At 40.0% G+C, this 243,793-nt stretch overlaps 1 protein-coding gene across 2 annotated transcripts; it reads right to left on the reverse strand.

Annotated features, from left to right (window-relative positions):
* Positions 1-45,557: 45,557 nt before the first annotated feature.
* LOC122559657 (coiled-coil domain-containing protein 91-like) lies at positions 45,558-240,645 on the reverse strand. 2 transcript variants are annotated; one of them, XM_087997234.1, is made up of 14 exons: positions 239,978-240,645; positions 235,175-235,252; positions 234,003-234,045; positions 232,060-232,138; positions 214,333-214,517; positions 209,200-209,400; positions 202,532-202,624; positions 173,712-173,789; positions 129,932-130,039; positions 109,316-109,408; positions 109,158-109,226; positions 106,287-106,463; positions 104,438-104,551; positions 45,558-46,756 (listed from the first exon to the last, which is right to left on the reverse strand). In XM_087997234.1, exons 3-14 carry the CDS (start codon positions 234,030-234,032, stop codon positions 46,628-46,630), a joined length of 1,356 nt encoding a protein of 451 aa, XP_087853360.1. In that variant the 5' UTR covers positions 234,033-234,045; positions 235,175-235,252; positions 239,978-240,645; the 3' UTR covers positions 45,558-46,627. The 2 variants fall into 2 exon arrangements, with proteins under 2 accessions (XP_087853360.1, XP_043565430.1); XM_043709495.2 differs by lacking the exon at positions 235,175-235,252 and having other exon boundaries at positions 239,978-240,638.
* Positions 240,646-243,793: the final 3,148 nt, after the last annotated feature.

A 243,793-nucleotide genomic window follows, 5' to 3' on the forward strand; every position in this document is an offset into this window, starting at 1 on the left:
CTGTATTAGGATCCTGCTCAAAAGGGCTACAACACACTCCCAACCTGTGAAGAGAAGAACAACACCACTACAAAGCCTGTGCCAAGAATGAATATCCCCACAACTTTATCAGCAGATACCTGGCAGACAAACAACTTGACGAGGACATGCCACAAACCACACACTAACTACTCTACCTTATTAAAAAACATCTTGGAACTAACAGCTAGACTCCTCCGACCACTCGGATTTATGACAGCACAGAAACTGACAGTCACGCCCAGACAACAACTTACCAGAACAAAAGCTCCAATACCCATCATGTGCAGGGCAAACCTGGTGTACAAGAACTGCACAAAACAATATATAAGACAAACAAGCAGTCAACGATCGCATCCATGAACGTCAACCAGCCACTACATGCCATGACCAGCTATCCTTCGTATCTATATACACAGACAGCAAGGACCACAAATTTGACTGGGACAACACAACAAAAATATGACAAGCCTCACAGAGGACAGCCAGAGAATTCCTAGATGCTTGGCACTCATTCATGAACTCCATCAATAAACACATTGGTGTAGACCTAATATACCAACCGTTGCAACAAACAACCAGACCTGGCAACTGGAAGCAATGGGAACAAAACCAAATAAATTCCAACTGGCACAGTACAGCAGCACTTTACAGGAGGCTCCACAGCACTGAGGATGTCACCTAGAAAGGGAGTGAAACATCTGCAAACCAAATTCACAGCTCAGCAAACATACCCACAACCAACTGCATGTGGCAAATCTTCCCAACCATCCATGTTAAGATTGCCTAAATTACTGGTCTCTTTCCCCATGGATGCAGCCTCACCTGCTGAGCATTTCTGGTATTTTCTCTACTTTTACCATATTTCCAGCATCCACAGTATTTTGTTTTTGTGTTTGAATTAAAATCTACCCCTTAATTTCAGCAAATCGAATAGGAAGAGATTATGGAACTGTGAATTTACAGGTTAGCAGAAATAAAAGAAAATTCAGAAGGACATTGATCATCAGAAATTATTAAAAGACAGACAGTAGATGAATTTGCAGCTATTAAAATGTCTTAATTTCATAATTTACAATATTTGCCGACTTAGTGGATGCATTTTATTCAAGTTAAGATATGCTTTTAAGCAGAAAAGCAGAAACACCCATCAGAGAGTTAATGAAATGATGGATCAGTTTTTTGCCTATGCTGTTCCAATATATGCCTGGATCAACCCCAATCCAGTGGTTGGAAAAGTTAATTCTTAAACTTTGCCAACAAGTGAATATTGATCATGATTTATTAGAAGTTATTTAATCCTCCTCTGACTTTCTCAGGCCAAGAACACTCAAAATTGCAATTATACTTTTCCGATTCAAGACAGATGATTTCAACTTCCCGAGTAACAAGCTGAGACATTTTGTTGGATACGCATGTACAAACCTTGGATTTGAGAGTCAGCTAAATGACAATGAAGGTACTCAACAAAGTCTACAAATGGCTGAGAGCAACAAAACAGTCAAAGAGTTGGAGCTGGAACTAACAATAATAGGGACAGTTTAGTGAAGATAATTGGAGCAGAATGATTTAATCAGAATATTCTATTGCAGAGAACAGGGATCTTTTGTCTATTCTGTAGCATGCTCAACTATATGGATTATCATTTCAGTGAAAACAAGAAATAAAACATTCCTTGATGACATCACTAAATCATTCTACTTATGATCCCTATGGACACCAGTACCCTTTAAAAAGATATTTTGAATTTTAATGACTAACTGGAATGATCAAACACAATTTAAATTTTAAATCAACTATGAATTTAGTGCTACAAATAAATTAAAAGCATCGACTAACCACATACACTCGAAACTACAGCTTGGCCTCCAACCTGTTCAGTGATATGACACACTTCAATGAGACAAACAAATACAAAGATTACCTACTTTTATCAGCTGAAATTTATTAATCACAAACCTCACAGTCACTGCATTTACTGTGGTTTTAGTGTTACTAGAGAGGTTCACAACATAGTATGTTAAAGAAAATAATCAGACGTTTGATGTTTCAAATTAACCAAAAAAGATACGTTGTCTTTGACTAACAATTAATGGCCCTAAAGCTGTTCCACACACTGCACCCAGATCACGTGCAAATCTTTCTTCACTGGCAAACACTCTCTCCTTTTGTTTATTTATGTATGCCGTTATTGAAAATGCTTACTCACACATGTATGTAGCCAGAAACGGTAAGAGTACAACAGTAGCATGGTCAGACATTGGCGGATGTATCACAGTCAGCTCAAACATGTACAAAGACATCTCCCCAAATTTCAGCTTCAAATATATAGTGTTTAGAAAATTAATACTTTCCTTTTGTGTTGTGGCTTTAATTTTAATGGAGTGGTGTGATTATTGATGATATTAATGACTTCTTCTAATTATTTTTTCGTGCAAGTTCAACATAGGTACAAAAAGTAATATTACCACTAAAAGCTTAATCTAAGAGTTAGTGAGAATGAAAAAGAAGTCCTTTAAACCAGACAACAGACCCTCAAAATCAAAAATTACCCTGAAACAAAATTTTGAGTCATGATCCCACCACCATTCCCAACCTCCATTTAACTATTAATGAATTAAACAACCCAAGCTTGTTGTTGGACAGAATTCAAAACAGGTATTATGACCCTTTTCATACTTCTATGTTACCGCTAATCAAAAAGTATCCTAAAATGAACAAACTATAGAATTTAGTATTTCTATTATATTGAAAACTACTTCAACCAGGCCAAAACCAGGGCACTATGCAGATGTAAATTTGGAACAAAAAGAACTGCAATTTCATTTTTGTATCTTTTTAAGAACAGAAATGTACCATTAACATTGCCAGTGACAAATCTGGAATTCTCCAGACTAATAGAATAAAGGACAGCTGCAAAATATTCATTGGAATTAAGACACAGACACATAAAATTTAACTCCCTTGCCAAATTCGGTTTTGATGGACATCTAATGAATAATGTAAATTATTTTCCTATCTCTGTTTCCAAATCTCTATTTTTAAGTTGGAGCCCTTGATTTTTAAGAAAAGTTCATTCATTTCATTCATTCGTTGTTGGCTAGGCCAGCATAGTTCATTTAGTGTCCATTCCTAAATACCCAGAGATACAATTAAGAATAAACCACATTGCTGTGGTTCAGTAGTCATATGTAGGCCTGACCAAGTAATGATGAAGATCCTTCAATTCTAAATGTCCCAGATATGTTTTTACAATATTCAGCAGTGGTTACAAAGTTGCCATTAGGTTAAACTTTTCATTCCAGATGTTAACTGAATTCAAATTCCAGTAGCTGACTTTGTGAGATTTGAACCCATGTCCCAGACATTAAAAAACAGAGATCTGGCAGCATCTTTCAAGAGAGAAACATAGTTAACATTTTGAGTCTAGAATGGTTTTTCCTTCAGACTCTTCTTTCTCCACAGATGCTGCCAGACCTCCTGAGTTTCTCCAGCATTCTCTGTTTCTCTTTAAGATATCCAGCATTTACAGTACTTTTCTTTTATTCCCAGAACGTTGCCTGGCATTCTGGATTATTAGTCATGATACTACCATTACACCACCACTTTCTTTTCTAAAACACACCCATTTGGGAGGGTGTTTGGACCAGTATTATCATTACTAAAGGGGATTCTCAGTTGCAGTAAGGCACGTACTAGATTAACTGTGCATAGAATTTTATGCTCACATCTAGCTATGTTGACAAATGTAGCTGACTTCAGAAATTATTCAAGTTATTCTATAGTGGTGGGGGAGCAGTTTCTGCCCAAAGACATCTGCATAAATGTCCTGTGTAAACATGAGGGGTTTGCTCAGTTTGCCATTGCGGCAGAAGGACCAATAGCAGAAATAGCAGAAAATTAACAGTTCAAAGTCCTTCTAACAGACTCAGAAGAGGTGAAGGTTCAATAACCATACCACATGAGTTTAGTGGGCAAATTTATTGCACAGGTCGTTCTGCTATGATGCAAGTTTCGTTAATGTGAATGCACTGTAACATGATCAGCGAATTGGGGACACTGTTTCTAAAATGCAAATTTTTAAAAACATGTACAAAGGAACCTCAATTATCGGGCATTCGATTATCCGAATATCAGTTTATCCTGCAAGATTGCAATGACCCAATGCTCAGCTAAACAATCTTACCCAGCAATCGATTATCCAGAATTCAATTAACCAAACGAAATACTCCCTGCCCATGTCCTTTGGGTAATTGAGATTCCTCTGTATTGGCTGCAATGCGATTGTACTGCCAACACTTTAAGCACTGTTTCTAAATTGTGATTTTTCTATCATGTGGGGTTGCACAAGAACATAACTATCACAATATAGAAGAACTACCTCTATATCCAGACAAGTATGAACAGCAATTCCGTCAACTCCACGTCAACATGTTGTAATAGCTATCCCCAGGTCATTCCAGACTGAAACAGTTGGCATTTACAACATTAATCAATTTGCTTTGTGTTTCTGCGTTATGCAGTTCATACATATACTTTTCATCAAATCTCTTATCGTTTGTCTGAGTATTAGGAACTGAGAACATGACTTGAAATTAAATGTCAAATATTAAACTACCGAACAGTCAAATTTAGAATTAATATTGCTGAACTACATAAAAATTACAACATGGAAACAGGCCCATTTAAATCAGTTGGAGTTGGCATTTGTGTTTCAAAATAATCTAAGAGAATATTCATGCCCCTGTGTTCCTTTATCCACTTTTTCTTCAACTGTTTCATCAATCAGCATGCAATTCAATACTGAAAACTCTTTCCTTCAATTCCAAATTCTGGTTAATGCATTTTACATCTTCACAACCATCGAACTAAACATATTACTTCTGCTTTCTGTCCGAAAGCTTTGAGATTTGATTTTATATATTGGCTGAAAATTAGCTGAAGAAGGTTTAACTTCATCCAAGTCTAAACATCCAACAGACAATAAGATAGTGCAGTGACAGATTGCATATGAAAACATTACGATGGAATAATATCACCAATTATAAATCCTGTGACAATATCTTCTCATCCACAGTATAGAATGTCTGCATCTATTCTAAATAAGCAGATTTTCAGCTCCTAGTGTCAAGATGTTAAACAGAGGGTTTCATCTTGTGTTTTCTTTTGGCTACATTGAGGTTGTTTTCTTCGGAGGATTTTGGAGGATCAGGGAAGGGTGCACAGTGGCTCAGTAGTAAGCACTACTGCCTCATAGCACCAGGGACTGGGTGCAATTCCATCCTCGGGTGACTGTCTGTGTGGAGTTCGTACATTCTCCCTGTGTCTGTGTAAGTTTCCTCTGGGTGTTCCAGTTTCCTCCCACAGTCCAAAGGTGTGCCAATTAAGTGGATTAGCCAGGTAAATTGCCCATTGTAACTAGGGATGTGTAGGTTAGGTGGACTAGCCATGGGAAATGCAGGTTTATAGGGTGAGGGTGGGGGGGAAGGGTCTGAGTGGGATGCTCTTTGGGGGGGTCGAATGGGCCAAATACCCGTTTTTGCACTGTAAAGTCCCAGTGATTTTTCTCAGTCGATTTTCCCAAACTCATCTCATTACATACTTCCAATGTCTTTTGGAATCTCATGCATCTGGTTTCCACCGTGTCTTACCATTGGCATTCCAAAACTGCAACGCTCAATCAAGGATGGAGTCTGAACAATCTGGAGAAGGGGAAGATGGCTCCTCAATTCTCCAACAGGAACCTGAAGGTCCTGATGGATGAGGTGGTCCAGAGAAGAGGCGTCCTCTTTCTGGAAGGCCAGCAGAGGGAGCTACACCACAAGATACTGCCAGCCTGGTCTGAAGTCTTCTCCTGGGTCAGTGCCATCACCAGGTTGTAGATGAAAGGCCAGTACTGCAAAATAAGCAGCACATGCTTCTCTCTGCCACTTCACAATCATTCTACCTTTCATGCAAAACCCACGTCCCACTGAGACCCATACAGTCACTCTCTCTACTGCATGATTCACTTTTCCTCACTCGCTAGCTACCCCCATCCCTACCTCTCCCAACCAAGCTCCCACACTTCTAATCTTTCATGTCCTCTGTGCTGCTTCCTCAGTCCTTCAGTAGACCTCACCACCTTTCCCCCACATGCAACATTGTGTCACCCACTGCAATCTAACTCATTCACCCACTTTCTCTCATTACAGGAGAAGATAGCCCATAACAGAGCAGAGAGAGCTGGTACAGGTGAAGGGATGCCTGGTATCCATGTCCTCACCCACTATGAGGAGAGAATCCTAGCCCTCATAGAAGAAGATTGAGACTGATCTTGCAGGGCGGCTGAAACTCCGTGTCCTACCAAATAAGTAAGTACTGCTCCTCATTCCACTGGAACTCTCACATAAACGCAGTGGCATTCTCAATCATTGCACACCATTTCTAACAACTGGCCACACAACAGTCTTGCAGGTTCCACTTGCCTCCCATAATATCAATGAAGGAATGCCCAGCTGCCACAGAAGTGTCCTCTTGGACCTCTGAGAACAAGCATACAGTGACGTCAGAGGAATCATCAACAAGGCTTCTTCCTGTACCACCAACCAGTCTAGATACAGACACTTCTGGGGAATAAGCGTGATAGAGAGTGAGGGTGCATAATCTGGTGAGCATCTCACTGTGATACAGCCAAATCAAGATAGGGCCCAGGCAGCTGTCACTCAGAGGACTGTTGGAGACGGGACATCCCCTTAGTCCCAGGAAGGAGAGAACCCTGTGGTATCAGCAATCAGCACTTTATCCACATGAATAGAGATATACAGAAGTATCAAACAATTATGTGGTTGCAATGGCCCATGGAGCAAATCATGCAACGTCTGGGTGCCTCCATGGACTGGTTAGTGGCTGCCACGGACAGCCAGGCTGGACATTCCTGAGATGCTGGAATAAGGAAGAAAGAAATTAAGTTGAAATCAGAGATACTGTTCTGGTATATGAATGCACAGAGAATAGTAAATAATATTGGGGGGATCCAGGCACAGATTGCTACATGGATATATGATTTTGTGACAATAACAGATATATGATTCGAGGAAGGGCAAGGCTGGGTGTTGAATGTTCCCAGATAGAAGGTGTTCAGAAAACATAGAAAGAAAGAAAGCAAGCGGAGTGGGTGGGAATTTTGATTAAGGAGGGCATTGCAGTGCTAGAGAAAGAAAATATTTTGGGGAGTTCAAAGACAGAATAAATTTGGTTTGAACTATCCAAAAGAAAAGGTACAATTACCTTACTCAGTGTAGTTTTTGCACCATCAACTAGAGGAAAGGATAAAGTCGGACAAATCTGCAGGGAAATTAGATGCCAACATTGTAGAGTATTTATAATGAGGAACTTTAATGAGCCAAATATATGGATTAAGTTTGTTTGCTGAGCTGGAAGGTTCGTTTTCAGACGTTTCATCACCATACTAGTTAACATCATCAGTGAGCCTTCTGGATGAAGCACCGGTGTTATGGCCCACTTTCTATTTATGTGTGTAGGTTTCCTTGGGTTGCTGATGTCATTTCCTGATCTTTTTCTCAGAGTGTGATAGATGGGATCCAAATTGATGAGTTTGCTGATAGTTCCGGTTAGAATGCCATGCTTCTAGGAATTCTCGTGCATGTCTCTGTTTGGCTTGTCCTAGGATGGATGTGATGTCCCAGTCAAAATGGTGTCCTTCTTTATCTGTATGTAAGGATACTAGTGATGGTGGGTCATGTCTTTTTGTGGCTAGTTGAAGTTCATGTATCCTGGTAGCTAGTTTTCTGCTTGTTTCTCCAATGTAGTGTTTATTACAGTTCTTGCAAGGTATTTTGTGAATGATGTTCATTTTGCTTATTGTCTGTATAGGGTCTTTTAAGTTCATTAGCTGCTGTTTTAGTGTGTTGGTGGGTTTGTGGGGTGCTATGATGCCAAAAGGTCTGAGTAGCCTGGCAGTCATTTCTGAGATGTTTTTGATGTAGGAGAGCATGGCTTGGGTTTCTGGACATGTTTTATCTGCTTGTTTTGGTTTTTGCTGAGAAATCAACAGACTGTGTTCATTGGGTATCCGTTCTTTTGAATACGCTGTATAGGTGGTTTTCTTCTGCTCTTCTTAGTTCCTTAGTTCTGCAGTGTGTGGTGGCTCATTGAAATAATGTTCTAATGCAGCTTTGTTTGTGGATGTTGGGGTGATTGCAAGTGCAGTTCAGTATTTGTTCTGTATGTGTTGTTTCCCTGTAGATGCTGGTTTGAAGATCCCCATTGACTGTTTGCTCTACTGTGACATCTAGGAATGCAGTTTGTTGTGGTTTTCCTCCTCTTTTGTGAATTCTATGCATGTAAGGGTATTATTGATGGTCTTGAAGGTTTCCTCTAATTCGTTTTGTTTAGTGATAGATCAAATCTTCTTCAGATTATTCAAAATTCACAAACAGAGCTTCCCTCACACCCATAGCCTTGCTACCTGGTACACCAACATACAGGTTAGCTAAGTAACTACACCAAAGACTAAAACACTTAGTAGAAGAATCACAACATTCCATTCATTCCACCTAAGGATCCCTGAACACCAAAGACACCAAGGTAGAAGAGTATGAAATAATGATCTCCTTTGACGTAACAGCCCTGTTCACATCCATCAACATCAACCTGGCCAAAGAAATACTGACTACACTATTAGAAGAACCAAAGATACATACACCAAACACTGCCAACTTCATCTGCAAAGACAACAACATCAAGCTAGTGGACTTATGCCTTACCATCCACTTCACTTTCAATAACAAAACCTACAGACAAACCAACGGAACACCCATGGGATCTCCGATATCATGGTTCTTAGCAGAGACTCGAACAATCAGCTCTGCCAACCATCCAACCCAAACATTGGGCCTGCTACGTGGATGACACCTTTGTCATCACTAAACGAAACAAATTAGAGACCATCAATAATATTCTTACTGGCATAAAATTCACTAAAGAGGAAAACCACAACAAACTGCCATACTTAGATGTCACAGTAGAGTGAACAGTCAATGGGAATCATTAAATCAGCATCTACAAGAAAACAACACATATGGACCAAATACTGAACTACAGAAGCAATCATCCCAACTTCCACAAACGAAACTGCTTTAGAACATTATTTCAACGAGGCACCACACATTGCAGCACTGAGGAACTAAGAAGAGCTGAAGAAGACTATCTCTACAGCATATTCAAAAAGAACGGGTGCCCAATGAACACAGTCAATTATTCCTTAGCAACACACCCAAACAAGCAGACAAAATGCGCTCAGAAATCCTAGCCATCCTCCTCTACATCAAAGACATCTCGGAAATGACTGCCAGATTACACAAACCTTCTGGAATCATGGTAGCCCACAAACCCACCAACACACTAAAACAGCAGCTCATGAACTTGAAAGTCTCTATATAGACAACAAGGAAAATAGACGTGATTTACAAAATATCATGCAAGAACTGTAACAAACACTACATTGGATAAACATGAAAAAACTAGCCACCAGGATACATGAACTTCAACTCGCCACAAAAAGACATGACCCACTCTAACCAGTATCTTTTCATACAGATGAGGAAGGACATCACTTCAACTGGGACAATACATCCATCCTAGGACAAGCCAAATAGAGACACGCACAATAATTCCTAGAAGCATGGCATTTCAATTGGACATCTATCAACAAACACATCAACTTGGATCCCATCTATAACCTTCTGAGAAAAAGAACAGGAAATGACATCATCAATGGAAGAAAGCCTAAACACATAAATAGAAAGCAGGCCATAACACCTGTGCTTCACCGGAGGCTCACTGATGATGTTACCTAGTATGGTGACAAAATGTCTGAAAACGAACCTTCCAGCTTAGCGAGCAAACTTACATCTAGAACCTCAACCTGAGCTACAAATCTTCTCCAAACTCACTAGCCAAATATATATCAGGACACCATTGTGTAAGGACAGAGAGGGATAAATTTTCCTGGATTGTGTGCAGGAGAGTTTCCCACAACAATGCGTCCATCGAACAAAAAAACGATGCACTGTTGGAGCTGGTTTGTGGAAATGAGGTGGGCCAAGTGGATCAAGTGGCAGTGGGGGAAGATTTAGGAAACAGTGATCATTTTGTCATCAGGTGTAGGATGGTGGTGGAAGTTCTGAGGAAGGGTCACTCAACCTACAATGTTATCTCTGATCTCTTTCCACAGATGCTATCAGAACTACTGAGCTTTTCGAGCAATTTCTATTTTTAAACAAAGTTTTCTACCAGGCTGATGGCCACTTTGTGCTCCTTCCCAGGTGTGACACAAGAAATTAGTTGTGCATAATATGATGTAGACTGTGTGATTTATAGATATTGTTAATGTTATTTATTATAAGTTTGGACTTTTGAGTTAGTAACATGTGGCTTTCAGAGTGCCTAAAGTTAATTATCAAATACTGTAAGTATTTCTGCAATCATGGTGATTTCTTTAAAGCAGTTTTTGAGGTCTAACCTTAAAATTATTGGTTTTGTTTGTGACCTCTATTGGATTTTTGTTTACCTTTATTGTGCAACCCAGCAAGGTAAATATTGGGTCCCCAGGGATCGTTAGAAATATCTGAAATTTTTACTTTTTGGCTTAAGGAAAACATACATAGCTTGAAGAGAGAAGTAGCGGTGTGCTCCTGAGAAGGGAAGGATGCAGTCAATCTGGATTACTGTGAAGAATTAAAGAGTTAATGTTAGTCCCCGACCAGAATTGTTGAAATAAAACACTGAAGAAATAACTTAAAGCTACGTATGTTTACGTTCAGATATTTGATAGCTTTTTCTGGAGCTATCTGCAGTTTAAGTCCAACAATTAAATCACAAGTGACTTAATACATCTAAGGTTTTAAAGACAGAAACTCTGGTGTGAGCAATATAGCAACGATGTTTTTGAGTGCAATACAAGGTATATTTTGTATAAACAGAGGGTAATGGAAAGATAGGAGAGAGAAAATTCAAGGGAAACAGAATTAAGAAAACTTGAAATGGTAAAATATGAAAATCAAAAACAGAGGGGAACAAAATTGAAAAGACATGAACTCCAAATAGAGAAATTAATGTACATGAGTTGTCCATGGAACATGTTAGAGAAAAGAGAAATAGAAAATTGCAGATGGAAGAACAACTAGTTTTAGAACATGAACACAAGGATGTCAAGGTAATGAAAAAAGATCGAACCAAAAAAATGATGTAAGGAAAATAGCACACCTTCACTGCAATAAAATTAGACATACCAAAGTCAATTTTGGATATTAAATGGGAGGCCAATTGCAGTTACTGGAAAATCTTAAGAGCTTTCAGATATGAGGCAGAGGAAAGGAAGTAGGTACTAAAACTTTAGCAGTAGTTCAAGAGAACATTTCCTTGGAATATATGATAGGAAAGATGGTTCAGGACAAAAATTATTTTCCAAAGATTGACAAGAAAAATCAGACCTCTGGCTGTCTGAGCTTGTTATCCCAAAAGGGAGATTTATCTTTCTGCTTTGAATCAAGAAGGTAAACCAATGAAAATATTGAAAGACATTGGAGTAGGTCAGTCACTGATGTTGGTGGATGATAGTATTTGTCTTCCAGAGGGAATGACGAATTAGCTCTGAAAATGTGTTGCTGGAAAAGCGCAGCAGGTCAGGCAGCATCCAAGGAACAGGAGAATCGACGTTTCGGGCATAAGCCCTTCTTCAGGAGAAGAAGGGCTTATGCCCGAAACGTCGATTCTCCTGTTCCTTGGATGCTGCCTGACCTGCTGCGCTTTTCCAGCAACACATTTTCAGCTCTGATCTCCAGCATCTGCAGCCCTCACTTTCTCCTGGAATGATGAATTAGAAAATATTAATTGGAAGTATACATAGAGGTTACAAACCAGTTACATTATAGTGAAGTGGATTAAAGTGGGTCTTAGTAAATGGAAAAGTAGTAGCTGAAATTGTGGAACGAATTCCTACAGAAGGAATTGAGTTTATTTTGGGAAATGACCTGACAGGTTCAAAAATATTAGCTTCATGAAGGGTGATAGTGCAATCATTGGAGATTAAAGAAACTGAAATGTTACAAAAAGAACATCACGGATTGTTTCCGATTCTATCGTGATTGGATCTCAGGTATTAGATAGGAAGAAGTCTACAATTGGGCAATGATTTGGAAACTCAGTTATCAGATATAACTTTTGCAAATTTAACTGAAAAGGATGAAGGCAGAGAGTATGAGGCAGAGATGTTTATGTTTCAGTGAGATACTACTTTATTGAAACCAAAACAAAACACAATATAAGATATCATATTAAGTTACAGTCTGGGTCTGACGTCCTCAGTACAGACAACTTCGGTTATCCAAACATCAATTATCTGAATGTCAGATTATCCATACAAGATCTCAAGGACCCATAAATGCTTTCTTTGTTTATGATCAGATCAGTTATCTGAACAAAATACTCCCCACCCGTCTCGTTCAGATAATCAAGGCTGTTCTGTATTAACATCCATAATCAGCAAAAAAATTCCATAAGCTGCTCCACTGAAGTCCATATTTGAATTCTTTACAGTAGAACATGTGCAATTTCATCTTCTGGAAATTCAAACTATTGTCAGCTTGAGCTTGATGTCCAACTGTGTGCAGATGCCTTCTCTATTCCATCCTCTGAGATATGCATAGTGTCAGTATGTGAGCTAATAGCTGCAACTGTGAAATCATATGTTAGTGCTCTATTTTTCAATATAACTCTCCTCTGAGTGTTCCTCCACTGCCTAGCCAGGTGTTTGTATGTCTGAAATGAGAATGAAAAAAGGGTTACTTTTGGTGTAGGGAGGGTAGAGGTAAACCAGAAGAGTATGTGGGCTGAGGAAGAATTGGGATGTGAGGAGGATTGGGTATAAGGTTGCCATCACTTTTGATGGTTTCTACCTTGTACTGACCACAATCTCTGCAATAGATATCTCAGCAATATCGAACATTGTCTTCCTTCATGAGAGCCAAATTATGCAGGCATGTATGAGAAGATTTGTAGCTCAGATTGAGATTCTGGCTGTAGGTTTGCTCACTGAGTTGGAAGGTTCAGTTTCAGATGTTTCGTCACCACACTAGGTAACATCATCAGTGAGCCTCTGGATGGAACACTTGTGGCGTGGCTCATTTTCTATTTAAGTGTTTAAGTTTCCTTGGGTTGGTGACATCATTTCCTATGGTGATGCCATTTCCTGTGATGATGTCATTTCCCCATTATTTTTCTCAGGTGGTAGTAAATGGGATCCAAGTCAATGTGTTTGTTGATAGAGTTTCAGTTGGAATGCCATGCTTCTAGGAGTTCTCGCGTGTGTCTCTGTTTGGCTTGTCCTAGCATGGATGTGTTGTCCCAGTCAAAATGGTGTCCTTCCTCATCCATATGAAAAGATACTAGTGAGAGTGGGTCATGTCTTTTTGTGGCTAGTTGATGTTCATGTATCCAGTGGCTAGTTTTCTGCCTGTTTATCCAATGTAGTGTTTGTTACAGTTCTTGCAAGATATTTTTGGACATTGATTTTTAGACACTACATTGGACAAATAGGCAGAAAATTAGCCACCAGGACTCATGAACATCAACTAGCCACAAAATGACATGACCCACTCTCACTAGTATCCTTACATACAGATCAGGAAGGACACCACTTCGACTGGGACAACACATCCATCCTGGGACAAGCCAAACAGAGACACACACGAGAATTCCTTGAAGCATGGTATTCCAACCAGAACTCTATCAACAAACGCATTAGTTTGGAACCCATTTACCACCCCCTGAGAAAAAGAACAGGAATTGACATCACCACAGGAAATGACATCACCAGAGGAAATGACATTACAAACCCAAGGAAACCTAAACACATAAATAAAAAAGCGGGCCATACCACCAGTGCATCATCCAGAGGCTCACTGATGATGTTACCTAGTATGGTGAAGAAACATCTGAAACCGAACTTTCCAGCTCAGCGTGAAACCCTACATCCATGCCTCTATCTGTCCTGTTAACTCTTGCTGCCTCCAATTGTGAGCTACTTTATTCTTCAAGTGCGAAGTAAGTAACTGAATGTTAGTTCATGTGTAAGTGTCACAGTTGAATAACTAGCAATGGTGAAACATGCGATCTGGCTTGAGGCAGCAGTGCTAAGTACACAAAGGTTAGGTGAACCATATAAACACTAGATATAATGGCAAATTATAATGGCATTATTGGTAGGTAACTATGGTAATTTCAACAGTAACTCAGACTGTAGGTACAAGTTGGCATTATATGGTATCTGAAAATTGATGCACAGACCCTCATCTAATTTGGAGGCCATTAAACCTTATGTAGAACTGTACCCAGGCACTTGGAAGCAGATTCCTGGCATTAAGTTCACAGCTGTTGGCTCCCTTTGCTTTTTGATTTTTGAAGTGTCTTCTGCTTTGTGGATACAGAACATACCCCCTCCTTTCTGTCTCTTCTATCAAGGCTCCAGTATAGCATCCACAAACCTCAGAAACTGTTCTCTCCTGTTGTGTCATTCCCTTTTCCCAAATCTAATTCTGGTCATCCAAATTCCCAGCAGTTACACCAGTTACAATCACATCTTCAAGAGGTGCAAGATTGCTTCAAGAATAGCAAGCTAAGTATAAGTGGCACTAGTTATTCACAATATTAGCTGTTTATTGATTTATCCAGTCAATGTGCCGTGGTTACTATTGGTTAGATGTGGAGATTAGATTCCCTACAGTATGGAAACAGGCCCTTCGGCCCAACCAGTCCACACTGACCCTCTGAAAAGTAACCCACCCAGACACATTTCCCTCTGACTAATGCACCTAACACTATGGGCAATTTAGCATGGCCAATTCACCTGACCTGCACATCTTTGGACTGTGGGAGGAACCAGAGCACCCGGAGGTAGCCCACACAGGCACAGGGAGAATATGCAAACTCCACACAGACAAATGCCCGAGGCTGGAATTGAACCTGGGACCCTGGTGCTGTGAGGCAGCAGTGCTAACCACTGAGCCATTGATGGATATAAACTGGCCACACAAAGTTATTGCATTTCAATCAATGAGCACAGGTCATGATCCTCACAATCCACATGCCCCTTTTCAGGGGACTATCCAACTTAGCCTTCCTAAATTCATGACCTAATAGCCCAATAATGCATATTCTGCTTGAAGAATTGCCAAAATTGCACTCCAAATACCAATGCATTAACCATTATGATAATATTTATACTATTGCTATTAAATAACTGAGTGAATATTAATGTAAGAATTGGTGTTCATTTCTCCACAAAGGTATTAGTAAATACGATGCAGGGCTGAGACTGGTGCCGTTTGTTCCACTCTGTTTGTACCACTAGTCAAGTAGAAGAAATGTCATGAAATGAGTAGAATATAATTTTAGATTTTCTAGATTCACTAGAGGGCACCTCATACACATAATAGGAATGGAGCTCACAAAAAACTTCATTCTGGAGCTTTCTATTTTAAAATGTTATTATTCAGGTTCAATTATTTTACTAATCTCAATGTTCACCTAATGGTTGTTAGATTAAACATTTTTTATTGATAAAATGGTAATACTAACTAGACATAGTTAGAGACATGTATATAAATGATGGTTATCTTATGGAAATGACCCTAGTGTTTCTCTGCCGGACAACCAAGGCTTTCTGTGGACAAAAGAACATTGTAGTAGTCCTGATATATAAATGGTGGTTAACTCTGATTCTATGTACAATGGCTCCTGAAACAGTGCTGAACAAATCCTGTTTGAGGACAAGAAACATGACACTCATTAAATTTGAGGAGGAGATAGAGTCTTAAAGCAATGGTTTAAAGGGCTATGAGATTAGCCATAACATTTTTAAAGGGCAGAGGAAGCTTCAGGGAGTGAATTGCTGACTCCTGTTCCAAGTTTTTATGTTCTTAAGATCTCTGTGCACAAGGAAATGCCACTAAAAACTTCACCACTGGCACTATGCACAGGCTTTTAGATCATAAGAAAATTGTGGATTATTTCTAACATTTTGTGAACCTAACTTATGCCTAAATTGTCTAGCCTATAGGCCTTGACAACAATCTGACAAAAATTCTGAAGTCCAGCCACAACGCCTAGTCGAGCTGGCCTAATACAGCTGTGACACTGGCATGATCCTGGCAGTGAAAAATTGTGCAGGTGTCTCTTGTGCAGAAAATGCAGGACGAAACCAATTATCAGTCTACTCTGATCATCAGAAAAGTGACAGAAGGAATCATCAACAGTGTGATAAACTGTTATGATCAGAACTGATGGTAATACTGGACAATTCAGAGCTCCAAATGAAAACTTGGCTAGATAGGTGATAAGTTCTATTTTTGCAGTTTTGTTACTGTACTGTCAGTCATTAAACATATTCACACCTCACTCTAGACCTTCTTTTAGCAAAGACTGTTAGTTTAGTGCACAAAAGAAAAAAAGCTATATATATCACATACATAATAATTTAGAAAGATCTTTACATAAACAGCCAAAAGAAAAGCTTAACTTTTTTCCCAGCATTATCCTTTACAGACATTCAAACCCAGCGAAGTATCACTCCTGTCTAAACTCTATAACTTCTTACTTAAGTTTGCAAGCATTTTCTTCTCGTGACTTACTATATATTCACCAGATATGATTCTTTCCATTATTGTCTTCCACAAGATACGGAGAGACTAGCTACTGCATTAACTTTTCCTAACTGAACTTCAAGTAAAGCCCTGTCTATTTGTAACTGCAAAAATAGTTAAGGCTTGTTGCCAGCATTGAAAATGTTGGCTGCCACAAACTTAACTGTCTAATGGTATTAAATTGCTCTTCCCTACTCAAACCTGATGTGACTCTCATTCTCTCTTTCTGAGAGTCATAGAAGTTCAGCTTTATAAACATTTCATTGATTAACTCTCCATAAAGTCATCTCAGTCCCCAGACAACACAACAGGTCATGTCTGAAGTCTAACAATCTTCAGCTGCTTCAACAATGACCTTTCTTCCATCACATGGTCCATAGTGGGAATGTTCACTGATGATTGCACAATATTTAGCACCATTCAATCCTCTGATATTGAAACAGTCTGTGTCTATATGCAGCAATATGAACATTCTGTTGTGGGTTGATTAGTATGAAGTGACATTCATGCCACATATGTGTAAGGCAACAATTAACCCTGTTGAATTATTGCACAGTGCTCAGAAAGGCACTAAACTTTTATGACAGTTAGGTAACATCATAACATGTTCCGCTCCAGTATAAATGGTCTCTATCTTACTATTTGCACAATTAGTCCGTTATCAAGCAGTCTGTTGGTCAGTCACTTAGTTAGCCAGTCTACTATGTATGTAGTAGAATCATAATTCAGGTAACCATAGATCACAGACTGCACATGTAAGTCTGAGATGTCATATGAGTATACATAGTTAATTGTCAATGAACTCTAAGAGTATTGTCTTGACCCAAAGCTGACTCTATTTTGTATAGGTTGCATGGATTAATACATGGAAAACCAGAAACACATCAATTCACAACAACAGAAACTAACCTTAAGATATAGGAGCAGAGATTAGACCATTCAGCCCATCAAGTCTGCTCCGCCATTCAAGCATGGCTGATAAGTCTCTCAACCCCATTTTCCCACTTTCTCCTGTAACCCTTAATCCCCTTGACAATCAAGAACTTATCTATCTCAGTCGTCATTAAATACTCAATGACCTGGCGTCCACAGTCTTCTATGGCAATGAATTCCATCAATTCACACTCTTTGGCTGAAGAGGTTTCTCCTTATTTCCATTTTAAAAGGTGTTCCCTCTACTCTAAGGCTGTGCCCTCAGGTCTCTCCTACCAATGGAAACATCATCCCATGTCCAGGCCATTCAGCATTCTGAAAGTTTCAATTAGATCTCCCTCATCCTTTGAAATTCCATCCAGGAGAGACCCAGAGTCCTCAAATGTTCCTCATATGTTAAGCTTTTCATTCCTGGGACTATTCTTGTGAACCTCCTCTGAACACACTTCCTGAGATACGGGGCCCAAAACTGTGCATAATATTCCAAATGTGGCCTGATCATAGCCTTATAGAGCCTTGTAAGTATATCCCTGCTTTTATATTCAAGTCCTCTCAAAATAAATGCCATCATTGCATTTGCGTTCCTAACTACTGGCTCAACCTACAAGTTTACCTTGACAGAATCCAGAATTAGAACTCCCAAGTCTCTTTGCACTTCAGATTTCTGAATTTTCTTCCCATTTACAAAATAGTCCATGCCTCTATTCTTCCTACCAAAGTGCATGATCTCACACTTTCTCATGTTGTTCTCCATCTTCCATTTCTTTGCCCACTCTCCTAACCTGTCCAAATCCTTCTGCAGGCTCCCCACAACCTCAATTCTACCTGTCCCTCTACCTAACTTTGTATCGTCTGCAAACTTAGCCAGAATGTCCTCAGTACCTTCATCTAGATCATTAATGTATAAAGTGAAAAGTTGTGGTCCCAACACTGAGTCTTGTGGAACACCATTTGTCATCTTGAGAAAGACCCTTTTGTCCCAACTCTTTGCTTTCTGCCAGACAGCCAAGCTTCTAACCATCATCCTTTAGCAGTCAATGCACTGCCATTGCTGAATCTCCCACTGACATCATCTTGGGAGTTACCTTTGACCAGAAATTGAACTGGTCTAGCTGTTTGAATACTGTTACAAGAAGTTAGGGCTGAGAATTCTGTGGCAATCACTCACCATGTGACTCCCCAAAACCTGTCCACTGTGTACTAGGCACAAGTTAAGAGTGGGATGGAATACTCTCCACTTGCCTGGATGATTGCAATTCTAACAACAGTCAAGAAACTTAATATTATCCAGGATAAAGCAGTCCATTGACCATTATCAGTATCCACTCCTTCCATCACTGGCAGATAATGAGAGCAGTATATACCACATGCAAGATGCATGGCAGTTACTCAGCAAGGTTTTAACAACACAATCTTAATCTCTGACCTTTACCACCTAGAAACACAAGAGTAGCAGATGCAGGGGAACTCAACCAGCTGTAAGTTCCCCTCCAAGCCTCACATCACCCTAATTTAGAACTATGTTCCAATTCTTCACTGGTACTGTCTCAAAGTCCTGAATCTCCCTTCCTAAAAGCACTGTGGTGTATATACCAAGGACCAGTGGTTCATGAAGGATATCCACCACCAATTTCTGAAAGGCAATTAGAGATAGGCAATAAAGGCTGTCCAGCGAGATACCCACATCTGATGAATTCTAAAAAAAATTAGACATTGAGTTTTATCTGCCTTAAGAACTACTGACTCGATGATACGATCTCATCATCATTTTCAGAGGGCTGAAAAGCCACATTCGGTAACATTGTTGCTATGATGTAGGCTCATGCAATTCAATTTAATGACTGTAGACTGAATCTGGTCCAGGAACAATAGATGGATTTTGTAGTTCTCCTGCCAAATGAATGTGCTTTAAATCTAATGCTGTGGTATGCCTGTTATCCAAGTGGGAAACAGTTCAAGTATCCTCAATAACTGCTGTTCTGACTCCAGCTGAAGTTTCAGGTACCCAATAGGTAGTGCTTTATTGGATTTACTATAATACACCATTCAAAACTAACAGCCTAGAAAAAGAATATTGTGCCTGTGCCAGCTAAATCATAAGACCATAAGGCTATATGAAATACAAACAGGAGTAGGTTGTTAGGCCCCTCAAGGCTCTCCATCATTCAATAAGATCACGGCTAATCTGACATTTTGTTCTCCCTTCCAAAATGAACAACTTCGCATCTTCTCACATAATACTCCATTTGCCAACTTTTTGCCCACTTAATCAATCAAAATCTCTCTTTAAAACCAAAATAACTGTGGATGCTGTAAATCAGAAACAAAAACAGAAGTTACTGGAAAAGCTCAGCAGGTCTGGCAGCATCTATGAAGAGAAATCGGAGTTAACATTTCGGGTACGGGTACAGAGTTCTGCAGAAGGGTCACTGGACCAGAAATGTAATTCTGATTTCTCTTCATGCTACCAGACCTGCTGAGTTTTTTCTGCAACTTCTGTTTTTGTTTTAACATCTCTATGTAAACTGTCTATACCCCTCTTGCAACCTGCCTTTCCACCAATTTTTGGGTCTTCTGCAAATTTAATGACAGCAGACTCACTTCCATCAATATTACATATATTGTAAACAGTTGTGGGTCCAGCACAATGTCTGTGGAATCCCTCTAGTCACAGGTTGCCAACCTGAAAAACAACTTCTTATCTCCACTGGCTGTGCCTCCTCATTAACCAATTCTCTATTCATGTCAATATACTATCTCCAACACTGTGAGCTCTTAACTTACTAATTTTTTGTGAGGTACCTGCTTGAATGCTTTCTGGAAATCTAAATACAACACATCTACCAGTTCGCCCCATGTACTCTGGTTCTCAAAAGACTTCCTCAAAAAATTCTAATAAATTAATATGCGATTTGTCTTTCATGAAGCCATGATAACTTTGCTTGATTAGATTATGATTTTCAAAATATCCTGTGATTACTTCCTTAATAATGGATTCCAATACTTTTTGAACAATAGATGTTAGGCTAATTAGCCTATAGTTACCTGCTTTTTGTCTCCCGCCCTGTCACACTGTCAGTTTTCTAATCCACTGATACATCTCCAGAATCAACTAGCCACCCGTTCTATGGCTGCCTACCAGCACCTCGTCTGCAGCGTCATACCTCACTGGGGTAGCTCACTGGAAATCGAACCCTGCTATTCCCACAGTCTTCACAAAAGTCAATGATTGTACAGAAGCAAAATTCCCAATTTACCTGAGTTTCACACCCAGGTTGACAGAAAGCACAGACCAGGTATTTAACAAGAACTACTTAACAAGAATACAAATAAATAGACGAGGTACAGAAAAACAATTGAACAGTCAACACATAACTCTCCCCTTACACAAGCACCAAAACAGAAACTGATAAGGAAAAAATGTGTTATGGGCTGAAGGAAAAACTGGGAAAGCAGCTCAGTGGTCCATGTTCATGGGATCTGCTGAAATGTTTCTGTGTTGATCAAAACATTGCTTCTTGGTCTTCCTTTTTAGATTAGATTAGATTAGATTACATTACATTACAGTGTGGAAACAGGCCCTTCGGCCCAACAAGTCCACACCGACCCGCCGAAGCGCAACCCACCCATACCCCTACATTTACCCCTTACCTAACACTATGGGCAATTTAGTATGGCCAATTCACCTGACCTGCACATCTTTGGACCGTGGGAGGAAACCGGAGCACCCGGAGGAAACCCACGCAGACACGGGGAGAACGTGCAAACTCCACACAGTCAGTCGCCTGAGGGAGGCTGTCACTGGTTAGCAGGAGGCACAAGGTAGCTTGTTCACACTTATAAAAGATCTTTGATGTATTAATCAATAGTCACAGCTTACACCAACAGCTGAAGAGAAATAAAACTTTGTTTTCGGGCTTAAAGTAGATTTTGCTATAGATAACAGAACAGCTCCCGAGTTTCGCACTATCTTGTTCACAGCCTCAAGCTGTTCAGCTACCTCAGAACTAAATACATTGTTGTTGGACAGGCAGAAACAGATCAATTTTCTGCTGGCTGAAACTCTATTTGTGTGCACCTTTGGCTTTAGTTCATTTGCACTTCCCCTACTACTCCTTGAACCAATAGCTGTGTAGACAGAACCCTAATGAGTGTCACATTACTCATATACAAAGATATGCAGTAATTTTGAGAAGGTTTGTAGCTCAGGTTGAGGTTCTGGATGTAAGTTTGCTCGCTTAACTGGAAAGTTCGTTTTCAGACATTTCGTCACCATACTAAGTAACATCATCAGTGAGCCTCCAATGAAGCAATGGTGTTAATGACCCCGTTTTCTCGGGGGGAAGGGGGGGTAGTGTGTGCTGGTAAATTAGATACAAAATTTACTTGATGTTAGGAAGAAGAGGGTAGTAGTGAAAGAATGCTTGTCAGACTGGAGGCCTGTAACTAGTGGAGTGCCTCATGGGTTGGTGCTTGGTCCATTACTGTTTGTTATCTATATCAATGATTGGGATGAGGATGTGCATGGTATGATCAGTAAGTTTGTTGATGACACTAAAATAGGCGGCGTCATGGACAGTGAGGAAGGTTATCAGAAATTGCAGCAGGACCTTGATCGGCTGGGGAAATGGGCCGAGAAATGGCAAACGGAGTTTAATATAAATAATTAGAAAGTCAAATCAAGGTAGGAGTTTCGTGGTGAATGGTAGGGCCTTAAGGAGTGTAATTGAACAGAGAGATCTTGGAGTTCAGGTTCACAGTTCTCTGAAAGTGGAGTCACAGGTAGATAGGGCAATGATTTAGGCTTTTGGCACACTGGCCTTCATCAGTCAGAGCACTGAGTACAGAAGCTAGGAAATTATGTTGCAATTATAAAGGCCCTACTTGGTGTACTGTATTCAGTTTTGGTCACCTTGTTATAGGAAGGATGTTATTAAACTAGAAAGGGTGCAGAAGAAATTTTCAAGGATGTTGCCTGAACTCAATGGTCTGAGTCAATGGATAAGTTAGAACTTTTTTGTTTAGACCGTAGGAGACTGTGGGAGGACCTTATAGTGGTGTATAAGATCATGAGCAGCATGGATAGGGTGAATGCACTCAGTCTTTTTCCCAGCGTTGGAGAATCAAGGACTAGAGGGCATCAGTTTAAGTTTAGAGGGAAAAGAATAAAAAGGAATCTGAGAGGCAACTTTTCTACACAGAGGGTGGTATGCAGATGGAGTGAGCTGTCAGCAGAAGTGATTGAGGTGGGTACATTGACAACTTTTAAAAGATATTTGGACAAATACATGGATAGGAAAGGATTAGAAGGGTATGGGCCAAGTGCAGGTAAATAGGTTAGTGTGGATGGACATTTTGGTTAGCATGGACCAGTTCGGACCAAAGGGCCTGTCTCCATGCTGTAAACCACCATGACTCTATCTCTCCTCAGCTCTCTTCTATTCAAACAAAAACCCCTGCCTACGCAATATTTCTTCACAGTAAGATTCTCCAGTCCTGACAACAAACTTGTAAATCTCCTCAGCATTCTCTCAATTACAACTATATCCTTTCTGTAAAACAGTGATCAGATAAATGCAGTATACTACCTACTGTCTATCTAATGATATATATAGTTATAACAATAACGTTTCAGACCTTAAATGCTTCTGTTAATAAAGGAAAATATCCTATATGCCTTCTTAATCATCTTAATTATCTGTTGTTATCTTCAGAGATATTTGCACATGCATTCCAAGGCCCTATATTTCTTTCCATTTCCAAATATTTATTGTGTATTCAATTGGCTTGTGTATCCTTCCAAAATGCATTATTTTAAATATCTCTGGTTTGAATTCCATTTCTTACTTTTCTGTTCACTTGTCCAATCCATTGATACCTTCCTACAACCTTCTTCCCCCCAATCAATCACAAGACCATATTTTGCTTCATCTGTAAACAAGTTAGTGATTTGTCCTAGATTTAAATCTAAACCATTTACTTATGAACCACATGCCTCTGCCTCCTCAATACCAATAACTGCAATGATCCCCCATGTCATGCCCTTATAGAAAGTTTGAATTAATAGCCATGCTCATATCTACTGCCTCCATATGCTAGTTAACCTTTTGGTCTCTGATTAGGCTTAATCTTCAAACTTGTATTTTTCAGTCGATCTTTGCTCTTTTCCACACATTTACTTAAAGGAAACTGAAATATGGTTATTACCACTAAAACTTTCCTCCATATAACTGCCAAGCTGAGTTCCCTAAAACTAAATCCAGTACCTGCAACTTTTGCTTGTTACATTTGTTATGCTCTGCCAAAAATAATTCTTCTGAATACTGCTTAAAAACTTTGTATATCCTTTACTTCTTGAAAAATCCTGAAGCACATCTGTCAGTGATATATTAAACACATCCGGGGGGATCCAAGATGGCGGCGACCCAGTAAGACTGAGTCTATAGTGCTCCTCCCAAGACTTGGGCACAGTGGGTCACCTACCCCCTACCAAGCTCACCAAATCATTTATAAATCATTTTTAATAGTTTAGTAACTCAATTAGTTGTGTAATATTACATTTAAGCAACTTTATCCTAAGTTAAAATGACTAAAGGGAAGGGAGCCCGCAGCTCTCAGCAAGCAGGAACCCCTCCCCCACACTCTCCAGCTGCAGCAGAGGCGTCCACAGCCGCCCCGGGGGACTTACCTACAGTAGCAAGCCTTGCAGAAATGCTTTCCAAGCTTGACTCGAAGATAGATGCCTTTATCGTCGAATCCAGGAATCGTTGGGAGTCGCTCTCGGCCGCGCTGCAGAAGCACGACCGTGAAATTGAAGAAATTCAACGCCGAGTCGGAGGGGCGGAGCTAAAGGCCGCGACCTCGGAGACAACCGCTCAATCGGCCGTGGATCAGGTCCGGACTCTCGAGCAGCGAGTCCGGACCTTGGAAAATCATATTGACGACCTCGATAATCGAGGTCGTCGAAAAAATATTCGTTTGCTGGGCCTTCCCGAACGGGAAGAGGAAGGCCAGCTTACAGCATTCCTGGAGCAGTGGCTGCCACAACTTTTAAATCTGCAAGCTGGATCAGGCCAGGTAAGGGTGGAATGGGCCTACCAGGTAGCAATACGCGGGCCCGGCTCGAACCAGCGCCCGCGCCCGGTCCTGTTCCGGCTGCAGAGCTATAGGGAGAGGCAGATACTCCTAGAAGCCTCTAGAAATCTCGGAAAAGACCCCCAAGCAATGATCTACAAAGGATCCAAGATCATGCTATTTCAGGACTTTTCCCCGGCTCTGGTTCGAAGGAGGAAGGCATTCGACGAGGCGAAGAAGCGTTTAAGGGACTTAAATGTACAGTACTCCTTATGCTACCCAGCGATGTTACGCTTTAACCATGAAGGATCTGTATATAACTTTGGATCACCAGAAAAGGCTAAGGAATTCTTGGACTCTCTTAGATAAACTGTAGGACATAATGGATGTTGGTCTGCCTTCCCCCCCCCCCGTTTTGGTTTATATCCCCTCCCTTTTTTTTTTCTCTTCTTACCTTATTGCTTAATATTATTATGGGGGGTGGGAAGAGGGATTTGATTTTCTCCCCCCCCCCCCTTGGAGTTGTTTTCTGTTATTATTTTATGTATATATGAGGGGTGTATGTGTATATATATATATATATGTATATGTATGTGTATGTATATATATGTATATATAAGCTGGGGGATTTGGTTAATGTTGGTGGGGGGAGGTGGTTACCTTATTCGATTTTACCTCTGTCTTTAGGAGCAGGGTTGTTTTTCCCTTCGTTATTTTGTATTATCATATTTAATTATTATTTGTTGAACTGGTAATTTTATAGTTATATGTTTATATATGGTATTAACATTACCAAATATACCCAGGTGTTGGTAGGGGTGGGGGTGGGGTGCTCACTGTTAACTCTAGCTTTGTATTATATTTGAATTTTCCTCATTTTATTGAGGAGTGCCTGGGTCAAGGGTGGGGCATTGGTTGGGAGAGGATATGAGGGATTTTTGGAGAGGAAGTGATGCCCCCTGGGAACAAGGGGGAAAGTCTCCACTTAGATACGTTTTATATCTTTTTTATTTAGAAATAGTTTTCTACTGTATTGTTGTGGGTGTATTAAAGAGGGTTTATTTTTGTAAATTTTACATGTTCCATGCTCGGGATGTTATGGATAGGGTTCCCCCTCCCGAGGGGTCTCGGATTGGCCCAGAGGATTATGGTTGATCAATCGGTTAAGTGGTGCACCTGGAATGTCAAGGGGAGTAATTCGCCACTTAAAAGGAAGAAAATATTATCAAATCTTAAGAAGGAAAGAGTTGATATAGCTCTCCTACAGGAGACACACCTGTCAGACAAAGAACACTTGAAATTACGACAGGGCGGATTTGATCAGGCCTTTTTTTCTTCTTTTAGCTCAAAAAGCAGGGGAGTTGTTATTCTTGTTCGGAAGAATTTCCCTTTCAAAATCCTAAAGCAGATAAAAGACGAATCTGGACGATATATCTTGATTAAAGCTCTCATAAATGGAGAGGAATATGGGATTTTAAATTTGTACTGCCCCCCGGCACACCCCTTTAAATTTATAACGGAAGCCTTTTCAAAATTGATGGCTTTTGATGCCCGTCATATAATTATAGGGGGAGACTTTAATTGTATTATGGATCCGGAAATAGACAGGATTCCCAAGAGTACTGCAGGAGTATCTCCCAGATCTAGACAATTGATGGATCTGAACAAAGAATTAGGATTAGTAGATGTATGGAGATGTCTTCATCCACAGGGTAGAGATTTTTCTTTCTACTCTAATCCACATAAATGTCACACCAGAATTGATATGTTTTTTGCCCCCTCAATTTTTTTAAATTCCATATCATCCTGTAAAATAGGTAATATAGCAATTTCTGACCACGCTGCTGTATATATGGAAACTAAGGCGAGGAACAGTGGGACATCCCCTCGGCATTGGCGTATGGACCCCTTCTTAATGAAAGATAGTAAATTTGTAAAGTACTTCTCTCAAGAATTTAAAACTTTTTTAGAAATTAATTCAGGTACAGCTAGCAACCCGTCAATGATGTGGGAGACCATCAAAGCTTACACGCGAGGCTTGATCATCTCCTACTCAGCGACCCAGAAGAAATTAAAAGGAGAACAACAGCGTCTGCTTGAAGCCCGCTTAAAAGCGGCTGAAACAGCATACACTGATAGACCCTCTATTATTAAATTGCAAAGGATTACAGCTCTTAGGACAGCTCTAAATACTACACTTACTCAAACGGTTAAGAGGGAAATATTATTTGCAAAGCAAAGGTTATATGAATATGGCGACAAACCGGGTAGATACTTAGCATTTCTTGCAAAGAAAAAAAAGGCCCCTCAGACTATTATGTCTATCAAGGAAAGTACGGGTATTTTGACTCATGATCATAAAAAGATTAATGCGACCTTTAGAAAATTCTATTCTGAGTTATATAAATCACAGGATTGTGAAGATAGGGCGAAGAGGATGCAGTCATTTTTTAAAAATTTGACTTTTCCAGACCTAACTCCGGAACAAGTATCGGTCCTAAATGCTCCTCTTACACCCCAAGAAATAGTTGATGCAATTAGACACCTTCAAAATGGTAAGACGCCGGGCCCAGATGGCTTTCAAGCTGAATTCTATAAAGAATTTACAGAAATACTGGTTGGTCCACTTATGGATATGTATAACTATGCATATAGTCAGGGCTGTCTCCCGCCTTCGCTGAAAGAGGCAAATATCTCCCTTATCCTTAAAAAAGGAAAGGACCCAGAAGATTGTACATCATACAGACCAATATCCTTGCTAAATGTAGATTTTAAAATCCTCTCTAAAACGTTAGCACTGAGATTAGAAAGGATACTGCCACATATTATAAAGGAGGATCAGACGGGGTTTATTAAGGGCCGTAGATCATCCAATAATGTTAGAAGGGCTTTGAATATGATTCAAGCTTGTCATCAGGGAAAGATACCAGGAGTAGTGGTTTCATTAGACGCGGAAAAGGCATTTGATAGGGTCGAATGGTCATATTTGTTTTACACATTGGAGAGGTTTGGTGTTGGACAGGTGTTTACCAAATGGATCTCAACATTGTATAGTGATCCCAAAGCAGTTGTGGTTACCAATGGATTAGGCTCGGATAGCTTCAGTGTGGGTAGGGGCTGCCGTCAGGGATGTCCCCTCTCGCCATTGTTATTCACGCTAATAATTGAACCACTAGCAGAAGCTATACGAGCTGATCCTAATATAGTGGCCCCAAGGATTGGTACAGGTAAACATAAAATTACCCTTTATGCAGATGATGTTCTTCTATTCCTCAGTAACCCTTTGATGTCCATACCTTGCTTAATCCAAGTTATTAATACATTTAGTGCATTCTCAGGCTATAAAATTAACTTTTCAAAATCGGAGGCTATGCCAATGGGTGGCCTTGCTGTGATACCCCGCTTAGCGGACGGTTCCCTTTTTCCCTTTCGCTGGTCCCTGGAGGGTTTCTTATATTTAGGCATTTTTATTACCCCAGTATTTGGTCAGTTGTATAAGGCTAATTTTGTGTATTTATTGGAAAGGATAAGGCAGGACCTCCAGCGATGGGGAGACCTGCCAATTTCCTGGTTGGGTAGAATAGCATTAATCAAAATGAATATCCTGCCCCGTCTCCTATATCCTATGAGAATGCTTCCCGTGATGCTGCCGAGGACAGCTTTACGTAAATTATACGGCTGGCTGAGTTCCTTTATCTGGAACCATAGGCGGCCCCTCATTAAGCTGAAGAAGCTACAGCTTCCACAGGCAAGGGGTGGATTGGACTTCCCAGATTTTAGGAAATATCAATTAAGTTCCCTATTAAGTTATATAGCTGATTGGGTCTTGTCTGATCCACAATCAATCTGGTTGGACATCGAGGCTTCTCAAGTAAAATACCCACTTATTAACCTTTTATTCTCAGACAAGAGGAAAATCATTACAGATCACTGTAAAAACCCTATAATACTGAATACAATCAAGGCTTGGAATATAATGCGGCAAAATGAGGGTAATTCACACAAAACATCCCCCTATGCACCGATAGTGGGAGCATGGGGATTCCAACCGGGGTTAACAGATGCCACTTTTAAACTCTGGAGATCCAGGGGTATCTCATGTCTCAGGGATTTATTTAAAGATGGGGTCCTGATGTCTTTCGGACAGCTGCGTCAGAAATTCGGATTACCCAATGGAGACCTCTTTCGATACTTCCAAATTCGAGATTTTATACAGAAGAAGACTACGTTATTAGATAGTCTTTATAAATCCGATAGAGAATGTAGTGTCCTACGACCAGTGGGGGTATCTTCCGTCAGTAATATTTATCATTTGCTACATGATGAAGTATCGGGAGATATGGATAATCTGCTTAAAACATGGGATCAGGATCTGGGACTAGAAATCTCCACAGAAACGTGGAATGATATCTGGGAAAATGCTAGAAGAATTACTATTTGTAACAGAACCCAGGCTATCCAGCTGAAGATACTTCATAGGGCCCATATAGCACCGGTTCGATTGGCAAAATTCAAGGCAGGAGCATCTCCAATGTGTCCTAAATGCAAAATAGAGGTGGGCACTCTTGTACATTGCTTATGGACCTGTCATAAGATCCGTAGATATTGGACTAAAGTAGCAAGTACCCTGACAGAAATTTTAGGAATGGAAATAAAAGTGGACCCCGTATCTCTCCTCTTGGGCTTTTCGAACTTTCCCTCCCTGGACACGTACGGGAAGAGACTATTTTCTATTCTTTCTTTCTGTGCAAGGAAAAATATTTTGATGAACTGAGTGGCGGAGGGCCCCCCTGGACTTTCAAATTGGCACAGACTAATTATGGAATGTATTCCCCTTGACTTCCTTACAAATATGGTGCACCGAAAAACCGAATTATTTTATAAACTATGGCAGCCCTTTTTGAATTACATAAATACAGATATTTCGGCTATCCTAACAAGGGCTTTTATTTAATTGAGACTACAAACCTGGCTGGTCCGCGGCTCCTCGGGGGAGGAATCCCGCACGAATACGGGTTTTATCATATCTGATGTTAACACATCCCGAGCATGTAAGAGACTTAAATATACACCCTGGTTAGTTGTAGGTTAGATTAGTAGATAGTTGAGTTTTGTTTGTTTGTGTTTTTTTTTTCGGTTTTTGTTTTTTTTTCTTTTTTTTTTGTTGTTTTGTTTTTTTTTGTCAAATTTTGGTTATTGTATATTTGAGCTAATTGTATATCAATGTTTATATCTGAGAGTTTTGTTTATTTTTGTAAACTTGTAAAAATGTTAAATTTCTAATAAAAATATCTATTAAAAAAAAACACATCCACTGCAATAAAAAAGGTTGTATCCTGACTTCAGAGATGTATCCAGTGGTGTGTTGCTGTGAGGAACAGGAGGGATATACTAAGTACACAGCAACAATCTGTCTGGGATCACCCAAAACATATGGTTGGAGGCAATTGAAGAGACCAGCAACACCAACAGTATGGTGCCATCCTCCAAACCAAAGGAAGAGGTTCAATAATCTAGGCAGGACAGAAAAGATAAAAACAATGGCACGTTTCCTTACGGGCTAATGTGCTCCTCAGCCCAAATGCATGGATCTCTTCAAGCCTTATCCAACACTTACTCCTCACACCTCCTTACCTTCTAAGTACATTTATTCCTCTGAATGCAATTCATATGAGACTGTCACCTTCATCATTTTTCAAAGTTCTGCCTTTCAATGACATTCTTTTCATCAATTGAACACATACGTACCCTCACTCATTGATGAGTTCTTTCTTTGCTTATAAGAGGTAGTGGTGTTGACGGTCATTTTGGCTTTCATCAGAGGTTCAGAATGATATAGCACAACAGTACCTTCGTAATTTGTTACATCAGAGCTTCAATGTGCAGAGCAGACATTCAAAATCCCAAAGTACACAAAGTAAACTCTCAGCACAAGAATGATCAACAAATTCCTTCCCATTAGCATCCAGCTTAGATGTTATTGGCATATTTCCCTGCCATGTCTTAATTCCTCTAAATTATTGCAGTGTTCTTGTCTTGTTTTCACTAGTGAGTTCTCGGAAGTGTGGAAACCCAAAATTTAATTGCAAAAGCCATGTCAATATTACTCCAATTGAGCAATTAATATAGTGAAATTGACAACCCAAGAAGATTGTGGCATGGGGATTAATGTGCTGGAGCGAAATGTGAAAGCCAGTAGATTGCAGTCAACAGGATTTCACTCCCACTTGCACCCAAACCAAATACAATCACTGCATTAAAATTCCTGCGTTGTGTCAGAAAAGAAACCTTCTCAGGAGAAATGCAAACAGAAAGTGAAGGAACTCAGCAGTTCTAGCAGTATCCATGGAGAGAGAAACAGTAAACATTTTGAGTTTAATCTAACATCTTCAGATTTCTATCATCCAATTCAGCAGAGTCTGCTTTGGAGAATACCAAGTTTATAAAGTGATTCTAACAGTTTGCCAGATCTGAATAAGCAGCTGACTGCGTGCAGGAAAATAATTATTATACTGTCCTCTACAGCGATTTGCTCTTTCAGCAGGTCCATTTCAATATCCTATACTATTGAACTGCCATTGATGTTCAACCATGTACAATCCAAAATGGGTAGTCTGCAGACAGCTTTGGGAAAGTAGTCCAGATGTAGTAAAAATTTCCATATAGAAAATACTTCTGATCTAGAGATAATATAGTTATTAGACACTTCAACAAAACTCATCAAAAACGAAAATTCAATAATGTTTATTTCAAATTAAGAGTAAAGCTGAAGGAATGAACTGCAAAACAAAGAGGACGTTTAGAACAGTTTTCCCAAAACAGTGCAGGATTTTATTTTCAGATTCCTCAATCTTGATCAAATGTGTCTCTAATACTGAATAATTCAAGCTGCTGGAGTGTAATTGTTGACACAAGAGGAGGACCCTTTCACCAGCTACATCATCACATACTTGTCTATGTTACGGTATGTTACTTTCCACCTCATGCTTAATGTCTGGTGGACCTTGGAACAGGAAGTTTAAACAATTTGGAGAATGAATGGTTTTCAGTTTGTTCCTAAAAATAGTTAAGCATGGTGTTTATCATAAACCATGTGTGGCAAAGTTGAACTTTACTGTCAGGTCTGCTTGCAGTCCGGAGATGCTTGCCAGTCTTCTGCTTTGCACTATTTCTTAAGTAAACACACAGGCTTTCCAGCTATCTGAATAATACTATACAAGAAAATTAATACAAAATGGATAAACATTAGAACCATCTATGCTACATGAAACACCATTCTCTTTGCCCAGAATTGACAAAGGACTATGGCACTGGTCTGCTTTGGAACAGCCATCCAGTTCATGTGGTGGCCATTGTCCAAAGGAATGCAAGGGTAGTGTCATCCTCTTCTCTCACTCTGACTGTGCTGCAGCATGCACCTCTCACCAAAACTCTTAGTCGATCACTCTATTACATTTTTTCATCTCTCAATGACTCTCCTACATCATATCTCCCCAAACTAAGCCTACCTGTCTTCTTACTCATTCACTTGGGACACCTCACCACCTCTCCTGTATTTCCACCACTGTTATGGATCAGACCCAAAGACCATAAGACATAGGAGCAGAAATTAGGCTATTCAGCCCATCGACTCTGCTCCGCCATTCAACCATGGCAGATAAGTTTCTCAACCCCATTCTCCCACTTTCTTCCCATAACACTTGATCCCCTTGATATTCAAGAACCCATTTATCTCAGTCTTAAATATACTCAATGACCTGGTCTCCACAACCTCCTGTGACAATGAAATAAACAAAATCAGACACCCCAGATAGGACACGAACCCACAATCCCCTCAAAATATTCAGTAGATAGTCTGGACCCTAACATTTTCTTATTTTAAAGGTAAATGTAAAGTGTTGTGTTCCAGATGCAATTCAATTGGTCAAACTACCAGATTTAAAGCAAAACACAGTTCATTCATCCATTATCGTTAAAACACAACAAAAGAAAGAAGGATTTGAAATAACTCTCCTGGAAAGCTTAACAGAATAAAAGATACTGTAACCATGGCTACTTAACTTTCCAATATAGTAACATCTCATAAGCACATCCTTGGCAAAAGGCAAATTCAGCAAACAGATTGTCTCACATGCAGCAGCCCCGGAGGATAAAATATTAAGAGAACTTTCTGAAAGAGTGTAGCAGCCGGGGGAGATTGACTGCAGCTTCCAACCCTGCTGAGACCCCAGCAACAATGTTGAAAACTAAAATGAAAAAACTATTCTGAAAATTCTGGTTCTGTGAGAGCTTGACCATACCCATTCAGGCTGCTTCTATTGTTCCACCTTTTAAAAAAACAAGGCCTCATAAGCTGCTTACTCGAGTGGGTCTGTTTGACTGCTCAGGGCCTCTACCCAAAAACCTCTCTTCAAAAACCCAGGACAAAATACACCTCTAAAGCCACAATATCGTCCCACCAACTTTGAGTCATTTTAGCATCAATAAGTGAGGTAACAGGAGGACAGAACTTGACCTCACTTGAGATGCTTTCGCAGTGCCGCTCCTTCATCAGGTGGTTGTGGAGGACACAATTATAAGCCTCAGAATTTATATCAAAAGTCTACAGTGTGATGTAACTGAAATTATACATTGAAATTGGTTATTAAGTCTTTCATCTGTTAGAATGACCATGATAGTTCCACTCTTTCAGATGTAAATCACAAAACTTTTTTTTAAAAAAGTTACATTCTCAGGTTAACTGTAACAATTGATGTCATGCAGATAAGATGTTGAGATGTTGAAGGTGTTAGCCCCCTGTGTTCCCTGTCTGTGTGTGTCTGCAGAAGTGTGTGTGAGTATCTGTGTGCGTGTCTGTGTATAGGAGTGCCTGTGGGTGTGTGTGTGTGTGCACACGACTGTCTGTGTATGTGTGTGTGTGTGATAGTGCAATGGTGGTCACCTGTAGTGTGACATGAACCCAAGGTCCCAGTCTCTAAATCAATTTATATGAAGAATGTGAGAATAGTTTTTCTGGATGTCACTTATTAAAAGTCATGCCATTCATACATATAATTTTACCACAGGCCTTTATAGTGTAGGATATGGAGACCTCTGACAAGGAGGGTCATGGGATGCCTCTACATGAACCTTCAGCATATTAGACCTGATTCAGATGTGTCCAGCACAAGCCAAGCTGCAAATACACTTGGGATATTATATCATGCAGGATTACTAACACTTCCCCCTCCCTCCCCCACCCAAATCATGAGGTATTTCATATAAAAACCCAAATTCTCACACACTTAATAGTTTCACATGAGAGAAAAAAAGACAGCCCTATGCACTTATGCAGTCTATGAGACCATTAAAATGTGTTTAGGAATTGTCAGCTGCAGGTGACACTTTAAAGGTTGCCTGTGATCATTTCTGCTTCAGAGATCCCTAGGATTAGTTTGTAATGATTGCTTGTGGCCAAAGTTCCTAAAATATGTTGATGGTCACTGCAAGAGACACATTCAGATTATAATAGCAGATGTGTTTAAATTCAAATCTAGAATACTTAAAGAATGCAATTTCTCCTTGAACAGCCTCACATCACCCACAAGCAGATTCCACATTTGCAGACAGAACAAAATAAACTTACTCAGCCCCCTCTGGATGTGCTGACAGACATTTTTCATATTTATTGCACAGTTGTAATTCAGTTGAAAATGGAAGGTTTTCCATATCCACTTGAGAGTTGTGGGCTCTATGTATTATTCTATTCCATGTTCCAATTTGCATCACAGTCCCTGTCAAACCTATCAGCTTGGAGCCTTCCCACATTCCCACCCAACTATTATTTAACTATTAATATCTCCAATTTTCCCCAAGCCCAAGGCCCACCACTTACCCATGTTTGACATCATTATGCAAAATCCCTGGAGTAATCCACTCAGACTTTCAGACATTTTCTTGAAGCACATTTAGTGTGGGTCATGTAAATTGCTGCCAAATACTATACATTTGACAATGACGTAGCATGTGCCATGCACCAATATACCTGTCCCCTTTATTATTCAATTCTGGCAACTATGACAAGCTGTCTGACTGTCTATACTAAAAGGCAAGGCAAGGCTGAACTGTATGACTATGTTCTGAATGAAATGGCAAAAGAGCAAAAAGGCAAGGTAAAGGTACAATGAGCATTTAAGTGCAAAGTGAGTGACTGGTAAGAAAGTAAACTAAACCAAGAAAGACACTGTCCCTTTGGTGTATGTCCATGCAATTTAAGAGAAGGAAGAGCACTGCAGTTTAAAATGTTAAGGAGCTACAAAGTGCAGTACTGAAGTACTGAATTGTATTAAAGAAATTAGTCAGCATATGCCATGATGAATGTGATGAAACTGGTGCTCTGCTGATCACTTCCATGTGGACGGACATGAAGCAGCTGCTTCCCATGGAGTGTGGTCTGAGATCTTGGGAAAGGATAACAAACAGAGGCCCAGAGAAGATGCCTGCATATTGCAGCTGCCAGATAACCAGTCTGACTTTTAAATTGGGAGTTGGTACCATCACGCTTCTCACTGGTATCTGGGAGAATAGTGAACTGCATACTAAAGAAATGAACAACTAATGAAACATGCATGCGTGCAAATATGGCCAGTCATTTCCTTGGGAGATTCTAGCTGTTAAAACCTCAAAAGGAAAAATCGCGTTTTTCTTTCACTGTATATTTCCAATTTACTCATCATTGCCCACATAATTAAGTTCCTGGGAAAAGATTGCTCCATGTTCTAAAACAAAAAACAAATTACTATTAGAGAGCCAAAGCAAATATTTGATATTAGAACATATGTTATGTAAGGTAAGAACCAGAATGAATTTCTAACCCTCTGTGAAATCTGCTTTTTCCTGAGGCAACTAGCACAATAGAAAGTGGCTGTTGAAAACATCTGACCCACAAATGCCAATAGGTTATCAATAAAACAACTACTCATTAGGCTGCAACCTACAAGTTGGATTTATACATTTATATATTTGAACATGCTACCTCCTATCCAGCATTTAATCTCATACTCACCTGACTACCGGATCCACTGCTCCATCATCTTTCCCACATCAACAGGGTCCAATTGAAGGATGGCTCTTCCATTAATGCAGCAAGCATTCATGATTCCACCGAAGTGCTTGAATGCTAGGCCTTCCGAATCAGAGGCAAGAAGGTCCACTACCAGTTCAAAACTGTCATTTAACATAACACAGAACCCCGTAAGTGAAAAATACACTTTAAGATATTTTATAGGAGAAGGTGAGGACTGCAGATGCTGGAGATCAGAGCTGAAAAATGTGTTGCTGGCAAAGCGCAGCAGGTCAGGCAGCATCCAAGGAGCAGAAGAATCGATGTTTCGGGCATAAGCCCTTCTTCAGGAAAAGATATTTTATGTACATCTCAGTCCATTGTAAGAAATAGATCATTCCTTGCAACTTTAATTGTAAGAAATAGATCATTCCTGAAATGACAGTATTCATGCCAATGCTTGAATGGATGCACATTTCTGCTTTGCCACTTTAGGATGCATTTATTTTTAGTTTAGATTAAATGGAAGAAATTTGTCTTTACAATGTGGCTAAACTGAAAGAATAAATCCAGTTTTATTGTCTGATCATATAGATGAAGAATGAGAATCCTTTGAGTGGGCACTCATAACATTTCAACTTACATAAGAACATATGAAACAGATGTAGATGATTCAGTTCTTCAAGCCTGCACATGATTGAATCAGACTTTAGCTAATCTGATTATGACCTTAACTGCACTTTCCTGCTTTCTCCCAATTATCCGTAACAGATTAAACATCTGTCTAATTCAGTCTTGAATAATAGAATAAGCCTCCAATTCTCTTGGGGTAAGAATTCAAAAGACTAATGAACCTGACAAGAAATTTCTCATCATCTCCATCGTTAACGGGAGACACCTTAATTTGGAACTCTGCACCTCTAGATCTAGATTTTCCAGAATGGGAAACATCCTCTCAGCAACCATCCTGCAAAGTCTCTTGAGAATTTTACATCCCAGAAGATCACTTCTCATTCTTCAAACCGCCAATAAATAATGGCCTACCTGCTCAATCTTCTTGCAGAAACAACTCCCTTACCTTAGTAATAACCTTCTCTGAACTTCGTCCAGTGCAAGTATATATTTCCTTGAATAAGGAAAGTAAAATTGCACAAAGCACTGTAGGCACAATCTCACCACTATTCTGCACATAGATTAGATTACTTGCAGTGCAGAAACAGGCCCTTCAACCCAACAAGTCCACACCGACCCGCCGAAGCACAACCCACCCAGACCCATTCCCCTACATTTACCCCTTCACCTAACACTACGGGCAATTTAGCATGGCCAATTCACCTAACCTGCATATTTTTTGGATTGTGGGAGGAAATCGGAGCACCCAGAGGAAACCCACACAGACACAGGGAGAATGTGCAAACTCCACACACAGAGTCGCCTGAAGCTTCTCTACTTTTATGTTCCATTTCCTTTGCAAAAAAGACTGAAATTCCAATTGCTTTCCCAATTATTTGCTCAACCAGCATGCTAAATTTTTGTCATTCATATACAAGAACACCTAGATCCCACAGTTCCCCAGCATTCTCCATTCTCTCTCCATTTAAATAACATTCTATTTTTCTATTCTTCTTGTGAAAGTACACAACTGCACATTACCATATTTGTCCCTTCATCAAAATCAATAGAGTGCATTCAGTTGAGGCTCCAGGTCTGATCCCTCTGGCACACTATTAGTGTTTACCTACCTGAAAATGATACAGTGTTTCCCATTAGTCAGCAAATCTTCAACTCATGCTAATATACACCTCAGCAAGACAGACTATGTTCTTTTGACACACTTTTTATGCGGCACTTTATTGATTGCTCTTTGAAAATTCAAATGCACTACACCTACTAGTTTAACTTTATCCACCAGCGTATTACATCCTCAAAAGGATGCAAATATGTCTGTCAACACAAAATAACATTAAGGGAAGTCAATAGTGTAATTTAATTAGGTGCTCCAGTTTCCTCCCACAGTCCAAAGATGTGCAGATTAGGTGAATTGGCCAAGCTAAATTGCCCATAGTGTTCAGGGACATGTAGGTTAAGTACAATAGTCAGGGGAAATGTAGAGTAATAGGGGTAGGGGATGGGTCTGGATGGGATACTCTTCAGAGGGTCTGTGTGGACTTGTTGGGCCAAATGGCCTGTTTCTACATTGTAGGGATTCTATGAAAAAGAAGATTTGAAGTCATGCAATGATGATTACAAATTGTTGCAATATGTAATTTGAGAACAAAATTCAAGTTAAAAAAAGGTTTAATTAACAAGAGTAACAATATGGGAAAACTAAAATTAGATTTTGAACTGGACTAAGTGAAGATGCTGATATACCAGAACAGTCAGTTGCACTACAGCAACGTTAACTTCTTATAATGCAAGTTGTGTCAGATGTTTCATACTTTAAATACAAATAACTGTGAAATAGAAAAAAAAATGATCATAGATTAGGCTGATTTCCAAAATCCTGAAAGTAGGAATCTCTGTTAGAAGCCAGAGAATGGAGTTGAGAATCGTATCAGCCCTAATCAAATAACGGAGCAGATTCAGTGGCCAAATGGCCTAATTCTGCTTCTAGATCTTATGGTTTTAATTAAATGGAAACAAAGAAACAAAGTAAATTCTGCTGGCTGTATTTTGGTGATTTTTACAAAGATGTGAAAAATTAAATCTGAAGTCTCTTCCTTTGATGAGGTTACATCTTTTCTTTTCAGAATGAAGTTAGACTATCTCAACAAGATTTTTCACAAACTTTAACCAGATTGAAAAGTCTGCCAATTTCATAATAGTAGTCTACCAATAAACACAAGCTGAAATCTACAGAGGCCAGCTTATATTTATTAGCAACAATAGCAAATCAGTATTTGTTTTTCAAAGACTTAAAAGTTATTATATCTCAATTTCATGTTGTCACCATTGTTTTAATCATTGCCCACCTCAAACTAAACCAAATTGTTTTTAAATTCAGTGCTCTGCTTTCCCCTGAGCTGAGCTTCCATGCCCCTATCCTCTCCACCATATAGACAAGCAACTTCCTTCTGTATAGTATCATGATTAACAGCCCACTCTTTAGCCTGTCTTCCGCTGGAACAATCATTCATTGTTTTATTACCCCTATAATCACTATTCTAAACTATTCAGGTTGGGTATCATGAAGCTTAACGCATCAAAATCTGTAGTGCAGGATCCAAACTTACATCAAATCCCACTCAACTATCTTCCCTGTGCTTGCTGATCTTCATTGACTCTCAGTAAATCAACATTTTTAATTGAAAAATTCTGTCTTTAAATTTTTCCCTAACCCTGTTTTCTAAGACATCCTCCAGCAATTCACACCACTGTTGATAGCCAAACAGGTCCTAATCTCATGTAACTGCCTTACCACAAACCCTCTCTCCCACTTGTTAAGACTTACCACTAATCAAGCTTTAACTCATTCTTCCAGATACTTCCTTCTTTCACTTTTTAAAAATCTTATTATGTTCCTGTGAAGCACTTCAGAGCATTGTCGAACAATAAATAACTATATAAATATAAGCTGTTGTACTTGAGGCTTAAAATAAAACAATTAAGTCTTTGGCAAGCCATGTGTAACTTTCCAATGTAATTATAGATTTACTTTCTAGTAACAACTTTTATTATCATCAAACCCTCTGTCACAGACTTCCATTCTGCTGTGGTCCTGTACAACACAAGAGTCTTACATAACATGCTTCACATATTTCTTTCTGCCATATTGAATAATATATATATTGAACAAGGGTCGTCTTTTGTTTGTCATTTATATAAATGATTTCGATGACAATATAGATGGCATGGTTAGTAAGTTTGCAAATGACACCAAAATTGGTGGCATTGTAGACAGTGAAGAAGGTTTTCTAAGACTGCAAAGGGATCTTGATCAAATGGGTCAATGGGCTGAAAAGTGGCAGATGGAGTTCAATCTGGATGAACATGAGGTATTGCATTTTGATACAACAAACAAGGGTAGGGCTTACATAATTAATGATAGGGCCTTGGATAGTGTTGTAGAACAGAGGCACCTCGGAGTGCAGGTATATAATTTTTTGAAGTTTGCATCACATATAATCAGGGTGGTTAAAAAGTTGTTTGGCACACTTGCCTTCTGATGCTTAGTCCTTTGAATATAGGAGTTGGGAAGTCATATTGAGATTGTACAGGCCTCAATGTGACTGCGAGGCCTCTTCTGGAATACTGTGTCCAGTTTTGGTCGCCTGGTTACAGGAAGGAAATTATCAAGCTGGAGAGGGTTCAAAAGAGATTTACCAGGATGTTGCCAGATATGGAAGGTTTGAGTTATAAAGAAAGGCTGTGACTTTTTTTCACTGGAACATAGGAGGTTGACAGGCAATCTAATAAAGTTTATAAAATAATGAGAAGTATAGATAGAGTTAATGGTTGTAATCTTTCCCTTTTCTTGGAGGATTTTAATCTTGGGGGCACATTTTTAAAGTGAAAGGAGAGAGATTTAAAAAAGACAAAATGAGACAATTTTTTAAAAACAGAGAGTGGTTCACATATGGAATGATGGATGTAGGTCCAATTACAATGTTTAAAAGAAATCTGGATAGATTCATGAATAGGAAAGTTTTGGAAGGATATAGGCCAGGACCAAGCAGATGGGTGTAGTTTAGTTTGGGATTATGTTCGGCATGGACTGGTTGGACCAAAGGGTCTGTTTCTGTGTTGTATGACTCCATAACAATGTATTATGAAGTGTTAATGTTTTCTTTTTTCCATGTAGTAGATATTCCTGAACATTGCAACAATTCCTAATGAATGTGTGCTGATAGATAGCTGATATTTGACCATGTACATCAGTTGTTTTGCAATACTAAGATGAGTTTTTTAAAATGATTTACTAAGCAGTTTTTTTTGCATTTGTATGGAATAAGCAGGAATAGTTGCAATAGATGATGTGTGTGGAGGTGCAGGTGAATTTGTGGCAGATATGGAAGTGTCCCCCCTTACTTCCCTCCAAGGCCCCAAGGGACACTTCCATATCTGCCACAAATTCACCTGCACCTCCACACACATCATCTATTGCATCTGCTGCACCCGATGTGGCCTCCTCTATATTGGGGAGACAGGCCGCCTACTTGCGGAACGTTTCAGAGAACACCTCTGGGACACCCAGACCAACCAACCCAACCACCCCGTAGCCCAACACTTTAACTCCCCCTCCCACTCCACCAAGGACATGCAGGTCCTTGGACTCCTCCATCGCCAGACCATGGCAACACGACGGTTGGAGGAAGAGCGCCTCATCTTCTGCCTGGGAACCCTCCAACCACAAGGGATGAACTCAGATTTCTCCAGTTTACTCATTTCCCCTCCCCCCACCTTGTCTCAGTCAAATCCCTCGAACTCAGCACCGCCTTCCTAACCTGCAATCATCTTCCTGATCTCTCCGCCCCCACCCCACTCTGGCCTATCACCCTCACCTTGACCTCCCTCCATCTATCGCATTTCCAAAGCCCCTCCCCCAAGTCCCTCCTCCCTACCTTTTATCTTAGCCTGCTGGACACACTTTCCTCATTCCTGAAGAAGGGCTTATGCCCGAAATGTCAATTCTCCTGTTCCTTGGATGCTGCCTGACCTGCTGCGCTTTTCCAGCAACACATTTTCAGCTCTTTATTAAACATAATCAAGATCAGTGAAAAATACGAAGGCCTTGGCCAAAAAGCAGGGAAGTCACTTCCAATTAAAAGAGGTTGATTGCCTACCCACTTTAGCTAAACTGATGTAGTTATTAAATATACTGGTTAACATTTCAATTTGGTTGTATATATAACTGTACATTTTTTTTCCATGAGATCAGTGTACTTTGTCTCAAACATCACATGTAGAAATTATCTAGTCCATTTTCCATAAACTAATGAAAATCAAACATTTAAAAGACATTTGGATAGATACATGAATAGGAAAGGCTTGGAGGGTTATGGACCAGCAGTAGGCATATTGGATTAGTTTAGTTTGCGATTATGTTCAGCATGGAGTGGTTGGACTGAAGGGTCTAATTCCATGCTGTATAACTCTATGATTTAGCAGATGTTGACCCACTGTGTCAATATGCCGCCGTTGGCCAGAATTTATTGAAAGGGAAGTTTCAGTTCTTTTTAGAAAAGAGATTAGAACTAGAAACATCTTCAGCGCAGCATAGCCTAAAAGCATCAAGCATGAACAATACAAAATTTTTCAATTAAATTATTTTACATTTAAAGACAGAAAATAATTTTGCAATGCAAATATTATTTAATGATGTTCACATCTTTGACATGTTTATACGCTATCTGGAAAGGATATTCTTTTAAACAATCACCAATTCTTTACAATTATCAAGTAAATTCCTTCTTCGATTTATATTAAATGGACGAAGCTCACAACAACTGAGGAGTGTTTTATCAGAAAGAGCTAAGATCTTTTTTACTTTTATAAATGGACTCTTGCTGAATTTAGATTTTAAGTTAAAAATCACACAACACCAGGTTATAGTCCAACAGGTTTAATTGGAAGCACTAGCTTTCGGAGCGCTGCTCCTTCATCATATCATGGATTTAGATTAGCTGCTATTGCTCATAGAGTGGGCAAGTTTGCTGTTCCTGGAAGGTTCCAGAAATTGCTAGGACAAAAGCTAGCTCATCATCTCTTTGGAAATTCACTCCACAAATTGTGTGAAGATAGCTGTGCAATCCACATTAAGGAGAAAGAGACATTGTGTCTCTCCAGTTGAAGCTATTATCACTGAACTCAATATAAGACCATAAGACATAGGAGTGGAAGTAAGGCCATTCAGCCCATCGAGTCCACTCCGCCATTCAATCATGGCTGATGAGCATTTCAACTCCACTTACCCGCATTCTCCCCGTAGCCCTTAATTCTTTGTGACATCAAGAATTTATCAATCTCTGCTTTGAAGACATTTAGCGTCCCTGCCTCCACTGCACTCTGCGGCAATGAATTCCACAGGCCCACCACTCTGTGGCTGAAGAAATGTCTCCGCATTTCTGTTCTGAATTTACCCCCTCTAATTCTAAGGCCGTGTCCACGAGTCCTAGTCTCCTCGCCTAACGGAAACAATTTTCTAGCGTCCACCCTTTCCAAGCCATGTATTATCTTGTAAGTTTCTATTAGATCTCCCCTTAATCTTCTAAACTCCAATGAATACAATCCCAGGATCCTCAGCTGTTCCTCGTATGTTAGACCTACCATTCCAGGGATCATCCGTGTGAATCTCCGCTGGACACGCTCCAGTGCCAGTATGTCCTTCCTGAGATGTGGGGACCAAAACTGGACACACTACTCCAAATGGGGCCTAACCAGAACTTTGTAAAGTCTCCGTAGCACAACAGTGCTTTTATATTCCAACCCTCTTGAGATAAATGACAACATTGCATTCGCTTTCTTAATCACGGACTCAACCTGCATGTTTACCTTTAGAGAATCCTCAACTAGCACTCCCAGATCCCTTTGTACTTTGGCTTTATGAATTTTCTCACCGTTTAGAAAGTAGTCTATGCTTGTATTCTTTTTTCCAAAGTGCAAGACCTCGCATTTGCTCATGTTGAATTCCATCAGCCATTTCCTGGACCACTCTTCCAAACTGTCTAGATCCTTCTGCAGCCTCCCGACTTCCTCAGTATTACCTGCCTGTCCACCTAACTTCGTATAATCAGCAAACTTCGCTAGAAGGCCCCCAGTCCCTTCATCCAGATCATTAATATATAACGTGAACAGCTGCGGCCCCAACATTGAACCCTGCGGGACACCGCTTGTCACCGGCTGCCATTCTGAAAAAGAACCTTTTATCCCAACTCTCTGCCTTCTGTCAGACAACCAATCCTCAATCCATACCAGTAGCTCACCTCGAACACCATGGGCCCTCACCTTACTCAGCAGCCTCCCGTGTGGCACCTTATCAAAGGCCTTTTGGAAGTCTAGATAGACCACATCCACTAGGTTTCCCTGGTCTAACCTACTTGTCACCTCTTCAAAGAATTCCAACAGGTTTGTCAGGCACGACCTCCCCTTACTAAAACCGTGTTGACTTGTTCTAATAATATGGCTGATTGGCACTAACAACTCTAGTCATCTCTTACAGAACATCATGATTTTGTCCAGAGGCATCAAAACCATCTTATTATGTTGAACTGTGCCATTCAGGAATTCTATCACATGATTTATTTTGAATAACTTTGATTAGACAGCTCTGAATTCCTTCCTCAGTCTGCTTTTTAACATCGGACCAGAGAACACGCAACTCCAGGCTCAGCTAAAGCTTACCTCAGTCTCAATGACTCTGGAAATGCAATTTCAGGAATAATCTGGAATTTGCCTGCAAAAATGAACCAATTTCCAGTCTGCAAGAATCAAAATTGTTTAGCTTGTAGTTACACGCACTAGCTTCTGAGATCCTACAAAAAGGCAAAACAAAAAAAAAAAATCGAAAGAACTACAGATGCTGTAAATTGGAGAAGAAAATGGAAATTGAGGGAGGCAATAAACAGACAGGTATTATACCTTCTGTGGTTGCAGTGGAAGGTGCCATGAGACTATGTGGAAGTGAAAGGAGAGTGGACCAGGGTGTCCTGGAGGGAACAGTGCCTGTGGAATGCTGACAAGGTGAGGGGGAGGGAATACAAGTGTGGTGGTAGCATCTCGTTGGAGGTGGTGGAAATTGCAGCTAATGATTCTCTGGATGCAGATGCCGGTGAGATGGTATGGGGGACAAGGGGGTCCCTATCACTGTTGCGGGAAGAAAGAGAGAGGATGAGGACAAAAGTGTGGGAGATAGGTCGAATTCAGCTGAGGGAGGGAACAAGTAAACGGACAGGCGTTACATCTTCTACGTGGAAGGGTCACTCGACTCGAAACATTGATTCTGATTTCTCTCCACAGATGCTAGATGCTGAGCTTTTCCAGCAATTTCCATTTTTGACTCCTATAAAAAGGCAATTCTGCCAGGCCTGCCAACTACAAGAACCTACTGGACATTCGCTTTCTCGATATGTGAATTAATTTTTTTGATGTTATTCATAATTGTAACTTCTCATTTCTTCCTTGTATGCATTTGTGTTGTAAAAATATTCCCTGGGTTTCAGTGCATGAATAAACCATCATTTTGCTTTAATGAGAAAGACAACTTGTTGCTGGTCATTTAGAAACTGGACTTCACAAACAGAAGTTGAGGTGGAACATATCATGGCCTATTTTGAAAGGGAAATAGATAAATTACAAGAAAAATAATTAAACATCACCAGCTATGAACAAAAGAGCAGGACCCTAAAATAATTCAATTCACCTCTTTCTTGTTGTGCTAAATGTTTGAAGGACTTCTCCTTCATCAGTTTCAAGATTGGCCATGCAATAATTCGGTTTTGGCCTTTAACTGTAAAGGTAAAAAATCTTGCAAGTGGCCTCAAAGAAAACATATCAGAAAGACCTTGCAATCTCTGTGAAGTGGATATGCCCCCGTTTCAACAGCAGTTTAACACAGGCACCAAGTCAAGACAAAGTCTTGGCATGCAACAGCAACAATGTCAGCAAAGTTAGCACACATGAGTAACCAATCACACTGAAGTATTCATATACAACAAACTAGGAAACTACAACCACTTAATATCCTTCAATTTTAATTTCATTGTGTGAAAATATAATTTAAGTGATTATGAATTCCTCAAAATGCAAACTAAAATAAGAGATACAATTTGTAAAGAAATCAAAGTAAATTCTTTTTCAAAAAGTATAATTTATTATGAAGAAATTTGACAAGCCATGAACAAAAAAATAGCTTTTACGGCAAGAAAGACTAAGCAATTAGTCTGCAATTTAAAACATGGTTAAACCCCATTCAGTAAGATCCAACATTCCCATGAATTTTGTACCAAGATTAACCATGCAGAAGTGTAAGTTTTTACCATGATTGCATTGGAGGCTTCACTTTGAGACAATATTTATATCCTATGTGCACTTAATGACATTAACTTGTGGATTTTCACATTTTTCTGCAGGTGTGGACACCTGAGGTTTCTTCCAGTTTCGATGCAACAATGATGGTGAATGTGGACAGTTTCATCGCTATTACCATCACATAATATAGCACAATCATTTCACTTTTCTAGCAATGCCTGTTTGGTCATTTCATCGAAATAAAATGTAAGTTTTGTACATTGCAGTGCTGGATTTAAATTCGAATTTAAGTGAAGAACTAAACAATTAGAAGGGTGTTCCTAGGTAGATTACAAGCTTACAAAAATCGAAATATTGAAGAGCCAATATAAAAAAAAAGTTTTTTTTAATATAACCACAAAAGATTTTTCTCAGCAGATATACAAAACTTTCTCAAGAACAGATTCAGGTTCTTGTAATTTAATACCTCTCAAACAGGTGTAAATTACATCTATGGTGAAGAAATATACACCTGGTAACAATTGCAATCAATCATAGAGACTGTATAAACCTCGTGTTTATAAGTCTCATATTACAGTGCTCATAAAGCTAATATTTTACAATCTATATGTGTGTTTAGGGTTGGTATCTTTTGTGCTAGTGTTTGTACACTTTAAACATTACTTCCTTTATTAAGTAGTGTTCAATGATCATGTGCTGTCCACGTATGTGTCTTTTTCTTGTGTACAGATGAAATTGTCTGAGACAGTCCATAAAATAGCTGGTAAAAAAGAAACATTTTTAAACTGGCATGCACAATAGGGAATAGCATGTCCAAAAATACAGAAACAAAGTATCAGGTTTATTGCATTGCTGTGTTTGTTTAACTTGCTTCATGTATTTGATCTACTTAAGGTTGCTCGCTATCTTGTTCTGTAGCTACTGGTATATCTTCCAATAGAGCAGATAACTGTCGCTGCGCACATGATAGGAACAGTTCCAAACTGGCTAAGTTACGCTGACGAGCCACTTGGTCAAGCTGCAAGACAAAACATGAAAAGTAAACCAACTGCAGACCACACAAGAACCAAAATCTGATTCAATACACATGTTCAAGCACCAACTTGAATATATATTAGGGTTCTGCTTTTTGTAAGTTCATAAAATTATAAGCATGCAGTGAAAAAATGGCACAGCTGCAGAAGCTGCATTAAAACATTTAACATAGAAATATCACTTATTATTTATCAAACTGCACCCGTGAACTTTAGTGCATAAATAAAAACACAGTACCAGTGGCTAGCTGTTCCCAAGATGCTGCCTGTATAAATCTGATCTAATTATTCCATTATTCTGTTTCACATCCAAAAATCACAGCAGGCAGTTAATGCTTTATTCATATCTGCTCAAATCATATACAGAATGCTGTTCAGTCACCTACTTTTGTCTATTCAGTTAATTTAATCCATGAAGAATATAACGGTGCCAAGATAAATGGGTTTTGCAGAAAATAAAGGACCGGAGATTCCATCAACTAGAAATCTCACAAAGATTGCTACTCCACTCCTTCAATTTTACAGAAGGACAGAGCTGTGCATTTCTAAGAAGGGCATCTGATCAGGCATCTTTCAGAAATGTGCAGCCATATATCCATCTGGCAGTTCTTTTGTAGTGCAGAACTCTCGGGGGGAGGCAAGCCATGCCTCTTTTTACAGCAGTCAGCTGACATATTCTGAAATTTAAAGATCCAGAAACACAGACAGCCATTTTGATAGCAGCTGTCAAAGTATACAAGGTACATTTATGGTTAGGGTGTCTGGAGGCAGGTTAACTCCCACAGAGTTCTCAGCCTCTGACTTGCTCTTGTACCAGAGAACTCAAAGGGCACAAAAAGGCTTCTTACATTGTCTTTTTTCCTCAAACAAAGATTCCATCTCCCCCTCCCCACATTCACTGTCAATGACAGGGCCTTCAACTATAACCAAAACATTTTCCACACATCTGCTCTCATCCCATCCCCGCTGTCCCAGAAGTGGTCCCTGTTTCATTTGCCACTCCACTATCCTTCATCACTTCCACCACCTCCAGCATAATGTCAAACACAGCTTCTCCTTCTCTTTTCAGTAGCATTTGAAGGAATTGCTCCTTCTTCCACATTGTGGTCCATTCCTCAGTCACCATTAACACCATGTCTCCTTCCCACAGTACCATCCCAAACAATTGCAGCTATAACACCTACCAATTTATCTCGACTCTTCTTGCTATCCAAAAACTCACAGTATTCTGGTGTAACAATAATTAGATTTTACTTCTTTCATTTTATTATATTCTGTGTGTTGCAATCTACTCTATATCTGAGAATTAAACGCAGGCTGGATGACTACTTCGTGGAACATCTCTGCCCAGTCTGCCAGCATGACACAATCTTTGGATTGTTTGCCATTTTAATTTACCACCTTCTCCTTGCACTCATTTCCATCCTTAGCCTGCTGCAATATCCCAAGTGAATCATCTTTTCTGATTAGACACGTAACACTAAAGGTCAACAACTTCAGATCATGAATTCTGGCCTCTATAACATTTTTTGGCCAAGTCTCAGTATATACCTTTCTTCATTGAATAATACACTGTAGAAGAGGCTCTTCAACCCATTAAGTCTGCACCAATACATGATAAACACCTGACAGTCAACCTAATTCCATTTACCAGCGTTTGGCCCATAGCCTTCAATGTTATGACATATCAAGTGCTCATTCTGGTACTTCTTAAAGAATGTGAGACAATTCACCTCTTAGACTCTCCCAGACAGCACATTCCAGAACGTGATTGGGTAAAAGAGGCTTCCTCCTATCCCCCCCCAAACCACCTGCCCTTCACCTTGAACCTGTGAAGTAACACATCTACTAAGTGGAACATCTGCTCCTTATCCTCTGTCCACGGCCCTTGTAACCTTGTACACATTAATCAAATTGTCCCTCAGTCTTCTCTGCTCCAGTGAAAACAATCCAAGTCTATCCAATCTTTCCTCATAACTCATAGTTTCCATCTCAGGCAGCATCTTGGCGAATCTTCTCTGCACCCCTTCCTATGCAATCACATCCTTCCTGTAATGTGGCAACCAAAACTGCAGGTACTACTCCAGCTTTGGTCTCACCAAAGGCCTATACCACTGTAATATGACTTCCCTGCTTTTGTAACCTATGCCTCAATTGATAAAGGAAAATGTCCCATATCCCTTTTCCACCACTCTACTAACATGCCCTTCCACCTTCACAGATCTATGGACAAACATGCCAAGGTCCCTTTGTTTCACAGAATTTCCTAGTTTCATGCATTCATGGAATGCTTCCTTGTCAAATTACTCCTTCCAAAGTGTATAACCTCACACTTTTTACAGTTAAGATCTATGACTTATCTGCCCATTTGACCATCCTGGAGAATTGAGGACTGCAGATGCTGGGGATCAGAGTTGAAAGAAGTGTGGTGCTGGAAAAGCATATCCGGTCAGGCAGCATTCAAGGAGCAGGAGAGTCTGCGTCCTGATTATATCTTCTTGTAGCCCAAGACACCCAACCTCACTGTTAACCACCTGGCTAATCTTTGTCATCCACAAATATACTAATCCACACCCCACTGCTATCCACATCATTTGTATAAATGACAAATAAATTGGGTACCCAACACAGGTCCCTGTGGTATGCCACTGGACACTGATTTGCGACACTAAAGTAGCCTTCTGTCATCACCCCCTGTCTCCTACAACTGTGCCAATTTTGAGTCCAGTTTTTCAAAATACCCTGTATCCCATGTGCATTTGCCTTCTTGATAAATTTCCTAGGTGGGACCTTGTCAATGGCCTTGCTAAAATCCATCAACTGCACAACCCTCATCCACACATGCTTTGTTTTCAAAGACAGCTTTTCATTCTTGGCCAATGCTTTGTTTTTTTAACAACAACTATTATTATTCTCTTTGCCTTCAATTTGAAGAAATCTTGCTTATTTAATTTCTCCTCTAATCTATCGTACTTTTCATTCTACTTGTCCCCATCTTTCAACATCATAAAGCCCATTGCATTTCTTTCTCCCATCAGTCTCAAAGATTTTGAATTGGACCTTACATGCTAACTCTATTTCTCTCTCCACCAATGCCAGCAGATTTGCTGTATTTTACAGTACTTTACATTCTTCACTTTTAATTCAGTCCCAAAAGTACAATTTATTTTTGCACACATATTAAAAGATCTCAAATAACGAACAAAGTGCAATAAAACTACAACATATCTTGAAATGGAGCCATATGCTGATGCATTTACACACAGCAAGTGAAACAATATGAACACAAGCAAGCCACTGCCATGTTTAGGCTTTTAGTCTGTCATTTTCTAGTAGACAAAGAGAAAGTATTGACAATGGATCACTGGACTCTGAATGTTCACTGTTTTCCCTCTACAGATGCTGCCAGACCTGTTTCTCTTGCATGTTTTTTTCAGATTTCTAACATCCACAGTTCTGTGTTTATTAAAATAGCATGTTCCACTACAAATATGGTACTCTGATCCATGTGTACATGTATATGTCCTACTCTTGTAAGCTTTTAACTCAGGGATGTCTTAAAACGCATAATGAATGTAGAGACTTGCATTTTAAAATGCTTATACCACATTGTTACACAATTATTTTAAAAAGTTAACACTGTACCACTCTAGGTCTTACAGAGCCTTGGTCAGACCACACTTAGAGTATTGAGTACAAGTCTGGTCACCTTATCTGAGGATGCATGCTCTGGCTATGGAGGGATTGCAACAAAAAAACCTGCAGATGCTGGAATCCACGGTAGACAAGCAGGAGACTGGAACAACACAGCAAACCAGACAGCATCAGGAGGTGGAAAAATCAGCGTTTTGGGTGTAACCCTTCTTCAGGACTGAGTGGGTGTAAGGGGAGCTGCAGACGGCAGGACGGACATACTGAGAGACAAGATCAACAAGGATTACATTCACTGGAATTTAGAAGAATGAGGGGAGGAATCTCATAGAAACACAAAGTTCAAACAGGATTAGACAAGAAAAATGCAGGAAGAATGTTCCTAATGATCAGGGAGTCCAGAATCAGGTGTCTAAGGATATGGGGTAATCCATTTAAGAGTGAGATAAGGAGAGTTTTTTTTTCATCCAGAGGGTGATGAGCCTGTGGAATTTTCTGCCACAGAAAGCTGTTGAGACCAAAACATTGAAAGCTTTCAAAATGGAGTTTCTTATAGGTCTTGGGGCTAAAGGCATCAAAGTGGGTACAGGGACAAAGCAGGAACAGAATACTGAATTGGATGATCAACTTTAATCCTGTTGAATTATAGAGCAGGCTTAAATAGCTGAATGGCCTATTCCTATTTTCTGTAATTCAAAGATAAAAATTGAAAGTGTTGCCCTTGCACAGTAAAAATTTTACATAAGAAGAACAAGAGTGAGAGAGAAACTCAGCATGTCCAGCAGCAATTGTGGAAAGAGAAAGAAAGAGTTAACGTTTCAATTCCAAAATACGGCTACTTCAGAAAAAGTTTCTATACCACTTTTAAATCTGAAAACATCCAAAGGAACATCACTAAGGTGTAAATGAAGTTACAAGAACTTCAAACCATAGGAGGAGCAACCATGCATGCGCATGCAATTGTCTCCACCTAGTGGCGGCGCTGGCCAGAAATGCTGCATTTCTGCAACAAGAAAGTTAACAACACCAGAAATTTTTTTTTACTTACGACGGCAATGTCACAACATTAATAGAATGGCAGAACAAAGACAACAGACCTGACCAGACAAGTGCATTGATTTTCGATAAATTTCACTTGCGCCATATTCATTCTGAAATCCTAGACCAAATCATTAGCCATCAACTACAATGTTTTAAAATATGCCTTTCCTTCACAGTAAAACAATTCAGAGATATCACTACAGGTGGCTTTCTGGGGGAAACTTAAAACTGCATAAATCTTTGGCAGTGGGGTTGAATGTGCATATCAGATGACACCAAATTGAGTTTAGATATGATGTTCCCTGGATTAAAGTAGTCTACCTGGCTATTCAGAATTAAAAATCACAACACCAGGTTATAGTCCAACAAGTTTATTTGGAAGCACTAGCTTTCGGAGAGCCATTCCTTCATCAGGTGGTTGTGGAGAATAAGATCATGCTCACAGAATTTATAGCCAATGTTTGCGAATGTAATTTAAAAGAAACTTTGGGATTTACGTATCAAAGAACAAAAACCAGCATATCCCATTATAAAAGATGAAAGTTTCAATCTAAGATTGTTTTCTGTATCATGCCTCCATGACACTGGACTCCTTTGGCAATAAATTGTGAGCATGATCTTATTCTCCACAACTATGTAATGAAGGAGCAGCACTCTGAAAGCTAGTGCAACCTGGTGGGACTATAACCCTGATGTTGTGTGTTTTTTAAATTTGTCCACCCTAGTCCAACCCTAGTACCTCCAAACCATGGCTATTCAGAGGAACATATCCAGAAAGTTTAACTTTGAATCCTGCATTTAAGGCGGCCATAAGTCTGAAATAATTTGTATAATTTATTGAGTTTAATCTTTTTTGAAAACTGGCTCCTGAGGGAATTTCTTTCCACTTAGGGTATTGACTCTTCGCTGGCATACAATTATAGGGATGTTGGTTGCCTTCCAGTACGTTAGGAAGCTGTGAATTCATACTGAAGGTGCTGGCAGGCAGTTTTATGACAGTGGCCATCACAATCTAAGCCCAAATCTTTCCCAATACCCACACATATGTGCCTCCAAGAGACAAAGAATGTCAATAAGCAGCAAGATCCCTAGTTCATTTTCTCTTCTGGAAAGTGGAGACACCAAATCCAGCACCTGCAATATTCCTGATCTATAAACCTCAGCTACACAGTGGATGAGCAATACGGGGACCTGAGACCAGCGCAAAATATTGATTTGTAATGAATTTCATTTCAAGTGAGCATTCAGTCCAAGGATGGTCAGATAGTCATTATTCCAGCATCGATGGGAGTTGCACGTGAGGATGCTGTGGAATCACTATCATAACATTCTCCAAAGAAATCACCCAGGAAACTGCAGATTCCACAGGCAATTGTTCCACTCTTGGAGCCCTCCAAAAGTCTTCATTTAATTTGAGAATTCAAAGGGTTCCAATGAAATTAGTAAATAGTTAGTCAGGAAAATTTAAACTATTAAATGCATAACCTAACACCTGAGTAATTATTGAACAGACCACATATTTACCTCACACACTTCCAATTACACCTCTTCAGATCCTGCTCAACCTTCATTAGGTCCTGAACCACCTTCTCCCACTTAGCCCCTTGACATCCCACTTGACTGGACCTGATCTGGAAAGCTCAATCTCTGCACCACTAGACCCAACCCAACAGGACTCATGCCAGACCTGACCCAATCCAACTCAACCCTACCCGCAACCACCACACCCTGGCCAAAACAAGAAATCCTCCCCCAGACCCAAAACCCTCCATTTCTGTCCCCTGCTAGACCCCATTTCTCCCACCCACCTTGACCTTCCTAAACATTGCAGCCCTTCCATGACCTCCTTGAAGCCTGCCAAATTAACCACTTGACATCCTATGCATTCCCATTTGGCATCCTACCCACCTTGTATTCTGTCCCCTACGCAGCTGGCAGCCTATTTACCCAGCACCCTACTTATCTGACATCCTACCCTGCTCTATATTTACCTGGCACCCTACCATCTATCCATCTTTGCATTATACCCTGGCACCCAACCCACATGCAGCTGGCATCCTACTTGCTTAGCACCCTACACCCTATCCATCTGACATCCTACCAGCACATTTGACAGATGTCAAAGTGGCTGTCAGGAACTTTAAATTTCAGAATATGACAGTTGACTGCTGTAAAAAGGGGCACTGTCTTCCTTCCTCCCAAAGTTCCGTGTTACAAAAGAATAGTTGGAATAGAAGCAAGGCTCTGTAATTCTGCAAGAGCCCTGATTGAAATCTCTTCTCAGAAATGTAAAGCTCCCCTCTTTCATTAAAAAAATGGCCAAAGTGGCAACCTGCTTGTGATTGCAATTGTTTGGTAAATGTTATGTGCAAAATTTCAGCATTTTGCGTATTAGCTGAATTTTACCAAAAATCAGCAGGGTGAAAATTTTGGGAAGTTTCATGGAGTTTCTCTCCAAGCCTTAGTGAGTTTTCTCACATAATTTTATGCTGCTCACATTATTACATACACAACATTCTTTCAAGCCTATCATTCGCACCATCTTGCAGTCACCCCAGTCAGACCACTTGCTACAAGAAACCATTGCATTAAGACCCTGCCAGTCTGGTTGAAAGTTGTCACCTGGGTCCATGTGATATCTGACTCAATCCCTTGTTTTGTCTTATTCCAAGAGAAAACATCCCACAGTAGGGCAGAAATAAGTTATGGAGTGCCCGACATTTCGTTCCCCACCTCCTGTGAGGAGAGACCCGCTTTAGTGAGAAATAACGTTAACTGCTAATATGGTGATGCCCAGAACTGTATATCCCTGTAATTAACTAACTTCATTATTAAGTACTAAACCCACTATCAGTATTGCAAATGTATTCTTAACATGCCCAAACTTCCACCCTATTTCACAACTCATTCTGTCTCATACTGGCATTAGTAGCATGAAGAGACCAGCACTTCATGACATCATCTTCTCCTCACCTCAGAGAAGGAAGCCACAGACTCTGAAGAGGAATTATTGGCAAGGCTATCTCCTACATCCTCTGCTAGCTCAGATACGGACACCTAGATACCTTATTGAGAGTATGGTTGGGAGCACATTCTTGTGAGCACATCACTGCCACATGTCTGCAGTTGATTGAAGAAGAAATGCCCCAAAGACTGTTATAGACAAGGCACTTGCTTAGCTCCAGGATGGATAGGATCCCACGATGTTAGCCATTCAGAACTTCATTCAAATACACAAGTTGACACAAAAGCAGGAGACAGTTTGTTTGAGACATTTGGGACAATGACTCAAAGGTTAAAGGACTCCACCAATGGCAGAATACACCAAGCTACCAGTAAGTGCTATGTGCTGCCTCTGACATGCGAGTGCCTGGCTGCCTTTCTGGATAGGTTAGCAGCCACTATGGAGACCCAGGCTCGCGACACTTGGTATGTGCCAGATATATGCACTCAGCTGCACACCATCACTTCTTTAGAGCTTATGGCAAGGCAACAGGGAAAAGGAGGGACCGTGATCTCACTCTCAGTGCCCTGTCCTCACAAGAAAACAGGGTGCTGTCTTCTAGAGTCAGCACCCTGCCAGACGAGGAAGCATGTATAGGCAGCCTAAAGGCTCCTCTCAGGACACTCCAAAAATACCTGGCTCCTCAGCTCCACCCTGGTACCAAACTCCCACACAGTACAAGTTCAAGCTGCAGAGAGTCAACCTACATCAGGTAGGACACAATCAGGATGTCTAGGCCCTCTGGCCACAAATGCCAACTTGGGTCACCCATCCAAAACTTCCAGGCTAACAGAGTCTATCCATGTGTTGCAGGATATAGATGCAATCTAGATGTGTGGGAGGGAAAAGAAAAAGAAAACCTTATGACAGTGACTCTTCATTATAAATACAGTATCACATTTTAAAACATATGTTCACTTTTCAACATAAGCTATGAGAGCGAGTATCATTTTAGTTGTAGCTATAGGAATTAATGAATTGAACTTTGTCATGATTGAATGTGTGTGTATCAGGTGTTGTGAAAGATTCCAATTTTGAAAAACCTTAACAACATGAAACATACAAAAAGATCAAACCCTGAAGCTGCGCTTGCAGCTTGGATTATACAGGGAATGCTGGCCTCAACAGCATCAATATATTTGCATAAAGTGAAAGATGATTTCACACATCTCAGTTCCAGTGAATGAGGCATTGTAGGTGCTTTTCCACCCAAAGAATATCCTCATGTTTTCACTTGGCATAATGCTGTGGCTCTTTTGGATCCTCATTGTCCATCACATAACCTTGGTATTCAAAGTTTGTGAGAAGATTTGTAGCTCGGGTGCTCGTTGCTGTGGTTCTGTTCGCCGAGCTGGAAGTTTTTGTTGCAAACATTTCGTCCCCTGTCTAGGTGACATCCTCAGTGCTTGGGAGCCTCCTGTGAAGCGCTTCTGTGGTGTTTCTCCGGCATTTATAGTGGCCTGTCCCTGCCGCTTCTGGTTGTCAGTTTCAGCTGTCCGCTGTAGTGGCCGGTATATTGGGTCCAAGTCTATGTGTTTGTTGATGGAGTTTGTGGATGAGTGCCAAGCTTCTAGGAATTCCCTGGCTGTTCTTTGTTTCGCTTGCCCTATAATGGTAGTGTTGTCCCAGTCAAATTCATGTTGCTTGTCGTCTGCGTGTGTGGCTACTAGGGATAGCTGGTCGTGTCGTTTCGTGGCTAGTTGATGTTCGTGGATGCGGATCGTTAGCTGTCTTCCGGTTTGTCCTATATAGTGTTTTGTGCAGTCCTTGCATGGGATTTTGTACACTACGTTGGTATGTCCTCCAGTTACCCAGAGCAGAGACCGTAAGGATTCAGCTGTTTCCTCTTCCTGCACAGATCTGGTATGAACATCCAGGTAAGACCTGCATGGAAACTAACTCACCGTTTCCCAAGTTGTTTAGGAGCTGAGAAGTTATCCCATTGCTTAACTGTAACTTGTAACTATTCAAAATGCCAAGGATTCAAAATGACTATTCAAATAGCTACATTTTCTTTAAAAAAAGGTGATATTATGTTGAACATAGCAACATGAAATTAACTTGAGAATCACTGCAGAGGCATAGAGATGCATGAAAACAGACCAACTTGTCTATGCCAACCAGATATCCTAAATAAATGTAGTCCCGTTTGCCAGCACCTGGCCCATATCCCTCTAAAACCTTCCTATTCATATACCCATCCAGATGCCTTTTCAATGCTACAATTGTACCAGCCTCCACCACTTCCACTGGCAGTTCATTCCATACACGCACCATCCACTGCATGAAAAAGTTGCCTTTTAGGTCCCTTTTAAATTTTTCCCCTGTCACCCTAAACCTAAGCCCTCTGGTTCTGAATTCTGCCAACCAAGGGAAAAAACCTTGTCTATTTATCCTATCCATGCCCCTCATGATTTATAAACCTCTATAAGATCACCCCTCAGCCTCTGATGCTCCAGGAAAAACAGCCCCAGCCCATTCAGCCTCACCCTATAGCTCAACCCCTCCAAACGTGCCAACATCTTATAACACCTTGTAGGCCTTTTCTGAACCCTTTCAAGTTTTACAACATCTTTCCAAAAGGAGGGAGACCAGAATCGCACATAATATTCCAAAAGTGGCCTAACCAATGTCCCGTACAGCTTGTACATGACCTCCCAACTCCTGTACTCAATGCTCTGACCAATAAAGGAAAGCATACTGAACACCTTCTTCACTATCCTATCAGCCCGAGACTCCACTTTCAAGGGACTATGATCCTGCACTCCAGGGTCTCTTTGTTCAGCAACACTTCCGAGGACCTTACCATTAAGTGTATAAGTCCTGCCCTGATTTGCCTTTCCAAAGTGCAGCACCTCACATTTATCTAAATTATAGCCCATCTGCCATTCCTCAGCCCATTGGCCCGTTGTTTTCTCAGGTAACCCTCTTCGCTGTCCACTAAACCTCCAATTTTGGTGCCATCTGCAAACTTACTAACTATACCTCTTTTGTTTACATCCAAATTATTTAGATAAATGATGAAAAGTAGTGGACCCAGCACTGGTCCTTGTAGCACTCCACTGGTGACAGGCCTCCAGTCTGAAAAGCACCTGTGCACCACCACCCTCTATCTTCTACCATCGAGCCAGTTCTGTACAAGGACATGTTTCTGCAGAAGTATGACAAAGAACTGTATATTACTGAATGGAAAAATATAGTTCAATAATATGTGGATTGCTGCATGGTAGGTCTTCAATACTCCAGATACTCGCCAAGGTCTTAGGAGGGCTAAGTTAAACAATGATGGAAATGTGTTGCTGGAGAAGCGCAGAAGGTCAGGCAGCAAAACAGGAGAATCGACGTTTCGGGCATTAGCCCTTCTTCAGGAATGAGGAAAGTTTGTCCAGCAGGCTAAGATAAAAGATAGGGAGGAGGGACTTGGGGGAGGGGCGTCGGAAATGTGATAGGTGGAAAAAGGTCAAGGTGAGGGTGATAGGACAGATTGGGGTGGGGGCGGAGAGGTCGGGAAGAAGATTGCAGGTTAGGGAGGCGGTGCTGAATTTGATGGATTTGACTGAGACAGGCTGGGGGGAGTGGAAATGAGGAAACTGGTGAAATCCAAGTTCATCCCTTGTGGTTGGAGGGTTCCTAGCCGGAAGATGAGGCGTTCTTCCTCCAACCGTCGTTTGGCTGTGGTCTGACGATGGAGGAGTCCAAAGACCTGCATATCCTTGGTGGAGTGGGAGGGGAAATTGAAATGTTGAGCTACAGGGTGGTTGGGTTGGTTGGTCCGGGTGTCCCAGAGGTGTTCTCTGAAACGCTCCGCAAGTAGGCGGCCTGTCTCCCCAATATAGAGGAGGCCACATCGGGTACAGAGGATGCAATAGGTGATATGTGTGGAGGTACAGGTGAATCTGTGGTGGATATGGAAGTTTCCTTTGGGGCCTTGGAGGGAGGTGAGAGGGGAGGTGTGGGCGCAAGTCTTGCACCTCCTGCGGTTGCAGGGGAAGGTGCTGGGAGTGGAGGTTGGGTTGGTGGGGGGTGTGGATCTGACGAGGGAGTCACGGAGGGAGTGGTCTTTACGGAATGCTGACAGGGAGGGGAGGGAAATATATCCTTGGTGGTGGGGTCCGTTTGGAGGTGGCGGAAATGACGGCGGATGATGCGCTGTACATGGAGGTTAGTGGGGTGGTAGGTGAGGACCAGTGGGGTTCTGTCCTGGTGGCGGTTGGAGGGGCGGGGTTCAAGGGCGGAGGATCGGGAAGTGGAAGAGATGCGGTGGAGGGCATCGTCGATCACGTCGGGGGGGAAATTGCGGTCCTTGAAGAAGGAGGCCATCTGGGATGTGCGTTTTTGGAACTGGTCCTCCTGGGAGCAGATGCGGCGGAGTCGAAGGAATTGGGAGAATGGGATGGCGTTTTTTGCAGGGGGCAGGATGGGAGGAGGTGTAGTCCAGGTAGCTGTGGGAGTCGGTCGGTTTGTAGTAGATGTCCGTGTTGATCCGGTCGCCTGAGATGGAAATAGAAAGGTCGAGGAAGGGGAGGGAGGAATCTGAGACTGTCCAGGTGAATTTGAGGTCGGGGTGGAAGGTGTTGGTGAAGTGGATGAACTGTTCAACTTCCTCGTGGGAGCACGAGGCAGCGCCGATACAGTCATCGATGTAGCGGAGGAAAAGGTGGGGGGTGGGGCCAGTGTAGTTGCAGAAGATGGATTGTTCCACATATCCTACGAAGAGGCAGGCATAGCTGGGGCCCATGCGGGTGCCCATGGCTACTCCTTTCGTTTGGAGGAAGTGGGAGGATTGGAAAGAGAAGTTGTTCAGGGTGAGGACCAGTTCAGTCAGTCAAAGGAGGGTGTCAGTGGAAGGGTACTGGTCGGTACGGCGGGAAAGGAAGAAGCGGAGGGCTTTGAGTCCTTCGTGATGGGGGATGGAGGTGTACAGGGACTGGATGTCCATGGTGAAAATAAGGCGTTGGGGACCGGGGAAGCGAAAATCATGGAGCAGGTGGAGGGCGTGGGTGGTGTCCCGAACGTAGGTGGGGAGTTCTTGGACTAAGGGGGACAGGACGGTGTCAAGGTAGGCGGAGATGAGTTTGGTGGGGCAGGAGCTGGCGGAGACAATGGGTCGGCCGGGGCAGTCAGGTATGTGGATTTTGGGCAGGAGGTAGAAGCGGGAGGTGCAGGGTTGTGGGACTATGAGGTTGGAGGCGGTGGATGGGAGATCCCCCGAGGTGATGAGGTTATGGACCGTCCATAACCTCATCACCTCGGGGGATCTCCCATCCAGCAATACATTTCCATCTCTGATCTCCAGCATCTGCAGACCTCATTTTCTCTTCTAAGTTAAACAATGACCAATCATGAAGAAATCAAAATATGTGCATTGGCCTATCTAATTAATTAATTAAAATAGTGGAGAAGTATTTTACTCTAACCACAACTACCTATGTTGCCCACAGTATATTAACTGAGTGAGAATTATTTTAAATAATAGGGAAGAGTTTGGAATTGCAGTCGTCACTTCGTCTGATTACAGGAAATAGGAATATGAATTGCCTCTTAAAGGAGACTTTGGGCTTAGATGACATCTTCACCTTACCTGCAAAGGGTTAAAGTATTTAACAATAAAAATAGTTTTAATGGATTAGGTTGAGATTTAATTCCATCGAAGCTGCAGTGAACACGTTACAGACATTTTGGATTAGTGATGCTGATTTAACAGAAGAGAATTACTACAATTATCCTTTTAATTAAAAGAAGTCTGCAGCGTTTTACCATAAAGATAAAAACTTGCATAATTATCCAGTTAGCAAAAGTTTGAAATCAAACATGTTTATACAAGTAATAACGGTACAAAAAATGTCTGGCACCTTGAAACAGTTTTTGAAAGTAATGAGGAAATATGAAGTTCTCAAATACCTTTACAGCAGTTGGATAACAGAGCTTGCCAGATTTCTATGTGGGCTTACAACAAATGCAGGTTGTCAGATTTCTATATAACTTCATCAGTCATTTAATGTGATATTTGTGGATACTTTCCCGATGCTCTAAAAAGTTGTTCATTTTTACTGAATGATCTCATTTTTTCCTGCAAACATTTAGCGTTTCTCTCCTTTGCAGACATTTAGACTATCCAAAAGATCTCTTAGGATTGGCACTAAATTATTTTTGTTGTTAGTCTTTCAGCAGGTATAGCAATGCCATATTGCTCAATTTTCAATCTTCCACTCTCCTCTTTCCTCCCCCAGCCCAAACTATAAGGTCAGTTTCCAACGTATGCCACTTCATTGTAATTGTTGCACGATTAGGGACCATTATAGTTGTGATGGCAATTTCCATCTGGGGTCACTTTTTTATCACACAGAGGTCAGTGAGCCAACTGAATAAAAAAGGGCTTAAAGCCTAGAATATTTGCAGCTGAATGGGAAACGTTATCAGCCATAATGTTTACAGCTCCTTTGCTACTCATTAATGAAGTAGTACCAATTGTCAGCATTCAGTCTCCAGAGAACAGTTAAAGAAAACCAGCTGCTGGGCCCAGCAGGCCAAGTTAAACAGGGAATCAGCCATTGATGAGACAGGCAATAAGGAATTTTGAGCCATATTTTCCAATCTACAAATAAGCCACTAGAAACCAAAACAATAACTAATTCTTAGGATTTTACGCATGTTAAAATACAGACATTATCAAATACTAAACACAGTGGACTACCAGATAAAACAGTTAGATATAATTAATTATGTAGAACATGGATTCAATTTGCCTGTAAGGCCAACAATTGTAGTCATGAGGGCCCCACTGATGAAGATTTGAGATAGACTACTACTGTCCAGTTGAAAAGCACTTGAGAACTGGCCCAACTGCCAACAATCTGTGGGATCAGAGATACCATGCTGAGTTACAGCATACAGAGTTCAAAGACAGTTAGAAGTTGTCGGAAAAGATTGAGCACTCACTACATATTGCCTGAAGAGTTTGATACCTAGGTGATTTTGGGGTTTTATTTTTTCAGCAGTTTTCAGTAAATTGCTATAATAGGTTAGTGATCGGTCAAGCTTATTGGCTGTGGCAATGCACAAAAGACACAAGAGCGGCAGACAAATCCATCCCCAAAATGCCTGGAAAAATTTCAATCACAGGTTGCTGGAAATTGAAAGGCAAGACTCTCTTCAGAACTGGTTCTGTCCAATGCTCAGTAGCGGCCCCATCAATAATAACATAGGACAAAACTAACATTTGACTGAGAAGGTACATGGCAACAGTGAAGGGTTACAGAGCTCAAGAAGCCAGAGTTGGTGAGATCAGGAAAAGAGCCAGTGTCTGAGCTAGAGAAGTGGGACCAGAAATGGAGAAGCCTGGGTTACTGAGCTGATTAGACAAAGAGAGAGAGAGAGAGAGAGAGAGAGAGAGAGAGAGAGAGAGAGAGAGAGAGAGAACCTGCAGGGGTTGTAGGAAAGAGAAACAAAGAGGTCATTGCAGAGCTCAGGGGAAGAGACAACAGGAGGCTGCAGTGGTGGTGGAAGGCAAGGAAGACAGAGAGAGGCAGGCTGCAGCAGTCAGGGAGGAAAGGCAATCAGGGCAGCTGCAGAAGTGGGGTGCAAAGAACAGATTGAGAGTAACAGTCAAAACGATGGTGAAAAGACAGAGAAGTTTCAGGAATTAGTGGATAAAGATGGGGGGCTTCAAGTATTGTGGGTGAAGAGAGAAGGTAGGGGAAGCTGCAAGAGTAAGGAGATAAAAGATGGATGGAAGAGGCTTCAAGAGTGGGACAGAGGAGAGGGGAGAATGCAGGTATTGGAGGGCATGATGACACCGGAAGGTGACTGCATACAATGAGGGAAAGAGAGCAGTCAATAGGAGCCAGAGGAAGAGAGAAGGGGAAATTGCAGGATGTTGAAGGGGGACAGCAGCAGAACAGAGGTGAAAATGAGAAAGGTAGAGGGTTCATGGCTGAGAGATGGAGGCTAAAAGGCAGATTAGGAAGGAAAGCTGCAAGAGGGAGAGAAGAGGTGGCTACATGTGGGTGGTGAGAGGGGACAGGAAGAGATCCTATGAGAGAGGATAGATAGATAAGTGTGAGGAGACAGTAGGATGCAGTGTGGAGCTGTGAGGAGATTGGGGTTGCAGAACAATGCTAATAGTTTTAAATTTGTTAACACACAAATATTCATCAATGAAAAATAAGGAAAAGGGAAACGACTGATGTAATGAATTATCTTGTAAACTGATGCTTTGCTTGTGTATTGTGGCTTCAAGTTCTTTAGACAGTTGGCAATTCTTGAGGATACTAATTAATTCCCAAATCTGAAAAATGTGAGGGGAGGACAAAAGCTGAGGGATGTTTGGAGCGAAATAGGGAGAATCATTAGGGATAATCATTTCTTTCTTGTTCCTACTCTGCTTTATGTTTGCTTTCTGAAGTGGACAGGTCACCCACTTGACTAGTTGAAAATTCATCAGTTTTCAATATCTGATTGTGTGCAAGTAATTTATGAGCAGCTAGGGAAGGACTATACCCACAGCAGAATAAATTTCTGAGGAAACCACTTATTTAGCATTTCCATCATCTGATTCTTGAAAACTTCAGGCTCACAACAATAATTCAAGCAATCAATTTCAACCAATGTGTATTTTCCAGGCCAGTACGCCAGAACTGGCATATAATTGCTGATCAAGGAAGGCAAAACTTGTTTTGTCTCAAATGAAGGAAATTATAGGAATTGGGAAGTTATGTTGAGGTTATTCAGGACATTGGTGAGGCCTCTCTGGAATATTATGTTCAGTTCTGGTCACCCAGTTATTGGATGTTGTGAGGTATGGAAGGTTTGAGTTATATAGAAAGGTAGGACAGCCCGGTACTTTTTTCACTGAAGCATAGGAGCTCGACCGGTGATTTGACAGAAGTTTATAAAATAATGAGAGGTAGAGATAGAATTTTTGGTAATTGTCTTTTTCCTAGGATGAGGAATTTCAAGACTAGGGGACACATTTTTAAAGTGAGAGCAGAGAGCTTTAAAAAGACATCAACTTTTTTTTTTACACAGAATGAACTTCCTGAGGAAGTGGTGGATGCAAGTACAATTACAACATTTAAAAGACATTTGGAAAGATACATGAATAGGAAAGATCTGGAAGGATAAGGGCCAAGGAGCAGGCAGGTGGGACTCTTTTACTTTGGAATTATGTTTGACGTGGATTGGTTGGACCGAAGCTCTGTTTCTGTGCTGTATGGTTCTATGACTCTATAACTACTTGATCGTTGTTACTGCTTCTGTGACGTCACCATCCGGTCCTAGATGAGCTGAATTTTTCCAATTAAGGATTCAATCCCCAATACAAACTCTACTCCCTAGCTTATAATCATTCTCCTTTTCTGGCCACTAATTTTGGTTGAAACAATAGTTCATGAACTCAGTACTTGACCCAGAGTTGAGCTTTGACAGAATTTCCTCTCCATTACCATGATCATCTCTTTCCACCCAGGGGTCATTACCCATCAATTATTGAAGAGCTCATTCATGCTTTTGTTAACTTCAGCTTCAACTACTCCAATGCTGCTGTGGTCAGATCTGACATTGGTCAGTACAGAAATTATGCACCAGGTACACTTAAATCTACGCTCTGTGCATTTGAGAAAAAATGGTAGTTGTACCAGAAAAAGTCAATGGCCATCTGGATACAAAACTAATTAAGGAATCCAAAACAAAGAATGGCTATCTATCAGACCAGAGTTGGGTACACAGTTGGTGCTAAGAACATTAATTACTTAAATGTTAAGGGCATAATTTCAAAGTTATGGCAAAAGGGAAGACAGTAATAAAGTAAAAGGTAAAGTCACCACACTCCTACCAGACCATAGGGCTGCTCTTCCATTAGAGAAAGACAACTGATGGTGGCTTAGCCTGAGGGTCAAAATGTTTCAGGCAAGCAAGGAGATTGTCAAGGTAACCTCAGTTGGTGTGGGAATTGGACGCATGCTTTTGGACTCTTTCTGCATTGCAACCAGCTGTCCAGCCAACTAATTGCCACAGTAATAGACACAAAGGTTGGTGGAATGGGCAACATATTCAATACAGAAAGTGATAAGTAATAGAATTTGCTAAGAACAGAGAAGAGACAGTACAAGTTAAAGAGAACAATGTTAAGGAGTTTTCAGAACAGAGAGAAGACCTGTGCATTGTTAAAGATCAAACCAAACCCTTTCACACATAGCAAGGAGATAGCCTCGATCCAAACTTTCACCTTATGTAAAGACAGGTAGAAGGTGCTATGTTCCAAATGTGATTTGATAAGTCAAGCTACTAGGCTTTAAGCAAAACATACTTTACTCACAAAGCACAGTTAAAATACAAACAAAAAAATAATTGCCATAATTTTAACTATTGAATACTTAACAATATTATACTATTTAACTACTACTCATCAACATCCTATGAGCCCCTTTAGCAACGGCAAATTCAGCAATATAGATTTCCTTCACTTATTCTCGTTTCCAGTCCAAGAGAAAGAACACCAACAGAATGAATCTAGCACCAGAGAGAGACCTCAAGTTTTTTTTTGCAGCAGCAGCATCTTCAACTCCAAAACCCCAGCTCAAAATCTGAATGCAAAACTAAAACCTTGGATCTGTGTGAGTCTTAGTCCACCCACTCATGCTTTTTTTGATTGCTTTAAATAAAATTTAAATTTAAAGCTATTTACTCTGCTTTCCATGGAGCAAAGATCTCATCACCAGGTTTACAAGAGACCTCTTCAAAAGAAATAGTTCAGAACAAATCCCTCTTAAAGGAACATCTTGTGACAGCTTAAAGACCAATAACATCTAAGGAAAAAGAGATATAAATGATCTAGTGACCACACACATATCATGCAACAAAATGTAATATTTAAGATTTTTATTATAACCAAACCAAAAATCACATTGACTTATTATGCTACCTCTTATTGAAGTCTGGTGGTCACAACATGGCTCATGAAGCAAATAGGTTCCTTCACTTTATAAACAGAGGTAGACTACAAGTCAAACTACATGTAACACTAGTTTGGCTTCAGTATTAATAAATGCCCAATTCTGGGCACATATGTCATGAAAATTTGGAGGGGTCACAAAAGAAATTTACCAGAATAGCTCCAGGGATGGGTGATTTCAGTTATGTGAACAGACTGCAAAAACTGTGGTTGTTTTCCTTCACTGGGTTTGGCCAGATTCACACTGCTCTTGATATCATAATAGCCTTGGATCAAAAATGGTCAAGAGCTGAGCTCCAGCTGATTGCCCTTTTCAATCCAGATTAAAATCAAGCTGAAGGAGCCCTAAAAAAGCTGGAGATAATGGAAATCGCAGTGGAAAATTCTACACTGTTGGAGTCACACTTGGCACAAAGGAAGGTGATAGTGACTGCTAGAGGTAAATCATTCAATACCAGGAGTTCCTCAGGGTACTGCCCTTGATCCAACTATTTCAACTGTTTCACCAATCACTTTCCTTCTAGACATTTTCTATTCAACCTATTCAGTTATGTTATTAATATGTTTGGAACAGGTTGGACCTGAACCCAGATCTTCTGGCTCAGAGGTAGAGCTATTACAACTACACCACTAGAGTCAAATAACTTTCCTTCTATCATTATTGCATAAAGTTCAGTATCACTCAAAACTCTTTAGATACTGAAGCAGTTCAAGTCCATAAACAACTGGACAACCATCAGACCTCAAGTGATAAGTGGCAAGTAACATCTGTGTCATATAAATGTCAGGCAAATAACCATCCAATAACAAAAAATCTAACAGTCTTCCTCTAACATTCAATGGTATTACCATTCCTGAATACTCCATTGTATATATCCTTGATTAACAAGTAATGAACAATTCTTTGCTTGGCTAGTACTGCAAAAGAAGTTCATGTAACAAACATTAAATCATGTAGCCAGTAGAACATAGCTGCTGCATATTATTACGTCTTCTGTGAAAGGGAGTTTGTTTGCTGTCTGCCAGAAAGAAGGGCTTTTGCCCGAAATGTCGATTTTCCTGCTCCTCGGATGCTGCCTGGCCTGCTATGCTTTTCCAGCACTACTCTGATCTAAACTCTGGTTTCCAGCATCTGCAGTCCTCACTTTTGCCTAGAGACTCCAAGGTTCTGGATTCAGAAGTCTCACCCATTTCGACCAGATTCCATTTTCACTGGTAGGGAAAACGTAGCAGGGCATTAATAATGCAAGGGAAATCTAAACTCAGCAGGATCTTAGTTCCCTCAGGCTTTATTCCAGTTATTTATTTATATTTTAAGTCCTTACAATTCACTGCTAAACCCCATGCCAGTCATCCACTCCCACTCACATCTCATATATTCTATGCCAACTAATGGCCCATACCCACTCCTTATGACCCCTCGTATCTCAATATGGACACAAACCACCCCCCTTCAGGAGTCAAGTTCAAACAGATTGCACTTTAAAAAAAAGTCATAACTTCAACACTCCCTAAAGTGTAGATGCAAATGTTCTTGACTCTCGAATCCTCAGCCCTTTAAAAATTACCATCTTGGGGTTAAAAAAACCTGTCAGACATTTACAATAAATATCTGTTGACATTATCCCAAGATCTTTAATTATATCATTCTTAATGCATGGCTGCTTTCCACAACCTATAATTATCTCAGCAGGGTGTCTGTGTCCACCATTTGATTGGCAATTTAGAGATTATTAAAGGATTAGCAGTCTATGACGTGTGGTGATGAAAACAAGTTTGTTTGTTTATTAATAAGAAATGAAAGTGCTAGACAGTAATTGAACAATTTGAATGGGCTCTCAGGAACAGGAGTGTAACAAGCACTGTTTAGATATTTAGAATTTAATTTTATTTCATCTGAATAAGTTTCCTGACATCTGTCCATGATGGATGCTGAGTGACTGGCTTGGAGGGTTCAGGAGCAAAGGATAGAAGGCAATGTGTTAGAATTAGGTTTGCTTCAAGAGATATAAAGGACCCAGAGGTTGGTTGGCATTGAGGGAATGATATAATTTGAAGTGGGTGAGTTGGCATGGATGGGGTTTGAAGAATAGTTTTGATGAGGTAAGGCCAAAGGGTAAGCGCCTAAAATATGTACAAATAACTGAAACACTGTCCCAGCGAACCTCAACAATCGGCAGTTTCTGTCACCACCTCTGATCTGTTTCCCAAGGTGGTGAGACTTCAAACTGTACCTGCCTTCCTCTTCCCTCAGAATGAAAATCCTACCAGTCAGAGGAATTTTTCCTTTGGTAGTTACAAGGTAGGTAATTTCCCCATTGGTGATATCTACATCAGAATCAAAACTCCAGGCCCAAGTGTTAATACAAAGGGAGTGCTACTGTCTTTGCTGAATGTCTACTGAAGGTCTGATGTTATTTAAGCTGTTACGCACTCTGTTTAACCTTTTCTCTTAAAAAGAGAAACTTGCTTAATACCTTTGGTTTTTGGTAATTTGGTTCTTTTTATTTCCATTTTTACTAAGCTGGTGTTTTCCTGCATTCCTAGATCCAGTTGGGACACAGCATGGTTCCTTTCATGATTGGCACATTTTCTTCCCTTGTTTCCAGAATTCAGTTATGCGTGTTTGAATAGTGTCTCTTACAGTTTGTTATGGTTTCCTTTGCTCCTGACAACACCAGTTATTTTAATTCTCAGAAAAAAAATCAGGAGTGGGAGATTCATCAACAAGGACTATTAAAAAAAACCTTTAAAAAAATGACTTCTAAACAAAACAACTCTGTTGATGGACATGTTTTAATTACACAACTTGAGGGGACAGGCAGACAGAATTTGTGCATTTGATGAGGTGAGGAATAGCAATGTAGCATATTTTTACAGCATATTTCCATTTGTGAAACTTTTCAATTTTCTCTGAAACACAGACTCATCCTGGCTATCATCCAAGCATTCTGTGCTTGTTTCCCTAATCCAGTGTTTTAGCTCCCCGTAATCTAGTATTCCCCAAATAAATCATAAATAGTTTGAAACAAACCAGTCAAAAACAATTACAGAAAATAGGTGAAAAAAAAGAGGGGTTAGCAAAAGTAACAAAGCTGTTGAGGGTCATTTAATGATTTATAGGTCTTAAACACACTATGACAATTTTGCTGACACTGTAGAACATTAGATGCTCGATTCTTTCCAAGAACTAGCTTATTACATACATCAAGTAGGTATGGACCAACCCATAGACTGGCACCTGTCAATGCTGCTCATGAATTGTTCACAAGAATATAAACAAAAATGGCCAGGAAAACTTACCACGTGATTTTGTTTTCCTCCAGAGGGGAAATAGTTGCATTTTTCAAAGCAATTAGTACCTGGTATGCAAAGGACGAATCCAGTGCAGTGAAATTATGTGGCACTACATACACTTAGATCTGCAGTAATTTCCATTTTAAATTTCAGGTGTTTGTGGAAAATATTTCCTGAGTTTTGTTATTTATTTTGAAAGTAAATAGGAAGTTATTGCCCTTGGCATCAAAGCAATATTTCGCTGAGTAAGGCATCAAAGAACCTAAACAGAATTGAAGTTAATGGGAATCAAGGTGAAAAGCTCACTGCTTATAGAGTTATGTTCAGCACAAAGGAAGATGACTGTGTTTGCTAGAAACCAATTATCATAGAATAGAATCACTACAGTGTGGAAACTGGCTATTCAGCCCAACAAGTCCACATCTCCGAAGAGTAACTCATCCAGACCCTTCCCTTACCCTATTACTCTACATTTTTTCCTGACTAATGCACCTAACCTACACATCCCAAAACACTACAGACAATTTAGCATTGCCAATTCACCTGAACTGCACATCTTTCGACTGAGAGAGGAAACTGCAGCACCCAGAAGAAACCCACGCAGACACGGGGAGAATGTATAAACTCCACAGACAGTCACTCGAGGCAGGAATCAAACATGAATCCCTGGTGCTGTGAGGCAGCAATGCTGACCACTGAGCCACTCTAAATTACCTTAGATATCACTGCAGGAATTTGGCTGGGCAGTTTTCTTGCCCCAACTATCTTTACCTCCTTCAAAATTTCTTCCCTCAAATACAAGATGAGAAGTAGGGTTGGTTACTGATGATAATACCACAAAGCTCCATTTACAATTTCTTAATAACGAAACAGTCACCTGTATGGCAACAAGACTTGGACAACATTAAGCATGAGCTAACCGGGGAAGTAACATTTGGACCCAAAAGTGCTAGGTAATGATTATTTCTAACAACTACAGGTTTAATCACTTTCCCCTCAACCGCACTGCCAATTCTGAAGCCTCACCATCAACATCCTGGGGGCCCCAATTAACCAGAAACCTAACCAGATAAGCCACATAAATACTGTAGCTACAGTCTGGCTATGTGGTGACAAATAATTCAGTTATGAACTCCAAAAAGCCTCTCCTCTATCTAATTACACTGCAAATGTACTGGCAGCAAGAAGAGTGCAGCAGTCCAAGATGGTAGCTTATCATTATCTTCAAGGACAATTAGAGTTGGCAATAAAAAGTGGTCTTGCCAACAATGTCCACATTCCATGAACAAATAAAAACAAGTGCATTTTCAATGAACCTCTTGAAACACCAACTAATTATTTGTTTACACTACAACAATGCACAAAACCATACTGCTATCAGAAAATTATGGAAAAACACTTGGTATATTCGTAGCCATTTAAATCAAACTATTCTCAATGGATTGGTTCTACCTGAGGGCTTTATTTTTTGCTGCGACACTTGTGTTGTGATTACATTTACTTATACATTTCAAAAGTTACTGAAAAAGTTACAAAATGATAAAAGATCTTTTACGCAATAATAGATCCTCACTATGGAATTGAGCAGATCATTTCATACCTTCTTGCTTTTGCAATGATTTTACTTTAGTTGAACCAGCAACTTGCCCAAAATCATTTTAATGCTTCAACTTAAATATTCTCGACAGCCAATAAGGGGAGCTTAATTCATGTAAATACAAAACCCAAATATTTTCATCGAAGCTACTAAACATCTAAATTACACTGCACTGTATGGTGTATTAAATAAGCCTGCTGTGTAAACTTGCTGTTCTCACAAATCAGTAAATTTTTTAAAAATACATAAATTTGGGAAAATATTGCAGCCAAAATGAATCTAGCCACATCTGTAGCTAAAAACACTAATGTCAAAATAAATTAATAAAATCCTCTCAAAGCTGCAAGAATATCTACTGCACTCCATCAGAAAAATAATAGGCTAGAATTTCTTTGAAAAAGATGTAAGCTATGCATCATGTGCTATATCAATTTCCGTGATTTAATTTTACCAAATATTTTTACAATACATGATGAAAATCCTATTCAAAGTCTCCCAGTAGCAACAGAAATTTGGTAATCAAAGAAATTAAGAAAATAATTTATAGGGAACTTTTTGTAAAGTAGCTGAGTTATATTAAAAAGGATTTGGTGGTGACTTAATTTTTTTTGATGATTTGAAATATAATCTCTACACGCCAATAAAAAGAAAGGTTAAGACTTAAAAGCTGTTATTTCTTTGTAACTTAAAGGAAAAGAAAACTGTTTTGAGAACACTGAAACTAATACCCTCATTTTACAACTTTAGAAGAAATCGACTTGCCTGTTGGTGGTAGATTCCTGTGCTCAGGTTCCCACTAACTTACTCCTGGGAAAATATAAACACTGCTTTTTCAAGAATATTATTCACCTCCCAACGATGCCCTAGTTTCACTGCAAACGTCTGGCAGTGAACTCTGCAGCTTAGGCTCTACCAGCAGGTAGGTCAGTCAATATATGTTAACACTATGAGTGATGATCATGTTTGAAAGTAGCTTCAAACTTATTAGTACGCAGTGTTGCATTCTACTCAAATAAGCAGTTTCTTTCCAACTAACAAGAATGATGCAAAAAAGTCCTTCAGCAATTGGAATCAATCGCAATATCAGAATTGAACAGCAAACTAGTTATACTCAGTTATGTCAAACACATTTAGTTTTAAATCTTTAAGTGTTGTTTTTAATAGAACAGGAATGTTCTGCCAAAGTAAAATCTTTAATGATGTGACTCTGCACTCACTATATTACCTTTCCCTCTCCCAATTTTCTATTCTTAATTTGGCATTGACAGATTACAGTTTTACACATGCTGGCAGCATTTCAACACTTCTCCAAAGTGGCTATTCTTCATGTGTTGAGCTTTAGGCAGAGGCTAAATAGGCTGGGGCTATTTTCCCTGGAACATTGGAAACTAAGCAATAACCTTATAAAAGTTTATAAAATCATGAAGGGCATGGAGAGGGTGAAGAGCCTCGGTTTTGCCCATGTTAGGGGAGTCCAAAACTAGATGGCATAGGTTAAAAGGGACCTCAGGGGCAACTTTTCAAGCAGAGGGTGGCACATGTATGGAATGAGTTACCAGATATGGTGGAGGTGTCTGGTACAATTACAGCATTTAAAAGGCATATAGATAGCTATGTGAACAGGAAGGGTTGAGAGGGATATGGACCAAATGCTGGCAAATGGGACTAGATCAGTTTAAGATATCTGGTCAGCGCATAGGAGTTGGACCGAAGGGTCTGTTTCTGTGCTGCATAACTATGACTCTTTGTACAAGCTTGGACAGTGAGTGTCTGCAAGCAACTCAAGTATTGATATATCATAATTGAGTCCATTCATTTCTTCACTTGACATTCACACATCTGTTTTCCAACTGAGTTCAGTAGATTTCATTTGGAACCAGAACTCGGCATGAATTTTCACTTCCTGGTCAAGTGCCTATACTGACTGAATAACTGAACAGGTCATATTAACTCAACATAGACCAATTATTAAATCTATGGCTTACCAAATTCTCTCTCTCACACCATAAAGAAGCACATTTACCCACTGGAGGAAGAAACAGCACAAATAATAAATGCCTATTACATTCCATTTGTGTGAAATGAAGACGATCTGCTCATGCCAAAGATCCTCCAAAATAATGGCAAAAATGTTGATCATGAAATGAGCCTGCTACCTACAGTGACCAATGTTCTGTCATTACTAATAAAACAGACATGAAGGAATACATCTTCCTGTCGGAGAAATTGTGATAAAGACAGGAGAAAAACACAGATTAGTCTATGTTCTGAGCCTTTTGATTCACAAAGGATAAATATAATAACAGACATTCATCACAAGAGATCAAAAAGTATTCATATTGGCAATTAGATTACCTACAGTGTGGAAACAGGCCCTTCAGACCAACAACTCCACACCGAAGAGTAATCCACCCAGACCCATTTTCCTCTGACTAATGCACCTAACACTATGGCCAATTTAGCATGGCTAATTCACATAACCTGCACATCTTTGGACTGTGGGAGGAAACCGGAGCACCCAGAAGAAACCCATGCAAACACGGGGAGAATGTCACAGTCACCCAGGCTGGAATCGAACCTGGGACCCTAGTGCTGTGAAGCGGTAGTGCTAACCACTGAGCCACTGTGCCGCCCCATTACAGACAAAGGTATACACAGCCAGGAGAAAATTGGCTTATTAAAGGAAGGAAGAGGAAATAGAGAATAAAATTAGAAATCCAAGTGTTTGTGCAAATTGAAAGGATTTGGTTCCATGACTTTGCATATTTTTCAATAGGTATCACTCAGTATTAAAGCTGAGTTCTATTATTCACAGGAAGGCTACTTTAGCTGTGTGGGGCACATAAGCAGTACTTAGATGCCAAGGTAAAAGATGCAAAAGCCTTTCTGTGTTCTAATCAAAGCAAAATTTAGACAAATTCATGATTAACCAAAGTCAAAAATAACTGAACAACAACTTTCAAACTGGAATCTTATTAATTACACAGATTAAACATTTATTCATGGTTCAAATTCATACAAGAGTTGAAATTCAATTTTGAAAAATGTGTGACATTTTCTGGGGAATACAACACATTAAGCAGAATGCACGCTTGTAGCTAAATTTTTCTAATATGAGATTCTACTCGCTCATCTCAGCTGCTACATTGTAGAAGTTTGCTCAACAAGAGATATATATTTGCACAATGGAAGCAAGGGAAAGATTACAGACAGATAATTTCTTATAGCTTCCACTCTTAGAATCTTGTTAGAACAGTTAACTTTTAAAAAAAATCCAAACATTCACAAATTAACCAACAGATCCACATCAGAAGATTTCACATTTATCAAAAACAAACTTTACAGTATATCAAAAAGAATGAAGTAGTAAACACAATTAGCTTCATGCTGTTGTGTGCAACTACATATAACCACAAATTACATTTACTCTTCAAATTCCCTTATCTTATCAAAATCTTGAAAACTCAGTCAATTTTTTATGGGATCAACTGCAAAAGTTATGCCACAGCCTTCTGGAATTCACTTCAATTCTTTTTAGTGCTCCCATTATCCCTTTGAAGAAAGATTGTATGAGGATTCTTCTATTAGCTTTTTGCTATATGATCTTTGCATTTTTCTTGCCCAACCTCATTCCTCAGTTCAGCTTCCCAAGCTAACTCTGCTGACAAAACTCTGCGAGGATCACAATAAATTTCTTCCATCAGCTGCAAGCTTTTCTCTTATGAAATCTGAACTATAGCCCCACCTGCATTCCATATGTCAAAAGATTAAATTAGTGTTTTCTATGTTGGAAATGCAAGACTAAGTGGATATCACACCCTATTCGTTTTCTCAATGTAGTGATTTGCAAGACTTACCAAAGCAAAACAACAACGTTATCCCTCTGTTCCCAAACTGCTTGCTCTTGCCAGTAAACACACAATTAACTTAAACAAAAGAACCAAGATTCTATTCTGAATCATCACCATAAAGACAGCATGGCATACTTCCAGATGATTTAACCAGAAGTACAAACAAATCATTTTGACATTAATACAAGCTCTGATTCTGCAATTCAAACGAATAATTTATATTTCGATTGGAGTTTAGAACTTTCTGAGAATTACTAGCTTTTAGTTTCTTTTGAGACACCAATACACCCCCAGTTCTACTCTGTAGTTCAGAATTAACTCATTTAATGTGAATGCTTTTTCACCATCAACTCTGATCTGGCAAAATAAACACACAGTTTAACTCCAAGTTTGCTTGATTTACATGTCATCAGAACTGTTCAAACAATTGCTCAAATGGATGTCCCATTTTCCAAAGTTAAAACTTTTAATTGCTGAAACTAAAATGTATAGCTAAAACATATGAATTGCAAAGTAAATATTTGCAATAACATGCACTTTCTGGTGGACACATGGTGACATCAAGGCAGGTCTTCAACACTTACTAGGATAGAAGAAAGGCAAGTTCAGAAAATAGCTTTGATGCTAAAGCCAATGACACTTATGTCCCTGCATAGAGTCCAAAGCTTTCATTGCCTCCATAAGTAATAGCCAAAATAAATTTGCGGTAAAAGCTCTAAATTACATTCTTTACCAAAAGGGACTTTTTTTTAAAGAAAGCCTTGTATAACCAGTGCAAAATTATCTGTTTATAGATAGCTCCAATTATCAAGTTCTCTCATACCTGCGGAAGAAATTCATTATAGCACATTTGATCAATGACAACAGTAAAGTTTATGTTAGGATACACTTTTGCCATCTTTTGAGTGTACAGAGAGACATCATTAAGTCAGTCAATTTGGAAATATATTCGTACACAAATGTTCAAATCTGTCTTAAAAAAAGAAAAGAGCAACAAGGAAGACATGTAGTTTAGGATATTTTTGCATTACATAACTGTCAGCGTGCAAAATCTATGTTTAGTTCACATATATATTGGATCTTTGGCAAGAATTTCAATTTAATTTATTTCTACTACAAATACCTTTGCCACAGCATTTTCCACAGATCAGCTGTGAAAACTAGCCCAGAAAATTATTAATGAGAGCAAACTCAGACAGCACCCATAACAGTAAAAACTCACTTAGATTTTTCTGGCACAATCACTTAGATCACTCCAAAAATTCTCCACTGCAGCATTTATTTGATAAACCCTTGAGGCTATCAATAAATAATTCACAAAAATAAATGTTTATTTGCAGGTTAAATAGATGCTTTTTAAAAAAAAATCCTATAAATACATTAATATCTACTTCATGGCAGGAGCATTTTTAAAACTAGTGAAATTTCCACTCACAGACAATGAAGTCTATACTTTTAACCACTTCAATTATTTCAGGCCTGATCTGCTTTAATCCAGGGATTTGTATATTTAGATGAGCACTACCATCATTAGGACTAAACAGAGTGATGCCTGTTCAGCTGGCGCAGAAGTGAAGAGTTATTCAAATTAAATTGTTTTTTATTCACTTGTGGTACGTGGACATCACTGGCTGAACCAGCATTTATTGCCCATCCCTTATTGCCCTTAAAGTGGTGGTGGTAAGTGACCTTCTTGAACCTGTGTAGTGCTGTAGGCAGACCCAAAATGCTGGTAGGGAGGGAATTACAGGATTTTAACCCAGTAATAGTGAAGGAACTGCAATATATTTCCAAGTCATGATGGTTTGAGGCCAGATGGTGGTGGTGTTCTGGTGTATCTGCCACCCTTGCCTTTCCAGATTGAAGTGGTCATTGGTTTAGGTGTTGTCTAAGGACCCTTGAGGAATTTCTGCAGCACATCTTACAAATAAAATACACTGCTGCTACTGAGCATCAGTGGTTGAGGGAGTGGATGTGGTGCCAATCAACTGGTGTCAAGTTTAAGTGTTGTTGGAACTGTACTCATCCTGTACAAAACATCTAGAATCGAATTAGGTCAGAGCAGTAACTGTAAAGCTCTTGTTAATCATCACAGCTCCCTGGCTAAACACTGTGAAGAATCTACTTGTATCAATTTCGCATACCTGTACAAACACAAATATATTTAAATAATGTTTATGAGTTTAACACAGAACGTGGAAGGGAAAAAATCAGAAACTGTACGGTCTAAGAAAACAGATTATTGAAGAAATTGGTAATCTGAATATTTCTCCCTTGCTAATGATTCAGAGCAAAAGAAATCTAGGGTGATTTTTTGGGTGATGTACTTTATATTCAAATATTTTACTTTTATTCTGGAAGAGGGAGCACGTTTCATAAATGTTCCAATCTTAGTGCATTGCCAACTACTATTCACAGAAACATACTAAAACATTTTTTTTAAATTAACAGTTGCTTTTTTTTTTAGCATGTTGTCTTTTCTAGCATTTTCTGTGTTCAATCCAATATAGACTTTATTTCCAAGGTCAAATCAATCAAAGTGCCCAGAGTCCTGAAGAATACCTCACCTTGGTTGGAAAAAAAACCCTGTTTTCAAACAGGATGATTAGATAACAATCCAAGTTTCATATTTTAACAGAACCAAAAAGTGGACAAATAAACTATGTTACAATGTTCCACATTATTGACTACTCTTGGAGAGGCGCAGCAGACTCTTGGCCTCTAGTGGCAATGTCTCGGCTCAACGCAGCTATGACTTGACCTGGTGCAGTCGTGTCTCAGCCCAGATAGCGGTGTCTCGGCCTGGAGTAGCGGCGTCTCAGTGGTCCAGCGTTTGGTATCTCAGCTCAGGGTGGTGATCGTTCAGTGGTACATGGCAGTGTCACAGCATGGCATGCCTTCTGCATGGACTTCTGGTCTCAAGGTGATCCCTCGAAATGTGGTCCCACCATGGCTAAGCACTTAAGAAAGGCTGTAGTGTTCGAACTTTCAGCTTTATTTCGTTATTTTCTACTTTAAACTAAGAAGGTGTCACTATACTATAATTACTGCAATGTTTAACTTTTAACTTCATTTTTTCTTCTATCTTATTCTTAAGATTCTATACTGAGTTACTTGTACCTAAGATCTCGCCTTGTGTGGCGAAATAATACGCTTTTTATTGTACTCATGTTCTTTCGTACTTGAGTACACGTGACAATAAAATCAAATCAAAATCACTTCTTGCCTCAAATGCTGCATGCAACGTTCCTTTCATAGCATTTCAAACATTGCAAGTTATGGAAGAATGCTGAGTAAAAGCAAGCTAAAGCCCCTTCTGAAGGAGCAATAAAAGACAAGCTACTGTCACTTGCAACTGTTTCGATTTGCAGAATTACACCGATGATGGAAATGATCACTTATTTACCCACTTACAGAATGTGCAGGGGATAGCATGGACAATGAAGGGAAAGTAATTAATGAATACCATATTACAAAGTGTGTATAAGCCCTCTCACAAAACTAAACATAATGTTTACAAATTTTGATTTGATTTGATTTGATTTATTGTAGTGACATGCTCCTAAGCACAGTGAAAAGCTTAGTTTTGCAAGCAGTGCAGGTAGATCATAGCAAACAAGGACATGCAGATCATAGGGTGCTTAGACAGAGCAAGGAATACAAGGTTACAGCTGTGCAAGAGGTGCGCAAAGCAAGATCATTATTAGCAAGATCAACATTATTTGAAGCTACAGAGGTCGATTTAGCAATTTAATAATTGCAGGGAAGTTGCTGCTCTTGGACCTGTTGGTGCAAACATTCAAGCTTCTGTATGTTCTGCCTGATGGAAAAGGTTGGAAGAGAGCATTACCAGGGTGGAAGGGGTCTGTGATGATATTGGCACCCTTTCCACAGCAATGTGAAGTATAAATGGAGTCCATGGATGAGAGTTTGGCTTTCGTGATAGTCTTGGCTGTGCAGACAAATTCCATTTCTTACAGTGCAGAGCAGTTGCCATACCATGCCATTATGCATCTGGATAGAATGCTTTCAACAGTGCACTGTAAAAGTTGGTGACGGTCTTTATGGACATGCTAAATTTCCTAAGCTGCCTGAGAAAGAAAGCAGTATTGTCGTGCCTTCTTGACCATCGCATCTATGTGGGAAGCCCAGGACAGGTTGTCAGTTGTCGTCACTCCCAGGAACGTGACACTCTTGGCTCTCTCCACTTCAGCTCCATCAATGTACATAAGGGCATGTTCTTCGCCTTTCTTCTGAAGTCAATGATAAGTTATTTTATTTGTCAAAATTGAGAGACATGTTATCATCACTGTACTGTGACACCAAGCCTTCTGTCTCCTTTCTGCATTCTGATTTGTCATTTGATATCCATCCTACCATGGTGGTGTCATCAGCAAAATTGTAGATGGCATTCGTTTGGAATTGGGCTGCACAGTGGGTGTACAGGGAGTACAATAGGGGGCACACAACACACTTTGTGGGGAACCAGTGTTGAGGAGTATTGTGGAGGAGGTGCTGTTGTCTTTTCCATGTTAGAATGGGTACAAATTATGTACTCCAGCACTTACCTGAGAAGACAGAGAACAGACACTGCCCTGATCAGATGGCTTGCCTACCTTAAATTAGGAAGTCATAGTCTAATGATATAACTGGCAGTACAATAATGTTTCAAGTTTAAAAATTGACATGCTGCTATATTAAAAAATGTTGCTGTTGTTGAAATGGTTTTGTACACCTGTGTTAATATATGCTCTGGACCTAATAAAAGCTCACAAAAGCAACTCATTAGTTGGACAATAATTCACAAAAGAAGATACTGAATTGCATTTTGCAGTTAGAAGTGAACCAAGAGTGGTTTCCCCTAAACTCAGTGAAAGCCTCTCAGAGATATCGCACAATCTCTGTGTCAGAGTTTTAAATTTCTTGATGTGCAATTGATTGCACCTTTTCTTATAAGGGATTCTTAGCTCAGGATGCAGTGATGTTATCAAGCTGAACAAGCAATCTAATACCTTAGATTATTCCTAGAGATAACCAACCAGGAAGCGAAAAGCATAAATAAACAAATTACCTGTTTTAAACCATGGAGGTCAGTTATTAAACATACTCACAAGAGGCTGCCAGTGTACTTCTAACAGAAACAATAAATCATTTATTAGACATATTACACCAGACAAAAAAAATTGGAAAAATGTTATTACATACATCAGAAAAGGATTCAAATTCACATTATTTCTTTTAACTCCAATAAGATTCTTGCAAATACCCAAATCCTAGCAAAAGTACTAAAGTTTCTCATTCAGGAATACTTGCAATCAACCAGAAATGCCCACTTCCCACGAGTGAAAAACCTCGAATAACCAAGTTTGGACAACTGAGTACTTACATAAATGTCTGTTTACTTTAGTTCGAGTGGGGACAAAAATAATTTTACAGTGTCATAGTGTGTGTCCACTTCATTTTATACTTATAAGAACACAATGAAATTTAGAAGAATATTTAGAGTTGCAAGTGATGAAATAAATGGAAATAGATAATTTGCACCATATGGACCATTATAAAATGAATTAATTAAACACAATTAAAATCTAAATCTTATCTAGTGTTTTTAAGACAAAGTTTCCTTAACTTGGGTGAAATTTTAAAAGAAAGTTTAACTATATGAGCAGTAACTTAGTATTCAATACAGAAGATAACAGTCACAATCTCAAAAAAGAGTTGCCTTTTAGAATACTCTATTTCGAAGAAATCTCAGTGCATAAGTTACATGCACATCTAAAGCTAAAGAATATTACACCCCAAATCAATTATGTTGATACACTGCTTCAGAGTAAGATGAAAACCAAACATCTTGCAATAACATCAGACTCTGATATTTTAGAAAGTATTTATTACAAAGAAACAAGCCATTCAGCTCAGCAGGACAATGATAAGGCTTATACTCCACATAACCTCAACTTTAACTCCTCTACAAATAACCAACATATCCTTCTATTACTTGCTTCCTTAATCTCAGCTTTGCCTTGTACTAGTTAGGAGAAAGTGAGGACTGCAGGTGCTGGAGATCAGAGTCAAGATTGTGGCGCTAGAAAAACAGAGGTCAAGCAGCATCCAAGGAGCAGGAGAATCGACGTTTCGGGAATTAGCCCTTCATCAGGAATGAGGCTTGTGGGCCAGGGTGCTGAGAGATAAATGGGAAGTGGGGGGGGGGGGTGAGGTTGGGGGTGATTAGATTACTTACAGTGTGGAAACAGGCCCTTCGGCCCAACAAGTCCACACCAACCCGCCGAAGTGCAACTGACCCATACCCCTACATTTACCCCTTCACCTAACACTACGGGCAATTTAGCATGGCCAATTTACCTGACCTGCACATCTTTGGACTGTAGGAGGAAACTGGAGCACCCGGAGGAAACCCACGCAGACACAGGGAGAATGTGCAAACTCCACAGTCAGTCGCCTGAGTCAGGAATTGAACCCGGGTCTCTGGCGCTGTGAGGCAGCAGTACTAACCACTGCGCCACCGTGCTGCCCGACCACTGTGCCACCGTGCCGTAGGTAACTGAGAATGCAATAGGTAGAGGAAGGTGGAGGAGCAGGTGAAAGGTTGGAGAGAGGGGTGGAGTGGATAGACAGGAAAGGTGATGGAGTCCATATGGGATCAGTCGCTTCCATAGGCAGACACTGAGGCTTTGATAGCAAGTCTGCTTCAGGACGTCGCTGAAATGCTTCAGGGCAGAGGAGGTGACCTGGGGGGTTCAGTGAGAGAGGGACTCACTAAGAAGCCAGATTAGTTATGCACCATAACAAAACAAAAAATCGAAATATAACTACTCTTCAGACAAAAAAACTTAAATATTTCTCAGCTCTCAGCACAGGTTCTTTAGCAATTGGCTCAGTGACAAGAAAAGTGGCATGGGAAGACTTTAAATGGTAAATCCAACACTTTTTCAGCCATTATGCTATTTTGCCAGCAGGAGGGAAGTCAGCACATCGCTAGCTCAGCTTGCGCCCAACTGAGCCATTTCAGTGTCAAAAAGTGTGGACTGGAACAGCAGGTCTGGCAGCATCTGAGGAGCAGGAAAGTTGACGTTTCGGGCATAAGCTCTTCAACAGGACCTTTTCCTCTGAGCCATTTGAGAGTCAATTAAGGGCCTTGATCCATTACCATCAAATGGGAAAAGCAAACAGTTAAATCATGATGGGCTCTAGCGAGTGTAGATTGGAGAGGTCTACTTTTTAAGCACTCTTTAGCCCTCAAAGGAGACCCCACAGTATTGGTGCTGCTTATCTCAGTGTCTACCCATCACATTTTCAACCCAGCCTGACTGGTTCAACATACTAGGTTGTGAAGGTGCATCACTGAATCCCCTTCCTCCAGGTGTAAGCACTGTAGTGCCCACTATCCTGGATGGCACAGCTGAATCTGCTTAGCTCCAGGCCAATCTTGGAAGTGGTGCCCATTCCCTAAATAGACAACTAACTCAGTCATTGGCTGCTATCCCTAAAAAAAAAGCAGCCCTTGGTTCTAGCACCGTGGGGTTTACTACCACACACGCATCCCACCACCATCCTTTGGCCCCAACAGTTGGTTTCTTACCACTTCTGGAAACTCCCAGCCATTATTTCAAATCAAGAATAATTCATAGATCTGAAAGAAGTACATCAACAAACTGCAATTTATGAAGATATTAATTCACTTCTATTTCCTTTCATTCTGTTTCCTTTCATTATACTTCAAACTGATCATAGGCTATTTTTGATCATTAAATATTTTTAACTTCTTCTTTCCCCCTTTGGTAATGCCACATTTAATTTATTAATATTACATGCTGTCTTACTTCATCGTACATGAATTATTTCAACTAATTAAATCAATTTCTCTCTGTTCTCTAACTTTTCAATATCATTAAACACTCATCTAGTTTTATTATCTTCTGTATTTCAGACTTCAGTGAACCAACTGAAGTTCAGTGGAGTTTTGGACAAATAGAATTTCCTCTGGGTCCAATATAGGATAGTCAGGGGAATGCACGCAATTGGATTTGCATCGGTCTGGATAAAACAAAAGGTATATTTGAATTATACTTGAAATGGATAAAGTTAAAAATCACACAACACCAGGTTATAGTCCAACAGGTTTATTTGGAAGCACTAACTTTCGAAATGCAGCTTCTTCATCAGGTGGTTGTAGAGCAGGACCATAAGACAAAATTTATAGCAAAAGGTTACAGTCTCATTCAGCTGAAATATATTAAAGAAACTTTGTATTATAATATTTGATTTATATTATATTAGGTATAATATATTTCAGCCACATGACAGTGTAACTTTTTGCTATAAATTCTGTGTCTGATGGTCCTGCTCCACAACCACCTGATGAAGAAGCAGCGCTACAAAAGCTAGTGCTTCCAAATAAACCTGTTGGACTATAACCTGGTGTTGTGTGATTTTTAACTTTGTCCACACCAGTTCAACACCAGCTCCTCCAAATCATGAAATGGATAGGTTATCTGAAATGTCTCCAGAAGCTTAAAGAGATACCTTACAGCTGAAGTGCTTTCCTGACATCGCTAGAAGACCTCGAGGAAAGAGCAAGTCAACTTGCTTTTTTAAAAGGAGTTATAAAAATGTTACTGGAAAAATTAGGAAAGATCTTGCTAATGCAAGATGTACCCATTGACAATGATGTTTTGTTCATTACTGTAGGTAAGGACAGAGTACAATTACCTTGAATTTAACAAAAACCATAGCTTCTAATGTAAATCTAAAGTTTAACTTTTATGAGGAGTACTTTCCCGACATTGGATGCCATTTGCATTATGTTAAGACTGCAATGAAAGGAAGGCACTGATAATCAAGCCCCATTACTCCACCAATTATAGCACGTAACATTTCAATTCGATCGCCAAAATGGCCAACTGATTCTCTTTTATACTTCTATCCAAAATAAGAGATTTCCAACATGTTAAATGAAATCAAAAATAATTTGTTTATTATGGAACAAAATTTATTCTTAAAATCAAGTCGAAAACACTAGTTAACGTACAAATTATAATCTGAAATTCGAACCATATTCCTTTAATTCTAAAAAGCACTAACTCATGCAACACAAAAGCTGAGTGATATAGCAGTTTTTTTTAGAAAAAAGCAAAGGGCAAAAGGAAAACACATCTGTTGGTTAATAGTCTGAAAATGAAAAATAAAATGTGATAAATTCTCATTGTCCACCAGGTATCTTGTCGACAAAATCAGGTTTCTGACAGCCATAGCCTAATGGAACACCTACAGTTTGAACTGAAATGAAGTTGGATCTGAGTCTTTGGAAAACAGCCACAGTTCAACTTTTCAGGGTTTATAATGTAGACAGAAGCATTGAATGGCTATTGACAGAGGGAGAAAAAGAGACAGACTTGCAGATTTGGGGATTTCTTCCTGATAGAACTAGATCTGTGAAAACAGAGAGGGTTGCTAGGCAACCATTAGCACAGAGACTCCCATGACCTTTTCAAGGCCAAAATTTCCAGCAATTAAGGACCATAATCTAATCTCCTAACTTTCTAAAATGTTTGCTTGTCTTTTCTAGAAAGTCATTTTACTTTCTGTAAACAGCAGGTAAACCACAAAACACATTAAACAGTTGACTTTAAGTCAAGAAACCACATAGCAAAAAAATGTTTCAATGCAGAAAGGACCAAAATAGCTACATATCTTTCAGTATTTCATACAGTCCTTAGATATGAATATGTATTCCTACCAGGAGTGTCCAATCAAAATTTCTTAAATTTTCCATCTTACATTATATTAGCTCTAGGAATGAAGTTAGTACAAAGCAAAGGGTTGAGAAAAGTGCTCACTGTGAGCTGCAAAGGTAAATTGGTATAGATTTTGTGCTGAAAATAACAGTAAAGCCAATAGCCACGATTACGCAATGAATCACAAGTTATTTTCGAAATTACACACGGGGCAGTTAAATGTGAAAATCCAGACGTTGAGTTAGAGTGACCTTGTTTCCCCATAGGCTGCACTGTAATATCTCAATTTTTTAATTCATTCAGGGAACTTAGGTTTCACTGGCTCCGCCAAAATTTAGTAGCTATCTCTAACTGCCTTGGAAAATGGCTAGGGAGTTCACTCTTGAACCTCTGCAATCTTTTTTGTGCAGATACACCCACGATGCTGCTAGGGAGGCAGTTCCAAGATTTTGACCCTTGAACACTGAAGGAATGGTGATATTTTACCAAGTCAGGATGGTGAATGACTTTGACAGGAACTTGCTGGTGGTGGTGCTCCCCTGTATCGACCATCCATATCATTTTAGCTGGTAGTGATTATAGGGTTAGAAGGCTCTGTCTATGGAATTTTTGTGAATTTCTGCAGTGCATCTTGTAGATAGTACACACTGCTTCCTATTGTACATCAATAGAGAAGGGACGAAGTCTTTGTGAATAAGGTGCCAGTCAAGTGGGATGCCCTGCCCCGGTGTCAAGCTTCTTGAGTGTTGCTGTACAGCAATCATCCAGCCAAGTATCTAGTGGATTATTCCATCAGACCCCTGACCTGTATCCTGGAGACAGTCGACAGGCTTTGGGGAGTCAGGAGATGAGTTATTCGCTGCAGGATTTCTAGCCTCTGACCTGTTCCTGTAGCGCATCATTTATGTAGACTAGTACTGTAGACTTGACACTACTTCCTCAGCAAACATGGTCTAAATCTCATGGTTAGGGCAATTAAGTGTCATAGGCATTTTAACAGTTAGATAAGCCAAAGTTACACTAAACAACCTCACCAGCACCTGAAAATGTAACTTTGCAAATGTGGGGAAACATTCTTTCATTACTTAATTAGTATTGGAGATTTGTTTTTTTCATTATCTGCATTTCTCTCTCTCTCGTTATTTCATTCACTATTCACGATTCGAATCTAATTTATACTTCTTGGTTTAGACTCTGTCTTCATAAAATTTTAGAGTCTGACTGATTGAGAAGCTGCAGTTTTGCTATTCTGCTCACAGAAGACACAGATCCCTTGTAAAGAGCACTGCAGTAGGTTAGAGTCTTGAGGAATGCAATTCCTCACTCCACAGCTAGCAAAAGCCAACATAGCAATTAAATAGTGAACATTATGCTTTACTGTTTACCACAAAATCAAGGCCACTGTCTTACTTAAGTTTGTGACTTGATTTTGTCACTTTTAACATTGAGTTTGCGGAGTGTGGGTCAATGCAGTTTGATTTACGTTGACATTTATTAGGCTGCTCAAAGGAAAATGTCAAAAAACAACTAAATATATTAAAGGACATTAAATGTCAATAATGATGTTTTGTTATCATCTGAATTTTAAAGGATACTGACAATGAAACACCAAACCAATAAATGAATTTTTTTTAGAAAATGGATAAAGGTAATCTACCATAGGAAAACAGGATAATTATAATTTCATTCCATTTGGAACTTGGATTAATTCTCAACCTAGAATCATAAGCTAACTTTAACCATGATTGACCCTTTGGGCTCATCATAATGAATACTTTAAAGTTAACATCTTTCGATTAGATCATCCTAATTTGCCCTATTTATAAAAAAATGAAATAAAGGTTTCAAACTAAATTAGGTTACATCAGACATGAGTTTTAAACTCAAAGACTGCTTCTTTTCAGCACTCACAATGTATATATTAGCTAATTTGAACATAATCACTTCACTAGTTTAATGATGCATTATACACATCATGAATGGCTCTCGTTCAATTCTGAGCCCCTGTGCAGGCCTCTACATAATAAAAATATGCAATTTTTTATTATGAATTAATCCTGTAAATACAAATTCCATAGTGATTGTAACAATCACAGGATTGTACCTACAAATTAATTTTATTGGCATCATTGACTCAGTGAGATCACATGTGACAATTTAAAGTTATCAATTTACATGCAGCCTATGTGGGAACTTGCATATTACAGAATGGCTACATAGACGAGAAGGAACATTATTGACAACATAAAAGGAAAATACATATCAAAAACATAAGCAACCCCTTGTTGAACAAGAACTTTCCACCTTTACCTTAAAAGTATTCAAGTTCTCTGCTTCCCACCTTTTCAGAAAGTGACCCTCAGAAAAAAAAAATTCATTGAGTCCTGTTTGAACAGGGTAACTCCTGACAGAAAGCCCCATTTGTAAAGTCTCCTGTATGAGGAAATATCCTCCCCAAATCTACCCTGTCAAGTACTCTCAAAAATGTGTTTTTTTTAATCAATTTGCCTCTTACTCTGCTAAATACCAACCTTTTCTCACTAGACAAACTGCCCATTCAGGTATTAGTCAAGTCAACATTCTCTCAACTACCTCCAACATATTTGCAGCTTCATTTAAACATGACCAATACTATGCACAGAATTCCAGATGCTGTCTCATGAATGCCTTGAAGCATAACCACCCTACTTTTGTATTCAATTCCCCTTGCACAAAAATGATGGCAATCTATTACCCTTCTTAATTACTTTCTGCACCTGCTTCTAATATTTTAGTAATGCATGCACAAGGGCTGCCAGGTCCCATGTATATCAGAACTCTGCGATTTCTCACCATTAGATATTATGCTTTTTAATTCTTCTTGCCAGAATACACAATGTCACATCTTTATCCTTCACTTAACCTATCAACATCCTTTTGCAACTTCTTTGTGTCCTCTTCATAACTTACTTTCCTATCACGTCTTCATTGACAAATTTAGCTACCATATCTACATCCTTTCATTCATGTCAGTTACAACAATTCTAAACAGTTGACATCTCAGCACCAATTCCTATGGCACATCACTCATTACATCTAATTAACCTGAGTAAAGATCAATTTACACTTATTCTCAATCTTCTGCTAGCCAGCCAATTTCTATCCATGCCATTATGCTACAACGATATCATGAGGTTTTATTATTTGTAGTAAACATTGATGTGGCACCTTATTAAATGCCTTCTAGAAATCCAAGTGCAGTAATGAAGTGGTTCACCTTTATTCACAGCACATGTTAACTCCTCAGATTAATTCCAATAGATTGGTTAAACATGATTTCTCTTTCACAAAACAATGGTGACTCTGTCTGATTACCTGGAACTGATCTAAGTGCTAAGCTATACCCTGTTTAAGAACAGCTTTACACATTTTCCCCATAACAGATGGTAAGTCAACTGGTCTCTAGTCTCTTACTTTCTGTCTCTCTCCTTTTTTGAATAATTACGTGTTATCCTCCAATCTACTGGGACTGTACTTTTCACTTTATACACTAACGATCTGGATGAAGGAACTGAGGGCATTCTGGCTAAGTTTACAGGTGATACAGGCAAGTAGTATTAAGGAGGTAGGGATGCTGCAGAAAGATTTACACAGGTTAGGAGAGTGGGCAAAGAAGTAGCAGATGAAATACAATGTGGGAAAGTGTGAGGTCTTGCACTTTGGTACAAAGGATAGAGGCATGGACTTTTTCTAACTGCCGAGAAAATTCAGAAATCTGAAGTGCATAGGGATTTGGGAGTGCTCATCCAAGTTTCTCCTAAGGTAAACTTGCAGTAGTTCGGAAGCCAAATGCAATGTTGTCATGCATCTTGATAAGACTAGAATATAAAATCAGGGTTGTACTTGAGGTTTTATAAGGCTCTGGTCAGATCATATTTAGAATATTGTGAGCAATCTTGGGCCCCATATCTCAAAGGATGCACTTACTGGCCCTGGAGCGGGTCCAGAGAAGGTTCATGAGAATGATCCCAGGAATGAAAATCTTAACATATGAGGAACGTTTGTGGACTCTGGGACTATACTTGGAGTTTAGAAGGATGAGGAGATGATCTGATTGAAACTTTCAGACTACTGAATGGCCTGGACAGAGTGGTCATGAGGAAGATGTTTCCATTGGCTGAAGAGACAAGAACCCGAAGGCACAGACTAAGAATAAAGGGAAGACCCTTTAGAATGGAGAGAAGGAGAAACTTCTTTAGCCAGAGAGTGGTGAATCTGTGGAATTCACAGCTACAGAACGCCGTGGAGGACATCCATTTAATATATTTAAAACAGAGATAGATAAGTTATTGATTGCCAAGGGGATCACAGATTAGGGGGAGAAAGAGGAAAGATGGAGTTGAAAAACCAATCCGCCATGATTGATTGACAATGGGCCAAATGGCCTAATTTCTGCTCCTAAGTCTTATGGTCTGATGGTCTTACCCAGGTCTTGGAAAATTAAAACCAAGTACTTCCCAGTTTCTCTAGTGATTCTGATTTTCTTGGGTTTTTCCATCCTTCCATTTCCTGATTTATCACTCCTTCTGAAATGTTACTTGCATCTCTAAAGTGAATTCTGAAACAAAATACCTATACTATTCAACTGCTTTTCTTTGCTTTCCATTATTAATTTTCCAGTCTCATTTTCTTACTTTGTAAACTTCAAATATTTACAAAAGCTCTTGCTACATGTAGTTATATTTCTGGCTAGATTTCTCTTTTTTTTAAATTGTCCCATGCTGTTTTTATATCCTGTCCAATCTTCTGTTCAACCATTGGTCTTTGCACCTCTCTTTGCATTTTTCTGTGGCTGTAACACCGTATATCGTATTCTGCACTCTGTTTTGCTAGCCTAATGCACTTTGTATGGTACGATCTGCTTGAATCAACATTTTTCACAATATCTCAGTACATGTGCCAACAATAAATCAATCAATAATACACTTTTTTGTCAAATTTGATACTATCTGTAATATTTCTGGTTAACCATGGATAGTGCATTTGTCACTTGAAACATTTCTTTTGTATTGGAATATATCAATTTTGGATACTCTGAAATAGCTCCATAAATGTCTGCTACTCCATCTCTATTTACCTTTCCCTATTTTCAATTCATTTTAGCCAAATCTTCTTTTATTTGCTCATAATTGCCTTTCTTAAATAGCATCAGACCCATTGCTATCTTCTTCAAACTGAATGCAAAATTCAATGATATCATTCAATGATATCACTGTGAGATCATCAATTAATTCTACTTCATTGCAAAATACTAGACCTAATACAGCCAGAACATGCTGTTCTAAGAAACCATCCTGAAAACATTCTATAAATTCATCTTAAGCTACCTTTGCTCACCTGATGTTTCCAGTCGAGATGCAGATTAGAATCTTGCATGATTATCACTGCGCTTTTCAGACAAGCTCTCATTTCTTCTTCCTTTATGCCCAATCCAACTATGTGGTGACTATCAGGGGGTCGGTACATCATTCCCGTAAATGGCTTTATCATTTATCATTTCTTATTTCTATCCAAACTGTTTCCTCACCTTGATTTTCTGAATTTAAGTAATTTCTTTCTAATGTACTAAAACCATCAATAATTAAATGGAGCCACCTGCCGCCTTTTATTTGTTTCCTCTTATTCCTAAATCTCCCGGATTCTAAAGAATCAGGCCTAAATCTATCTCATCCTGAAGGCATGTTTCTGTAGTGGCTACTATATCTTGTTTAGTCATTTGCAGTTTTATAACCTTTTATTGGCCTTGACTGCTCTCTTTGATATACTACATCTTCCTAAATTTGATTCCTTTGTCCCCACTATTCTCTCTATTTCCTTGGTTATGCAGTTGGTAAGGACACTGGTCCCAGCACAGTTCAGGTGGAGACCATCCTATGGATACAGATCCCATTTTCGTCAGTATTGATGCCAATACCTTACGAGCTGAACTGACTTGCCTCCCACATGAGTCTTTAAACCATATATTCACCTTCTTAATCGGATTTGCCCTATGCCAATTTGCACATGGCTCAGATAATAATGCATGGTGTATGAACTATTAATGTTCCATTTTTAAATTTGGTGCCTAATTCTTCATACTGGCTATGCAGTCTCCTGGTATGTACATGGATTATGCCAACTAGATCCTCCTCTTCTTGTTCCAAGCTCATCTTAGCAGATCTCCTGAAACCTGGCACTGTGCAGGCAACACAGCCGACTGGACTCTTGCTCATTGTTACAGAGAACAGTGATAATTCCCCTTACTTTAGTATTCGTTATTAGAGTCATAGAGTCATAGAGATGTACAGCATGGAAACAGACCTTTTGGTCCAATCTGTCCATGCCGACCACATATCCCAACCCAATCTAGTCCCACCTGCCAGCACCCGGCCCATATTCCTCTAAACCCTTCCTATTCATAAACTCATCCAAATGCCTCTTAAATGTTGCAATTATACCAGCCTCCACCACATCCTCTGGCAGCTCATTCCATACACATACCACCCTCAGCGTGAAAAAGTTGCCCCTTAGGTCTCTTTTATATCTTTCCCCTCTCACCCTAAGCCTATGCCCTCTAGCTCTGCACTCCCCGACCCCAGGGAAAAGACTTTGTCTATTTATCCTATCCATGCCCCTCATAATTTTGTAAACCTCTAGAAGGTCACCCCTCAGTCTCCGATGCTCTCGGGAAAACAGCCCCAGCCTGTTCAGCCTCTCCCTATAGCTCAAATCCTCCAACCCTGGCAACACCCTTGTAAATCTTTTCTGAACCCTTTCACATTTCACAACATCTTTCCGATAGGAAGGAGACCAGAATTGCATGCAGTATTCTAACAGTGGCCTAACCAACGTCCTGTACAGCCGCAACATGACCTCCCAACTCCTGTACTCAATACTCTGACCAATAAAGGAAAGCATACCAAATGCCTTCTTCACCTATCTACCTGCGACTCCACTTTCAAGGAACTATGAACCTGCACTCCAACGTCTCTTTGTTCAGTAACACTCCCTTGGACCTTACCATTAAGTGTATAAATCCTGCTAAGATTTGCTTTCCCAAAATGCAGCACTCACACATTTATCTGAATTAAACTCCATCTGCCACTTTTCAGCCCATTGGCCCAGCTGGTCCAGATCCTGTTGCAATCTGAGGTAACCCTCTTCGCTGTCCACTACACCTCCAATTTTGGTGTCATCTGTAAACTTACTAACTGTACCTCTTATGCTCACATCCAAATCATTTATGTAAATGACAAACAGTTGAGGACCCAGCACCAATCCTTGTGGCACTCCACTGGTCACAGGCCTCCAGTCTGAAAAACAACCCTCCACCACCACCCCTGGATTCTACCTTCGAGCCAGTTCTGTATCCAAATGGCTAGTTCTCCCTGTATTTCATGAGATTGAACCTTGCTAATCAGTCTCCCATGGGGAACCTTGCCAAACACCGTACTGAAGTCCATATGGATCACATCTACTGCTCTGCCCTCACCAATCCTCTTTGTTACTTCTTCAAAAAAACTCAATCAAGTTTGTGAGACATGATTTCCCACGCACAAAGCCATGCTGACTATCCCTAATCAGTCCTTGCCTTTCCAAATACATGCACATCCTGTCTCTCAGGATTCCCTTCATAAACTTGCCCACCACTGACATCAGGCTCACTGGTCCGTAGTTCCCTGGCTTGTCCTTACCACCTTCTAAAACCGTGGCACCAAGTTAGCCAACCCCCAGTCTACCAGCACCTCACCTGTGACTATCGCTGATACAAATATCTCAGCAAGAGATCACTTCTCTAGCTTCCCACAGAGTTCTAGGGTACACCTGATCAGGTTGTGGGGATTTATCCACCTTAATGCATTTCAAGACATCCAGCACTTCCTCCTCTGTAATATGGACATTTTGCAAGGTGTCACCATCTATTTCCCGACATTCTATATCTTCCATATCCTTTGCCACAGTAAATACTGAAGCAAAATAGTCATTTAGTATCTCCCCCATTTTCTGCGGCTCCACACAAAGGCCGTCTTGCTGACCTTTGAGAGGCCCTATTCTCTCCCTAGTTATCCTTCTGACCTTAATATATTTCTAAATACTCTTTGGATTCTCCTTAACTCTATTTGCCAAAGCTATCTCATGTCCCCTTTTTGCCCTTCTGATTTTCCTCTTAAGTATACTCCTACTGCTTTTATACTCTAAGGATTCACTCGATCTATCCTGTCTGTACTTGACATATGCTTCGTTCTTTTTCTTAACCAAACCCTCAATTTCTTTAGTCATCTTTACCCTACACCTACCAACCTTTCCTTTCACCCTAATAGGAATATACTTTCTCTGGATTTTCGTTATTTCCTTTCTGAAGGCTTCCCATTTTCCAGCAGTCCCTTTACCTACAAACATCTGCCCCCAATCAACTTTTGAAAGTTCTTACCTAATACCATCAAAATTGGCCTTTCTCCAATTTAGAACTTCAACTTTTAGATTTGGTCTATCCTTTTCCATCACTATTATAAATCTAATAGAATTATGGTTGCTGGCATGCTCAATCACCTGCCCTGCCTTATTTCCCAAGAGTAGGTCAGGTTTTGCACCTTCTCTAGTAGCTACATCCACATACTGAATCAGAATATTTTCTTGTACACTCTTAACAAATTCTTCTCCATCTAAACCCTTAACACTATGGCAGTCCCAGTCTATGTTTGGAAAGTTAAAATCCCCAACCATAACCATATTATTCTTATAGATAGCTGAGATCTCCTTACAAGTTTGTTTCTCAATTTCCCACTGACTGTTCAGGGGTCTATAATACAATTCCAATAAGGTGATCATCCCTTTCTTGTTTCTCAGTTCCACCCAAATAACTTCCCTGGATGTATTTCTGGGAATATCCTCCCTCAGCACAGCTGTAATGCTATCCTTATCAAAAACACCACTACCCCTCCTCTCTTGCCTCCCTTTCTATCCTTCCTGCAGCATTTGTATCCTGGAACATTAAGCTGCCAGTCGGCCATCCCTGAGCCATGTTTCTGTAATTGCTATGATATCCCAGTCCCACGTTTCTAACCATGCCCTGAGTTCCTCTATCTTCCCTGATAGGTTCCTTGCATTGAAATAAATGCAGCTTAATTTATTAGCCCTACCTTGTCCCTGCCTGCCCTGACTGTTTGACTCACTTCTGTTCTCATCTATACCAGTCTCAGATTGATCTCTTTCCTCACTATCTCCCTGGGTCCCACCCATCCACCTTACTAGTTTAAATCCTCCTCAGCAGCTCTAGCAAATATCCCTGCCAGTATATTATTCCCCTTCCAATTTAGGTGCAGTTCGTCCTTCTTGTACAGGTCACTTCTACCCCAAAAGAGATTCCAATGATCCAAAAGTGTGAATCCTTCTCCCAGACACCAGCTCCTCAGCCATGCATTTATCTGTTTAATCCTCCTATTCCTGCCCTCACGAACTCATAGCACCGGGAGTAATCCAGATATTACTACTCTCGAGGACCTCCTTTTTAAATTCCTGCCTAACTCTCTGTAATTTCCCTTCAGAATCTAAACCTTTTCCCTTCCTATGTCATTGGTTCCAAAGTGTACAATGACCTTTTGCTGGCCACTCTCCCCCTTGGGAACATTCTGCATCCTCTCAGACATCTTTGATCCTGGCACCAGAAAAGCAACATACCATTCTGATTTTTCGCTGCTGGCCACAGAAAAGTCTGTCTGTGTCTCGGACTAGAGAATCCCCCAACACAATTGATCTCTTGGAACCCGATGTACCCCTTGTTGCATTAGAGCCAGTCTCAATACCAGAAACTTGGCTGTTTGTGCTACGTTCCCCTGAAGATCCATCACCCCCTACATTTTCCAAGTCAGCATACTTGTTTGAAATGGGTATAGCCACAGAAGTCTCCTGCACTAGCTGCCTACCTCTCTTATCTTTCCTGGAGTTAACCCATCTATGTGACTGTATCTGAGACTTTCTCCCCTTCCTATAACTGCCATCCATCACATACTGTTGTTGTTGCTAATTCCTTATTGCTTCTAACTGTCTCTTCAACCAATCCATTCAATCTGATAAGATTCGCAAGCAACAGCATTTATTGCGGATATAATCCACAGTAACCCTTAAACTCTCTTTAAACTCCCATATCTGACAAGAATCACATAATCACTCTACTAAAGACCATTTTTGCTCCTTCACAATCTACAGACCCAGTAAATAACACCGTCTTATTCCTCGACAAAACACTGCCCCAGGTTAAATTCATAGTTATGGCTTATATTTTAAGTTTAATCAAGAGACATATCTCCAAAAACATATAATCAAGAAATAACCCACTCTACTCACTACTGCAGACTTTCTGTAGGCCACACTTTAGACAATATACTTCTCATTCTGTGCTGTGACCTCTCCCAAACAGGTTCCTTCAAGATCAGTTGCAAATTTCACTGTTTGTTAATTTTCCCAGATGCACTCTGATGTCCAGCAATACATGAATTCAACAGCAAAGGCAGTAACTGCACAAGTTCACTGCTGTGTCAGTTAGCAGTGTGGGTTTCTTTCTCTCTCTCTCCAGCATTGACCTCACCATGTGCTGCCTTTGTTTGTCCCTCTCCCTTTTAAAAGTGCCGTTGTTTTGACTTTTTTTTTCTCCAAAGTTCCAAAACAATGCAAGAACATATAAAACAGTAATTGCTGTTCCTGGAATTCGAGGAAATCACTTCCAACGCCTAAAATGCCTCAAAAAAGAGCAGATGTTACAGCCAGAAATCTTTCCCGTCCTGCATCTTTACCGGGCCATTCATGAAAAAAAAATGGTAGAGAAAGTAAGTACGTGCACAAGGCAGTGCTTGTGTCTTTCTATTGCAACACAGAGTTCAGCAGAAACTGACAAATGCTCTTGTGATTGTAGATGATGTTCAGGACCTTGCTTAATGCTGGGACTGTTTAGTCCTTCTCAGTTTAACCTGCAATTTGCAGAATGCAAAGATTAGCTTGTTTAAATAGCAGACTCATCAAAATTATAGATTTAAACAAACTCTCCAGTAGAGCACAGCATTATAGCAGCATTGCTTCCCTTGTTTAAGGTCAAATCGATTATCCGAACAACCAATTATCCAAAAGAAATACTGCCCGCCTGACTCATTTGGATAATCAAGGTTCCTCTGTAGTAAGTTTGCAAATGATACAAAGATTGGTGGAGTTGTGGACAGTGAGGAGGACTGTCAAAGCATACAGCAGGATATATATCAGTTGGAGTCAAGGGTAGAAAAATGGCAGATGGAGTTTAATCCAAATATAAGGTAATGCGTTTTGGAAGGTCAAACAGAGGTGGAAATTATACAGTGAAAGGCTTGGTGGTGGTGCTGGTGGAGGGGAGTTCGAAAGAGATGAGTGGTAAGTTTTTCACACAGAGTGGTGAATGCCTGCAACGCACTGCCAGAGGTGATGGTTCTGGATGTAGGTTTGCTCACTGAGCTGGAAGGTTCGTTTTCAAATGTTTCATTACCATACTAGGTAACATCTTCAGTCAACCTCTGAATAAAACACTGGTAGTGTAGCCCGCCTTCTATTAATATGTTTGAGATTCCTAGTGTTGATGATGTGGTAACATAATTTCCTATGGTGATGTCATTCCCTGTTCTTTTTCTCAGGGGTCGGTAAATGGTATGCAAGTCAATGTGTTTGTTGATAGAGTTCCGGTTGGAATGCCATGCTTCTAGGAATTCTTGTGCAGATCTCTGTTTGGCTTGTCCTAGGATGGATGTGTTGCCCCTGTCGAAGTTGTGTCCTTCCTCATCCGTATGTAAGGATACTCGTGAGAGTGGGTCATGTAATTTTATGGCAAGTTGATGTTCATGTATCCTGGTGGCTAGTGTTCTGCCTGTTTGTCACAGTTCTTGCAAGATATTTTGCAAATGACATTAGTTTTGCTTGGTTGTCTGTGTAGGGTCTTTCAAGATCATTAGCTGCTGTTTTAGTGCGTTGGTCGGTTTGTGGGCTACCATGATACCAAGGGGTCTGACTAGTCTGGCAGTCATTTCCGAGCAAATTAAAAATCGCCAAAGTCCACTGGGACTCAGGCCACTTTCTGTATTATGGGAACATACTGTGAACAAGGGCAGGCATTGACAAAGTTCAATACTATCTGCTGTGTACCAATGCAGCCTTCAGTTGCCTGAGTGGAAGACTAGTACCTCAACACAGCAGCAAGGTCCTGGTCTACAAGCAATACAAAGAACACTATAGCACAGGACAGTGCAAGCTAGCGCCAACATGTTTTTCCCTTCCATATTCGAACTGTCTGCACTTACGGGATCTGTATCCATCTATTCCCTGACTATTCATGTATTTGTTCAGGTGCTTCTTGAATGCTTCTATTGTGTCTGCCTCCACCACCACCTCTTCACGAGCTTTGAGAAGATTTGTAGCTCAGGTTGAAGTTCACTGAGCTGCAAGGTTCGTTTTCAGACATTTTGTCATCATGCTAGGTAACATCTTCGGTGAGCCTCCGAATGAAGCACTGGTGGTGAAGCCCGCTTTCTATTTATATGTTTGAGTTTCCTAGTGTTGGTGATGTAATTTCCTGTGGTGACATCATTTCCTGTAGTGATGTTATTCCCTGTTCTTTTTCTCAGGGGTTGGTAAATGGGATCCAAGTCAACATGTTTGTTGATACAGTTCCGGTTGGAATGCCATGCTTCTAGGCTCTGGGGAGATGTAATCAGTAGCAAAGGAGTAGGGAGGTCACAGGTCATAGAACCCCGACAGTGTGGAAGCAGGAGAAAGTGAGGACTGCACATGCTGGAGAGACAGAATCGAAAAGTGTGGTGCTGGAAAAGCAGAGCAGGTTAGCAGCATCTGAGGAGCAGGAGAGTTGACGTTTCGGGCATAAGCACATTCCAGATGAAGGAAAGGAGGCTGAGAGATAAATAGGGGAGTGAGGGCAGGGGTGGGGCTGGGGGGGAAGGTAGCTGGGGAGGCAATAGATGGATGCAGGTGGGAGACAATTGAGATAGGTTGGTGGGGAGGGTGGAGTGGATAGGTGGGAAGGAAGATGGACAGGTCAAGATGGAGCTTGCAGGTGCAGATAAAAATCGGTTTGTAGTAGGCATAAGCATATATCAAAAATAAAAGTTAGCCTAGACATTGTAGTTAGAATATGGAGAACCTCTTACAAGTATACATGACAAACAGACATTGGCTGAAACCTTGTGGTTAGAGTATGGGGAACCTCATACAACCTCTTGTATGTGACAAACAGACTGTCGCCTAGACCTCATGGTTAGGGTACAGGGAACATTTGTGGTTTCAGAGAGGATAAAGTAAAAAAAGTATAAAAGCATGGAGAAGACTGTTGCTGTGGATATCTTGTAACCATCTGATTGACATTGACAAGAGATAAAGTCGGATATTTGAAAAGATTGTGGATTCATTTCCCTTTTTTTAAAAAAGTAATCCAAAAAACCTGTACCCAACAACGGAACAAATCTAAACAACCTACCCTAAAGGAATGTGGCTGCCTACAGGAAAAAAAATGTCCAGGTAACTTTCCCTTCCCTGATACATTGCAGTGTACTCAGCACAGATTCCAGCTCATCAACTGCAAGTCAGAGTGCCTGAAGTTGCAAATATCTGCTGCAGATCTGATCGCTGCCAATCAGACTGGTATCAACCAGTTCTCATGCAGCAGCTGCAATACATCAACTGTCTTGCCATCCTTACTATGTTTTAACCAACTAGATTTTAACTGATTTTAATTTCTCAACTGCTAATTTGCACAAATACTGTAGTTTACAGAGCAAAATGTTTACCGACTGATCATTTACATCAAATCCACACTTAAAGTTGTAATTATATTCCTGAAAATCAGGACTTTAAGTAAAACATTTTAAGTAAATCATGAGGTGAAGCCCATATATCTGGTCCTGTGACCCATTCACTAAATTCCCTAGAACATCTCTGTAAGATTCAGATACATTGTGGCTTCCAAGTCTTACAGTTAGACAGTTAAAAATCTTTTGGCGACCTTTCAAACATTAGTACTGCATTAAATTTTCACAAAGCCTTTTATCAAGCCAATGCTTTTCTCGGTCAGCATTACTCGCCCTCTGAAGAAAACATTTAATCTTGTATAACAGATGACTACCTAAACCTTTCAATCACTTTTAGATGGGTTTTCAGCATTCCCTGAATTTCCTCACATGCATTTCATTAAGATTTCTATTCACTTAACATATGCGATACTGCAGATTTACAACTCCAACAACCACGTACACAAACGATGTGAAAATGAGAATGATATTAAAAATTCAAGTAGACAGGTAAAAGTGAAAACCATTAAGCCAGGCAACTTGACACAAGGGGTTAATGTACTTTGTTTCCCATTAAGACAGTTCAGTTTTCTTTAAATGTGGCTAGGGGTCTGCTCTGAACTTGTACACACCATCACCCTCCAACTCCTTAAACCCTGGCCACTGTATAACAGCCCCATTTTTGGCTTGCTCTTTAAATTCTCAACATTGTCTAACTACTTTCTCTCAGACTCATTCTTCAAACTCATACTCCCTTTGAGGTTTTTAAACTTCTGCTGCTGATGCACTGTGAAAGTCAATGCACAAATTTATAAACCATCAAGCATTGAGTTCACAGATACAATTTTATTGTATAAAAATGAATGATTCCATTATTAAAGTTACAGTACCATCTGAATAACTACACCAAAGCTTGACTGTATCCTGCCTATCGTACAGACGTTGAATATTAAACTATAGGTAAGACAAAAACAAGTACCGAGACAGTTTTCCATTATTTTCAACAGATCTAACTTCACACTGTTTGTACAATAAGACTGGGGAAGGAGAAGAAAGTGCACCACTTAATCTAGCTGTGGAACAGTTATAAAACGCAACCAGTAACACAATGGAACTAATATTGTTTGATGGGTTAAGAATCACAGTTTGCAAAAATTTAGTGATAATACCGATTATGTTTCATTTTAGAGTCATCGTAGCACTACAGTAGGGTTCTTGATTACTAATAATAAAAACAATTTCCAAGTGCAATTACATTTAACTTGCTAAATTCTTGTAAAAAAACATTAAGGATGTTACACAAGAGGGCAACTAATACTATAATAAAAGCTGTGATGTGTGTCTGAAAATATAAAATGGATGACAACGCTCTATCAGAAGGTAGTTCATTTTGTTGCAAGGACAGCATGGATACTGTTTCCACTTCTTGAAAAAGGAGGAAAAGAGGCAAGATGTGAGTAAGGATTTTCTAAATATTTGAAGACCCCCACCCATATCCTGGTCACTGAGTACTGCTATCTGTACACATAAGAATGGCTTTATCCAAATAGGCTGAAGTTTATTTGAATGACTCTCAAAGAATCTGGTAGACATAGGTAACAATCTAGAATATATTAACTGTGATATTTAAAATTATCATGGCTGCTAGTTTCCGTGTAGAAGGATTATTGACGGCATCTGCATTACACTTGAACAGGATAAATCAGATTTCCAGGCACTACTGCATCAAAGTAATGATAGATGCCCTATTTCAGGATAGAAAAATGTGCACAACATTTTGCATGAAAAACAGAAGGGAAGACAGATGCAATATTACCACAGTGTGATTTCTCTAGGTTAAAGAAAATCAGAGTGCACAGACATAGCCTTTTGAGAACCTGCACATAATGCCTTACCTACATGAACAGGAAGGGCTACAGTTCACTAGAGATGCAAATGACCTATGTCTGCCACATGTGAGTTACACACATGGAAGATATATTGCTTGCCCTTGTTAGATATTCATTCTTCAATCACAGGAGTAAAATGTGATTTGACTAACTCTGGAGAAAACCATGAACAGAATCTTATCATCACTAAATGAGATGGGGTCTGACATGAAATATGGAAGAATTATGTCAGAAGCCCAGCAACTCCTTTCTTGATGTTGGGAGCAACTAGATGTATATTTTGACTAAGTTCTGGACATCAAGACTTGGTTCTCACTGGGGAATGGCGATTAGGGGGATTTTTGCTTGTTATCTGCCTTGATAACTTCACATCTCAGCTCATTAATACGTAGTTTCCTATCTTAACACCCATTGAGGAAACTAGACGCCAAGAATTCTCAACACAAAAGTCTGAGCAGACACCTGATGATTTCAACTTGCTGCCTGTTCCACCGGAGTTGCAAAGTGTCATGCAGGAAAAGCGCAGCACCTGAGGAGCAGGAGAGTCGACGATTCGGGCATAAGCCCTTCATCGGGAACGTACTACCTGTTCCACCAGATCACTATGTTGGACATCAAGCAACAAAGTCTCAGGACTTGCACTACGGTACCGGCCACATTCACTTCACATCCATAGATACTGACACTCAACATCTGTTGGCCTCTCAGATCTTGCATGGCATCTCTCTCGTTGACTTTTAGAAAGCTTCTGCAATTTAAATCTGGACACACCAGCAAACAGCATTCATTGAAAAGCTGCTGTAAGAACGCTTCATGCACAGAGAGAGGCGCCCAGGTCATGGACTGGACCAGGGCTGTTTGCTTGCTCGCTTATTGTTCGCTTACCTCAAGCCCACCTAGATTGGACAGAAGTGAGGGGTGGGGTAGCTAGTTAGTGAGGCATGTTTAAGATAATAGCATGCTAAGCCTCAGGGAGACAAAGCCTCCACGAAACTTGACAATATTGACACTCAGGCAAAAAAAGCACAAGATTTAGCCCATGTATTTGAGTATAAATATATCACAGTGTTGTAGCTTGGTGGTATATTTAGCTTCCAACACAGTCCAATACTGTTAAGTGCCATATCAGTATGCCAGTTACAGCCTAGCACAAAGCTAAAGTGAAACATTCCAGGTATCAACACCACAAGCTTGGAGGTAGGTGGATGTTCAGGTAGGTTGTTGGCAAAATGAAAATCCTTATCAACTAAAAAAAAAAAACTTATAACAGAACCTTTTTTCTGTCCAGTAAAAATCACTTTCTTCCTGTTAATTATTCTTTTTTAAAAATTACAATGCCAAAAATTACATGCAATTATGCAAACTATTGCAAAAATAATTCTGCTCCTTTAATGCCACAAATTTTATGTGGGCATTATCTATTGCCAGCTAATTTAGATTATACACTGGGACAGCAGAGTTGTCTTATGATAAAATAATAATCCCAACAAAGTTCCTTTCATATCGTCAGAAGTCGTGGGATAAAAGTGCTGCACCTCCTGCAGTATCTTGTCTGATAATTTAAATCAAAAATAGTTGAGAAAATAAACATCATTATACAACTTGGCTAAGATATGCCTCGATAACCTTACTTTAGCAGCTGGCAAAGAGTCACACAGCTTTAATAAGAATTTGTCCACCAAAATCTTAATGTAAAACCTTAAATGTAACAGTCTACTTCTGCAGAATTTTTATGGACAACTCAAACATATTTCAAAATGTGAATATAATTCCATCTTGCATTTTGCATTTACAATCTTTTAATAAAATCAGTTATGCTATTAAATCAGGAAAATAACTACTGGCCTTTGTTACCAAAATGAGAACCAATGTACAGAGAAGACCATAAGATATAGGAGCAGAACTCGGCCAGTCAGCCCATTGAGACAGTTTTCCCATTGAATTAGATCATGGCTGATCTGATAATCCACAAATCCACTTCCCTGACATTTTCCCATAAACTTTGATTCCCTTACTGATTAAAAATTTGTCCATCCTGGCCTTGAATATACTTAATTATCCGACCTTAACACCCCTTTACAATAAAACAAATTCCACAGATTCACTACCTTCACCCTCTAAGAGAAGAAATCCCTTCCAATTATGTAAGCAATTAGTTCTATATTCTCACAAATGGGGAAACAACCATTCTGCATCTACCCTGTCAAGTTCCCCTAAGAATCTTGCAAGTTTCAATAAAAAGAACACCTCTCATTCTTCAAAACCCTAACAGGTAGAGGCTGATCCGACTCAACTTCGACTCAAAAGACAGTCCCTCCATACCTAGGATCAAACTTGCGTACCTTCTATCAACTGCATCCAATAACAGTACCAGAAGGGGCCTAAATCTGTTCACAGTATTCCGTTATGGTCTGACTCGTGTCTCAGAATTTTCACAAGACCTCCATATTTTTACATCCCCTTCCCTTTGAAATAAAGGTCAACATTGCATTTGTCTTCCCTATTACCTGCTGAATTTGTTTGCTAGCTTTTATGATTATTGCACAAGGCCAGAAAATCCCTGTGCTTTAGCTCTCTGCAGTCTTTCTCCATAAATAATATTCAGCTCCTCTACTCTTGCTGCCAAAGTACATAAACTCACATTAGTTTTTGTCTACTCATCTAACCTGTTTATATCATAAGACCATAAGACCATAAGACATAGGAGTGGAAGTAAGGCCATTCGGCCCATCGAGTCCACTCCGCCATTCAATCATGGCTGATGCGCATTTCAGCTCCACTTACCAGCGTTCTCCCCGTAGCCCTTAATTCCTCTAGACAACAAGAATCTATCAATCTCGGCCTTGAAGACATTTAGCGTCCCGGCTTCCACTGCACTCCGTGGCAATGAATTCCACAGGCCCACCACTCTCTGGCTGAAGAAATATCTCCGCATTTCTGTTCTGAAATGACCTCCTCTAATTCTAAGGCTGTGTCCACGGGTCCTAGTCTCCTCGTCTAACGGAAACAATTTCCTAGCATCCACCTTTTCCAAGCCATGTATTATTTTGTGCGTCTCTATTAAGTCTCCCCTTAATCTTCTAAACTCCAACGAATACAATCCCAGTATCCTCAGCCGTTCCTCATATGTTAGACCTGTCATTCCAGGGATCATCCGTGTGAATCTCCGCTGGACACGTTCCAGTGCCAGTATGTCCTTCCTGAGGTGTGGGGACCAAAACTGGACACAGTACTCCAAATGGGGCCTAACCAGAGCTTTATAAAGTCTTAGTAGTACATCTCTGCTTTTATATTCCAACCCTCTTGAGATAAGAGACAACATTGCATTCGCTTTCTTAATCACGGCCAGAAGACTCTGCAGACTCTGTGTCAACCCCATCCCACTAATTTTTGATGGACACATTCCATACTTACATGAAAACTAATAGCCTGACAGGGCATCATCACCACTTAATTTGGTAAAGAATAATGGTTCCCTCATTTCCTTTTCTCTTTGTAGTGAGGGAAAAATTGGATGAAATTTTACTGAATTGCTATCTCTCTTCAAATCTGACATGGTGTATAATTTTTCTTTCATCCTTCCCAGCAAAAAATCAGCAATGATCATTTTAGATAAACTATACACAATAGGAAAAATATCCGATAAAACTTTCATATCTTTTTCCTAGCATTGCTCCATTTACTGTGACAAAATTATTTCTTTTCTATACACGTGGCAAACAGCATGGCAAATTGTCAAAGATTGGCTCAGGAATGAGCGATATTGCAGCAATCATTAATTTGTCTTTTCTAGCGCATCACACAAACCTTCATCGCAAAGGTATCATCTGCATTTTATGGCAGTTTATGATGCATCAGAAACTAAATGAATCTACCACAGAACCTCTGAAAAAGAGCAAATGATGATGATTTATTGACAACATTAGTTACTCATAGTTCTAGCCTGTGGCATTGAAGATCACACAGCTGAAGAGCCTTTTGATGTGTATGAAAGGTTATTGGGGTGGGGTTTTTGAAGAACTGACAATGAACCACAATCTAAACAACGCACAGATATGTTACTTGATACTTGCATTCCTTCTAAATCAGAGTCGCTCTACCAGTTATTTAAAAGTTCTTATTCAAAAGTGCAAAATTCAGTACAATTCACTTCGGCAAATTGGAGGAGATGGAACTTTAAAAACTGACAAAACAATCAAATTATTAATTTTGTGTTCAAAATTTCCATTTTCATGAAGTCTTTCATTCATCTAACCTTATACAGACCCAAAACCTACAGATCAGCAAAATCCCAGTTTCTACTGTGTTAGCTGATCTCAACAATTGACAAAAGAAAGGTATACAGACGTATATACGTCTTAGATTAGATTAGATTGGATTATATTACTTACAGTGTGGAAACAGGCCTTTCGGCCCAACAAACCCACACCGACCCGCCAAAGCGCACCCACCCAGACCCGTTCCTCTACATTTACCCTTGCACCTAACACTACAGGCAATTTAGCATGGCCAATTCACCTTATCTGCACATTTTTGGACTGTGGGAGGAAACCAGAGCACCCGGAGGAAACCCACGCAGACACGGGGAGAATGTGCAAACTCCACACAGTCAATCGCCTGAGGCGGGAATTGAACCCAGGTCTCTGGTGCTGTGAGGCAGCAGTGCTAACCACCGTGCCGCCCACAAGAATAACATACATAAGAATAACTTACTTCAGTCAAAAAAGTTAAGAAGTGGGTTAAAAGTAAAAACTATAAATCATTATCTGGTTGGTGAAATATTTGATTGAAATTACTTACCCTTTTTTGCTCTTTGATGTATTTAATTGTGTCCTCCCTTGCTTTTTGAATTGCCTCTGTTACAGCTTTCTCAGCTCTTTTTCTTTCTTGGTTTACAGCTTCTCTTATGGCCTCCTGTTGAGAGGTTAAAATGGTGGATAATCAATCCTTGCATCCATGAAGTCTGGAGAATTATGATCTGTTCACGGAACTCTGTTAATAGTCATAATTGAAAAAAATAGGTGGAGACAAGAAGTGCATTTATAGAGCATTCCCTTTGCAAAATACCCCAAAATATGTCATAGAAGTAACTGTAATAGAAGCATAGAAAATCGGAGCAGGAATAGGCCATTTGGACCTTTGAGCTGTTGAACCATTCATTATGGTCATGGCCAATCATCCAACTCTACAGCCTATTCCCACTCATCCCTCCATGATCCTTTGATCCCTTTAACTCCAAGTGCTATGTCTAACTCTGTTTGAACTCATACAATGTTTTGGCTCCTATTGCTTTCTGTGTAGCGAACTGCACAGGATCACTACTCTCTCAGCGAAGAAACTTCTCTTCATCTCAATCTTAAACAGTCCACCTCATATCCTGAGACTGTAACCCCTGGTCTGGACTCTCTTCTCATCAGCAAAATCCTCATCCATCTACACTGACTAATCCTGTTAGAATTGTATAGGTTTCTATGAGATTCTCCCTCATTCGTCTGAATGGCAGTAACTAAAAACTTAATCAATTCAAGCTCTCCTCATACATCAGTCCTGCTGTTCCAAGAATCAGTCTGGTAAATCTTTGCTGACTACCCTAAAGCAAGTACATGCTTCCTCAGATTAGAAGACCAAAATTGTACATAATTTTCTAGGCACAAGTCTCAGCAACGCCCTGCATAATTGCGGCAATACATCCTGCTCCTGTATTCAAATAGTCTTGCTATGAAGGCCAAGAGATCATTTGCCTTCTTGACTACCTGCTGCACGTGCATGCTTACCTTAAGTAACTGATGTATAAAGACACCAGGTCTCATTGCATATTCTGCTCTCTCAATTTATACCCAGACAATAATGTGTCTTCTTGTTACCAAACCTTACATTTATCCATATTATACTTCATCTGCCATGCATTTGCCCACTCACTCAGCTGTTCAAATCACACTAAAGCATCTCTGTATCCTTTTCACAGTTCACCCTCCCATCCAGTTTTGCTTCATCTGCAGATGTGCAAATATTACATTTACCGGTAGTTCCTTCATTCAAATAATTAATAGGTGAGTGGGGGAGGAGATGAAGGTGATAGGTCAGGGAGGAGAGGGTGGAGTGGATAGGTGGAAAAGGAGCTAGGCAGGTTGGACAAGTTCGGACAGGTCAAGGGGACAGTGTGGAGCTGGAAGTTTGTACCCCACTCACCTATTGCACTCTATGCTACTTTCTCCCCACCCCCACCCTCCTCTAGCTTATCTCTCCATGCTTCAGGCTCTCTGCCTTTATTCCTGATGAAGGGCTTTTGCCCGAAACGTCGATTTTGCTGCTCGTCGGATGCTGCCTGAATTGCTGTGCTCTTCCAGCACCACTGATCCAGAATCTGGTTTCCATCATCTGCAGTCATTGTTTTTACCTTGGTTGTATCTGTGACTGACTGTTATACCATTACATTCTATATTTTATTTCGGTTTATGAACCTGAGATATTATAGTACTTTATTTCTCCCAGAAGGAATAGGTCATATAATTCCATGAAGAAATATTTTCCATGTCACAGAATTAAAATCAACCTAAGCAGTCAAAGAATAATGCTTATTTCAGATGTTCCACAGAACTAATGAATAAATCCAGATTCAAATGATTCTAATTTGTGTAATTACATTTACCTGGTTTTTTTCCCTTTCTATTTGGAATGCTGCTTGGATAGCCTGTTCAAATTTTTCTTGGTCCTTACAACGCTCAATTTCCCATAGTTCTCTTTTTTCCAGTTGGATTTTTTCCATCCTTTCCCTCTCTTCTTGCACAGCTTTCAAAACAGCCTCCATAATGATTTCCTTTTCTGCCTGTGTAACAAAGCATTGTTCAAAAGGAGTTTTAAGAAAAAAAAAATCAAAAGGCATTTAAACCAAATATAATACCACATAAAAATCCATTGCCATATACTAAATAAAAGATCAGAGGAACTAACAAATGTTGTATGCTGAAAAATGAAATGCTTCTGCCAACTTCAACAGGAATTGGATTACAAAGCTGGAAGCAGATGCTTCAGAAATATTGTTGTCCCTGTTATTATAGCATCACTTGCCAATAATGCAAATTTTTCTTGTTACAATATTGTTACAGTGGTGATGTTAGGAAAATGGCTGCCATTGGCAACCACAGAGACCATCTACAATTTCAAGGAAAGAATCAATCTTCAAAAGCCTACATAAAACAGATGACAAGAATACTACAGTATCGAATAAAATTAAAACAAGGTTACAATGTTTTCTTATTAATCACCACTCTATAATCTAACTTTATACTAATGGATCAAGTTAACTGTTCGGTTCAATAATCAGGAAAGTCACAAAGTTAATAATAGTATTCAATACAAATTTGCACATACATTTTCTAACTACCCTCCATTTTATTAATTATTATTAACTATGTTTCCAATAACAACTCAATAGAATCTTTAAAGCAGTAAATCATTCAAGGGATTTCACGGAAGTCTAATCAGAAGAACACTGACAACAAGTCAAAAAAAAAGAGACAATAGGAAAGTTAGCCATAAAAGTTTGGTCAAAGAGGTAGTGCTTTTCCTATTTAGTTAAACATGCTAGTGTTTGAAATCATGTGAGGGAAACTGGGATAGATCATAACTGATTATCCATCCTCTTTCTTTGATGATGCTAAATATGGACTAAGCCCTAAAATGTCCTCAGCTAAAATAAAATGCAAAGATACGTAAACAATTTACTTCAAGCAAGTGCAGCATGACCTTAGATACCAAGATACCTTTGTACATCCATATGCTGCATCACATCAATTATTATTTACCTAACACTTCACTCAAGACCCAAACTAGCAACTGTACTTGAAAAACACTATGAGCTTCCAATGCAGTGGTTTTCAATTAGAAATAATAAGCTCTCCATCAAATGACATGTGTTCATTGTTAAGATCATAAGTGAAATTCACCTTGCAAAAAAAAAAGCCATGCTTTTTAAAATCATAGAATCCCTACAGTGCAGAAGAGATCACTCAGCTCATTATGAGTCTGCACTGACCTCCGGAGAGCATCCCACCCAGAGCCACCCCCCACATCCTAAATAACTGTGACTCCTCAACCTAGCCCGTACATCATTGGACACTATGGGACAAGTTAGCATGGCCAATCCACCTAGGCTGCATATCTTTAAACTGTGGAAGGAAACTGAAGCACCTGGCAGAAACCCATGCAGATACAGGGAGAATGTGCACACAATTATCTAAGGCTGGAATCAAACTTGAGTCCCTGGGTATGAGAGAAAGTGAGGACTGCAGATGCTAGAGATCAGAGTTGAAAAGTGTGGCACTGGGAAAAGCACAGCAGGTCAGGCAGCTTCTGAGGAGGAGAAGAATCGACATTTTGGGCATAGGGTCTTCGCCAGGAATGTGGGGGGGGGGGGGGAGGTTTCATGCTGAAGGGGGCTGATAAATAGGAGGGGCAGGTGGGCTGGGGTAAAAGTAGCTGGGAAGGTGATAGCTCGATGCAGGTGGGGGGGGGGGGGTGTGATGGTAATAGGTTGGAGCGGAGGATGGAGCTGATAGATAGCAAGGTAGATGGACAGATGGGACAGTTGAAGTGAGCTGTGCAGAGTTGGAGGGTTGGATCTGGGAATAAGGCCTCATGTCCCCTCCCCCCCCACCTCATCCCAGAAGCAGCCTTCCAACTCGGCACCACCTTTTTGAACTGCCCCACCGGTCCATCTTCTTTCCCACCTATCCGCTCCACCCTCCGCTCTGACCTATTACCATCACCCCCCACCTGCATCTAACTATTGCCTTCCCAGCTACCTTCCCCACTCCACCCCCCCATCCCCACCCCCAACCCGTCCCCACCATCCCCTCCTATTTATCTCTCAGGCCTCTTCCACACCTCCTGCATTCCTGATGAAGTGTTTGTGCCGAAAATGTCAATTCTCCTGCTCCTCGGATGCTGCCGATCTACTGGGCTTTTCCAGCGCCACACTTTTCATCCCTGGGATTGAGGCTGCTGTGCTAACCACTGCGCCACAAACAATATATTATGCCTGTTTATAGATACAATCATCTTATGACGGCTAGCAAACGAAGCTAAAATTCCCTAAAATTATTTTCATATTTTTTGAACAATAAATAACCAGCTGGGAGAATGAATAAGATCATTAGTGCAGTTCATAATATCAATGGATGCTGAAAATTTGTACTTATTTTTAGCTATATATTTGTTGTATGAAAACTCCCCGCAGTGCATTCAATTTTTAATACTGAAAGGTCCAGATAAAGATGAACTCATCCAAAATAGAATTAATTTTACTGAACTGTACAAAATATTTAATAGATAGTGGGTAGGAAAACCAAAGCAAAGGTTTAAGTAAAACGATTTATCGTTTTTGGAAGTTTGCCTCCACCTGATTACAGGGAAATTCTGTTCTAATTACATAGTCACGCAGTATTGTAACACGGTCTCTTTAAAAAGGAAAACTTTAACACAGAAATTCTGATAAGCCAGATTAATTTTTAAAAAATACCTTTACAACTTCTCCCATTGCCTCGGTGCTTCGTAGTCTTTCTTCTGCAATACATCTTTCAAGAGTATTCTGTAAACAATTCAGCAAGTGTTCAGATATTTTACACACCAAAGACAATATCAAAAAGTGATTGTTTGACAAAAGAATTGAAAATTTACCTTATGCTGTTTTGCTTGTTCCTCCAAAGCTTCTTTTATCTTATTTTGTAATGCACATTTTTCTTCCTCCAGTAGGTCAAGCAGTCGCTCATGCTGGAAGACCATACAGTTGACAAAATGAGCAGCAAATCACACAGCATGTGATTTTTCAGACATCAAGTAATAATGAATCATTGCCTTGACTTATACTTAAAAAGTTATACAGAAGAGGAAATTACTGATTTTAACTGTGGATGAGTTTCAAACTCACTCCTGGGCATAATTAACATCTTGCCAGACCTGTTCGAATCGAGTTCCTGGCAGAAGGTGGCTGGGATGCAGCTTGCAACACCTGGAAAATCTGGCATTAGATGTGTGGGAATGGGGTTCTGGATGGCTCACACAAGAAAGAGGGCACAATTTGGTTTAAGAGTCTGGAAAGAGCAAGAACAATCATTCAAGTCCAACAAAGAACAGTCAAAAACTCAAATGTTTGGGTATTTTTATATTTTGGCAGATCCAGCCTCTCTCTGCCCTGTAGAAAAACTGCAGGATTTCTCCACTCAGGCTAAAGTTAAAATTCAAGAAGGAGCTAATGATGCTACTCATTGTGACCTGCATATTTAAAAACAGTTCTGTCAGCTGTGGGGCAAACAAAAATTGCAGTCAGGTGGATTTATTTAAACTTCCAGCTAGCAGTTGGAAAACACTTAAAGCAGAATTGCCTCCAATCCCCGAAATCCCTCCATTATAACTTTTGATTAGAATATATTTAGAACAGGTTCTTCCCTTTTTAAACATACTGAATTGATATATGAAAATAAAATTTTTACAGAGGGGTGGTTCGTGTGTGGAATGAACTTCCTGAGGAAATAGTGAATATAGGTACAATTACAACATTTAAAAGACGTTTTATAGATAAATGAATAGGAAAGGTTTGAAGTGATATGGGCGAGGAGCAGGTAGGAGGGACTAGTTTAGTTTGGGATCATGTTCGGCATGGATTGGTTGGACTGAAGTGTCCATTTCGGTGCTGCATGACACTGTGACCTGCTATACTCCAGTTTATGGATGGTCACTTAGTAATACAGAACTTGAGCATTGCTAAACAAAAAAAGAACATACTGTGGAATCTTTTTGCCTTGCAATCATCAGGAAGAGACAAGAATGCCAAACTTCAAAGGAAGCAACAATCTATACAACATAAGTAATGGCTACTATAATTGTTTGCCAAATCAACCCTAATTGGCTGAGGTGTTGCTGTGGAAAAAGCACAAAGGCATTTTGTTTCACATGCATTTGTTTAATTCAAAAAATGCTTAATGCCTGTCCATGTTCCTTTTTCTTACTGAGTACAGGTCACTGCAGAGGGAATATATGCAATTTCTACTAAGCATAAATGAACCACGTCAGAACCACCACAGAAAACCATAAACTGCTTGTTAATGTAATTCTTAACAAACTCAGGATTGCTCATAGAACCTCATCTAACATTAGACATTATGTTCTCAGTTTTGCAAAAACAAGTTGTTTGAATATAATCCATATTCTGCCTGATGCGCACAGCTGAAAGGGTGTAATGTTTGATATGATACATCAGATACTGTGATGTATGGCTTATGTACCTGCATAGCACCAGAACTGAAATTCATAAATCAAATTACGTTTTTATACCACAAGTCATCTAAACATCTTTTTGGTTGATTGTCTGCATCCTGTTGGTGAAAAGTGTTACTGCTGCATAGTAGCAGCATAAAACAGATTGCTCAAATTTTTGAAATATCTGACTATTCCAGTATAATTTGATGTGTGGGAACAATAGATCTCTGGTGCAATCTTTATAGCAATGCTTTGACTAGGATCAACTTGCCAACCAAGTAGCACCCTTTCTCATGCAGCATAAATTTATGGTCCCTTCGAAATCTAACACTCTTGCATTTGTCCAAAGTGAACAGCTTCAACTGCATGTCTCCTTTGTCAGCAATATTCAAATTTACACACTTACTTGCTTGCTTCAAACTTGATGGTGTTGTAAAAATGCAAGAAATGGGAGTGTTAATATACACCAAAATGCAAAAATAAAATTCATTCAGTTTGAAGAGCTAAATTCAGCTTCAAAGGGGCCTTTACTCATCCTGATTTTCATTTTTCTGATATAATGGTTATATTGTTATTATGGTCTCTCCCACAGGGTTTAAAATCAGTGGCAGACAAGTTACATGCCATGAAAATAATAGAAATATGCACAATGTTCAAATTTGTACACTAGACTATACAGAAATTCCAAACCAGAGCTGAATGTTAACATCTATCTTATTGCTTGAGAAAGCAAGTAATATTTTTACACAATTTTCTTTTTTATATCTGCAAACATATTATTAGATTTATTGAACTGCAAGGTTTTGGATGAGGGGGCAAGCATTTTGGCACTGTGAATGTGTCAAAGCACTGAGGAACATACACATTCTCTTAGTACTCTAGGCAATCTGCATGTAACTCCAAACAGACAATTCAAGAGTATTACTGAAGTCTCAACACTATAAAGCAAGGGATCTCAAAATGTAAGTAAAAGAACCATAAAAGCAACCTTAAAATGAAGGAAGGAAGGAAGCTAGAATTATTTTGTAATTTTTCTCCTCTTTCTTTCCTCTCCATGCGCAGCCAATGCATTTTCCACACCATGAGAAACAGGAGTAGGACAGAAGATAAAAATAGCTGGGAAAGGGGTTCTGATTTTTAAATGGATGAAGTGGAAAATGAAATCAAAATTAACAGGATTATTGGCTTGTAAAACAAGCTACTTAGAATGTAGAACCTTTAAGTTATAAAATGCAATTTAGCAGATTTATGCTCCTTAACAATGAGGGTGTAACCTCTCATTTATGAAATGGTTGTGACTAATACGGAAACATAAAATACTGAAACGTAAGGAGTATTTGGCCCTTCCACACCCCTCCGCCATTCAATATAATCATCGCTGATCATCCAGCTCAGAAATCTGTTCCCACTTTCTCCATAGACCCTTTGACCCCTTTGCCCCAAAATAAATAACCTTAGCAAAACATTCAATGTTTTGGCTTCAACTGCTTTCTGTGGCAGAGAATTCGACAGGCTCACTATTCTTTGGGTGAAGAAATTTCTCCTCATCTCAATCCTAAATGGCCTAACCCATAACCTAAAATTGAGACCTTTGATTCTAAACTCCCTAATCATCTGGAACATCCTGATGTTTAATGTGTAGTTCTGCTAGCATTTTATTGTTTTCTGTGACAGCCTCCTTCCTTCTTTTAAACTCCAGTGAATATAACCCTAGCCGATCAAGTCTCTCTTCATTCACCAGAGCTGCCATTCCAGGAACAAATCTAGTAAACCTTTGCGGCACACCTTTCCTCAGATAAGGAGACCAAAAATACACACAATATTCCAGCTGTGGTTACAGCAAAAACCTGTATAACTGGACAAAACATCCTTGCTCCTGTACTCAAATATTTGCTATAAAGCCAACATACCATTTGCCTTTTTGACCACCAGTTGCTTACTTTCAGCGAATGATGTACGAGCATACCAAGGCATTGTTGCTGCTCCTAGTTTCCCAACCTGTCACATAATCTTCCTACTTCTTCTGGTACCAAAGTGGATAAGTTCACATTCATCCAAATTTTACTTCAACTTCCATGCATTTGACCACTCACTCAACTTGTCCCAATCTCAACAAACATCTCTGCATCCTCCTCACAGTTCATTGTTCCACTCAGCTTTGTGCCATCCGCAAACTTGGAGATATTACATTTAGTTGCCTCATCTAACTCATTAATACATTTTGCAAATAGCTGAGATACAACCATTACTCCCTGTGATACTCCACTCATCACTGCCTGCCGCTCAGAAAGATACTCCATTTATTCCCATTTGCTATTTCCCATCTTTCAATCAGTTCTCAACCCATGTCAGTACACTAAGTCCAATCCTGTGCACTGTAATTTTGCATGGCAATCATTTATGCAGGGCCTTACCAAATGTTTCTTTGAAAGATCAAGTAAACTGATCCATTGGTTGTTCCTTATCAACTCTTCTAGTTACATTCTCGAAAAGGTCCAGTAGATTTGTCAAACATGATTTCCCTTTCATAAAATTCCTGGTGATTCTTTTGCAGACCTGTCACTGTTTTCTAAGTGTTCTGTTATTAAATCTTTCAAAAAAAAACCTAATAATTTTCCCCACTAGCGATGTTTTCATTAATTCACCTATGGGACATGGGCATCACTGGCTGGGTCAGTATCTATTGCCTCTTCCTATTTGCCTTGGGAAGCTTGGGAAGATGGTAATGAACAGCCTTCTTGAATCACTGCAATCCTTGTGCTGAAGATAGACCCACATTGCCATTAGGGAGGGAATTCCAGCATTTTGACCCAGTGACAGCAAAAGAACAACAACAGATTTCCAAATCAGGATGGTGGGTGCCTTCGAGGGTAAGTCGCAGGCAGTGGCGTGCTCATGTATTTGCTGCCCTTGTTATTCTAGGCAGAATTAGTTCTGGCTTGGAAGATGCTAAGCATCTTTGGTAAATTTCTGCTTGTTGATAATGCACACTATTACTACTAATCCTCAGTATTGGAGTGACTGAATGTTTCTGTATGTGATGCCAATCAAGTGTTGTGCCTAGTCCTGGATAGTGTCAAGCTTCCTGAGTGTTACTGGAGCTGAACTCATGAAAGCAAATGGGGAGTATTTCATCACACTCCTGACTTGTGCCTTGTAGATGGTGGATTACAAGGGGAATTAGGAGATGAATTACTTGCTCCAGGATTCCTAGCCTCTAATGTGAACTGCATTTATATGGAGAGTCCAGTACAGCTTCTGGTCAATGGTAATCTTCAGGATGTGATAGTGGGGGGATACAGTGATAGTAATGCCATTGAATGTTAAAGCACTGTGGTTAGGTTGTCTCTTGTTGGTGATGGTCATTGCCTGGCAATCATGTGGCACACATGTCACTTGTCAATTTTCAAACCCAAGTCTTGCCAAATTTGGACATGGACTGCTTCCATGTGAATGGAGTTGCAAGTGGTCTGATCACTATGCAATCATTAGTGAACCTCCCACTTTTGACCTAATGATGAAGGGAAGTTCATTGATGAAGCAGCTGAAGATAGTTGGGCCAATGGATTGCTAATGTCAAGCTAACTGGCCTTTAATTGCTTGTTTTCTTTCTAACCCCTATCTTAATTACCGGGGTTATATTAGCTACCTTGCAAAGCTTTGGAGCGGTTTCAGAATTCAAAGAATCTTGAAAAATAACTACCAACGCATCCACTATTTCTAGAGCCACTTCTTATGTACTCTGATATATAGAATGTCAGGCCCTGGGGATTTTTCAGGGTTTAATCCCATCAATATCCTCAACATAATTTCTTTACTAATACAGATTTCCTGGAGTGCCTCCCTTTCATTAGACCAGATTCCCCAACATTTTTGAAAGGTTATTTGAGTCCTTTGTGAAGGGAGATCCAAAATAAGTATTTAGTTGGTCTGTTATGTCTTTGCTCCCCATTATAACTTCCTCTATTTCCGACTATAAGGGACCTACATTTCACAAACCTTCACATATACCTATAGAAGCTTTCACTGCTATGGAATCAGCAGCCTGTTGCTGTATTAACACTTGATTAAAATGATATTTTTAAGATTGCTAGGTTTATTTTCCTCACTCACACAATTCCTTGTATTGCATTAACTATTACTTCCATCTCTGTTTATTTTCAACTAAAATGTATAACCTGGGCATGCATTGCAAATCTCTACTGATACCCATCTGTACATGCCAATAACTTATCCTTCACGATGTCTTTTATAGTCCTCACTATTTGTCACTGTAAAGAATGGTAGTAATGTCACTGTACTGGTAATTGTCTGAGATATGGTTTCCCTCAGGTTAAATCACCAACAAAGTCGTCTCTCTTTAAGAGCAGCCCAAAAGTCTGGCAAGACCATGGCACAGAATGCTGGTAATCTGAGAAACCCAGGCAAATGTACTGAGCATGGTCATGACTCACTTGGGCAGGGTCTGGAAATCACGCCCCACTAGTCTCAGAGTTAGTAAAATGTGAAAGAATTTATACACACCATCTAAAGTCCCTAATTTACCTAACTGACATACACAGTTTAAAAGAAAATATACATCAAGTATCTGTATGTAACAAGAAAACAAGTATTCCTTTTAATCAGATTGTTTTTAATTACTGGCAGAAAAAAAATGAATTGTTAACTTATAATTATCGCTTCCAAAATTCACCACTCCACAAACAGACAGACATACAGAGACAATGCGGAAATGCATCTTAAGTGTGAAAGGAGAAAAAAGATCAAGGACAGCACCAGGTCAGACCACAGGAATCAATTGATTATTTTATTCTTCCTTTCAATTATTTAATATTAACACAATATTGCTTGATGTTTGGTCTTTCACTTGCTGGATGAGAATTTACCTCTTTGTTGGTCTCTAATGGCAATTTTTCAGTTTTTCTTTCAACAAGAGAATCTGCAAAGGAAGGCGAATGGAATCCAGCTATCTATTACTAGAGACTTTCCTGTACCTCCACACAGGAGAGAGCTAGAATTTTTTTGATAATTTCTCTTTACAGGCTAGGTGTTTTTGCTGTACTGGCCCCCCCGTGATTACCTGATCACAAGCCACATCAAAACATTGTTCTGAAGCAATTGGCCCCTAGCTCAGAATCCATCATTTTGATTTCACTATTCTATGAAAAAGCAACATAGTGTATCGAATTTATAACTTGCTCGAGCAAATATAGTTTTTTTCTTAAACTACTCCAGGCATCACTTTGCACAGTCTCCTTCTTTTAAGTTAAAAATCACACAACACCAGGTTATAACCAGACAACCACCTGATGAAGAAGCAGCGATTCGAAAGGTAGTGATTCCACATAAACCTACTGGATAACCTGTTGTTGTGTGATTTTAACTTTGTCAACCCCAGTACCTCCAAATCCTTCTTTTATAACAGTTTCTTCCTTTTATCTTTGTCCACAGTTCAAAAGCAAACGACATCAAAGATGTGGGCTTGATAGTGCACAGGCTCAAATTCCACCTTGGAAGATGAGGGAATTTAAATTCCCTTAATAAAATCAGGAATTGACCTATCCTTGACTGGTCTGACTTACGTGTGGGACCAGATGCACAGTAATGTTATTGCCTCTTAATTGTTGTCAAAAACAGCCCATAAACCAATCAGTTCAAGAGCAATTAGGGATGAGTAATTAATGCTGGCTTCCAGCAACATCCCATAAAAGTATAAAAAGAAATTAGGTGGATTTTTACTATCGAGATGGGCAACCCAACTCAGGAAATATCCTGAACTGACAGGCCTACCTCAATAGAAAATGCCTAATCAAATCCAATTTTCACCCTATTGGGCAACATTGCAGAGTTAAAGATGGTCCATCATCCCTGAAACAGACTGGAGGCATACACCAGGAGATCAAGTGCCCGCGAAGCCTTTCTGTGGGACTTTGCCACAGGTATTATTTAAAATTTAGACCCTCTAGTTCACAGCCCTCACAAACTATTTACCCCCACATCCACTCCAGGCCACCACATATTCATATCCCCTATGCCAACTCATGCTCCCCACCCACCCTCATGTCCACTTATAACTCCATGTTGCCAACTTACCCAGTATCTACGAAAGACAGAGATCAGGAGTCATGCTATGGCTAAATAAAGTATGCGTATAATATTGCAATAATGTTTCACAATATTAAAAAAATCTTATCCATGAAATTCCATTCAAAGCTTTTAAACCTCAGGTGGTCAACTTTTTTGTAAAAACAAATGTCTATTCACAATCCTACACCAATAAACTGTTTGAGCTGTCAATCAAACTGATTTGGAACTCCCATGCTGAGATAATCATAGCCTGTGGGAATCAGATGACTATTCATAATGACAGGCTAGCTGTGAACAAACAGCTAATCTAACAGTTGGAATATATTTTGCTTATGAGCACCAGGCACCCTGCATTTCAAGGACCCTCACATCCTCCCTATAGTGTAGTGAGGAGAATTGGGCACAATTTTCTGGATGGGGTCCAATCAATACTTGTAAAGGTTTGCAAACTTCTGTGAGGCAATCACTTTCTGAAAATCTACATACTTTACACTTACAGTTATCTGTTTTATTTCTAGAAAGAACGTTACCAAATTACTAACAAAATTGTGCTGACTGTCATTCATTAACCTTTGCTATATTAAATGATGCAGATAGAAATTATTTTATTTAGCATCTCTCGAATATTGATATTGAGATCAATTAAATTGTTCTCACATTTTCAGCAATTTGCACTTCAGTAACTTAAATTCAGGCATTCATGTTATTGATAAAGTGCATTGTCTTCAAAAGTATTAACAGATTATGCGTAATACTGCAGCCTTTCCTACCCATTTGGCAGCTTGAATTCACTAGATTATAGAATGGTGACAACATTCCCATTAACCTGCTGTTTGAGAAACTTTGGCATGAAGAGCCAAAAGTCTATAGGACACAGGGAGAGAGGAACAAGTAAAACATGGTTTATAGTTTTTTTTTCCCCTCCTAAGTACCACACGCTGCAACAAACACAAAGTAATTGTACAAAAATGCTTACAGAAGTGGACTAAGGCAACTATATATTCTTTCAGCTTTGTTTAATAAGTCTAACTAAAATGTCCTTAGCAGTTGCACTGTATAACACAAGTTGTATTTAGATGGAACATCCAAGTTAAACACATGTGGAGCAACAGCTGTCAATACAATCTCCATCAAAACACATTTTAACATTTCGAACCTACAAAACACTCCAGAGAATCATTTATTTGGTTTTACTATTTCCAGTAAACCATACCAGACTTTTCCTCTAAACATAGGCAGATCTTTTATCTTTTAAGTAGAGAAGTGTAGAAAAATTCTTTTGGAATTAGATAGATATAAGCACGAAGTTTGTAATGGAGTAAAATATTAACTACCAATTAAAGCAAAATACCAAGTTACAATTATATATATTTTATTCCCTAAATTCATGTCGCAGAATATCAAAGGGTTAATTAAACAATTCGATAATCGGAGGACACTACAAGTTCAATGTAACACCCAATTACCAATTCAGTTTACATCTTGAAAACAAGGATCAATTGCTTTCACATGGTCTGCACTGTGGCATTGGGGAAGGAAATTGCTTGTTAACAATGTTCATTCAGTGTTAAGTCAACTGCAAAAGATATCAAACATAGAAAATAAACAATGATTGTTCTTTTCCGGTAAATTGAAATGTCAGCATCTAAAATAAATACCAGTATTTCAGCATCCTTAATGTAATTAGGCTTTGTGCAGACTCACATGAACATACTACTTATATGAATGTTGCTATGTTTATTCGAAGAAGTTGGTCAAGGTGAACGTTGAGAAAATGTTTTTCTCACCCTTGTAAACTGATACTGTGACCGACAAGATTATTTATACAAATATACTGTGCATCACTGCATTTTTCCAAAAGTTAAATTTATATGCTTTATGTTGGTTTGTCAACAAGTCATATAGTTGCATTTTCGCTTCTGAAAGGAACTCCATCTAATATTAGAAAAAAGACTTGCATTAAAAATTTCTATTGACAATCACTGGAAGCCAACAACTTTCACTAACAGGGAGAAATGGAAAAATAGACAACTGAGATTGGGCTCAAAATGTATACTTTTTACATTAACCTGTTTGGACATGTCACAACTCTGGGGCAAGTGAGACTTGAACCCTGACTTTCTGGCCCAGACTTTGTGTTGGAGGTTGGGCTACATGTGTGGTAGTTAAACATCATAGTTGAAAAGTGCAAATGCCTGGAACTACTTCAACAACTTCAGCAGCCCAACTGTGTTTTTTTTTCTGGCAGCATAAAAATACCCAAAAGGTTTGTAGGATCTACACAGCCATTGCATGAATTTCCACATTAAACAGTGATTCTGTGTTGTACAGTACTTAATTAATCATAGTGCACCTTGAAATATCTAGTGCTGTGAAAATCACTACTTAAATGAAAGTCATTCTTTGTTTCTTTAGAGTATCCATTTATATGAAACCCATGCATCAACAGCAAATCAATTTCTTCTGCTTACGTACCTCATATTGAGATACAACCAATATCAAATTATTCAAAATGTTATCAGGAGACATCTTTGTCTAACCCCATGTTTTTCTGCATCAGGTTCAGTTTCACCAAATACCATTCTGACTCTCCAATGAATTTTGATAGCCTTCAACAATTTCAACAGCTTTTGTCAGTTCAATCAATCAAAAGCTTTATTTACTAATCCACAAAGTAGGTGTAACTTCTTGCTGGTATTCTATGCTTCTTTCACTTAACACTCCCATCATTGTTTTTAAGATCATAAGACACAGGAGTGGAAGCAAGGCCATTCAGCCCATCGAATCCACTCCGCCATTTAATCATGGTTGATAGTCTTTTCAATTCCACTTACCTGCACTCTCCCCGTAGCCCTTAATTCTTTGCGAGATCAAGAATTTATCAATCTCTGCCTTGAAGACACCCAACATCCCAACTTCCACCGCGCTCTATGGCAATGAATTCCACAGGCTGACCACTCTCTGGCTGAAGAAGTGTCTCATTTCTGTTTTAAATTGACCACCTCTAATTTTAGGGGTGTGCCCATGGGTCCTAGTCTCCGCACCATCTGGAAACAAATTCCAGTATTCACCCTTTCTAAGCCATGCCTTATATTGTAAGTTTCTATTAGATCTCCCCTCAACCGTCTAAACTCTAATGAATACAATTCCAGGATCTTCAGCCAATCAGCATATGTTAGGCCTACTATATCAGGGATCATCCATGTGAATCTTCGCTGGACACACTCCAGTGCCAGTATGACCTTCCTGAGGTGTGGGGCCTAAACTTGGACACAGTAATCTAAATGGGGCATAACTAGAGCTTTATAAAGTCTCAGAAGCACATTGCTGCTTTTAAATTCCAACCCCCTTGAGATAAATGACAACATTACATTTGCTCTCTTAATCATGGACTCAAACTGCAAGTCAACCTTTAGAGAATCCTGGACTAACACTCCCAGATCCCTTTGTACTTTGGCTTTATGAAGTTTCTTACCATTTAGAAAATTGTCCATGCCTGTATTCGTTTTTCAAAAGTTCAAGACCTCGCACTTGCTCACGTTGAATTTCATCAGCCATTTCCTGGACCAATCCCCTAAACTGTCTAAATCTTTCTGCAGCTTCCCCACCTCCTCAGTACTACCTGCCTGTCTGCCTAACTTCATATAATCGGCAAACTTCACCAGAATGCGCCCAGTCCCTTCATCCAGATCACCAATATATAAAGTGAACAGCTGCAGCCCCAACACTGAACCCTGCGGGACTCCACTTATCGCCAGCTGCCATTCTGAAAAAGAACCTTTTATCCCAACTCTCTGCTTCTGTCAGACAGCCAATCCCCAATCCATGCTAGTAGCTCACCTCGAACACCACGGGCCCTAACCTTACTTGGCTGCCACCCATGAGGCACCTTATCACAAGCCTTTTGGAAGTCTAGACAGATAACATCTGCTGGATCTCCTCTGGTCTAACCTACTTGTTACCTCTTCAAAGAATTCTAACAGGTTTGTCAGGTACACTAGGCTCTGCTTCCAGTTTTTGCCTCTCCAGTTTTAACAACTCTCCCTTACACCAAACTGAGCATAGTAAATAGTGAATAATATGTTTGGCTTCAATCTATTTTCCAGGATCTTCTACATTATATTGGAAGTTTAATCAAATTATTGGTGAGAATACCTTTCATTGTGTTTGCCTTTCCCGAAGGGACCATTTGCTCCTCAAATAATCTTCTGTTTCTTTTTCGTGAAGATTTCCTTACACAAACCAATTAATTCTCAAGGTCTAGAAAGTTGTGAAACATGGTTTTGCAGAATTATGGAGAGATCAGTTAAAAGGGCCAGTTGAAGAATGAAGGGACTCAGGATGATGGAGGAGGAATAAAAAAATATCTACTGAATATCAACATGAAAAGGCAATTATAAGTTGTAGTTTTCTTTATTTTTAAATGTGGAATGAAATCAGAGAAGAAATGCTTTAAAACCAAGACATATTTTTGAAAGCAAGTAACTGGACACTCATTGGAAATGTTGTTTAAACAACTGTTGATTCCAGTGACTGGATCATAGCTTGCAGGTGAGCTGAAGCTGAGGGGTTGTGTACAAATGGAGCATGTGTTGGCAAAAAGTAGTTGAATGGTCGGTAGACTAGTGACCAGTTATTGATGACAAACGCCTTCTATCTGGCAACAACAATGAGATTGGTTCTCAAGTAGCTAATACAAAGAAGAGAGAAGTCTGCAGACTTCTCAGTTTGGGAGCAACATTTGTTCTTTATAGTAAGAGCTATTTTAAATTGGAAGTAAACCAGTTTATGTGTCCTCCAGCAGTTGCTGTAAAGTTTGCAAATAATAAGTCAGAGACCTTTTATGAAGTGTGACACAGCCCCTATGCCTCCTGCAAAACAGTGAATAAGTCCAGAAAAGAAAAACAGAGATGCAGAATTCCAATCAGCACAACAACCATCTCAGTAGATTATGCAAACAAAAGCTACTGAACTGCTTTCTTAGTTTCACCCGTTCATGTTTTTTTTCCCAGTCTGTGTCTGTTTGCAAGTGCGAGAGCACTTAACGGGAGTTTATAAGGTAATTAGAGTTTTAATTCGTACAGGTTTTGTTTCCTTCATTCATGGGACATGGTCATTGCTGGTTGGCCAGCATTTATTACCCATTCCTGGTTGCTCTTGAGGTGGTGATAGTGAGTGGTCTTCCTGAACTGTTGTCTACATGTTGTAGGTTGACCTAAAAATGTCCTTAGGGAGGCAATTCCAGAAGTTTGACCCAGCAACAGTGAAGGAATAGTGATATAAATTCCTAATCAGCATGATGTGTGGCTTGGAGGGGAACTTGTAGGTGGTATTCCCATTGTATCAGCTGTCCTGGTCCTTCTCGGTGGAAGTGGTCATGAGTTTGGAAGATGCTATATAGAGTCATAAAGATGTACAGCATGGAAACAGACCCTTCGGTCCAACTCGTCCATGCTGACCAGATATCCCAACCCAATCTAGTCCCACCTGCCAGCACCTGGCCCATATTCCCCCAAACCCTTCTTATTCATATATCCATCCAGATGCCTTTTAAATGTTGCAATTGTAATAGCCTCCACCACTTCCTTTGGCAACTTATTCCATACATGTCTCACCCTCTGAGTGAAAAAGTCGCCCCTTAGGTCTCTTTTATATCTTTCCTCTCTCACCCTAAACCTATGTCCTCTAGTTCAGGACTCCCCTACCCCAATGATCTTTGGTGAATATCTGCAGTGAAGCTTGTAGATGGTACACACTACTGCTACTGAACGTCAGTGGTGGAGGGGGTGGATGTTTGTTGATGTGTTGCCAATCAAACAGGCTGCTTTGTCTTGGATGGTATCAAGCTTTTTGGGTGTTGTTGGAGCTACACCCATCCAGGCAAGTGGGAAGTACTCCATCACACTCCTTACTTGTGCTTTGTGGATGATGAACAGATTTTGGGGAGTAAGGAGATGAGTTACTTGCTGCAGTATTAATGGCCTCTGATCTGCTCTTGTAGTCAGTCAGTGTTTATGAGCCAAATCCAGTTGTCTTTCTGGTTAATGGTAATCCTAAGAATGTTGATAGTGGGGTATTCAGTGGTGGTAACACCATCGAATGTTAAGGGCAATGGCTTGATTGTCTCCTATTGTTGATGGTTGTTGCCTGGTATTTGTATGGAGTGAATGGTGCCAGCACAAGCTAGGATATTGTCCAGATCTTGTTGCAACTGAACATGGACTGCTATGATACCGGAGAGGTCACAGTGGTGATCAACGCTGTACATTATCCAATAACATCTCTCATCATTGGGCCTTATGATGGAGGGAAGGTCATTGATGAAGCAGTTGAAGATGATTGGGTTGAGGACATTACTCTGAGGAACTCCTGCAGAGATGTCCTGGAGCTGAGATGGCTGACCCTCCAACAAACACAACAATGTTTCTATGTGCCAAAAATGGCTGCAACTAGTGCCCTGATACCCATTGATTCCACTTGGTCAATTGTGTCTTTGACATGAAAGAATGTCACTCTCACCTCACCTCAGGAATTTCATCCATGAATTTGTCCATGTTTGAATTAAGGCTACAATGAGGTCAGGAGTCGAGTTGCCCTTGCAGAATCCACACTAATTGTCAGTGAGCAGTTTATTGCTTACTAAGTATTGCTTGATAGCATTTTTGATGACCTCTTCCATCACTTTACTGATGATCAAGAATAGGCTGATGAGGCAGTAACTGACCAGTAATTTTAAGACAACTTTGGGAAGCCCAAGAATTGATCTATGCAAAGGAGCTGCCGCTTGCAGATCACTGCTACAGCAATCAAAATGCCTGTAATTTTTATGAAGTAATCACTATTTCAAATAGGTTGCTGTTAAACATATACTTGAGCCATTGGCAAGCACAGATTTAATAAAAAAACAAAAGAAAGAATACCAATAAAGGGCAAAGCATCATTTATACTGTGAAAGAGCATGGAGCTGATGGCAGACAAGTGGACTATGGAAGAGGTGTTGTCATTAAAAATGCAGATAATAATTGATAGTTGACTGTCAGAACCTACTGTAAGTAACCAACATAAAAATAATGTTTTGTAAATTCAGAGAACTTTGGAAAATCATAATTAGGGCATCTGTAATGTTCTCAACTACTTCCTTTAAAATCCTGGGACAGAAGTTATCAAACCCTGGAGATTTGGCATGCTTTAATGTCAATACTTCCTTCATTACTGTTATTTCACTATTACTGTTAATTTTGTTGAACTGTCACTGATTGATTCAATGTTAATTTCCTTCAGATGTCTGGCATACTAACCTCTTTTCTCTACTGTAAATGCTGACACAAAGTAAATGTTCAAAATGTTTCTCATTCCTTTCACAGACAGTCTTACTATCTTCAATTTTCAAAAGAATATAATTGTTCTTTATCATTTTTTCCTAAACAGTAAATTTTATGAAGTGATTTCTACAGCTTTTACTGCTTCGTTATTCATGGCCATTTCCCAGAATCTCTGTTTTTTTTGTATGCTTTTGCTTTAAAATGTTAATCTTCAGTAACGTGTTTGATAAGGTTCCCCAAGGTAGAATGATGGAGAAAATGAAGTTGAATGGGGTCCAGGGTGTGCTAGCTAGATGGATAGAGAACTGGTTGGGCAGCAGGAGACAGATTAGTAGTGGAAGGGAGTTTCTCAATGGAGAACTGTGACCAGCGGTGTTCCACAGGGATCCACGATGGGACCACTGTTGTTTGTGATATATATAAATGATTTGGAGGAAGGTATAGGTGGTCTGATTAGCAAGCTTGCAGATGACACTAAAATTTGCAGAGTAGCAGATAGTAAAGGGGACTGTCAGACAATGCAGCAGAATATAGATAAATTGGAGAGTTGGACAGAGAAATAGCAGATGGAATTCAATCCGGTCAAATGTGAGGTGATGTATTTTGGAAGATCCAATTCAAGAGCGAACTATACGGTAAATGGAAAAGATTAGAGTGGTGTTCAAAAAGCACAGCAGGTCAGGCAGCATCTGAAGAGCAGGAAAATCGATGTTTCCGGTAGGAGCCCCTCATCAGGAATTCCTGAAGGGCTCCTGTGCAAAACGTTGATTTTCTGCTCCTCGGATGCTGCTTTACCTGTTGTGCTTTTCGAGCACCACTCTAATCTTGACTCTAATCTCCAGCATCTGCATTCCTCACTTTCAGGTAAATGGAAAAGCCCTGGGAAAAATTGATGTCCAGAGAGATCTGGGTATTCAGGTCCATTGTATCCTGAAGGTGGCAAGGCAGGTTGATCGAGTGTTCAAGGCGGCACACGGCATGCTTTCCTGCATCAGGCAGAATATTGAGTACAAGAATTGGCAGATCATGTTACAGTTGTATAGGACTTTGTGTCGGCCACATTTGGAATGTGGATGCTATGGAGATGATGCAGAGAAGGTTCATCAAGATGTTGCCTGGTATGGAGTGTGCTAGCTATGAAGAGAGGTTGAGTAGATTAGGATTATTTTCACTCGAAAGACAAAGGTAGAGGGTGAACTTGACTGAGGTCTACAAAATCATGAGGTATCCATGATTTGGAAACGCTGATGTTGGACTGCAGTGTACAAAGTTAAAAACCTCACACCGTTTATTTGGAAGCACTAGCTTTCTGAGCACTGCTCCTTCATCAGTGAGGCTGTCTGTGCCAAAATGGTCAGACTGATTGTAATCTATAAAACAGATTTACAGAATCTTAGATGGATTCAAGCAGTTTTTGAGCAAAGTAAAATGTAATTTTGCAAGTGCAAATTCACCCCACAAATTTCTATGTATATGTGTGTGTGTGTGTGGTTGGGGGGAGGGGAAGGGGGTTATGAGTGTCTGTGAAAGGGTGTGTGTATGTGTGTGAGAGTGTAAAGGGGTTTAAGTCTTTGAGAGGGTGTATGTGGGAATGTATGCGAGAGAGTGACAGTGAGAAAGAGAGAGAGAGAAGAGAGAGCGAGAGAGAGAGCGAGAGCGAGAGCGAGAGAGAGAGAGAGAGAGAGAGTCTGTCTGTGTAGTGCAATGGGGTCACGTGTAGTGCGACATGAACCCAAAGGTATACACAAGGTGGATAGCAAGAAGCTTTTTCCCTCGAGTGGAGGACTCAATTACTAGGGTCACAAGTTCAAGGTGAGGGGGAAACATTTAAGGGACATACACGTGGAAAGTTCGTCACGCAGAAGGTGGGTGGTGCCTGGAATGCGTTGCCAGCTGAGGTAGAGGCACGCACGATAGCATCGTTGAAGATATATCTAGACAGATACATGAATGGACAGGGAGCAGAGGGGTACAGATCCTTAGAAAATAGGCGACAGGTTTAGATAGGGGATCTGGATCAGAACAGACTTGGATGGCTGAAGGACCTGTCTCTGTGCTGTAATTTTCTTTGTTCTTTGTTATATTTAGTGAGCCATAGCTTTTCATTTGATAATAGAATCAGTCCCCTTGAGATATAAATTGGTTCTATGTCACATTAAATTGTTTCCAAACAACATTCACCTGATTCTTATGTCATTTTTCCATTCACAGATTTGCCCGGTTTATTGTGGACAGTCTCCACCTTTCCTATTGAAGTCAGCCTTATCCGAGCCTAGAATTCCAACAGCTTTGTCATGTTTCCCTCTTTCAAGCACAATATTGAACTTCATGATGGTTTCCATTGATAAATATTCACACGCTATTGAGCTATCCAATATATCTGCCTCATTTCTCATTATTAAATCAAATTTGGCATTCCATTTTATTGGCTCTAAGACATGGTGTCATATAAAACCATCTGAAACATGCTAAAGAAATTCACTACCATTATAACATGCACCTGTCTGCTTATCAATTTTTCCACTAAAGCTAAAATGCTTAATTAAACCCAATCTGCCTTTATTATGTGCTTGTCTAATCTCTGCATTTATCCATTCAGCCACTTCACAGCTTCTACCAAATGTCTATTTGCAATTCTCTCAAAGGCCTAAATCAAATTCTATGCTTTAATTTTATGCATAAAGTCTTCATTGCCTGTTCACTTCTTGTTATATCCCCGAACATTAATTTCAGCTTTCATCATGTAAACTGCTCCTCCTGAATCTGGTTCCCAACCTTCCCTACAGGATTTATAATTTGCTGTTGTCAATTCCAAGTCTTGATCCTCCTGCAGCAATGGTTAAAGTTTATGCTTCAGTTTGAATTTGAGCCTATAATTTATTCAATTTGTATGTTACACTTGACATTTTTTTTTAAAATGAACTCTGAGTCAGGCCTTAATCCTGTACTTCTATTCTCTTGTTGCTTTTAGATAGAAACAAAGGACTTAGGATGAGTCGGTCTTTTGGCTTTTGAAGCCTGCTTCACCATTCAATAAAATCATATCTAATTTGTTTGTGGTCTCCACTCCTCTTGCCTGTCTGCCCTTCAGGATCTTTGTACAAGTGGCATGATGTACACTACAATTTATCACTAAAAGCATTGTTTCTATTCTACAGGCCACAACATAACATATTCAACTGAATGGTTATTAAAAATTGGCAGTAACGAACTTCAAAAACAGTTCTTTTCAACCTGTATTTGGACATAAATCACAGGAGTGCAATGGCAAAGGAGGAGGCCATTCAGCTCATCATGCCTGCAGCAGTGCATTAAACAACCATTATTGCCTCGTACCAATCTCAGTTTTCCTCAACATCCTTATACATGATTCTTATTCAAATAATCATCCAATGCCCTCAAATGCAACAATTGAACCTGCTCCATCATACTTCAAGATAGTACATTCCATTCACAAACAACTCAGTGAGAAAGTTTTCCCTTACTTCACCATTGATCTTTTGCAGATCACTTTAACTCTGTGCCCTCTTGTTCCTTTTAAGAGTGAGAACACTTTCCCCCTATTTACTCGAACTAGCTCCACTCACAATCTTGAAAATCTCTATCAGATTTTCTCTTCTCCTTCTTCCCTCCAAAGCGAATAACCCAAACATGTTTAATCTATCCTCCTAACTGAAGTTTCTCATTCCTGGAATCATTATTGCAAGCTGCTTCTGTACTATGTCCAATGCAGTCACATCTTTCCACTAAGGCAGTACCCAGAACTGAACACCAGCTGATGTCTAACAAGCATCTTAAACAAGGTCAATATTACTTCCTTGTTCTTGCACTCCACCTCAAAAGTCAAGGATACTGTATGCTTTACTTACTGCTCTCTCTCTCTCTCTCTGTCCTGTCACTTGCAGGAATCTGTGCAAACACACACACACCCAAGTCCCTCTGCTCCTTCACCCTCTGCACTTAGAATTCTACTCCCTATTTAATGTTGTCTTTCAATGTCTTCCAACCAAAATGCAGCATCCCTCAGCTTTCTGAATTAAACCTCATCTGCCATGCAGCTGCCTGCTCCGCCAACTTGTCTACGTCTTTCTGGAGTTCTACACAGCACTCTTCTTCCACATTTTGCATTATCTGCAAACTAAGAGTTAAGACACAGTTGCTGGCCCTTAGGTGAGGACACGATTACTGCATCTCAAGAGTCAAAAATTATTTTTGATCAATCTATTTCAATATGTCGCAACACAGTTCAGTGGCACGTCCAACTTAAATCCGGAAGTCACTCAGAGATAAGGACATTATCATTGCATCAGGGAGGGAAAGGTCTTAAGGCTAAAGAATATTATAGAGATGGAAAGAGGCAAGGCGATTAAAGTTCTTGATAATAAAGGAAGAAAATCTTAAAATAAAGTTTTGTTTGACCAGGAAACAATGCAGATCTGCAAATACAGGGACAACAGATGAATAGAACTTGGGGAACATTAATGTACATGCAGCAAAAAAGTGCCCTTAACTTTAAAGAGGATAGAGTACAGGACACCAGTCAGGAGCGTATAAAAGAAGTCATGTCAAGGGTTAATGAAAGCATGAATGAAGGATTCAGAAGCAGATTAGTTGAGCCAGCAGCAGTCAGGCAGTGTTATAGAGATGGAAACAGACCATCTTAGTCATAGAACAAATGAAATCGGACCTCACTATGTAGAATCAAATCAAATGTGAAAGCAGGCTAATTTAATTTCAAATACTAACAGAAACACTGGGGAAACTCAAAAGGTCGAGAGATATCTGTGGGAACAGAAAGAGTTAATGTTTTGAGTCCAATATAATTCTACTTCAGAGTTTGTGTTTCTCCAGAACATTCTGGTTTTATGTCAGCTATCTACCATCTGCAATACTTTACTTTTTTTCATTAGCTTAATCGCAGATTGTTGCCTGGAAGAAAGATAATGTTGGCTGCTACAGAATGGAGTTTTAAGTGAGGACTGGGAAACTATACTTTCAGCCTTTCCAAATATTTAATTGCAGGAAACTTCAGATCATCCAGTAGTGAATTCCAGATAAGAAGCCTGATCATTTAGCAACAGTGAGACAGTCAAGAGAGGTGGGTGCTGAGTTACAGTTGGGTACCATCAGCATTCTTGTGAAAACTAAGTATGCTTATAATACTGTCCTTAATAGGTGCATGCAACCCTTGAAAATCTAATTAGGTACACTAATATCATTAAATAGATAAGATTGATAAATAAGTGTAGTCCCACCCAGCTTGGTTGGAGTGCATGTGTTAAGGGGGATGGTGTAATCAACCACGTCAAAAGCTGCACACAGGTGGAGTTGGACAGGGAGAGAAAAATCACTTTGTCACAAGCTTAAAGCTCAACAGTTGTTAACAAAATACATGGCGAGCCCCGTATCCACAGGTCTGGTTATTGTGGTTTCAGTTATCCACGGTTTACTGCGGCCCAAACATATTATAGGGAACGTTCCAGAACCAGGGACCGGTAGGCTGCCGGAAAGGTACGTTTCCCATTTAAATGATGGGTTCGCACCTATCCGCCGTTTCGGGCTTTCACGGTAGGTATTGGAACGTATCCTCCGCGGGTACAGGGGGACTACTGTAATGCAGTTACATTACCTGTGTGTTGAGCAATTCTTCACATTTCTGCAGTTGTCTCTCTGTGGCTGACTGAAGATGTATTCTGCTTGCTTCTTGCTGCTGCTGCACAGCAGACTTTGTTAATGCCTTCAACAAAGAATAATTCAAACAAATTTTAGTATTAAACACCAACATTTTTTTTTCAGTTTAAAAAACTAAATAGAAAACATCAATCACAATTAGATTTATTTCTTTTAGAAAATATCTATTGGGATATTTACTCTTTTGACTTGAAAGTTATTAATATAAAGTAATGAAGTTTAGACTGATATAAGTTGACCCAAAGTTTCTGCATTCTTAATATCCTAGTCAGCATTCCCTTTTAAAAGGCAGCTTCTTCTGCAAATTCAGGCATATCACAAGCAGCTGGGAAGAGAGTCTGCTCACTTGACAGAAGTGGACTCAACTTTGTGACCCAAAGGCAGACCACACAGGATGCAGGCAAATGAAAGGTGCTGAAGGAAGAACCACCAGACATATTTCACAAACTGACAAATACCACATCCTCTGGACATTAAATCTGCATGCTGTGAAATCTCATGGGGCAGGATGATGCTAAAAATGTCAAGCCAAGTAAAAGCAGATGGAAATTCCAAGAAGTGGAGCATAAAAGGCAATGAGGCAGACATTTCGTTGTAGGGTGTGGTAGGACAACTATAGTATCCTATGCAAAACCATTCCAGGGTTTTGATTTTATGAGAAAAGTATTGATGCTACAAAATGTAAGTGATGAGGCTGGACAGAGATCTACAGATCATTTTCTGATCCAAAAACATTGCTTTGGAAAGATATAACTCCTTTCATTCCTTCCAGATTAACTAAGTAATTTGATTTTGCTGAACTTGAACATCAGTAATTATTTTGAAATTTCTAAGTTGTTGCTATTTTTCACTTTTTATTGGACCACATTTATTTGGCATCAACAACTGCACAGAATGTCAACAATATTTCTTGACAATTAAGAGACTAGTAAAAAGAGATGTTACTCCCTTCCAAGAAGAGATAAGAGTAATTATAATGGAATGAGAGTGTGGGTGAGTTAATTAAATGGCAGAAATGTAATTTGGTATGTCTCTTCACAGTAAATTACACAAAATAGAAATACAGAAGGACCAATGCTCTCATTGAAATGAGGAATCACAAAGGATGTTATAGCCTGGAACTAGGCCATTTGGGCCAAACTGTCCATGCTAGCATTTATGCTCCTAACTTTCCTCATCTACTAGCATAATTCTATATTCCTTTCTGGAGGGCTCTTGTGGTAGAGTAGGGGTTAAGGCCTGGGGTTAAGAGCCACCTGTTCCAGAAATGTGTAAGAACATCTCTGAACAAGTGATTAAAAATATCTATATTACCTTCAACCACAAATACTCATCTCCACTCCTTGAATGCAACTATACTATTCATTTCAAGGATAACCCAGGGTCAATATTCTCATCACTCTCTGCTAACAAACTTTCTCCTAAATGTTATGACTTATTAGTGACTTTCTGGCCTGTAGTTTTGCTCTTCCCCACAAGTGGAAACATTTTGAGCCAATCTATCAAATCTTTATCAAAACTCTTTATCAAAAGCCTGAGTTCAAGTCCCTGCTCCAGAGGAGCATCATAACATTGCTGAACAGGTTAAGTAAAATAATTACACTTCCCAACTTTACAACTATTTAGAGACAGTCCCACATGGTGGTTTCTTACCAGCCAGTGGACCCACCGATTTCCTCTGCATTTTCTCCAACAGCCTACCACATGGAACCTTATCAAAGGCTTTACTGAAGCCCATGTATATCATGTCAACTGCCCTATCCTCACCTACATGCTTGGTCACCTTCTCAAAAAACTCAATGAGATTTGTGAGACATGATCTGCCCTTGATGAAACCATGTTGACTATCTGAAATCAAATTGTTGCTTGCTAGATGATTATAAATCTTATCTCTTATAATCCTTTCCAAAACCTTTCCTACAACAGAAGTAAGAAATTGTTACTGCAATTTGAAAGTCAAAATCATTAATTGGGGATAACAATGATTCTTGTGAAACATCACTTTCCACCACTTAATTAATAGTAACTACCTTATATATAAGGATACGGAAGTTATAGACTGTAGGGAAATAGATGGTGACATCTTGCAAAATGTCCAGATTACAGAGAAGTAAGTGCTAGATGTCTTGAAACAGTTAAAGGTGGATAAATCCCCAGGACCTGATCAGGTGTACCAGAGAACTCTGTGGGAAGCGAGAGAAGTGATTGCTGGGTCTCTTGCTGAAATATTCGTATCATCAATAGTCACAGGTGAGGTACCGGAAGACTGGAGGTTGGCAAACGTGATGCCACTGTTTAAGAAGGGTGGTAAAGACAAGCCAGGGAACTATAGACCAGTGAGCCTGACCTCGGTGGTGGGCAAGTTGTTAGAGGGAATCCTGAGGGACAGGATGTACATGTATTTGGAAAGGCAAAGACTGATTCGGGATAGTCAACATGGCTTTGTGCGTGGGAAATCATGTCTCACAAACTTGATTGAGTTTTTTGAAGAAGTAACAAAGAAGATTGATGAGGGCAGAGCAGTAGATGTGATCTATATGGACTTCCGTAAAGCGTTCAACAAGGTTCCCTATGGGAGACTGATTAGCAAGGTTAGCTCTCATGAAATACAGGGAGAACTAGCCATTTGGATACAGAACTGGCTCAAAGGTAGAAGACAGAGGGTGGTGGTGGAGGGTTGTTTTTCACACTGGAGGCCTGTGACCAGTGGAGTGCCACAAGGATTGGTGCTGGGCCCTCTACTTTTTGTCATTTACATAAATGATTTGGATGCGAGCATAAGAGGTACAGTTAGTAAGTTTGCAGATGACACCAAAATTGGAGGTGTAGTGGACAGCAAAGAGGGTTACCTCAGATTACAACAGGATCTGGACCAGATGGGCCAATGGGCTGAGATGTGGTAGATGGAGTTTAATTCAAATAAATGCAAGGTGCTGCATTTTGGGAAAGCAAATCTTAATAGGACTTATACACTTAATGGTAAGGTCATAGGGAGTGTTGCTGAACAAAGAGACCTTGGAGTGCAGGTTCATAGCTCCTTGAAAGTGGAGTTGCAGGTAGATAGGATAGTGAAGAAGACATTTGGTATGCTTTCCTTTATTGGTCAGAGTATTGAGTACAGGAATTGGGAGGTCTGTACAGGACATTGGTTAGACCACTGTTGGAATACTGCGTACAATTCTGGTCTCCTTCATATCAGAAAGATGTCGTGAAACTTGAAAGGGTTCCAAAAAGATTTAGAAGGATGTTGCCAGGGTTGGAAGATCTGAGCTACAGGGAGGGGCTGAAAAGGCTGGGTCTGTTTTCCCTGGAGTGTCAGAGGCTGAGTGGTGACCTTATAGAGGTTTACAAAATTATGAGGGGCATGGATAGGATAAATAGACAAAGTCTTATCCCTGAGGTCGGGGAGTCCAGAACCAGAGGGCATAGGTTTAGGGTGAGAGGGGAAAGATATAAAAGAGACCTAAGGGGCAACTTTTTCACGCCGAGGATGGTACGTGTATGGAATGAGCTGCCAGAGGATGTGGTGGAGGCTGGTACAATTGCAACATTGAAGAGGCATTTGGATGGGTATATGAATAGGAGGGGTTTGGAGGGATATGGGCCGGGTGCTGGCAGGTGGGACTAGATTGGGTTGGGATATCTGGTCAGCATGGACGGGTTGGACTGAAGGGTCTGTTTCCATGCTGTACATCTCTATGACTCTATTATATCCTGACTCGATTCTTTATGCCTTGATACCAGCTAGTTCTCCATTCGGTTATTTGTCTCCTAATCTTGCATTCTCTGACTTTATTCACCATTCAATAGAATGGCACAGTATCAGATGCTTTACAACAATTTAGCCAAATTTCATATTTGCAAAAGGGCATGTCAGCCTTATTACAAAGACATTGAACTATAATAATGAGTCTTTTTGCAACTGGATGGGTCCTTAGTGAAGATCTGAAATTCTGTGTCCAATTTAGTCTCCTTACATTAGGAAAGTTATGCAATCCATTGAAAAGAATGCAGTTTAGGTTCTCCGAGCTAATTCTTGAGATGAGACAGGGAGACTGTCCAATGAGGAGACATTGAATAGTTTATGCCTATAGTTTGAGTCCAGAAGGGCTGATGTCAATGAAAAATACAAAATTCTTAAGGGAGTGATTGGGTAGATGCTGGGAGGGTGTTTCTACTAGCTGGGGAACAAACAAATTAGCCATTTAGGACACAGTGATGAGAATTTCTTTCACTCAAAGAAATACAGACCTTTGGAATTTTCTGTTAGAATGCTGTGCACCTTTAGCCATCAAATGTGTTCAAAACAGTTAGCAATAAATTAATGCCACAGTCAACAGGTATTACCATGATGTGTCAAATGCAAACCACCTCTCATCACCCACAAACTAGAAAAACAGCAGAACAGAACAGCTGCAGGGTGCTATAAGAAATGAGATGTGATGCCCACAACCAACTCCACAACTACGAATGAGAAATTACGCACCAAAAAACTCTGTACACTAACATGACTGACCATGAATGGACAAGTACGCTTGAACAAGCCATCAACACTAAATAACAGCAGACCAAGATAAAGAAAAGACTAGCCCTAGAAGAAAAACTGGCCAAGCTCATACACAGATTAACACAGACAATTCAGAGACTTGCATAAAGAACCTGTCGGAGCAACTACTCACAGACATGGAAAAAGCTGTCCTAGTACGAGGGATAAATTTCAACCAGTGACGTGGACAAAATGGACTTCCTAGCAGCACTGGAATCCACCCTGAAAGACAACGGACTTACGGAAGAAATCCAGCAGGCCAGACAGACAAATAGCACCAACACTATGTAGAAAGAAAGAAGCGAACATCCTCAACACTCTGGAAAGGAAAGCACTGGAAGGATTCAAAAGAGAGAAATATTGCAATCCTACCAGCAGACAAAGAGTGCATGATACTCATCCTGAGCAGGACACAATACATTGAAAAAGCAAACACACTATTTGCAGTTACCGACACCTATCAACAGGTGATGATGGACCCAATGCCACAGCTAGAAATATGTATTACAGCATCCCTTGAGGAAACTTCACAAGACAGGTGAAATTAACAAGACAGACCTCCAAAAGAATGAAATCTGAAGGATCCAACATACCTGGTTTCTACGGATTATCAAAGATACATAAAGAAGCCCGCTCTCCCCCCACTCAGACCCATAGTCTCACCTCTCGAGACACCGACATACAGACTAGCAAAAGAATTTCAAGGCAATCTGAAACACCTAGTAGAAGACTCAAACCACTCCATCCACTCCACCCAGGAATTCCTTAACATCAAAGACACCAAGGTAGAGGATGACGAGGTCATGGTTTCCTTTGACATAACAGCCCTATTCACATCAATAACATGACCCTGGCCAAAGAAACACTAGCCTCACTGCTAGACAAACCAAGGCCACAAACACTTGACAGCATCAATTCCATCAGCAAGGACAGCATCCTCAAACTAATAGACCTATGCCTCACAACCCACTTCACCTTCAACGACAAGACCTACAACCAAATCAACAGGACACCCATGGATCACCAATATCAGGTCTCTTGGCAGAAGCAGTTATGCCAAGATTAGATCGACCAGCCCTTTCCATGAACCAGCCCAAACATTGGGTCCGCTGTGTGGATGACACCTTTATCATGAAATGCAACAAATTAGAAGAAACCCACAAACACAAAACATTTTTACCAGTATGAAGTTCACCAAAGAGGAAGAGAACAACAACAGATCCCCCTCTTCCTAGACATCACAGGAGAACCAAAAGCCAATGGAGGGTTGCAGACTAGCCTTTCCAGCAAAGCCACACACACTGACCAGATACTCAACTGCAGGAGCAATCATCCCAACAGCCACAAACTGAACGGCATCAGGACATTGTTTAAATGAGCCACAACACACTGCAGCAGCCAGGAGCTATGAGAAGCCAAGAAAAAAACACTTATACAACATATTCAGGAACAACGGGTACCCGATAAGCGCAGTCCGCCGATTCCTACACAACAGACCAAAACAAGACGACACAACATGCCCAGAGACTCTAGCCACCCAGCCATACATTAAAGACATCTCGGAGAAGACGACCAGACTACTCTGGCCCTTAGGCATCATGGTAGCCCACAAACCTACCACCACACTGAAATAGCTACTGATGAGTTTAAAATACCTCGTACCAATAACCAGTAGAATGAACACCATATACAAAATACCCTGCATGAATTGCAACAAACATTACATTGGACAAATGGGCTGGAAACTAGCCACCAGGATACATGAGCAACAACTAGCCACCAGAAGACATGGCCAACTATCACTAGTATTCATATACACAGGCGAAGAGGGACACTAGCTCGACTGGGACAATATATCCATCTTGGGACAGGCTAAACAAAGACATGCACGGGAATTCATGGCATACAAACCGGAACTCTATTAACAAACATATCGATTTGGACCTCATTTACCAACCCCTCAAAAAGAACTGGAAGTGATATCACCCACCACAACAGACCAAGACAAATAAATAGCAAGCGGGACAAAACACCAGTACTTCAACGGAGGTTAAATTCAAAACTTGAGCAGCACAATGGCTCAGTGATTAGCATTGCTGCCTCACAGCTCCAGGGACCCAGGTTCAATTTCAGTCTTGAGTGACTGTCTGTGTGAAGATTGCACCTTCTCCCAGTGTCTCCGTGGATTTATTCCAGATGGTCAGATTTCCTCCCACAGTCCAAAGATATGCAGGTTAGGTGAATAGGCCATGTTAAATTAGCCTACAGTGTCCAGGGACACACGGGCTAGATGAATTAACCATGGTAGATGCAGGGTTACAGGAACAGGGTTGGGGTGGGTGGGATGCTCTTTGGATGGTCAGTGAAAACTCGATGGGCCAAATGGCCTCTTCCACACTGTAGGGATTCTATGATTCTAAGGAAAATTATACAGATCAAATTGTAGCTTTAACTGAAGCTAAGAGACTGCTGTTCAACACTGTTGTGAGTGCAGGAGGATCAAATAAAAAGGTAGATATGCAGTTAATTCTGTAACTATGTTAGAAGGAATACAAATGCCACTCAAACTGTTTAGTTGAAAAAGAGTTTAGTTTCAATTCCAGAGAGTTCAATGAAGGCCAAAATGTTACACAATGAAATAAGTGGAGAGTATATTCTGGTTTCATTGTACAAAGACTGACAGGAGAGTGGCTTGTTGTCTGGTCAGTTGTCATTGGAATTGTTAAGTAGTTATTGTGGTCAAAACAGATTTGCTCCTAGGGAATGAGTTGGCTGGAGTGAAAGTTAGAGCTTCATCGATAATCACAGAAAGTCGACGTGAGGCTAAAGAGATGGCACAGTTACTAGAGCAGGTTCCAGGTGGTTTTCCATCGTGTGGTGACCAGAGCACTGGCTAAACAAAGATCAAAGTAATACCAGAAGTAGACGTTACAGTAGTTGAAACGACCTTTAAAAATAAGGATAATTCAGAAGTAGTAATTGCCATGTCTTTGTTAATTGAGGATCAGAAAACAAATCCAGAGTGAATTAAGTTAGCCATCAGCTCACACACAAGCTGAGGCTGAAGGAGTTCCAAAATACAATTATTTTAGAATTGGAATTCTGATGAGGAACTGGAGACACCCTGAGAAACCCCTGGACAGTTATTCATCAGATTGTGGTACTGCTCAGATATCATAAGGAGATATTGCGGTGGCACACAAAATTCTTTTGACAAGACATAGAAGAATATGAAAAATTCAAGCATCATTAAACATTTTATTTGGTCAAGATTTCGTAAAGACAAATTGCAATTCTGTTCAATTTGTCATACATTCAGGTAGTGGGAAAACATGAACATGTGATCAAACTAGTATTCTTAAATCCACACTGGTTTTTAAAGTACGAGTCAGTCAACTGCAAGCAGGTTGTGCAGAACCATTACCTAAAATGAAAACAGGACTTTGGTATATACTTTAAATTATGGATATGACAACCTGTTTTCCACAGATTATTCCTTTGAGAACAATTACAACTAAAAGGTACCAGTGGAAATATTAACTCAGATTTTCTTTTACTTATAACAGCTACCAATTGAAGTATAATTTGATCAAGCTTCTAAATTTATGTCAGAGGTTTTCCTGAACATCAGCAGAGGTTTAGGTAAAAAAAAACAATTAATTCAATTGCTTACCATCCACAACAGAGTTTTAGAGAGATCCATGATCATGGTACATTATTATGAATGCCCAAAGCACTGGGATAAAGAATTAGATTTCTCATTATTGCTACCAGAGGTTCTTCTAATAAATTACTGGATTTAGTCCATTTAAATTGATCCATTGCCATGAGATAAGAGTCCATTAAAATTGATTAAAATAAGGTTCTTAAAACAAAAATACATCTGCAATGTTGGATTATGTGTCCATGTTTCTGGAAAGACTTGCAAAGGTATGTAAAGTAGCACAAAAATATTAAAGTATTTCACAGACAGAGATGAAAGAATTGGCAGGCAAACCAAAGCATTTTAAGCAGTGGTCTTGTTGGCTACCAAGATGAACCTTTGAAAGCCAAATCCAGTGGTTCATACAAGATAGTAAGGAGACTGGTCCGATAAACACTCATGATTGTAGGAAAAATAATCAGTTACATCACATGGATATTGAACATAGAAAAGTACAGCACAGAACAGGCCCTTTGGCCCACGATTTTGTGCCAAGGTTTAATCTTAATGTAAAATATAGTAACTTAATCTACGCACCCCTCAACTCACTGCTATCCATGTGCATGTCTGGTAGTCGCTTAAATGTCCCCAATGACTCTGTTTCCACCATCACAGCTGGCAACGCATTCCATGCATTCACAACTCTCTGCATAAAGAACATACTTCTGACGTCTCCTTTATATGTTCCTCCCAATATCTTCAAACTATGACTCCTCGTACCAGTCAATCCTGCCCTGGGGAAAAGTCTCTGACTATTGACTCTATCTATTCACTCATTATTTTGTACACCTCGATCAGGTCTCCTCTCTTCCTCCTTCTCTCCAGAGAGAAAAGTCCAAGCTTAGTCAACCTTTCTTCATAAGGCAAGCCCTCCAGTCCAGGCAGCATCCTGGTAAACCTTCTTTGCACCCTCTCCAAAGCCTCTGTATCTTTCCTATAGTAGGGCGACCAGAACTGGACACAGTATTCCAAGTGTGGTCTCACCAGGGACTTGTAGAGCTGCAGCAAAACCTCAACTCTTAAACTAGATCCCCTTGTTAATGAAAGCTAAAACACCATATGCTTTCTTAACAACCCTATCCACTTGGGTGGCAACTTTGAGGGATCTATGTACTTGCACACCCAGATCCCTCTGTTCCTCCACACTGCCAAGAATCCTGTCTTTAATCTTATATTCAGCATTCGAGTTTGACCTTCCAAAATGCATCACTTCGCATTTATCCAGGTTGAACTCCATCTGCCATTTCTCAGCCCAGCTCTGCATCCTGTCTATGTTGCGCTGCAGTCTGCAGTAGCCCTCTGTACTATCGACGATACCTCCAACCTCTATGTCATCTGCAAATTTACTAACCCACCCCTCAACCTCCTCATCAAAGTCATTTATAAAAACTACAAAGAGCAGAGGCTCAAGAACAGAGCCCTGCAGGACCCCACTTAACACTGACCTCCAGGAAGAATACTTTCCATCCACAACCACTCTCTGCCTTCTGTCAGCCAGCAAATTCTGAATGCAGATAGCCAAAACTCCCTGTATCCCATACTTCCTGACTTTATGAATGAGTCTTCCATGGGGAACCTTATCAAATGTCTTGCTGAAGTCCATATACACCACACCCACTGCTTGACCTTCGTCGACTTGTCTTGTCACCTCCTCAAAAGAATTCAATAAGATTTGTGAGGCATGACCTCCCCCTCAAAGCCATGCTGATGCCTTTAATCAAACTATGCTTTGCCAAATAGTCATAAATCCTATCCCTAGAATTCTTTCAAAAACTTTGCTGACCACAAACGTAAGACTGACTAATCTGTAATTGCCAGGAATTTCCCTACTACCCTTCTTGAAAAGAGGAACAACATTTGCCTCCTCCCAATCCTCTGGTACAACTCCTGTGGAGAGGGAGGAGGCAAATATTCTTGCCAGCAGCTTAGCAACCTCCTTTCTCGCTTCCCGGAGCAGCCTAGGATAAATCTGGTTTGGCCCTGGGAACTTAATGTATTCCTAAATTTCTAGCACATTAACTTCATCAATCTTGATCTGGTCAAGACTGTATCCCAGCTCCTCTAAGTTTTCATTTACAACAAGTTCCCTTTCTTTGGTGAAAACCGAAGCAGAAAACTCATTTAGGGCTATCTGCTCAGACTCCACGCACAAGTTCGCTCCGCTATCCCTGATTGGCCCTACCTTCTCCCTGATCATTCTCTTATTTCTCACGTATGAGTAAAATGCCTTTGAGTTCTCCCTAATCCTTCTTGCCAAGCCTTTATCGTGCCTCCTCCTGGCTCTCCTCAGTCCATTTCTGAGCTCCTTTCTAACAAGCCTGTAATCTTCTAAAGCTGTACTAGATCCTTGCTTCCTCCATCTTATGTAAGCTGCCTTCTTCTTTTTGACGAGAGGTTCCTCTGTTCTCGTCATCCAAGGTTCCTTCAATCTTAGGAGAAAGTGAGGACTGCAGAAGCTGGAAACCAGAGTTGAAAAGTTCGGTGCTGGAAAAGCGCAGCAGGCCAGGCATCCGAGGAGCAGGAGAATCGACGTTTCGGGCATATGCCAAACTTCAGGAATGAGGCTGGTGTGCCAAGCGGGCTGAGATAAAAGGTGGGTGGGTCGGGAATTTGGGAGGCACTCGGAATGCGATAGGTGGAAGGAAGTGAGGGTGAGGGTGATAGGCCGGAGAGGGGGTGGGGGCGGAGAGGTCAGGAAGAAGATTGCAGGTCAAGAGGGCGGTGCTGAATCCGGGGGTTGGGACTGAGATAAAGTGGGGGGAGGGGAAATGAGGATGCTGGAGAAATCTACATTTGTCCTGTGTGGTTGGAGGGTTCCTAGGCGGAGGACGAGGCGCTCTTCCTCCAGGCGTTGTTTCAGGGAACACCTCTGGGACACCCGCACCAACCAACCCAACCGCCCCATGGCTGAACACTTTAACTCCCCCTCCCACTCCAAGGACATGCAGGTCCTTGGCCTCCTCCATCGCCAGACCCTGGCCACACTACGCCTGGAGGAAGAGCGCCTCATCTTCCGCCTAGGAACCCTCCAACCACACGGGATGAATGTAGATTTCTCCAGCTTCCTCACTTCCCCTCCCCCTACCTTATCTCAGTCCCAACCCCCGGATTCAGCAGCGCCCTCTTGACCTGCAATCTTCTTCTCGACCTCTTTGCCCCCACCCCCTCTCCGGCCTATCACCCTCACCACCTTCCACCTATCGTATTCTCAGAGCCCCTCCCCCAAACTCCCCCCCCCCCCCCCCCCCCCCCGCGCCAAGCTTTTATCTCAGCCCGCTTGTCACACCAGCCTCATTCCTGAAGTTTGGCTTATGTCCAAAACATCGATTCTCCTGCTCCTCGGATGCTGCCTGGCCTGCTGCGCTTTTCCAGCATCACACATTCCTTAAATCTTACCTCTTCTTATCTGTCTCAGAGGAACAAATTCATTCATCACTCGCAACAACTTATCCTTAAATAGTCTCCACATGTCTGCTGTGCCCTTTGTGTGGAACAATTGCTCCCAGTCTATACTTCCCAAATCCTGTCTGATAGCGTCATAATTTCCTTTTCCCCAATTAAATATCTTCACTCGGTAACTGCTCCTTTCACTCTCCAAGGCTATGCTAAATGTGAGGCAGTTATGATCACTTTCACCAAAGTGTTCTCCCTCCACAAGATTTGGCACCTGTCCTGGCTCATTGCCGATCACCAAATCCAAAATGGCCTCTCCCCTTGTCGGTCTGTCTACATACTGAATAAGGAACCCCTCCTGATCACACCTGACAAAAACGGCTCCCTCCAAACCATCTGCTCTTCGGAGGTTCCAGTCGATATTGGGAAAATTGAAATTCCCCATAACAACAACCCTGCCAATTCTGCATTTTTCCAGAATCTGCCTGCCTATGACATCTTCAATCTCTCTACTGCTATTAGGTGGTCTGTAGAAAACACCCAATGCGGTGGCTGTTCCCTTGCTGTTCCTAACTTCCCCTCCCCATACTGACTCAGTAGACAAACCTTCCTCAACAACCTTCATTTCTGTAGCTGTGATGCGCTCTCTGATTCGCAATGCTACACCCCCTCCTCTTTTTCCACCCTCCCTGTTCTTTTTAAACGTTCTAAACCCTGGAACATCAAGCAACCATTCCTGCCTCTGTGGACCCCACGTCTCCGTTATGGCCACAACATCGTAGTCCCAAGTACTGATCCATGCTCTAAGTTCGTCACTCTTATTTCAGACATTCCTTGCATTAAAGCAGACACACTTCAACCGGTCCATTTGTTTCATCATGTGAGAAACTTTCCTGATAGATTGAATAAACCCTGTCACTGCCCCATCTGCAACTGACCCCCTCTCAGATATGTGGCTCTGATTCCCATCCCCCTGCCAAACTAGTTTAAACCCTCCCCGAATCACACGAGCAAATCTCCCACCAAAGACATTTGTGGCCCTGCAGCTCAGGTGCAACTCGTCCTTCTTGTACAGGTCTCACTTGCCCCAGAAGGTATCCCATATGCTGAGATGATATCATCATCCCAAGAAAGAGGATTCACAGCAGCAAGGCTATCAAGGTGGTAAATGTAGTGGAGGGTGAACAGGGGCAATAAAATCCAGGTAAAAGGAGAGGTAGGCCGTTCACAAAGCAAAACTCCTACAATCCATTGTGCTCTCATATTTAGAGGAAAGATAATGAGAGGATCTAATAAGGTTGCTTAGAAAGTATATAGAAATGAGTTACACCAATAGCAAGTCTTGCTATTTGGCATCAAAAACACCCCAACTCTAAAGAATTATGAATCAAGTCATTGTTAAAGTACCTAATAGTGTAGGTTATTTGGATAATGTTTGTAACATACAGTAACACAGCTGACTGCATCCAAGGCAATTAAAAGGTACTGTTTAAACAATTTTAGTTAGGTGCCCTGATAATAAATTTGGCCAAAAGTGAATTTGTAAAAGCAAGGATGACTGACCTGGGTCCTATTGTAGGGCAAGTACAAGTGTTGTCAAGAACAGCAAAGGGGAAGGCACCAAATGGAACTCCCCGTTGTTAAAATTAAATGGGATATGATATCATGACATTTTTGGGACTATTTCAGTTTTACTGGAAAATTGTGGGTAATTTCATCATGATAGCTGCACCTTTAACAAATTTGTTATGAAAACACGAAAAAGTGGCCTGGACTGCAAAATACCAAGTAGGTTTTCAGAAGATGAAGGTAATCCTAATAAACTAACCATTGTTGAGTGCCCCCAACGCAACCAAACCTTTCAAAATGGCGATTGATGCTAGTTACTTCGGAGTAGATGTAGTCTGGTTAGAAAACAATAACAAAAGCCAGTGAGCTACATTTTCAGAAATTTAACAAATATCCAAGGAAGTACTATACCGTAGAAAAGGTGACTTTAGAATAATTAGTGTCTCTTGTACACGTTTGAGATTTACGTCTAACACAATGGCAAAGAAACAATAACCTATACCAACCTTAATCCACAGACATCAATTTTAATCTTGAGACTGTTTAGATGGAGTGTCTCATTTCAACTAATATAAAAATTATTTACTTAGATTAGATTAGATTATCTACAGTGAGGAAACAGGCCATTTGGCCCAACAAGTCCACACCAATCCTCCAAAGAGTAACCCACCAAGACCCATTTCCCTGCTACTAATGCACCTAACACTATGGGCATGGCCAATTCACCTGACAAGATGGAAAAGTTATTGCAATGCATTATCCCAAGTGCAAAATAATGGAATAAATTAGAAGTTTAAGAAATGCTGAAAAATTGCTTAAAGTCGCAAATGAAGGAGGACAGATGAAGGAATCCAAGGCTCTTGTTTTATTGTTTGTGTCACGTCTTGAGATGAAACACTTATTTGAGATGGTATTTCACCTCCTTTAAGGGTAAAGGGATGTAAAGATCACATATTTTATTTTTCTTCATTTTGTTTTATAGACCAAAATGGGAAAAAGGTACTGCTTTAAACCCAGGAAACTGTGGAAGGAGATGTTACAATTTTAAAACATATTACTGGAACTCAGTGGGATACGTATTTATACTGTTGCCTTGTTCAAGCAGTTGGTGGGGAGTGGGGAATTGGGAGGGCAGGGGGAGTGGGGCGCATGGTTGGATCGACACCATGAGTGTGCGCTCAAGGCAGCCTTCCCAAAAGAGTTTGTTGATTGAAAAACCAAATCAAGATCAATTGTGCAGGTCAAAATGCTCAGCATGACATCTCTGTGATTGGCTCCTGGGAAGGTGGGCAACCTGTGTGTGAAAAGTGAAGAGGCAGAAAGCCTCCACACTCTAAAGAAACCACATTCTCTTTCTCCTTCTAGGGAAATATCAAAGAATTGGAAGACAGCTAGCTATTTTCTCTCATCATTTGCCATAGGAAGGGAAAAGGATGAGATTCTGAAGGGAGAATATACAGAGTAAGGCAGGAATTTAAAGAGGAGATCCTTGAGAGTAGTAATATCTGGATTACTCATGGTGCCAAGAGCTAGTGAGGGCAGGAATAGGAGGAGAGAGCAGATGAATGCATGGCTGAGGAGCTGGTGTATGGGCAAAGGATTCACATTTTTGGATCACTGGAATCTCTTCTGGGGTAGAAGTGACCTGTACAAGAAGGACGGATTGCACCTGAATTGGAAGGGTACTAATATACTGGCAGGGAGATTTGCTATAGCTGCTCAGAAGGATTTAAACGAGTAAGGTGGGGGGACCCAGTGAGATGGTGAGGAAACAGATCAATCTGAAACTGGTACAGTTGAGAAAAGAAGCGAGTCAAACAGTCAGGGCAGGCAGACACAAAGCAAAGAACAAGGTAGGTCTGATGAATTAAACTGCATTTATTTCAATGCAAGAGGACTAACATGGAAGGCAGATGAACTCAGGGCAGGGTTAGGAACATGGGACTGGGATATCATAGCAATTACAGAAACATGGCTCAGGGATGGGCAAGACTGGCAGCTTAATGTTCAAGGATACAAATGCTATAGAAAGGGAGACAAGAAAGGAGGGGGAGTGGTGTTTTTGATAAAGAATAACATTACAGCTATACTGTGGGAGGATATTCCCAGAAATATATCCAGGCAAGTTATTTGGGTTGACCTGAGAAATAAGAAAGGATGATCACCTTATTGGAATTGTATTATAGACCCTCGAACAGTCAATGGGAAATTGAAAAATAAATTTGGAAGGAGATCTCAGTTATCTGTGAGAATAATGTGGTGGTTATGGTAGGGGATTTTAACTTTCCAAACAAACATCGACTGGGACTGCCATGGTGTTAAGGGTTTAAATGGAGAAGAATTTGTAAAGTGTGTACAAGAAAATTTTCTGATTCAATATGTGGATGTACCTACGAGAGAAGGTGCAAAACTTGACCTACTCTTGGGAAATAAGGTAGGGCAGGTGACTGAGGTGTCAGTGGGGGAGCACTTTAGAGCCAGCAACTTTAATTCTATTAGTTTTAAAATTGTGATGAAAAAGGATAATCCAGATCTAAAAGGTGAAGTTCTAAATTGGAAGACGACTAAGGTTGATGGTATTAGGCAAAAACTTTCAAAAGCTGATTGGGGCTGGAAAATGGGAAACCTTCAGAAATGAAATAACGAGGGTCCAGAGACATTATATTCCTGTTAGGGTAAAAGGAAAGGCTGGTAGGTGTAGGGAATCCTGGATGACTAAAGAAATTGAGGCTTTGGTTAAGAAAAAGAAGGAAGCATATATCAGGTGTAGACAAGATAGGTCAAATGGATCCTTGGAAGAATATAAAGGCAGTAGGAGTATACTTAAGAGGGAAATCAGGAGGGGAAAAAGGGGACATGAGATAGCTTTGGCAAATAGAGTTAAGGAGAATCCAAAGGGTTTTTACAAATACATTAAGGACAAAAGGGTAACTAGGGAGAGAATAGGGCCCCTCAAAGATCAGCAAGATAGCCTTTGTGTGGAGCCACAGGAGATGGGGGAAATATTAAACGAGTATTTTGCATCAGTATTTACTGTGGAACAGGACATGGAACGTATAGAATGTCGGGAAATAGATGGTGACATCTTGAAACATGTCCTTATTACAGAGGAGCAAGTGCTGGATGCCCTGAAACACATAGTCAACATGGCTTTGTGCGTGGGAAATCATATCTCACAAACTTGATTGCATTTTTTTAAGTAAGAAAGAGGATTGATGAGGGCAGACTGGTGGACATGATCTGTGTGGGCTTCAGTAAGGCGTTCGACAAGGTTCTCCATGGGAGACTGGTTAGCAAGGTTAGACCTCATGGAATACAGGGAGAACTAGCCATTTGGATACAGAACTGGCTCAAAGGTAGAAGACAGAGGGTGGTGGTGAAGGATTGTTTTTCAGACTGGAGGCCTGTGCCCAGAGGAGTGCCACAAGGATCGGTGCTGGGCCCACTACCTTTTGTCACTTATGCTCACATCCAAATCATTGATATAAGAGGTATAGTTAATAGGTTTGCAGATGACACCAAAATTGGAGGTATAGTGGACAGTGAAGAATGTTAGGAGAAAGTGAGGACTGCAGATGCTGGAGATCAGAGCTGAAAAATGTGTTGCTGGAAAAGCGCAGCAGGTCAGGCAGCATCCAAGGGAGCAGCAGAATCGACGTTTCGGGCACAAGCCCTTCTTATACCCGAAACGTCAATTCTCCTGCTCCTTGGATGCTGCCTGACCTGCTGCGCTTTTCCAGCAATACATTTTTCAGCTCTGATCTCCATCATCTGCAGTCCTCACTTTCTCCTAGTTGATTTTAACCTACTGCGAATCCTCTTGCAAGGATGCCTTCCTTGAAGAAGCTCTCTTCCTCCAGAAGGGCTTATGCCCGAACCGTCGATTCTCCTGCTCCTTGGATGCTGCCTGACCTGCTGCGCTTTTCCAGTGAAGAATGTTACCTCAGATTACAACAGGATCTTGATCAGATGGGCCAATGGGCTGAGAAGTGGCAGATGGAGTTTAATTTAGATAACTGAGGGGCTACATTTTGGGAAAGCAAATCTTAGCAGGACTTATACACTTAATGGTAAGGTCCTAGGGAGTGTAGTTAAATAAATAGACCTTGGAGTGCAGGTTCATAGCTCTTTGAAAGTGGAGTTGCAGGTAGATAGGATAGTGGAGAAGGCATTTGGTATGCTTTCCTTTATTGGTCAGAGTATGGAGTACAGCAGTTGGGCCATTGGTTGGGTCCCTGTTGGAATACTGCATGCAATTCAGGTCTCCTTCCTATTGGAAGGATATTGTGAAACTTGAAAGGGTTCAGAAAAGATTTATAAGGATGTTGCCAGGGTTGGAGGAGTTGAGCTCGAGGGAGAGGCTGAACAGGCTGGAGCTGTTTTCCCTGGAGCATCGGAGGCTGAAGGGTGACCTTATAGAGGTTTATAAAATCATAAGGAACATGGATAGGATAAATAGACAAAGTCTCTTCCCTGGAGTGGGAAGTCCAGAACTAGAGGGCATAGGTTTAGGGTGAGAGAGAAAGATATAAAAAGAGACCTAAGGGGTAACTTTTTCATGCAGAAGATGGTACGTGTATGGAATGAGCTGCCAGAGGAAGTGGTAGAGGTTAGTACAAGTGCAACATTTAAAAGGCATCTGGATGGGTATATGAATAGGAAGGGTTTGGAGGGATATGGGCCAGGTGCTGGCAGATGGGACTAGATTGGGTTGGGATATCTGGTCAGCACGAACACGTTGGACCGAAGGGTCTGTTTCCGTGCTGTACAACTCTATGACTCTACTAAGTTGCAGCCTCTAACCTATGACTAAGTGACTGAACAATTAGTGTACTAATAATCTTGTGTCTTCAGTAAAAGTACTGAAGTAATGTGAAAGATGATAATGACAGATCTGAAATACTTTGAAGAAGCAGAACTGCATCTCAGCATAGCATGTGGACTGGTGCTCTTGAAAAATATTCCCCTAACTTTTTTTCCTTCCACACATAACATCCATTATTTTGTGTTTGTCTGAGTCTGTTATGTACATGTAGAAGTTAAATAGGGTGGAGTTTAATTTAAAGAGTTACAAGTTGAAAAGTTGTATTTTGTTTACCTGCGATTAGACCTTGTTTATTTGTAATCGACAGGAAAATACTTAAAATACACTAATCAAGTATCTGTACTTATTAACCTGAGCTCATCAGGCAGGTAAATTTTCTGTAATTTGTTTAAACATTTAATTTTTGTGATGGCCCAGGAGTAATGAGGTTTGGCTATCAGCATACCTGTATATACGTAAGTAAACGGGTCATGCCAGCCTTGAAACGTTGATTTTCCTGCTCCTCCAATGCTGCATGACCTGCTGTGCTTTTCCAGCAGGTCATGCAGGTCTTGGAACAGGTCACAGGCCCATAATCAGATATGGTGTATAAGGTTGGGTCAAAAATGTTACAACAATCTTTTCTAAAGAAATGTTTATTTTAATAATACTAGCATTTCCACATAGGATTTTGAACAATGCAAGGTAGGCAGAGGCAAAGGATTTGGTAAAGGACTCATTCCCCAATCTCCCTTTCAGCTATTAGCATTTCTGGGCTCTTCTGTCTCCTGTGGTAGCAACAGTCAAATATGTCTTCCTAAATGTATGTCTCACTAAATATGTCTGGGTGTATTCAAATACCACAACACTTATCTTTACCACCATAAAGTGAGGAATTAAAATTTTCTGAAAGAACCCGCGGAATTGCAATCTGAAACTACATGATTTTATTTATTTCAAGCAGCCTGATCTTTCTTTTAAATTGTTTCTGTACAGCCATCCTGTTCCATTTTTGCAGGCAAAAAGACTGCAGCTACCATCTTCCTCACTCACCAAACCCGAAGGCAGGTTATAGTCTTACCATCTAATTCCTGATAAATCAGGAATCCCAAAGGGAAGCAGCAAAAGTTAGTATTTTTTAAGATGACCTGCAAAAATCTACTCAGATCAGAAGGGGATTTTGTAGGCCCAAAGTGGAAAATCTAATATGATCTTATACACATGAGTCTTCTTTGAAAATTGACCAATTGATCAACCAACCAATTTTAAAGTTAGAATACTACTGCACCAGAAAAATTAGCAATGCTCCAAATTGATTAGGGTCCAAAAAATCTGAAAAACAAGCCCTTGAATTCTAACTTGAGCCCAGCTAATAGTAGCAAGAAAATGAAAAGCAAACAGAACTTTAAACCTAAAAAAAATTCCCACTTAACGTATCCTCCAAAGTACAATATACTTTAGAAACAGGATTTTACAGAACAAAAGTGACCACAGTACGTCAAGACCTCAAGGTCCATATTGCAGATTATTACCAGGATTGAGACCTGGATCAAATTTGAAATAACCCTGGAAGTAATGATGTTTTAAATGGGGTTTCAAAAGTTTCTAGACAAGAGGAGCCAGATAAGTGTGAGGTTCCACCATCTGCGCTAAGAATTGGTCAGAACAAAATGTAGAAAATAGTACAATTATGTCTTCAGACAAACTAAAGCAGAACTAAACAACAAACTACTGACAAAGAGAAAATAATAAAGGTCTATGACAGGTTATAATAGTTAAGGAAGAAAACAAAAAAGTTAGATGCAAAATACAACACCAAGATTTCTAGAATATTTTCAGCAAATCCAAATCTAGGGATTCCAATGTAGACCAGAAGATAAAGTATATATAAAAATGAGCAATATTCCATTACTGTTCAGCCAAAATGTTCACAACTGGCTGTGATTCAATTTTTACACTGAAAGAGGACTAAGGGCCCACAGTATGGAAAACAAACTGACAAACTGAAAAGGTTGACACAGATGGCATGGAATCATGAGCGAGAGTGGATTACAAGCTGAGTGCAGAAGATCACTGAAGTGGGATTAATACAGAAATACAGGAAATACAGTGCTGGAGAAATACTTAACTTTTATACCTTTCGTGTCAAATTAAATAATCCTTCCCTATCTCTTCAAAAATATTTTTATCTCCTGTTCAAATTTATCTCTGGCATTTTATATTCAACTCTATCAAAAGCCAAAGACACAACACATTACATCTGTAGATTAAAGCTGCATACAATCAAGTATACGGCATCGGTCTGGCCTTTTTTTTGGCTCAAGTAGGATCCATCATTGTTCAGAAGTGAAATACTTGCCAATTTCAGCCCTCAGTTTTAACATTAGTTTACCCCAGCTTTGGTAAAGATAGCCTCCTGCAATGCAAATTTTTTCAACTATGGTCTAACAATGTTCATAAAGACTACAGTCAGTTGACATTCACAAGGTCTTCCCTCTCCCATATAGTCCAAGTGCAAATTATGAATAAGTATATCCTATTAGGTTACTATAAGCATAACAGTATAGCCAGCAAATAAAAATCTTCAATAATAAAACCAGAAAGTGCTGGAGAAACTCAGCAGGTCTCACAGCAAATTTGAAGAGAGAAACAAAGTTAATGTTTTAAATATGATAAAACATCTTCAGAACACTACAGAGAACTTTTGACTCATCATCATTTTGAGCTGGCTATAGCCCAGATGACAGATGAAAGATGTAAGTAATAACTTCTCAAACTTCAAAAAATATGAACCTTAAATATATTTCATGATGTCTCACAGTAAACATGAAGCATGTAGTGTAATGCACTTTAACACCAAAAATTAACGCAGAACTTAGTTTTTACTTGTGGATTTTTTTTCAAGATATGTTTAGTAAATTTGAAATACAAATTGCTCTATTATGGATGGATCACAATTTATAAACTGCAAAATCAAATGCTTACCAGTCAATTCGGCAAATCACTTTATAGAGGAACAACATGACTGCTGAAACAATGTTTGTGTGCCAGTGTGATTTCATATGAATATCTTTAAACTTAGTGTATCTTTTGGTAGTTGACCATGCTTATATACAACTACATTTTATTATATATCATAACCTATACACCAAGCAATAATAATTTTAAAAGTAGCTTCTATAATCTCTTCTCATATCTTTTCATAATGTAATGAAGTCAAAAGCAATGATATGGTTTAGAATTATTGCACTGTGAAGCAGTACCAAAACCATAAGTTACTGGATTTTGGTGAAAGTAGTAAGCAAGGCAGGAGCAAAAGGCCAGGGGTGATCCTTGAGTTGAATCATCTGGAAGCTGCGAGGTAAGCAGTTTTTCAAGTTATGACTCAGCAATTACATGATGACTGAAAGATTTAATGTATGTGATTGCTTTCTTTCTAATCTTGGGACAATTAGAATGAGTCTATTAATTTACTGAGTCAAGAGTGAAACTAATGATAGGCAGATAGATACTTTTTAAAATTTTGCTTGTTAAATTCTGGACAATGTCCAGGATTGAGCTGACAAGTGCTAAGTAATAGGCAATGACCATCTCCAAAACGAGACAATCGCTGAAACTCCCACTAACAATATCCTGGGGCATTACATTGAACAGAAACTCAACTGAAGTCACATATATGTACACACAGTGGTGACAGCAGCAGGCTGGAAAAACCGCTGAGTAACTCACCTCCTGACTCCCCAAAGGAGTGTAGCTTGAACATTACTCAAAAAGCTTGATATCATTCAAGATAAAGCAACCTGCTTGACTGGCACCACATTCAGAAGCATCCACTCCTTCCACCACCATGCCTAGTAGCTGCAACGTGTACTATCTACACAATGCACGGCAGAAATACACCAAAGATTCTTCAACTGCACCTTACAAACCCACGATCACTTCCCTCTGAAAGGACAAAGGCAGATGATACAATACCATCTGCAAGTTCCTCTACAAATCACTCACCATTCTGACTTGGAAATATATCATTGTTCCTTCACTGTCACTGGGTCAAAAATCATGGAATTCCCTCCCTAATGGCATTGTAAGTCTACTTTCAGCAGTCCACTATTCAGAAGCAGTTCAAGAAGGCAGCTCACCACCACCTTCTCAAGGGCATCTAGCACAGACAATAAATGCTGGCCAACCATTGATGTCCACATACCATACATGAAGAAGTACTCTCATTTGGAGTATAGAAGATGGTAGGAATCATGAGATTCAAACCTTAAGTTAAAAACATAATTTTGAGCAAAATAAGGGAAACTTCAATCTGCATGTTTCTCATGTTAAAGTTGGTCCAGCTTATTCATAAATTGACACAGAATGAGTATTCCAATAATCTGTACCAGTATTGTCCACTTCAAGCAACGCAGAAATTCTTGCTAAAGAATTAATAAAAGCATTATACATAAAGTCATTATAAGAACTATCAGATAATTTCCTGTTGTCATTGCATGTTGTCATTCTTGATGGCTACTCTATAATTCACTTCTTAATCACTTTAAAATTTTTCTTTGAACATTTAAGTATTAGCTATAATGGAAATGACTTTTTTCCAACACACAAGGCTTACGCAATTTTAACAACAGATCATTCTATTGCAAATACATGTGTCATTTCTTTGCTATATTTCAAGATGTACACTCTTGGTGAGCAAAAAAAAAATCACAAAATATGCAGCATATTCCCTCGCATTTACATTGAGCCACTATGTATCATAATTTAATTCAACAACTAAGAGGGAAAAAAGATCATTTTACACAATTTCCTTCAATGTCTGGTAGGTGCTGTTAATTACTTCAAGTTAGTTCACAGCAGATGGTTATGTCATCTTTCATCAACAAGAAACAAAACTTTGACAAGAACGTCTGATCCAAGATTCCTTTAAGTAACTTGCCAGCTGGATTTGGATACCACTCATATGTTGTTGCAGACCTTTTCAATGCAAGTACACAAATACCATAAACGCAACTAGAAACATTTTGAACTGTAGTTTTTGGTTGAAGTGATTATTGTCTATTACTTGATAAACAGATCGATGCATAACATGTCAGATGGATATAAAACTATTGCAGTCTGGAAAATAACTGAAAAACATAGACAATCTGGCAAGACCTCCCAGTTTATTTTTCTGCTCGATAAAGCTTCTCATAGTAATCTTCCACATTTCCAACTCTTTACAGAATTATAAAAATAAACACAGGAAAATAATCTACAAACGTTAGACAAACTCTACAAAGGTTTCCTCACCCAATATCTCCAGCGCACTTCTGTCTGAAACAAATTACCACCATCAGCTCTGTTGTCAGCACTCTTGTTATGAAGGTATAAGGGGTACTGTACTTTTTAAAAAGAGTTAAAAACTCGCAGAACTACCTGACACAGCACCAAGTGTTCTGAACAAGGTAACAATGCAACATTTGGTCGAACAGCTAGATTAGCTGGAGACAAAAAAAAACAAATTCAAATTGGGCCAATTAGTTTAAATTATGCCCCAAAATATCAAACTCCAATCAAGTTTGAATTTAGTATTTAACACTATTAACACCAATGAAATGATCCGATGCTTTGAGGTATAAAACAGAAACAAAAATTGAACTGTTGGAGGAGAACTTCCAAAAGAGCAGATGTCAGCTGCTAGGAAGAACTCAGAGGTCCTGTCTGGACAAGGTGTTTGCACAGGGAAAAAGACCAACATCGACCCAGGTGAGCAAATCTACAGAAGAAGATACCTAGAGAAGATTCGACAGCTGGCTGGTTTTGAAATTTGAATTTTTCTGTAAATCTTAATCGGGGTTTTTATCAGACCAGTATTGTGGGGGCTTTGGGGGTGTGGGGGGGGGGAGGTGGCGGAGAGTAAAAAATAGGTTTAGATGAATGAATTGTATATAGTTGTTAGTTAATTATTCTCTGTTAGACTTTAAAAAAATTAAAGTTGTTAATTTTACTTTAAATGCTGACTTTTGGGATAGTTCTTTGCCTCTCAAATTTTCACAGATTACAACACGGGGTGAATCTTTTCTGTGTGTCGGGTTTAAATTAGTAGAGAGGTTTACCCTGTGTCATAGCAACTTGGGGGCTCGTCCGGGATTTGAACTGGTTTAGACAGATTTGAATAGATTTGGGGATATGAAAATTCCCAGCAGATTTAAACACTTGCAGGTTAGTGCCCTAGATCTTTAAATAAAACGTAGGTTGACAGTTTTTTTCGGTGACTTGTCGTTATTAAATTAAAAGTGAGAGAAATGACTCTTAAAATTGCTGAAGAGATTCTGGGATTTGAAGATGATTGTGAAATTTGCAAAGAAAGCTTAGAATGAAAGAAAAAAGCCATACTTTTAGACTTAGCAAATAAGTTAATTTGGGTTAGAACATAGAGCAATACAGTGCAGAACAAGCCCTTCAGCCCTCGATGTTGTGCCGACCTGTGAACCATTCTCAGCTCAACCCCCTACACTATTCCAAAATCATCCCATGTGCTTATCTAAAGATTGTTTAAATCTCCCTAATGTGGCTGAGTTGACTATATTAGCAGGTAGGGCATTCCACGCCCTTACCACTCTGCGTAAAGAATTGCCTCTGACATCTGTCTTAAATTTATCACCCCTCAATTTGTAGTTATGCCCTCTCGTACAAGCTGACGTCATCATCCTCGGAAAAAGTCTTTCTCTGTCTACCCTATCTAATCCTCTGATCATCTTGTATGTCTCTATCAAATCCCCCCTTAGCCTTCTTCTTTCCAATGAGAAAAGACCCAAGTCTCTCAGCCTTTCCTCATAAAACCTTCCCTCTAGACCAGGCAACATCCTGGTAAATCTCCTCTGCACATTTTCCAATGCTTCCACATCCTTTCTGTAATGGGGCGACCAGAATTGTACACAATATTCCAAGTATGGCTGCACCAGCGTTTTGTATAGTTGCAGCATGATATTGCGGTTCCGGAACTCAATCTCTCTACCAATAAAAAAGTGAGGACTGCAGATGCTGGAGATCAGAGCTGACAATGTGTTGCTGGAAAAGCGCAGCAGGTCAGGCAGCATCCAAGGAGCAGGAGAATCGATGTTTCGGGCATGAGTCCTTCTTCAGGAAGAAGGGCTCATGCCCGAAACGTCGATTCTCCTGCTCCTTGGATGCTGCCTGACCTGCTGCGCTTTTCCAGCAACACATTTTCACCTCTACCAATGAAACCTAACAGACCATATGCCTTCTTAATAGCACTATCCACCTGGGCGGCAACTTTCAGAGATCTATGCACATGGACTCCAAGATCCCTCTACACATCCACACTACCAAGAATCTTTCCATTGACCAAGTACTCTGCCATCCTGTTATTCTTCCCAAAGTGCATCACATTTAGCTGCATTGAACTCCATTTGCCACCTCTCAGCCCAATTCTGCAGTGTATCCAAGTCCCCTTGCAACCTGTAACATTCTTCCAAACTGTCCACTACTCCACCAACTTTAGTGTCGTCTGCAAATTTACTAATCCATCCACCTATGCCTGCGTCTAAGTCATTTATAAAAAAGACAAACAGCAGTGATCCCAAAACAGATCCTCATGGCACACCACTAGTAACTGGACTCCAGACTGAATATTTTCCATAATCAAGGACCGAGATAAAGCTTGAAATTGTTAGGAAGTTACTCAAACACTTAGGTATATCAGAGAAACAGGCAAGTGCAGTAGAGGTGGAAAAACTTAAATTACAATTGAGGAAAATGGAGTTAGAAGATAAAAGGGGGGGTGGGAAGAGAGAGAGAAAAAAAAGAGGAAAAAAAGAGAGGAGGCTCTTAGCTGAGCAAAGAGAGAGAGAAGAAAGGGAGAGACAAAGAGAGAGAATTTGAACTTGAAAAGTTGCAATTAGTCAGCCAAGTCAAGTTAACAGGATAGAGATTAAAAGGTAGTGATATATACAAATATATCAAAACTCTGTCACATTTTGATGAGAGAGATGTTTAAACCTTCTTTATTTCATTCAGAAAATTGGCTAGACAGATAGGGTGGTAAGAGGATTTATGAGTAATGCTAGTTCAGACTAAACCGGTAGGCTGAGGCAGTGAGGTATTTGCCACACTGTCAGATGAGGGGTCAAGAGATTACAAAGAGGTTAAACAGGCTATTTTATGTGCTTATAAATTGGTACCAGAAGCATCTAGACAGCGGTTCAGAAACACAAAGCAGGAACCAGGTCAGACTTGCATTGAATTTGGAACAATTAAACATAGTCATTTTAACAGAGGGGTGCATAGTCCAAGGAGAGATAAGATCTACGAGACTCAGAGATTACTCTGCTGGAGGAGTTTAAAAACTCATTTCCAGAAATGGTAAGAATTCATGTGGAGGAACAGAAAGTTCAGGAAGTGAGAAGGGGAGCAGAATTAGCAGACAAATACACGATGATGCATACGACAAGCTTCCAGCCAGAATTTCATCCTGTGAGGGATAGAAGTTGGGAGAAGGGGAGATCCTACACTCCAAAACCAAGAGTAGAGAACAGTGGTAAAAGTTTGCCACAGGTTAAGAAGAAAGCCCAAGAGGGTGGAGAGGAGGTGAAAGGCCTCAGGTGTTTCCACTGTTGTAAAGTGGGACACAAAGTCACAGTGCTGGTTGTTAAAGAAAGGCACTGTGCAAAAAGATGTGGTAAAAAAATGTAAAGCCAGTGGCATTAATGAAGGTAGTAAAGAAGACCTCAAGAAGAGCAGAGGAGCTGCAGGATATTGCACAGCCTAGGCAGGGGGTGGGTATGGAGTTAGTACTTGATCTCTACAAAGAATTCGCCTCGGTGGGTAAAGTTTACTCAGAAAGAACAGGGGGAGAAGGACAAGAAGTTATAATTTTGACAGATACAGGATCTAACCAGTTGCTAATAGTAAGAGATGTGCGAATATGCACTCTTTCTGATCTGGTAACTGAGTGTGTGGTAATTTGTGGGACAGATGGAAAGAAATTGAGTATTCCTCTTTGTAAGGGTTTCCTCCGGGTGCTCCGGTTTCCTCTCACAGTCCAAAGATGTGCAGGGTCAGGTGAATTGGCCATATTAAATTGCCTGTAGTGTTAGATAAGGGGCAAATGTAGGGGTAGGGGTGGGTTTCGCTTCGGCGGGTCAGTGTGGACTTGTTGGGCCTGTTTCCACACTGTAATCTAATCTAATCTAATCTAATCTAATCTAAAGATCAGGTTGGAGTATCAACATAAGACTGAGGAAGTTACAATGGGGGTGACTGACAGAGTTCAGTTCCAGGAATTCAGTTTGTACTTGGGGATGATTTGGCCGGATTCAAGGTGGGATTGATACCCCTTGATGTGGAGAAGCCCAAGGAAGACCAAGAAACTGAGAAGTTAAAACAGAAATATCCTGGTATTTTCCCAGACTGTGTAGTAACCAGATCTCACTATCATAAGTCACAGCACGAAGCGAAAAGTAAAGAGAAAGATAAAGGAGTTGACGTTCAGTTAGTGGACACCCTGTTTGATGTAATGGTGCAGGAAAATCCTGAACAGGCAGAGCGTCAGACAGAAGTGTTTAGTCCTAAAAGGCTAAGATTTTCACCAGCAATACAAGACGATAAAAGATACATACATGGACGCAAAGTGCAAAAGGGAGGCAGAGGATATTTCTGAGGGTTATTATCTTAAAGACACAATCCTAAGTCAGAAATGGAGACCACGGCAGGTTAGTTAAGAGAAGAAATGGGCCGAAGTACACCAGATTGTGTTGCTAGTAGCATACAGACAGGTGATGTTACAGACAGCATCTGAACCACCTGCAGGAAGTCACCTAGGGGTACGAAAAACTCAGGCTAAGGTACAAAAACACTTTTATTGTCCTGGAATGCACAAGGCTATGGTTAGCTTCTGCTGTACATGTCATACATACCAAATGGTTTTATTACCGCCTGTGGCTTACCTACCAACACCTTTGTTGCCAATTCCTGCATTCGAAGAACCTTTCACGTGGGTTATAATTGATTGTGTAGGTCCCCTCCTGAGAACTAAAAGTGGGAACCAGTACTTGTTAACCATAGCGGATGTGCTGAAAATGTGTTGCTGGAAAAGTGCAGCAGGTCAGGCAGCATCCAAGGAGCAGGAGAATTGATGTTTCAGACATGAGCCCTTCTTCAGGAAGGGCTTCCTGAAGAAGGGCTCATGCCCGAAACGTCAATTCTCCTGCTCCTTGGGTGCTGCCTGACCTGCTGCGCTTTTCCAGCAACACATTTTCAGCTCTGATCTCCAGCATCTGCAGACCTCACTTTAACCATGTGTTTACCAGATTACCTGAGGCAGTTCCATAAAAAGAGTATCAAGGCAAAAAAGGTGGTTGAGGAGTTAGTAGCTTTCTTCACACGGTATGGGCTACCCAGAGAGATTCAGTGAGACTAAGGGTCAAATTTTGCTGCTAAGGCTGTTTGAGGTGGTTATGGATAGCTTAGGTACACAGCACTTGTGGTTATGGATACCTTAGGTATACACCAGTGTGTATCACCTAAATCCTAGGGAGGTTTGGAAAGGTGGCATCAGACCTTGAAGACGATGTTGAGAGCATACTGTCAAGTTTATCCAAATGATTGGAATAAAGGTATCCCATTCATAATGTTTGTCATTAGAGATGCCCCAAACACAACTTCTCAGTTTATTCCATTCGAGTTAATAATTGGGCAAGAAGTGAGGGGCACTTTAAAATTAAAGAAATTGTCAGGACCAAAGTTGGAGATCTCACACTTAGATTGTGTATCAGAGGTGAGGGAGAGACAAAATAGTGTAGATGAGTTAGCTAAACAGCACCTAAAGAGGGCACAGTATAGAATTAAGCAGGTGGCAGATAAAAGCTCTAAGGCTCGGTCATTTTCCCAAGGGGATAATGTGTTAGTACTGTTACCAGTGATACAAGATCCCTTCAAAGCCAGGTTTGGTGGTCCCTATCAAATGGAGAAAAAGTTGTTAGGTGAACTATCAAGTAAAGATGCCTGATAGAAAGAAAAGGTATCGGGTATGTCATGTGAACATGTTGAAACTGTATTATACTAGAGAGAAAGAACTGGAGAAACAGGTGTTAGTTAGTGCCCCACAGAGTGAGGAATCAAATCCAGATGATGCAGATTTCGATGTACCTCAAAATAGATTAAAAAGTGAAGTCATCCTTGAGGAGTGGGATAGGTTAGTAAGCTCTTTGTCTCATGAGCATAGAACACAGTGGAAAGATTGGTTACTGCAGTATAAGGCCATATGTAAGAATCAGACAGGGAGGACTAATGCTATTGTACATTAAGTAGATGTAGGGAATACTGCTCTGATAAAACAACACCCCTATCAGCTTAATCCTTTCAAAGCTAGATAGGTCCAGAAGAAGATGGAGGCCATGTTCAATGAGGATATCATTGAACCAAGCCAGAGCAAGAGGAGTTCACTGATCATCTTAGTTCCCAAACCAGACGGACTCAACGATTCTGTGTGGATTACTGGAAGGTCAATGCCTTTATAAAATAGGACTCTTATCCAATTCCTAGATTGGAAGACTGTATCGAGAAAATCAGACAAGTCAGTTACATCACCAAGTTGGACTTACTGCGTGGTTACTGGCAGGTACCTTTATCAGACGGTGAAAGAAATTTCTGCATGTGTAACCCCAAATGGGCAATATCAATTTAAAGTGATGCCCTTTGGAATGAAGAATGCATCCACCACATTCCAAAGACTCATGAACTGAGTTGTGGTTGGGTTAATACACTATTTGGATGACGTTGTGATCTTTAGTAAGTCCTGGAAAGATCACATGATACAGTTGGCAGAGCCCTTTGAATGACTACAAGAAGCAAAACTGGTAATAAAGTTAAACAAAACTGAATTCACGAAAGCAGAGATGACATAACATCAATCATGGAAGATTGACCCCACAGAACGCAAAGATGAAGGCCATCGAGGAATTTCGACCAACCTCTAACAAAGAGGTGCTTTGATTCTTCAGACTCAACAGATTCTATCGGAAGTTTGTTCCAAACTTCAGCAATTTAATGGCACCGTAAACTGATTTGCTGAAGAAAAACATAAAGTTTCAGTGGACAGAACAATGCCAAGAGGCATTCAAGCACTTGAAAGCAATATTAGCCACCAAACCGGTTTTAGCTACACCAAACTTTTCAAAATTGTTTAAAGTTGCCATCAATGCTAGTGACAGGAGTTGGAGCTGTACTGCTACAGGAAGAGGAAGATGGAATTGAACCGCCAGTTGGTTACTTTTCGAAGAAGCTCAACATCTACCACAGGAAATACTTCACTATCGAAAACGAACTATTGAGTTTGGTACAGGCCTTACAACAGTTTAATGTGTACATCACGACCGACGTGTCGGAGACAGTTGTGTACACAGATTCTTACATTCTTAGAACGCTTTAAAGACAAGTATGTGAGACTATTTCATTGGAGTCTTATGTTACAAACTTTTAATTTAAAAATCATACATGTTGCAGGTCGTAAGAAAGTAATCGCAGATTTAACTGATAAAATTTAGATGTGATTTGTATTTGTTTAATGTTTTTATATATATATATATACATACATACACACACACACACAGGTATATGTGAAGAAGTTAAGGTGAACTTAGATTAAAATTATCTGTATGTTAGGGTAATTCATTTAAAGAATAGAAAAAAAATGAAGCCATCTTTTCATTATGATGGTTCATTTTTTCTTGAAGGGAGAGGTGTCATGACGGTATAAGAGGTGCTGTACCTTTTAAGAGTTAAAAGCTCGCAGAACTACCTGACACAGCACCAAGTGTTCTGAACAAGGTAACAATGTAATGTTTGGTCGAACAGCTAGATTAACTGGGTTGCCTGGAGACAAAGAAAAACAAATTCAAATTGGGCCAATCAGTTTAAAGTATGCCCCAAAATACCAAACTCCAATCAAGTTTGAATTTAATATTTTGATAATATTAACACCTATGAAACTATCTGAATCTTTCGGGTATAAAATCCAAGAAAATTAAACAGTTGGAGGAGAACAGCTAAAAGATAAACAGATGTAGGCTGCTAGTAAGAACTTTGAGAGGTACCTGTCTGGAGAAGGTGTTTGCACAGGAAAAAAAGATAGACAGCAACCTGGAGAGCAAATCGATAGAGGAAGATACCAAGAGAAGATTTGACAGCTGGATGGTTTTGAAATTTGAATTTTTCTGCAAATCTTAATCAGGGGTTTTACCAGCCCAGTATTGGGGGGGGGGTAAAAGATAGGTTTAGATAAATGGGTTGTAAATAGTTGTCAGTTAATTATTCTCTGTTAGACTTTGAAAAATTAAAGTTGTTAATTTTTTACTATATTGACCTTTGGGATAGTTCTTTGCCTCTCAAGTTTTCACTGGGTGAATCTTTTCTGCGTGTCGAGTTTAAAGTAGCAGAGGGGTTTATCTGGTGTCATAACACTCTCACCTTCAAGTCACGAGATTGTGAGAAAGTTCACTTTAAAGACATAAGCCCACAACCAGCATGACAGTTCCCAGGGGCAGTAATAATGCTTCTTTGTTGAAGAGGCTGTCAAGTGAGACATTAAATTAAGGTTCTTTCTGCATTCTCAGATGCATGTAATGATCCCATGACAGTATGTCAAAGATGACCAGGAGATAACTAGCCAACGTTCAATCTTAAATCAACATCACCAAAACAGGTGATCTGGTTATTTAAATACAGATGCAAAACAAGCTGTAGAAAGGCAAGGAAGGCTGAATAATAGACTTTTATATTTGGTTATGGGGTTATGACAGACTGAGTTTCATTCGTACAAGCAACAACAGGCTAATAGACTCTGCTGGGATTTGATGAGATTGAAATTAGCAGAGTCTATTAGCCTGTTGTTGCTTGTACGAATGAAACTCATCAAATCCCAGCAAACATCCAATTCTGCAAGACTCTTCCCCAATTCTAGTTCCAGACTCAGACTTCCCACAATTTCTCACTACCCTATATTCAGTATTCCAAAGCCCTGGGATTTATCATTTAATATACTGGTCATCCAAAGACCCCATCACGGCCAGACACAGTTCTTCATCCCAGTCATCCCAGGATATCCCAGGATAACTACCAACACTGTCAAATCAGTGCGCCTGATAATATGACTTGGCTTAACACCAACTTCAGAGAAAACGAACTTGTTAAAAATCTAAATAACTTCACATCCACACCAAAGTTCCAAGTTTTTTTTTGTTCTGGATGGTCTTAAGACGAACAAACTGGTGAAACAGAGGAGAATAGCCATAAATTAGGCTATTGAACAGGCTGGTCATATGGGCTGATCAATGGTAAAATTGAATTAAATCCTGATAAGTGTGAAAAGATGCATTTGGGCAGGGCATGCAAGTAAATGCATGGTAAATAGTAGGACCCCAGGAAGCAACAGGGATCTTGGTATGCATGTCCACCAGTTCCTTAAAGTAGCAAGACAGAAAGATAAAGTGGTTAAGAAAGTGTATGGAATACCTTCATTCGATAATGCATAGAGATTAAGAGTTGGAGGTGATACTTGAACTGTATACAACATTGGTTAGGCCACAACCAGACTATTGGGAACAGTCTGGAATCTATTTTACAGGAAGGATGTGATTGTACTAGAGAAGTTGCACAGGAGATTTGTCAGTATGTTGCCCGGGTAGGAGAGTTTTAGTTATGAAAATATGCTAGATAGACTGGGGTTATTTTCCATGGGGCAGAGAAATATGAGATGGTACATTTTTGAAATGTATAAAATTAGGAAGGGCAGAAACAGGTGAACAGGAAGAAATCTTTTACATTGATGGAAGAATCAATGACCAAGTAGCAGAGATCAAAGAGGCAGGAAGAGGGGATGAGGGGGAAAAACAACTTTTCACCTCAAGGTGAATGGAAACCTGGAACTCATTTGCCTGTAAGGATGGTAGAGATAGAAACCTTCATAACATTTAAGATGTAATTATATGTACACTTCTAATGTGAAAGGCACACAAAGTTTTGGGCCAAGTGCTAGAAAATGGGAATACAATAGTCAGGTGGTTGTTTTTGACCAGTACAGACTCAATGGGCTGTAGACCTCTCTGACTATTCGTGACATTACTCAGTTGAGCAATAAAGTTTCTCCATATGCCAAACTTCCCAGCTTGTAGTTTCACATTAATTGCTCATGCACAAATGGAAAGTTCCAACTATGCTAATTTCCAATCCACTTTGTTTCTGTTCAACGATTCCACTGATGACTGGAAGTCACCTATGCCTTAGTTTAAAATCTACCTTTTTAAACTTATTGACGTCATAGGGCAGTAATTAGTTTGATTAGCAACTCAACATAGATGTTTAACTTTTTTTCATTCCTGGACATAAACATTCACCCTTGCTCAATGAGTTTCTTTAATACTGAAAATCTAGAACAGAATTGATACTTCCAATTCAAATATCTATGATAAGGAGACTGATACTCATGACCAACTTTCATTTGACCAAACAGGAACTCTATACGTACACTACAAAACTGGTGACTGCTTGATGACTTACAACTGAATTCCAGTTGGTTTGGATCTTCAGATTGGTCTGATAAGCAATATTTATTTGTCTTAAGGGATCTCGTTTTAAAAACAGGCACAAGGAATGCTAAAATATTGGACTCTGCTTCAGGTTCATTATTCGGGGCGGCACGGTGGCTCAGTGGTTAGCAATGCTGCCTCAGTGTCAGGGACCCGGGTTCGATTTCCCATCTCAGGCGACTGTCTGTGTGGAGTTTGTACATTCTCCCCATGTCTGCGTGGGTTTCCTCCAGGTGCTCCTGTTTCTTCCAACAGGTCAGATGGATTGGCCATGCTAAATTGCACATAGTGTTAGGTACCTTAGTCAGGGGGAAATACAGAGGAACGGGTCTGGGTGGGTTACTCTTCGGAGGGTTGGTGTGGATTTGTTGGGCCGAAGGGCCTGTTTCCATATCGTGGGGAATCTAGTCTTACCAACAGTTAAATTGTTAGGGGAGAAGCAGCAGACAGTTATAGTATATATGACACGTACTTAGACTGGCAATGATGTGATACCTGATGCAGGAATAGTTCTGGGGTCTCCAGTGCTTCACATTTATTAACAAGTCCAATGAAGGAATAGGAAGCATATATCCAAGTCTGAAGATTTTTGATTAGAAAGGAAGTATAGATAGGAGCAGAAATCTCCAAATTAAATAAATGGTAGTTGAACTTAGTATTTACTACAAGGTCATCCACACTGGACCAAAGAAATATTGAGAAATTAGAAAATATGGAGGAGAACTGATTTAGCCATTCAAAAACCTGATCTGGGTAAAACCATTTAAAGAACCACAGGATCCTGCATATCTCTGCCAAACTGCCAACTGCCCTAGCACTGTCATTTAATGAAATGATTATCCCAGACTTCTCTTCTTAATTACAGACTGCCACCTTAATCCCTCTCCTCATCACTTTCACCTTCACCCCCAATAAGTGTGAGGATCTCAACGGATGGACACAACTTTTTGTGACAACCAAGCCAATCAGAAGTCTGTTGTTTCACTCAAATTCTCAAACCCACCTGACCAAATCAACTGCAGGTTTACCTCCTGCCCTACCACTGAACTCACAACTTTTTCAGGTTTCTCTTTTATCTCTACTCAGTTCTTCTCCAAGATTATCATGTCAACAAGATCCAACTTCTGCTCCCTTGAACACATTCCCACTAAACTGCTGGTCTACCCACTGTCGCTTTATGGCCAACATGTTAGCTATTATTCCCCATTTTTTTGGTCCCCATCAGGTACTCTGACCTTTCTCTACCCTTCAATTCTGCTAATTATACTGCCCTCCTCAAAAATCCATCACTGAACCTTCTGTCCTTGCAAACCACAGTCACATGTCTAATTTCCTTTTCCTCTCCAAAGCTCATGAAGATGCTGCCTCCCAAAACCACATCTACCATTTCTGGAGGAGTTCCAGGATTTTAAACCAGCAGTGAAGGAATAGCATCATAGTTCCAAGTCATGATATTAGTGTGGCTTGGAGGGAATTTGGAGGTGGTCCCTTTCTCTTATCCTTATCTTTTTAGGTTGTAGAGGTTATTGGTTTGGAAGTTGCTGTCTAAGGAGCATTGTCAAGATGTTCTCTCCCTTGAATTCTAAATTTAAATGCCTCCAAACAGGTTTCCACCGCAGAACTGAAATGGTCCTTTTCAAAGTGACACATTAAATCCTATGGTTCTGTGACCATAGTAAACCATCCTTCCTCATGCTTCTCCATATATCTACAGCCTTTGACATGGCCCAGTCCTCGAACACCACTTGAGAGATATTTAGCTCCCACAAATGGATCCATCCTATCTTTCTAACTTCAGCCAGCAATTAAGCTGAAATGACTTCTCCTCTTGCTCATTTACGGCTGGAATTTCTCAAGGATCTATTCTTGCCCTCCGACCCCGGCAACATTTCATTAATTTGGAATCTTTTGAGACATCATCTAGAACATAATATGCTGAAGGTAACCAATTCTACCTAAACACCACTTCTCCAATCTCACAGTCTGAAAATGTTTGTCTGATATGGAGTACTGGATGAGCAGAAATCATGAGAGGCATGGATAGGGTAAGTAGACAAAGTCTTTTCCCTGGTTTGGTGAATCCAGGACTAGACGGCAAATGTTTAAGGTGAAAGAGGAAAGATTTAAGAGGCCTGAGGGGCAACATTTTCATGCAAAGGCGGGGTGCGTATATGGAATGAGCTGCCAGAGGAAGTGGTTGAGACTGGTACAATTACAACATTTAAAAAGCATCTGGATGGGTACATGAATAGGAAGGGTTCAGAGGGACATGGGCTAAGTGCTGGCAAGAGGGACTAGATTAATTTAGGATATCTGATTTGCATAGACGCTTTGGACTGAAGGAACTGTTTCCATGTTGTACATCTCGATGACTCTATGATACCAACCTAGATTTGACTATTCCATTATTTTCTTGGTCGACCTTTCTCTTTTGCTTTATGTACACTGAAGCTCATCCAAAATTCTGTTGCCCATGTCCCAAAAAAGCAAGTGCAGTTAAAGAAACTGAGTGGATACCTAGAGTTAGGGAGTCTGGTGAAGGAGGATGGGGTTTGTTTCAGTTTGCCTTCCTACCCTCTTGCCCTATTAGAATAGGCTGTTGCTCTACTAGAGAGCAGCTAGGTTTTTATTGAGTACCTAATAAGTGGTCAAGGTCTTTTCTAAAGTTTTATTATAGAAATTGGTATAATTTTGAGAAACTGGATGTTATCACAGCATCAATAATCATATCACTTAATTAATTAAAACTCTTTAGAATCACAGGAAAGGATACGTGCAAGGCCTCAGCCCTTGGGAATTTCTGGATACCAATGTGATCCCAGACAAACATATCTGCAGTAAATGCCTGAAGTTCAGGGAACTACAACTTAGAGTTTAAGAGTTGGAGTCTGAATTAGAAACAACTTGTTACATCGAAGAATGGAAAAGTTGAGGTAGCTGTATCTCTGCGTATTGCCAAGGTTCAAGACATCTGACCGGGTTCAATTCCCGCCTCAGGCAACTGTCTGTGTGGAGTTTGCACGTGCTCCCAGTGTCTGCGTGGGTTTCCTCTGGGTTCTCCGGTTTCCTCCCACAGTCCAAAAATGTGCAGGTTAGGTGAATTGGCCATGCTAAATTGCCCGTAGTGTTAGGTGAAGGGGTAAATGTAGGGGAATGGGTCTGGGTGGGTTGCTCTTCAGAGAGCCGGTGTGGACTTGTTGGGCCGAAGGGCCTGTTTCCACATTAAGTAATCTAATCTAAAATCTAATCTGTTCAGAGTTGAATTGGAATTTATACTGAGAAGAGGAGGATCCAGTTATCTGTAGAGGTACCAATGACATATGTAGAACTAGGGAAGAGGTTCTGCATAGAAAGTACAATGAGCTAGGCATTAAATTAGAAAGACGGAAGTGGGTACTGCAGATGCTGGAGATTACTGTCAAGATTAGAATGGTGCTGGAAAAACACAGCAGGCAGCATCTGAGGAGCAGGCAAATCAATGTTTTGGGCAAAAGCCCTTCAAGCAGAACCTCAAAGGTTACAATCACTAGATTATTACTTATGTTGTGTACAAATTGACCAAAGGAGGTACTTGCTGAGGTGAACATGCGACTCAAATCAGGGTGTGGGAGAAGTGGGGTTTAACAACACAGGGCACTGACAGCATTAGTGGAAAAAATGTAGCTAAACAGTACTGTCTATACCTGAACCATGTTAGGACCAATGTTACATTACATTATTTTTTACATTACATTACATTACAGTTATTATGAACTGCATTATCAAGTAAGTGCAGAGGGTTTAAACTAAGTTAGATATGTATTAGCAAGTGATCAATGTGGAAAGAAGTAGGATATTGAAGAGTAGAGACCAGGTAAGAAAGCAAAATAGACTGCAGATGAGGGACAGACAGAGGAAAAAAAGGAATGCTCGAACGATCAAGATTCAATGTTAGAAAGGTAACAAAGAAAAAACTAAAAGCTTTGTTTTTGAATGAGTGTAGCATTCATAACAAAAGTAAATTAATTGTTAGCTCACTTTAAAGTAAATGAATAATATCTGTTAGTCCTTAGGGACAGCATGAGAAGTATTAGGTCCTGAATATTGAGGGGCATCTGACATTCACGAAGAATAAGGGAAAGTGGAGGTACAATACTGTTAAGGGAAAAAGTGAGGACTGCAAATGCTGGAGATCAGAGTTGAAAAGTGTGCTGCTGGAAAAACACAGCTGGTCAAGCAGCAGCTGAGGAACTGGAGAGTGAATGTTTTGAACATGAGCTCTTCATCAGTAATATTCAGTACTGCTAATCAAGAATGGTATCTGTGCAATAGTTAGAGATGACCTTGGTTCAAATTAGGACGCAGAATCCTTTTGGATGGATAGGACACTTAATAAGGGAAGGAAGTGACTACAGGGAATGGCATATAAACCCCTAATAGTCATCACAACGTAAAGAAAAGTATGCAAGAAAAAATACTGGATGCTTATGCTATCGAGAGAGAGATAATCATAGGTGACTTAATTAATGTATAAACTGGAAAAATCAGATTGGCAGTAGCAGCCTGGTTAAAAATTCATAGAACTCTCTTAAGGTAGTTTCTTCGAGCCACACATTTTGGAACTGGCCAACATAGTTATATTGGAATTAGTATTGTGGAATGGAACAGGATTAATTAGCAACCTCAGAGTAATGGCACCCAGAGATATCAGTGATCATAGTATAACTGAATTTTATATTCAGTTTGAAAGAGAACAGATTGGGTCTAAACTTACTATTTTAAACTTAGGAAAGAGCAATTCAGTTGGCATGAAAGCTGACTTAGCTGATGTGAATTGGCATAGATCAATAAAGACACAGAAACAGACATTTTAAGGAATATTTCAGAATACTTCTAGTATACTCCTACTATAAGAGAGGCCACAACATAAGCTCATAAGTCCATAATGTGTTGGAGCAGAAGTAGGCTATTTGGCCCATCTAGTCTGCTCAGTTAGTCAATAACGTCATGACTAATCTGATTATCTTCAACTCAACTTTCCTGCCTTATCCCCATAGCCATCAATACCCTGTTAGCTAAAGAGTTAGGGAAAGTATAAAACTTACAGAAAAAGGTAGATGGTAAGTCAGATGATTGTTCAAAATATAAAGAATGGTAGGGAATGATTAAGAGGTTAATCAAGAAGAAAAAAATTAGACTATGAGAGGAAGCTAGTTGTAAGTGTAAAAGTGAATAGCAAAGATTTGTACTGATAATTAGAAAGGAAAAGGATATGTCAAGTTGGTCCTGCAGAAAGCGAGAATGGGGAATTAATAACAGATGATAAGGAAATGATGAATGAAACAAAAATATTTTTCTTCTGTCTTCACTATAGATGAAAAAAAATCATTACAGTTATACTTGTAAATCAGCAACTGGAAAAGAGAGGAACGTGATGAAATTACAATCATACGAAATGTGGTACAAAGCAAGCCAATAGAGCTGCAGGTCAACAAGTTCTTAAAGGAGGCAGCTTATCAGTTAGTAGATGGTGTTAACTTTCCAAAATTCCCTCGATTCAGGAAAGGTTCCATCATACTGGAAGGTGGCAAATGTAATTCCGTTTCTAGAAAGAGGCTGTTTGAGGGAAGTGGGGGGGCCGAAAACCACAGGCTAATTAACTTTCCTGGAGAAAGTTTAGATTCAACAATTTAACAGATTATAGTTGCACATTTTGAAAACTCAAGGGAACCAGGAAGAGGAGCATGGTTTCATTTTGGAAAATCATATTCAACCTATTTATTAGCCTTCTTTGAAGGAATAACATGAGTTGTAGATAAGTGAGAGTCAATAGATGTACTGTGCTTTAGTTTCCAGAAAGCATAAGGAGCCATTCAAAAGGTATTGTGGAAAATAAAAAGATCACGTGTAAGGAGTAATACATTAACATGGATAGAAGATGAGCCGACCAGAGTATGGATAAATGGGTTTTTAATCTAATTACAGGATGAGAGACATGGAGCCCTCCAGACGCCTGTACTAGGACCTCAACTTTATGGAGTTTGTGTCAATGACTTAGATGAGGAAAATGAAGGCAGGCTAGTTAAATTCACACGTAACAAAAAATGGAAGGAAACTATGTTGAGAAAAAACAGTAAAAGTTTGCAGAAAGAAAGAAATAGATTGATTGAGTGGACAAAAAATTTTGCATTTTGACTACAATGAGAAAAAATGCAAGTTGTTCATTTTGGCAGGAAAAAAGAAAGAACAACTACAGATATCCCAAGTGCAGAGAGATTTAGTTATTCTGGTTCAAGGGTCACAAAAAGTTAATACATTGGTATAGCAGTCAATCAAGTAGTTTAATGGGATACTAACCTTTATTATGAAAGAGGTTTAACATAAAAGTCAGTGAGAGCATATCTCAATTACTGTGAGTAGTTTTGGCATCTTTATTTATGGGGGATGTAAATGCATTCTCAGTGGCTGAGGGGAGGTTTACGAGATTAAAATTTGGAATGTGTGCATTGTCTTACAAGAATAGGGTTGAATAAGCTGGGCTTGTTTCCATTCATGTTTAAAAGCATCAGCAGTGGCTTGATTGAAGTGTACAAGATCCTGAATAGTCTTGACAAGGTAGATGTAGAAAAAATGTGCCCTCTGTGCCTAAGGCCAGAATTAGGGGCAAAATTTCAAAATTTTGACTCTCTTTTAAGACAGAAAAGAGATTTTTTTTTTCTTGGAGATTTCTGTAACTTTGGAACTCTCTGCTCCTGTCCATCCACATCAAAGCAGCCTGTTTGATTGGCACCACATACACAAATATTCACTGTCTCCACCAATGCTCCATAGCAACAGTGTACCATCCATAAGATGCACTGCAGAAATTCACCAACGAGCCTTAGTCAGCACCTTTCAAACCCATGATCATTATCATCTGGAAAGATAAGGACAAATGATACATTACAACACAATGTGCAAATTTCCCTCCAAGCCGGCTCAAAATCCTGGAACCCCTTCGCCAAAGGCATTTTGGGTGTAACTATGCCAAACGGACTGCAACAGCATCACCTTCTGAAGGACAAGATTAGATTCCCTACAGTGTAGAAACAAGCCCTTCGGCCCAACAAGTCCACACCGACCCTCCGAAAAGAAACCCACTCAGATCTATTCCCCTACATTCACCCCTGACTAATGCACCCAACACTACGGGCAATTTTGCATGACCAATTCACCTGACCTGCACATTTTTGGACTATGAGAGGAAACCGGAGCACCCGGATGAAACCCATGCAGACACGGGGAAAATGTGCAAACTCCACACAGACAGCTGTCCGAGGCGGGAATTGGGATGGGTAACAAATGCTAGCCCAGACAGCATTGCTCATTTTTCATGAATGAATTTTAAAATAGCCAGGTAATTAAATATTTTTAAGGGGGAGGTAAATTCTGCAGTAAATGGGCACATGGGAATGTGGAATTTGAAATGCAAACACCTTAGCCATGATCATATTGAATGGAATCCCCTTTACCGGTTAACCATGTGTTCACCGACTCTGGTTCCATTTGCATGTCAACATTTAAGCTCTCACCCATTTTCAAATCAGTCCATAAACTCATCCTTCACTATACTTGCAGCCTCTTGCAGTTCTACATGCCTTCAAGACCTCCATGCTCTTCAAAACTGGGTCTTTTGCGCATCTCTTCTGTGCAATTTTAGTCACACCACCAATTATAACTATGTCTTCAACTGCCCTTGCTCTAAGCTCTGAAATTTACTCCCGAAAACTTTTCACCTATCTCTCTTCCTTGAAGACATCCAATAAAACTTATGTTTGTCCAAGCTTTTAGTCATGTGTTCATTTTAGGTGGTTTGGTGTCATATTTTGTTTGATAATCAATTGCATTTTGGGGAGATTTCCAGCTTTTTACTACCCTGTGAAAAAAGTGTTGCCCGATTTCTCTCCGAAAAACGCCTAGATCTAACTTAAAGGTCATGACCCCTCAATCTTGCTTTCTCCTCAGAAAGAAATTGTTTCATTGGTTCTTTTGTTCTATACCCCTTTTAAACTTTTGAAACATCTTGATCAGTTCAGTCATAATTCTTTTAGACTTATGGGATACACCTAAGTTACACAACCTGTCCTCAATTTAACCCTTTGAACTTCCATGTAATTCTGTTGAAATTTCTGTAGACCTATCCTTCATGAGGTGAGATCCTCAAGAATTATTGCAGCATTCCAGATCATTGTCTTTGCAACTGATGTATGACTTCCTCACTTGCAAGAATGACTAAAAAAAACGTCATTCAACGTGACTTATATTTGCAATAGTTCATACCTCCATGAAAATAGCTGCAAAAGACCCCCTATCAGGGTTGAATTATCAGTTCATTTTCCACACTGGCTGAGGCTACCAGAAAGTTCCCAACTTCTCAATCTCGCCCTTCACTTGAGTAGTGGTGACCCTTCGGTTAAAGTCACCATCTGTCATCTCTCTCTAATGAGAGAGCAACCCGACTAAAGGAACATTGCCAAAATGACTAACATTTGGCTCTCATTATTTTTGTAAACTGGACATTTGAAAGATTCTAAACAAGAAATACAAAATGGCAAAGCAGTTACGCAATACTATCAATTGTGGCGTCATGTTGTAGATCATATTTTACATTCAAGGGAGAGGAAAACTTTATTCAGATGGATTAGCACAGAGGAGTTTTTAGAATAACCTGCTCCAGGAACTGAGCTGTGCTGAATCTTTCTGAAAGTACGACAGATTGCCTTTGAAAACATTCTACCCAGAATGGAAATTTTAAAATATGCATGACTTACAAAAGCATACAATTAACTAGGTTATTTGCCTACATCACACAGAATGTTTGTTTTAAATCACAGAGCATCTGAAGTAGAATTTTAATTCCTTAATTAATGAACTATTTTATCATCTCATGCCAGACTTTTACTCATTGTGGCCAAAAGCTGATTTGTTGATTGTGACTTATCAAATTACACTAGGTAATTTTCCTGTACAATAACAAAAATATACAAACTATTAACCATAGCTACTAGATAGTCAGGTTCCAAATGTTGTATAGATCCACAAAGCAACAATTATTCTATCCTATGTTGTGAACTAAGTCACCAGTTTAAAACTTACTTTCAAGCAGATTTGCACCAAGCGAGGTAAAGCTAGACACAAACTAAAGGTACAGTTTGATATCAATGTGCTGGAAATCTTAAAAAGTGATCCTCTTTTTCAAACACAATGCAATGCTGTTTCCCTTAATTGAACTGTTTCTATCCTTCGTTTTAAGATTTACACATGAGCAGATAAAGAACTGATAACAGGAGTACCACTACACATATGATAACAAAGACAAAAGTAAGCTTTCATGGATGTGAATCAGTTTTCCAAAAATGTTTAGTTAAAACACTGAAAGTTATGTAGGAGGCAACATTCACAGTCAACAACTGGCCAGTGGCCCTTGGCTGAAAATGGGCAATGAAGGTAAAATTTTTAGACAAACCACTAGATGGAGCACCTCTGAAAGCAAAAACATTGGTTTGGGTTAAGGGCTGAAGCAAGAAAGGCTGCCACAAAGTTTTGCATTTGTAACTGAAAGAATCAATGGTTTTTTTGTTTCAAAGATCAAAGAATGAATTGATTATGTTTATATCTTCAAATGCATTTTCCTTCCATATTGTGTATGAATTCAGTCCAGTGCCATAACTACATAGGAATTTTTAATAATACTATTTTATTCAATAAACTTGTTTGCAGAAAGATTAAAAGTTAGCAGCCCCTGCTTTAGCTGAGAAGATGTTTTTGCAAGTTCATGACATGATCGGACAAAAATAGTCAATAATTCTACGCCAACATCCAAAATGACATTATTTGAAAAGCCAATAAAAAGTGTTCTTTCAAATTTATTTTTATGAAGCAAAATTGACTCTTTTCAATTAACTTTAATTGAATAGTACACAACATTTGGGTAAGTTTTATGTTTACTATAAATACTGCAAAAATCACCAGATTATTCACTTTTGTTTTCAGGTTTTGTGAATCAATATCTTCTGAGTTGCTGAAACACAGTTTAACATTGATACTGGTGTAGACCATTTAACCCCTCAAGCCTGTTTCACTTTTTAGGACACTAACCTTAAATTCTTCAATGATAATGCTTAAGGCATCATGACCAGCTTTCCTCAAGTCTTCCAGCTCTTGTTTGTGTTTACCCTGCAAAAACATTATTATATATTGTTGAAGTTTCAGTAATAGAGACTAAAAGGTATCACTACAGAGTTCAGTATTCAGTTATAGTTTGTCAACTTCCTTTTATGCCGAATGTGTAAATAATGCCATTAGTTAGAAACTTATTCATTGTTCAAGTTTTACGTTTAAAAGGTTTACAGTTAACAACAAAAACAGCTTAAAAGTACATAACAGATGCTTTCATTCTTTAAAAGTAGGCAGACAATACTCTGAAGCCATTAAATTCTAAAGACAAAAAATCAAACATTATAATTCTAGGATTTAGAAAATCTTTCAACTACCTACACGTCTCAATATGAAACAAGACATGACAATGAACTTTGATTTATATCATCTTGTAAAAGTGAACAAACAGCAATTAACAGCAGAAATGACAATTGAAGAACAACCACAACAGGGAAAATATTTCAAAGACCCACCACAAAGAGGAATCCCAATGAGGAAGATTGATTTTAGGAAGAGGATAAACCGATCATTGTTCATTAAATAAGTTTAGGATAGTAAAAAAGTTGAAAGAAAAAATATTCAATGTGGCAAAGATTAGTGAGAAACCAAAGGATTGGGAAAATTTTAAAAGATTGCAAAGTATGACCAAAAATGAAGAGGAAGAAAATAGACAGAGTAAACATGAAGTAACATAAATTAGCTCTTGCTGTCTGATTTTTATATACATAAGGTAGAAAGAGACCAAAGTTAATATAGGGTCCTAAAAAGCTAAGGAAGTAATAATGGGGGACCAGGAAATGGCAGAGGCATTAAGTAGATTGCACCAGCCTTTATAAGAGAGGACATTAATAACATTTCAAAAATTTTAAATCAACTGGCAAAAGGTGGCAAGAAAATAAATGAGGTAGCTATCACAAGAAACAATGTACTAGCAAAATTTATGGGGCTAAAAGGCCAGTCAGTCAGTTGGACCTAATGGATTGTATTCTAGGATAGTAAAGGAAGTAGCTAGAGAGATAGTGGATACACTGGTAGCAATCTTCCAACAATTCTTAAATTTGGGAAAAATCCCAAAGGATTGGAGAACTGCAATGTAACATCATAATCAAAAAGAAAAGGAGACAAAAGAAAACAGATAATTACAAATCAGTTAAGCTCAACATCTGCTTTTGAAAAAATATCATATTTATAAAGGAATAATTAGCAGAGTTTGTAGAAATACACAAAAAATTCAAGAAATTTATTAAAACTTATTGAGTAGGTAACAAGCAGGAAAAATAAAAGGGAATCAATATATGTAAAACATTTGGACTTCAAAATGGCATTTGATAAGGTTTTCCACGTAAGGTGGCTTCATAATATAAGAGCCCCTGGTGTTGGAGTGATATAGTAGCACACTCAGAAGACTGACTAACTAATAGAAGACAGAGTGGAGATAAAGGGGGGAATCTTCAGAGTGAGAACTTGCAACTACTAGAATCGGCCATAATTATTTACAATATGTATTAATATCTGTGATGAGGGAAGTGAATGCACTATCAAGTTTTAGATGACAAAAATAGAGAGGAATACAAGGATTGAGAATGACAGTGTACAGAAGGATATAGATAGGTTAATTGATTGGACAATAACTTAGCAGGTGGATAAATCAGAAGTTATGCACTTTCTCAGGAAGAAAGAAAAACTGATTATTATTGAAATGGAGAAAAACTATTGAAAGTTGCCGCATAGTAGGATTTAGCAGCAATTGTGCATGAATCACAAGAAGTTAGCATGGAATGTTGACGTTTAATTCAAAGAGAATGCAGAGTATAAAAATAAGGAGGTCTTGCTAAATTATACAAGGGATTAATCAGATCACACCTAGAATGTTATGAACAGTTTTGGTCAACTTGTCTAAGATATACTGGCACAGGAGGCAGTCCTGGGAAAGCTCACTAGGTTGAACCTGAATATGGATGAATTTTCTGATGAGAAGAAGTTGAATACATTGGGCCTTTATACAGTGAAATTTAACAGAATGAGAGATGACCTTATTGAAACATTATTGAAAGGATATATGATGGAAAAAGCAGGAAGGTGGAGTTGAAGATTATCAGATCAGCCGTGATCTCACTGAATGGCAGGGCAGATTGAATGGACCAAATGGTCTACTTCTATGACTAATGACAAAGCTTTCATTCTCTCAGAAGTATCCGTAGCTTTGCTCTGTTGTACATGCAATTGCTATTTCTCATATGTATAGATATATTGCTTCATCCTGATTAGACTTTACCAAACACACAAGACTGAATGAAATCCTTGTATTCATGTTTGAAGTGTTTGGATGATCACCTGACTGAGACTGAAGCAGGTTGTACATTTTGAAAAGAAACTTTCATTTTATTTCCACCCTTAGTAAACTACATAGAAATGTGCTACATAGAAATGCCATCACTATTTTTAGATGGCAATTTCATTAATGTGATTTTATCATATTTTCACTGAGCCAAACAGCTGTGTAATATTATGCCAAATAGAAACACATTTACGCATTGGTTTTGTCATCATCAATAATTGTCCAAAATATTCTGGTAAGATAGCGATGAGGTTAATGGTGCTCACTATTATTTTATGTGCAAATGCCACAGCAACTTCAGGCAAACATAGGCAAACAAAAAAAAATTCAGAAGTTTGTACTAAACACGCATGGCTATATTTTAGCCCTGTAAAAACCGTCTTTCATGATCATATTCTCCATTTAAACGCACTGAGCGTTGTGATCTCCAGTAGTTGTATGATAGATGCAAAGTACAAATGCCACAAAAAGATGCCATTTCAAATCTAGGTATCCTTTGAAAAGATTTATTGCTTCCAATCAACCTCACTGATATAGTAAACCAGTTATTATCAGCATGGTGTGTCATTTCATTTCTGTAATCATGATTGAGGTTAGTGTAATGGTAGTGAGTCTGGACAAGTATTCCGGAAGGTGAAAGTGAGGACCGCAGATGCTGGAGATCAGAGTCAAGATTAGAGTGGTGCTGGAAAAGCACAGCTAGTCAGACAGCATCCGAGCAGCAGAAAAATTGACATTTCAGGCAAAAGTCCTTCATCAGGAATTCATCAGTATTCCAAAATCCCTGGCTAATGTTCTGGAGGACTTGGCGAAGTCATAATGCCTCTACCACTGGGCCAAAAGGTCGAAGTCCATGCCCGACTAGCCGCATGTGTCCAAAAAGGTTAATTAATTAAAAAAAACATGGAGTCTGATTTCTTAAAGTTTTAAAAGGTTCAAACAATTAAAAAAGTAAATAAAGTTTATCATTTTCTTTATATCTTTTTTTCTCTCAATTCAATCTTACTCTACTTGTCTGTACATTATGTCACAACTCACTGTGGTAGCACATTGGTCATCAAGTCTGGCTCTTCCCAGAGTTGTCACAAACATTAAAGATTTTAAAAGATACAAAATTCTCCAATATACCAGATTTTCAGAACCAGGTTTATAGGAAGCACAGACCAAGTTTCTGTACTTAGCATGAATTTGACTTATTAGAAGTAATTTGACACTAGCTACAGATAAACAATTATAAATTATCAACATGTAACGCTACTAATTACACACCAACATATCTGCAGACCAGGAAAAGAAAGAAATATGGATTGAGGGAAGAATTGGGAAGGTAGTTCGGTTGTCTTTATTCATAATTTCTGGTGAGTTGGTTCTTGCTGATCTGAAAGTTTCTTCCTGCCTTTTCATTTTCCAAGTGCTTCCACTGGCTTGCAAGAGGAATTAGGTAGCTGGTTCATCTGATTTGTCAGTTAAAAGTAATTGCTAAAGGAACAATCAACTGGTTTGTTTTAGCTTTAAAATTATTTTTGACAGAGAGCGGAGAGACTGTCCTGAACTGGTAGATATTTCCAATTCCAAGATGTTTAGTTACACCTGACAACCAATTGCTTGTTGGCAAGCAAAAGGCCCTTGTCATTAATAACAAATCACTAATCCATAGACTGATTTCTTATTGACAACTAGAGTCTTATTAGAATTCCTCGACTCTTGTTTATCAGCAACTAGCGGTGGCAATCACTTGCTAACATGTATGATTTGTCCACCTAAGAAATTCTACATCTCCAGTCATGGGTTCTGGGGTCCTTGCACGGCTGATGAGCCTGACCTTAAAACCACATCTTCGACCACACATTTGATAAGTTTCTTATGAACACTGGTGTTCCATATGTTGACATCTATGTTCCATTTTTTGAGGGAAGCCTTCAGAGAGTTTTTGAAACGTTTCTTTTGTCCATCACTTGTTCAAGTACCTTACCTAAGCTGCATGAAGATGATTTGCTTTGGCAGTCAGAACTCATCTGAAATGTGTATTCAGCCCAGTGGAGTCAGTTTCAGATGATCACAACCTCAGTGTTGCTTCAGGTCTGTCCTTCCACGTGATGGAGAGAATCCTTCCCAAACAATGTTGATGGTATTCCACAAGGGGCTTGAGATGGCATCTATACATACTCCAAATTTTAGAGTCACATAGAAAAGTTGAAAGGCTGCCTTAAACACATTGATCTTGGTATCAGCTCAAATGTCACGGTCGAAGACTCACATCCTTAGGCATCCGAAGGCAGCACTCAGTTTGTATGTACTGTTGGCTCTCTGCATTGACGATTCGCCTTAGACGAAACATGGCTCTCCAGGTAGGAAAAATGTTTCACGCTTGGGAGAATTTGATTGATCCAAATGGAGGGATGGCCCAGAAACTGCCCTGGGACAGGTTGCTAAAGAATTCAAGTCTTCAAGAGATTGCGACTAATCAAGGTCAAAAGTCCATAAGTTGAAACTTTATTGCTGGAACAGCACAGCAGGTCAGGCAGCATCCAGGGAACAGGAGATTCGACGTTTCGGGCACAGGCCCTTCTTCAGGATTCCTGAAGAAGGGCCTGTGCCCGAAACGTCGAATCTCCTGTTCCCTGGATGCTGCCTGACCTGCTGTGCTGTTCCAGCAATAAAGTTTCAACTTTGATCTCCAGCATCTGCAGACCTCACTTTCTCCTCAAAAGTCCATAAGACAGACTGAATGGCCTAATTTCTGCTCCTATCATGTCAGCTCCGCCATTCAAATCATAGCTGATAAGCTTCTCAACTCGATTCTCCCGCTTTCTCTATGTAACCCTTGATACTCAAGAACCCATCTCTCTCCATCTTAAATATACTCAATGACCTGGCCTCCACAGCCTTCTGTGGCAATGAATTCCGTAGATTCATCACTGTCTGGCTAAAGAAGTTTCTCCTTATCTCGGTTCTAAAAGGTCTTCCCTTTACTCTAAGGCTACGCTCTCAGGTCCTGGTCTGTCCTATCAATGTAAACATCTTCCCAACATCCATTGTCTGGGCCATTCAGTATTCTGTAAGTTTCAATTAGATCCCCCCTCATCCTTCTAAAATCCATTGAGAATAGACCCAGAATCCTCAAACATTCCTCATATGTTAAGCTTTTCATTCCTGAGACCATTCTCATGAACCTCCTCTGAACACGCTCCAAGGCCAGTACATCCTTTCTGAGATACTGAGAGGCCCAAACTGCACACAATATTCCAAATGTGGTCTGACCAGAGCCTTAGAGCACCTCAGAAGTACATCCTTGTTTTTACATCCAAGTCCTCTCAAAATAAATGACAACACTGCGTTTGCCTTCCTAACTACTGACTCAACATGCAAGTTTACCTTGAGAGAATCCTGGACTAGAACTCCTAAGTCTCTACACACTTCAGACTTCTGAATTTTCTCCCCATTTAGAAAATAGTGCATGCCTATATTCTCCCTACCAAGGTGCATGCATGACCTCACACCGATCACAGTGTGCTCTATCTGCCATTTCTTTGCCCACTTTCCTAACCTATCACAATCCTTCTACATCCTCCCCTCCTTCTCAATACTATCTGTCCCTTTACCTATCTTTGTATCATCTGCAAACTTTGCCCTCAGTTCCTTTATCTAGATCATTAATGTATAAAGTGGAAAACTGTGTTCCCAACACTGATTCTTGCGGAACACCATTTGTCACCGAATACCATCCTGAGAAAGACCCTTTTATCTCCACTCTTTGCTTTCTGCCAGACACCCAATCTTCTACCCATGCTTGCACTTTACATCCAACACCATGGGCCCTTATCTTACAAGGCAGCCTCCTGTGCAGCACCTTATCAAAAGGCCTTCTTGAAGTCCAGGTAAATAATATTGATTGCCTCTCCTTGGTCTAACCTGCTTGTTACTTCTTCAAAGAATTCTAGTAATTTGTCAAGCATGATCTCCCCTTGATGAAACCATTTTGACTTTGCTCTATTTTTTTTCATACACTTTCAAGTATTCAGAAATCTCATCCTTCACAGTGGACTCAAATCTTACCCACGACTGAGGTTAGGCTAATCGGCCTATAATTTTCTGTCTTTTGCCTTACTCCCTTGTTAAGCAGGGGTGTCACGTTAGCAATTTTCCAGTCCTCTGTGACCCTTCCAACTCTAGTGATTCCTTAAAGATCACCACTAATGCCTCCACTGCCTCTTCGGCAATCTAAGTTAGAACTTGGGCTGTAGTCCACCTAGTCCAGGTGATTTATCCACCTTCAGCCAGTTTTTCTAGCCCTTCTCCTTGGTGATGGCCACCATACTCAGCTCTGCCCTCTCACTCTCCTGAATGTTTGGGATATTACTTGTGCCTTCCACTGTAAAGACTGACGTGAAGTAATAATTCAGTTCCTGAGCCATTTCCTTGTTCCCCACTACTCTCTCTCCAGCATAATTTTACAGCGGTCCAATGTCCACTTTTGCCATATATATATAAATATAAAGGAAGACTGGTAAAAGTTTATTTTTATTACTGGTTAGGTTACCCTCATTTAATTATCTCTCACTATTTCTTTTTTTGCTGCCTTCTGTTGGTCTTTGTAAGCTTCCCAATCCTCTGGGTTCCCACTGCCCTTTGCCATACTATATGGTTTCTCTTTTGCTTTTCTGCTAGCCATGGCTGACTAGGAAAGCCAGGGATATCTCATCCTCCCTGTACCATGCTTGTTTCTCCTAGGGATGAATTTTTGCTGTGTTTTCTGAATTACTCCCAGAAAATTCTGCCATTGCTGTTCCAATGTCTTTACTGCTAGGCTCCTCTCCCAGTCAATTCTGTCCAGCAGTTCCCCTGTGTCTCTACAGTTGCCTTTTTTCAGCTGAAATACCGTTATCTCTGATTCTATCTTCTCCCTCTCAAATTGCAGAGTAAACTCAACCATATTATGATCACTGCCTCCTAAGGATTTCTTCACATTAAAGCTCCCTTGTTAAGTCTGCCTCACTGCACAACACTAAATCTAGGATTGCCTGTTCCCTAGTGGACTCTACCACAAGCTGCTGCAATGAAGACAGGGTCTTCATTATGCTGCACAAAGGATTGATGATCCTCTGTTTCAAGAGAGCGGAGATGATACTGTCATCTGCACAGTGGAAGTCCACGAGCCAGGTCGGTGCTATGTCTTTCTACGATTCCAACAATTGAATAGAACGGACTTGTGTGATGTTACCATTGTTGAGGACCCGAGGGAGGAGGGCGAGGAGGAGGAGGAGGAGGGCGAGGAGGGCGAGGAGGAGGAGGGCGAGGAGGAGGAGGGCGAGGAGGAGGAGGGCGAGGAGGAGGAGGGCGAGGAGGAGGGCGAGGAGGAGGGCGAGGAGGAGGGCGAGGAGGGGGGCGAGGAGGGGGGCGAGGAGGGGGGCAAGGAGGAGGGCGAGGAGGAGGAGGAGGAGGAGGACGAGGAGGAGGAGGACGAGGAGGAGGAGGACGAGGAGGACGACGAGGAGGAGGACGAGGAGGAGGAGGACGAGGAGGAGGACGACGACGACGATAGCAAGGCAATTCTCTGGACATCCAGCTTTTGACAGGAACTTTCATAGTATGTCCCCAGTGAATGAGTCTAAAGCCTTGGTCAAATTGAAGAAGGCTATGGAGAGTGATTGTTGTTCCTGATATTTCTCTTGTAGTTGCTGAGCAGTGAAAATCGTGTTCTTAGCATCCACAGCTCAATCGGCAGCCACACTGATCTTCAGGAAGGATGTGGTTGGAGAATAGAAAGATTCCTCAGTAGTTCCCACAGTCCATTCTGTCTCCCTTCTTGACGACGGAGGTGATTGTAGCATCCCTGAGATGCATGTTTTCGTTCAAACACATTCTATGACTATATCATGGCAGGCATTCTTTGAAGTTGTTGCTCCATTGGAGGCTTTTGTTTTCTCAATCTCTCCTTTGAAGTGAATGGTGTTGGGTCTTTAGATTGCCTTGGTGGCAGTGAAGATGTTCCAGGTGTCTTCTTTCTGGCAAGGAGTTCCAGCTCCTTAACTTTCTCAGTCCATTATTAGTTCTTGATTTCCTTCACTCTTCTTCATAATTCCATCTTTGCTGTTTGATGAGTTCTCCTCTTTGCCCTACTTTCTGTCAATGAGGTCTTAGATTATGTGGTTATTCTCATCAAACCAGTCTTGGTTTTCCTGGTCTTATAGCCAATGGTTTCTTCACAACATGATAATGATGACTGCCTTCAGCTCTTTCCACATTTCCTCCACTTCATTAAAATGAACTGAGATTTTGGTGAAGACATTGTTGAAAGTTTGCTCATCTGTTTGGCTCTTGAAGAAACTGAACGTTGAATTTTTTTTTAAAACGGTTTCTTTATTTTCAGCTGCTTCTGGTACCATATAATGGACATTGAGGAGTGGATGAGCCAGAGGTCTGTCCAGTAGTAGTCTACGCTGGTCATTACCAAACCAATGAGAAACATTATTTTGGTCTTGGGATTGAATCAATTGATCATGCACCAGTGCTTCGATCATGGATCGATCCATAAGTCTTGAACTTGTCTTTTGGGCAGAACGGTGAATTGATGATGACCAGCTGACATTTGGTACATTTGGTAAGCAGAAGAATCCCGGAGTTGTAATTCCCAAGTCTTTCCTTTCCAATGGTTTCTTTCCAGAGTTGGGAGTCCTTTCCAACCCTGGCATTGAAGTCCACAAAGAAAATAATTTTAAATTCCTTAGGTTTCTTTTCTTCAGTACGATGCCCAGAGTGCAATAGGAACCTTCATTAGAATCATCTATAGTATCAAGAATTGGAGCATAGACACACACGACCATTGCTTGTAGGTTCTTGGTAGGTTATGGAGTGTTATGAGGGAAGTGTTGATGCCAACAGGGAGCTCAGAGAATCAACTGAGGAGTTAATCCATGATAGCGAATCCAATTCCATGGATTCTGGGATGCTTTCAGGCAGTCTTCACCAGAAGGAAGTGTAACCACCACCTTCAATAATGAACAGCCTAAGTTCATAGGCATCAAAGGCATTGTTCATTCTGGATAACTGTCTTTTTTCAAAAAAACACTTACCTTGGGCGTTTTGACCTCCATTTGTCAAGAGGTGAGAGCGAGGACCAGCGGGCTGCTGAGAAGGTGAGTGAAACAATTTTACTTGGATAGCGGCTGAACCAGAGACACTATATGTGTAGAGTCTCCCAACTGCCCTCCTCTTCGAACAAAAAAAAGAGACTCTGTGGTGAGGTGATCAGGTAAGGTTTTTCTATTTCCTTTTTTTAAAAAATTGTTTTATTGAGTGATTTGGTAAAATCTTTTTTTCATATACTTAAGCTAAGACTAAAGTTAAATTTAAGGTTAAAAATGGCAGGAGATCTCAGACCAGTGTTATGCTCCTCTTGCTCAATGTGGGAGCTCAGGGATGCAGCTGATGTCCCTGGCTCCTTCACATGCAGGAAATGTGTCCAGCTGCAACTCTTGTTAGACCACATGACAACTCTGGAGATGCAGATGGACTCACTTTGGTGCATACACAATGCTGAGGGGGTCGTGGATAACACGTTTAGTGAATTAGTCACATCGCAGATTAGGATTGCTGAGGAAGAAAGGGAATGGGTGACACAAGGCAGAGAAAGAGCAGGAAGGCAGTGGTGTCCCCTGCAGTCATCTCCCTCCAAAACAGATATATAGTTTTGGATACTGTTGGGGGAGATGGCTCACCAGGGGAAGACAGCAGTAGCAAGGTTCATGGCACTGTGGCTGGCTCTGCTGTTCAGAAGAGCAGGATAAAGAGTGGAAGGGCTATAGTCATAGGAAGGGGAGTAGATAGGCGGTTCTGTGGTTGAAAACGAGACTCCCAAAGGCACGTTGCCTCCCAGGTCCATGAGTCACGGATATCTCTGATCAGCTGCAGAACATTCGAGGGCGAAGGTGAACAACCAGTTGTCGTGGTGCATATAGGCACAAACGATATAGATTAAAAAATGGGATGAGGTCCTACAAGCAGAATTTAGGGAGTTAGGAGCCAAGTTAAAAAGTAGGACCTCAGAGATAGTAATCTCAGGATTGCTCCCAGTGTCACACGCTAGTCACAGTAGGAATGAAAGAATAGGCAGGATGAATGTGTGGTTTGAGAGATGGTGCAGGAGGGACAATCTCCATCTGGGCCAGACTGGAACCAATGTCCTTAGAGGCCCAGATTAAACTAATGTGGCAGGTGGTTGGGAACCAAATGAGATTACAGGACAGTACAGAAGCAGTAACTAAAGCCTGTAAGGAACTAGATAATGAAGTCAGTGTGACTAAGGAGAAGAGAACGCAGGGAGCAGATGAATACAAAGGGACTGGTGGTCTGAGGTGCAGTTGTTTTAATGCAAGTATAATAGGTAGAGCAGATGAATTTAGGGCTTGGATTAGTACCTGGGAGCCTGGTGTTATTGCTGTTACTGAGACTTGGTTGAGAGAAAAGGGCATAATTGGCAGCTAGACAACAGAGGATATCGATGCTTCAGGCAGGATACAGTGGGAGGTAAAAGGGGTCGAGGAGGTGCATTTCTGGTCAAAGAAAATATCACAGCAGTGCTGAAGGAGGGCACTACGGAAGACTCAAGCAGTGAGGCAATATGGACAGAGCTCAGAAATAGAAAGGGTGCATATAAATGTTGGCACTGCAGTACAGGCCTCCCAACAGCAAACGTGAGATAGAGTTGCAAATATGTAAACAGATCACAAAAAGATGTAGGAGCAACAGTGCGTACAATTTTCTCAACATTTATTGGGATTCACTGAGTGTTAGAGGTCTAAAATGGAGCAGAATTTGTAAGGATCACCCAGGAGAGTTTTATACAGCAGTATGTAAATAGTCCAACTCGGGAAGGGGCCATACTGGACCTGGTGTTGGGAAATGAGCCTGGCCAGGTGGCTGATATTTCAGTCGGGGATTACTTTGGGAATAGTGATCACAATTCCATAAATTTTAGATTACTCATGGACAAAGACAAGAGTGGTCCAAAAGGAAGAGTGCTAAATTGGGGAAAGGCCAATTGTACCAAAATTCAGCAGGAGCTGGAGAATGTACTTTGTGAGCTGCTGTTTGAAGGTAAACCCATATTCGATATGTGGGAGGCTTTTAAAGAGAGGTTGATTAGAGTTCAGGAGCGATACGTTCCCATGAAAATGAAGGATCGAAATGGCAAGGTTAGGGAACGATGGACGACAGGTGAAATTGAGAGACGAGCTTAGAGGATAAAGGATGTGTACATAAGGTCCAGGTGACTGAAGATAGACAAAGCTTTGGGAGAATACGGGGAATGTAGGACTAAATCTGAAATGAGGAATTAAGAGGGCTAAAAGGGTCATGAGATATCTTTAGCAAAGAGGATTAAGACCATTAGACCATAAGACATAGGAGCGGAAGTAAGGCCATTCGGCCCATCGAGTCCACTCCGCCATTCAATCATGGCTGATGGGCATTTCAACTCCACTTACCCGCATTCTCCCCGTAGCCCTTAATTCCTTGTGACATCAAGAATTTATCAATCTCTGCCTTGAAGACATTTAGCGTCCCAGCTTCCACTGCACTCTGCGGCAATGAATTCCACAGGTCCACCACTCTCTGGCTGAAGAAATGTCTCCGCATTTCTGTTCTGAATTTACCCCCTCTAATTCTAAGGCTGTGTCCATGGGTCCTAGTCTCCTCGCCTAACGGAAACAATTTCCTAGCGTCCACCCTCTCCAAGCCATGTATTATCTTGTAAGTTTCTATTAGATCTCCCCTTAATCTTCTAAACTCCAATGAATACAATCCCAGGATCCTCAGCCGTTCCTCATATATTAGACCTACCATTCCAGGGATCATCCGTGTGAATCTCCGCTGGACACGCTCCAGTGCCAGTATGTCCTTCCTGAGGTGTGGGGACCAAAACTGGACACAGTACTCCAAATGGGGCCTAACCAGAGCTTTATAAAGTCTCCGTAGCACAACAGTGCTTTTATATTCCAACCCTCTTGAGATAAATGACAACATTGCATTCGCTTTCTTAATCACGGACTCAACCTGCATGTTTACCTTTAGAGAATCCTCAACTAGCACTCCCCAGATCCCTTTGTACTTTGGCTTTACGAATTTTCTCACCATTTAGAAAGTAGTCCATGCTTGTATTCCTTTTTCCAAAGTGCAAGACCTCGCATTTGCTCACATTGAATTCCATCAGCCATTTCCTGGACCACTCTTCCAAACTGTCTAGTCCTTCTGCAGCCTCCCGACTTCCTCAGTACGACCTGCCTGTCCACCTAACTTTGTATCATCGGCAAACTTATCTAGAATACCCCCAGTCCCTTCATCCAGATCATTAATATATAATATGAACAGCTGCAGCCCCAACACTGAACCCTGCGGGACACCGCTTGTCACCAGCTGCCATTCCGAAAAAAAACCTTTTATCCCAACTCTCTGCCTTCTGTCAGACAGCCAATCCATACCAGTAGTTCACCTCGAACACCATTGGCCCTCACCTTGCTCAGCAGCCTCCCATGTGGCACCTTATCAAAGGCCTTTTGGAAGTATAGGTAGACCACATCCACTGGGTTTCCCTGGTCTAACCGACTTTTCACCTCTTCAAATAATTCCAACAGGTTTGTCAGGCACGACCTCCCTTTACTAAATCCATGTTGACTTGTTCTAATCCGACCCTGCTCTTCCAAGAATTTAGAAACCTCATCCTTAATGATGGATTCTAGAATTTTAGCAACAACCGAGGTTAGGCTAATTGGCCTATAATTTTCCATCTTTTGCCTTGATCCTTTCTTGAACAAGGGGGTTACAACAGCGATCTTCCAATCATCCGGGACTTTCCCTGAGTCCAGTGACTTTTGAAGGATCTCAACCAACGCCACAGCTATTTCCTCAGCCACCTCCCTCAGAACTCTAGGATGTAGCCCATCAGGGCCAGGAGATTTATCAATTTTAAGATCTTTTAGCTTTTCTAGCACTTTCTCTTTGTAATGGCAACCATACTCAACTCAGCTCCCTGACTCCCTTTAATTGTTGGGATATTACTCATGTCTTCCACTGTGAAGACTGATGCAAAGTACTTAATAAGTTCTCCTGCTATTTCCTTATCTCCCATCACTAGGCTTCCAGCATCAGTTTGAAGTGGCCCAATGTCTACTTTAATGAAAACCCCAAAGCCTTTTTTTCATATATAAGTAGCAAGAGGGTAACTAGAGAAAGAGTTGGCCTACTCAAGGACAAAGGAGGAAAGATACGTGTGGAGTCAGAGAAAATGGGCGAGATTCTTAAAGAGTACTTTGCATTGGTATTCACCTAGGAGAGGGAAATGATGGATTTTGAGGATCTTTGAGTATTCTTGGTCAAGTCGGCATAAGGAGGGAGGACGTTTTGGGTATTCTAAAAAGGCATTAAGTTAGACAAGTCTCCATATCCAGATAGGATCTATCCCAGGTTACTGAGGAAAGCGAGAGAGGAAATAGCTGGGGCTTTAACAGATATCTTTGTAGCATCCTTGAACATGGGTGAGGTCCTAGAGGACTGGAGAATTGCTAATGTTATCGCCTTATTTAAGGTTGGAAGGATACTCCAGGTAATTACAGACCAGTGAGCCTGATGTCACTGGTAGGGAAGGTGCTGAAGAAGATACTGAGGGATAGAATCTAGCCCATTTTTTTCCAAATAGGGATATCAGTAATGGGCAGCATGGTTTTGTGCAGGCATTACAAATCTAATAGAATTTTTTGGAGGAGGTGACAAAGTTGATTGATGAGGAAAGGGATGTGGATGTCATATACATGGACCTTAAGGTTCCTATGGTAAGTTGCATGGGGTCCAGGGTATTCTAGCTAGATGGATAGAGAACGGGTTGGGCAACAAGAGACAAAGAATAGTAGTGGAAGGGAGCTTCTCAAAATGGAGACCTGTGAACAGTGGTGTTCCACTGTTTGTGATTTGGAGGAAGGTATCGGTTGCCTAATTAGCAAGTTTGCAGATGACACCAAGTTTGGTGGAGTAGCAGATAGTGAAGGGGACTGCAAGACAATACAACAAATTATCAATAGATTGGAGAGATGGACAGAGAAATGGCAGGTGAAGTTTAATCTGGGCAAATGCGAAGTGATGCATCTTGGAAGATCCAATTGAAGAGTGAACTATACAGTAAATGGAAAATTCCTCGGGAAGGTTGACGTACAGAGAGAGATCTGGAAGTTCAGGTCCATTGTTCCCTGAAGGTGGCAATGCAGGTCAGTAAAGTGGTCAGGGCGGCATACGGCATGCTTTCCTTCATTGGAGGGGTATTGAGTACAAGAGTTGGCAGGTCATGTTACAGTTATATAGGACTTTAGTATGGCTACATTTGGAATACTGCATACAGTTCTGGTTGCCACGTTAGCAAAAGGATATAGATGCTTTGGAGAGGGTGCAGAGGAGGTTCACCAGGATGTTGTCAGGTATGGAGGGTGCTAGCTATGAAGAGAGGGTGAATAGATTAGGATTATTTTCATTAAAAAGACGGAGGTTGAGGGGACACCCGACTGGGGTCTACAGAATTATGAGAGGTACAGTCAGGGTGGATAGCAAGAAGCTTTTTCCCAGATTGCGGAACTCAATTTCTATGGGTCGTGAGTTCAAAGTGAGAGGGGAAAGGTTTAGGGGAGATATGCATGGAAAGTTCTTTATGCAGTCAGTCAGTTATGGGGGCCTGGAACACGTTGCCAGCGGAGATGGTTGAGGTAGGAATGATAGCGTCATTTAAGATGTATCTGGAGAGATACATGAATGGTCAGGGAGCGAAGGAATACAGATCTTTAGAAAATAGGCAGCAGGTTTAGATAGAGGATCTGGATCAGTGCAGGCTTGGAGGGCCGAAGGGTCTGATACTATGATGTAATTTTCTTTGTTCGTTTTGTGTTTTATTATCCATGAAAGTTCATCATTCCACATTCCAGATGGCAGATTGATGGGCCCACAGGTTGTGGTTTTCCAACCAGGTTGGTGATGGAACAGAGTATTTTGAGGGAGAGGGAAAGGGGGAAAGGGTCAGTGAGAGGGAGCGGGAGAGAGCATATCAGTGAGCCACCACCTCTAAAGGGTCTGTCCTATCAATAACATTGTCTCTAAATGCTGGTGATTTAAGAGTCAACCATATTCCTCTCGGTTTGGAGTCACAAAAAAGATAATACATTTCCTCTATTAAAATATTTTAATGAGCTGGAAAGGTAATTACAGCAGTCAACAATGGTTTCACGTTCATGATTAACCTTGCTTTTAATCCTAAATTTTACTGAATTCAAATTTCACCATCTGCCTTGGTGAGACTCAGACCTATGTTCCATGTAGCTCTGGATTGCAAGTGCAATGATATTATCACTATGCCAACCCCATCCACCAGACTGTAGTAGCAGCCTATTCCTGTAAGGAAATGTTTAAAAATCCCAAAGCCACAATTCAACATGGTGAGGGAAGGTAAGCGTGTAAGATGAGTGGGAGTGGCAATAGGGTGGTTTAGGGATTAAGGTGCCAGGTGCACAAGTATGGTGCTAGTTGAATGGGCAAGGTGTCAGGTGAATGGGTAGGTGGCAGATGGATGGGTGGAGGATAGGGTGGTAGTTGGGAAGAGTAGCAAATGGGTGGCAGGAGGCATGGAGGGTGGAGATCAAGGATGCCACATGGGAAGGTTGACATGTGGGTTAGCAGATACAGATGGGTGTACAGATGGGACAGAGGTAACAACAGTCCAGTGTCAGAGAGCTATCAGTGTGATAGTTTAGGCAGAGAGGTGGTGGATAGTCACTTAATAGTTCACCAGGAGTTAGAGCAGGTTTTAATCCCCCTGATGTTTTCTGGCTAACCATAAAGCTAAGTAGATTTAAACCCACCAAAAGTCTCCAACTCTAACTTATAGCCTGGACATTCTCAGAAGGTGCAGATGCCAAGTACTTGTCCTTTGTGAGTTTAAACTTCCCAAGCAACTATCTTGCATTCAGTGCATTTAAACCTCAGAGATTCCACCATGCATAGATGTCACAATGCGCATCTTTCAGGGTGAATCCAGTTTCCAACTATCAGGAGACCAGAAGGTATGGGCCATTATATAGCATTTGCTCATTTCTACTGGTGCCACACACGTTCCAATTTCAACGCAATGTAACATGTAATAAAATTCATTCCGTACATGGACAGCAAAAAGTAAGGGGAACATTGTTGAGCAGCATCTATTCTCGCAAATTTTATCTTTTTAGAGAAAAACATTTGAAGATATATAATAATTTGTCTGTCAGAACTTAAGCAAATGCTGGATTAACATAAAAGGATAAGATTGCAGAAAGCTCTCCCATTCATTTGCCACCATGAATGTTTTGTCCTCATATTCCAAAAGGCACTGCTCATATGACAAACACAGCAGCAAGACAAATATTTGAAATTCAATGCTGTTTCAGTAATTAGGCAATTTAATAAGAATATAGAAGCAGCAATAGGAGATTCAGCCCTCATACTTAGTTCACCAAGCAACAAGATCATGGCTGACTGAATATGGTCTTATGAAGGTAAAAACCATGACTGCAGATGCTGGAAACAGATTCTGGATCAGTGGTGCTGGAAGAGCACAGCAATTCAGGCAGCATCCGACGAGCAGCAAAATCGACGTTTTAGGCAAAAGCCCTTCTTCAGGAATAAAGGCAGAGAGCCTGAAGCGTGGAGAGATAAGCTAGAGGAGGGTGGGGGTGGGGAGAAAGTAGCATAGAGTACAATTGGTGAGTGGGGAAGGAGATGAAGGTGATAGGTCAGGGAGGAGAGGGTGGAGTGGATAGGTGGAAAAGGAGCTAGGCAGGTCGGACAAGTCCTGACAGGTCAAGGGGACAGTGCGGAGCTGGAAGTTTGAAACTAGGATGAGGTGGGGGAAGGGGAAATGAGGAAGCTGTTGAAGTCCACATTGATGCCCTGGGGTTGAAGTGTTCCGAGGCGGAAGATGAGGCGTTCTTCCTCCAGGCGTCTGGTGGTGAGGGAGCGGCGGTGAAGGAGGCCCAGGACCTCCATGTCCTCGGCAGAGTGGGAGGGGGAGTTGAAATGTTGAGCCACGGGGCGGTTTGGTTGATTGGTGCGGGTGTCTCGGAGATGTTCCCTAAGGCGCCCAGGCTCCCCAATGTAGAGGAGACCGCATCAGGAGCAACGGATACAATAAATGATATTAGTGGATGTGCAGGTAAAACTTTGATGGATGTGGAAGGCTCCTTTAGGGCCTTGGATAGAGGTGAGGGAGGAGGTGTGGGCACAGGTTTTACAGTTCCTGCGGTGGCAGGGGAAAGTGCCAGGATGGGAGGGTGGGTCGTAGGGGGGCGTGGACCTGACCAGGTAGTCACGGAGGGAACGGTCTTTGCAGAAGGCGGAAAGGGGTGGGGAGGGAAATATATCCCTGGTGGTGGGGTCTTTTTGGAGGTGGCGGAAATGTCGGCGGATGATTTGGTTTATGCGGAGGTTTGTAGGGTGGAAGGTGAGCACCAGGGGTGTTCTGTCCTTGTTACGGTTGGAGGGGTGGGGTCTGAGGGCGGAGGTGCGGGATGTGGACGAGATGCGACTGAGGGCATCTTTAACCACGTGGGAAGGGAAATTGCGGTCTCTAAAGAAGGAGGCTATCTGGTGTGTTCTATGGTGGAACTGGTCCTCCTGGGAGCAGATACGGCGGAGGCGGAGGAATTGGGATTACGGGATGGCATTTTTGCAAGAGATAGGGTGGGAAGAAGTGTATTCCAGGTAGCTGTGGGAGTCGGTGGGTTTGTAAAAAATGTCAGTGTCAAGTCGGTCATCACTAATGGAGATGGAGAGGTCCAGGAAGGAGAGGGAGGTGTCAGAGATGGTCCAGGTAAATTTAAGGTCAGGGTGAAATGTGTTGGTGAAGTTGATGAATTGCTCAACCTCCACACGGAAGCACGAGGTGGCACCAATGCAGTCATCAATGTAGCGGAGGAAGAGGTGGGGAGTGGTGCCGGTGTAATTATGGAAGATCAACTGTTCTTGTTACAGTTGGAGGGGTTTCCAGTTTCCTACCTGTCCCATAATCTCCTGCATCAATCCAGTATCTGTCTAATTCAATATATATTCAATGAAAGCTCCCATTGCTGTCTGGGATACAGCATTCCAAAGATTAATAGCACTTTCAGAGAAAACGTGACTCATCATCTTCTGAAAATGGGAGACTCCTTATTTTGAAACTATACCGTCTTGTTCTACATTTCTCCACAAGGGAAAACATCTTCTCATTATCTACGATGTCAAACCACCTCAATCATATTTTTCAACAGGAATACATCCATTCTTCTAAACACCAGTAGTATTGACCTAATCTGGTAAACCTTCCTTCAAAGGAAAACATTTTCATCCCAGGAATCAGGTTAGTGACCTCTGAACTGTTTCCAGTTGAAGTACATACCTCCTTAAATTTGAAAGCCAAAACTGCATGCAGTATTCTTACCTTTATTCTCACCCATTCTGGTGTTCAGTTTTTGTAGCAAGATTTCTGATTTTGCCTTCTTAATTACTTGCTCTACCCGCATGCAAACTTCTTGAAATTCATGAGAGAACACAGGGGTCCCGTTGTATTGCAGATTACTATAGTCTCCCTCCATCCAAATAATATTCTGCTTTGTTATTTCTGTCAAAGTTGACAGCCTCACATTCTCCCATATATATTCCATTGCTAACCTTTTCCCACTCATTTAACCTATCTATATCTCTGTATCCTCCACACAACTTGTTTGCCTATCTATCTTTGTATTAGGATCCCAGCTGAAGTTATTATTGAACAAATCAGATCCTAAACTTAGATCTAGAGTACCAGATCATTTTGTTTTTGATTTTAACAAGGTAGCCTTTCACTGAAACACAAATACACAATGCTGCAGTTTTAATGCCAAAACAAAAATCACTCAAAAAGAAATCAAACTATTTGCATATCACACAAATTTGAAGCTTTCAAAACCCAAAGTAAACATTCTCATTAATTAGAAGAGCACAGCAAAGATAAATCCTCTATGGTTTAATTTAATTGTGCTTCATTCTCAATCTTGAGATTCTGATAACCTCTTCCTAGAGTCTTCTTACAACAATTTAGACTCTCAGCTTTAAATAAACCTTTGCTGTTTCCACCAAATATGTCCGATCCAGAATTTTCAAACTAGGTATGTTACACTGAGATAACCAATTGCTTACCAGCAACTCAGTCCAGCTTAAAACAAAAAAGCTCCCTTAAGGGAAAGAAAAGGGAAATATTGGCAGGGAGCTAGCTAGGTAAAATCAATCTAATAGTGATACTATGACCTCTTGGATCTCAAACCCATACTGTGCCTTAAAATGAAAACTTTTCCACCCAGGAACGGATAGCCGGATTGAAACAAAAAACAAATTGGCATTTTAATAGATTTTAAGATTGTCAATTTTCCTACGGTGCTTCACAGGACATTCAAAGTAAAAACCAAATCGAATAGACGAAGGTAGACTACCACTGCACACTAGAGTCTTCCTCTTCTGTGTAATTTATGTCAATTAACTGAGCAAGTATTTGAGGACAGAAGTAGATTTTTGAAGTTTATTTTAAATGTTCAATAAGATCGTTTGTGACTTATGATTCACTACAATGCACTTTTTTTCTTTTAAACAAAATCTCGAGCAGTTGGCACTGCAGCAGCATTTATTAATATTTAAGAATGCAATGCACAATTACCCAGGTGAAAGCCAAGATAAATAAATTGATAATTATACTCTGGGACCTGAGGTTGTTCAGACTGTTGAGATGGAAAGCTCAAAGAACAGATAATTAAATAGAGTTAATTCTGAAAAAAGAAAATAAGTATTTATAGTTCTTCAGATGAATGATCTAAAGAACAAGGGGTAGAAATTGGTATGTGCTCTATCCATTTTTAATAATAATAATAGTAGTTGCTTGCCAGACTGTGAAACAAGAAGATGATAGGCCAAAGGTTTTCTTCTCATTTAAAATATTACAACAAAAATAGTAATGATGCATATGAAGATGCAAGGTTTATTAAGCTGATTTACCATTTGTCTCTGGTTACCCAACTAATATAACATAACTTTTCCACTCAGGAACTGACAGCAGAATTGAAACAAAAACAAAGTGGCATTTTAATAGATTTTAAGATTTGACAATTTTCCTAAGGTGCTTCACAGGACATCCAAAGTAAAACCAAATCAAATAGACGAAGGTAGACTACATTACCAGAGTCTTCCTCCTCTGTGTAACTTATGGCAATTAACTGAAACAAGTATTTGAGGACAGAAGTAAATTTTAAGTTTATTTTAAATGTTCAATAAGATAATTTGTGACTTATGATTCGCTACTTTTTTTTCTTTTAAACAAAATCTAGAGCAGTTGGCACTGCAGCAATATTTATTAATATTTAAGAATGCAATGTACAATTACCCAGGTGAAAGTCAAGATAAAGAAATTGATAATTATGTGCTGTATCCATTTTTAATAACAACAATAGTAGTTGCTTGCCAGACTGTGAAAGATGAAGATGAGAGGCCAAAAGTTTTCTTCTCATTTAAGATATAACAACAAAAATAGTAATGATGCATATGAAGATGCAAGGTTTATTGAGCTGATTTAGTAATAAATAATAACTAATATTCATCTTTCAATTAGATGGAAGTTAAAACTTTGAAATTTCAACCCCAAAGGATAAATAACATTTGAACTAGTCTTTGCTCATTGATTGATGTCAGATTTCAGCCACAAACTCTAATAACGTGAATAGAACACAGGAACATAGGAACTGGAATATACCTTCTGCCCATTCAGCCTACTCCACCATTTAACAAGATCATGGCTGATTGAACACTTCACTACCTTTTACTTACGAGCTTTAGTTTTGCTGGCAACCACCTGTGTGAGGAATCTTATCAAAGCCTTCTGATAATCCAAATATACCACATGCATTAACTCCCATGTATCAATTTTGATATTAATATCTTCAAAAAGAGCCAACAGGTTTGTCAGATTCAACTTTCCATTTGTAAATCCATACTGATTACGTCCAATCAGACCTTTATTTTCAATGTGTTCAATCATCATGTCCTTTATGATAGATTCTCGCACTTTCCCTATAACTGATACAAGACTATAATTCCCAGTTGTTTCTTTGCTCCTTTCCAAAATACCAAAGTGACAATTCTCAGCTTCCAATCTATAAAATCATTGCAGAATTGGTGGAATTTTGGAAGATGATTACCAATGTGTTGACTATAACCACTTCCTTCAACATTCTTAGGTGTAGATTGGATCCTGGGGACTTATCAACTTTCAGCCCTATGAATATCTCCAGTATAACCTTCTTACCAATACTAATTTACTTCAACCCCTTGTTTCCCCCTGGTCACTTTGATATCTAATGCTAAGATTTCCTGCAACTTCTTCAGGTGAAAACAGACTCAAAGTAGTCATTTTGCATCTCTGCTATTTCTCTATTCCCCATTAGAAATTTTCCAACTCTGATTTTAGCCAACCACTTCCTTTTTACATAAATTTAGAAGCTTTTACAGCCTATGTTTTTGATGGATTAAGTTTTTATTCTATTCTTCCTTTTCTCATCCTCCTTTACTATATTCTACAAACCGTCCAATCCTAAAGTAATTACTATTTCTGACCATTTTACTAGCCTTTTCTTTTAATTTTATATAATCCTAACTCCCCTCGACAGCTATGACTGATTGACCTTTTTTTGAGTTTTTGCACCTTGTAGGAAAGTATAGGTGTAGTAAGGCATGTAATAATTCTATAATGACTGTCCACTGTCGATGCACATTCATACCATTTAATAAGTTTTACCAATCGAGCTCAGCCATCTTGTACCTCGTGCTTTCATAAGCTCCCTTATTCAAATTTAATATTCTTGATCCAGATTGAAGTATTTTATTTTCAAACAATGTAAATTTTTGTGATATTGTGGTCAATCATCCCAGAAGTTATTTTACAAGAAGATAACTAATTAGTCTTTTTGCATTACATAATACTAGATCCAACAGTTTGCCCTCTCGTCAGCACTTCAAAATGTTGCTCTAGAAAACTATTCCTAAGACAATCCCAGAAGCTCATCATCCAGTTTACAGCTCAGTTTATCCAAACTATTAAAGATTGCAATAATCTCTTATCTTCTGATTTATATTCTGCCTCACACGACCATGACTACTCAGTGGCTAAGAAATAATTCCATACAATGTCTCCTGCTCCTTAACATGCGTAACTTGCACCTAAACAGATTCCATGTATTGTTCTTCTGATCCGAGACCATCTCTTACTAATTTTAGATCCATTATCTGTGCAACTCCAACTCCTTTCTCTTTGTGTCTATCTTTCCAAAATATCAAATATCCTAGTATATTCATTATCCTGTCCTGGACACCATGCAGCCATGTTTCTATAATGGCAATTTCACTACCATTTATCTTTACAGCATTACTTTTTAGAGGAGGACAATAACGAATTAGTGAAGGACAAAGATGAGAGAGCACCGTTGTTATGAGCGTAAGCTCTTCATCAGGAAGAGATTATGCTCAAAATGTCGACTCTCCTGCTCCTCAGATGCCGCCTGACCTGCTGTGCTTTTCCAGCGCCACATTTTTTGACTTTAATCTACAGTCCTCTCTTTCTTCTGATTATGGATTGCCATTATCTTGTTTCTCACTAGTTGATGGTTCCACTTATTCCAAACAATGCAAAAATAGAGATACTTTAAAGCATATGAAAAAACTCAAATACTACATATGTCCTAAAGATACAATACAAGCCTAAAAAGAATTCCATTGTCTGGACAGGAAGTGCAAAATAAAACATTAAGGGTGGTTCTTCATCTCAGCTATCAGACCTTAATTGAATGAAAAACCAGTACATGTCCTGAAAATGTGATAACACTATTTTTTAAAGAATCCACTGAGTACTGTCAAGAATTAATATCCATGCATGTCTGTCAATATTTTTGAACTTTTATGCCAATTTCTACTTAAGTTCATAATATATAGTCTGCCTCAAACTGAATAATATTATAACATTTCCATCTCACCAATCTCCATGTCATTCCATAAGTCAAGATGCAGCTAAATGACATGACTAAATCAGAAATAAAGAACAGAATGGCATATTTGGAATAAGATATGAAAAGCAATTTATCCTAAAACAAATCTCACCCACATCCTCAAAATTAAAAGATCAATTATTTGGGTGAACAGGTTTTTTTTCCAATCCAGCCAACATCTGCTGTGATGATGCTGCTCCTTTAACACGGTTATATTGTCCTTGGTTTTTTTTCCCCAAAAGGGGTTGCAAAATGCAGTGGTTCGGATTTGACGGGGATAGGGACCTTGCTAATGGCTAACAGATACTGCTTAAGGCAACGATCAGGGAATAACATTTTAAGGTTTTTTCAAAAAACACTTGTACAATGAAAGGGCTGTTGACAAGTTCTCCCACTTCAGAGCTTTTTTTTTGGTTTGGGTTTTAGCAAGCAGTCTGCTCAAAGTTGCTGGTCAAAGAAAGCTGCTGGGAAAAATAGTTCTCCGATTCAACAGATGTTTCTGGCTGACTCTCTCATTAACATCTCTCCTGTAAGAACCTGTGTTAGAACTTACCCTTTTTCTCATGCGGATGTTGCAGGAAATTAGAACAGCTCCTTTGTTAATTTGCGGGATATTGTGTCAGTTGGGTTTTCAAATAATTGTTATTCTAAATTCTGTTTTCTTTTGCTTGTGTTTCATTCAGTGATGTGTAAATAAATTGTTTTACTTGAAGCCATGTGGTTTGACCAGCTGTATCACTCCTGGAATATCCACCATACATCTGCCTAAAATAAAACGTGAGGTTCTGGGCTACCTTCCTGGAATGTTTTGAAGGGGGTCTGGCCTGGTCCATAACACTGCAAAAAACATTTTTATCATCTCAAACCAAAATTCAGCAACATAATTTTCCAGAGACTGGAATTTATAGAATTGTCAGGGAAGTCTTATATTTCTCCCCATCCATTTTGTACACTTCCATTTGCCATTGGAAACCACTCAGAACAAAAAAAACAAGGCTTCAAGTGTAAAATGTGATAGTGGCATTAGCAAGCCCTGAATTTTTGTGAAATTTTAATTTAGAGAACAATATTAATAACATTTCTTCAGATTAACATACGTAATCTTAATTTGAAAGTCAATGAGCAATAGTTATATGACTAGGAAAGAATAGGAACTTTAAAGAGATAATGAATTTCAGCACCAAGGGAGCTGGGTACAGGAGAGTATTTGGAATGGATTGTATTCATGAATCTTTTCTTGTATTGCACTATCATCCCTTTTGTTATTTAATTTCTGTGTTGCACCCTGTTATGGACGTTCCCTTTTGTGCTTTCCCTCCTGTCCCTTTCTATGTACTTGCTTCATGTCTGAAATGCAGCATTTTCCAGCATGAAGGATTAAGAAAGGGGAGGGAATTTCATGGTGGAATAATAAAAGTTGATTTCTTTTGGGACAATTTTGATGGTCCATAGGTGAATGACAGATTCACTGTAATATTGCAATCACACAGGTACACATTTTTAAGAAATCTAACACACCACTTCCACCATCTGCACCATGATAAAATACGTAATTTATCTATATATCAAATTTCTTTTAAATGTTTGAGGGGGGAATTTTGGAGCTGATGGCCTTGGTAGTTGAAAGCATGGCCAGCAAAGTGGAGTAATTAAGATTAAGATGTTTATGAGGCTAGATCTCAAAAAGTGCAAACATCTCAAGTGCTGGGGGGATAGAGGAGATCAGAGACAGCCATTTTAAGAGCTTTTGAAATGATGTGCAAACAAGAATGAGAATTCTAAAATCTGGGTATCACTGAAATAGGAGCCAACTTACATTGACAAGCAGAGAAGGAATGGGCAAATGTGACTCCGTGCAAACAAAGACAAGAACAGCATAATGTTATACTAACACACAAGTCTATGTAGAAAGGAATGAGGTAGACAGCCAAAAGTGTAGTGGAATAGTTACTTGAGAGGTAATAAAGCAATAGATCTGGGTTTCAGCAAATGACCTGAGACAGAGTCAGTACCAGGCAAAGTTAGGTAAATGGAAATAGACAGCCTAAGTGACGGTGCGTATTTGGCTAGAGACTCTGTCAGCATGAAACATGACACCAAGGTGGCAAACAACCTGGTTTATCCTCAAACAGCTGCCAGGGAGAAAGGTGGAGTCAGTGCATTGGGCCGAAAGACAATTACTTCAGTCTTCCCAATAGTTATGAAGTAATAATGTAATTATCAATAACCAGACTAGCCAGATTGGGGCCATTGATATTAGTACATTCCCAATTGAGCAAGTTACTTCTTTTAAGGGAGACCTTTCTGCTTGATGCTGCAAAGTCATGCACAAAGTTCTAATGTTGCCAATTTACTTGAAAATCTACTAATTGAAGAAAATTGCAAATATTTCAGGCAGGAAGTTTCTGTGTTTTCTATGAAGTTTTCATTTTTCACTGAAATGGGAACAAATCTGCAAAACCTGGCCCTCTGATTTAAGGCGAAGTTTGGTATGTATTAGGGAGAAAGGAATATTAATGGGGTAAGATCAAGTAAACAGAATAGTGAAGGAACTCCAGTGGTCTGACAGCATCTGTGGAGAAAAAAAAAGTTCATATTTCAAGTCCAGAATGCCTCTGCTTTAGAACTTAGAAGATGGGTGGAGCTTTATGTGGAGCTTCAATAATTGGTGTGGACTTGTAGGGCTGACTGGCCTGTTTCTATCTAATAAAGTTTGCCTTATAATTGTTAAGCATGGTTTGTAAAAGCTCAGGATCATAACTTCTTAATGAATATCTATGGAATTGATTGACATTGCTACTACCACAATGGGAAATGGTGATGTCATTATAATGTCACCTGACTAGTCATCCGGAAGGCCATGCTAATAACCTGGGTACTTGGCAGCTGGTAGAATTTGAATTAAATGTATAAATCTTGAAAATAAAACTAGCCTCAAAAATGGCAACCAAAAAAATCATAGATTTGTTACAAAAACTCATGTCATTCACTACTATCCTTTCAGGAAGGAAATCTGTTATTCTTTCCAGCTTTTGCTTCCATGGGACTCCAGACCTACAATTTGGGGATTCCTAACTGGCCTATGGGACTTAGGAATTGACAACAGATTCTGACCTTGCCAGTGACACATTCATCTATGAAACAAAGTAAAGGAGTAACAGCTAAATGTGCATTCCAGGATCATCCGTGAGAAACATATCTGAAGTGCACTCTAAGCATCCTTTCAATCTGTAAATTCTAACATAAATATTTAAAGTGTAACATCTTTCAAACACCACAGTTTCTTGCCTAACTTTTTTTTCCTCACACATCCGTACTTGACCCTCAAAGCTTAGATGCTGATTCATGGAACATGTGACTTTTTAAAAAGCATATCAGTTTTGATTCGACTAAGAATTTAGGGAATTTTGAGGAGGGTCTTGGATTCAAGCCATAATTTTTGGTTCAAAATTGGCAAATGCCGTGGAAGCATATTTATATAACCATTTATCCTACTTGTAGGAGCTGCTACTGAAGTTAAAGTGGATAAACAGGAGAATTCATACTGATATTACAGTGGGCGGCATGGTGGCACAGTGGTTAGCACTGCTGCCTCACAGCGCCTGAGACCCGGGTTCAATTCCCGCCTCAGGCGACTAACTGTGTGGAGTTTGCACGTTCTCCCCGTGTCTGCGTGGGTTTCCTCCGGGTGCTCCGGTTTCCTCCCACAGTCCAAAGATGTGCAGGTCAGGTGAATTGGCCATGCTAAATTGCTCGTAGTGTTAGGTAAGGGGTAAATGTAGGGGCAGGGGTGGGTTGCGCTTCGGCGGGTCGGTGTGGACTTGTTGGGCCGAAGGGCCTGTTTCCACGCTGTAATGTAATCTAATCTAATTACTTGTTAAAAGAAGTTAAAAATCACAACACCAGGTTATAGTCCAACAGGTTTAACTGGATGCACACTAGCTTTCGGAGCGACGCTCCTTCATCAGGTGTCTCCACTACCACCTGATGAAGGAGCGTCACTCCAAAAGCTAGTGTGCTTCCAATTAAACCTGTTGGACTATAACCTGGTGTTGTGTGATTTTTAACTTTGTACACCCCAGTCCAATACCGGCATCTCCAAATCATTGTTAAAAGAAATATTTTAACTAAAGTAATAAAATCCATCAACTACCAACTGGCCAAGTTTGTTAGGAAAGGAGCTCTTTCTAAACAGAAGGGGAAAGCAATGGTTTATCACCTCTCAAATCTTCTGTTGTTTAATGATTCCATGAAAAGACAAAGGAAAGCGATTACAGAAGACAAGTCCAGTTGAAAAGCTAACAGAAACACATGCACAATAGGCAGACAGACCTCTGTGCCAAATTTTCTATCATTCAATGTTTTATTGTACTAGTTTGCTTAAAGCCTGAGGAGTAAGTGTTGGCTATTACATTCTAGAAAATATGCTTAAAAACCTTCCTCTACTAAATCAAGGTAATCATTTGTATACTTTGCGATGTTGCAGTAATTTACTGATGTACTATTGAGATCTTCCAATCCCTTCTCAATATTTTGCCACAATTGCAATGAATTTAATCAATAAATCATTATTTATGTAAAACATTATTTAAACATTATTCCTAGTTACATTTTCATATTTATTTAAAATCAATCATAGGCTGAGGCAATTGCTTATTTTTCGTATACATATGTGCAATAGTTTTCACCATCATAGTTTAGGACTTTAACTGCTTTACAAATTTTCAAAGACAAGATTAACAGATTTTCTGTTTTCAGCTAGCATATTATTCAGTCAATAGAAACAATAATGATAACGAGGAAGCTATTTAGCATTATTCTTGAATGCATGGATTGCAGGTACAAGGAAACAACACAACCTTTGAAATTGAGAAGTACAGCAGCACACAAAATAATGTACAATTGTCCAAAAAAAAAATCAGTAGGCCAATCTTCTTGGATACTTCAGTACTGGACAATCATTGCTTTTGATTAGTATTCTCAGTTACCAGTTGGTCAATGTTTCGACAACTTAATGATGCCAACTCCTGAGATTTAGTTTATGATCACATTCTGTTTCTCCCACCCCCCTCCCGCACTGAAAAAATCTTCCTGTCAATTCCATTGAAAGTGGCTGGAATCTCATGGAGACGGGACTTCACAAGAACAAAAATACAATCTGAAACTGTGCCATTAAGCTGCCTCAGTTGCATATTTTTAACCCTAACAGCACTGTGACTTCTATCATTTTAATTTCAAAGTCAACTTTTTTGCACCAAAGAGGTCCAGTACTTAGCAACATTTCCATATGATCACATTGAGGTATTCATATATTTATTCATTACCTGAATCTGATTGTAGCAGTCTTCATATGAAATTTGCTCTGTTTCTTTTTCTTGCAGATGTTCCTCTAACTTTGAATACGTCTCAAACATTTCCTGCAATTCATTAAAGTAGCTTTAGAAGAATTCCACAATCAAGAACATACAATAGTTTGCCACATAAATAGGACACAAAATCAACTCGTAAAAAGTAGCTAACCTACATTATTTACCATCTTAAAATCACGTAAGATCAAGTCAGTGACAAAATGAGCTAGATTCATACCTTTTCTGTCTTCCTTTATTATGGTATTTTTGGTGATAAATCCAGGTTAACATAATGAAATAGCCTAGTATGAGTGCTGTATATGCCATTTGCCAGTGTATTTTCATCCAGATATAAAGTGCTGGCATGAGGCAAGTTGGCATTAAATATCCACACACATCTTTACTGCTAACTGTTTTTCAATTTTTAAACACTAACTTTTGACAATTGGAGCATCTAGATCAGTTATGTGGCATCAGGATAATTTGAATGTGCATAAGCCAGATCAACACTGTTCTCTTGGAGAAGGTCATAGTGAACTGCCAAATGTACTGACTTTTTTGAAAGAAGTGTAAGTTTCTTCCTAAATATCAACACTTGTCAATCGCAAAATCATTGGCTTAATCTGATCTGAGCTGAAAATGTGTTGCTGGAAAAGCGCAGCAGGTCAGGCGGCATCCAAGGAGCAGGAGAATCGACATTTCGGGCATGAGCCCTTCTTCAGGAATCATTCCTGAAGATGGGCTCATGCCCGAAACGTCAATTCTCCTGCTCCTTGGATGCTGCCTGACCTGCTGCGCTTTTCCAGCAACACATTTTCAGCTCTGATCTCCAGGACCTGCAGTCCTCACTTTCTCCGACTTAATCTGATCTGAAACACATTCAATGCCGACTTATTTTGCAAGCAGTCAACAAATTCAAATAGTGTTTGTGTCCAACCATAGTAAGTGAGCAAACCTACCAAAATACTCATGAGGGAATACAAATTCTGGATATGACTACACCTGATGCAGATTGACAAGTAACTTGATGTTAATGTTGTCTACATTTGCATTCTCACTACTAGCTGAACTGGAGAAAAAATAAATTTGTAGTCGAGGTGGAAAGAAGTTGAGGTCTTTATGCTCATGTCATTAATGATTATGAATAATGGTAATGTTATGGCTATTATGATTAGGCAAAGTAATGTACATGGTTACTTGGAGTGATACAAAGAACAAAAAATCGGTAACTCAGCCCTTCAAGTCTGCTCTGCCATTCAGTAAGACCTGATCCGATTTTATCCTCAACTCCATATTCCTGCAGAATTATAATAAATCTTTCATCTCCCTGGTAATCAAGAATCTATCTACCTTTACCTTAAAAATATTGAAAGAGTCTGGATTAACTGCTCTTTGAAAGGAATCCATAGACACTCAACCCTTTGAGAGAATTTCTTTTCATCGGTCTTAAATGGCATCCTCTTATTTTTAAACTGTGAATCCCTAGTTCAAGATTCTCCCACATGAAGGAGCAGTCAAGTCCCCTCAGGATCTCATGTTTCAATTAAGGCACCTCTGACTCTAAACATGAGAGGATTAAGGCCTAGCCTGTCCAGTCTTTCCTCATAAAGCAATCTGCTCATTCTAGACATTAGTCCTGTAAACCTGCTCTGAACTGGTTCCAATACATTAACATCCTTTCATAAGGAGTGACCAGCATTCCAGATGCGATCTTATTGAAGCCCTGTATAACTGAAGTATGATGTCCCTACTCTAGAATTCAATTCCCCATGCAATAAATCATGATTCTTTCCGCTTTCCTGATTACTGATTGCACTAGCCATTCATGCACTAGCTCACTCAGAGCTCTCTGCATCTCAGAATTTTGTAGCTTCTTACCATTTAGACAACATATTTTTCTTTAATTTTTCTGCCAAAATGGACAACGTCACACTTTCCCATATTTTACTCCATTTGCCAGATCTTTGCACACAGTCTTACCTTATCCAAATCCCTTTGTAAGCTCATTATGTCATCTTCACAACCCACTTTCATACCTATTCTTTGTCATTAGCAAATTTAGCTACAATACTTTTGGTTCCTTCACCCAAATCATGAAAAAGTTGAAGCCCCAACATTGATCCCTGTGACACACCACTCATGATATCCAACCTGAAAAAGACCCATTTATATTTATACTTCCCTCCCTGTTAGCCAACCAACCAACATGCCAACATGTTACCCCATACACCATGAGCTGTTATTTTTCACAATAACCTTTGACGTGGCACCTTATCAAGAGCTTTTTGGAAATCGGAGGACAATACATCCAGTGGTTTCGCTGTAATAACAAACAAGTTACTTCTTCAATGGACTCCAAAAAAATTAGTTAAACATGATTTCCCTTTGGCAAAACCATATTTACTGTACCTGGATTGACTGCCTCCCACTTGTGTATTTTTTGAGCAAAATAGAATGTATCTGTAAATATAATTCTGCAAAGACAAATTCACCTCAAACTGTGTGCGTTTGCGTGCAGAGGAGAGAGTGAGTGAGTGCGCTTGAGCGCATGCATGTGAGAGAGCGTGTGTTTGTATGTGTGCAAGTGTAATGAGTATAAGCCTGTGAGAGGATGCATGTGAGGGGTGAATGTGCGCGTAAATGAGAGACAGACAGAGACACAGAGAGAGAGAGACACAGAGAGAGAGACAGAGAGAGAGAGAGACACAGAGAGAGAGACAGAGAGAGACACACACACACACACACACACACAGAGCGAGACAAACAGACACAGAGAGACAGAGACACACACACACACAGACACATAGAGAGAGAGAGACAGAGACGCACTTTGAGTGCGAGCAGCAGCTAAGGTAAGACAGTTTGTTTTAAAATTACTTACCGGTAGCGGGCAGCTGTGTTTTTTTCTCTCTTCACAGAAAGAGCAGGAGCAGCAGGGGGAAGTGACGAAGACCAGAGGGGCAGCCGGGTAGGTTTTTGTTTCCCTTTAAAAGCGCGCAGGATTGGCTGTTGCAGGTTCCAGGGTTTAAATGTTTTAGTAGGGTCAGAGGTGGGGGTAAAAGAGGGGGAGGTGTGGCATTGCTTGTCAAAGATAGTATTACAGCTGTGGAAAGGACGATGGATGAAGACTTGCCATCTGAGGTAGTTTGGGCTGAGGTTAGGAATAGGAAAGGTGAGCTCACCCTGTTAGGAGTTTTTTACAGGCCTCCTAATAGTCCTAGAAACGTAGAAGAAAGGATTGCGAGGATGATTCAAGAGAAGAGTGAAAGTAATAGGGTGGTTGTTAAGGGGGACTTTAACTTTCCTGATATTGATTGGGAAAGCTATAGCTCAAGTTCGTTAGATGGGTCAGTGTTTGTCCAATGTGTGCAGGAGGGTTTCCTGACACAATATGTAGATAGGCCAACAAGAGGTGAGGCCATACTGGATTTGGTTCTGGGTAATGAACCAGGCCAGGTGTTAGAATTAGAGGTAGGTGAGCACTTTGGGGACAGTGACCTCAATTCGGTGACTTTTACTCTAGTGATGGAGAGGGATAAGTGTGCACTACAGGGCAAGAGTTATAGCTGGGGGCAGGGAAATTATGATGCGGTGAGGCATGACTTAGGATGTGCGGCTTGGAAAAGTAAGCTTCAAGGCAAGGGCGTAATTGATATGTGGAGCTTGTTCAAGGAGCAACTATTGAGTGTCCTTGATAAGTATGTACCCGTCAGGCAGGGAGGAAAGGGTCGTGTGAGGGAGCCGTGGTTTAATAAGGAATTGGAATCCCTTGTTAAAGGGAAGAGGGCAGCCTATGTAAAGATGAGGCGTGAAGGTTCATTTGGGGCGATTGAGAGTTATAAGGTAGCCAGGAAGGACCTGAAGAGAGAGCTAAGAGCAGCAAGGAGGGGACATGAAAGGTCCTTAGTTGGTAGGATTAGGGAAAACCCTAAGGCTTTCTATAGGTATGTCAGGAATAAAAGAATGACTAGGGTAGGAATAGGTCCAGTCAAGGATAGTAGTGGGAAGTTGCGTGTGGAGGCTGAAGAGATTGGGAAGACACTGAATGAATACTTTTCGTCAGTATTCAATCAGGAACAGGACATTGTTGTCAATGTGAATACTGAGTCACAATTAAGTAGAATGGATGGCTTTGAGGTATGGAGAGAAGAGGTGTTGGAAATTCTGGAAAGGGTGAAAATAGATAAGTCCCCTGGGCCTGATGGCATTTATCCTAGGATTCTCTGGGAAGCAAGGGAGGAGATTGCAGAGCCATTGGCCTTGATTTTTATGTCCTCGTTGTCTACAGGAGTAGTGCCAGAAGATTGGAGGCTAGCAAATGTGGTTCCCTTGTTCAAGAAGGGGAGTAGGGATAACCCTAGTAACTATAGGCCGGTGAGTCTCACTTCTGTTGTGGGCAAAATCTTAGAGAGAATTGTAAGGGATAGGATTTATGAACATCTGGATAGGAATAATGTGATCAAGGATAGTCAGCATGGTTTTGTGAAGGGCAGGTCGTGCCTCACAAACTTTATTGAATTCTTTGAGAAGGTGACTAAGGAGGTGGACGAGGGTAAAGCGGTAGATGTGGTGTATATGGATTTTAGTAAGGCGTTTGATAAGGTTCCCCATGGTAGACTACTGCAAAAAATACAGAGGTATGGCATTGAGGGTGAGTTGGAGGTTTGGATTAGACGTTGGCTGGCTGGAAGAAGACAGAGGGTAGTAGTTGATGGCAAAGGTTCATCTTGGAGTGCCGTCACTAGCGGTGTTCCGCAAGGATCTGTTTTGGGACCATTGCTGTTTGTCATTTTTATAAATGACCTGGAGGAGGGGTTAGAAGGTTGGGTGAGCAAGTTTGCGGATGATACGAAAGTCGGAGGAGTTGTAGACAGTAAGGAAGGATATGGCAGGTTACAACAGGATATAGATAAGCTGCAGAACTGGGCAGAAAGGTGGCAAATGGAGTTCAATGTAGCTAAGTGTGAGGTGATTCACTTTGGTAAGAGTAATAAAAAGATGGGGTACTGGGCTAACGGTCGGATACTTGGTAGTGTGGATGAGCAGAGGGATCTTGGTATCCATGTACACAGATCTTTGAAAGTTGCCACCCAGGTAAATAGTGCGGTGAAGAAGGCATATGACGTACTGGCTTTTATTGGTGGAGGAATTGAGTTCCGGAGTACTGAGGTCATGTTGCAGTTGTATAATACTCTGGTGCGGCCGCATCTGGAGTATTGTGTGCAGTTTTGGTCGCCATATTATAGGAAGGATGTGGAGGCACTGGAACGGGTGCAGAGGAGGTTTACCAGGATGTTGCCTGGTATGGTAGAAAGATCGTATGAGGAAAGGCTGAGGCACTTGGGGTTGTTTTCATTGGAGAAAAGAAGGTTTAGGGGTGACTTGATAGAGGTGTACAAGATGATTAGGGGTTTAGATAGGGTCGACAGTGAGAATCTTTTTCCACGTATGGAGTCAGCTATTACAAGGGGGCATAGCTTTGAATTAAGGGGGGGTAGGTATAGGACAGATGTTAGGGGTAGGTTCTTTACTCAGCGAGTCGTGAGTTCATGGAATGCCCTGCCAGTAGCAGTGGTGGACTCTCCCTCATTATGGGCATTTAAGCGGGCATTGGATAGGCATATGGAGGATAGTGGGCTAGTGTAGGTTAGGTGGGCTTGGATCGGCGCAACATCGAGGGCCGAAGGGCCTGTACTGCGCTGTATTCTTCTATGTTCTATGTTCTATGTTCACACACAGAGAGAGTGAAAGAGAGAGAGAGACACACACACAGAGAGTGAAAGAGAGAGAGAGACACACACACACACAGAGTGAAAGAGAGAGAGAGAGAGAGAGAGAGAGAGAGAAAAAAAAGAGAGAGGGAGAGAGAGACAGAGAGACACACAGAGAGACACACAGAGAGACAGAGAGAGAGACAGAGAGAGAGACAGAGAGAGAGACACAGAGAGAGAGAGAGAGAGAGACAGACAGACAGACAGAGACAGAGAGAGAGACACAGACACAGAGAGACAGTGAGAGAGACAGAGAGAGAGAGACAGAGAGAGAGACAGAGAGAGAGAGACAGAGACACAGAGAGAGAGAGAGAGACACAGAGAGAGAGACAGAGACACAGAGAGCGAGAGAGAGAGAGACAGACAGACAGAGAGAGAGAGACAGAGAGACACAGAGACACACACACAGAGACAGAGAGGGAGACAGAGAGGGAGAGACAGAGAGAGACAGAGAGACACAGAGAGAGAGAGAGAGAGACAGAGACACAGAGAGATAGAGAGACAGAGAGACACACACAGAGACAGAGAGGGAGACAGAGAGGGAGACAGAGAGAGAGAGACAGAGAGAGAGAGACAGACAGAGAGAGAAACACACAGACAGAGAGAGACAGACAGACAGAGACAGAGACACAGAGAGAGAGAGACAGAGACAGAGACAGAGACACTAGTGTAGAGAGGTCACCTGTAGTGTGACATGAACCAAAGCCCTGGTTAAGGCCATCCTCATGGGTACCGAACTTGGCCATCAGCCTCTGCTCGGTCACTTTGTGTTGTTGCCTGTCCGGAAGTCCACGTTGGAGGATGGTCACCCAAAGATCTGACGCCGAATGGTCAAGCACAATGTACACCCTTACAGATAGTATAACAGTATACCTCTTTTATTCCGAGCTCCTTCTCGTCTGCAGTAGAAAGCTTTGCTTCAATTGTTTCTGATGTTTCTTTGTAGCATGCTTCCACATTGTCTATTTCTACAGGCGCCATATGATGTGCAAGAACACCCACAGGATCTCTTTTCTCAGGTAAGCTTGTTGATGCAGGTACAATGACTGGTGATGATTGGGGCATTTGCTGAACCTGTATTTTCAACATAAAACATTTTTGTGTTAATTTGAACTCCACACCATAAAGCAACAACTAAAATAAAAATAATAAAAATGGTTCATTACGCATTCTTGAAACAATCGGTTTATAGCTCTAAACTTCCTCCTGCAATGCTGTAACATTGTGGACTTGTTGGGCCGAGGGGCCTGTTTCCACACTAATTAATTTAATCTAATCTAATCTAATCTAATCTAAACATTTCCCATACAGATTTAGTAACATGGAACTTAAACAGCAGGCCCAAAACGTTTAACATTACTGTCAATTGCTGAAGTAAATGAAACGGAGAAGTGATGAGAAACTAATAACATTTTAGCTCTGCATTACTGTTACAAAAAGAACTGTAGGTATATATGCAACTAAAGTCTTCCATTAATGATTTTCTCAGAGTACAATGTTACATTAATCTTGCAAATATGCATGTTTCCTTTTGACCATTATTTTTGATAAGCTGTAATTAAGTTTGGAGTGTTTCCTATTTCATGTACATTCTGGAAAGGAAAAGATCCTGAAATGGCACTCTTAATGATGAGCCTAAAAAGATTTACTGTTCTTAATACATGTATTTGGATTTAAGATATTTCCTTGAACCATTCAGATTAAATTTCTGGATCACAAGATGTCACCACACATCCCTAATCAAAAATAAAATAAATTATAATAATGCATTAAGTTTGACAATGATAGTTCTCAATCTCAACCAGGCTGCTTGAGGAAATCCAATCAAACTTCTACATAAGATTCAGGAAACTTCCTAAAACCTTTTTCAACATTTATATGGAAGAGGAGTGCCAAGCACCTCACCTATCAAGAAAAACGACATGACCTCAAGCTATATCTTGAGTTAATCCATAGCTTTTACTTTCACTGTTATATTCAACCATCCAAGTATATGTCTACTTTTGCTGCAGATGATGACAGTGAGCTGAAAAGGTGTACGATTAGCTGACCTCTTCCCTCAGCCAACCAAGCACATTTATTTGCACATTTTCAAACACTCAGTAATCATCTCCCAACTTTCAATGTCAACATCCACCATCTCCATACTTGCCTTGCAGATACCTTTGTAGTCAGGGTATACATGCACAAGTGTTTGTTAGCAGTACGCAGTTCACTGTACAAAGGCTTTTGGGTATAGGGTCATCATTCAACCAATCTACATGGCTGTCAGTGCAATTGTTGGCTTTGAACTAAATGTACACTGATGGAATCAGAATGCTACAAGACTTTTCAATTGATTACCTTGCCCAGAGAAATACCAAGGATGCATCCAAGACTGAAAAGTTGGAAATTATTCAGCATTTTCTCCTACTGAGCATATATTGACACGGTCACTGGCAGACATTTATGATAAGCAATTCCACCCAACTAAAATACATTCCAGGAAGAAACAAAGATTGCAAGAAAGGGGAAAAGCATCAAAAGCTAAAGATAACATAAAAACATAGAAGATTTTGCTATCCATTTTTATAAGAATATAAAAAGATAGTAACGAAAATGATTGCTGGTCCCTGAGAGGATTAAACTGATGAATTAATAATGGTGAACACAGAAATGGCAAAGACACCAGACATTATTCTGCCTCAACTTTAACAGTTGAGGACATAGAAACACAGCAATAGTTCTAGCCAATGCAGAGGTCATAAAACAATCGTCATCATTTGGAAAACCTACTGAGTAAACTATTGGGATTAAAAGCAGACCCTTAATGGTAAGGTCCTCGGGAGTGTTGCTTAACAAAGAGACCTTGGAGTGCAGGTTCATAGCTCCTTGAAAGTGGAGTCGCAGGTAGATAGGATAGTGAAGAAGGCGTTTGGTATGCTTTCCTTTACAGGTCTAACCATTGTTAGATGGTGCCTCAAAAGTATTCACTGGCATTTCACTTCTGCCCACTGTGGTGAAATGCCAAGAGAATGTCTGTTCAATCGAATTGAGGAGCTATTTGTTTTTATTTGGGCAGTATGGCTGATGTTGAAGTGAGGATAGGATTTCAAGAAATAGCCTAGCCATGTAGCACACTCAGAAATGATTTGTTTCACAGTCAGTGATGAGTGCTGAGAATACAGTTTAGGAGAATCATGTCTTGTGATGATCAGATCAAGCTGCTGCTAATGTTCTGATCCATTATCTGGAATCTCTTGCAGCTCAGTTTATTGCAAGAAGCTGTTTGTTGTTCAGAGTCTGTAGAAACAACAAAATTCAAATAGTCACTGTCCATTCCCATTTATCTTTTCAAAGCCATGATATCCGTAGCAGGAAGGTCCTATCTCATGATCTGCAACAGCTCGTGTTGAAAAGCCCCAGTAAACTCAAGATATGTCTCTTAGGAATTCTGTTATTTGCAGCACCATGTTCCTCATAAAACTGGTCTTCTGCTTCTGTGAAAAAGAAATGAAAAAAATGTTGTGGAAAACATTCAAACATAACTACTGTTTTTTTATTCACTTGTGGGATGTGAGCATCACCGCTGGCCAGTATTTAGTTGCTCTTGAGAAAGGATGGTGAGCTGCCTTCTTGACGCACTGCAGTCCACATGCTGAAGGTTGACCCACAATGCCCTTAGGAGGAAATTCCAGGATTTTGACTCAGCGATAGAGAAGGACCCAGTTTAAGACTTGAGGCAGATGGGGAGAATGCGGTCTGAACTATTTTGTGAGAAGATTCTATTACCAAGGGTAGAGAGTTTTCCTTGCAGCAAAGCCTACTCCTTGCTCAAACACTTCCTCTGCACTCTTCTCTGCCAGATGAACATGTAATATTTTTCCTTCAGTGATCCATTCTCAACAGGCCTGGTGTCTTGCAGAGACACTATGTCCACGTTCAGCTGCAGGAGGTCAAAATTCATAAGCTTTAGACTGAGGTTGTGAGGCAAGCAGCTTTCATGTGTTACGACAAGAAAGTATAGCTGGACATTTTCCAATGAAGAAACTGAAATGAGAGCCCAAAAACACATTTGGCTCATTTTATTTTCCCCCACATTGCTACTTGCCAGTGGTATAGCCTAGAAATGAGAAGCAAACTAGCACACTGAAGTGAGAACCTGCTAGGTCTGAGTTTACTCAGTCACTCACGAAAAGCATCACACCAATCAATTAGGCACAAAACTTATGCTATGAGTCAACAGAATTATAAATATTTTTCCACCAATATAGTTAAAGTATTAGTTACCTAATAAAAATATGTATTTTGTCATTATGTTGAAGGCTTTACTTTGATGTTCAGAAATTACTACCAAAAATCAATAGGGTTAAAGTATAAGTGTCACTTGTGCCATCATCATTGATTTGTTTTATATTTTAAGGTTCAGCTTTCAACTTTATAAATCCAATCAAGGGCATCAGAAAAATGCAACTGTAGCCAAATTTTTAATATACGTTGTCAATCAGTAAAGGTCCAGAAAAGTAGTCAGATGGAGTTATAGTGAAAGAAACGTTGCCTCAAGTAGTCTTAAATTTCCTCAAAGTGCCATTGTTAATTTTTTAGAGAATTATTCATCAGGAAGAGATGTTATCCCCACAAGTTTCCAGTTATTTAACATATTCTTTATGCAACTCTGGTGTAACACAAGTGTAGAAAACTTCAAGTTACTGACTATTCACTCAAGAAAATCTCATGCAGCAACTGCTTATCTTCTCAAAGCACTCCACAGATTTGTGGCAGCAATAGACCACTGTCTGGTAGCAAGGTAACCAAATCTGTTGTACTGGCTATTTCTACCAAATCACCTGATGACATCTCACCATCAACTTCAATTCAGAATAACACTAGTTGATCTAGATATCAACTATGCCCAATGGGCACCCTGGGGCAGAAGGCAGAAGCAACACAATGCCATCTGGTGAAGACCTATATATGTACTCAAACCAAACATATCTAGCAAGTGCACGACAGGAGCTGCACACCTTAGTGCTATCAATAAATTTTATTCTGCCTCAAAATAGAACCCCTGGCTCAGTTAATTGTTCCCTCACCTCTGACAGAAATTTTGATATTCGAATTCCATTCAAAAACCTGCACTCAAGTGAGATGTTCCATTGCAGTACCGAGAGAGAATTTTGCAAAGGTGCCATTTTCAGATAGATATAAAATCAAGTTAGTGTCTACCGTCCCTGGGTAAAGTAAAAATATCCCACCACACTACTTCAAGACCAGCAGCTAAGTTATTCCCGGTTATTCGTACAATTGACAACATATAACCAGCTTTATATGACAGAAGTAAAGTTAAACCACAGTGCTTTAATTACATCCAAAATTGCCATATATAGAACCAAAAACACTTACCAAGAAAATGGTTCAAATTAAACAGCATACATTTTGGGAACAAGCTTTAACAGTTTCCTTACTTCTAAAACCATCTTCACTGTACCCTATGGGCTATAATTACGATTACTGTAGTGTTTATCGTTCACTACAAATAGGATCTCATGCAAGATAGTTTACAAATCAAGTAATTACTTGAGAAGTAACAAAATGTCTTTCAAATAAAACACTCAGAAAACAGAACACTGTTTTCTTGAATCACAACTAATAAAAATGATATTGCATATTTGAACTCTTATCAATTGATTGAGCTTTTTCTTCAGCAGATATGATTCATGTCCTGATGCTCCCTGTTAGACACAATTATAACTTAATGACCTGCTCTAATTCACCTTTTTAACTGATCAATGTGAGAGGAGAGCCTAGAATCAGTTTCCTGCTGTTCTCATCATCATTTACAAAGATCAATTAACCATCAACTCACCCAACTAAGAAAGGAATATGTTGTACAAGAGAACAAAACAAACAATATCTACTACACTATTGGTTAACATTTGTATGATTAGATCAATCAATGAAGGGATTCTTTAGTTGCCCAAGTTTCTTTTTTCTTATCCATTTCCTTAAATTCAATAGTAAACTTACATGTTTGCTCTTTTCCATTAACGTTGCTGGTTCTAGAAAGGTATTTTCTCCTGATTCAGCTCTCAAGGCATAGTTTGACTCATCTTCTGGTAGAAAGACAGCTTCTGCAGAGCAGCTTCCAACAGATTGTGCAGTCTGGTGGTCAAGGATATCTGAAGAACTTTGAGCCAGTTCCACTGCCTGTCCTAATGCAAAAAAAACACATCATTGGAAGATTGACAATGAAATTAAAGTAACATGATAATATGCTCGGAACAATTGCAAAACTTGTTTCTAACCATACTGGCCATTTGATATGTAGAACTGTAAAATAATGTCTTGCACAATCAAATCAAAGGTATCTTACAGGCAAAGTAGCATTTCTGAAATGTAATAACTGCTGCAATATAGGAAACATATTCTAAGCTCTCTCAAAAAGCAATGTCTTTACAAGAACATAATTTGTTTTTGGAACGGTCATGAAGGGAAACATGATTTCAGAGAACGAGGCGAGAGGAGAGAGTGACAGCCCTTGAAATCAAGGCTTGAGTGTGGCCTCAAGGTGTCCTTGCAAACAGAGAACCAGGAACAAATCTCCTGCTCTTCCAAAAATAGTGCAATAGACTTTGTTCTACATCTTCCTGGAGAGAGTAAGGCCTTGATTGGATGCTTCATCTGAAATGCACCACCTCTGACAGTGCAGCACTCCCTCAGCACTACGGTGAAATGTCATGCCAAATATTTGTGCTCAAGTATTGGAGTCGGACTTGAATGCACAACCTTCTGGCTTAGAGGTGGAATGTTATCAACAGAGCCAGGGCCAGCAGAAAACAATGTTTTTCCTTCTTAAAACTAGTTCTTAAACTATTCAAATACAAGGAGCAGACTCTAGTTTAGTTGTTTAATTTCTTTAAGTTTATAGTGACAGAACAAAAGAGCAAATTCCAACCAAGTCCATTGCTTGACCAGTGGAATTTAAGCAGTAATTCAAATGGAGTGATAAATGATAGCCTTAAGATCTCCAGTTGTAGTCTCATCCTTTAAGAAACAACATAAAACCATTAATGTAGCTTAATTATCATGCTTGATACTGAAAACTGAAGAGACATAACAAGGAGCTTAGGTTCCTGTCATATCAAGCAAAAAGCAATGCAAGGCAATCCTTGTTTCCCTTACATAAATATCTAGGTAAATCTTCAAAAATAGTAGAGTCCATTATGACTCTTCAAAACTGTTCTGAAGAAGTCATACCGGACTCAAAACATTAACTCTTGTCCCTCTCTCCACTAATGCTGCCAAACCTGCAGAGTTTCTCCAGCTTTCTGTGCTTTTCTTTCAGATTTCCAGCATCCTAGTATTTTGCCTTTATTTAAAAATAAGCTAACTATTGTGTGACAATTCAAGCTCCAGGTTCTTCTCTTCCACAAAGCCTCATTATTCTAGGTCTTCACAGATTATTTGGAGCCTGCAAGAGGAGGTTCACGGAAAATTCCATCAGCAAGAAGCTCTGAAGAGAGCCACAGAACACCAGGTCTTCCTTTCTAAACTTATAAACTTTAATACTGATTAGGTACATGGCACTTCATTTGTTACTGAAGTTTCCAGTTATACAGGCCAAGTTAAAATAATCCTTCACAACTGAAATCGCAGATTTTCATACAGCAAAACGTACTTCCATATGAAAGTGCTATATGATAGTTATACTTCCATAGTTGTAGCAACTGAGGTACATTAAACACTGTCAACTTCACTTATGCTGGTCAGAGTACCTTTCTGAACAAACAAAACTTTACACTCAAGTGTACACTGAACAGCAGAGTTAGAGGAAGACAGAACACATTATATGCAGCAAGGCTAATGAACATGAATGCATTAAATTCACTTACAGGAGTTTATGCTCTAGCTGTGGCGTCAGTTTCACATTCATACCAACAGTAAAAGTCTTTAATGCACAGCAAAATGAATTGTGTATTCCAGGCTGTCAATTCAGTTCCAGCTATTAAACTGAAGCCAACACAGCTTCACTCTGTGGCCAAGAGCTCCCTTAGAGTAATCCTCAGTAGAAGTGGTGAAACTGGATCAGAGAGAGGGTCACCATTTTATATTGTAATTTTTACACTGAACTAAGTCCATTGCACCAGTAAATGCGGAACAAAAATGAGGGGAGAGTGACAGCCTTGACAAGGCTGCATTCAACCAAGTGAGACGTCAAGGAGTCCTACCAAAACTGGAATCAATGGGTATCAAGGGCAAATTCTCCACTGGTTGGAGTCATGTCTGACACACAGGGAGATGGCCATGATTGTTGGAGGTCAGTCATCTCAGTTCCATGGCATGTCTGCAGGGGTTCCTCAGGGTAGTGCCCTAGGCCCAATCAACATCAGCTACTTCATCAATGACTTTCCCTCCATTATAAGATCAGAACAGAAGTCTGGACTTTCGCCAATTATTATACAACATTTGCAACTCCTTAGAAACTGAAACAGTCTACGTTCAAATGCAACAAGAACTAGAAAATATCAGGCCTGGACTGACTGGTGGCAAGTAACATTCACATCATACAAATGCCAGGCAATGACCATCTCCAAAAAGAAACAAATCTAATCGCCACCCCAGATATTCAGTGGTGTTACCATTACTGAATCCCCTACAATATGCATCCTTGGGGTCACCATTCATCAGAATCTCAACTGAACTCGCCATATGAAGAGATTACAAGAGCAGGTCACAGGCTAGGAATACCATGGCAAGTACCTCACCTCCCAACTCCCCAAAGCCTGTCAGTCATCTACGAGACACAAGTCAGGAATGGGATGGAATACTCCTTAATTGTCTGAATTGGTGCAGCTCCATTAACACATTAAGAAGCTTAACACCATGCAGGACAAAGCATCCTGCTTGATTGGTACCACATCAACAAGCATCCACTCTCTCCATAACTGACACTCAGTAGTAGCAATGGATCTACAAGATGCACTGCAGAAATTCACCAAAGATCCTGAGACAGCTCCTTCCAAATCTACAACCACTTTCATCTATAAGGACAAAGGACAGCAGATACAAGGGAACACCACTACCTCCCCTCCATTCCATTTACCATCCAGATGTGGAAAAATATGTCACCTTTCCTTCACGGTCGCTGGGTCAAAATCCTAGAATTCCCTCCTTAACAACATTGTGGGTCAACCCACAGCAGGTGGACTGCAGCAGTTCAGCACAGCAGCTCACCACCACATTCGAGGGCAACTAGGTACAGACATTACAGCCAGCAACACCCACATTCTACAAATGAATTTTTTAAAAATCTACTAATTTATACCACCTTACCAGGATTTCTCAACACACATTGTAAGTCCTCTAAATGCAATGATCTGTTAATATTTGTTAAATGAGGAACCCTGGCAAATACACTAAAAGAACTTTCAGCTTCAAAGTACCATCGACCCATTTATTTCCATCACTGAAGCAGCAAATGGAAAAACTGAAAAAAACCATAGATGCTGTAAATCAGAAACAAAAACAGAAATTGCTGGAAAAGCTCAGCAGGTCTGGCAGCATCTGTGGAGAGAAATCAGAGTTAACGTTTCAGGTCGAGTGACCTTTCCTCAGAACTGATGGTGGCTAGGAAAATGTCATAAGCAGCAAACGGACTTAGTTTAAAGGCCTCAGCTGAAGGATGACATTTTACAGAGGTGTCAGTCAAGATTAAGTGTTGAAGTGCAGAAGTTGTGCTTGAATTCAATAAACATGAATGTGATCAACTAAGCTAAGTTGATATTGTTCATCACTGCAGAGACTGGGCTCGTGGCAATAAACAAAAAGTATTTTACACAAGACTTTAATCTCTTTTAAATACCATTGTGTCTTGTGATGCTGTCCAGATGATTCATAGCCATGTCTGTGATGTTATAAACGATAAGCTCTAACATCAAAACAAGAAAGAGTTAGTGCTGTAGAGAATAAATGTATTACCATGGGCAAAGAAAGGAGTTGGTTAGCCAACAAGAAATACAGTAGACAGAAATGGATTATTTCCAAGTTGGCAAGATGCAATGAGTGGAATGCACAGATACATAGTGTTAAGACCTCAACTACTTACAATCTATGTCAATTAGAGGTCCAAAAATATGGTTCCAAAATTGTTGTTGACACAAAGGCATTACAGCTAGTTGAGAAGAGGTACATTGAAATTGCAAAGTGATATATTAATTGAGTTGGTAAAAATAATTTGATAAATGCAGTGTAATGCAGGGAAATGTGAACATGCCCAACTTGCCAAGAAGAACAAGAATGCAGACAGACTGCAGAATCTGAGGACATCCTGAATGTCCTGGGACAAGAGTCACAAAAAGTCAGTCTGCAGATATACTGAACAATTACAAGGCACATGGACTGTTGATGTTTATTGCAAGGGAAATGGAATAAAAAGAATGGGCATTTTGCAATCGTTGTACAAGTTATTGGTGAGATCAGAGCTAGTTGCCCCTCAGACTCTCACCATTTATTCACTGTCATTTTATATTATTGTTCAGTCATGAGATGTCTGCTTCACTGACCATGAGAAGCAGCAGCAGAAGCTGGTAATTTCATCCATCATGTCTGCTTCATTATTCAATGAGATCACAGCTGATCAGATAACCCTCAACTCCACTTTCTTGCCTTATCCCTATAATTCTTGACCTCTTACTGGTTAAAAACCTATGTCAACCTTGACTATAATTAAGCATCTAGCCTGGATAGTCCTCTGCAATAAAGAATACTACAGATTGTCTACCCTCTGAAAGAAACACCATTTTCCTCACATCTGACATCTGGCCAACCACCTACTCTGAGGTTATGCTGTCTGGTCCTAACCTCTCCCACAAGGGGAAACGTAACTACCCTGTGAAGCCCACGAAGAATCTTTTGTGTTTCGATTATTTCTTCTCTTTCTTCTAATGAGGACAAATCCAACCTACTCAACAAAAGGCATCTGGATGGGTATATGAATAGGAAGGGTTTAAGAGGGATATGGGCCAAGCACAGGCAAATGAGACTAGATTAGGTTAGAATATCTGGTGGAAATGATGAGTTGGATCAAAGTGTCTGTTTCTATGCTGTACATCTCAATAACTCAAAAATCATTTACCTTCTCTATTACCTACTTTCCACATTTTAAATAATATTCAACTCTTCTATTCCTGCCAAAGTTCATAAACTCACATTTTCCCACTATACATTCGAATGCCAAGATTTTATCCACTCACTTAATCTGTCCATATCCCTCTGTAAACTGGGTTCTCCTCACCACTTAGTTTTTTGTCATCCCCAAACTTGGCAACAGTATATTTACTTCCCTCGTCCAAGTCATTATATATATTGTAAACAGTAGTGGTCCCAGCATGGATACCTGTGGCACTCCATTAGTTATAGGTTACCATCCTGAAAGTGCCTTCCTTATTCCAACTCTGTCATCTATTGGTTAACCGATCCTTTATCCATGTTAGTATACTACCCCTAACATCATGGGCTCTTATTCATAAACCTTATTTGCACTACCTTGTTAAAATGCCTTATGGAAATTCAAATACATTACATCTACCGGTACTCTTATGTTACACCGCCAAACCGCTAATAAATTTCAGGCACAATTATCCCTGCATGAAGCCATGCTGATACTGCTTGATGTTATTATGTATTTCTAAATACTCTGCTACTACATCCTTTAGGCCAATAAGAACATGACTAACCTGACTATGGCCTTAACTCCAATTTCTTAATTGACCCCTAAAAGTCTGAACATCCTTGGTTATCAAAAGTCGGAATATATTGAAGGCTAAGTCCAGCAATAAACTAGCCTCCACTGTCCTCTGCAGAAGAAAATTCCACGCACTGACAACCGTCTGGAAGATTACATTCTTCATCTCAACTTTAAATGATAGATTTTATTTTTCAAATAGTGCTGCTAGTTCTAGGTTCTCCAAAAAAGTAGAAATATTCTCTCAGCATCTACACTGTCAAGACCCCTCAGAATCTTGTATGATTCAAAAAAATCATCTATTATTCTGTTAGACGCAAACTGCTCAACGTTTCTTCATAAGAAAAGCCCTTTATCCCCAGAATCCTTCTCTGAACTGCTTCAAATGCAAACATATCCCTTCTTAAGTAAGATGTCCTAAGCTGATCACAAGGGTCTCAGTGTGGTTTCAAATTCCCCATACATTTATAGCAAGAATTCTCTATTATATACTTGCAACAGAAACCTTTCTAATTTCTTGCAGTACTTTATTCTAACATTTTGAGATTCATATACAGGGATTTTCAGATTCCTTTAATGCATCATTAATCAGAATCACTCCATATAAATAATATTATGCTTTCCATTTCTTCTTTCCAAACAGGACAACTCTTTTTTTTTCCCTCGCAGGAAACACCAGATGTTAATTTTTTTTCTCCCCCACTCACCTAACTTATCTATATCCCTTTTAGCCTCAATTTATTTTCAGAGCTATTTTTGTATTATCTGCCAATTCAGCTATAGGTACAATCATCCAAGTCATTACTATAAATAGTTAAGGTCCCAACAGTGACTCCTGCAGTAATCCATTGGTTACAGTTTGCCAATTATAAATCCCTGTTTCTGGTTATGGAGCTAATCCTCTATCAATGCTAATATGTCATTCCAACACCATGAGCTCTTACTTTGTGCAGCAAATTCTATGGTCATTTATGTGGCCTTTAGAAATCCAAATGTATGATATTTACTCTGGCTCCCCTTTATCCACTTAAGTTTATTGGATTTCCTTGAAGATTTGTCAAACATTTTGTTAACCCTTATAAACTGATGGTCTCTAATTGTATAACAATTTTGTCAGCTTCGTCCTAAATAATGGATCCCAACATTTTTTCCCAATAACAGATGTTTCACTGACTAGTCTACAGTCTGGAATTAAATAGTCAAGCCATCAGGTCCAGGGGACTTTTCAGTCTTTAGTTCCACTAGTTTGCCTAATTCTAGTAATTATTATTTTCTCCCTCCTTTTTACCATTAGATTTTTTACTATTTTTAAAATGCTTTGTGTTTGCAATTGTGAAGACAGATATCAATATTTGTTCAATGTCTCTAATATTTCCAGGTTTCCCATTTTAAATTACCCAATCTCACATTTTAAGCAATGTTTATCTTACTACTTCCTTTTTATATGTATATAGAAGCTCTTAATATTTTTAAAAGTTTGTGGAAACTTAATGTCCATTTTTATATTTCTTGCTAGTTTTCTCTCAAATTCCAATTTTCTTGCATTTAAATCTTTGCTTCAAAAATTCAACAAAACATGTGAGTTAATATTAATTTTCATACCATCTACATTTTTTTTCTTTCAGTCTTATGTCATCCTTACTTTCTTAGATAGCCACAGATGGTGCAACTGTCTTATAGCATCTCTCCTCAACAGAATATATCTTGACTGAGAATAATGAAATATCTCCGAAAATATATGGCACTGCTTCACTACCATCTTAGTTTTTAAACTTAATTTCCCATTCCACTTTAACCAACTCTGCCTTTACTTAATTTTAAGGCACTAGCTAAAGGCCCAAATTTTCAGCCTCCAACTGAATGTGAAATTCAATTATGTTACAGTCTCACTTACTTACAGGATCCTTCACTATAAGATAATTAATTCTGTCTCATTACACTTTACCAGATCTAAATTTTCTTGCTCCATTGCTGGTTCCAGAACATGTTATTCCAAAAAAAACTGTCCCAATGCAGTCCATCAATTTATCGTCCAGGCTACTTTTACTAATTTGATTCATATCTACAAGATCACAATACCTTATTTCTATACTGCACATTCTACATAATTCTATTTAACTGATCTCCCTGTTGTTCTTTCAACAGTGCCATCAGTATTTCCTTTTATATTTACCTAAGCAGAAAGACAGCACATGGATTCAACATTTCAGCAACTTGTTTCGTAAAGCAGCATTAACATTATTGGGAGTTTTGAGGAAATCAATATTTAGTCAGGAAGCAAAAGGCTATAAAGGAAGCTTTTTAAAAAACTTTTTCCAGAAGAATGAGCTTTGAAGAAATTTCTAAAGTGCGCAAAAAGATATATTATAGAAAGAGAGTTCTAAAATATAGTCATAATTGAAGTGGATGGAAGAGAAATGACCAGAGGGCCAAGGTCAAATTCATAGTAGACAAATTGCAGACAGAAAGTGCCTCTAATGTATAGTGTTGGAGTGCACAGGCAATGTGATTAAACACGCAGTCCCATTAAATTTCTGCATGAAGTAATGTCAGAAAACTGATTAGTATTTAACAAGATGGATCTTACAGATGAGCACAAGAATCATTCAAGGATAGAGAAGTCAGTATAGGTCAACAAAGAATGAATGATGGGCAAGCACAATTTTACATGAGACTAAGGTATGGACATGTGTTTTAGCCAGACCAGAGCTCATGGAGGATGGTGGATTGGGAGCCAAGAAAACATGTGTTACAATCACGTTTGAAGGTGACCAACCACGAACGATTTTTCAGAAATCGAAGTGCATAGCTAGAGATGGATTTGCGTAAAACTGCAGAAATCACTGGAGTGAGTCATGGCATTAGAACAATATCAAATTGGAAGGCTAAACTGTGAATGACATGGTTGAACCGGAGACAATATAAGAAGGGAAATTAACAAAGAAAGGCAAGGCAGGGAATTTGGAAGCATAGGCTGAAGATAATGTCTTTTGTCTTCTTAATGTTAAGGTGGATGGACTCATGACTCACCATATACTGATTGTTGTATATGCAAGCTAATAATAACACCAACAGTTCAAGGGTCAAGGAGAATGTTAAAAAGATAGGATGGGTATTACAAGCAAATACATGACAACTGTACTTTCCATCTGCAGATGCTCTTCAGACAGAAGAAGGAAAACCACCAGTGAAGGCATTATAAAAAATGCAAAGTTAAATTAGGTCAGATATTAAGTCCTTCACGCAGTTTGAACCCAGAGTTTCTAACCAACAGACAAGGGCAGCTACCAAACAAAATGAAATTAAAGGAAGAGTACAAGATGAATCGCACCCTTTACCTTGCTGACACATAATAACAAGTCAAACAGCAACAGTGGAGAAAATATGCTGCTTGACCTCTTTGTGCAAATAAGAAAAAAGTGGCATAATGCAGCCTAAGAAATATAATGGGAATTAGCAGGAAAATGTTCCACTAGTAAGAATCATAACTAGCACAAAAGAAAATGGTCAAGGGTTGTGAGAGGTCACTCATCTCAACTCATCAGTGCAAGAGTCTCCCAAAGTGTTCTTGACCCAACCATCTTCAGCTGCTTTATCAATGATGTTCTCTCCATCAGAAAGTCAGATATGGGGAGCTTCAATTATGATTACACAATGTTCAGTATCATTCATATGTCTCCTTAGAGACTGAAGCAGACCACGTCTAAGGTCAGTTCTTAACAACAGTCATGTCGAACTTGAAATGTTAATTCAGTTTCTCTTTCACTGACGCCACCACATCTGCCGGGTTTCCTCAGTATTTTCTGGGTTTTTTTTATTTCAGAGGCTAGGAATACTGCAGCAGTTAACTTACTTCTTGATTCCCAAACTCTGTCCACCATCTATAAAGGCACAAAGCAAGAGAAAGTGTGATGGAATACTCTGTACATGCCTGGATGGCTGCAGCTCCAACAACACCCTAGAAGCTGGAGATGATCCAGGATAAAGCAGCCCATTTGACTGGCTTTACATCCACAACCTTCTACACGCACAACAGCAGTGCATGCCATTTCCAAGATATAATACAGAAACTCACCAAGACTCCTTAGAAAGCATCTTTTAAATCCATGGCCACAGCCATCTGGAAAGATAAAAGCAGCAAAAACATAGGGACACAGCTCCCTTTCAAACATTCACTATCTTGACTTGGAAACATATTACCATTCGTTCCCCTGTATCTGGATCAAAATCCTGGAACTCCCTTCCTACCAGCATTATTTATGCACCTACACCAAATGGACTGCAGCATTTCAAGAAGGGCAGCTCACCACACCTTCTAAAAAGCAATGGTGGATAGGCAACAAATGCCCAGCCAGCAAAGCCCAAATATCCGGTCAGATTTTCAAAAAAATAACACATTTAACTTTGGAAGGAGTTATGTTCGACTCAAAACATCAATTCCGTTTTATTCTCCACAGATACAGCCACACCTGCCGAGTTTTGCCTGCACTCTGTTTTTATTAATGCATAGGTTAGCAATGATCTGCTCTGGATTGACACATAGTAGTCATATTTAAAAACAGAAAACACTCACTAACATATCTGGAATCCATTTAAAACAAGGGTAAGAGTTAATTGCAGACTTCACAATAGATCAGAAGGAGTCATATTATTGCAGTGCTACAACTGAGCCCTTTCCATCTGGCCTGCACAAAAAGTAACTGAAGTTAACTTTATTGTAAGATAGCATACATGTTACTTTATATTTCAATAAAAATATTAAACCAAAATTGTAGGAATACATATTTAATTATGCTTCCCCAGACAACTTCTCAAATCCTCAGCCAGGCCAATTATCTCCCCAGGTGCTTATTTCAGCAATAGGTCTTGAATACCCTAATTCGATATTCATGCTCATTTTCTCCAGGAGTGCTTCAAATCAACTGCCAAAGATCTGCATGTTCATGAAATCTGAAAAGACCATATGCAACTGTGGGTCATTTTTCACTTGAATTCAATATTGCTGATACTTGATCAAAATATCCTGTTCACTGTTTATACAAGTTTACTCTTGGCATATATTATTACTTAAAAAGAAATTTAATGCCAAGATTGCATGATACCTGTACTTTCACACGATACAAAGTCAGCAGAAAATACTTGCATTGAAAATAAGCATTCACTCAGTAATAACTGAAATTATTCCAACACCAACTCTTTCAACCCACAGTATCAACAACACTCATTGCAATATTCTCCATTAGTTTCATTTTAGACTATCATGTGGCCATACAACATTACTTGCAACAGAGATGGATGGATTTTTCTTTCATATGAACCATTAATGTAATGCCAATATTTACTAAGAATTAAAAATATCCAAATTGTAAATAATTATTACTGTAAGTTAAACAATTGAAAACCTTGTCAAAGTATTTTAGTGATTTATTAAAATTTACTAAATTTTAATCAGTAAATCAGGGCGACACAGTGGCTCAGTAGTTAGCATTGCTGCCTTAACGCAAGGGAACCAAGTTCAACTCCAGCCTCAGACAACTATCTATGTGGAGTTTGCACATTCTTACCATGTCTGTGAAGGGTTTCCTCTGGGTGCTCCGGTTTCCTCAGACAGTCTAAAGATCTGTGTGTCGGTGAATTGGCCATGCTAAATTTCCCATTGTGTCCAGGGATGTATAGGTTGAGTGCATTGGTCATGGGACGAGTAGGATTATCCAGTAAGGGGATGAGTCTAGGTGGGAGCTCTTCAGAGGGTCGGTGTGGACTTGGTGGGCCAGATAGCTTGTTTCCATACTGTAGGGATTCTATGGCTATGGTCTACGGCAAATGGGCTTTGATATAACTATACTGAATTTTCACAAGATCAAAAGTTTTTAGTTTAGAGAGTTAGAACTGACAGGCAGTAGCCAAAAATACAAATCATGTTAACAGAAATTTGTCAACTCGAGGTAGATCATAACCTAATTATTGTACAGCTAATTTTTACAGACATCTGTACAGTGGCAGTGACATTTGAGAGAAGATACATTTGAGACAAGAACTGAGAAGAGAAATGCTCAGCACAGTGCAGCTGACTAAAAAGACTGAAGCTAATGTAACCCCCATTAAGCTATGGTATATAGATGTTGAGAATTGAACTGAGGAAAAATATAATACTCTTTATTATGTAGAAGTGTCCAAATTTTGAAATAGAATGGCTATAACTAAATGTCACTAACTTGGCTCATTATCCGATAATTTAATGGCATATGCCTCATCATTCTACTTGAAAACACCAGGTATATAAGCCATATATCTCCAAAGGCATGCAGATTGTATCAAACAACATATCCCTTCGGTTCTCAGTAAAAGAAACGATACTGACAATGCCCAATCTGCCTGCATGTACAACAGTGGTCAACATTTGCTGGATAATCCTAAATGCACAAAGAATTATGCTAACAAGAAATTTAGGATTATCACTCAGGTTTGTGGTATAGCACACTTGCCTGTACTGGAAGTCATATTTATTAATACACAGGGCCTTGTTATTTGCAAACAGAAAGAACATGAACACACTGCACTTGGATCAACTCAACAAAATAAGTGACAGCTATTCACTGGTTCATTTCTCAGAGCAATAGCCTCACCAATCACAGTTATCTTCCTGGTTTAATACTCAAACTAAAAATAAAGTCACCACAGTTCCAGAGGACTACTGGGCTGCTCTTTCATTGGAGAGACACAATTGATGGTGACTTAACCGGAGGGTCACCACGTCTCAGGTGAGGGGAAGACATTGAAAGGATGGGACCTTTACGGTGACCACAGCCTGATTGTTAACTTTCAAAATCAGCATTAATGTCTTAGCAAATGTACTCAATGCTTTTATCAGATTCCAATTGCCAAGCAAATAGCATTCTTCTCTCATGCAATATAGTCCTTTAATTTTTATGCTTACAAATTGTTCTGGTGAGAACAAGCAAGACAAGCAATGTCAACTTTTAAGCAATACTCAAATCTTAATTTGTTCATACCTCAAAATAGTCTGACCTTATACATTAAAAACATATTGAAAAAATGTTCAGATTTAACTCTTTAAAAAAAAACATTTTCAGTGTGCTATCTTCAACGAAATGCAACAGTACTTCATTTCACCAATACAGTCAAACATGTTTTATGTTTCTTCATGCAGCAGTGTGAAATTCTGGGACATTTCCCCAGTCTTTATTATTTTAGCTAAGGAAACAACAGGTGAGCAGGCAGGCACTGATCAGCCTGAATTTAAGAACATATTGTTTCAATAATTGCCTCATCTGTTGATTCTGCTCTATGAAGAAATGTTGTCCACATCAGCACAAGTTTCCACTGTAGTCTTCCCCAGATATTTCCACATCAGCTTCATGTGGGTGAGCAGCAGGAGGTTACTCAAATTGATTGGCCTCAGTGAGTCTTTTCAAAAAGTAACCAAGAGGATTGAGGAGGGCAGAGCCATGGATGTGATCTACATGGACTTCAGGAAGATTGACAAGGTTCCTCATGGTAGACTGGTCAGCAAGGTCAGATTACATGGAATACAGGGAGAACTAGCCATCTGGATACAGAATTGGATTGAAAGTAGAAGTTAGAGGGTGTTGATGTAGGGTTGCTTTTCAGACTGGAGGCTGTGACCAGTGGTGTGCCATAAGGATCAGTGCTGATTTCACGGCTTTAGATCATTTATATAAATGATTTGAATGTGAACATAAGAGGTACAGTTAATAAAGGTTGCAAATGACAGTAAAATTAGAAGTGTAGTGACACGCAAAGAAGGTTACTCAGAGTACAATGGGATCTTGATCAGATGGGCCAATAGGCCAAGGAGTGCAGACAAAGTTTAATTTAGATAAATGAGGTGCTGCATTTTGGAAAGACAAATCAGGGCAAGACTTATACACTTGATGGCAAGGTCCGGGGAACGTTGCTGAACAAAGAGACCATGGTACATTGTTCCTTGAAAGTGGAATCGCAGGTGGATAGAATAGTGAAGGTGGCATTTGGTATGTTTGCCTTTATTGGCCAGTGCATTGAGTATAGGAGTTGGGAGGTCATGGTGCAGCTGTATGGTTGGGCCAGCTTTGGAGTATTGCATGCAATTCTGGTCTCCCTCCCATAGGAAGGATGTTGTGAAACTTGAAAGGGTTCAGAAAAGATTTACAAGGATGTTGCCAGGGTTGGAGGGTTTTGAGCTACTTTCCCTGGAACATCGGAGGCGGAGGGGTGACCTTAGAGAGGTTTATAAGGTCATGAGGGGTATGAATAGAGTAAATTGGCAAGGTATTTTCCCCAGGCTGGGGAAGTCCAAAACCAGAGAGTATAATTTAAGGTGAGAGGGGAAAGATATAAAAAGGACCTGGGGCAGCTTCTTCACACACAGGGTGGTGGATGTATGGAATGAGTTGCCAGAGGAAATGGTAGAGACTGGTACAATTACAACACTTAAAAGGCATCTGGATGGGTATATGAATAGGGTATTTAGCAGGATATGGGCTAAGTGCTGACAAATTGATTTATATAAGATATCTGGTTGGCATGGATCAAAGGATCTGTTTCCGTGCCACATACCTCTATGACTCTACGCTCGGCATCTTGCACAGGTTTAGTTCACTTGAACATAGCATGGTTAAGAAGTTGGAAATATAGCTTCCATCACCTTCTTCCACATCTTTTTCATCGAAAACATGGCCTCTAAAACAGTTGGTTATACTCTTGCTTTCGTGATAGCTATGATAATCTCATAGATCAGGTATAATCTGTAGTTTGACTTTGGATTCCTAATGGGCCACTGATCCACTGGCCAGAGCTTGGCCATGTTATTGGGAGGGAACAACATTAACTTGGTGCTTGAGGTCTGCAATAATGGGGTGCAAGAAGAGTCATTTTTAATGATTATATTCTTGTTTTCTTCCATTGATACATTTTGTCCATTTTTCTAATCCATGCCTCAAGAATTCTGGAAGTCATCCAGGTGATTTTGTTAGCCTTGTATTGTGTGCGCCGAGTTCTTGACGCTCAAGACAACATGGCTTCTTAGACTTCCTATCACAAATAACAGCAGCTGTTCAGTCCACCACATTGGTACAAACCATTGAAGTGGTACAGTCCATGCTTCACTTTCCATACTTTTTTCTTTAAACATAAGGAATGATTTGGTAGAAGACAGTAAAACAGTCTGATTTCATTCGGATTATAAATGTGTCTTGATGCATGCTCACTCAGAATCGAGGCAATACTATTTTGCAGCCAATTATCTGTAATTCTCACAGTGACTGACTACCTGCACTATTCACTGCTTGGAAATGATTCTTTGCTTTGTTTTGAATTGATTCAGCTATCCTTTGTTGCAGGGGAGTTTCTCGTGGCCAATATTTTATGCCAGGGTAAATTATGTTCGCAAGATAGCACCAGAAATGGGAACTTTCTCTGCTCAAGCAGCCTTGAATCCCATTAGCAAACTTTCTTCATCAGGACTGACAGCTTTTCTCAATTTTTCTTGCTGGACAGAATGCCTGCTTGTCAAACCATGACTCATTTTGTTTTCACGATAGTCAAGCACTCTCTGCGCCAATAAGATTGCTTTGCTTTGCAGTACTAATGAGGAGAAAGTGAGGTCTGCAGATGCTGGAGATCAAAGTTGAAACTTTATTGCTGGAACAGCACAGCAGGTCAGGCAGCATCCAGGGAACAGGAGATTCGACGTTTCGGGCACAGGCCCTTCTTCAGGAAACTTACTAATGAGCACTTTTAGTGTCTGGTACCTAGCTTAATAACTGTACTGGTTTCTCACCTGATCAGATAATTAAAGGAATAGTCTATGCATTCAACTTGATACTCAAGTCTTCTATTAAACCTTAATGTTTCAGAAATACTATTAGTTCCAAGACTTTCTTAGTCAAAGGCTTTCAGTACCTCTTCAAAAATATCCACTGCTTCTTTTACCCTGGGCAAACTATAACATCATTGGTTACACAGCAATAACACAGTAGTGTATTTATTCATTCAGTTTCAGAATTACTATCTAACTTGAATGCTTTTCAGTATTCCAAGTGTTTTCTTTCAGTTGCCCATCTTGAAATGAAGTTTTCCTGACAACAGGATATAACTTATTAATGTGATTATATATTTTGCCTGCTTATAAAAATATTTTCACAGTAACACCAGTTCTGTTGCTCTTTGTTGCTGCATTGGATATCTTTCCTGCATTTTGTAGCTAAAATAGTGGATTCCTGCCTTCTCATGGTTGAAGTGGAGAATCCCTGCCATTTTCATAACTTCATCATTATGGACCTCACTGTCTGTGGTTTTAATAAGGAATTCCAACACTTCACTATAAATAAATGATTCTTGTCTTTATCAGAACTCTTACGAAGGATTTCCTGCTTTGTCCTTGGACTGAATAAAGTCTCTCAAACTTGCTTTCCCTGTTAGACCAGGTCTGCTTAAATCCTCTAAGTTGCTCAATGCTATTACGTTGATTAGTCACTTTGCAATGTCCCCAAGTGTACAAACTTGAATAAAATATTTCCTTTGTGGTACTTTGTTCCAATTCTGTTGTCATGAATCATGTTGCAGGTTTGCTGTAATGCTCGATCTGAACTTTAACTTTTTAATTTCTGGCATTTCCAGCTTGGACTGGTGCATCTTTTAGAGCTACCTGGCTAACCTGGCTTTTTTAAGCTTTACTCAAGAAGTCTCCAATGGCTGTTCACTCATCACTAAATTCTGACTCAGGACCACACCCACAGCCTTGCTTTGCAGTTAATAATTACAGAGTTTGTAATTTTGGAGTTAAATTCTCATCCTCCAGAGATTGGTACTCTCCAGGTAAGCACCTATCTTACCAGGTGTGAAATGCTTTTACAATTCAGTGGAATATAATTCCTTGTTCAGGGGTGGCACAAGGTTTTCTTCTATGGCTTCTTAAATTTTTAACTCTTCTCTGCTACTTCGACGTACAAGGACACAATTTAAAGCTCAGTCTGAGGATCTCACTGTGCTGTTCTCCAGGTACAATGAGTCAGATCAAATCCACACCATTGACTACCACACTGCATGGACATGCCAACTCTCTATGCCACATGAGCTATCGTTCATGTCAAAGATTTCATCTTTGTCAAATATAGAAAAATGTGGGGTCTAGGAAAATCACTTCCTAGTCTACCTGGAAGAGTCTCTTGTAACTTATTGCATATGGACAACTATAGGTTTAATTGTCATGATAGATTATGTTCCAGAGACTTTGTAGGGTCTCACCCCTAAGAGATCCTAAGCTGTTCAGCCCAGAGGTTATTTGGCATCACTGTAGGTGGGGATTATGCCACCCCTCGGTATTAATCCTTTCACACAAATATTAAATGCTGAATTATTTGGTAACCAAAGCAGATATTTGGTTGCTCCCAGTGCAATTACTGTTTTTTGATGAGAATTTCTGAATGCATAAGCAAAGACTCAAATCACTGAACGACAATAGAATGCAATCCAATATGCAGATGCACTAGCAATACCGAACATTATGTACCTGCATCACATGCATAATTAGCTTCTTCAGGTGGAAAGGCAAAGGAAATTTCATCCATCCACAGCAAGTGAGTGTCATTAATAACAAGTTTAAATTATCACTTTGGCAACATAAAGATCACTAGATCTATCCCCATGAATTAATAGCAAAAGTATGCATGATATAATATGTTTACCAAACAAACATAAGTTTGCCATGCACATGGTGCAAGGCACCATGGATACGTGTCAGATTATGAAATATAAACAACTTATAGCACCACATTTTACCTACTAAATTCAGGCAATGAGTTATGACTTAACAGGTTCATCTTTCTTTTAAAAGAGTCCAATTTTCCATACTATATATGTACAAAGTCACTCAGTTTTGCATTTTCCAAATTAGGACTCAATGCAAAATAGGTCCAAGCCAAATGTACATTTTACAATAGGTTTAAAAGGCAAGCAGGGCAGAGCGAATAAATTGAAGATTCACCTACCTGTCGAAAATGCTGCCCAGGGGATGGCTGGTGAGACTGACTGTGGTCCCATTTCACCATCTTCAAAGCTCTCTGCTGCCTAAGCATTTTTTAACAAAAAAAAAGTTAAATTTGGCAGTACTGACTTAATTCCCAAATTAATGTTAAAAAGAATGACGAGTCATCAGAATGTATTCAGAATACAGGGCAAATCCAACTGAAAAATGAGAAAGTGCTTAGTTGAAGGTAGATTGGGGCTGACTTGGAACCCATTTTATAAAAAATGAAGCTGAATGCAGTTAGGCATATTTTGATGCAACATTTAAGTTTTGAAAACAGTTGCTCATTCCCCTGTTCCCCTTCCCCCACTCAGTGCAAAACGAGCTTTCAAAACGACACTACAATAGTTGCCAGAGAAATGTCTTATTCTCCCATGTGAGTAGACAGCAAATAAAACAACAGCACCAAGAGTAATTTAAAATTCACACATCTACAATGTTTTTGTGCCATAATACCCTCAAGGCACAGAGTCAATGCTATGAAAACATTTTGTGCTGTGCTGAATAAAAATAATGCCTCCCTGGATGGTTCAGTACGTACATTTACTGTTGCATGTTGCACTAAGCCATACAAGCGAGCTAAGATCACAAATACAATCTGCAGCCTGTGCTGTGGTAGGAGATCGAGTCGGATTGGCTACTACAATTGACTCATTTCTCAAAGATTGGGAGAGAACAGAAGAAAATAGTGAAGATTTCTGAGTAAAGTAGCTCAACTGTATGTCATTATATACTTCAACTATAAAATCTGTTAACTTGCAACAATAATTTGCTTTTCCAAAACTGCATGAACAATTTAATCAATAAATGTTGGGGCCAGTTAAGTGGAGGAGAATCTAGTCAAAGCTTAACTCGAATCAATTTCTATCTGTTCAAGGAAGCTATTGGTCCTGTTTTTGGAACCTCAACAGGCTAACTGCTCAAAAAGGGTCACAACATTCCACTCAGTTGGCCAGGTTACTACAAGGGTCTTTCCGTAAAACTCAAGTGGTAGTCTTCAACAACTTGCTATTCTAATAAGATATCCCACAGTACACAGAGGGGGATGATGAGAAAGATTTCTTTTCATATATAGAAATACTATCAGATGATATAGTTTGCTTTGGCATGCAACTCTTTTTTTCAGACCACTGCATGAATCCCAAACTGATGGAATGAAAGCTCTTCTCTCTGCAATCTGCAAGCATTTTCACCTGAAAATAACTTGAGTAGTTATTCACTTGCTATGCTTTAAAATTGTTTACAAGCTAGGCATTTAACAAAGCAGCTAATGTTTGCCAGCAGAAAAAAAAAGTCCTGCTCGTGTACTAAGTGATGGGATCTAACCACATCACTATGGCAGTGTAAGAAAGGAATTCCCACCTGTGCTATTTCGGAGTTGGAGTCAGCTAATGACAGGAGTGTGTCCCATTCCATACTAAGGGCTCTCTATTATTTAGTAAGCATATTAAAAAAAAGTTCAGATCAAGATCAATTAAAAGCATTTAGCATAAAACATAGCATCCAGAGTCCTTTCTGAAATGAAAGGGCAGTTTACATGCAAGAAAAGTACTTGGTCCTCTCCACAAACAACTCCAGAAGGAATTACCATTCATCTTGTCTTGGTCATTAGCCAGAAGGAGGTGAAAGCAAATGTGAAAGCAATTCTATGTACCAGTTTCTTCTGGGAACTGCAGTAAGACTGCCAAAATCCATTTCAAACCTCCATTGCCTTAAGCTAACTGAGATTTTTATTCCCATCTGTCTGGGCCAAATTCAAAATATGATTGCAAAAGCAAAACCACACTATTTCACCACAACGTACCACCCAGCACTATAATGGTACGTGTTCAATGTTTAACCGAACAGTAAGGCAAGCATCTGAAGCCAAGTATAAAAACTTATTCTGCACACTTCAATACATACCTCAAATCCTCCAAACTCATCATCATCCATCTTCACTGTACACCTGCAAAGATCAAATATGTAATTATAATATCCCATAATATTCAAATAATACATCGGTCAAAAAATATCATATCTTTAAAAGAATTGTATGCATTTTCACTGGACTATCAGAAAATTTAACAAATCTCTGAAGCAGGATATCACAAATATCCCCATGTTCAATGATGGAAGAGCCCAATACATCAGTGCAAAAATAAAGCTGAAGAATTTGCAGCACTCTAACAATATAAAAGTAACATATCAATACAACACAAAAAGCCGAAAAAAACTGCTCTTAGTGATGTACAGATTTGCTGTATGGTCACATACTACACTGACTACAGCGTCAGTTTTTAATTGATCTTTTCCATGTAGTTGGTGAACTTATACATGGTGGTACAAGTAGTACAATATGGCACTCATTTACCTAATGTGAGTATCCACATAAAATAGTCGTTTGCTCACTGAATCATGACAATACAACTTCCAACTTTACATATATCGTGTCTAATCATCAATATAATTATCCAATAAATTAACATTTTATATATATGTGATAACTAAAGATCATTAACAGATGATTTATACAATTAACTTATAATGAACAGAAGTGATTAGTTTATTTAGCATTCTTTGCTCACAAGAATATTCATGGCATTACTTAGGCTGTAGCACATTGTAAAGATGGCATTCATTGCTCTTAGTGATGGGTAGGCATACTGCTCGTGGGACATTGTGGATGTCACACATGATGTCGTAGAAGTTGTGGGTGATGTTGCTAATATTGTGGCACTCGTTTCTGATGCTGTCAATGTTGCACCATTGTTGTTGATGTTGATGATTGTTTCTGTTTTTCCAACTCTGGTATAGATTCAGTATAAATTTTGATCATTCTAATTTGTTTACTGGTTTTGGCCTTGAGGATGTATTGCCTTTAAGTCTCAGTTTCAACAGCAACTATAGCTAGGTTCCACATTTTCATGATTTGTATGCAGAGTTAGTGTTTTCAACAAATCAGCCAAGGTCTTGGAAAACTTGTATAAGTGCTGATGTTTTACTGCCAATGTATCAGTCAGTTATTATCTTATTTCATCCTGGTCACCTAGAGGAAGTACATTCTTTTTAAGAGGTACTTACTCTTACAAGAGTACCTGTTCTTATAATGAAACTGAAAGCTGAAAATCTCCTGAATCTGATGATCTTCAGTCTTGAATTTTGAAAAGAAGAGGCTGCGGAGATAGCAGATCCATTAGTAGTCATATTCCATAATTCTAGATTCTGGAATTGTCCCTACAGATTGGAAGGTACTAAATGTAACTCTACTGTGGAGAAAGGAGGGAGAGAGAAAAAGTTGAACTGCAGGTTTTTTAGCCTGACATCATCATCATCATTATTATTAGTAGTAGTAGTAAAGATGCCAGAATTTATCATCAAGGATGTGATTTGGTACAATCAAAAACATACAGAACATTGGGCAGCCTGATTCTCCTTGTGAATATCTGCAAAAGAAACTTCATGACTGTCCTGAGTCACCTTTCCCCTCTTAGTTCACTGTAAGGAACCTCTCTGTACTGCTACTATAATTTTAATAACTACTTCCTTCCCTTCTGTCCCCTTTTCTGAAAATTCCTTAGATACTCCTACAACTGCCGTAGGTCTCCCATTTAACTTCCAGCGTTTGCATATCCACTTTTATTACAATGGAGATATGTTAACTTTGTTATGTCACTTTTTGGTTCAAGCCATTCTTTTATTCCCCAAAGAAACTGACTGCATGTCAGCAGAAACAATTGAAAAGGAGACATTAAGTCCTGGTCACTTGGGAGGGCAGACCTTGCTTTTTCAAGAGGTGCTAACAGGCACTTACTCTTACAATGCGACTAAAAGCTAATAAATAATCTGGGATCATAACAACATAAACACAAGAAAAACCTATCTTCAATTACAAAGAAAACCAACAATATTCTAGGATGCCGGTGTTGGACTGGGGTGTACAAAGTTAAAAATCACAACACCAGGTTATAGTCCAACAGGTTTAATTGGAAGCACACTAGCTTTCGGAGCGACGCTCCTTCATCAGGAGATTGTGGAGGGCTCGATCGTAACTCAGAATTTATAGCAAAAATTTGCAGTGTGATGTAACTGAAATTATACATTGAAGAATTGATTGTCTGTTAAGCCTTTCATCTGTTAGAATACAGTGATAGTTTCACTTCTTTCATATGTAAGTCACAAAATCCTTTTTTTTTTAAAAGTTGCATTCTCGGGTTAGCTGTTAACAATGGTGATAGCTAGACAATATGTTGAAGATGTTAGCCCCTTGTGTTCTCTGTCTATGACCTGATGTTTAGATTGATTCCAATCTAAAAAGTGAGATAACAGAGTTTTACATAAATTCATGCAGTTTTTGAGCTCAGAGTTCTACATGAATATATGTGGTTTCTCACATGCACACGGACACAGATACACACAGATGCGCACACAGACACCCACACACACCCTTATAGACACACAGACTCCCACACATGCACCCCCTCACAGACTTAAGACACTCTGCACTCACTTTCTCACACTCACAACCCCCACCCCAGACAGACACACACACAGACAGACAAAGACCCACATGCACACATATATATAGTGTGTGGTGAATTTTTTTGGTACTTTTAGAGTTACATTGCACTTTGCTCAAAACCACATACATTCATGTAGAACTCTGAGCTCAAAAACTGCATGAATTTATGTAATACTCTGTTATCTCACTTTTTAGATTGGAATCAATCTAAACATCAGGTCATAGACAGAGAACACAGGGGGCTAACACCTTCAACATATTGTCTAGCTATCACCATTGTTAACAGCTAACCCCAGAATGCAACTTTTAAAAAAAAAGGGTTTTGTGATTTACACATGAAAGAAGTGAAACTATCACTGTATTCTAACAGATGAAAGGCTTAACAGACAATCCATTCTTCAATGTATAATTTCAGTTACATCACACTGCAAATTTTTGCTATAAATTCTGAGTTACGATCGAGTCCTCCACAATCACCTGATGAAGGAATGTCGCTCCGAAAGCTAGTGTGCTTCCAATTAAACCTGTTGGACTATAACCTGGTGTTGTGTGATTTTTAACAATATTCTAGTTCACTTTAAGGCCAAAAATTGGACCCAGGAATTTGCACCGACCAAAGGGTGTATCAAATGTTGTCAATATTAAAATTCCTCATCAAGTTTTATATTCCAGTAGCCATTTCTGACATCATGCATGTTGAAAACCATTCTCGCTGGCAGGGCTGGTGTAGTCTTTTCCAGTATTGGAATAGGGTTGTGATTCCTCTTCATTGCTTAAGATCTTTGGAATTCAAGCAAATTTTCACATATTCATTTGTTTTTTCTGTTATTATGATAATATTTCTCTAATCCTTAGGTTGTGACACCACTGGTCCCTTTTATTTCTTCCATCCTTTGGAGTTCATTTTCAAGCTTTTAGTTCTACTGTTACTTTATATGGGGATTGGATTACTGGATTTTTCAAAACAACCCACTGTATCATCAAAACTCTGGGCATATTTGTACAAGATCTTCATTGCTTCTAATCAGAGGGCATTTTACAATAGGTGTACTACCTTCGATTCTGTGTCAAGTCACGGCTTACTGAAATAAACTGCAGCCCTTCACAACTGCTCAACTGCAGGGTAGTAAAACTATTGATTTGTGTGACAGATTATACAGTTAATATCATTTCTTTTGCATATCCTACTGACTTTGGATGTTGCTAGTTGTTGTCTTTCAGTTTCATCATGTGTCAGCAGGATGTTACTCAGTTTCAGGACATAATTTGCTTGGATAATAATTTTCTTTCAAATTTTCACAAACTCCTGGTATATTCTGAGGGGAGTAATGTTACCTATGCTCAGGTGTCAATCCTCACCTTCATATTTATGGTATAGGCTTATTTTGCATTCTCTTCCTTACCTGGAATATTGTGTGATTTTATTTTACTTGAAATTATCATATCCAGTCATTTGATTCCTAAATCTATGTTGGTCTCAAATTCATCATAATCATTCAGCCTATGGTTCTCATTCACCTTTACTCTGATAATACTTTTACCATATTTCCTTGTCTCAAATTCTATTTCCAGTAATTGAGTTTCTGCAAGTTGCACAACTTGACCCAGATGGTACCATTTCTTCTGTGCTCGTGCCTTTTAGGAAGCTAATGATTGTCAATTAGTGCTTTTGTTTAAACTTCTCAACTGCCTTTATATCATCAGCTTCCCAATTCACTCTGGCCTGAAACTGAGTTTGTTGCTGTGGCTGCAGTAACAGTGTCACTGCCCTGGATTGGGAGGCCTGGGTTCAAGTCCCACCTGCTCCACAGGTGTGTAATAATGTCTCCAAACAGTTCAGTTAGAAAAATAGGTTCACCCAGCTTTTTCTCTATCACAAATTTGTGTTTACTTTTACCATCTAATTCAGCATTATAGCCATTTAAATTGTTTGGGTTTTAACTGTCTGACATCCTTCACCACCATAGAGACATCCAGTGCGACCATGTCATGTCTTCTAGTCACCACAAGGTTAAAAATAATCCACATTGAGTTTTAAAAGTATAGATTTTCCTCGAGTGTATTTTTGCTACTTTGCCTCTGATTGGTGGGCTGAGCATTGTTGCTTGACACCTGACTGCAGAACAGCAATAAAATATGGCATCCTGGATGTACAGCTGCATAAGCATTGATTCCTAGGTCTTTATAAAAATATAACAGAAAAAGTTTTTTCCTCAAAGATAATTCACTACCCCAAGTGAGGGAGGTGCAGGGGTGATAACCACAGAAAAATGGGTACTCACTTGTTTACCCCAGAAGGGATCAGGGAAAAGGGGTGACTATCTGTAAACCCAGGAAAGGGGAGAGGGCACTTATCTATTTACTCCAGGAGGAGATTATCCTGGGAGGGGTATGTAAAGGGGATGGGGAGGGATGCTCACCTTTTTACTACAGGGGAGTTGCCAACCTGTTTAGCCCAGGAGGGAGATGGGGAGGGATTGCTCACCTGTTTACCCCAAGAGGAGCATGTGAATAAAGAAGAGATACTCAACCTGTTTGAGATGGGGAGGGGAGATATGGAGCTCAGCTGTATACCTCAGGAAGGAAAGGGGTTGCTCACCTGTTTGAGATGGGGAGGGGAGATATTGAGTTCATCTGTATACACCAGACAGGGGAGGGGTTGCTTACCTATTTGAGATGGGGAGGGGAGATATTGAGTTCACCTGTATACACCAGTAGGGGAGAGGGGTTGCTCACCTGTTTGAGATGGGGTGGGGAGATATTGAGTTCACCTGTATACACCAGTAGGGGGGGAGGGGTTGCTCACCTGTTTGAGATGGGGTGGGGAGATATTGAGTTCACCTGTATACACCAGTAGGGGGGAGGGGTTGCTCACCTGTTTGAGATGGGGTGGGGAGATATTGAGTTCACCTGTATACGCCAGTAGGGGGGAGGGGTTGCTCACCTGTTTGAGATGGGGTGGGGAGATATTGAGTTCACCTGTATACACCAGTAGGGGGGGAGGGGTTGCTCACCTGTTTGAGATGGGGTGGGGAGATATTGAGTTCACCTGTATACACCAGTAGGGGGGAGGGGTTGCTCACCTGTTTGAGATGGGGTGGGGAGATATTGAGTTCACCTGTATACGCCAGTAGGGGGGAGGGGTTGCTCACCTGTTTGAGATGGGGTGGGGAGATATTGAGTTCACCTGTATACGCCAGTAGGGGGGAGGGGTTGCTCACCTGTTTAAGATGTGGTGGGGAGATATGGAGCTCACCTGTATATCCCAGGAAGGGGAGGGGTTGCTCACCTGTTTACCATAGCAGGAGCATGTGAGTGGGAGAGGATCGCTCACGTGTTTATCCAAAGAGGGATGTGTGAATGGGAAGAGGGTACTCACCCTCGTTACCTGCGGCCCCTGTACCTGCCCCGTGCTCGCGAGCCTCGCGCTGGCCGTTACGACGGTTCCGAGCTCGCGGCCTCCCAGCCGGAAGCGTTCGCAGCCAACGCGGTGCGTGCAGTTGTACACGTGGCCAGCTCTGTTCGGGAAAAGCAGCTCCCTCGTTTACTTCCAGCGTCGGTGATCAGAAAATTACACCAAACGAAAGGAGACAAACGAATCTTGCTCTTCGATTCGGAAAATAAAATGTTGCCGAAAATTCCAGAGTTTGTAATACTGCCCCCTTCAGCTACTTTCAAAAAAACACCAAGGGCCGTACAGGCATCAGACTCGATCGCGTTTTCAGAATTCAATGTAATTCCAATATTCTAGAAATCTGAAATGATAAAAGAAGCAGAAAACGCTGGAGATACTCAGCATTTCATTCAGAATTTGTGGAAAAAGAAACAGAATTAATGTTTCAGCTCCAGGATCTTGAGATTCATTTGGCTGCCGATTTGGAAACTTTTCATAAATCTGAAAAACAAACATTGAGAGCAGGTTTACACTTCAGAAGTGGGTGGACAGGCTACACAACGGAACTGAGGAATCGTGGAACAGCAAAGCTTAACGTATCAGATGAGTTTACTATATTCGAGCCATATTCCAACTATGCCACATCTAATATGCAGTACGGGAAAAAATGTGATCAAACTGGAATAGTTGCGGAAGAGATTGACAAAAATGATAGCAGGAGTTACAAATTTCACTCCGAGTTCAAGTTTGGATGTGTTGGGTTGTTTGTTTTGTAACAGAAGAGGTTTCAGGAAAACAAAAACAAATTGCTGGAAAAGCGCAGCAAATCTGGCAGCATCTGTGGAGAGAAACCAGAGTTAACGTTTCGGGTCCAGTGAGTCTTCTTCAGAATTGAAAGCGGCTCGGAAAATTAGTTTTTTTTATGCAGAAGATAGGGTAGGGGGAGAGGGTAAAGAGTAAATGATAGATAGATATACAGCCCAAGGAGAAAGAAAAGTTGGACAGACAAAGGAGTGGATAACCATTACCTTAAGAGCATGAACAGCTACTAATGGAGACTGTTAGTGGCTAACAATGGGTTGTGTGTAGTAGCAGACCATGTGATAACAAGGCCTGGTGTGGGGGATAGTGGTAAGGACATGGAGGAAGGTGACTCAAGCCTAAAATAGTTGAAGTGATATTGAGCCCAAAAGGCTGCAGAGTTCCCAAGCAGAAAATGAGGAGCTGTTCTGCCAACTTGCACTGAGCTTTGCTGGAGCACTGAGCAAGCCTGAGATAGAAATGTTCGCCAGAGAACACTATGGTATGTTGAAGTGATAGCCAACTGTAAGATCAAGGTCGTTTTTGAGGTCAGAACGTAAGTGTTCTGCAAAGTGTCACCCAATCTGTACTTTGTTTTCCCAATGTATTGTGAGCAGAAAATGCAGTAGACTAGATTGAGTGAAGTGCAGATAAGGTGCAACTTCACCTGGAAGGTGTGTTTGGGCTCTTAGACATTGAGGAGGAAGTGTTACATATTACCCCCTTCCCAGCCATGCTTGGATGTATCCTCCTTGCAAATCCTGCTGTCTTCTTCACAATTGTGCTATGCTCTTGTCCAGACCTGGACCTGGACATCTCCCTGTTTTAAAAAATTCTCAAGGTCAGGTTCGTAGGAGAGTAGTCTGACACAGAACAAACGACCAAGAGGCGAGTCTGCTAGAATATGAGCATTTTATTCCCCGCAGCGTCGCCACAACCAGGTCTCTCAAACTTACAACGGGTCTGGCTTATACTCACTCTACATGTTACCGGAACTGGGAGCCGTCAGTTCTCGTAGAGCGGTTGCCAACAACCCACGCTCGGCGGTTAAACGTAACCCCGGAGCAGACTCCCGGGTCTGGCTTATACTCACTCTACATGTTACCGGAACTGGGAGCCGTCAGTTCTCGTAGAGCGGTTGCCAACAACCCACGCTCGGCGGTTAAACGTAACCCCGGAGCAGACTCACCGAACTGGAGACTTTTCCAGCTGATATACTCTTTTCCAGATATAAACATTCATGTGAACAGCAGAGCAAGGCTAAAAAACACATTCCATTCTGGTTACATACAGATAAGAAGATTCACACGGGGAGGTGTGTAATAAGATTCACACGGGACTAAGCAACACCTCCATTCCGGTTAGATTCACACATGTATTGGGACATAATTTTTAACCGTTTCACCACACTCCCTGAGCTTATTAAAGCTACTGCTTGGAGTAAAAACTATTGAGCCAACAGAGTGACAATGACCATTTCCTGGACTGAAGAGGCATGGGCCCGCTAAATAAGAACACCCCCACTAGACGCCTGACTGTGGCAAGTTCCTTTGACTGGTATGGGAGGCTTAACCTTCTGTGCTGGGACCTTTAATTATCTTTATGGACTTAAGTGAGAACTAAGACATTGAGATATTACTGACTGATCTGTACATGCAGTATGTTTGCCACATAAACTATTGTGGCATGTGGAGCAGGTGTAAGATTGACATAGCACACTGCTGCACAGCAAAATGTCCATCCCCGAAACAGCAAGTAAGAAGCCAAGCTGCCTGTTTCTGTTACTGTGCTAATTGATTTTGATTTGATTTATTTATTGCCATGTGTACCTTGTTACAAAATACAGTGAAAAGTGTTGTATAGCGTCACCACTCTCTGGCACCATCTTAAAACAGAAAAATAAACCAAAAGATAGAATATAAAGGCAGAAACATTAAAAAATAAAGTGTCTAACTTAACAGTCTGTGTTAAATGCTCCGTCATGGGCTATGGGCCTGGTGACCAGGCATGAGTTCCCTTTGCTTCACCATTGCTGAAACGCAAGTTGCCACTCTTTGACGCCATCTCGCCTCCATCGAAACCCTCACCACAATGAATTCTCACTGGACCTTGCTAATGCAGAGGCCACCAATTCCATTGGGTATTGCATCAGCCCAAACATAACTCCACCACCATGAGTCTGCTTTGGGCCCACCTCTGATGCAGCTGCTGATGATGCCATCTGGTCCCATACTGGGCTCAAACTCGCCTCCACAACCTCCTCCGTGAATCTGTGCTAGACATAGATGACGTCAAGAATCCAAACTTGCCTCCACAGCAGCAACCATGAGTCAGTGCAAGGACTACCTCAATGATGCAGAAGCCACTGGGAACCCAAACTTGCCTCTGACACCGCGCATCCGCACTGGTGGGCCTACATGCCACTGGTGATGCTGTCACTGCAATCAATCTCTTCACCAAGAGGTAAGTAAACTAAAATAGAAGAGAGAGAAAAACCGAGAAGAGAGACAAAAAAGAAAAGTGGAGAGAGTGGATGAGCCCCACACACAGAAGCCCTACTCTGCCACCATCTTGCTGGATGTTACTGGAATTGGTAAGGCAACGCAAGACAGGAATGTTGTGAGCATGCATGTAGGTGTTAAGGGAGTAAGCACTAAGATCAAATGCACATTCCTGAGATGCAATCTAGTCCAGTTTGTGAACTGGGTACCTGTCCCTGTGCACAAAGTATCCCCACTGCAGACTTTCAATGCTAATTGATGATGTAATCTGCAATGCAAATTTCTGCTTCCGGGATGCAACATCAGGACTGTATGTGGCTGGTGAACTTTAATCATGCCGTCAGCTGCAGTTTGATCATAGGCAACATGAAAGTTATTCAGAGAAAGCAGCAAGCTGAATCTACCAGGTACCCATTCTAGTTTCTTTATTGAGTTTTCCTGTCAAACTTGTTTGGCATTTTAATAAAATTGGATCCTGAATATTAATTAGGCAAGTTTT

This window comes from Chiloscyllium plagiosum, unplaced genomic scaffold (genome assembly GCF_037043375.1).
Source record: "Chiloscyllium plagiosum isolate Xiang-an unplaced genomic scaffold, Cpla_swu_hap1 HiC_scaffold_19, whole genome shotgun sequence".
Taxonomy (NCBI): Eukaryota; Metazoa; Chordata; class Chondrichthyes; order Orectolobiformes; family Hemiscylliidae; genus Chiloscyllium; species Chiloscyllium plagiosum.

What these genes read in the sequence shown, in the direction of transcription:
- LOC122559657 (XM_087997234.1), bottom strand. Translation starts at nt 234,032, where the DNA reads ATGGATGATGATGAGTTTGGAGGATTTGAG. An exon ending in AACAAGCAAAACAGCATAAG is followed by an intron (nt 109,227 to 109,315) that starts GTAAATTTTCAA and finishes AATTGTTTACAG; the next exon opens with AATACTCTTGAAAGATGTAT. An exon ending in TAGAAAGGGAAAAAAACCAG is followed by an intron (nt 104,552 to 106,286) that starts GTAAATGTAATT and finishes ACCTCTCAACAG; the next exon opens with GAGGCCATAAGAGAAGCTGT.